This window comes from Meriones unguiculatus, chromosome X (assembly GCF_030254825.1).
Source record: "Meriones unguiculatus strain TT.TT164.6M chromosome X, Bangor_MerUng_6.1, whole genome shotgun sequence".
In the NCBI taxonomy this organism is placed as follows: domain Eukaryota; kingdom Metazoa; phylum Chordata; class Mammalia; order Rodentia; family Muridae; genus Meriones; species Meriones unguiculatus.
This window is the reverse complement of record NC_083369.1, coordinates 63143693-63432050: the sequence shown is the minus strand read 5'-3', so window position 1 is coordinate 63432050 and position 288358 is coordinate 63143693. Positions and strand designations below refer to the sequence as shown.

Here is a 288358-nt window from a genome sequence, read left to right as displayed (position 1 = left end):
ATTGGTAATCAATGGCAGGTGAGCAAAGCACACAGGCCTATGGCTGGAGTCTAGAGCCCAGAGCCTGAGAGAACTTTTCCTGGGATTAGCTGGATGTCCTGAGTTTGGACCTGATGTTTCCCTCACCATGGCGTTTCCTCCCAACAGGGAGATCCAGTCTGTGGTGTTCTGGGGTCCACAGTTCAGTCTGGGATGCTTTGTAGGGTATGGTGCAGGCAAGTGGCTCCACACTGGTGACTGAACACCGGCTGGAATCTGGGAACTTTTCAGGGAACTTTTCCCGGGGGCAGAGGGAGAGGTTGGCTGCGTGCCTGGGATCAGACCTGATGTTTCCTTTACTGTGATGTTTCCTTCTGACAGGGAAACCCAATCTCTGTTGTTTGGGGACCAACAGTTCTGTCTGGGATGGTGAGTTGTGTGCAGAGGCAGGTCTGTGTGCTGGCAACTGAGTGCCTGCTGGAGCCCGGGAACTTTTCTGGGGTCAGTTGGCCTGGATTGCTTCCTTCAATGTGGGGTTTTCTCTTGATTGGAAAACTCAGTCCCCGGTGTTGTGGGGCCCACAGTCCAGTCCAGGATGGTGATCAGAGCAAGTTAGCATATGGGTCTGGCCTATTGACTGAGCACCTGCTGAGACCCAGGAACTCTTCTGGGGTTTAGCTGGGTTACCTGAGAATGGACCCAATTGCTTCCCACACCGTGGAGTTTCTTACCACTTGGGAAACACAATTGCTGGTGTTTTAGGGCCCACTGTTTGGTCTGTTGGTCATTGTGTAGTCACTGCTGTCCTGCTCCTCAGACACAGTATGCTCTCGGCGCCACTGTCCCCTAGTTCTGTATTTGATATACTATGTGTTCATGGTTTAATTCACTCACCACAGTTCCCTCACCTTTAAAGTATATAGGGTATTGATATGGATTTGCATCTCTGCAATTCCAGTACTTGGAACATAGAAGTAGAAGGACTGTAATGAGTGCATTGTAGGTGTGCCATGAACAATATTGCAGTCCAGTCTGGTCTACAAAGTGACACTCTTGTCCCAAAAAATAAATTCTTTTCTATCATCAATAGTATGTTACTCACAATAACTGTTGTGGATAAATAAATGAACCCTTTAAAAGTTTTTATTTTTTTAAGCCAAGCAGTGGTGACCCATGCCTTTGATTGCAGCATTTGAGACACAGAGGCAGGCAAATCTCTGTGAGTTCAAGGCCAGCCCCATCTACATAATGAGTTCCAAGACAGCCAGAACTACACCGAGAAACTCTGTCTCCAAAAAGAAAACAAAAAGGTTTTTTTTTTTTTTTTTTTGGTCTGTTTTTTTTTGGGGGGGGGGTTGGTTCTTTGAGACAGGGTTTCTCTGTGTGGTCTTAGCTTTCCTGGACTCCCTGTGTAAAGCAGGCTAGGTCTTGAACTTACAGAGATCCTCCTGCCTCTACCCCCCAGAGTGGTGGTATTACAGGCATGACTCACCACGAAGTGCACAAAAAGATTCTTCAAAATCAGATGTGGAATGAGATGTAGTTCAGTGATAGAGAAGTAATCTAGGTGTCCAAGGCCCTGAGTTTGATTTCCCACCATGACAAAAACAAACTGTATAGTTTTAAGCCTAATTGATATTGATGCATAGACTATTAGTATGTGCAGAGTATTAGTATGTCTAAAGCTAAATGTAGCTTTAGAAATTTTTAGATAGGGGATAGTACAACGATTTTCCCACCATCTATAATCCACCATGTTTCTCCTCCATACCAAAGAACTGGTCTTGAAAGGCAATTAGGCAAGACCTTGAAGTGATGAAGCCTAGCAAGAGCCGGTTTGGCTGGTGCAATATAAGTGGATAGTAATCACTACTTAAAGTTTTGAAGCCTCAAGCCTCATGAGAGAAATGTTTCTAAGGTCATTTTTGGGGTTATGCACAACCAAGACGATTTCAGCTAAACCTTGCTTGAAAAGCCATTTGGTGTATTTTTTTTTCTCCCTAATTGCTCCTCAGTCTGTTCTTCCACCAAAGAACACTCCCCTCAAGCATCAGGAGAGGCACAGTGTTCATCCTCCTTGGGCAGCTAGCAGTGTGTGGTCATCGGTGACATTTCTTCAAAGTTTTTTGGACCGGGTGCAGCTAGAGGAAGGAAGAAATTTCTCTCCTGAGCTCCCACAGTGGAGAGAAATTCGGAAGCAATCCCCACCACCAGCAACAACCCATGAAGACAAATGAAGGAGGCGCCCAGAAGAAGCTACCAGGACTCTGCATCTCTGCCTTGGTGTATCAAACAGCAGCCAATCCCATTGCAGCTTGGGCTTCCCTGCCCCGCCCCACCTGACTTCATGTGTCCCTGCATGAGGTTTCTGTTGGCTTGCTTTGGGACCCAGGGAGCACTGGGAGTTCTGCCAGGCTCAGCACTTCGTTAGACTTCCCAGGCAGGAAAAAACTGGCCCGCCCTTATGAACGCAGCTCCTGTCTGAGCAACCGCCAGACTAAACAGGTTGGGATATAACTGAGGGCTGACGCTGGCTGGCCTCATTGCGTCTTTACGATGTGGAAGGACAAAGTGCTTTGAACAACATATACCAAAGTCTTTTTAAATTTCATTTAATTTAATTTTTATTAATTACAGTTTATTCACTTTGTATCCCAGCTGTAGTCCCCTTCCCCATCCCCTCCCAATCCCACCCTCCCTTCCTCTTCTTATCCTATGCCCCTCCCCCACCAAAGTCTTTTTCTTCCCTATCTGGACATCGCTGCTTGCAGAACTACACATTCCCCACAGTGCACTTGTTAATTCATCCTACCACAACCCACCTTGCTTTTTTTTTCTTCTTAGTTCTGTACATTCCGTACTAAGTTCTCTCTTAACTAGAGACCAGAAGTGAGATTACCTTGGGCAACTCACTTCCTATTTCTGAGCCTCATGGTCCTCATCTGCAAAGTGTGTGAGCTGCACCCTCAGTCTGGTTTCAATAGTTACCAACTTAGTGTAGGTCACCATCATAACCTCCTCACATATCTGTCTGCTTCCATTCTTGGCTCCCTTCAACCTATTTATTACCAACCAAGAGAGCAGCCAAGCATTATTGCACTACCCTATTCCCAATTGGAAATTCTCCCATTCCCCAATTTGAAAAACTCAAATCACTGGCCTGATCCACAAAGACTCATGGACTCCAGCCTTTAGCTGGCCGCCTCCTGTCACCTCCTGCTTCTCACCCCATGCTGTCAGGAAAGCTAGGGTGCCATATCTGTCCTTGAAAGCAGCACCATCCACAGTTGTTATCAAGCCAAGTGTAAAAGACTTTGGCCTCATTTTTTTTCCCAGAATGATTAAATTCACACCGTTTAGCCACATTAGTTTCTTTGCAGGTTTTACACAAGGGTCTAGCTTGCAGGTGCCTAAGGGTCTGATGACTTTTCTGCTCTGCCTGAAATGCTCTTCTGTTCTTTGTTCTTTTTTTTTTTTTTTTTTTTTTTTTGCTTTGTTTTGTTTTTTTTTATTGGCCTATTCAATTCCTGGTCATGCCTGTGGTCTCAGCTCTAAGTCACATCCTTGGATCCTTATATAAACCCTTCTTGTAGCTCCTCTCTACTACCCCAGGCAAATCTCTCCTGCTAATATACACTTTAACTGGATATTTCCTTTCTTTCAGAGCACTGGTCACAACTGTGATTGTTTAACATCTGTCCCTCTTGCTAAATTGTAAGCTGTAGTAGGGTGAGTAGGTGAATAATGTATATTTTGTTCATGTGTTTTGTCAAAGCACGGGAGTTGGGGCAGGTCTGGCCCTGAACAGGTCTCACCTCAAATCCATCCTATAACCAAAATTGGCCTTGAATGCCTGATTCGCCCTGCCTCCACCTTCTACAAACTGGGAGCACAGGCATGTGTCACCGAACCAAGCTCCTTTTCACCTGTTTATCTTTGGTACCTCATGTAGTGCCTAACATATAAGAGGAACACACTAAAAATTAATGAAATGGTATAGTGAATGATGAACCTTGTCAACTCAGGTAGCCCACCATGCCAGCCACATAGTTTCTGCTCTGGCTGTAGCAGGTCATTTTGTTCCCACCTCTATGGGCCTATATAGTAGTGGTGTCGGGCAAGCTAAGAATAATATTTTTGACCTTGCAAGAGACTCTAAAGGCCAAGTGCATTGGTCTGTGGTTCATGTTATTCCCACATGATGCTGATTTCATGAATGATTCACTCATTCCATATCTACTGGCAGTGTACGGTGAGCCCGGTTCTGTCCAAGATACTGCTGGTCTGGCAGCTTTTGTCTTCCTGGACCTCTAAGTATCTTAAGCATTCACATATAAACAAGTGATTCCTGAATGCGACAGACTGTGAGAAGAGCCCAGGGTCACAGGGGAAAGCAGCCGAGAACTGATTGTCCTGTGGAAATTTAATGAGGGAAGAAGGAGGGGCAGAAAATTGTGTGAGAGGATAATCTGATTAGTGGCTGAGCAGGGGGTGCATTTTCTGACAGAAAGATGAGCAGGAGGGAAAGATGGTTATGTTGGGGAAGCATTTTGAGACAAGCTCTCTGCCCACCAGTAGCCAGCAGGACCTATGGGTTTGGGTGTCAGAACTACAGGCGTTCTTAATTCACCAGAACAGATCCATCATTACTGGATATCAGAATTCCCCAGAAAAGCCTCTGAAACATGTATAAACACCACGCCTTCTCTTCCCCTGCCCCAGATTCTTATTTAGAGGTTCAGTTGTGGGGTTCACCATCTGCATGTGTTATCTATCTCTACTTCTCAGTTTAGAGATGAATGATCTACAGAGCACTCTTAGAGGCCCACTAGCATGGGTTGGCAGGTGACTGATCTATGTGGGAACCAGTGAAAGCCTAGGACTTTAGTGGGTTCAGAAAGTTTCCATTGCATCACTGATTAATGCCACTTGTGGCTGAGTATTAGGAAAGAGTGGGATTGGATGAGTACAGAGTCTGTGAGAGGGTGAAGGTTAAAATGGGGTAAGAGAGGAATGCTGAGCCCAAGACAGGAGTCTTCTGGATTTTGGTGACCATTAATTCTCAGGTGGCATCCTCCATGCCTAGGAATATCTGGGATGCCAGAAACTGCACAATCAATTCACTTATCTGCTTTCTTATTTAACCTTCTGACTATCTGTGGACTCCCACGCATTCCCTCCAGCCCCTTACTGATGCTTTATTATGAGCTGGTCAACTCTTGTTTGGACTGCTGAGAAAAATTCTGACTGCTCTCTCCACATCCAGGGTAGCCATTCTGATCCATTCATTTCCCACACAGCACACACAAACTTGATATCACCCCCCCAAGTCTGTCCCTCATCTCTGTAAATTTTTGAGGCATGACTCAATATGTATCCTAATGGATCTTGAATTCACAATCCTCATCCTGCTTCTGTATATTAAGAGCTGAATTACAGGCATGCAACCACAGGTTTTCCTTTAATTTTTTTCTTTACTAGTGTCTTAATTAGGGTTTCTATTGCTGCAATGAAACACCATGACCAACAAGCAACTTAAGTTGGGGAGAAACGTGTTTATTTGGCTTACGCTTCCATATTGCTGTTCATTATTGAAGGAAGTCACACAGGAACTCAAACAGGGCAGGAGACACAGGTGAGACTGCTATGAACATTTATTGTCCTTTAGCTAAAGAGATGGTAAAAGGTTATATCTGAGGCCTATTTGTTGAGTCTAGCAACAAAGTGTATTGTATCTAGGTCTGACAATAGCAACTCATAACTAGATACAAAGGCCTAAGAAAATAACTAGATACAAAGGCCTAAGAAAAATATTGTTTGAGGGTCTAAGAAAGGGTTTTAAGTAAATAACTTGGTAAATGCAAGTTATAAATGTTTAAATGTCTAAGAAAGCATTTTAAGGTTGGTAAAAAGGTTGCAAAGTCTAAGGTGATTTAAAGTAGCCTAAATCGGTAAAAATGCTTAATATTTTCTCTTGTTGCTATGCTACTGTTATATTGACTGCCCAGAGCTTTGACTTTTATCAATAGAGCTTTGATTTGTTAATATAACGCTAATACAAAAACATTCCACTATACCACCCACTCTCATGAAAATCAGCAAGCCCCAGTGATTCTTCTCCCACAGACCCCATTCCCAGTGCTGAGGTTACTGGTGACTGTAAGACCATGAGCAGCCAACTATGTTCATAGCAGCTTTATTTGTAATACCCAGAATCTGGAAGCAACCTAGATGTCCCTTAACTGAAGAATGGATACAGAAATTGTGGTACATTTTTTTTTTACACAATGGAATCCTACTCAGCAATTACAAACAAGGAAAACATGAAATTTTCAGGTAAATGGATGGAACTAGAAAAGATCATCCTGAGTGAGATTACCCAGAAACAGAAAGACACACATGGTATACACTCACTTATAAGCAGATATTAGCCATATACTATAGGATAGCTATACTAAAATCTACAGACCTAAAGAAGCTAAATAACGAAGACCCTAGGGAAGATACTTAAATCTCATTCAGAATGACAAACAGGATAGACACCAGAAGCAATGGAAGAGAGGGAAGGGAATGGGAGACTACTATAGAGGGTCCTCTGAAAGGCTCCACCCAATAAGGGATCGAAGCAGATGCTGAGACTCACAGCTAAACTTTGGGCAGAGCACAAGGAGTCTCAAGGAAGAAGACGGGAGTAGGGATAGAAAGTCATAGAGGGGACAGGAGCCCCACATGGAGACCAACAAAGCTAAAAGAAATCTGGGCCCAGGGGTTTTGCAGAGACTGATGCACCAATCAAGGACCATGCATGGAGAAGACCTAGACCCCTTCCTCAGATTTAGCCAATTGGCAGCTCAGTCTCCATGTAGGTTTCCTAGTAAGAGGAGCAGGGGATGTCTCTGCCATGGACTCAGTTGCCTGTTCTTTGATCACTTGCCCCTGGCTATGTGGCCTTTCTAAGCCACAGAGGAAGAAGATCCAAGCAGTCCTGGTGGGACTTGATAAGCTATGGGCAGATGGCAAAGGAGCAGAACTCCTCCTTTCAGTAGAAGAGGGGAGAGGGATAGGGGGAAAGAGGAAGGGAGGGTGAGACTAGTAGAGTTTGAGGAGGAAGCTTAAATTGGGATATATAATGAATGAATTATAAAAAATAAAATGAAAATAAAAAAGACCCTGAGCAGCCTCTTATTTGGATTCTCGCATCTGAACTCAGGCCTTCATGGTTGTGCAGCAAACACTCTTAAATCCTGATCAATTCCTCCACTTTCAAAATATTGTCAAGCTTGGTAGGGGAGTCTTTGTCTAGCATGCCTAATGCCCTGGGCTTAATCACTAGCACCACAAAACCAAACCAAACAAAAACATCATTCCACAGAAGCCCCTCATTCTCACTAGAAGTGATTCACTATTGCCACTCTGAGCCACCCAAAAACCCTAGCCTCCCCCCCACCTTTTTTTTTTTTACTCCTTAGAGCTGCCTGTTCTTGAAATTTCATATAAATAGAAATATGTGTTCTCATGTATTTAACTTTCCTATTCTTTTAAAAATTCAATTAGTTAGCATCTTTGGGTCTATGGATTATAGTATGGTTATCCTATACCATATGCTCCAAGGGAGGATGCTTGAATCTCGCTCATAAGGGAAAATGGAATAGACATCTGAAGTGGATGAAGAGAGGGGACTGGGTGGGAGAGAGTGTGAGGAGGGGAGCGAGGGCTGTGATCAGGTGTGGAGAGAGTGGGGGCATAGGTAAGAGGGCTGGGAGAGAGAAGGAAAACAATGAGTTGGGAGGGGGCATTTCTGGGACAAGCTGGAGATCTAAGACAGCGTAGGCTCCTGGTCAGATATGGGGTTGACTCTAGTTGAGACCCCTAGCAGTGGGGAACATGAAGCGGCCACCTCCTAGCCAGGCAGTCCTTCTGGTGGAAGAAGGGGGACACCAACCCACTCACAAAGCCTTTCACCCAAAATTTATCCTGCCTACAAGGTGTGCAAGGATAAAGATGGAGCAGAGATTGAAGGAATAGCCAACCAACGACTGGCCCAGTGGAAGATCCACCCCAAGGGAGAGAGCCAACCCCTGACACTATTAATGATACTCTGTTATACTTAGAGACAGCAGCATAGCATAACTGTCCTCTGAGAGGCTCCACAGCAGCAGATAGAAACAGATGCTAAGATCTACAGCATCTTTTTTTTTTTTTGGTGGAAGAGTAAGGGAAAAGATAGAGGTACCTGGAGGGGACATGAACTCCAGAAGAAGACCAACAGACTCAACTAACATAGGCCCATGGGGCTCACAGAGACTGAAGCACCAACTAAAGACTATGCATGGACTGGACCTAAGCTCCCTACACACATTTAGCTGATGAACAGCTTGGTCTTCATGTGGGTTTCCTAGCAAATGGAGCAGGGGCTTTGTCTGACAAGGACTCTGTTGCCTGTTTTTTGATCCCTTTACCCTAGCTGGGCTGACTTGTCTGACCTAAATGGAAGAGGAAGCACTTAGTCCTGATTCAACTTGGTGTGCCAGAGTGGGTTGGTGGGGAGGGGAAGGGGGAAGACGATGGGAGGGTGGGACCAGGAGGAGAGGAGGGAGAGGGCTGTAATTGGGATGTAAAGTGAATGAATAAACAAATAAAATTTTAAAATTCAATTACTTAATTTATTTTTTTTTTGTGTGTATAGGCTTTTTGCCTGTGCATATGCCTGCGTGTCCCATGCATGCCTGGTGCCCCCTGAAGCCAGAAGAAGGATATCAGATCCCCTGGGACTAAAATTATAGACAGTTCTGAGCCTCCATTTAAGCACTAGGAAATGAACTCCAGGTCTTCTGGAAAAGCAGCCACTGTTTCTTAAGCCCTGAACTATCTCTCTTCTCCAGCCCCATGCTTTCCCACTCTTAATGCAGAATTTGTTTGGTTAAAACCATTGAACAGTTTCATTTATCACCCAAACACCTGTGCAAGGTCCGTCAGCCTCAGTTATGCTCTCGAACTTCCCACTGTCTCTTAACATGAACTATGTGCTCCTTCTTGCCTCCATGCATGGTGCCCTGACTGGAATAACCTTCTCTTCTGCAGACAGACATGAGCTCTGCTATATCCTTTACATCCAATTCCTCAACAAACAAATCTGCCCACCACTTCCATTCTCTGCAGGTCCTTTGCCCCTTCCATGCACATGCCCTCTATGCCACACTCCTGTCACACTATATTGTAAGTACCCATGCACTTCTGTGACCTCATTAGCCCCAGACTCAGAAAACTCAGTCCAGAATCTTCCCTGAAGAAAGTTCACAAGCTTATGAGAGGAGAAACTATCAAGCAAGCTACACTGGCTAAATTGTGAAAGTTCTGAGCATTATAGCCCAATATCTACCTTGTGCCCTGGGTTAGTGAGAAACAACTGAAAGGTCTTCACTGGGGAACCAAGAGGATCAAATTTCCCTTCCAAGCAGGTACCTCAGGTAGTATTGAGGGAGATATGAAGCTTTGAGGAGAAAAGGTGGAGGCTTGTGAGGTTGATTCAGGGGAAGAGAGTGGGAGACTGAATTATGGTAGAGGCAGTGGGCATAGATAGGATGACAGGATACAGAGGCAATGTATTTCAAATCAGCTGAGGCTACCTCAAAAGGGACTTCATGTTAGAAACCAAAGGCATAGAGGTTGTCTGCTGAATTAGAGCCTCCAGAGAGAGCTGAAGAAGCTCCCAGTGACAGTCCCCATGGTCTCCTGCTGCCCAAAGGAAGAAGGCCAGGCTTAGGTGGAAGTGTTTGAGCAGCAGCCTTAGCAGAACCCCTCCCAGTTTTTCTCTTGGCCTCTTGGTTCCTGCACATTTCCCTTTTCCCTTGGGCTCCGGCACCAATCCAGAGCACACAGTGTTCTCCTGAGCAGATGTGAACATTCTGGGTTGGGTGAATCACTGCCCCTGGCCAGAAGGGCAAGGCCAGACACAAGGCAATCTCAAAGAACACTCCAAAGGCCTCTTGTGGGAATCAGAGTAGAAAGGTTTGCACAGGAGAAAACAACAGGTGTCAAAACAGTGCTGGCCTTTTCTAGGGTGCCTTCCAGCACAGTTCATAAAACAATGCCTTATCCCAGCCCTGGTTGTCAGTAGTCCCTAGAACACCTTTCTAGTTCAAACTTCAGTCTTAGAGGCTATACAAGTCAAGAAGACAGAAACTACTGTGAATTGACTCACTGGGCTCTAGAACAGCTGTTCCAAGTAACCTCAAGACCCATCCCTATCCCATGACCCTCTGTGATGCATAGGAATAGATCTACACATGGCTTCAGCAGAGAGCGGAGGCTGAGAGATGGAAAGGCTTTTCCCCATCCACTGCAGAGGTGAGGCAGGACTCTTCCCAAGATTGTTTCTGCATTTCTCTGGGATCTGGTGCATGCAGTGGTCCTTCTCAAGACCTATAATGGAGTGGCTAGCACCTTCCTTGGTACCTCTGAAGCTACGCAGGGAAGCAGTGCCTCACATTGTGTTTCCAAGTAGTGTTTCTGAACACATGTGGTTGTAGGCCTTACTCTCCCTCAGACAAGCTATGCAACCTCTCTGAGCCAGAATTTCTACTACTGTGAAGAATAATATAGCGATAAAAAAAGATACTTAAGAGAATTAAATTGGATCATTTGTGTTAAGCATCTGGCCTTGCATCTGATACTTAAAAGCCTTTAATAAGTGTTAGCTATTAAAATTATCCCCCTTTAGTCCCTCACTGAATTCTTTTTCCCAAGGTGCCAACTCAGACCAACCTTTATTGGCCACTGGTGCCAGGCTACAACCGTCCCCAAAAATTCTTCTGTGAGGCCACCAGTTCTTGCTTGACTGATGGTGGCTCTCCTGGGGCCTTTCATCCTAACTCAGAACCACTTGCCCTGTCTACCTCTGCATTTTTTTGCCTTTCCTCTCCGGTACCATAGGAGGAGCCAGAGCCAGAAGGCAAAGGGCAGGGGCCAGGAGCAAGCTGATGAGGCTGGGTGGAGCAGCCAGCTTTGGCCTGTCAGCAATTTTTTTTCCTTGTGGGAAGGCAGCCACTGAAGGACTAGAACTTTCTGAGAATGCTCAACCCTGACCCTGTCCAAAGTTGGGCTGCTCCAGGGTCACAGTTCCTCTCCAGCAGGCTCTTTGGTCTCTTGTATAAAAGGAACAAGAAACCACCTTTATGCACCCTCCACATAGACTGCTATCCTGCAAAACTTCCTGTAGGCACCCATGTGCCCCAATTTGCACCAAACCCTGAAAAATGAAAGGGACAAAGCTAGTCTTGAAAAGAGAAGGAGCTTAGGTGGAAGTACCTGTTCTCAAACCTTTAAGTTAGGTTTTGGCACTTGTTACTGAACTTCAGAGGAATTATCAAAAACAAGTGTGAAAAATATCCCTAGTGTTAAGTCAATTAGGACACCCTCTGCAACAGAGCCCCCCATATATGTCCTCAGCCGTTACTGCGCCTTCTAGGCAGACTCTCATTAACTGCTTTCGAAGCAGCTTGGAGGAAAAAGGAACAAGCCAAAAGAGAAACGAAAAAGATACAAATAGCCTCTTGATGAAGAAAACAAGCAGTCGACAGAGAAAAGAAAGACCCTATGTTTACAAAAACATCTGGGAGATGGCACAAACACTTTCAAAACAAGGCTGGCTGGGGGCCTTTCCTTTGGCCCTGCCCAGCTGTCTCCTTCCCACTCAGTACGAAATGTTCTTTTTGCGGTTATAACCTCTTTTCCCTTGGAATGACTTGCCCATGTCTGGACCTCAATTAGGGCTGCTTGCTGGAGACACTCTCACGCGATAATAAACTACCCAGGAGTCTTAGCTGCACACTCTCCTCCGCAGTCCTGCCCACTTGCTTCCCCTCCCCTGGGGCCTCTGAAAAGTCTCTGCGGTTGGTTCTTGGTGGCTTCCAAGCCAACGCTCCAATTGGGCTGCCCCTCCCTTGGTGACCAGCAGCACATGGCTACCCACGCGGTTCAGTGGCCAGCCAAAAGGCAGAAGGCATGTGGCTCACCATGCGGCAGCAAGACAGGGCGGGACAGGGCGCTGGGTGGCCCGCCCAGCCAGCAGCTCCTTGAGAGTTCTGGATGACTGAGTTGGGGAAGAGAAAACTGACATGCCTAAGATTTGTAAAAATGTGTATAACACAGGCCCTCACTTAAAGATGCCCAAGGAAGGAAATTGATCTCCATTAATAAGGGACTTTGGGAGACAGGGGAGTAAGGACCTAAACTCAGAAACTTAGAAGACACATTGAAAAGGGAGCGTCCCAGAAGCAGCCAGGGCTAGAGAAGCCAAGTTGAGAGGTTTGGAAGAGCACTTGATCAAATGCCTTGCTGCTCAAGCTGGAGCTGTGCAGGGGGAAACAGAAAGCGGTCCAAGTGAAAGTCAGTAGATCCCAAACTTTGCTACAAAGTTTGCTCATCTCCATAGCTATTCACATACCAGTGTGCAGAACCCCCGGCATGTCCTTAGTGTCAGAATCTGGGCCCTCATCCCGGGACAAGCTTGGTTCACCACCTCCATCCCCAATGTGTCAATTAAAAAGAAAAAGTAATAGTGAAAATCAGACAAAGAAGACTTATTCATTGTGGCCACACTGGGAACAGGAACAAATAAAAAGATCTAGCTACCTCTCAAACTTTTGGAGTTCTGACATGCATGAGATTTGGATTTAAACAGAAAGCAAGAGATGAGATATACATAACTAAGGTTCCAGTTTCTCTTGCAAGGTAGTCTCACAAGTTTTCAGAACTATGTGAAATCTCTTCTTAGGAAGCAACTCCCTCCTCAGGCTGGCATCGAGCCTTGGGCACTTCTTCTTTCTCTAGCAGGACTTCCTGGGGAAACTGCAATTATTTGGGGTTCAGCGTTTCAATAGTCAAAGAGAGAGGCAGTGTCTGCTTTCAAACTGTCTTTTCTCCTCCCAGGATACAAGTGCCTTGAGAGGAAATGGACTTGCAGGGTGATTGACAGAGGAGTTAGGCAAAGGATTAAAAAAAAAAAAAATGCCCAGGCGGTTTCGATGTACAGCAAAAGTAGAAACCAGCCCTGCATACCAGCGCTCTGTACCACACCTGAGCTCTCATCAGAAATGCAGGGGCTTGCATCCAACCCCAGCATACCTGAGGCACTAGATTTCTTTTATTCCTTAGAATGGGAAAAAGGCAAGGCTCAAGCTCTGGTTTGGATCTGCAGAATCAGCACCTGCATTTAAAAAAAGAACACAGTTTTGTTAAGATATAATTCATATACCTTAAATTTCATCTTTGAAAATTACTTTCCACAATATATCTGCATTTCTACAGTTTGTGCAAACAGGACTTCTATCATGTTACATTTGTGTTTTTCCAGAAAGAAAGCCCATTTCGCTCCACCACTCAGGCAGGCAGCCACTATAATACTTCTTGTTCCAACGGGTTTGCCTCCTTAGCATATTTGCATCTGCACGAATGACAGTTTGGCAACATCAGAACATTAGTTCCACCTCAGTCTTTTCCCTTCCCACAACCAATGCCCAGTGGACATGAGGATCCAGCATTACTAGATGCTCTGATTTTTCAAAAGAAATTAAAAAAATATATATTTTCTTTTTTAAATTTGTGTGCAAAATCTTACAGATGGATAGAAAAAAAGGTCTCACTGCATACACCAGGCTGGCCTCAAATTGACAGACCTCCTGTTTCGGTGTTCCAAATGCTGGGACTACAGACACACACCACTACACCCGGATGGAACTGTTACCAGAGTTTTAGGGCAAAAGCTCACACCCTGGCAGGTCCGACAAACTAGGCATAGCCATCATCCTGAAATGCCAAATAAAGAGACAAATAACAGTGAAAACCATAGACAGAAAATTTATTCAGTGCAGCCACATGAGCTAGAGAAAGAAATAGAAGAAAGAAATTAAAAGGTCCACAAGTCTTTCTTCAGGGTCTTGACAAGATGTTTAGGTTTTCAGTAGAGGGTAAGAGGTATGAATAACCATACAGTTCATGGCAAGATGTGGTCCTTCCCAATATTAACCCATAATTGTCTGTACTGCAGTGTCTCCTGCAAGGGGCTCTGACAAGTTGTGCTTACTCTGTGAACTCCTTTCTTTCCTCCTCTGACTGACACCAGGCCTCAGCCTCTCCTGTCTGGAGAATTGCCTCCTCTTCTGCCAGGGCAGTTACAAAATCTTCCACTTTTTAAACGGTGGCCAACTGGTTCAAAATTTGGGGACATGCTGTTCAAGGCAAACAAAACCTGCCCTAGGGCTAGTTTCGGCCTCTTTGGTGGCAGTTGGCAAGTTCCAGCAGTCTCTGCGTTCCATCTGGTGCCCACTGTAGTCCTTCTCCGGCTGTAGTCTGTTTCTTTCCTCTAGGTGCCACAGGTGTCAGGAAAGGACTGCTTAGCAACCTCTTCCTGTAGTCCTCTCACATCTTATTTCTCCTCCAAAAAGATATACATTTGTTGAAGACCTACTTGGTGCTTTGTGGTTTTGGTATCATATAAATGTTAATAATAACTATTATGGGTCCAGGCATGGTGGCACACACCTTTAGAAATTCTAGCATTCAGGAGGCAGAGGTAGAGAGATGGGGGTGAACCTCTGTGAATCCAAGACCAGCCTAACCTACATAGTAAGTTGTAAACCAGTCAGAGTTGCACAGTGAGACCCTGTCTTAAGAAAGCCAACATCAGCCGGACATAGTGGTGCATGCCTGTAATCCCAGTAGTAAGGGAGGCAGAGGCAGGCGAATATCTGTGAGTTTGAGGCCAGCCTAGTCCACAAAATGAGTTCAGGACAGCTAGAGCTCTGTCACACAGAAAGATCCTGTCTCAAAAACAAGCAAACAAATAAAAAACAAAACAAAACCCAACATCTATCTTGGTGGTGGTGGTGTACACCTTTAAACCCAACACTCAGGAGGTACAGGCAGGTTGATCTCTGTGAGTTCGAGGCCATCCTGGTCTACAGAGAAAGTTCCAGGATAGCCAGGACTACACAGAGAAGCCCTGTCTTGCAAGCCCAAAAGAAGAAAAAGAAAGAAAGCCATCATCATGTTAATACTAATATTCATTATAGTGAATAGTATTATCATTCCAGTTGTATAGGTAAAGACACTAAAGCTCAAAGCAGTTGAGTAACCTTCTTGATATTGCATAATCGCTAAGTGACAGAGGCTGAGATCTTTTTGCCTTACCCACTGCTTCCATTTCCAGTCTCATATTTCTATCTCTTTCTTCCTAATCTTAACCTTGTCTGTTTCTCCCCCTACATCCCCATATTCTGGACACAGCTCTCTCAAGAAGACTAAACTCTCACCAAGCATCATGATCTCATCAAATCTAGGGCCGATGGTGGCTGGTGAAAGTCTCAAACACCCAGGCTTGTTTTCCTACAAGTACACTCAAGCTTGTCAAATATGTGGCCTAATATTTGGTGTGGAAAATGTGGTCCACATCAGTGAACTGTGCTCTATTTTGAAGCTGATTCATATTCAGTTGTGGTGAGTGGCCTCTTTATGTGGTATTTCCCTTGTTTGTATTGAGCCAGATTGTGCTGTTGGGTTTTGTCACTAAGGAATCTCTTGCATTAGTCCCCACTGAATTTCATCCTGGTTTCACAGGACCTCCCTCTGACCCGTCCAACTGGAAGTTTCTTCTATCTCTTGGGGGTTTGGTCCCTTCCAACCTTCTCTCATTTTCAAGCCACATTGGGATTAGCAAAACTGTTTTCACCCTCCCCAAAGGTCCCAGCTGATGCCCTCTGTTCACTGCTCTGAAAACCCCACTGATGCCTCCTTGGAGATGATAGGGGCAAGTGAAGAGAGGCAGACCCTGTTCCCCTATTTGGGGGTTATTGACAAACCTCACTGTACTTTAGGATGTCCCCTCTCACAACAGCCTAGGCTGGAAGCTCTCTAGGTCAGCCCCAGAGCTAATCTTGTCCCAGGAGGGTGTTGGGGACAATGGACCTCTTCTCCAATCAGAGGCATCTTTGGTCTTGGGTGACCCTTTGGCAGGCTGTCCTTTGGCTAAGTCCTAGCCCTTTGGGATATCCCATTGTTTGAGTACTAAGGATTCCCAAGCCTGTTGCTAGGCACAGCTCTCAAACAATGTAGTGTGACAGTTCCTCAGTCAGCCTGGGGCCTCCCTAAGCCACAAGGGTGTGGTTTGAAGTCTGGGTACATTCTGTACCCTAGTCTGGGGGCGGGTTTGTGGTTACTGGTGCTGTGCAGTAGAGCCCCGCCCATGCTTTTCCTTGCCAGCCACAAAAACAAGCTTAGACACTGAGCTGGAAGGAATTGAAACAGAGCGTGTTACTGTAGAGCTGGCACCTGAGGCTCCAAGGTGGAGCCACACTCCCCCCTTACCCCAAGGTGTCCGATAAGTCAAAGGTCAAGTGTGCCAAAAGCTCCTCATGCTGTCTCTTTCCCTCCCTTTTCCTGCCTACTTGCATGACTACCTGAAACACAGGTAGACACAGTGTGACTCAAGGGCGAGGGTGCCAGGCTGCCACCGTCCCACACTTTCACAAAGATGGCTTTCCTTTCTGTGCCAGGATTCAGCGTCTCCACATTCCTCTGCTAGATTTCTTGAACACCATGCCTCCATTGTTATTGCCTCATCATGACCATCCAGTACCTAACTGAGGACCCAGAGGTACTGGCTACTTGGAGCTTTGAATCACCACGAAGACTTTGCCACTTTTTGAGGCATTCCTAACTGACATATTGCACACTCCTACATGCAGGCACTGTGCTTGGCACTTTATATATCATTTTTAAATTGCACAGTTCTTATTTTAAAAAATGATTTATTCATTTTATGTGTATGGGTGTTTTTGCTTACATGAATCTATGTGTACCCTGTGTATGCCTAGGACCTATGGAGGCCAAAAGAGGGTCCTGAATCCTCTAGAACGGGAGTTACATTTGGTTGTAAGTGACCATGTAGGTGCTGGGAATTGAACAAGGGTCCTCTGAAAGAGCAACAGATGCTCTTAACTGCTGAGCCGTCTGCCCAACCCTTAAATTTTTGTTTGTTTTCGTTTTTGAGACAGGGTCTAGCCTCAAAATCCATGTAGTTAATAACCGTGATCTGATTCTCCTCCCAAGTCTTGGGACTGTGGGCTGCATCCTCATGCACAATTTATGTGGCAATTCGGACTGAATGCAAAACTTGCTGTGTGCTAGGCAAACACTCTGACAACTGAGCTGCATTTGAAGATTCCAGTGTTTTGACTTGTTTTTTCTTGAAATAAGGTCTCAGGTGTTCCAGACTGGCCTTGAACTCACCATGTAGCTCAAGATGACTTGGAAATTCTCATCCGCCTGTATCTACCATATGCAGGGATTACTTCTATTCGCCACTATGTCCAGTTTAGGTATATAGGCACAGAACCCAGCACCTTGCACATGTTAGGGAAACTGAGTTACATCAACAGCCTTTCTTTTAGATTTGTGTCTCAGAATTTGGCTCTGTAGCCTAGGCTAGCCTCAAACTCCTGGCAACCCTCCTGCCTTATCTCCTCATCACTGTGATTTGGGGCTGGGATTACTATTAGCAAACTCTTACAACAATTTTGAGATAGTGTTTCCTCCTGGTGGAACTGTTGCCCCCATTTTGCAGGCAAGAAAACTGAGAGAGACAGAGACAAATTAAATACTGTGTCTAAGGCCACTCACTACCATATGGGAGAATCAGGTTTTTAACGTGTCTTCAGCTCAGGCACATGACCTTTCCTTCAATTTTGGACAGCCTCTTCACCCCTTGGGCAAACTGTGAGGGCAGAATAGTCTATTCGCAAAGTTCACTGGGGAACGCAACGCTTTGAGCCTCAGAGAGGAGGAGTGCACTCACTAGGGAAGCTGAGAATAGATTAGCTTTTACAGGGATTCCCCAGACTCCCTGGGAGATTGGCCACACCCAACAGCTTGAGGTAAATAGACTGGCTGCACTAGGGCAGGGGACGCACAGGATTGGGGGAGGAACTGGACAGAGGGAGAAGGAAACTCACTGTCTCAGAGCTCTCTTGCACCCTCTTCAGGAAATTTCTGATTACTGCTGTTCTTGCAAGTCACAAGTTTCTGTCATGTTAAGGCTGAAGTCTCTGAATTAAAAAAAAAAAAAACCCACCTGTTCTGTGGACAAGGCTGCTGTTGAGTGGTTTACTTTGCTTTTGTTTTCGTCGGATGTTAGGTCATTTAAGTGCATAACTCAGGGGCATTGATTACTGTACCATCTACATCCATGCATCCAACCAATATTTGAAAATACTCACAAAAGTTACATCTGTTTTGAACATGCACACACCTTTTGTATTATTGCCTAAAAAAAGAAAATGCATAAGAATGCCTATTTGGATGGTATTGACATTATAATAGGTATTATAAATAGTCTAGAAAGAATGTGCATAGATTTTTGTTTGTTTTGTTTTTGAGATAGGGTCTTTCTATGTAGCCCTGGCTGTCCTGGAACTTGCTGTGTAGACCACCCTGGCCTTGAACTCACAGTCTCACAGAAATCCTCCTGCTTCTGACTCCTGAGAGCTAAATTAAAAACATGCACCACCATGGCTAGGTGAAGTGCAGAGGTTTATATGCAAATGCTATGTCAAATTTATAAGGCTTGGGCATATTTGGGTGCTGGAAATTCTGGAGCAATTTCAAGTAGATCTTAGTGACTAAGATACATTCCCAAAGTCATGCCACCATTACCACCATCCATCCTTAGAACATGTCTTACAAAACTAAAATTATGTATACTAAATAATATTTTCCCATAGCCCTCCCCTGCTCCCTATAATTAATTCTCTATTTTCTGTTCCTATGGATTTGACAACTCTAGGTATCATATATTACTGGTATCATACAGTATTTTCCTTTGGTGTCTGGCTTATTTTATGTAGCATAGTCATCATGGTTCATCCATGTTGTTCATGTCTCAAAACTTCATTCCTTTTAAAGGCTGAGTAGTATGTCACTGAATGGTAATAAAACACGTTGTTTGTTCTTCTATCTATTGGTGAACTTTTGGGTTATTTCCACTTTGGGGCTATTGTGAAAAGTGCTGGTGTACAATCCTATGTCAAAGTTTCTGGTTTCAATTATTTTAGGTAGAGCCCTAGGAATGCAATGGTGGGTCCACTTACTTATTCACTGAAACACCCTAGTGCTTAGGCTTCAGTTTTTTTTTACTTAGACTTGGCCTTGTCTTCATTTTTATGGCAGAATCGCTACCTAGAGCATCTCACGTTGCCCTATTCTTTCACTCCCCATGGCCATTGATCCCCACAATCAACTAACAGGTGAGCATCTCTGGGCCTCATTATTCATGTCTCTGCTTTGTGTATCCTGGCCTCATCTTCTCCCCTTGAAGATGGTGTCATAGCTGATTGCTGTCACTGCTGGCTCTCCAATGGGCCAGGGTAAGTGAGAGACAGTCTGATGAAGTGATGAGGGACATGGGCTCAAGCTAAACTATCAGAACCCTGATCTTGCCTCTCCCTTCATGAAAGACCACATAAGTCCACTTTCTAGATCTCAGTTTCTCCAATGGTAAAATGAGAATGATAATCATGATTCCTCCCCTAAGCAGTTATGAGGACTAAATGACAAGTGTGGGAGCATCAGTGAAGGGTCTGATAAAGAAATGGGAATGGGTGTCTAAGTTCTTCTCACTGTCTGACAAAACTCATGAGGGTGATCCTAGCAGCTATCTAGTGTTCCAGGGAGGACTGGTGTTGAATGTATGAGCTTACTTCTTTACTGCCTACCCCAGTACTGATGGCCTTCCTAGGACAGTATCTCTCCCACTGAAAAGTGAAACCCCTGGTTAAGCTAATGTATACAGTACAACGAACATAGAGCTCTGTCTGGTCCCACATGCAGCCAGTACATTGCAGTGGTGGTTCTGTTGGGCTCCTATTAAGGGCCAAACTTGACTCTAGAAAGTTGCCAACAGCAGCTGGCTCTGAGAAATCTCCCTTCCATCTCAGGAACCTGTCACGGAGGGGAAACATTGTTTATGCTAGAAAACAAGAAACCAGGCACAGTGTAGTTCACGCTTATCTTTACAGATAGCTGTATCTAGAGTGTGTGTCCTGTTGCTTAAAATACCATATTAATAGGGTCTATTAATAGTGTCAAGACCATCTTGCTTCACTTTTACAGGGCTATTCTCCAAGCATTGATTGGGCACCTGTTAGAAATCAGGCTGTGTGTTACACAGAGATAAGCAAAATAAGATGGCTGCCTTTGAGGCATTCTGATGAAGATAATGAGATAGTTTGAGGCTCTGTGAGTTTGAAGAAGCCTCCTATTCCACCCAATTCCCCACCCCCATTCCCCAGTGCCCACAAATCCTCCTGGAAGAGTTAAGGAAGACTTTAAAGGCTTTTTTTTTCTTTTATGGTCATGATCTGGGACTAGGGCTTGACAGGGAGGTAACAGGAAGTTTATGGACATAGGCTACTAAAACTGGTGTTGGGGGATTGTTGAAAGAGATGTCTGTGGGTGGCTGCAGCTGAGGCACAGGGAGTAGAGTAAGGTGGTTTAGCAGATACCATGTAGCCAGGGGGCACACAGAGCATGAGAAAGACCCTTGTTATTGTTGTTTTGTTTTGAATTTGAAATGTATATTGCAACGGTCATATGTGTAAAATAATAAAATAAAGCTAAAATTTAAAAATCAAAACCTGAAGGAGGCAGAGAAACCAAGAAAGAGAATTTGGTAGCTTAGGTAGAGAAGCTAGTGCCATGTGGTAAAATGACAGGAATGCAGTTATGCTTATATTTTATTTCTGAAATAGAGTCTCACCATGTATCCCAGACTAGTCTTGAGCTCACAATGTAGCACCTGGTAACCCTGATTTTGTGGAAATCCTCTTGCTTCAGCTCCCTCAACATTGCTGGCATTACAAGCATTAGCCACCAAACCTGGTTGGAAGGACTTTCAGAGAATAAAATTGGCAGGACTTGGAGATGGATTTCTGATTAGTGGCATTTGGTGAGTGCCATTTCCTGGGGTTAGTCTAAGTTGAGTGTGAGCGTAAGTTCGGTTTTGTTCTCATGTGATGACCTATCCCAGTGGAGATGGCATGTAAACAGCTGATGCTGTGGGTTGAGAAAGCATGTGTGGTGTGGATTTATCAGTAAGTAGCTGGGCTGAGCTAAAGGTTTGAGTGCAGGGAAGCACACACCACTGTTTAGAAATCAGAAACATTAAGACATTCTAATGAAGTAGACAGAGAAGGAACAGGTAATGAAGCAGGAAAACTAGGATCGTAGTTAAATCTGGTGGAGCAGGTCAGTAATCGCAGCTACTTGTAAAACTGATCCAGAAGAACCACACGTTCAAGGCCAGTGTGGATTACTGAGTGAGACCCTATTTTACAATTTAGTAGAAAAAACTAAAAAGAGGGGTCTAGAGAGATGGTTCAGACATTAAGAGCACTTGTTGCTTTTGCAACAAGATCTTGATTTGGTTCCCAGTGCCCTCCCAGTGTTTGAGTTAGTTATCCCTAACTCCAATTCCAGAGGATTTGATACCCTTTTCTGCCCTTCTCCAAGGACACACGACACATGTAGTAGACATACATATAGGCAGACAAAACATTCATACACATAAAATAAAACTGGAAAATCTAAAACAAACAAACAAACAAACCCCAAAATCTAAAATGAGGGCAAGGGGCATAACTCAGTGGTAGAGTGCTTTGCATAGCATGTGTGAGGCCCCGTGTTCAACCTCTAGCACCACAAACAAAAGGTTTAGGAAATGGAAAGGAGCTGTGAAGCTGAATGAAGAAAGTTTCAAAGAATGAGTAACTAATGAGGCCCAGAAACCTACAAAGTTGAGGGCAGGTAACGGACCTTTGGGGTTGGTTAACAAGAGGGCCTTTGGCAAGAATAGTATTGTTAAAGTGACGGGGACAGAATCTAAATTAAATGTACTAAAAATGAACTTTAAGTGAATGGGAAGGAAGGTGTGGAAACCGTGTGTGTAGAGAATTCTCTTGGTTCAGATAGGAAGGTAGGTTTGAAGACATCCAGACAGGTTATCTAGTCGGTCATGCAGTGGCACAGGCCTGGAACTCACGAGGAAAATATGGCCTATGTGCTCACATCTGTGAGTCGATCTTTGAGTGGGTAAAGCAGTAAAGAGCTGAGGAATGATGAGTTAATTGGAAAGAAGATGATTGATATGGTAGTAACCACGTATTTTGGTGTATGGCTCAGAAACAGAAGAAAGTGGAGCTGGAGAGATAGATCAGCAGTTAAGAGCACTGGATGTTCTTCCAGTGTTCAATTCCCAGCACCCACATGCTCACCACAACTGTAACTCTAGTGCCAGGTAATCCAACACACTCTTCTGGCCTTCTTGGGCACCAGATATAACAGTGTCACACAGATGTACATACAGGCCAAACATCGCTACATATAAAAATAATGAAACTGAAGAAGTTTCTGGATGACTGCCCAAAAGGAACTAGTTAGCTTGGTTCTGTGCCAAAATAAATAAAGCTAGTCTATGAAAGACAAGTGGGAAGATACTCAAAACCTAAGACTGTGAGAAAGGTTGGAGCTTTACAGGGAGTCTGGGTGAACCTAATTGTTGACATTCTATCTGAAAATTGAGTGTATAAATAAAGCCACCCATTACAACAAGACACAAACATACTCATTATGGGTCTCTCATTTTGTTGAGAAAATAATCACTTATTCTTTTTTATATATTATTAATTTATTTTTTTAATAATTACAATTTATTCGCTTCCTATCACAGTTGAAGTTACCTCCCTCCCAAACCCATCCTCCCTCCCTCTTCTCCTCCCTTGCCCCTCCCCCCATCCACTGATAGGGGAGGTCCTCCTCCCCTTCCATCTGACCCTAGCCTATCAGGTCTCATCAGGACTAGCTGTATTGTCTTCCTCTGTGGCCTGGTAAGACTGCTCCCCCTTCAGGGGGAGGTGATCAAAGAGCCAGCCACTGAGCTCATGTCAGAGACAGTCCCTGTTTCCCTTATGAGGGAACCCACTGGGACACCGAGATGCCATGGGCTACATCTGTGCAGGGGTTCTAGGTTATCTCCATGTATGGTCCTTGGTTGGAGTATCAGTCTCAGAAAAGAACCCTGGGCCCAGACTTTGTGATTCTGTTGCTCTCCTTGTCGAGCTACTGTCCCTCCAGGTCTTTCATAAAATTCCCTACACTCTGCCCAAAGATTGGCTATGATCTACTTTGACACCCTGCTGAGTAGAGTCTTTCAGAAGCCCTCTGTGGTAGGCTCCTGTCCTGTTCCCTGTTTTCTCCCTCTTCCGATATCCATCTTGTTTGTCTTTCTGGATGAGGACTGATCATCTTAACCAGGGGTCCTCCTTGCTTAGCTTCTTTAGGTGTACAGATTTTAGTATGATTATCCTGTATTATATGTCTAATATCCACTTATAAGTGAGTATATACCATGTGTGTTTCTCTGTTTTTTGGATACCTCACTGAGGATGATGTTTTCTAGGTCCCACCATTTGCCTGAAAATTTCATGATTTCCTTGTTTTTAATTGCTGAGTAGGATTCCATTGTGTAAATGTAAAACAATTTCTGTATACATTCCTTGGGTGAGGGGCATCTGCATTGTTTCCAGGTTCTGGCTATTACAAATAAAGCTGCTACGAACATGGTTGAGCAAATGTCCTTGTTGTATCCTTGAGCATATTTTGGATATATGCCTAGGAGTGGTATAGCTGGATCTTGAGTTAACACTATTCCTAATTTTCTGAGAAAGCACCAGATTTCCAAATCAAGTTTACATTCCCACCAGCAGTGGAGGAGGGTTCCTCTTTCTCCACATCCTCTCCAGCATGTATTATCACTTGAGTTTTTGATACTAGCCATTCTGATGGGTATAACATGAAATCTCAGGGTTGTTTTGATTTGCATCTCCCTAATGACTAAGGACATTGAGCATTTCTTTAAGTGTTTCTCTGACATTCGATATATATATATATTGAGAATTGTTTAGGCCTGTACCCCATTTTTTAAATTAGATTACTTGATTTGTTGCTTTTTCACTTCTTGAGTTCTTTATATATTGTGGATATTAGTCCTCTGTCAGATATAGGGTTGGTGAAGATCCTTTCCCAATCTGTAGGTAGTTGTTTTGTTCTGACGACAGTGTCCTTTGCTTTACAGAAGCTTTTTCAGTTTCATGAGGTCCCATTTATTGATTGTTGATCTTGGAAAATGTGGGGAAGAACCTTGAGCTCATTGGCACAGGAGACAACTTCCTGAACAGAACCCCAACAGCATAGGCTCTAAGATCAACAATCATTTATTCTTAAAAAGAGAATGAACATTATGACAACACTTATGCACAGTTATTATTTATTTTTTATTTGGCATTTGGAATGTAGAACTTTTAAAATTCTAGTAATGCTACTGTCCATTTGTTAGAGCACTCATGTAACTCCAACACTTGCTATTCGGGAGCAGAGACCTCATAAGTTTATGGCTAGCCTGACATCCATAACTTGACACTGATTTAAAAAAAAAAAAAACAGCAAGAGGAGCCTAGCAGTGGGGGCACATGCCTTTAATCCCAGCACTCAGGAGACAGAGTAAGGCAAATCTGTGTGTTCAAAGCCAGCCTAGTCTACAAAGGGAGTTCCAGGATAGCCAAGTTACATAGAGAAACCTTGTTGCAGGAAAGAAAAAAAGCAACAAACAATCAAAGAACATCAAGGGGGCTGAAGAGACAGCTCAGTTGTGCGGAGGACCTTAGTTTTCTTCCCAGTTCACAGTTACTTGTAACTCCAACTCCACGGAATTCAAAACCCTCCTCCAAACCTGTACTCACCCTAACACATTGGCACCCACATAGACACACAGTTAAAAATAAAGTAAATCTTGAAAAGCAAACTGTTTAGAAATAAAGCAAAAATAAAAACATGTAATATATACAGCCATACACTGTATGCTAACAGTACGAAAACATAAGAAGACCCACACTAACTGCCAACTTCCTGTTTGCCTTTGCCAATGGGGAAGGAGCGGACTGTGACAGGAGGAGCATTGTTTCTGTATTTCTTTTTTTTCCTTTCTGGGGATGAAATTATCCGAGGAAAATTGAGCCGGTTGTTGAATCTAAGCAGGAGCTCCCTAGGTGTTTAGCAGAACAATTCTAACCCCATGGCATTACTGTGAGGAATGGGTTAATCCCTCTGAAGTGCTTCTAATACTCGAACATTCCTGAGTCCTATAAGCCTGAGCTACCTGAATCTACTTCTCTTGTTTCTGCATTTTGCTGTGGGAATAAAAAGATTTCGTTCTTAAAATACTTCGTTTTTACTTTTGTGTTAATTGTATAATATGTAGGGCTTCTTTTTTCTTAACAGTTTCACAATGACTGTCACATACTTTCATCATTTTCACTTCATTACTTCCTCACTTATTTTCTCGCCCTTCCCCTCCCCCACCCCGACTCCCTTTGTTCTTCCTAATACCCTCCCCTCTGCTTTCTATACATGAAATCAAAACATTGAACATTTGCCTTTCTGAGCTTAGCTTACTTCACTTAACATGACCTTAGGTTCTGTCTGTGTGTCTGACCTCAAATGACATAATTTTGTTCTTCGTGATTGAAGAAAATTCCATTGTGTATAAATACATTTTCTTTATTCATTCATCATCTGAGGCACCTAATCTTATTCTGAGGTTTAGCTATTCTAACTATTCCCAAGTAAACATGGGCTTGGGGTGTTTCCATAAGTCCATCAGGTATATTCCAAGAAGTAGAGCACCTGGATCATATGATTGCTAGTTTTGTTTTGAAAGTAACCTCCATTCTATACATAAGGCTGCACTGAATTTATATTCCCTTTTGTTGCATCTTGGCTAGCATTTGTTGTCTTTTTTTTCTTTCGTGTGTGTGTATGTGTGTGTGTCTGTGTGTGTGTGTGCATATGTGTTACACATGTGTGTGCGGATGGGCCATGTAGATGCTAGAGTCACTCCTCTGGTGGGTGTAAGTGTCTGCAACATTTTGAGACAAGGTTCCTCATTGGAGCTCATCAAGCAAGCCTACCTTGGGGGCTAGTGAGCCTCAGGAATCTGCTTATTACCACCTCCCCATCTTTAGGATACCACATGTTTGTTGTTTGTTTGTTTCTTTTTAAACTTGGGATCTGGGAATTGAACTCAAGTTCTTGTGCTTGCACGGTAAGTGCTTTACTGACTGAGCTATATCTTTTCAGCCTGTTTTCCTGATGGTAGTCATTCTGATGAGAGTGAGGCACGCCCTCAATGTAGTTTTGGTTCTCACTTCCTTGATGAATAAGGATGTTGAGCATTTTCACTTATTTACTAGATTTTGTATGTTTGAAAAGTGTTTGCGTTCCAAAATACATCTTTTTAAAAAAACAGACAGGGTCTCCCATGCCCAACTTAGGCTTGAACTTGTTATTTAGCCCAGGGTTATCTTGTACTCCTGATCCTTCTTCCTCTACTTTCTAAGTGCTAAGATTATAAGTATATGTCATACTTGAGCCTGATGATATGAGTTTGATCCCTGGAACCCACTTGGTAGGATAGAACCAACTCCCACAGATTCTCTTCTGATCTCATCTACTCCTTGGCACATGCACATTCACACACATGCATGCACACACACACACACATATTCACACACACAGTATAGAAGCCCATTCCTTCAATTTCAGCACTAAGAAGGCTGAGACAGGAGGATTGATGGGAGTCTCAGGGCAGCCTAAGCTACAACAGCAGGTACAAAGCCAACCAAGGCAACATAGAGAGATCCTGTGGTTTTTTTGTTTTTTGCCCCTCTGAGGAAAAAGGCTGTTATCCTCTAACTGCAAGTACTATCATCTCTAATGAGGCTACAGGCTATAAAACAGTGAAAAGGCTTCATATTGAACCATTCCATTTGCTGTTGGTGATGCTGTTGGCATCTCAGCAGGACAAAACAAACAACTAAGCAGTGGTCCTATCAGAGCCTCCGGCTGGCTGGGCTTTCCTTAAATTTCTTACAAGGGTCTACTAGATCTAGGAGCACTATTACCAGTTTGGAATATTAATACTTATGCAAAGCTCTCTTATACGGTCAAGAAGCAGAATCGTGCAATTGTTTGGAGCCTGGCCTTGCAGGGCCAAGGCAGGAATAGACAGAGGTCACTAAAAAATGATAGGGGCTACAGTACATGGCGCTGCATGCTGCATTCCCAGAACATGGGAGGTGGGAATAAGAGGATCCGAATGTTGTCCTCCTCAATTACACAGAAGTCAACACATAGCCGTGGCTATAGGAGACCCTATCTCAAAAACAAAAATACTGATATGGACCCTTTTTCCAAAAACTGTCAAAGCCAGAAGGGTCCTTAGAGATCCTCTAACCTTGTTTTGTTTTTTGTTTGTTTGTTTGTTTGTTTGTTTGCTTACTTGCTTTTATGAATTAGAAACCCAAGGCTCAGGAACAGCATTCTGTTTGAGTTGACAGATATTGCCTTGCTGTTCAGTGGCAGGGCTTGGAGACAGAAATCATAATTTTTTCTGCAGGATCCTCATGCTTTTTTCTGCAGAGTGCTTTGTCTTTTTGGTCCTTCTAACTTTAAGGGATTGTTTCTCTGGAATACAAGCCCTTTCAATGCTATCTCTGGGTTACTGTTTTGGACAGATTCTTGTTATGAAATTCAGGTTAATCTGGAACTTGTGATACTCCCACCTCAACCTTGAGAGCTGGCATACCATCCTGAAGAATAAATGCATATGGGTTAGGGAATTAATAAATACTTCATCTCCTTAACATTCATGGAAGCTTGGCCCAGCTTAACATACACTGCCAGATTCCTGGCCTAGCTGCAGGCTGCAACCTTCAACCTTGAGTGAATGGTAAAAGGTCCTAATGGGGGATACAGCTGGGATACAGAGTTAACGAAATGTAACTAATAAGAAAAATAAAATAAAATAAATAAGAAAAAAAAAAGGTCCTAGTGGATGCTAGAGATATGGCTCAGGAGTTAAGAGCATTTCCTTTTTCCAGACTACCTGAGTTCAATTCTCAGCGTCCACATGGTATCTCATAGCCAATCATAATTTTAGTTCCAGAGGATCTGAAATCCTCTCTGACTTCTGTGGGTACCAGGTTCACACAGTGTATAGAGATATGCAAGTGAAACACTCATACACATATAAAAAATCTTTAAACAAGTTTTAAAAAATGATCCGAATGTAGAGCCAAGGTCCAGATTCTCTGATCTAGAATGGTCAAAGCAAGCACAACTGAGCACAATGAATGTGGAAGTGAGTACAGGGACAGTGACAAACATGATATTCCCATCAAAGCCTCAGAGCTGTGAAGGACAACTGAGATAAATTTTGGAGGGGGGATATCATAGCTAAGCAAGCCAGGGGGGAGCTTGGATAAACTGATAGAAAGATATAGTGGGGTTCAAGGGAGGGGAACATAGATTAGGGCAGCAAGGGAATAGTCAGGCAGTCATTTCACCATCCCATCCTCATCTCCTTTCATAAAGGACTTCAGATACCTTATTAGGCTACACAAGATATGTTAAGACAGCAACAATTAAAGAGTGGAAAGATAGGAGGTGAACTCAAAAGCATAGCCAAGCACAAGGCTCCAAATGCATTCCATGCCGCCACAAAAGATGGGCCCAAAAGTTGGCTTTAAGCTTTCTAGCAGCCAACAGGAAAGGGGAAATTTTGCTGTCCCACAATTCACAATGTCCAGGAGATAAAACAAACAAACTCATTGCTCAGAGGGGCAACTGTGCTCAGTCCTAAGATCAGACAGGAATTCCTCCCAGGGGCCCTGGAGAGGATGCTGTGGGATACAATGAACAACATCCTTGACAACATCCTTCCAATAGTGGTAGCAACAAAATTTCAAAGGACTGTTTTTCAGAAGGACCCTTAGGATCAACCACTGATCAGTAGCCCAGTAAAACCAGGCCTTTAGAAGCTAAAAATAGCGAGTGAAGGTACACACTAAGAAATCTAAGTGCTTGCATGGGTGGGGAAAAAGTTACATATAGGCATACACATGTATACAATGTTTCTGTAAGAACAAATTGGTAATAGCAGTTGACTAGAGGGAGAGGAAGTGGAGAAATGTGGCCTAGGACAGGAGAGAAACTTCCTTTTCACCCCATACCAGTTCATAACTGCCTAGATTTTCATTAATATGGTTTATCTTTTTTCAACAAAAGCATTGATTAATTACTAAAACAATAATGACATTCAAGGTTCAGAGGATCAGAGGCATTTCATCCCTGGGCTGTAGGCAAGGTGAAGATGTTCAAACAGTAAGGGAAGGAGGTGAGATGGCTGTCATGCATGCCTCTGCTTTCAACACTTAGGACAGGATGATTGTGGATTCAAAACCAGTCTAGACTGCATGATGAGATTTTTATTGAGTACGGAAATGGGAAGAGAGAGAGGACTCAGTGTCCCAGTGTTCTGGCTCCCACACTCCCACACTGTTTCTGTGATCCCACACTCAGAAGACTAAGGTAGGATGATCAAAAGTTTCAAGATAAGATCTGGGCCAAGATGGGAGAGAGGAAATTGTGATCAGAATATAAGTGTATGAATTTTTAATTAAAAATATTTCAGGAGCTGAGTGTAGTGGCAGGCAGAGTTCTGTGAGTTTGATGCCATTCTGGTCTACAAAGAGTCCAGAACAGCCAAGGCTACACAGAGAAACCTTGTCTCGAAAAGCCATATATATAGAAGAAAAACATTTATCAAACAACTCCTGGGTATTAAGGGCCTATTTTAAAAATTGCTTTATCTCACTTATTCCACATACTAATCCTGCTAAATACATTTGCCTCAGCAATCTTACCAATCTTCCTTGGAGAAGACACATGAGTTAAGCTGCTTTATTTTGTCCCCATAATTGATTTTTTTCAAAGATTTTAATTATTTATTTTGTGTGTATGAGTGCTCTATCTGCATGGGTGCCTACATGCCAGAAAAGGGCATTAGAAGGTATAGATGGTTGTGAGTCACCATGTGGTTGCTGGGAATTAAATGCAGGATGCTCTTAAACACTGAACTATCTCTCCAGGCCCTCCATAATTGATTCTTAAGATATATGAGCAAAAGGGAACAAAATGTACATCTGCAGAGAATTTTTAAAAAGCAATCATCGAGGCAGGGATGGGGAGGGGCACACAGGAACTCTGCACTTGGTGCTTCCTTCAGAGAAGTCCTTCCTATTTCCATGCCCATACTTGGGGTGGTAACAGATTACTAGACTTCAGTCTTGGGATAAAGATTCACTGAAAATTAGGAGAGCCCAGTGAAAACTAGGAGGTCCAGTGTTAATGCATTTCAGAAAAAAAAAAAAAAAAAAAAGCAGCAAAGATAATGTTAGTATGGGTATTGCCTGGCCTTGCTACTTAAAAGCTACCTCCATAAAAGGCCTTTTCTAAAACCTGGTGCAGGTGGGTGAGCATACTTTCATATACTGACCAGAGAGACAATCTAGGTTTATTATTCTGTCCCTGCTGGCCTGGGTGAGTTGGGGCCATTTTTCTTTGTGGTGCTTGGCTGCAGTAGAGCAGTAGTGTTGAAACATGTTCTATCTTGCCAGGCTGCTTCTTTCCTAGTCCTTCTCCTAGAGCAACTGGAATCTGTTTGATGTCCTTCTTCTGTTGGCATATTTGGCAACCTGTCTGGCACCGAGGCTAGGATATATGAAGCAAAAAGAAAACTTAGAATGCCCACATACTGAAGTCCTGAGGTCCTTAATTAGTCACTTTTTTGTTTTCTCCCTGTCTTTAAGAATATTACAATTAAAAAAGCATAATGTTCAGTGTCATTATCTGTGAGTTCTATATCTTTATTTTTCAAACCTAGTGACCTTACTCAGGATCTCAATTAGTAGCTGAGGTAGTGAAAAAAAACTTGGGGATTTTAGAAGATTTTTCAACCACAAAGAGAACAATAAGAACGTTCTGACCAGCCCCCCATTGTCCTTTTTTTTTTTTTCTAAACAGAATTAAGCTGACCAGTCAATTTTCTTGTCCAGTTCTGTTAAAGTTTTACAATGCTTTTAGAACCTTGGCCAACTTCCCTTTTTGTGTCTTTGGCTGTAACACTGAGTTTGTTCTAATGAGGCCCTCTGCTGTTTGCAGAGAGTAGGGCAACTCCATAAATCCTGAGACTCAAGCATTTTTCTCTGCAGTGGAATATGTTCATGAATTATGTCCAATTACTAGAGTAGCTGATTCCCAAAGTCAGGAGATTTCTAATGCCCTGGTGCTACTTAATTTCACAACACCATTTAATTCTCACAGAAGTGTGTAGCAACACATTTTGAAAATAAATATTATTTCAAACTGTGTTTTGAACATTAACTGACAAGCTCTCCTCTTAGTACCCAAATTGGGATACTGGGGTACACCATGGGACCTCACTGACAGATAACTGGGCACGATAGCCAATACTGTTGGGTAAAAAGGAAAAACACTCATATATACCAAGTTTAGAAGACGTATAGCTCTGTTAGCCTGGACCCTTATTTCAGCATGCAAAGAAAAAATTTCAAGAATGTGTTTCAAGTTCAAAGACAATGCAGACCCCAACCTGTGAAGGAGGGCTTGGTTTTTCTATCAGGAACCTATTCTGATAGAATAGGACCAAGACCTGAATAGGAGCTAGAGGAAAGCAGGGGTAGCTAAGACTGTGAAATTTTAGGAGGCCCTGATAAGGACACAAGCTACAGCTACTCTTTCATCCAAGCTTCTGCCAGTAGAGTAACCATTGATATTGACACCTCCTTGTTCCTGAGTAGGGAGGACATAAGGGAACTAACACTTACTGGGGCGAGGAATCTTCTCAGGTCGTCCACATAACTTTTTATCCTTTACAACAGACATAGTTAACAGTACCAATGGAAAATGTTCCATCAGCTTAAGTCCCACTTCTGTGCTAGGTGCTGTTCCAAGTGCTTCAACTTTGTTGTTGCATTTAATCCTCGCAACCTTGAGAAGGTCCTCTTTTTCCCACCTTAGATTTCTGGCATTTAACCTGGGCTTGCATAGCAAATACATTTACCTGCTGAGCCATCACACTTGCCTGGCAATGTAGTTGTAACATGTGTCTATTGGTGTTTAACATGTTTGCATGTGAGTATTTGACATTCTCAAAACATTTTTACTGAAGTTTCTCTGTGTGGAGCTCTCATCTAAGCCTTGAATCTTAGCTGGCTTTTGTTAACTATTTCAGTAAGAAAAGTTAGGGGATGGAGTACTACCTTATTGCTGCCCTTTAGGGATAGAAGTATAGATTTCCCACTTGGCCCTCACTGACAGTCACATTGGAAGCCTCCTCCTTACTACTGGGTGGGATAACAGGTCTATGACTAGGATTCCCATGACACCTCCTGAGGCATAGGAGTGGGAATTGCTCATTGCTGTTCCCCACATGGCCTCTATTGACACAACAGGGTGGGGAGAGTAGTAAGTAGTCTTGTTACTGGTGGGCAATGGCAAAAGTCATGATGCTCCTCCCTGCCCCGATCATTTGATGCTATCCCAGTGAGGGAAGAGAAGGATCACCTTATTGCTAACTAATGGAGCTGGAAGTTTCAATTCCCCCACGTGGCCTCCACTGTAAAGCTGGAGAGAGACCCTTATCATTATAGTCTGGAAAAAGTTGAAGTCACTATTCTCCCCTTATTCTTTGCTAGTAGAATAACACTACAGCTTTTCCATGTTCACCTGCTATGGGATGAGAAACATCTAAAAATCTTTTCCACAGGAGCACTGTGGTACACATGCCACCTAAATAAGAATAATTATTATTATTTAATGATAATAATTATTATTATTTAAATATATTTAGGGTTGGGAGAGATGATTTATCAGTTAAGAACACTTCCTTCTGTGAGGTTTAGGCTGGAGCATCTGAGTTCTGGATGCAGCTCTTGAGGAAACAGGATGTGAATCCAAAGTTGCCTTAGGCAGAGAGGGAGGTGGGAGGAGAGCAGTTGGCCCCCATGTTGAAGAGTCACCGGGCTGTGTACTCAACTTCTCTTGGGTATGAAGATGGTCGGCGGAGAACTATGAGGTGAAGGGAGTGGCCCCACGAAGACCAGCTTGTGGGGCTCAACTTCCCCTGAGTTACGAGCATCAGATGATTAAATAAAATGGAATGGGCTATCAGCGAGACAAAGCTATACCAAATAAACGCAGGTTTATTAGGAGTACATGGTCTCACAGATCCTGGACAGCAAATAAAACAGCCTGCCCTTGGGATTTGGCCAATATTCCACTTTTTGCCCCACTCCCCCAAATCAATGCCCCCAATGTCAGCAAAAATCAAAGCCCCCAATGTCAGCCCGAAGTAGCCAGAAAAGATTCTTCACCATTATCCATTTACTATGAACAAAAGGCTGGAATGTTAAAGTCCCTACCTATTGCAGGGAGTGGCTGGTAGACCCTGCCCTCTACCTAGGAATGGGGCTTCTCTCCCAGAGGCCCTTCAGTAGATAATCCAGATATCTTGTTTCTTCCGCCTTTTTCTGCCATTTCTCCCCCTTTCCCTCTTCTTGCCTTCTCTCTCCCTCCACCTCCCCCAGCACGTGCTCCTCTTCCACCTCCCCTTATTGCATCCAATAAACTGCATTTATATAACAATAAAAAAAGAACATTCCCTTCTCTTCCAGAGGATCCAAGTTTGGTATCTAGTACCTCTATTGGGCCAAACATAACCAACCTAAAATTCTAACTTCAATGGATCTGATACCTTCTTCTGGCCTCAGTGAGGACCTGCACACATAAGACATACATATCTACACACAGATAAAGATAGTAAAACAAATATTTAAAAATTAATAAAAGAGAAAGACGTGACAAGTATCTGGTAGGCTTTAGCAGTTGGTTTGGAATAAATAAAAGTTTGAAAATGAAATAGCCAAGAATGCAGCTCACTAAGTAAAGTGCTTGCATAGCATGCACAAGGTCCTTGGTTGGACCCCCAATATCATGCAAATTGGCCAAGATAGTACACATCTTCAATGAAAAGGTAAAGGCAGGAGGGTTAGGAATTAAAGGTCATCCTTTGCTACATAACAAGTGCAAGGTCGGCAGAAACCAAAACCAAAGCAAGCAAAACCATAAATTACAATGAAACATCACTATACTCCTGTCAGAATATTTGCAATACCACATGGGGTAAGAATAGGAAGAAACTGAAGCATTCTTTCATAGCTGGTGGATATGTACAATGGCACTTCTACTCTAACAAACTTCGGCAGTTTCTGAAAACATGCAAGTACCACATGATTTGCCAATGTCATTTTTGAGTTCTATTCCCAAAGAAAGTCACATAACTTGGCAATGAATGGCAAGTTTTCATTTGTTTTTGTTTTGTTTTGTTTTTGATATTTTGTGTAGCCTTGGCTGTCCTGGAACTCATTATGTAGACCAGGCTGGCCTTGAACTCATAGAGATCCTCTTGCCTCTGCCTCCCAAGTGCTGGGATTAAAGGCGTGTGCCACTACTGCCTGGCTGGCAAGTTTTCATTTGTGGAGACAAGACAAGGTCTTGGTGTGTAGCCCCAACTGTCCTCCAACTCTCAGCAGTTCTACTGCCTCAGTCTCCAGTCTTGTGATTAGAGACATGCCCTTCCATGTATGACTGCACTGTGTGTATTTCTTGATCCTCATGTCTTTGCCTCCTAAGTTCTGGGATTGCAAGGGTGCATCACCCTAACTGGGTTATACAGTACTGGGGATTAAGGTCTTCCCCATGCTAGGGACTTTACCAAGTGAGCTACATCCCAGATATTATTTTTTAATGTCCAACTCAGTTTTATCCCGTGTGTTTGTGTGTGTGTGTGTGTGTATGTATGCTGCGGTGTGTATACATGTGTGTACACATGGAGTATCCTATTCTATCACACTTATATCTCATGAGTCAGGCCTCTCATTGAGCCTGGAGCTTATTGCTTTGGTTAGGCCGGCTACCTGGGTAACTCTAGAATCCACCCGGTTCTGCCTTTTAGTGCTGGGGATACCAGTGTGCAGAGTCATGCCCAGTATTCTGTGGAGGTGTTGAGGATCTGAACTCATGTCTTCATGCTTACACAGAAAGCGCTCTTTATCATTTCGCAGTCTCTCCAAGCCCCTTTAAAAATTGCCATATATTCTTTATACACAGTGATGGGTTTTCTAGACATTAACAGAGGCTCTTAAAAAACAAAACAAAACAAAAGCAACTAAAAACAAGCCAGGTAGTCGTGGTACATGCCTTTAATCCCAGCACTGGGGGCAGGAGAGGAGGGCAGATGGTCTCTGAATTTGAAGCCAGCCTAGTCTAAAGAGCAAGTTCCAGGACAGCCAGGGCTACACAAAGAAATCCTGTCTCAACTAAACAAAACATCTAAAAATGGAACCAGCATAAGACCCAGCTATACAACTCCTACACATATACCTGAAGGACTCCAAATCAGCTTACTACAGATGGTTGTGCATCCATCTTTATTGCTGTGCTATTCCCAGTAGCCAAACCATGGAATTAGTCTAGATAGCTTTCAATAGACTGCCTTCAGTGCTGGGATTATAGATGTGCACCACCGCACGTGGCTCAATTTTCATCTTACACACTTAGTGTATATATTTAAACGTGTGCGTGCAATTTTCTTGGTTCCACAACTTCCCTGTCCTTTCCAGACAGTCTCTGAAGGTATGGCTGTAAACACTCATACATTTGGGAGGCAGAGGTAGGAAAATGAGTTCAAATTCATTCCAAACTCTATAGCATGTTTGAAGGCAGCGTGAGTTACATGAGATACTGTCTTTCAAAAGGCACAAACATGGTGGGAGTGATGGCTCAGTAGGCAAGAGCATTGGCTGCTTTTTCAAAAATCCAGGGTTTGATTTCCAGAACCCAAATGGTGGCTCATAACCATCTGGAACTCTACTTCCAAGGGATATGATGTCCTCTTCTAGTCTCCAAGGGCACCAGGCATGCATGTGTTTTACAGACATACATGCAGGCAAAAATACCCACATGCATAAAATAAAACAAATACCGAGATGAAAATAAAAGAAGCACACAGGTGGAAAAGCCAAAAACAAAAATGATAATCATTGAGAATACTTGTTGTTTTTGTTCAAGACAGAATGTTGGATTTGGTAAACAGGCATCTCTATGGAGAGTCCCCAGGAGACCTGACAAGCTAGAAATCAGGCATCTCTGAGGTCACCTCCAGAAATTCACAGGACCACCTGAGACACAAACACCTTGCACATGTGTTGAGTCACTTTATCAGAAGACTCTCCCCTCCTTCTCTTTTTCTGTCTCTTTGCTGCCTCACTCAGACTGTCTCTGTCCCATGTGGAACCTGTCATGTGGCGTGATTTATAAACCCACCATATAACTCCACTGCACAAAGCCTAACACAGGGATTCTATGTGCACAGAAATGCACAGCTGTGATTGACATTGTTTTATATATATATATATTTATTTTCTTATTGGACTTTAAGTTACAATCCTTTTGCCTCAGTTTCTCAAGTGTTGGGATTATAGGTATGCAGCACCATGTTTATTGCTAGCTACAGCTTTTACATTCCCAGTTTCAATTAATGTAAGTGATAATATTTGGAAAGGGTAAAAATCATTCAAGAAAAATGGCTTCCAAATGGAGCATGATGGATGGTACATACTTACAATGCCAACTCTTGGGAAACTGAGGCAGGTGGCTTGAGAGTTCAAGGCTAGTCTGGGCTACAGGGTGAAAGCCTGATGACAAAACAAAACCAAACCAGTTGGATGCTGTGCAGCAATCTTTCCTCTGCCATAAAACCTTCCATCCATCAGGGAAGCTCCTTAAGCTCAGGAAATAAGATGCTTGAAGGCATCAATAAGTTCTGGACAGACTGGATACACTAGGTCCCTCCCTCCGCAAGCATTTATAAGCAGTAAGGACTGCTGAGAGCCACACTAGACCAGCTGAACTACCTAGAAGAGGCTCAGAAAAAACTGGTTTCCTAGAAGAGGCAGAGACCCACTGAACTGCCTGGAAGAGTCAAAGACTAGCCACTGTGCACTGTGATCCAGATTTCTAGCTTTTGTGAGCCATGACTCATGCCGGGGAGGGATTTTGTGACCATTTAGCCATTTCTGCTCTTGTAAGTAACCCCTGACCCTTATTTCTGTAGGCAACCCCAATAGAACTCACCGATTTCACCAAAGTGGATTTTGGTGTATCCTTTGTCTGTCATTGGTTCCCTGCTTTGGATGAGTAGTGGTGTTTTTGTTTTTTGTTTTGTTTTGTTTTTCCATGTCTCCACAGGAATAGTGTCATACAAGAGCTAACAAGATGGCTCAGCAGGTAAAAGCACCTGCCTTTTGCCTGATGATATGGGCTTGCTAGTTTTATGGCAGCTTAATGGTAAGCTAGAATTACTTTAGAAGAGGGAACCCCAGGGGCTGGACAGATAGCTCAACAGTTAAGAGGACTTTCTGCTTTTGCAGAAGACCCAGGTTCAGTCCCTAACACTCACATAATGGCTCACATCCATCTGTAACTCCAGTTCCAGAGAATTCCATCTTTGTGAGCACCGGGCATGTATGTGATTCACCCACATACACACATGCATGTAATTACTCATACACATAAAAACAAAATAACTAAATCTTTAAAAAGAACCTTAAAAAAATAAAAGGGGGAACCTAGCAAATTGGTGTGTTGGCAAGCCTGTGGTGTATTTTCTTGACAATGTTTGACATGTGGGAGTGGCCAGCTCACTGTGGATGGTGACACCCTTGGTGGGCCTGGTTTGTGTAAGAATGCAGGTTAAGCAAACCAAGAAGAGGAAGCTAATAGCCAGGCGTACTGCACACCTGTAATCCCAGCACTGGGGAGGCAGAGGCAGGCGGATCTCTGTGTGTTTAAGGCCAGCCTGGTCTACAAAGGGAGTCCAGGACAGCCAAGGCTACACAGAGAAACCAAACAACAACAGCAGCAACAACAAGTGGAATAGAGGGTTTTAATATCTTCCTGTCCTTATTCTTTAGAATGTTAAATATCAAATTAGTGTATATTTGGATTGTACTGATCAAAACACTTGAGTTTTTAAAATTCCTCCTTGTTTGAGGCTGGAGAGACGGCTAAATCAGTTAGGATCACTATCTGCTTTTCCAGAGAACTGGGGTTCAATACCCAGTATCCACATGGTATTCACAACCATCTAGAACTCCAGTTCTAGGGGACCCAATGCCCTCTTCTGGCCTCAAATTGCACCAGACATATACATGGTACAAAGCAAAACAACCATATATATAAAATAAAAATCTTTTTTTTTTTTTTTCGAAACAGGGTTTCTCTACGTACTTAGGTGTCCTGAACTCACTTTGTAGACCAGGCTGGCCTCAAACTCACAGACACACACCTGCCTCTGCCTCCTCAAGTACTGGGATTACAGGTGTGCACCACCATGCTTGGCTGTAAAATAAAAATCTTAAAAGCTAAATATTGCTAAGTTGCTGACTTGAATTTCATAAAATATTGTTAAGTAAATTCATCTTGGAATTAGAACAGAACTTCAAGTAACCTCTAAAACAGTTCTAGACATATTTCTGTCATTTTATACTACATATTTATATAAAGTGGCATTCTCAGTGTAACTATTGTAAAATCTAAACATCAATCACCCCTGAAAAATCTTAGATAATCTACATTCTGAAGTATCAAATATTCAGTCAAAATTTAATTCATGTAAAATAAAGGAGCAATCTAGCCCATTCGTTTTTTAATGTTCTTTCATCTTTAGTATATAATAAAATAAGGGTTGTGGTAGCACATGCTTTTAATCCTAGCACTCAGGAGGCACTGGAAAGCTCATCTTTTTGAGTTCAAGTTTAGCCTGGTCTGGACAGTCAGAATTACATATAGATTCTGTATGTCAAAAAATAATAATATGTAGATTAAAGAACATCTGAAATAAAATTGACTTATTCTTGCTAAACATTTGAATTATCTACTTATTTATACACCAATATAGCTAACTCACCTAAAATTATTTCTCAGGGGCCACCAGTGGAACATTTAAGTGGCCTGCTGTTAAGTCACCCACCCACCATCCTGCCCAGTGGGTAAAGTCTTGGCATAAGCATGTCTGTCAGTTCTCACCAGAGAAGCTTCTAGGATCTTGCAGTAGACAGTGACTAAACACATAGACCCAAAACATGAAAAAAAAAAAAGAGAGATTATAGAGTACTCAGCCCTAAATAGGGCATACATATCATACGTCTCCCCAAGCATCTGTGCTCTTCATGGAAAGATTCCCAAACAAAGGTGGTGATTAACTTCAAGGAAACAGTGTTTCCAGACACAACAAGCTGTTGCACATATGAACTCACAGTGACTGACACCATGCACAGGTCCTATATAAGCTCAGGCAACATAGACAAAATCCCAGCATAGTCAGGGAGAGATGGGCAACAAATTCTGCTACTAACTGTTTTATGGCTGCTGGAGAGGAACATGTCACTTTTCATTAATGGTGTGATTCTTGGTAGGTCAATTACATGCCGGGCCAGGCTCCACTCACAAGAGTAGTTGGTCAGGGCAGTGTTGTTTGAAAGTGGACTTGAATTACTTGTAAAGAATATATTGGCAACTCTAACAAAATCACTAAAGAGTTTTAAAAAGAAATATAATTGAGCCAGGCAGATTTCTGTCAGTTCAAGGCCAGCCTGTTCTACATGGTGAGTGCCAAGAAAGGCAGGGCTATGTAGAGAGACCCTATCTCAACCACCTCTCTTTAGAAAAAGCATGGATGGGTAATGAGGTGAGAGTGAAGAGGGTAGATTTGGGAGGAGGAATGAATGTAATTAAGATATATGATATAAATTTCTCAAAAAAATTAATGAAAATGCTTTTTAAAAACTACGAGCCTGGGGGAGAGGGGAATCCAAGATGGCAGCACGGAGATGACACTGTGTCTGATGAGGAGGACAGGAATGACTACACAGCAATCAACAGACTGAACTGTGGGCCCTAAAACACCAACGATTCTGTTTCTCAGGTGAGATGAAAGCTCACAGTGTGGAAAGCATTAGAGTTCTTTCTCGGGTCACCCAGTTAAACCGCAGAAGAGTTCCTAGGTCCAAGCAGACACTTGGTTGCCAGCCCAGGAACACACACCTGTGTGCTCTGATCACCACCACAAACTGAACTGTGGGCCCCACAACACCAGAGACTGGGTAAAACTCCACGGTGAATGAAACAATCGGGACCGACCTCAGGTCACCCAGACAATCCCTGGAAAAGGTCCCAGAGACCTGCCTGGGCACCCGACTTACTGTCCTAAATAGAACTGTGGGCCCCAAACAAAAGAAAATGGCTTTTCCTGCCGGGAGGAAACCCCACAGTGAAGGAAACCTCAGGTCCAACCACATTGCACCCAGCTGAAAACCACTGCCACCATAAAAAGTTCCCAGGAAAACTTCCCTGGTTCCTGCAGGCAACCAGTCACCTACATGGGGCCACTCCCCTGTTCCTGTATGCTTTACTCACTATCCCATACTGAACTGTGGACCCCAACACAACACAAACTGGGTCTCCCTGTTGGGAGGAAACCCCACGGTGAGAGAAACATCAGGTCCAACCTCAGGAAATACTGCTGATCCCTGGAAAATTTCCTGGGTTCAAACAGACTCCAGGCTATGGTCTCCAGCCATAGGCCTGTGTGCTTTGCTGACTTGCCACTGATTACTGCTTGGGTACTGGGGCACAGAGCTCCAACCTCAGACCTAAGGACACCTGGAACCCACAGGATCAGCCCCCAGATACTGCACCAAAGCACAACAGACCAAACCGCGGGGCTCCCTGGTTCTTCAAGAGGGCTGTACCCAGCAACAGTGTAAGAACAGCAGCAGCAACTCACTAATTTCAGAGCAAGAAACTCATTGGCAGGGTACCTGTCTCCAAGACTTCTATGGGCAAGAGGAGAGCCCTGGCCTCCCAAAGAGCCCATTTAGCCCACAGGGCCATACACCTGAGAACTGTGGCAATTTCCAGAGAAGCACTGGCCATTCAGTTGACCATACCCAAAGAGCTGAGGAAGCCTCCTTCAGGAACAACCATCTTCCTGCTAATGGGATTATCCCCACCCCAGGATTCCAGCAAGAACCAGAAACTAACAGCCAACCAAAGAGATAGCCAGATGGATAGAGGCCAGCATAAAAGCACAACCAACAAAATCCAAAGCAATATGGCATCTCCAGAACCTAGATATACAGGAGCAAGTAGCCCTGGATATCCGGACATAAGTGAAATTCAAGAAGATGACCTTAAATCTATGCTTATGAAGAGGAAAATGGAGGAAAAAAATAAAGTCAGTAAAGGAATAGAGGAAGATAAAGTCAAACAAAAATTATGGCCATCTGTAAAGAAATACCGGAAGAAACAGCCAAACAGTTCGTGGCCTTTAGAGAGGAAATAATTAAACCATTGAAAGAAATAAAAAGAAACACAGGAAAGTTCAAACAAACAGGTGAAGGAATTGAAGGAAAAGAAGGAAAAGACAGTCTAACAGGTGAAGGAAATCAACAAAACAGTTCAAGATCTGAGACTAGAAATGCAAAAATTAAAGAAAACTAAAGCTGAGGAAATCATGGAAAGAGAGAATTTAGGGAAGAAAACAGGAACTATAGATGTAGGCATGTCCAACAGACTACATGAGATGGAAGAAAGAATGTCAGGTTTTGAAGATAAAATGGTAGAAATTGATGTATTCATCAAAAATATGTTAAATCTTAAAATTTCCTGACACAAACCATCCAAGAAATCCAAGACAACATGAAAAGACAATAATAGGAATAGATGAAAAAGAAGATTCCTGTCAACAAGGCCCAGAAAATATTTCCAACAAAATCATAGAAGAAAAATTTCCCCAATTTAAAGGAGAGGACTATAAACATACATGAGGCCTACAGAACACATAATAGATTAGATCAGAAAAGAAAACCCTCCCACCACATAATAATCAAAACAGTAAGTATACGGAACAAAGAAAAAATAAAAAAGCTGCAAAGGAAAAAGGCCAAGTAACATATAATGGCAAATCCATCGGAATCACACCTGACTTCTAAACAGAGTCTATGAAAGCCAGGAGGACCTGCACAGATATCATACAGAACCTAAGAGAACACAGATGTCAGCCCAGACTACTATACCCAGCAAAACTGTGTCATCATAAATGGAGAAAACAAGATATTCAATGACAAAAACAAATTTAAACAATACCTACCCACAAATCCAGCCTTACAGAAGATACTGGAAGAAAAAATACAACCGAAAAAAGCTAACCACATCCAGGAAAACACAGGAAATAAATAACCCACTGCAGCAAAACTAAAAGTAGTCAAGCACACAAACACACTACCACAACCAACATCAAAATAAAAGGATCTAACAGCCACTGGTCAATAATCTCTCTCAACATCAATGGATTCAACTTGCCAATAAAAAGACACAGACTAACAAAATGGATGCCTAAACAAGACCCAACAATCTTTTGCATACAAGAAACACACCTCAGTCACAAAGACAGACAATACCTGAGAGTAAAGGGCTGGAAGATGGTTTTCCAAGCAAATGGACTCAAGAGGCAAGCATGAGTAACCATTCTAATATTTAATAAAATAGACTTTCAACCAACATTAATCAAAAGAGATGGGAAAGGTCACTTCATAGTCACCAATTCTGAACATCTAGGCCCCAAATACATGAGTACCCGCATTTGTAAAAGAAACATTAATAAAATTTAAGCCACACACAGATCCCCACACATTAATAGTGGGAGACTTCAACACCCCACTCTCAAAAAAAGACAGGTCAAGAAAACAGAAACTAAACAAAGAAACAATAACACTAACAGATTTCATGAATCAAATGGACCTAACAGACATCTACAGAACCTTTCACCCATACACGAAAGAATTTACCTTCTTCTCAGCACCTCATGGAACCTTCTCCAAAACAGACCACATAGTTTGTCACAAAGCAAGCCTCAACTGATACAAGACTGAAATAATCCCCTGTATCCTATCTGACCAGCATGGACTAAAGCTGGATCTCAACAACAACAGAAATAGCAAAAAGCCTACACACACATGAAACTGAACAACTCACTACTCAATGACAGCTAGGTCAGGGAAGAGATAAAGAAATTAAAGGCTTCCTAAAATTCAATGAAAATGAGGGCACAACATACCCAAACTTATGGGAGACAATGAAAGCAGTGTTAAGAGGAAAGTTCATAGCATGAAAAACCCTCATAAAGAAATTTGAAACAAACAACTTAATGGCTCATCTGAAGCCCTAGGAAAAAAAACGAAGCAGACAAACCCAAGTGAAATAGACGGCTGGAAATAACCAAACTCAATCAATAAACTAGAAACATAGAGAACAATTCAGAGAATCAATTAAATCAGAAATGAGAAGGGGGACATAACAATAGACATTGCAGAAATCCAAACAATCATTAGGTTATACTCCAAAAGCATACATGCCACAAAATTTGAAAATGTAAATGAAATCGACAATTTTCTTGATAGATTCCACTTACCAAAGCTGAATCGAGATCAGGTAAATAAATTAAAGAGTCCTATAGACCCTAAGGAAATAGAAGCTGTCATCAAAATTTTACCATTCAAAAAATTCCGTGGGTCAGATTGTTTTAGCACAAAATTCTACCAGACCTTCAAAGAAGAGCTAACACCAATGTTCTTCAATTGATTCTACAAAACAAAAGTAGGAGGAACTTTACCAACCTCATTCTATGAAGCTACAATCACCTTGATACCTAACCCTTACAAATCCCAACAAAGAAAGAGAATTTCAGGCCAATCTTTCTTATGAACATTGATGCAAAAATACTTAACAAAATACTTGCAAACCGAATCCAAGAACACATCAAAGATATCATCCACCATGACCAAGTAGGATTCATCCCAGAAGCCTATGCAGGGGTGGTTCAATATATGGGAATCCAGCAATGTAATCCACTATATAAACAAACTGAAAGAAAAAAAAACCCACAAGATCATCTCCTTAGATGCCAAAAAAGCATTTGACAAAATCCAACACCTGTCATGTTTAAAGAGATCAGTGATAAAAGGCACTGACATAACATAGAAAGGACGATATACAGCAAGCCTATAGCCAACATCAAACTAAACAGAGAGAAACTTAACGCAATCCCATTGAAATTAGGGACAAGACAAGGCTGCCCACTCTCTCAACTCAACATAGTTCTTGAAGTCCTAGCTAGAGCAATAAGGCACTAAAGGAGAACAAGGGGATACAAATCAAAAATGAAGAAGTCAATGTATCACTATTTGCAGAGGATATGATACTATACATGAGTGACCCTAAATATTCTACCAGGTAACTCCTATACATGATAAACACCTTCAACAAAGTGGCTGGACACAAAATTAACTCAAAAAAATCGGTAGCCCTCCTGTACACAAAGAAAAATGGGCTAAGAAAAAATTAGGGAAACAACACCCTTTACAATAGCCACAAATAACATAAAGAACCCTGGTGTAACTCTATCCAAGCAAGTCAAAGACTTGTATGAAAAAAAATCCTTCAAGTCTCTGAAGAAAGAAATAGAAGATATCAGAAGATGGAAAGAACTCCCATGCTCATGAATTGGCAAGATCAACATAGTAAAAACGGCCACCTTACCAAAAGCAATCTACAGATTCAATGCAATTCCCATCAAATTACCAACACAATTTTTTACAGACCTTGAAAGATAAATTATCAATTTCATATGGAAAAACAAGAAACCAGAATAGCTAAAACAATCCTCTACAATATTATATCTCGTGGCGGTATCTCCATGCCATGCTGTACTATAGAGAATGTCAATCTGTACTATAGATCAAAAGTAATAAAAACTGCATGGGACTGGTATAGAAACAGGCTGGTAGATCCATGGAATTGAATAGAAGACCCAGAAGAAAACTGACACAGCTATGCACACCTGAATTTTGACAAAGATACCCAAACCATACAATGGAGAAAAGATAGCGTCTTCAACAAATGGTGCTGGTCTAACTGGATGTCTACATGTAGAAAACTGCAAATAGTCTCATATCTCTCACGCTGCACAAAATTTAAATCCAAGTGGAGCAAAGATCTGAACATAAAACCAGACACACTAAATCTGTTAGATGTAAAAGTGGGGAAGAAACTTGAACTCATTGGCACAGGAGACAATTTCCTGAACAGAACACCAACAGATCAGGCTCAGGGATCTACAATTAATAAATGGGATCTCATGAAACTGAAAAGCTTCTGCAGAGCAAAAGACAGTGTCAACAGAACAAAACGGCAGCCTACAGACGAGGAAAAGATCTTCACCAAGCCTACATCCGATAGAGAATATCCAGAGTATATAATATAACTCAAGTATATAACTCAAGAATTTAGAATTTAGTTATTTAGATAACTAAATAATCCAAGTAAGAAATGGGGTACAGAGCTAAGCAGAAAATTCTCAACAGAGGAATATAGAATGGCAAAGAAACACTTAAAGAAGTGCTCAATATCCTAAATCATCAGGGAAATACAAATCAATACAATGGCTAAGATCAAAAACTCAAGTGACTGATTTTTGACAAAGAAGCCAAAACCATTCAACAGAAAAAAGACAGCATCTTCAACAAATGGTGCTGGTCCAACTGGATGTCTACATGCAGAAAAATAAAAATAGATCCATATTTATCACCCTGCACAAAACTAAAGTCCACGTGGATCAAAGACCTCAACATAAAACCAGATACTATAAATCGGTTAGAACAAAAAGTGGGGAAGAGCCTAGAACTCACTGGCACAGGAGACAACTACCTGAACCAAACACCAACAGCACAGGCTTTAAGGGCAACAATCCATAAATGGGACCTCATGAAAATGAAAAGCTTCTGTAAAGCAAAAGACACTGTTGTCAGAACAAAACAACAGCCTACAAACTGGGAAAGGATCTTCATTAACCCTATATCTGACAGAGGGCTAATATCCAGAATATATAAAGAACTAAAGAAGTTAAAAAGCAATGAATCAAGCAATCCAATTAAAAAATGGGGTACAGAGCTAAACAGAGAATTCTCTGTAGAGGAATATAGAATGGCAGAGAAACACTTAAAGAGATGTTCAATGTCCTTAGCCATCAGAGAGAAGCAAATCAAAACGACCCTGAGATTTCACCTTATACCCATCAAAATGGCTAAAATCAAAAACTCAAATGACAACACATGCTGGAGAGGTTGTAGAGAAAGGGGAACCCTCCTCCATTGCTGGTGGGAATGTAAACTTGTACAACAACTTTGGAAATCAATCTGGTCCTTTCTCAATTAGGAATAGTGCTTCCTCAAGATCCAGCTATACCACTCCTAGGCATATATCCAAAGGTTGCTCAAGTATACAACAAGGAGATTTGCTCAACCATGTTTGTAGCAGCTTTATTTGTAAAAGCCAGAACCTGAAATGGATACAGAAATTGTGGTATTTTTAAACAATGGAATACTACTTAGCAATTAAAAACAAGGAAATCATAAAATTTGCAGGCAAATTTTGCAGGTGGGATCTAGAAAAGATCATTCTGAGTGAAGTATCCCAGGAGAAAGACACACATGGTAAATACTCACTCATATAGACCTATAAGATATTATAAACATAATGAAATCTATACACCTAAAGAAGATAAACAAGAAAGAAAGAAGACCGGGGTTAGATGATCAATCCTCACTTAGAAAGACAAATGGGATGGGCATTGGACATAGGAGAAAACAAGTAACAGGACAAGAGCCTACCAGAGGGTCTCTGAAAGACTCCATCTAGCAGTGTATCAAAGCAGATACTAAGACTCATAATCAAACCTTGGGCAGAGTGCAGGGAATCGTATGAAAGAAGGGGAGTTAGTATGATGTGGAGAAGATTAGAACTCCACAAGGACCAAATATATCTAGGCACAGGGTCTTTTCTGAGACTTGTTTCTCCAACAAAGAACCATGTATGGATATAACCTAGAATCTCTGCTCAGATGTAGCCTGTGGTAGCTCAGTAACCAAGTGGGTTTCCCTGGTAAGGGGAACAGGGACTATTTCTGACATGAACTCAATGGCAGGCTCTTTGACCTCTCCACCCCCCAAGGGAGGAGCAGCCCTGCTAGGCCACAGAGGAGGACTTTGCAGCCAGTCCTGAAGATACCTGATAAAACAGGATCAGATGAAAGGGGAGGAGGTCCTCCCCAATCAGTGGACTTGGAAGGGGGCAGGGAGGAGATGAGGAAGTGAGGGTGGGATTGGGAGGGAATGAGGGAGCAGGATACAGTTGTTAATAAAATATAACTAATAACAAAAATAAAAAATAAAAAAAAAACCTCAAGTGACAACACATGCTGGAGAGGATCTGGAGAAAGGGGAACCCTCTTCCATTGCTGGTGGGAGTGCAAACTTGTATAACCACTTTGGAAATCAATCTGGCGATTTCTCAGAAAATTGGGAATAGCACTACCTCAAGATTCAACTATACCACTCCTGAGCATATGCAGAAAAGATTCCCCACCATTCAATAAGGACATTTGTTTAACTATGTTCATAGCAGCTTTATTTTAATAGCCAGAATCTGGAAACAACCTAGATGTCCCTCAATGGAGGAATGGAAACAAATTGTGGTAAACCTACACAATGGAATACTACTCAGCTATTAAAAACAAGGAAATCATGAAATTTGCAGGCAAATGGATGGAACTAAAAAAGATCATCCTGAGGGAGGTAACCCAGAAACAGAAAGACAGGAGACAGGCATCCTATACAGTCACTAATAAGCACATATTCAAAGTATAATTAGCTAAACCCTCGGGAGGATACTTAAATCTCATTCAGAATGGCAAACAGGATAGATAACAAAAGCTGTGCAAGAGAGGAAACAGGATATGAGTCTACTATAGCGGGTCCTCTGAAAGGATTCATCCAACAAGGATCAAAGAATATGCTGAGACTCAGGGCTAAACATTGGACAGAGCACAGTGAATCTTATGGAAAAAGAGAGGGGAGGGATTAGAGGGACATGGAAAGCTCAGGAGTCCCACAAGTAGACAAACGGAACAAAAAGACCTAAGCCCAGGGGATCCTGCAGAGACTGATGCACCAACAGATGACAATGCATGGAGAGGACCTAGAACCCCTGCCCACATGTGGCCTATCAGCAGCTCAGTCTCCATGTGGATCTCCGAGTGAAGATATCAGGGGCTTCCTCTATCATTAACTCAGTTGACTGCTCTTTGGTCATTAGCCCCTGATGATGCAGCCTTGCCAAGTCACAGAGGAAGAGGATCTAAGCAGTCCTGATGAGACTTAACAAGCTATAGGCAGATGGCAACAGTGGAGAATTCCCCATTTCCGTGGACTAGGGGAAGGGGATGAGGGAAAGTGGGAGGGAGGGTAGGACTGGGGTAGTTGAGGGAGGGGGCTTCACTCAGAATATATAATGGATAAATTGTGAATTTTTTTTTAAATAGGAGCCTCCTGCAGACTGTGGGTGCCTCAGGTTTTGGGACTCTATTATACTCACACATGCTTTATTATATCCAGCACGGAGTCTATTTATGGCAATACATTGAGTTACTCACTTGGGCTGTGTGCACTCAGTGTGTCCAACGAGTATGAACTGGGCACTGTGTTGTTTGTTACCATGGCTACTGGGGCCCTAGAAGCTGACTGGTGCTTATCTCACATCCCATTGCTAAGAGCCTCCAGCCGAGGCTACTTGGAGTGGTCTCTTACTTCCCTAGATCCTCTTTACTCCCCCTAGTGGCAGCAGGGTCACACTGCCAGGCCTTGGGAGTCTGGTGGTGCCTTCAGGAAAGAACTATGTGTTTTAGGGGGTATATATCCTCAGCCAGGAAGCAGATCAGCAATCACGGTCCTGGGAAAGGAAGGGATGAGGCACTAGATGCACTCCTTTCCCCTGGGGATTTATATCCCCATCTAGTGTATCCTCAGGAGACTTCTCTTTAGATCTTTAAGAATTAGGACTGAAGTTGAGCAGCATGAGTAAAACCTCTGCCAAAGTGAAACCTCTGCCCAAGATGGCTCTGGCATGGCTGGCCTGCTTACTGCATTCAAAGCTTGAGTCAAAAAGCAAGATGTGAACAAATTCATGGCAAGAATATGGTACATGGGGAGGGTGTGTATGTTGGTCACCCTGTTCTACTGTTGTTATAAAGAGACTCCATGACAAAGGCAACTCTTAATCAAGGGCTTGCTTACAGTTTCCCAGGCTTAGTCCATTATCATTATGGCAGAGAACATGTCAGCAGGCAGGTGTGGTGCTCAAGAAATAGCTGGAAAAGAAAACACCATGAGCCATGTGTAGTGGCATAGCTGTGGCCTTAGCACCTGGGAGGTATGGGAAGATCAGGAGATTAAAGCTATTCTCAGACACACAGCAAGTTTTAGGTCTGCCTATGCTCCATGACCCAAAACAAACACGCCTCAAAATTAAACAACAACAACAAAAGGTTATTTACAATACTCAAGAAATGCTCTGTGAGTTTGAGGCCAGCCTGGGCTACAAAGAGTTCCAGGACAGTCAAGGATATGCAGAGAAACCCTGTCTTGAAAGACAAAAACAAACAAATAACCAAACAAAAAACAAAGAATGGAATGGAAAGAAAAATAGAACAAAAACAAAGAAATGGAAAGATGCTAGGTATATACCTAAGACAAAAAAAATAGAGAATGTAGTATATACATATAAAGGAATATTATTCAGTTACAATAAAATAAAAACCTGTCATTAAAAAAATAAAGCAAAACAAACAAAAAACAAACCTGTCACTTGCCATAGCATCACTGAATCCAGACACTATACTAACTGGAGAAAGATATATAAAGAAAAATACTGCCTGATCTCATTTATATGTGTAATGTAGAATAAATCAAAAGCCAATATACAGAGAATAAAATGTTGTTTGCCAGGGATAGGGTAATAGGGAGGAGGAAATGAGATAAGGTTAAAAAACACAAAAGCAGGACATAAACTAGAACCCCTGCAAAGATGTAGCCCATGGCAGCTCAGTGTCCAAGACAGTTTCCTAGTAATGGGAACAAGGACTGTATCTGACAGGAACTTAGTGGCTGGCCTTGATCACCTCCCCCTGAGGGAGAGCAGCCTTACCAAGCCACAAAGGAAGACAATGTAGCCAATCCTGATGAAACCTGATAGTCTAGAGTCAGATGGAAGGGGAGGAAGACTTCCCTTATCAGTGGAATGGGGGAGGGGAAGGGTTAGAGATAAGGCAGGAAGGGTGAGATTGGGAGGGGAAGAGGAAGAGAGCTACAGGTGGGATACAAAGGGAATAAACTGTAATTAATAAAAAATATTTTAAAAAGATACAGAAGCATGGGCTGGCATGATGGCTCAAATTCAGGCACTTCACACCACACTTGATCACCTGAGTTTAATGCCCAGGACCTACATGTTAGGAGAGACTTAGTTTGGTGCAGTAGCACACACATGTAATCCTAGCATTCTGGGACAGAGATGCAGCCAGATCTGAGTTCAAGGCCAACCTGGTCTACAAATCAAGTCCAGGATGGCCAAAGCTACACAGAGAAACCGGTCTCAAAAAAAAAAAAAACAAAAAAAAAAACAAAAAAAAAAAAACAGACTTGTGTTCTGGGTGTTGGCATATACTCCTGCTCCTCATCCGCATAAATGTAATTTAAAAAAAAGTTTAAAAGATAAACAATATTTGTCTCACTTGGCAGCTCATGGTTATAAACTAAGTACCGAGGAAGCCAAGGCAGGGTCATGAATTTCAGGCTAAACATTGATACATAGACTATTGAAAAAAAAAATTCAATCCAAAATCAGTAAATACGTGTGATTAACAAGTCTAAAGATTTACATATGTTAGCTATTGGCAATATTAGCAATGATATTGTATCATATTTAGGGTTTATTTTGTGAGAACTCATTCAGCCAACCTTGACCTCTTCCTGCTTCTACCTCCAAATTGCTAGGATTATAGGCCTGTACTATCACACTCAGTTTTGGTAATTTTTTTTCCTGTACTGGGATCAAATGTAGGGCATTGTGCATTGTGGGCAAGCACTGTACCAATTGAACTATGTCCTCAGCATAGAAGAAATGGTTTTGTTGTTGTTTTGCTTGAACACGGTTTCCCTATATAAACACCCTGGCTAGCCTGGAACTTGGTATGTAGATCAGGCTGGCCTAAGAGGTCCACCTGCTTTTGCCTCTGCCTCTGCCTCCCAAGTGCTGTGATTAAAGTCCTGTGGCACCGTGCCCTTTTCGGCCTTGAAGTTTTAAATAAACAGATTACAGTTGTTCTTGTCACAAAAACATATATGAGGTAACCAATGTTAATTTTCTACACTGTAGTAATTTTACAATCTATATGTATCCTTATTACGCTGTAAAACTCAAATATAAATGACATTACTTATTTTGTGTGTGGGAAGTCATATGCCAAGGCCCATATGTGGCAGTCAGATGGCAATTTATGGACACAAGACAGCTTGGGAGTAGACACCTTTACCTTGTGAGCTATTTTATCAGCCCTACAAAAGAACTCACTTTTTACTCATTTGTGAGACAGGGTCTCACTATGTAGCCTTAGATGATCATCCTGAAACTTTCTATGTAGACTAGACTCATACAAATCTGCCTGTATATGCCTGAGTGATTGGATTAAAAGTATAGGTTACCATAACTGGCTTCAAAATAACTTTAATAAAATGAAGCCAGACATGGCGGTACATAATAATCCCAGTATGTTGAGAACAAAGGAAGGATTGCCCGAATTTGAGATCCTCCCTCGAAAAAACCAACCCCCCCAACCTCCAAAATAAACAAAGGGAAAAATTTATAAAGGAACATACACACACACACAACCCAACAGATTATAAAAGAATATACCTTAATGGAATTCTATTGAGCATCACTGTTTTTTACAGGGTAGTATTTGACAGAATATGCTTTTTCTGCCTTCTCCATCACTTCCTCCTCTACCACTGTGTAGCTTTGGCAATCCTGGACTCTTTATAGACCAGGCTGGCCTCAAACTCAGAGATCCCTCTGCCCCCTAAAGTGCTGGGATTACAGGTGTGTGACTAACCTGGGATTCTTAAATAAGAACAAAGATTTACAAGAGAAAAATGAGTTTCAAGACTTGGAGGGTGGAGCCAAGTGTGGTGGTGCACACCTGTAATCCTAGCATTTGGGGAGGCAGAGGCAGTTGGATTTTTGTGGGTTCAAGTCCAGCCTGGTCTACAAAGCAAGTCCAGGATAGCCAAGGCTACACAGAAAAACCTTGTTTAGAAAAAAAAAAGACATGAAGGAAGGGTGGGATGGTCAGATAGCTCAGCCATTAAGATGCTGAACACTCTTCCAACTCCAGGAAATCTGATGCCCTCTTGTGGCCTCCATGGACATCCCTATGTAAGTATGCAAACAAACATGTACACACACATAAAATCTTCTTTCCATTTATTTAATCACTTTACAGCCTGATTCGAGCCCTGTCCCTCTTTTCCTCCCAGTCCAAATCTCATGCTCCCTCATTGGCCCCTCCTCTTGTACTCAGAGGCCCCCAAGTGGTACGAACCCACCCTGGCATCTCAAGTCCCAGCAGGACTAAATGTATCCCAAATCTTAAGCCACCTATGGTGGGACATGCCTTTAATTACAGTACTTAGGAGGCCGAGGCAGGAAGATCTCTGTGAGTTCCAGGGCAGCCAAGCCTATATAGTGGGACCTTGTCTGAAATAGTTTTAAAAATCTTAAATAAAAAACACAGAAGGGAGTTAGGATGTGAAGGGCAGTCTTGGCTATATAAAAAAGAAACTAGCCGGGTGTGGTGGTGCATTAATCCCAGCATTCAGGAGGCAGAGGCAGGCATATCCCTGTGAATTTGAAGCCGGCCTGGTTAAGAAAGCGAGTCCAACACAGCTAGGGCTACACAGAAAAACCCTGCCCTGAAAAACCAAAACGTTCCAAAAACTTTCAGAGAGAGGAAACCTTTAGCTATAGTCGTCATTAACCCCCTATTATCTTAACAATAGCCATTTGTTACAAGTAGCAGTGTCCAGGTGCCAGTCTATTTTGTGGCTACTTGGCTTCAAGAAGTATAGCCAGCAGTTGGAAGAAACCAGCAAAGTACTTACTAATAGGTACAAGACTGATGAGTCCTTGGCATGGAAATGTCACAGGAATTCAAGTATGTACCTGCCTGTCACTGGGTCAAGTCTGTTTCTTCTGACATTTACAGGTACAAGAAGTCACCACAACTAAGGTAACTTGTTACCACAGATGATGCCCTAAAGAGAACTCCAAAGACACATGACTCTTTTGTATCCAAAGCTCTTTAAGTCCTAATATGCTTGGGTTTCAAGAAGCCTGAATGAAATTAAAGTCTTTCATAAAGGCAGAGCAAAAAGCTGGGTTTAAGGAGGCCAGTCAATTAAAGTTTGTGAAGCTGGACTTGGTGGCACATGCCTGTAATCCCAGCACTCAGGAGGCAGAGGCAGACAGATCTCTGAGTTCAAGGTCAGCCTGGTCTACAGAGTGAGTCCAGGACAGCCACAGCTATACAAATAAACCTTGTCTCAAAAAACAAACAAACAAAAACCTAAAACAAACAAAAACCCAAACAAACAAAAACCTGAAGTTTGAAAGACTAGAATACATACTAAAGACCCTGAGGCTGACTCCACTTACCTTCTTTAAGAAATGGGTTCTCCACACTGAGTACTATCACCCAATGGCCTCTAGGTTGAGTAAGCAGTGGGCCTGGCTGAATGCAAAGCTACCTTTCCCAACCTTGTTAATTTGTGTGTGTGTGTGAGTGAGAATCATCTATCATTGGATTCCTGTCTGCACACTACCTTAGTGGAGAGAGGTAGGAAGGCATGCCAAGAAAGACAATGCTTTTCAAAAACTAAGTTCTTGTTCTGTTTTTTTTTTTTTTTTTTTTTTTTTTTTTTTTTAAATAATAACCCTCAGTTTAAGAGTCTTGTGTTAGGCAGGGCACAGTGGCACACATCTGTATAATCCCAGCACCTGGAAGGCAGAGGTAGGCAGATCTCTGTGAGTTGAAGGCCAGGCTGGTCTACAGAGTAAGTTCAGGACAGCCAGGACACAGAGAAATCTTGTCTTGAAAAAACAAACAAACAAGTCAGCTATTAACTGACCCCAACATTTTTAGTAGGAACTACCTTTTCTTAGATAGTTGTGCTGTGTGGTCCAAGATGGCCTCAAGTTCATGGCAACCTTCCTATCTCAACCCTACAAAAGTAGGAATTCACTCTCACCCTTGTCTCCAGCAGAAAACACTTTTCTAGATCTGGAAAGAAGACTGGGAATATAAACCCAGAAACCCCATTTCATGGAAGCATTGGTTTTCCATGTTATCAGCACAGGCATAAATTATCACCTTTCCTCAGGTAAATGGGATAAAGGTGAGGTGAGAGTATAAAACAGAACATGCTAAAGGCTTTTCAGATCACAGGGAGTTCCTGTTAACTGCTCCACTGTGGTGCTGTTTCCTCCTCACGCCACTGTACATCAGTTCACAATCCACTGCCAAGCTGGTCATGGTGGTGCACTCCAGTAACCTCAGTACTCAAGGGTGTAGAGGCAGGTGGGTGTCTGTGAGTTCGAGGCCAGCCTGGTCTACAAATTGAGTCCAGGATAGCCAGGGCTACACAGAAAACTCCTGTGTCAAAAAAAAATGCCCTGTAGTTTATGCTTAGAACCTAGTACTCAGAAGGCTGGAGCAAGTTTGTTACAAAAATAAACAGAAACTGAGACACAGTGACTTCTAAGCCAGCCTGGACTGCAGACCATTTCAAAAACACTTAAGGGGGCAGCCAGGTGGCTCAGCTTCAATGCCTGATGACCTAATTTGATCCCCAGGACTCACATGGTAGAAGAATCCACTCATCAAAAAGTATTATTAAAAACAAAACAGGAGCTAGGAGCAGTAGCACACACCATAAATCCCAGTACTCAGGAGGCAGAGGCAGACAGATGTTCAAGGCCAGCCTGGTATAGAGTCCAGGATAGCCCTGTCTAGAAATAAAACCAAACCAAACCAAACCAACCCCACACCTCCCCCCCCCAAAAAAAAACAAAAACAAAAACAAAAAACCATCAACCAACCAAACCAAATCAGGCTAACCAGGGCTACATACTGTGGTCTTGCCTCAAACACGGAATGAAATAGGCCTCCCAAAAAATGAGTGTTGGGGCTGATGATATGGTTTAGTGGTTATAGGCACTTGCTGTAGAGCCTGATCTAAGTTCGACTCTTGAGACCCACATGGTACAAAGACAATTCCTCCATATTGTTCTCTGACCACCATAGACTAAATAAATGTATTTTTTAAAAATTTACTTAATTTGTGTTTTTTCTCCTTATATGTCTGTGAGAGGCCATCAGATCCCCTGAAACTGGAGTTGTGAGCTGCCATTTGGGTGCTGGGATTTGAACCTGGGTTCTTTGGAAGAATAGCCGCAAGTGATCTTAACCACTGAACCACCTCTCCAGCCCCAAATAAATGTAATTTTAAAATTAAAAACTTTAATCACCACATTCATGAGGTAGACTCAGGAAAATTTCTAATAGAGGCCAGCCTGGTCTACATAGTTTCAGGACAGCTCAAAACAAAAATGAAAAATACACAAGAACAAACAATGTCCAAGACATTAGGACTTTTTCCACTGTACATGCCTGCTTACAGCATTTTCCTCAACATCACAGGTAGTTGGTTGCCTTGCTGTGGGCAGAGTTCAAAGTTGAAGAGTGATGCCTTCTCTTAAATGACCTCAAAGCCTCTCCCTAGGTACTAAATTAAAGTCCCACCATAGTCTAGACCTTTTTTCCCAAGAAAGTGTTTCTCTGTGTCTCTGTGTAGCCTTGGCTGTCCTTGTAGACCAGGCTTGCCTCAACCTCAGAGATTCCCTAGGCATGCACCACCACACCCGGCCTCATCGTCTAGGTCTTATGCCAAAACCCAGAAATAAAACAATTCTTAACATTTCAAATTGTGTCACATGAGATCTAATGCTACTGTATAATCCTGCCTGGGACATAACCATCCTGTTTTCCTGGACAACCACACTATATATGCTATCAGCCTATTAGTTTTAGTTATCACATCAGCTGTCCCTTATTTCACTTAATGGCCTCAAAAGCACAAGTGATGCTGTGGAGCTATAATTGTTCTATTTTATTGCTCTCTTAGAGTGCCTACTTTATAAATGAAACTTTATCCCAGGTATGTCTGTATAGGGAAAAATCTGGTTTATATAAGGTTATATAATACCTATGGTTTTAGGTGTCCTGTATGAGTCCTGGATAGTATTTGTGGATAAGTAACTATTGTGTTCTGAAATGATGAAGCTTGACACACTGATCCAGCACTTTAGGAAATAGCATAATTATCTCCCTATGCTTCTTCCAGAAAAAAAAACAAAAACAAAACAAACAAACAAACAAAAAAGATGTCATAGCTTACTCTAGTCCCTCTTGAATCACTTTTGTCACAAATCTAACTGTAATACAGCCATTCCCATATTCAACAAAAGCAAAATGACATAAAAAGTAGATCTAGAGGCCAGGCATGGTGGTGTACTGCCTTTAATCCCAGCACTCAGGAAGCAGAGGCAGGTGGATGGATTACTATGAGTTCCAGGTCAACCTGGTCTACAAAGCCAGTCCAGGACAGCCAAGGCTACACAGAGAAACCCTGTCTTGAAAAAAAAAAGCATCAAACACTGGTGAAGGTGGGAAATCATCACATTAGGCAAAATTTGCTCAAAGGAAATAGAAATTTAGATTCCCAGGAATTAAATGGTAGAAACCCAGAAGGCATACACATCATGTAATTCCAGTATGCTACACAGAATTAAATTGCTTTTAATTTTCACTAAACCTTAGATACCCTAAAAGTCTTTCCATTGCTGCTTTGCTTTCAGGCTAAAATGGCTGTACAGAGAGAAAGAGAGAGAGAGAGAGAGAGAGAGAGAGAGAGAGAGAGAGACCAGACAGTAAAACACCTAAGACAAACGTCAGCAGAGAAATCAATAGATATGACAACAGACCCAAAATTGCATACATAACAGACACTTTATTAAGTTTCTTCTACAAGATACTATAACATCAAATTGTTTAGCAGAAATCTATTCAATTGAGGCCAAACGGATCCAAGAAAGATGAAAATTAAATACTTAAATTAATCAAAAGGCACTATGACACCACCTAAAACCTACCACGATAGTGGCAGTAGGCCAAGGAAGATTGCGCTACAGCAAGTTATCTAATGTGAATGTTAGCAGATACATAGCAAGAAGCAAGTCTGTCTGACGGAAGATAATGGTACAATGATCACTTGAGTCCAAGATATTTGGCCAGGAAAGGGTCAAGATGGCTGAAGATAGTAAAGCCAAATGGAAAAGAACAGGTGTGGAGAATCCAAGCTGTAGAGCTAAACAGATGTCAATGTATCAGGCTTCTTCCTCCCCAAAATTGGTTATTCCATTGGGCTACCTGTCCCTGCATTACAGGGTGCTCATCTGCTGGAACTATGTTTAAAGATGCTCAGGGTTCTTGCTGTAGTGTAGCATAGACCTCTGAACATGTATCACAGATGGGCTGGCTTTGTTGCTAGTTATTCTAAATGAAGAAAACCCCAAAGAACTCATATGCAATGGGGTATGAGCTTTGTCAAACATATCCTAAGGACATTGTCAAATACTCTCAACAGTTTATACATCTTTCAGCAGCTGAACTCTAGTTAAAGCTGCAAGGCTCACAAAATAAACAAGAAAGCCAGGATGAAACAATGTAAGCAGGACATCCTAGCAGTTAATAGCAATCTGTCTCTCTCCAATTTAGGATAAATTCTAATGTATCTAATTTGGGATGTAAAAAGCTACACTGGAGCAAGCTGGGTCTTCTGCTGAACTCACCAAATACCAAGAAAAACAAGGGATGGGATGTTTATTTTCAAAATGCTTTAGAAGTTATACCATTATAAAGGAACATGGCTGAACAGGTAGGAAACAGATTCTCCATTGTGTGTTCTCCTGATGGCTTCTGCAAGGATCATGGAGATGTCAATCACCTAGAAAGACAAAAAATAAAAAAAAAAAAAAATAAAAATCACTAAGTTAGCATACAGGGACAGAATCTGCTGACCCACCTGCAGCCTATATGAGCAGCCTGGCACTCGGCTCTTCCCCCCACCCCAAAATCATTTAGGAAAGAATTAAGATGCTAATGATACAGCAAACCCTGACTAAAGATCATCAAAACAGTGATGCAGTACAGGCCAAGTATAAGCCTACAGCAGCTGAAGAGATGAATCAGCAGTTAAGAGTATTCAAGGCTCTTCTAGAATTCTAGAGTTCAATTCCAAATACATGTCACATTGCTCACAACCACCTGTGACTCTAGCTCCAGAGAATCTGATGCTCTTTTTTGGCCCTCTGCAGGAACCTGCATAGGTGGCACACATGCTTGCAGAAACACATAAATAAAAATTAGCCAGGTGGTGGTAGCACATACCTTTAATCCCAGTATGAGGGGAGGCAGAGGCAGATGGATCTCTGAGTTTGAGGTCAGCCTGGTCTACAGTGAGTTCTAGGGTAGCCAGGGCTATAGAGAGAAACACTGCCTGAGGAAAAAAAAAACAAACAAAACAAACAAACAAAAAAGAACATGCCTATAATCTCAGTCCTTGGGAGGCTGGGGCAAGAGAATTGCAATGAGTCTTAGGCTACCCTTGTGAACAGTGTGCTGTTTCAAAAGACCAAAGTCAAAACAACAAATTCACAAAGAAGCTGGGGAGATGGCACAGCATGGAAGAGTGCTCAAGAGTGTTTACTGCTCTTGCAGAGCACCTGAATTGAGTTTCCAGTGCTCACATGGAAAATTTATAGCCACCTTTTAGCTCCAGGGTTGCCACCTTTTTTTCCAATGCCATCTTTAAGCCACTGAAATTCACACAAGCACACACATACAGATATTAATTAAAAAAGCTTTAAAATCTGGATGTGGTACTTAATGCTAGCACTCAGGCAGAGGTAGGTAGATTTTGAGTTCAAAGCCAGCCAGAGCTACACAATAGGACCTTATCACAAATAAACAAGGGGAAAAAAAAAGAAAGCAAAACCAACCAAACAAAAGCCACAAAGGAAGCTAGGCCTTTAGATACTTGAGAGGCTGAAACAGAATGATTTGATTTCAGGTTTGAGGCCTGCCTGGGCTAGCCTGGGTAACTTAATAAGGCTATATCTTAAACAATAAAGGCCAAAAGGGACCCCCCAAAAAAAGGATGCCTTCAGAAACACAGTGATGTAGCTTGCTTACAAAAGCCAAGACTTTGGGTTCCATTCCCAGAACAAAACAATATACAAGCAGAAAAACCAAAGAAGTTAAGCTTTAGGATACAGGTATCTGACTTAACTTGTTACCACCTGTAAAACACTTAACATTTTGTGTGGGAATTGATCTCATCTCACCTGGATTTTGGAGCAGTGCTTCATCTTGTCCTCCTGAGGTATGGTATTGGTGACTACTACTGCTTCAAAGCACGCATTATTGATGCGAGAAATGGCTGGGCCAGAAAAGATGCCATGAGTCAAGATAGCATAAACTCTGGTAGCTCCAGCTGAGAGAAGTCTAGAGGAAAAAGGACAAATTAATCTGACAGTCACACACAGAATCTGAATTAGAAAGAAATAAAAGTATTAATTGGTCACAACATTATCAGAGACAAGTTTGTTTCACAGTTCTGGGTCTGACAAGGCCAATGTCAACTGTAGAAAAACATCTTGTGTGCTCACAGGACCTTCTAGTACACAAGTAAAGAAAGTGTAAGGTGTTCTAATAAGGTCTTTATTTCTATCATGGGGATTCTGTTCTCAAGATCTCATTATTTAAGACAAAATACCCCCAAAGTAATCTGCAAAGCCACACCTGGGCCTAGAAGTCAATTCATGAACTATTGGGAGAACACAGTTATGGCCATATCAAGGAGCAAAGTCTGCATTAAAGCCTTATCATGGTAGAACCTATAAAAATTTCCAGGTGTAATCTGTGTTCTTTTTCCTTTCTGGCTAGTAAAAAGAGAAATGCCCTTCATTGTGATCGGGAAAAACTACACGATAAGATATCACAAGACTGAAAGTCTGGGACTTTGAAAATAAGCTTAATCAGGAATACTTGCATTTGGCTATGCTTGCTGCCCAGCTTGCTGACCTGAATTTGACCCCTGGGACCCATGTGGTAGAAGAAGAACCATTCTGAAAGTTGTCCTGATTTCCACATACTTGCCATGGCATGTGCACAGGTACCCACATACACATGAACACGCACGCACGCACACACTGTATACATATACGTATAGGATATCTATGGATATCCTATATCCATATAGGATATAGGATAATCCTACAATATCAGTGTATAATACTGTAAATATAACTAATGTCATTGGATTGGATGGTTAAAAGTGCCAACTTTACCATACATTGTTTTGATTATGTTTGAACTTATGATTTTTAGACTTTATAATGGCACAAGCATCCTATGCATTCAGTAGAAACCAGATATAGTATTTTGATCTTTCCTTCGTCTAACAATCTGTGATCCAAACACTGTGTCACCACAGATCCCTGTCATCCATGTAATCATGAAGGGAAACAACCCAATGTTAGATTGTGCTGTTAAGCAAGGATTTTTGGAAGGTAAAGTGTATGTGATGGATTTGACTTTTGATAGTTTCAACTTATTAAGGATATTAAAAGCAGCATTAAGAATCTGAAATTAATTCATTAATTCATACGTATAAAAAGCAAGCATGATCAAAATTATCCTAAAGCTACCGCTTCAGTTGTGTTTTAAAAAAAAAAAAAAATCAGCAAAGCACCAGTTGGCTTTTTATTTCTAACTACTAGCCAGACCAGGCTGCACTCACTTGTCAGCAGCATGACAGATAGTACCACAAGTGTCAGCCATATCATCTACTAGTATAGCCACTCGATCCTTCACATCTCCTACTAGCACCATTCGGTCCACTTCATTGGCCTTCTTCCGTTCCTTGTGAATCAAAGCAAAATCTACATTCAATCGATCTGCAATGGAGGTCACTCTGTAAAAGAGAAGAAGTTCAAGGTTAAGTTAAAGACATGTATGTGACTTCCAAGACTGGGAGTGTAGTTTAGTGATAGACAACTTGCCTAGGATGTATGAGGCCCTGGGTTCCATCTCCTGTACCCACTTATACAAAATAATGGATTGTTTTTCCTAGGGGAGAATATTCTTTGAAACTAAAATATATTCCACAGCTAGAAAAAGCAACTATCATTGACATCTCAAAAAACAAACACTACAAACTAATGGCTCTGTAATACCAATGGCAGTATAGAAATATATTACTCAAACTTATTCATTATGACGATGGTGTAGACATACCCTTCACCAGTCCTGGAAAGCAGTGTATGCAAAGGTATATTAGTTTAACCAATTAAAAGCAAAAGAAAAGAGATCTGCAGAGAGTGCATAGATTGTCCCAATTCCATCATGGAAGACTTGTGACTCTAGAAATAATGACACATGAACCAGAAGCAGGAGGAGTGGAGCAGAGCCCACCCTTTCAATGCATGTCCATACACTCATCTCTCCCATGATGGTGGTAAAACCACCACCAATGGTAAATATCAACTGTACCTGGTCACCAAGCTTTGGATCCCTTCTACAAGTGCTAGAAAGAAAATTAAGCCAATTAACCAGACAAGCAGGGCATGTCATTATATAGCCCAAAATATCATCAAATGAAAAGAGAACTTGTTTTATTTTTTCTCATTAAACATAATACAAGCCACATCAAAAGGCAGAAGACAAATCTGAATATTTAAAGTACAACATAATTCACTCAAGCAGGAAGTTATTCAGTGTAAATAACAATGGGCTCCCTGTGACACGTGTGCCCATGTACCACTGTGCAATTCGTGTCACAAAGATTTATGCCTTAGGTTTGGGTTTTAAATGTAGCGCTGATCAAACTTTAATGTTATGTTGTATCTCTCTTGTGACCAGTTTTTGTTGAACAGGTCAAGAACCTCTGACCATGTATGGTTTAAACTACAACTATAGGTAACATATCTATACCTTGTGCTCTCTATGACTACTGGTTAGGCAACTAACGTCACAGGTAACCAATTCACTTGGAATAATACATCTAAGACAAATGTACGATCAGTTACCTCAAGTGTTCCCAACTGTTGTGCTCACTGGCCAACATAGTTAGCAACAAAGTACGAAAAAGTTGGAGAAGTAACCCATATATCCTTAAGTGGAAGAGAGCTACTGTGAAGTTTACAGTTACACTGTAATCCTTACCTACTCCCCAACCCTGCCTGCCAAGACAGAAGTGAGCATCACTCACTTGGAAAATACTCCATCACTATAAAGTAATTATAACAAAAGAGAATTACAAACAACAGTAAGTCATTTGCAGAAAATAGTATTCTTATACCAAACTTTAAGAAAAAAGCAAGCCTGCTTGATTATCTCAAATTCACTTTTTTTTTTTTTTAGGCCTGAGAAAGATGTGAATATAATGCTTAAGAAGCTATATATCTGGCTGGTTAAACCAAGTTCTCAGCTTAATTAATTCCACTAAGGTTGCTGAAATTAAATACATGGTTGAAAAAAAAGATTTGAATAGTTTGAATTCTTCATGATTTATATCACTTCTGGAAAGTGCTAAATCAGTTTTTTTCTACTCATCTGAATTTTGTGGCCCTTTATTCTGTTTCCACAACAAGAGCATGGGTCATATTTTTGTATTTATGACTAATAAGCAATCCACTAAGAAAATCAAAGGATCTTAGTCTACACCATTTAAGCTATAAAATATTGTAACCGTTAATCCCTGGCAATAAGTTTGTTTAAAAAAACTTAAGGTTCTGGCTTTAAACTAAAATACCATACTTTATTTGGCTTAATATTTTAATCCAGGGATCAAATGGTCTAACCAACAGCTTTGTAAGAGGAATGTAAAGCTTACTTATCCATTAATATTGGGATTAAGAATGAATGCCATTCATTGCAAATGAAATTGCCTACCATTTCTGATAAAGTTACACACCAAGTGTTAACTCTGTAGTACCAAGTTACTAATGCGACAGTAAAGCCAATAATTCAATAGCTATTTTTCTTTTTGAGACAGGCTTTCTCTGTGTAGCCCTGGCTGTCCTGGAACTCACTCTGTAGACCAGGTTGGCCTCAAACTCGGAGAGCTGCCTGCCTCTCCCTCCCAAGTGTTGGGATTAAAGATGTACCACCATTGCCTCGTACAGTACATTATTCTTAAGAGCAACAGTAATTACAACCATACCTTTTGGCTCCACCAGCGTCGGGTGAGACAATAGTACAGTTTCTCCACTCAGATATATTCTCCTTTATCCACTTAAGGACTGCTGGCTCTGCATATAAATTGTCCACTGGGATATCAAAGAAGCCCTGAAGAAAGAAGCCGGGTCAATTTTTTGCTTCTTTTTCTTCTCTTCCATTTATGAATGGCTAACATTAAAGAGAGATGGTTCATCTGACCAAGGTATTTACTGCCAAGCCTGACCTGACAACTTAAGGAGTTTGCTCTCTGGGACTCACCTGGGAATCCTGAAAGTTGTCTCTTTAATTCCACACACATGCTTTAGCTAAAGCATGTGTGTCCAATCAACCAATCAATCAATCAATGTAATTTAAAAAAAAAAAAAAAAAAGGTCTGGTGATATGGCTCAGCAGGTAAAGGAGCCCAAGTTTGATCTTGAGGACCCACTTTGTTAGAAAATTTCTGCAAGTTATTCTCTTACCTCCACACACATCATGCATGTACCCACGTACACACACACACACACACACTATACAAATTAAAAGAAAATAGTAACTTATACTAAAAAACAACCTTACTTCAATATTCAAAAGTATTGGAAAGTTATATGCAAACGTTCAACCAAGTACTATGAACTGCCAAGCCAGTCAATGATCAGACTCAAAAATTATATGTACTGTTTATGCCACTTAGTGTTTGTGCTGCTCTAACTGGTAAAACAGCTAGAGATAATATGACATACGAATTCAGTGGCAACTATTTATAGTGAATGATTATACAGAATAACTAGAAATCAGGAGGCATGTGTTTTAATTCCAGTTCATACAGACTAGCTGTATTTTTCAATTAAGTTGTTTCTGTCCCATGCAACTCATGGCATTGCCAGAAGATCCAAATGGTAATAGCTGGAAGATTATAGTTTAAAAACAGACTTTACAGCAGGACTGGCTTGAAATGCCATCTCCCTGCCTGAGCCTTCCAGGAGCTAAGATTATAGGTGTGCACCACCATATGTAGCAGAATGCTTCTTAAGATAGTATAAAATAAATGTGGCAGTTGATTTCCCTTTCTCTGATCTTGTATGAAAAATCTTTAATGTCTGTAGCTCTAAATTTAGACTGATTATTATTCTAGGGCAATAATCTCGGTAAAAGCTACCATTGTTATCAGCTACACCAGTCATCAACCAAGTTTATCATGGACTTAATATTTTATAACCATAATAATGAACATGTAGTATACTCAGAAGAAACCTGACCATGTTATAAAGTTAACCTGCTAGTTAGTATGTTTAAGTAGAGGCATCCAGCCTAGTTCTAATTCTAAAGCCTGTGCTCTTCCCATAACTTAACCAGACTGTTGCTAACTTGCTTCAGCTTTCAGCCTCCAGGCTACAGATGTACACTACCATGCGTCTCTAACCACCTTTCAAACTATCAGTATTTAGCGTCCACTGGTACCTGAATTTGAGATGCATGTAGATCCATGGTGATAATATGATCCGCACCTGCTACAGATAGCATATTTGCAACAAGCTTAGCTGAGATTGGAGCCCGGCTCTGAATAGAAGGGAGAAAAGGAAAAAAGAAAAACCCAAGATGAACACAATTCATTTGAATGAGAAACAGTTATCAAGTACCTATATTTAAGACATTATGTCACCAAGAAATTCATGAGAAGAGATATAGCCATTGGTCTTTTGGGTAGAGTATACTACTGTTTGTATTAAACAGTAAGCAGTACACTATTCCAAATGAGGGCACAAATTTTAGTAAAGAAAACTATCTTCGTACTTCTGTTTTCTTAAATTACTTGAGGGTGCTGCTTTGTAGCCCAGACTGGCTTAGAAGTCTTGACTGCTGCCTTAGCCTTTATCTTTTCAAGACATGATCTCTCTGTGTAGCCCTGGCTGTCCTGGCACTCATGTGTACCAGCCTATCCTCAAACTCGAGGATATATACACCTGCCTCTGCCTGGCTGCTACTTCCACTTTTTTTTTTTTTTAAGATAGGTTCTCTCTATACAGCTCTGGCTACCCCAGAACTCACTGTGTAGACCAGGCTGGCCTCAGAAAAGATGTCTGTCTTTGACTCCTGGGATCAAAGGCATGCACCACCACTCTGGGCTCTGTTTCCTTGTTTCCTTCCTTGTTTCTTTCTTTCCTTCCTTCCTTCCTTCCTTCCTTCCTTCCTTCCTTCCTTCCTTCCTTCCTTCCTTCCTCTCTGTAGCTGTTTTCTTTCTTTCCTTCTTTCTCTTTTTGGTTTTCTTTTGTTTTGTTTTTGGAGACAGGGTTTGTGTATGTGTGTAGCCTTGGCTATCTTGGTACTTAGTCTGTAGATCAGGCTGGCCACAGAGATCCACTTGCCTCTACCTCCCAGCACCGCCCAGCTCTGGCTGTGTTTTCTTATACACACATTTTCAGTCTATTCAAGTGTTTACTATGGTCAAACTCAGTGTTCACACTATTTTTAAAAATATTTAACTTAAATATTTTAATGCATAAACACTCATAATCTATATACCACTAATATGTCAAAGTTTAAAGACCTGTATCAATGAAAATTGTTTAATCTGACTCATCTGGGGGTCAACTTTATAGCAATTTCAACATACTTATGGCATTATACTCAGTACTTGGTCTTTTACTCTATACTTGGTCATAATTAAAATATCTAGCATTCCTCCTAGGTACCATTTGTCAAAACTGGGGACTAAAAGACTTGCAAAGCTTTATATATTATATATACATATATCTAATTAAATCAGATGCACAAAATATAGGAGAGCAAGTATTCATGTAATCAACTTCATGTTTTACAATAGGGTCACAACTGGCACCAGGATCTTGTGATTTCTGAAAGACTCTACTATACTTTGTTAATGTTTCTGAGATGAGGGTTAGGGCCATGTTCTTGCTATGTTGCTTAGGCCGGCCTCAAAATCCTGAGCTCAAATGATTTCTAGCTTTAGTCTCCTAAAGATCTATGACCAACTACAGTGAGGTACCACATGACCTGGGTAGATAAAAGATCTACAGTTTAAGAAGAATCCTTTTAGGCACAGGCTGAGATTCCCAATTACACTGGAAAATAAAGTAGAAAGATTTTAAGAGTTGCCTGGTCTAGCAAGTAAGTTCAAGGCCAGTCTAGGAAAATTAGTGTGACCCTGCCAAAAGTAAAAGGCAAAAAATGGGCTGGTACATAGTTTAGTAACAAAGCACACATGTGCATGCACATGTTCTGCTACAAATATTTGACTTCGGTTAGTCTTTTTGTTTTGAGACAGGGCTTCGTCTGTAGCCCTGGCTGTCCTGGAATTCATTGTGTAGACCATGCTGGCTTTGAACTCAAGAGACCTGCCTGGACCTGCCTCCTCCTCCAGACTGATAGCATTAAAGTTATGTGCCACAACCACCCAGCTGGTAATTATTAACACAATTAAAAATATTTGTCAGCTAAATGAAATTAAAACTTAAATAAAATATACAATATAAATGCATTGCTTTTAAAAACAATTACATGCCTATTATTTTAAAGACAGGGCAATACTTAAGGAAATAACATTTTGGAAGGCAGCTATGCTCACCACTATACGATCAACATCACACATCAGAAATACCATTTTTTAAAATGCTCTGTATATAGTAACTGTTAGTTAAGGGCTTTGTGACTTCAGAGAATGTTCCTCTTTCCCCTGCATTAAAGATTCTGAGCTAAAGGTATATCTCAATGGTAGAGTACTAGCCTAGAATTAAGCTCTAGGTCTGATCATTAACACCATTAAAAAAATCCATTCCTACCTTATCCTTCTTATCCTGGCGGGCATAAGGGAAACAAGGGATGACCGCAGTAACCCGGCTGGCTGAAGCAATCTTGCAAGCATTAATCATGATCAAAAGCTCCATTAGATTGTCATTTATCTCACCACAGCCACTCTGAACAATGTAGACATCCTCTCCTCGTACACTTTCTCCAATTTCCACACTAAAAAAAAAAGAACATAAACAATAGATATTTTTCTAAGCACCACAGTGACAGCATCAGCATTAACATATACTATGGATGGGTTAGAGCTCCATGTGGACATTGACCATTTCAGACTCTGAGAGAACACCTAAAGGAACCTGAATACCAGAAGCAGCTTATTGCTCAGTCCATTCTAGTTCACTATACAAATATTTTGAGTTTATAAATATGACAGCATGACAGAACTCTATGCGTTCCAGGCTAGTCTGGTCCAGAGTGAGCTCCAGGACAGCCAGGGCTATACAGATAAATCCTGTCGCAAAAAAAAAAAAAAACAAACCAAATCTACAAAATTGGGTGAGTGTTGATGTAAACTGAGGGAGGATGATGGTGATTTTAAAGACAGGGTAGATATACAAAGAGACCCTGGGGCTGGAGAGATGGGTCAGTAGGTCAGTAGTTAAGAATACTGGCTTACAGAGGACCTGGGTTCAATTCCCAGCACTGACATGGCAGCTCAAAACTCTCTATAACTCCAGTTCCTGAGGATATATTGCACCAAGCATGCACAAGTGATGCACATGGGTGCACGCAAGCAAAATACCCATATGTATAAAACAAATTTTAAAGAGGGACCCTGTCTGAAAATAAAACTTTTAAAGACTTAAGAACAAAATGAAGAAAAACCTAAAAATAAAAAAAAAGCTAGTTTATATGAGAGAAAAACCAATACCACTGATAATCCTCTAAACAATCAAAAACAGCTTTGTTGGTAGGGAGGTGGGGAGGATCTGGGAAGTGTTGGGGAAATGTGATCAAAGTATATTGTATAAAACAATTTTTTTAGCCAGGCGTGGTAGCACACACCTATAATCCTGGCACTCTGGGAGGCAGAGGTTGGTAGATCTCTATTGAGTTCAAGGCCAGCCTGGTCTACAAAGAGTCCAGGACAGCCAAGGATACACAAAGAAACCCTATCCTGAAAAAAAGAAAACGAAAAATGTTAAATAAAAAAAATAGACAATGAAACTAATACCCAGCTTAATATGAGAATTCTACCAACATTTAAACAGAATTAATGCTAGTTTTAGTCTTTTCCAAAAATTGATGGGAAGGAAACAGGTTCCAACACAATTTTATTGAAACCAATATTACTCAGAAACTAAAACCAGATGACAGCAATACTAAATGAAAACCATTGGAAGAGAGGTGGAGGAATCACATCAGATAAAGCAAAGACAAAAGACCCTTTTGTTAATAGGAGTGTTATATTTATTGTGAATATACTGACTTATATTATACCATAGCTTTATAAGAAAGCTATAGATTACAGAAAAAGAAAATAAACTATAGTCAGAAAGTTATAAAACACTGAGTAAGAGGTATACTGCATATTTTTCTCATTTTTTACAAGTACCCATAAACCTACAATTAACTCGAAATTCATTTTCTTGACATTGGGAATAAAACTCATTATTTGTACATGCTAGGCAAGTGATCTACCACTGAGCGATACTCTGCTCTCAAAATTTATTTTTTCTTTTTTAGACAAGGACTCATGTAATTCAGGATGACCTGAAATTTACTACCCAGCTGAGGATGAACTTAAACTTCGGATTCTCCTGCTGCCACCTCCAAACACGTACCACCATGCCTAGTGCAAAATTCAATTTTGATGACATACACTTAGGCAGCTTGAATAGACAGTGAGCTCTAGGCCAGCCTGGGCCAAAGTTTGTGACCCTGTCTCAAAACAACTAAACAAATAAATGGAAAAGAAAAGACAACTGTGCATCATTATACCTGTGTCTACTCAAGTAAATCATTACTGCATCTTTCAATTAAAGCTGAGATTACAAGAATATTAAAAAAAAAAAAAGACACTCCTGGTCAAAAGAACCTACTTTAATTGCATTTTCTGAGAAGCTACACAATGTTATGAGGGAACCTGGGAGAGTTCCAATTTCTGTTGTTATCCTGAGAAATTGCTCACCTCTGAGTCAGGTTTGGTGCTATATCCTTATTCTTCTACCCCTTAGGAAGTTAAGGAACAGTAATGAAAGCCAAGGCTACATACATTGTCTCAAAAAAGGGAAAACAGTTTATCTCAAAATATCTCCCCAGCTTGTCACGGACAAGTCACATTCTCTTTCTTCATACTTACTAGCCTCTATACTTCTTCCCAATATCTTGAATACTTTTCCTATAAATACCTTACCCATTTTTAGGTCTCCAATTATAATATCTTCTCTGATAGTTTTATTAAATTGTGTTTAGAGACAGTAAGAATAAAAGAACAGAGCAAAGGCTATAGCTCAATTGGTATTCCCAGTATTCAGGAAGTCTTGGGTTAGATCCTATCTAGGTATGGGTGCGGCCTTGAATTCCAGGTTGAGACAGCAACATCAGGTTATATAGAAAATTTGAGGACAGCTTGAATTCTGTCTCAAAACAAAACAAAAAGTGTGCCTGTGCATGAGTGTGTGTGTGTGTGTGTGTGTGTGTGTGTGTGTGTGCGCGTGCGCGTGGTTAAGAGCATTTGTTGCTCTTTCAGAGGACCCAGGTTCTTTTCCCAACTCCCACATGGTGGCTCACAACCACTGCTAATACCAGTTAGAGATTCAGCGTCCTGTTCTGGCCCCTATAGGCACTGATGGGCATAGGATGTGATAGGATGTATAGGCAGCAGACAAGCAGGCAAAACACTCAGTGGAAAATAAAACTGAAGAAAAAAAAGAACAAAAACACAAAACTATTAACTAATTATACTCAATCGATCTTATTTACATTGTAGTTCAAACATACTTAAAAATATACATATTTAGCTGGGTAGGACAATACATACCAGTAAACTAAAAACTTATGAAGCTGAAGCAGGAGTATTGAGGCCAATCTAGCTTACAAATTAAAGACCCTAACTCAAATGGAAAGCAACAGTAAAAAAGCCCAACAAAACTGTGATCCAGTAACATGGTTCAGCAGGTAAAGAAATCTGCTACAATTAAAAACAAGGAAATCATGAAATTTTCGGGCAATGGTAGTATCTAGAAAAGATCATCCTGAGTGAGGTATCCCAGAAACAGAAAGACACACACGATATATACTCACTTGTAAGTGTATATTCAACATATAATATAGGATAAATTTGCTAAACTCTATACATCTAAAGAAACTAATCAAGAAGGAAGACCTGGGTAAAATGCTCAGTCTTCATTCAGAAAGGCAAACAGGACAGACATTGGTGAAAATAAGGAACAAGACCAAAGTCTATCACAGAGGGCCTCTGAAAGACTCTACCCAGCAGGGTATTAAAGCAGATGCTGAAACTCATAGCCAAACTTTGGGCAAAGTGCAAAGGGTCTTATGAAAGAAGCGGGAGACAGAAAGACCTGGAAGGGTCTGGAGCTCCACAATGAGAACAACAGAATAAAATAAAAAATCTGGGCATAGGGGTCTTTTCTGAGACTGATACTCCAACCAAGGAACATTCATGGAGATAACCTAGACCCCCTGCACAGAGGTAGCCCATGGCAGCTCAGTTTCCAAATGGGCTCCCTATAAAGGGGAGCAGGGACTGTCTGAAACGAACTGATTGGCCTGCTCTTTGATCACCTCCACCTGAGGTGGGAGCAGCCTTACAAGGTCACAGAGGAAGAAAATGCAGCCAGTTCTGATGAGACCTGATAGGCTAGGGTCAGATGGAAGGAAGAGGACCTCCCCTATCAGTGGACTGGGGAAGGAGAATAGGAGGAGATGAGGGAGGAAGGGAAGGAGGGTTTGGGAAGGGAAAAGGATGGGACTACAGCTAGGATACAAAGTGAATAATTGTAACAAATAAAGTTATATTAAAGAAAACATCTGTTACAAAGTCTGGCAACCTGAGTACAAGAAAACAATCAAATCCTTTTTGTCCCCTCTTTATATACAAAAAAATTGTAATAAAGAATTATTTGCAGCCCAGCTGATAAAGGTGCTTGTCACAAGCCTGACCACTTAAATTCCATTCCTGGAATCCACATGATAAAGGGGAGAGAATCAACTTCCAAAAGTTATCTTCTGACCTCCACACTTGGACTGCAAGTATGACATTCGTATTTACAAACAATATGTAAACATTTAATTTTTAATGTTTTAATTTTGAAAACACATATATGACAGAACTGAACACTAACTAGTTCTTCAATATTAATAAATTAATGTTAATTTTTATGTGTTATATAGGATGTGTTTGTAGGTGTGAGTGCATGCCTTCAGATAAGAGGACAATCTTTTTGTTGTTCAACTGCTTTGTACACGAGGCTAGTATATTTGGAGGGGTCTACTACAAAGTTAAATAGGGACAGGAGATATGGCTCAGTGGTTCTTTTTTTTTTCCAGGGAGGGTTTCTGTGTAGCCTTGGCTACACAGATCCACCTGCCTCTGCTTCCCAAAGAGCCCTGGGATTACAGGCGTGGGCCACCACACCCAGCCTAGTTCAGTGGTTCTTAACAAGGACCTGAATCAATCATCTATAACTCCAGCTCCAGGAAATCAAACACCATATACAGAAGTAACATGCATTCTCACACACACATTAAAGTTAAAAGTTAAAGTTACTCTCACCACTCTCCAAAACACATGGTCATGTCACAACTATTATCTTATCAATAACCTCATTCTGAAAACATAGGTCAGAGAGGTATAAGGAAGACTTTCCGTAAGAACTACTTATACCACAATAAGGCTTAGAAAGGCATTGTACAATACTGGAATCACTTACCTCTTATTTATACTTATTGAGCATTTGAAATCTGGCTAACATAGCATTTAAGGGGCTGAGGCACAAGGATTAATTCATGACCAACCTGGGCTACACAGCATGTATGGAGGCCAGTTTAGACCACATGAGACCTTGCCTGACCAAAAAAAAAAAAAGCAACTCTAACAAAACATTGATGAAGAATTGAATTGATATTTGTTTTACATGGAAAATACATACCATATCTTAAAGAGAATATAAATAAAAAGAAGAGCAGATCTATAATTTTTTATAACATCCTGAAAGTTACAGTAAAGGACCAATGAGGGTAAAAAATGTATTAAGATTAAAAGAGCTTGGTGTGGTAGTTGATCATACCTATAATGACAGAACTCAAGGGTCTTCGGCAAGAGGATCATGAATCTGGGGTCAACTTGTTCTAAGCAGGCAAATTTGTCTCAAAAATAAAAAGTATTAGCTAGGCATGGTGACACATTATACTCTAAGATATGATGGCCAGAGTCTGAGACCAGACTCAGTTACACAGTGAGACCCCATTTCAATAATAATAATAATAAAAATTCCTTGAATGGCCACAGGACAGGTTTAAAGGATATTTCAAGGAATTATGTTCTAAAAGTTTCTCAGTGTGGTATGCCTCAAAGAAGCAGTGACTTTTTAAAAGGAATTCCTCATTTTTTTTCTTTTACAGCGTCTCACTAATTATTCCTAGCTGGCCTGGAACTCCCTATAAAACCACTTGACCTTGAACCCTGAGATCAGCCTGCTTTATCTGGCTGGGATTAAAGGTGTGGTATTTACTCAAAAGTGCATGCTTTGTGGCTCACGCAGTCTAGATCAAGTATTTCCAACTGAGCAACTTCAAAAATGGCTAACCCTGTCTATACTCCTCTTGCACATATTACTTCTTTGACCCAGATCTTCATTCTTCTGGGGCAGAGTAGAAGTTGGGTATGCTGATTTCCAGTAAGGTCAGCTTACTCTTTACACATATCAGAGGTCCATCTACAGTTATAGTTTCAGTAAAGGACAAAATATCCTGTGCTCCACAGATTCACTTACTAGGGCCAGGCTGTTTGATTAGGACTTGGATAACAAGCTGGGTGTGGTGGCACACACCTGTGATCCTAGTGCTCTGGGAGACAGAGGCAGGAGGATCTTTGGTGATTCCTAGGCCTACCTGGTCTACAAAGTGAGTCTAGAACAGCCAAGGCTACATAGAGAAACCCTGTCTTGAAAAACCAAAAAGAGAGAGTTAGAGAACAAATAGTTTCACAACTGACCCTACACAGTCTGACAGGCTTAAACTATTCCTCAGAACACTTAGACCATGGTGGCTTTTCACCTTATACAAAGCTTCAAATATGAATCAATGCAAAAAAAAAAACATCACAAATTATATTCTCTCCGCTATTCTTTATCACTGTGTAAAGGACACAGCCATAAAACTGTTAGGAGTTTGTATATGGAAGTCTCTAAAGAGCTGTATAAAAATAAAGCCATATTATCCATCACTTATGCCTCTATCCCTTAAGCTGCCAGAAGCCAACGGATACAGATAACATAACTAAACTCTTTAAATTTTTAGCCATTATTTTTTGCAAAGTTCTTGGCAAATTACTATAGTCCCTTATTCTATAAAACTTCTAATATCTATTTAAACAAGCCCCTTGCTTTTGTAACTACTGAATGTACTTCAAATCCTTTATTGAGGTGGGGGTAGAGTTGAGGAGAAATGGGGTCTTACAACGTAGCCCTTAGCCTGGGGCTGGCCTGGAACTACCTCTGTAGATTAAGCTGGTTTCTGACTCAGTGATCCTGTCTGTCTCTGCTGGGATTAAAGGTGTATGCGGCCTATTAAATATGAAACCTCATTATCTAGATTTTCCACAGAAAGAAAACATTTTGTCAAAACAAAATGTCATTTCGTACAATACATGCCAACCAAAAGAAAAAGGGCAAAAATTTCTAAACAAGAATAATTATCATTGCCAGCTTAAACATCTAAATAAGGGCATATGATAAATTTAATAGCTTAGACATCATTCCTTAAAATGTATGTGTTCTAGGGCTAGAAATGGTTCAAAGAGTCCTTAACTGGGCATAGTAGTGCAAACTTTTAATCCCAGCACAGGTAGATGCAGGGGCTTCTGTGAATTGGGAGGCCAGCCTGGTCTACAGAGTAAATTCCCCCTAAAAAAAAAAAATCCCTAAAAAACAAAATCAAATAAGCTAATGAAAAAGGATTCTGGCCTGTGCTCTCATTTTGATCTACCATGGGATCCAGAAGTTTTATACATAACTGGAAGGGGCACTGAAAGAAGCAATTTAGTTATCTCTTACATGGTCCAATAGTGCCTGTGGATGATGAAATTGGGGCTAGGTAGAGTTATGTTAGTAATTAAATATTCACAGAGGGTCTCACTATGTGGTTCTGGTAATTTAGGATTCGTTATGTAGACCAGGATTGTCTCAAACTTGTAGCTTGCTATCCTCCTGCTTCTGCCTAGTAGTGTGATTACAGGTGTGTGACATCACAGCAGTACTGGAAGAGGAGTTTTAAGGTAAAGCATCAAAAAGAGAAAAAACTCAAATTTTAATTCGCTGTTTGAGATAGTTCTTCCCTTGTACTGTTATTTTGTTGCCAGTTATTAACATTCACGTGTAAATCGTTCCCTAAATCTCCACGTGACTCCAATGGGGGAAAAAAAGAGCCGGTGTATTATCTGTGGCTGTAGCAGCATTGGGAAAGGTCAAAAATTCCAATTCCCAAACTAGGGTTTCCCCTAAGACTTTCCGGATGACTTGTGCTGAGATGCTGATGATCAGGGATGCTGAGCTTATCCAATCAACTTGATTTATCTTAAGGGTGGTTCAATTCCTCAACAGACAGGATAGGAATGCCAATCTAAGGGAAGTGGTAAGATTTTCGCGCCCTCTCAGAACATGTTTCCCTTAAAACCTAATCAGAACGTTACCATTTCAAATCAAAAAGCTTTTTGAGTCCAGAAGAGAGACTACGAGGAGGTTCAACGCATTAGGCTCTCTGATATACACCAGCCAACGCACTGAAAGGGAACCGAATCCAGCTTAGTGGCTCTAAATTGAAGCGACGAGCCACGTGTCCCCATGACTGAAGCTAAGCGTCGGTACCCCTCCAGACGCTCCGGGAGGCCATTACAGCTTTACATTAGGTTCTCCATCTCTCAAACGTAACCGCTACACCTCTCCCCCTCCATCTTGGCTCCATCTAAAAGCGGATGAACGCGACCCTCCCTCGAGGTAAAATAACGGAACAGCCCTCCGGGCAAGCTAACCTCAGCTGCCCCTTTCTGCCCTCCCTCACTCCGGCGACCGCTCCATCCCCCCATGGTGCCATCGCCTGGGCAGATGAAGTGCACTCGCGATGTCAATTTCATCCTTACCAGGTCTCCTGGTTGCTGAATTTCTTAGTCACCACCTTGCCTAGTTCCAGGCCCAGGCGGTCAGCAATTTTCTGGGATAAGTCCTGGTGGGAGCTCCCACTGAAGATTTTGATATTCGGCATCTTTGGCAACTACTCAAACGCGCTCTTCGCTCAGTGATCACCGATGCTGCAGAGACTGGAAACGAAGTCAACCCGGAGCCTGCACACCTACAACACCGCGTTGCTACTCCGCCATCTTACATTCCCGCCCAGCGCGGGACTCTAAATTACCCAGCGCTGAGGGGGAGGGATCAAGAAGGAAGTTCTCCACCCATCCTTTCCAGATTGGCTAAACCGGAGAGATGGGCGGAGTGTTCCGGTAACATTGCCGCCTAACCACTCTCTAGTAAATGGCTGAAAGGCAAGAAAGGAGCTAGGCTCAGAAGTAGCCCCGCCTTCTGGTAGCACCGGTTTAGTGGATCACTGGAAAGAGGGGAGATTATCTGGGTGTGAAAAGATGTGAGTGGAGAGATTCTAAAACTCATTGTGCTAGATCGGCTCCCTAAATGGGAACTCGTCAGTATTTTCCTTTTGTTTCAGGTAAAAAACAAAACAAAAGAAACAAAAAACAAAAACAAAACAAAACAAAACAAAAAAACAAAACAAAACGCAAGTTTATCCCCGGTGTGCATTTTTTCTTTAAGTATATGTTTTAGCAGGATGGTAGTCACAAGAGTGTACAGGTTTCTGATCCGGATTTTTATCTTGTTGTTAAATACGGGATTATTAAATTGAAGGATTTTTTTACATCACAGAGACAGCCAGAACTCAGGCGCATTCCTATCCAAAGGGCTTGTATATGGACTGTAATTACCAAGAGTAGTTTTTACCTGAAAGGCAAGTCCCAGGGGAAAGTGACTGAAGGCAAGTCATCCTGAGACAAGGATAGAAAAAGTATCATTTTGTTTCTAACACTAGAATCTAGTATGTTCATTCAGGGAAGGAATGTGGCTTTCCCCAAATATCCGGGTGGTAAAAATCGGATTACCTAATGCTTGTAAAAAGAAAAATTATTATCCATGAAGAACCCTAAAGTAAGCCGGGCGTGGAGGTGCCTGCCTTTAATCCCAGCACAGGAGGCAGAGGCAGGCTTATTCCTGTGTATCCCTGTGAGTTCAAGGCCAGCCTGGTCTACAAAGAGAGTCCAGGACAGCCAATCCTACACAAAGAAACCCTATCTCAAAACAAAACAAACCCTGAATGAATCAGCATAGTGTTTAGGTCTGTTTGCCACAATGACAAGGTAATGTTGCTAATGTAGCCTTTTAGATTTATTTTATTACTATTCTGATAACTTGTTAACTGAACCAGTGCAAAGCTTTATTTGTAGACTCTTTTTAATTAACAGTATTCCAGACATAAATTAGATGTAAGAAAAACGTCACACAATCTGAGTCAAAAAGCTGGTGGACATGGTATACACCTTGAATCCTAGCACTCTGGAGGTAGAGGCAGCCAGATCTGTGTCAGTTCTAAGCCAGTCTCATCTAAAAAGTGAGTTCAGAGCAACCAAAGCTATATAGTGGGATCTTGTCTCAAAATAGCAACAATAAACAAAACCAAAATAATGACTACCAGGTATGGTGGTATATTCTTATAATTTTTACACTGTGAAGACTGAGGCTGGAGGATTGAGAGTCCCAAACCAGCCTGGTACACACAGTGAGACTTTGAGCCAGACTGTGGTGGTACACACCCTTAATCCCAGCACTTTGGAGGCAGAGACAGGCAGATCTCTGTGAGTTTGGGGACCACCTGGTCTACAGAGTGAGTTCCAGGACAACCAAGGCTACCCACACACACCCTGTCTCCAGAGTGCTGAGATTAAAGGCACGCACCAACCACTATTGCCCAGACAGAAGTGAGGCTTTGAGAGCTGGACACAGTGGGATTTCTAGCATCAGTGAATCAGGCAGACCTCTGTAAGTGAGCCCTCTGTGTGACCCCCTGCCCATGTGTGTGTGTGTTTATGTCTATGTACTATTGTTCTTAAAACTGCCCAAGAAGGAGCTAACCACTTTTGAGGCTGAAGAGATATCTCAGCAGTTAAGAACAAGTACTGCTTTTGCAGAGGACTCAAGTTTGCTTCTCAGCACCCACAGCCAGGTGGCTCACAACTGCCTGTGATATCTCTACTCTCTAAGGGCACCTGTATTCATATGACACACTTAAAATAGTTTTAAAAAATGAATCTTAGAAAAAGTTAGAGTTTGTAAAATATAACCTAGCTATAGGTAAGTTTTGATGGATTCTGTAAATTTAATATAATTCAGAAGAAATACTATGATTATCCAATATCAGTCCTTCCGGAGGGTGGTCACATAAAAAAATGAACAATACACAGTCCTCTTCTCCTAAAAGACGCAAGATTAAAACAAACAAACAAACAAACAAAAAACAAAAACAAAAAAAATTAAGAGCTTGGTGTGGTAGTGGACCACTAAAATCCGAGCCTGGTGTGATGGCACATTCTCAGAACCCTAGCACATGGAGGTAGAGAAACAATCAAATTGAGGATCTACAAAGAAAATGGGTCCCAGGCTGGCATCTTTAGAAGAAGAAAAAAGAAAACAAAAAACAAACAAAGAAGAGGCATGGAGGGCAAGCATGGTGGATGAGCCTCTGAAGTGGAAGTGGGTAAGGGAAGGTGTGTTGAGAGCTCAGGCAAGAAGAGCATCAACTAAGCTTGTATGGCAGCTCATCTAGACTGTGCTTCCTGTTACTAAAGTCAATGTAGTCTCAAAACTGAGCATGGTGGCCCATATTTGTAATCCCGCAGGCAAGAGGATTATGACTTACGTACAGGCCAGCCTGGGCTTTCTTTCTCTTTTAAAAAATGTGTGCCTGAGGGCACCAGATCTCATTATAGATGGTTACAAGCCACCATGTGGTTGCTGGGAATGGAGCTCAGGACCTCTGGAAGAACAGACAGTGCTCTTAACCTCTGAGCCATCTCCCCAGACCCCTCTCCCTCTTGAGAGCTTTCGAAGGACACAATCACTAAGCCTATCACATCTGCACAAACGAGGGACCTCCGAAGATGCTATTGAGTTTGTTTTCTGTTTGTTTACTGCTGGACAAACAGCATACACCAAGGAGTACTTTGTTTCCCCAGTGAGACTCTCTTGGGAAAAAAAGTAGTTTTCATTTGCAAGTGATCATCAATTGGAGATAGCTTCTGAGTGAGGGATGAGGGCATGTATCCACTTCTCCTTTCAGCTCTAAGACCTATTTATTTAATATCTCTTAGAAACTTGCTTGTTTTCTAGTGAAAGACAGAAAGGAGGTGGAACTAGATGTGAGGGGAGTTTGGGAGATGCTGGAAGGAGTATCGGGAGATGAAACCATAATCAGGATGTATGTAATCATTATGTATTAGCACAACCCCAGCCTCTTTCCTAGGTTCCATCCCTGACAAAGGGGTGTGTAGGAACTTTGTTTCAGACAAGCTTAGTGGCTCACCCTGTAATCCCAGCACTCTGGGAGGGAGAGGCAGGCAGAGATCTCTGTGAGTTTGAGGCCAGTCTGGTCTGCAAAGTGAGTCCAGGACAGGACAGGTTAGACAGAGGAACCCTGTCTTCAAAAACAAACAAACAAAATTAAATAAAAAACACTTTGTTTCTAAATAACACCAAAAATCACGATTTTACTCCTTTTCTTAAAATTATTCCTATTATGAAGATTTTGTCTCTAATACTAACTAGGCTTTTTTCTTTTTAATCTTAGTTGAGATTTAGCTGAATGCATTTTGTTCTAGGGTTCATGCGAGTTCATTTTTCATGTGTGTACATGCCATTATGTATGGCCAGTCAGTATCACATGGAGGTAGAATCATGTCAAGATTTAAAAGATGACAGCCATAGTTAGATAAACGCAGGAGGAACAAGTGAGCTTTGCAGTTTGTTCTGGTGTTTAACTTTTATGAACTGAAGGCTTATCTCGGTATAATTACTGACCTATGAAATGTTTGGATGATATTACTTACTTGTATCTAGAAATGCTGAAGTGGAAACTAGGCTATCCAAATGTGGTGGCATTGCCTTTATTAAACCCAGTTCTTGGGAGGTAGAGGCAGGTGGATCTCTGTGAGCTCAAGAGCAACGTGGTCTACATATGGAATGCCAGGCCAGACAGGGTTAACACAGTGAGCCCCTCCTTCATAAATAAATAAATCAATAAATTTAAGAAAAAGAGTGAGTGAGAGAGAGAGAGAGGAAAAAAAAACACAGGCTCAATGTCATACACCCATAATTCTAGAGTTTAGAAGCCTGTGTCTGGAAGATCACTAAAGACTGTGTTGGTATAATGTTCTTTTGGAATGTGTACAATTTACCCTTGTTCATTCAAATGCTGATTTTTCTCCCCTACTCTCCGGTTTCCATCCGGACACTGCATTGTGATGCTTATTCTAAGCATCACCTGTCTCAAGTTTGTGTAAACATGGCACCATCTGGTCTCTAAATTGTCAGTTAAAACAACCAGCCGCATTGCTGAGCAATGGAGAGAATAGTGGGACATCCTGGTCTGGAGTGGGAGGAAGAGGAAGAAAGCAAGAGAAGGGAGAGGAGGAGAATCTGCAGGAGAGGTCTGGGAACCACATGGAGAAATGAACTGGACCTAAGATATCACTAAAAGTATAACAAGCAAGGGTGAATCTGAATGGTAGGAAACTATGTGGGCTCAGAGGTTTAGGGTGGAGTAACTATTGCCCAGCATTGTGCTCTAGGTTAATTAAATAAATCCTAGTCTCTGTGTGGTGATTTGGTTATACAGCTTTTTAGGAATAACTGCTGCTTTAACTAAAAGATATATCAATAGTAAATATTTAATAAACAATGAGAGTGCATCATGAAAAATCTGTTAACATAGTTTTTTTTTTTTAAGACAGAGTCTTTTGTATTCAAGACTTACATTCAAATTACTATGTTACTTAATATATCTTAAACTTTTGATGTTCCTGCCTCTATGAGTGCTGGGATTATAGGTGTGCTGCCACAACATTTGACTTTATTTGGTGCTGGGGATTGAGCCCAGCTCTTCCTGCATGATTATGCAAATACACTACCAAATGAGCTTTATCTCCAGCTCCCACCACTAACCAATGTTTTCTAAGCCAACAGAGGGGTTATGTGTGCCTATAATCTCAAAGTGTGTGATGAGGAAAGATGACATTGAGTTAAAGGCCAGCCAGCTGGGGCTTCATAATGAACTTCAGGTCAGGGTGGGCTTCATAGTGAGATCCTTTTCTAAAGCAACAGCAAAAGTAAGCAACTAAAAAGCTAACAGTGTCTAGTTCAAGGTATTTATTAATGTATGTATTTAGAGAGAGATTCTTATCTCCGGTGAACCTGTAACTCAAGATCCTTAATCTTTACCTCCTGAGTGCTTAAATTAAAAGCCTACAACGCTGAATGCAGGATTCATGCTTTTTATTTCAGCCCTTGGAAGGCAGATGAAGGCAGATCTCTGAGTTGAAGGCCAGCCTAATCGGCAGAATGAGTTCTAGGACAGCTAGAGCTACACAGAGAAACCCTGTCTTAATATATATACCTATAATACATCAATACACCTTAGGCCATTTATTCTAGGTAATATGTCATTTATGGACCTGCTATGTAGCATGCTTGCTTATCATGTAGGAGGCCCTAAGATTCATTGTTAGTACCATATAAACCAAGAGCAATGGCAGATTCCTGGAATCTCAGCACTAGGAATGTGAAGGCAGGAGAATCAGGGGTTTGTTGATGATTATTAATATTTAATATTGATTTATCTTTTAGTTAAACAGTAGTTATTCCTAAACTAGCTGTATACTTGATTCACCACACAGAGACTAGGATTTATTTATTTAACCTAGAACACAATTCTTGGCAATAAGTACTCCACCCTAAACCTCCAAGCCAGCATAGCTTCATCCCATTCAGATTTCCGATATTATACTTGCCTTTTAGTCATATCTTAGGTCTGGTTCATTTCTCCTGATGTATTTCAGTCCTCTTTCCCAGGATCTCTCCTCCCCTCTGGACCAGGGTGTCCCATTCTATTCTCTCTATAGCACAGCATTGACTGGTCCTTTACTTGAAAATACAGAGAATGAATGGTGGCATGTTTACAGAAACTTGAGACAGGTGATGCTTAGAATAAGCATCACAATGCAATGTCTGGATTGAAACCAGATAGTAGTAGGGTAGAGAAATCAACATTTGAGTGAATAAGGGTAAATTGTATACATTTCACAAGAACATTATACCAACAGCTGTCCAATGTCATTCTTCTTTACATATGTGAATTTGAGACCAACCTGGGATACAGGAGGCCCTGTCTCAAAAACTATCAAGTGGGGTTGAAGAGATGGTTCAGCAGCTAAAAGTCCTGAAGGGGACATGAGTTCAGTTTTCAGCACTCACAACAAACCTCACAACTGTTGTAGTTTCAGTTTTAGAGGCTCTGACTCCTCTTCTGACCTCCTCTGTCACCCGCACAAACATGGTATATATATGCATATACTCAGGTACCTTCACATACACATTACAAATAAAATAAATATTAAAGACAAAACTACTCATCACCAAGCAAACACAAAGACATTGGTAGCCATAGAGAAGACATTAATGTCCAAAGTCACACAGCTTGTCCTTGAACAAGCTGCAGGGATTGAAGTCTGGGCTTGGAAGGTTGACTCCGTGGTTAAGAGGACTTGAGTTTGGCTCTTAGAGAGGACTTGAGTTTGGTTCCCAGCATCCACAAATGCCATCTCACAGCCACCTCTCTTCTCATGCTTACATGCCCACAGAAACACACCATTTAAAAGAAATACAACCAAATAAAAGAGCCAAAATCTGTTCCTGCTCTAGAGCTCTGTCAGTTCTATTTCTGAACTACGATAGCAATGGACCAGCATTACAGTAGCTGTGAATCAAATCAGTCTCTTCCTGATGGGTGCAGGGGCACTCAGGAGGCAGAGGCAGGCAGATCTCTGTAAGTTTGAAGCCAGCCTAGTCTACAGAGTGAGTTCCAGGACAGCCAGAGCTACACAGAGAAACTCTGCTTTGGGGAAAAAGAAATCAGTCTTTTCCATTGTTCAACAAATGAAATCTGTCATTTTCTACTTTTTTCTTTGAGTGGAGGCCTTGTACATTTCCACAGTGCTAGGCTAAGGAGATGGCAGGAATGCCTGTCCTTGGTAGTCGTGGCCATCTAACATTTGTGGCCTGTTTATAAGTCATAACTGGAAGCAGGAATTGCATTTGCTTCCAAGCACAGAAAACAGCTTGTCCATACTGAAAAGTGGTCTTCAAATGTGTGCAATGAAGGGTGAGGCAGATAAGAACTTTAAAGATTTTTACTTTCAGGTCTCAAAAGTTTTATTTCGTTTTGTTTTTTTTTTTTTTTGTTTGTTTTTATGTTTTGCCTGCATGTATGTCTGTGCACCATATATACTCCTGGTACCCCCAAGGGCCAGAAGATCCCTCAGAACTGTAGTTATAGACAGTTGTGAGCTGTCTTGTGGTTGCTGGGAATCAAACCTGTGTCCTCTAGAGAAGCATCCAGTGATCTTAACCTAAGCCATCTCTTCAACTTTTTTTTCTTTAATTTTGAAATACAGCCTTGCTTTTGCTTTTTCCTCTCTTCTATTTTTTTTTTTTTTTTTGAGACTCATGTGTCCTCTAACTCATTTCAGACTTTCTCCATAGCTGAGGCTGGTCTTTAATATTGGCTTCCCGCATTCTGGGATTACAGGCATGAACAAACACACTCAGATCTCTTTGTTGGTGGTGGTGATTTTTGTTCTTGTTGTTTGTTTGTTTGTTGAGACAGGATCTTACTGGGTGGCCTGAAACTCTCTGTATAGACCATGTTGGTATAAAACTGCCTCTGCCTGTTGAGTACTGGGATCAGAGATGTACATTATTATGCCTGACTTCTTTATTTTCTTTATTTTCTCCTTTTCTTTCTTCCTTCCTTCCTTCCTTCCTTCTTTTCCTTAGTGTTTTTGGGACAGGGTTTCTTTGTATAGACCTGGCTGTCCTGGAACTTGATATGTAGGTAAGACTGACCCCAAACTCAGAGATCTGGCTTCTCTGCCTCCCAAGTGCTGGGATTAAAGGTGTGTGCCACCATGCTGGTCTCCTTTATTTTCTTTAAGGGATTTTTGTTTAATTTTTAAAACTTTCATATATGTATATATTATATTCAGTATGTTAGGTATTTCTCCCTCATTCCTATGTCAATTCAAAGTAAAAGATTCCAACAGCTCCATTAGAAAGGTGACAAGAGACTGCATATTTGTTAAAAAGATCAGATTTAAGGCTGTGTGTGGTGGCACCCACCTTTAACTCCAGCGCTTGTGAAGCAGTCAGGTGGATCTCACTGAGTGAAAGCCAGTGTGGTCTACACAGTGAGTGATGTAGTCTACATGTCAAGTTCCAGGCCAACTAGGGCTATTTAGTGAGAGCTCATCTCAAAATAATACTAATGCTAATAATTGCACTTTGCAGTTCAAAGCTCTTTGTCCCAGCGCCCAAATACCTTATTTAGTTAATCTTGTGGCTCATGATCTAGTGAAAGTCTCTGCTAGTTTGTTTTTTGCTAGTGAAATGTAGACTTTCTAGTGAAAATGTAGGCTTAAATCAGCTTGGAGGAAAGATGGTCATAGAAGGTTGTCACCTCACATGGTATTGTCAAGCCAAAGGAATGCCCGAAGACCAGGGATCCCTTACTGAGATAGGAACAGAGAAAGCAATCAGTGGTCCTAAAGCAGAGCTGAATTTGCTTTCTAGGAAACTTGGTGATGATTGTTGGAGCAGAATTTCCCCCTTCTCCCATACTTCCTTAAAAATCATTATCCTGCTAACACTTGGCATAAGGCCATAGGTTGATAGTGGAAAACATTATGGTAAACTCTTGCAGAGTAGGCAAAAGCAAGAAGCTGGCCCCTGGGACTCTGAAACTGAATTGGAGTTTAACCTGGTATAGTGGTACATGCATGTAATCGGTGACGCTAAAGGAGGAAGATCACAAGTTTTTAGGCTTGCCTGAGCTACAAAGTGAGACTCTGTCAAAAGAAAAGGAAGGAGGTAAAATAAGAATGAATTTTGAGGTTTTATTTATCCATGTATTTCAACATTTCTTCTTCTGGGTCTATAGTTAAATGAGATGAGTGAGCACATTGTAAGGATATCTGTTGCAGGATATTTGATCCTGTTGTAAACCCCGAAATTGTGAACTGTAAAACCCTGTTTTTTGTTTGTTTGTTTGGTTGGTTGGTTGGTTAGTTTGGTTGAGCCCTAACCACACCTTTAATCCAAGAACTTTCTGTTTATTGTAAACAGGTGATTAAGGTGTGGTTCACTCAGCCCTAGCACACACCTTTAATCCAAGATCTTTCTATTTACTGGTGGATCTAAAAAAGTTAAACCTAGGTCAAGAGGTGGAGCAAGAAACCAGCTGACAGGGATTAAAGAGTAGGAGGGACTTTGAGTTGAGGGGTGTTTAAACATGGAGAAGTAGAGCTCAAGCTCTGGCTTTAGCTTTGGCTTCAGCTCCTCAGCTCCTCAGCTCCTCAGCTCCTCAGCTCCTCAGCTCCTTGGCTTTTGGGGCTTTGAGCTAGCAAGCCTTCAGCCTTGGGTTTTTTTGGACTTTTTCAGCCTGGGCTGTCAGTTATACTAGTAAGCCTTTTGGGTTTTTTCCCAGCCGGATCTGAGCTGAGAAGGAAGGTCAGCTGGGTGTTTTCTCTTCCTCTTTGAGATAGCAGCTTTTCACTCCAGTATCTGGCTCCTGAGTCCTTATTAGTAAAATAGAATGGTTGGGATTTTCATCATTGTTTCTTAACAGATACTAATCTACATTTTTTTTTGTCTTCCTTGCAGCCCTGTTCACAGTATCCAAGATATGGAACCAACCTAGATGTCTACCAGTAAACAGATGAATAAAAATGCACTGCATATGCCCAATGGAGTCTTATTCAGCAAAAAAGAATAAGGAAATTATGTGATTTATAGGAGAATTAATAGACATGGATCTCACTATGTTTAGTAGACACAGAGATCACCATATTACGGGAAATAAACCAGACTCAGAAAGACAAATAGCACACAATCATACGTGTGGAAGGGAAGCTAACACAAAATGCTTTACTATTAAAAGATAAGAACTAAACCAATGATTGCCAGGAGTGGAGAGAGGAGCAGATCTGGAGAGATGTTGGTTAGAGATTACATGTAGTGATATGTAGGATGAACAAGTTTAGAGATCTAATATACAGCATGAAGACAATGTGGTTAGTAAAATATGCTAGGGCCAACAAGGTGAGTCAATGAGTAAAGGCGCTTGCTGTCAATCCTGAAGACCCAAGTTTAGTCCCCAGGATGCACAGGTAGAAGGACTCACTTCCACAAGTTGTCCTCTGACTTCTACACATAAGCTATATCATGGACATGCATGTGTACACTATTTTGTTTGTTTGTTCTTTGAGACAGGTTTTCTCTGTGTAGCCTTGGCTGTCTTGGACTCGCTTTGTAGACCAGGCTGACCTGGAACTCACAGCAATCTGCCTGCCCCTGCCTCCCTGAGTGCTGCTGGGATTGCAGGTGTGTTCCACTGTGTCTGACTGCACACATGATTTTTTAAATGTAATAATAATATTTTGTTGTTGAGTAGGTAGATTTCATTTACCTGACACACACACACAAACACACACATGCTTTTAATAGTGAGTATTTGGGGCCAGAGAAATGGTTCAGCAGTTAAGAGTACTTGCTTATTTCCTTATTGTTATGACCCAAGTTTAGATAGCAGCACCCATACGGAGTAGCTCACAAACACCAAAGGATCTGACACACTCTTATCTCTTATGGCCTCTCTTCAGATGGATAGACTCTCTCTCTCTGTCTCTCTTTCTCTTTCTTTCTGTGCTAGGCTACACTTTCCAGCCCACCTTTTTCTTTCACCCTCTATGTTGAAATAGGATAGGAAATTCCAGTCTCTTTTAATTAAATCTGCTTCTAACAAAGAGAATGAGAATGAAGAGAGAGCAGGAGTATGGGTGTCAAGGAAACAAGCCAGCGTGAGAGCCTTTGAACTGCCTGCTTGTTCCTGAAAGGTACTGGTCTTCCCCTGAGCAGCCCCAGTGCTTCATGGTTTCAAAAGGAGGACCTCCCCTATCAGTGGAATTGGAAGGGGGCAGGGAGGACCTGAGAGAGGGAGGGTGGGATTGGGAGAGAAAGAGGGAGGGAGCTATGGCTAGGATACAAGTGAATGACTTATTAAAATTAAAAAAAAAAGGCTGGGAGGGTGCAGGTTGTGCATGTTCCATTTGAGGGGTACTGTCAGAAGCCAGTTTTGCCTGACAAGAATAGATATTTGGAGGAAACAGGGCCCTCAGTCTTGTTTGGGCCAAGTTTCTAGTTCCAGGCGCTCAGTGCAAGCTTAATTAGTTTCGGTGGAGCAACTGCAAATGGGGCAGCTTGATTTGCACTTGTTAAGCTTGTACAGCTAGGAGTGAGGATTTTTATAGCTGCTTTTGCAGTACCTTCTCATTAATCCTCACAGCCACAGAGGGAGGCTGAAGACTCAGTCATCTTTCTTTTAGAGAAGAGTCCCATAGAGGTGAAATTACTTGAACCCCATCAAATAGCAAGTCAGCCATGGTGCTGAAAATAGAACCAAGCTGTGATTCTGGGATGAACTCAAGTTAGTCTACAAGTCATTCCTGCTTTGTTCACTACAGATGCAGATCTCCCTCTTGCAGGGAATCTGTATCACCTTACTCTCTGCTGCAGGCTGACCCTCTGCTTATTGATAGTATTTTGTTTTCTTCTTTTTTGGGTGTTTCGAGACAGAGTTTCTCTGTGTAGTAGTCCTGGCTGTCCTGGAGACCAGGCTGGCCTCCAACTCACAGAGATCTACCTGCCTCTGCTTCCCGAATGCTGGAAATAAAGGTGTGAGCCACCACTGCCTGGCCCTGCTTAAGGATATTGTAGAGCCACGCATGATGGCGTGCAAGTGCACACACACACACACACACAAACACCCTTGTCATTCAGGAGGCTAAGGCCACCCTGGGCTACATATAGAAATGGAGCTCTTGTCTCAAAATGAGTGTGAAATATGGCAACACTTGGGTGTAGAGCAGTCGTTTTCAACCTGAAGGTTGAGAGCCCTTTGGGTATCAAACCATCCTTTCACAGGGGTCACTGAAGACCACTGGAAAAACACAGATGTTTACATTATGATTTGAAACAGTAGCAAAATTATAGTTATGATGTAGCAGTGAAAATAACTTTATGGTTGGTGGTCAGCATGACATGAGGAACTGTATTAGGTAGATTGAGAACTGCTGGTCTAGAGACTGGAGAGAGGGAGGCTTGATTTTTCTTAGCATACCTGCCTGGCTAATCCCTCTAGGTCCTGGATGTCTGAGGTGCTTGATTTCTACTTGGGTCCAGATTTTCAGAAACAGGTCAGTCCTAGACAGCTTCCCTTTGGGATCGGTGCCTCCAGCTCATTTCATTTGTCTGCTAGAAACAGAGTATATACATCATGTCTGTCAAAGCATGTCTAGGAGTTGAGAAGAATGAAGATGGATGCCATGTAGTTAGGTAAGGAAATGTAGCCAAGAGTTATTGAACACATTTGGAGTGTATTTGAAATGTTAAGTATTCTTTAAATGTATGCACAGTAACCAAAATGAAACAAAAGGAAGAAAGAAAAAAAAAAAGTCTGTCAAGGTTTAAATTTTTCTCCATGATTTGTTGTTGTTGTTTTTGGTATTTGAGAGGTGAGTTATTAGAGATGGCAGAGTCTCACATAGCCCAAGCTGGTCTTGAACTCCTGTCTCCACATCCTGAGTACTGAGATTATAGGCACGAGCCACCACACCCAGATTTTTGTCGTAATGTTACTTTTGGCATCATGATATCTTTATTTTAAGATATTTAATGTATCATCCAAATGATATTTTCCTTTCAAATCTTTTGAGAAAAATCTGGTGTCAGGAATATGATCCTGCTTTATAAATGTAATGCCCCTTTCCAGTGCTGGCAATTGATTCTCTCCTATCCCTTTGGCAGCAAAAATTCTGGCTGAGGCAGGTCTTTTCAATTCATAGCTGATGAAATTGCCTATTATTCACAGTGTCTTGACAACAGCTTGAAAAAAATGTGACTGTGCCAGCCCCACCAGCATTCTGGGCCCAGGCCAACAACCTGAACCCATTTTCACTTAATTGGCTGAAGTCAGAGAGGCAGGAGTCAGGCTCTGGAGGAGTTGCCTAGGGTGGTTGGAAACCATCAGTTCTAGGTCCCAGCTCCAGCCCTTGATGGTCAGGAAGATACTGGTGAGAATATGGCTTCAACCAGTGCTTTATGCTCATGCAGGGAATGGCACTGGGTCCACAGAAAGTGAGACCAAGAGTCACCTCAGGAGAGTTTCAGAAGCACAGGGAAGGAAGTACTTGGTGAAATTCAGCTGAACTGATGGGGTACTGGGACCCAGAATCCGTGTTGTTTTATTTTCAGGAAGGGTCTGCCATACAGCCCTAACAAATAGGTTTAAACTAGGCTAGCCTTAAACTTGTGGTTCTAGCTTCCTGAGTGCTGGGGTTACAAGCATGTGCCACCATGTCTTGTTTCCAGCTCCTCCCCTCTCCCTTTCCCTCTTGTCTCTTCTCTCTCTGTATCTATATCTATGTCTATGTCTATATCTATACCCAGCACACACCTACTACTTTGCCAGGATGACTCCAAACTGATTCCTCTCTCTCTACCTCCTAAGTGTTGAGTTGAGATTACAAGCATGCAACCACCACACCCATTTTTTTAAAAAAGCTTTCTCTCTCTTTCTCTCTCTCTGCATATTTGTGTCTGTGCATCTGTATGCACACACATGCAAAAATGTCCACAAAGGCAAGAAGTGGCTGTCAGATTTCCTAGTTGCAGGTGGTTACAAAGCCACCTGATGTGGGTTCTGGGGACTGAACTCAGGTCTGGAAGAGCTGTATGTGCTGTTAACTGGTGAGCTCTTGCTCCAGTCCTTATGCTCAGTTTTTACACAGTGCTGGTGATTCATCAAACCTGAGATTTATGTGTACTAACAGGTACTCTCCAAACTAAGTCACAACTCCAGGCCTCACCTCTACTTTTAATAGGATGCTGGCTGCATAGCTATGTCTTACCACACCACCCTGGATTACTGATTCCCAGAGGAGAATGTGCCCTTTTTACATTGTATAACAGACTGAAGGGACTCTTTCATGATAATCATCTTTTTACTTTTTTCTTTCTTTCTTTTTTTTGTTTCTAGAGACAGGGTTTTCTTTTGTAGCCTTGGCTGTTCCGGACTCAAATTGTAGACCAGGCTATCCTCAAACTCACATCAATCCACCAGCCTCTGCCTCCTGAGAGCTGGGATTAAAGGCGTGTGCCACCATGCCCATCGATAGTCATCTGATTTGACATCTATTTATGCAAAAGATGTTTTTATTTTTTAATATTGTATGTGTCCATTTTTCCTTTATTTCTTTTATTTTTTTAATATAATTTTTATTACAATTTATTTACTTTGTGTCCCAGCTGTAGCCCCCTCCCTTTTCCCCTCCCAATTCTGCCTTCCCTCTCCCCGTCCCTCATTTCCTTAGCCCCTCCCCAAGTCCACTGATAGTGGAGGACCACCTCCCCTTCCATCTGACTTTAGCCTATCAGGTCTCATCAGGACTGGCTGCATTGCCTTCCTCTGTGGCCTGGTAAGGCTGCTCCCCTCTCAGGAGAAGGTGATCAAAGAGCCCCTGGATTCATGTCAGAGACAGTCCCTGTTCCCATTACTAGGAAACCCACTTGGACACTGAGCTGTCATGGGCTGCCATCTTCATTCAGAAAGGCAAACAGGATAACCATCAGAAGAAGGAGAAAACAGGGAACAGGACAGGAACCTACCATAGAGGGCCTCTGAAAGACTCTACCCAGCAGGGTATTAAAGTGGATTCTGAGACTCATAGCCAAACTTTAGGCAGGGAATCTTATGAAAGAAGGGGGAGATAGAAAAACAAGGAGGGGATAGGAGCTCCACAAGGAGAACAACAGAACCAAAAAATCTAGGCCTAGGGGTCTTTTCTGAGACTGATACTTCAACCAAGGACCATTCAAAACAGACCTTTTGAAGACTTACTATGTGCCAATTCTATGTGTGCAAGTACCCAAATATGAACCAGAGTAAGATCATCAGGCCCTACCAGTGTGATTGGTATAGGGCCATAGGGAGGTTCCAAGCTCTGGACTGCTCATTGTATCATTTTGAGTGTCAGCTAGCTCCACTTTATATGAGCATTCCACTGATTTCAAACCTTGGCTATGGGGCAGATTGTCTAAGAGGCAGCATCCAAAAGAGCTCTGCTCTCATTGTCCATAATTTCTCCCATGTATGCATTGGGGAACCTCCAGAGTGACCCAAGCTCACTGTGCTGCCTCTGGCACCTCTTCTCCCAATCCTTTCTTCCAAGCCTTAGGCAGGATCTTTGCAGACATAACGGAGTAAATCTTTGCCAGACTCCTCAGGACACTGTATATGATGCCAATGAGGCAATGATGCTAGATGGAGCTGAAATTACCAAGTCATGTGCCCTTGGGATTATCATTATCCAGAAGCAGTCTTTTCTACCACATCATGAGTGATTGTGCAGAAAGATGATCTGCCTACATTTGCACAAAGACACCTCAGAGACCACTGGGAACCCGTGTTTAAAGGAAAAAATGAAGAGAATGGGAGGAAGTAAAGAATTCTTGGTATTAAATAGCTCTGAAAAACTAGAGAGGTTGACCATGTTTGCGATCCCGATGCTTCTATCCCATCAGAACCAACCCCACTTTCAGATCCCCTGATTTGTCTAGCCCCAACCCTTCATTTTTGAGGTCACAGCCATGGTAGCCAGGTAAACCAGGAGTCCCATGGCCAATAGACAGTGGTAAACATCTTACACTATGTGTATGTCAGGTGTTTTCAAAGAGAATCGAGGAGGATCCCCTGTGTATTGAGGACCATGGGAGAAGTGGGATCCTAAGCTCTCATCACCCAACTGAGCCCATATACCAGGGGATGAAGGTGCAGGTAGAACAAAGGACTGCTACCAACCAATAATTCAAGGACACAGGGACATCCACAGAAAGACACTGCAAAGACTTATTTGGGATAGTAAGATGAATAGATTTAATCATTCTTGTTTGAAAAACAAGACATAAATTAGTGTAATATATAATTTATATATTTATGTAGTATACATACTATATACAGACATTAGAAAATGTTCCCTCTCCATGAGGCTGAGGGAGAGGCTAATGACAGCGATGAAATGACAAAGGCAAGGTCTGAGTGGCAAAGGTGTGGGATCAAGAAGTTGGGAGAAGAGGAAGACCATGCCAGCACTCGGCTGTCATGGTCGTGGGGGAAAGGGTTCCCCATTGGCTGCATCTCTGGCCCATTAAACATCTTGGTCCTGTGGGAAAAGAGGCAAGGAAGGGGGCTGGCTTCTGTAGAAGGGCGCCCCTCCTCCTTGCTGGAACACTTTGCCACTCAGGAGGCTTTATTGTGCTAGGATCACCAAGGAGAGGCAGGGGCTTGGCACAGTGTACATCTTATAAAACTCACATAAGAACAAGAGATTTCACATAGGCCTCTCACACAGTGATGAAAGAGAGGCCAACGCTGGGTAGGAGGGAAACAAGCAGCTATGGAGAAGTGGACAAGAAGCAATCTATACAGAAGAAACATTGGCTTTCTTTGTTTCCTACAGTGAGATAACTGTAGGGACTCCGTGTCTTCACTCCCAGAAGGGCTAGGGGTAGGGGTGGATGGCAGCAGCGGCAGCAGCGGTGGCAGCGGTGACAGTGGTGGTGGTGGTGGTAGCAGTGGCAATAGATGAGTGTCAAAGAGTATGCTAAACAGTGTGAATTCCCTTCCAGATGGTTCCAGAGAGGGAGAGAGAGGTGCAGGACTGCACTGGGTAAGGCGCTCAGCTTCTTTTCTTAGAGAGACAAATCCACAGGGTCAATACACAGCCAAAAGCATATACTCAGGATTAACATATCACGCTAGCTTCCAGAAGTTTAAGATATAGTCATCAACACCCCCACCCTTCCCCCCTCCCCCCACCCCCTATCCCAATCCGTAGCTACATCAAACTCCTAAGGACAGTCTATCTGATAGAGATCTTGAGAGAGGAGCCACATGCCTCTGGCCAACAGCTCCTGCAAACAGGGCTGGGTTGAGCTGAGCAGGCTCTGATGCCAGCACTGGGTCTCCCCAGAGCAGACATTTTCACCAGATACCTTACCCAAAACAAGTGAGGTGATCTCAGAGGCTTGCTCCCTAGTGGACTGAGCTGCCCTGCCCATCAGAAAGGGGCAGGGCACTTTAGGGATGGCTGGTGTGGAGCTACTGAACCTGGGGGGCAAGGGCTCCCAAGGCTTCCAGCCTGTTGAGCCAGCCACTGACAGCCAGGCATGGCTGTATTCTGCACATATCCTACCTGGGCACTGGCCCTTGAGGTGGCTCCTGCCAGGTACAAAAGAGCCCATGGTAGGTGGGTGCATCTGGACTGAGCGCCCTCTCTCCTTGGTTTGGCGCTGTGGCCTACCGCTACTGCCACTGCCCTCTGTGAGGCAGCAGATGCTAGGAGGAGCTCGAGGTCCTGGCTTCCCCAGTGCCCAACTCAGAGCAAGAGGTGAACCTGATGTCACCTATCAGCCCCAGAGAAGAGATAAAATACAGCTCTGTGGTGGACGTAATGGCAAGGGACCTTTGCCCTCACAGTGACGCCCAGAGGCCAGGCAGGGGTGAGTACACCCAGGGCGGCAGCTAAGCCTGCAGCTCTTAATAGAGAGCCTTAGTCTAGGGAGTTAGCCTTGGAGACTGATAGGCTCTTGGACCCTGACTGGCCCAGCAGACACACACACGCACACACACTCACCACAAAGATGCAAAGACCACAAAGCTCAAACCTGGGGCTGTGGGTGGGGAAGGGACAAGCCTGGGCAAGTGCCCTACTTGATAAGGGTTTTTAAGGAGCGTGTGAATGTGCTCATAACAGTCGATGATGGGGAGCCTGGTGGGTGCCCTGTGGCTGCTGGCAGCTGTGGCAGTGGCAGTGGCAGTGGCAGCGGAGGCTGCTGCTGCTGCTGCTGTTGCTGCTGCTGCTGCTGCTGCTGCTGCTGCTGGTTAAGGTTCCGAGCTGTGGACTCCTCAGCAGCACGCAGCAGGAAGGTGTAATTCCTCACTACCTCTTCTACTTTGGCAAGCAGCTCCTGGCGCTGGGCCTCAGAGCGCACGATGAACACTAGCCGTACAAAGGTTTCAATGAGGCTGCTCAGCACCTGGAAGCTGCCTGTGATGGCCGCCAGCATGTGAGTTGGGCTCTTGTCCACGTTGGCTACACGGCGGCAGGAGGCCCTGAGCTCCTTGAACTTGAGAGATAGCTCAAGCTTGTACTCGGAAATTTGAGAGACATAGGGCTTGGGAGCACGGGCCTCAGGGCTGGCCACACACTGCCGCAAGACTGTAAGCAGCTCATTGGTGTCCAGACGGGCAGCCAAGAAGCCATCAGGGAGGCCATAGGCATGGGCCCGCAGGGCATTGATCTTAGCCAGGCTCCCCTCAAAGGTAGACACCCGAAGGTCAATCTCCTGGGTGTGGGGGGCCTCGGGGCTGCTGCTGCAGGTGGCAGCATCCAGTACCTGTAGGGTTCTGCTCACCACAGGTACCACCTGCTCATCCAATTTCATGCCAGGCAGAATCTTCATGGGGATGGAATAGGAAAGCTCATCCTTGCCATCACTGGCATCATCTGCCATGTCACACTTGCGGTAGTAGAAGCAGTAGCGAATGGAACAACACTTGCTACTTTCACTGTCCTCATCCAGATCAGCTGGCCTCCGGTAGACCTCCTCTGGCAGTGAGAACACAGCCATCTGCCTGGGGCCTTTACTCTCAGGGGCTACTTGGACATAGGAGGGGTCTCCTAGAGTTGGTGACTCCGCATACTTGCTTTTTGGACCCAAGCCTAGCGGGAGGCCTGTGTCTATCTCCTTGACCTCTCTAGGCAGCATTCCCAGGGGTGGGTGTGGGTAGATATCTGAGGTCAGTGAGGCCCTGTCACCCTGGTCCAGCTCACCAATACTGTAGCGATGCATCAGTTTCCTGTAGTTGGGATCTCCCAAACACTCACCCCCTGAGGCACACGTGGTCAGGCATGAAACACCACTCTCAGGATCTGACCTGCACTCACGGGACTCCAGGCTGGTGGAGCGGATGCGCTGGATGTTGATGGGACTAAGGCTCAAGCCTGGGTCAGCCTCTGGCTGCCTCTGGGTAGGGGGAACCCTCTCCCTCTCCCGGAAGCCAGGCACTGGGGTCTGGGCAGCCTGTGACCGACCTCCTCGGCAGATGCGCTTGCAGTCACAGCTGCGCCTCTGTTCACGAGACATGCCAGGTCCCTGCTGCACGGGACTACTGCGTAGCTGGCAGCTGCAGCGTCCAGGTGCTGGGGGTTGCAGGTACTCTGTGCTTGGAAGCTCCCCTTGGCTCGGTGGCTTTAGAAGTTCCTCAAGGAACTCCAATTCATACTGCTTTACCTTCTGCAGCTGGGCCTGTCTCTCATCTGTCTCTTTCTTCTGGCGCGTAGGGAAGGTGGCAGAGAATAAGTTGCGTAGTCGGAAAGGACCTCGGGATGACTTGGGCTTTGTGGGGCCTTCAGAGGTTAAGTGGGCTCCATCCAGGGTTGTTTCAAGCTTTCTAGAGGGCATGGTGCTAACTTGCCGGCTGGTGGCCAGAGGCCTCATTGGGCTCTGGCCTCTAGGTTGGCAGCTGGGGCTCTGGCCACGGGACTGACTGCTTGGGCTGGGGCCACGGGGCTGGCAGCTAGGGCTGTGGCTTCGAACATGGCAGCTTGGGCTCTGCAGAGCCATGGGATAGCCAGCTCGGGGAACCAGGCTGGTCTCTTCAAGCTTGCTGCTTTTGGATATGCTCTCCAGCTGCCCTTTCTCCCCCTGTCCTGAGACTGTGCTCTGCTTGTTAGGGGGAGGCTTAGCACACTCTGGCCCACTCTTGCTTGCCACCTCCCCAGTAGTTTGCTTGCCCACTGAGTCTCGACTTGCTCTGGATAGATAGCTCTTGGGAGGGAAACTTTGAACAGGAAACCTATCCTCTTGTGGGATAAGGTGGAGGTTGTCAGCCCGGCTGCCAGTGGCTGCTCTGGGGCTGGCAGACGCCTCTAGGCCCAGCTGCTGCTGAGAATTCCGTGTGGTTTCTGGAGCACCAGGGCTCATTTTAAACTTCAGATTCTTGCTGGCACTGGTACTCATCAGGTTAACGTCTGGCCTGTCCATGGTGACCTCGGGCCTCCCCATGCTTGCCTCCAGCCTTCTCTCTCCCCTGTTGGAGGGTGCTGCCAAAGCTGTGCCAGGAGTGGCTAGACTCTTATTGTGTACCACCTGCTGTAGAGCAGCCGAGATGATGGCTGGGGTCACATTGCCTTTTGGGTCCAGGATAAGTTTAGGGTTCAACCTGACTTCCTTGGGCAGGTTCTCCCTAAGCTCTGAGACCTGTTCTTCACTGAGGGATGGTGTGGCTGCCCTTAGTGACATTTCTAGGCCTGGCCTACTGTGGCCTGGCCCTTTGTTCTCAGGAACTGGGGGAAGCAGGCTCAGATTCTTCTGTTCACTAAGCTGTGGGGACAGTGCTGGGTGCACGGCCAAGGAATATGTTCTCTCTCCCTGCATCTGGGTTTCTGACTGAGGCATCTTTCTGCGAGCCCCAGGGGGCCCAGGGCTCTGGCCAGTGACAGCTGGCTGGAGAGATGGGTTGGGGTCTGGGGGCCCAAGAGCATAAGGGGCAGTGAGGACAGCCTGAGCTGCACAGCTCTGGATCCTGAAAGGTAGGTCCTTTCGGGCAAGGAGGCTGTCCTTGTTGAGGTGTTGGGCCAGGAAGTAGGTGGTATTTTGGTGCTTCATGGCCGACATCATCTCTGACATATCTGTGAGCTCTGAGGAGTTGGTTTCATGACCCGAATCCAGCGATGATTCAGGAGTGATTGTGGCCAGCACAATCAGACCTGAAGAAACAAGAATGGGACTTGTCAAATATGTTGACATGAAGGGCTTTTTCCAACCATATCTAGAGTGTTTGTGGAGAACACTCAGTATCAGCAGTATTTCAAGCTGGGGAAAACCAGTCAAGCCTGAGAAAAGTGTATGGCTGAGGGGAAGGAGCCAAGCAGATCACACAAAGAGGAACAAGACATGAGAAGGGGGTGTGAAAGTTGGAATTAAAAAGAAATAACAACAACACCCCCCCCAAAAAAAAAGATCTGGGCATTTTGGTGGTAAATTAACATGTAAAACAACATGACAATCAATGCTATTTTTTAGATTCAACAGCTAAAAAATTTCTGTTAATTGTCCTGAAGAGAGTTGGCAAAGAGGGGCTATTCTGTTCCTCCTCATCTGGCCAGGCCTCGCAGCTGAGGCCACTTAGCTGCACTTTTCCTCTCCCTGGTAGCCACATGAGTGTTGGAGCTGAAAACCAGTTTTGAAGCCCTAGATGATGAGTGAAGACAAACTCCAGCCTGAGTTGGGGGCAAACATGCAGGGGCTATGCAATGATAAGGGATTCCTCATGTACAGAGAAGACAGACTTCCTTTGGCCCCAATCTCTTCTTCTGCTCATATCCCTGACTCATATGCCTGAGATTATTACTTATCCCTCTTTATTGATTTTGACATTATTGCTGTGTTTATCTCAATTAAAAAAAAAGATATGTGTGTGCATGCGCATATGTGTGCCTTTCAGAAGATGGACTTGTGTACATCTATAGTAAAAATAGAAATAATATTACATGGTTTTTCAAGCAATTAATAGTTAACAGAAATAGTTACTGATTACTGAGCTCTCACCATGTGTGAAGCAGTGCTTAAGTATTTTGCCTGAATGATATCATTTAATCTTCATGCTGTGTGATGGGATTAGTGTTACAAAACCAATTCTGGATGACAACAGTGATGCACAGAAGAGAGTAAGTGCTTTGTCATGAGCTGCACTGCCTGTGAGTAAAGGGATCTGGTACATCTGCCCCAGAGTTCATGTCCTCAGAGAGCCTAAAGATGCCAGCCCTGAGTTAGAGAAGGCTCTTGGCTGTCCTGATCACAGGTCATACTAGAAGTTGGTTGAACGTTGGGAGCATGCTGATATTCTTTGCTTTTTTTGTGTCTCTTCTATATTCCTGTTCCTCAGTAATAGCGTTGATCTACAGCTGGTGTGGCTCCAGTCCTTGGATTATATCTGCACAAACTATCCAGAGATATGGAATCATGAGGATTCCACTAGAGCTGAATCATATCTCTGCTCTATAGCTTCCTTTTTCCTGAGTCCTACGGGGAACTATTGTTGCCCATTCATTGCTTTGATATACAATAGACAAGTGCTCGAAAAGAAGCAATACTGCTTAATGGACATTCCTGGGTCAGAAAGAGGAAGAGAGTAAGAGGAAGGAGGAGTGGCCTATTACCTGCAGTTTGTGGGGGTTGGGGGTGGGGTCCATCTTCTGAAGCAGCCAGGGCTTCTAGAGCCTGCAGAGTTGACACCAGGGCATCATCAAGCTCCTGGGCATGATCTCGTACTGTCCGGGTCTGTACACTGTCAATCAGAGTCACTGGAATCTCATCATACAGGAGCCCTCGCAGGTGACGTCCTTGCTCCTGACTTTGAACAGCCCTGAGCTTGGGATCTTCCTCATCAGAGCTGTTGTCTCTGAAACCAGGGGGTGGAGCAGCAATGGCAGGCAACAGAGAAGTTGTCTCATCTTCCTCTTCCTCCTCTTCCTCACTTCCTGGTGGTGGGAGAGACATTAAGTCTACCATATTGTCCGGAGAGGAGCCAGGCCTCCCACCTTTTCGAGGCCCCAGATGCTCCTGGAGTTTGACTTTGCAAGAATCACAGTAGAAATTCAGGGCTTCAGCCCCAAGGGAATTGTCCAAAGTGTAGGACCGGGCCCTGCTGGCACAAGGCTCATGGTCTAGGCTGGCTACGTCAAAGTCATCAGGAATCATCTCGTAACCTTGGCCAGAGCTTTTGGATGTGGGGTCAGATTTGGTTCGGGGCCTGGTTTCGTCGAAGAAAATTAGGTTCTCGTTGACATCTGTCCTGCTTTCTTGCTCCTTCCTTTGTTCCCGCATGTGGAGGTAGCAGAAGCTGACAAGCTCAGAGTCGGCAGGTGGGGTCGTGCATCGGCTTGACTTCCTAGGGCTGGTGCCCAGGCTGCCCATGTAACTACTCTCCTTTTTCCCCAGGTGGCCCCCAGCGACAGAACGGTGGGCACTGTGCATGTGATCTAAAACGCAAGAAGGGGACACACAGATGAGCAGTGTGACTGGATAACAGGGAGAGAGGGAGAGAGGGAGAGAGAGAGAGAGAGAGAGAGAGAGAGAGAGAGAAATTTGCCCAGCTGTTAGAGATTACAGGGAGAGTGTGCTGATGGGCCATGCCACCATGCCACCATGCCACTGCTGATACTGTAAGTATAGTGAGTAGAATATGATCGGCAGAGATGCAGAAGCCTTTATCACCTCTGCAAAAAGAAAAGAAAATCACAGTCTAACATCAGGCATCACAGGATTCTCCCATGGATATGTTTGGTTTAAGAGTCAGGTGTAAACATGCCTAAGGAAACGAGGTTAGCTTCATGTGACTTCATACTTCTGCCACTGCCCTCACCCTTTTGTGAAGCCAGACCTACTCCTAGTCCTCTGTGGTTCTCTTGCTATCTTGGATCCGTTCTAGTCCAAGAAATTGTTATGAGAAGTTACTTTGTTTCCTGAGAAGGTGTTAAACCAGCTAGCACAAGCTGAGCATGGTGGCTTAAGCTTAGAAGACTAACGGAGAAGGGCTACCATATGTTTCAGGGTAGCTTAGGCTACACAGTAAGCTCCAGCCTGGGCTATGGTATGAGATTGTCTCAAAAACAAAAACAAAATGAACAACAAAAATTGAAATCAAAGAGACAAACCTCCAAGCTGGCTAGTACAATTCCAGAGTTTGCACTTCAAGAATGCTTCTGGCCAGGAGACCAAAGATCTTGAAAGGATAATTACCCGCTAGTCAAATTCTGGGCATTTGAATTTGTAATGTATAAGAGAGACATGAAGGGCTGTGCTATATGGAATGAGCATGGGGCCTGATTATGACTCTTCAAAGCTTATTACTGCCCTGTATTCATGCAAGGCCACTGCAAGTGGTAAAATGTTCTGATCAACAGCTCTTGATAGTATTTATGTACATCAAAGCCTTATGCACAGCAAATTTGACCTGAGTGGTTTCTTTATCATACTGTTTTGGGAGCTCATCTCATATCTTCTATGAGGCTATACTCAGACAATGCCAGCTTGCTCTGCTATCAGCAGACAGATGAAAAACCCAGCACAAAGCTGGGCATGGTGGCATGTGTCTGTAATCTCAACTCTGGGGAAGTAATGGCAGAATGAGCAGGAGCTCAAGGCAGTCCTCAGCTACATAGTGAGTTTGAAGCCAGCCCAGGAATCAAGTGACCCTATCTCAAACAAACAAAAACAACAACAACAACAACAAAACATCCAGGATAAGCTATATATTACCCCATTCTGTTTCGCAAACCAGTGAGATAGGTATATGTATCCCCATTTAACAAAGGAAGAAACAGACCAAAATGGTTATATGATTTACTTAAGGTCTTATGAGTTGTAAATGGCCACCTGGGATTGAGTCCAGATTGGAGAATTTCAGAATTCAGATAGCTAATCATCATGATGGCCAAGGTATTGGAAAACAAGACTTTAAATGCTCTCAAAAGTCAGTTTGGTAAGGCCAGATCAATGTGCTCATGTTACTTTTCAATAGTACTTACAGTTAGGACAAAAACACAGTACTGGCACCCAGCAACTGAGTGCCAAACACATTATGTGAAAACCAGTCTGAATTGAAAAATGTATATGCAATTCCACAGTAGTTAGAGCCTTAAATATACCACTTTCTTAAAGACATAATCTCACTGTCTAGCCCTAGATAGTTTTGAATTTATAATGTAGGCCGAGCTGGCCATGAACTTGTGGTGATCCTCCTGACTCTGTTTTCTAAGTGCTGGGATTGCAAGTATATAACACCATGCTTGACAGTAATAGTACCTTTTTATTTACGATAGGGTCTCATGTAGCCCACATTAGCCTCTAACTCACTCTGTTCCTGAAACTGGCCTTGAACTCCTGACCATCTTGCTTTCACCTCCCAGCACTTGAGACACTGATGCAGGAAGATGACCATGACAGCCTGTATAGAGAATCGTGGGCTTGGCTCCAGCAAAACCCTGTTTTCAAAACCAAACAAGGAGAAAATAAAAAGAAGCAAGAATACCTTTTAGGTCTTTCTGAGGCCAGTATTATCTTAATATAAAAACCAAAGAAAGACATCACAATAAAACTACAGACCACTAGCCAGGTGCAGCGCAGTGGCCCACACCTGTATTCCCAGTACTCAGGGAACCAGAGGCAGGCAGATCTCTGTGAGTTCAAAGCCAGCCTGGTCTACAAAGTGAGTCCAGGACAGCCAAGGTTACACACAGAAACCCTGTCTCAGAAAAAAACAAAAACAAAAACAAAAACAAAAAACTCTACAATCCCATATCTTTTGAACACAATGTTTATAAATATAGACACAAAAATCTATCAATAAAATCCTAACAAATGTAACCCAGAAACACATAAAAAGAATTACATACTAGAAATTGCATGCCAGTATGCTTGTGTATGGGGGGGTTTCCTGCATTAATGGAAAATTGTTTTGACATGAAAAGTCAGTTAATTTAAAATTGTATTTTTATTTTATGTGTATGGGTGTTTTGCCTGCATATATGTTCATCTATCACTTGACTGCCTGGTGTTCATGGAAGCCAGAAAAAGGGCATTAGGTCCCCTGGAACTGGAGTTACAGATGGTTGCAAGATGTTGTATAGCTTCTGGAAATCAAAATCAGGTTCTCTAGATGGGTAGCCAGTGGTACTCTGAAACATTGTCCAATCTCTCCAGCTCCCAAAAGTGAATTTTTTTAATATTAGTTACAGTTTATTAACTTTGTATCACAGCTGTATCCTGTTCCCTCATTCCTCCTAATTTCATCCTCCCTCCCTCATCTCTTCCCTGTCCATTTCCAAGTCCACTGATAGGGGAGGAAGTGAATTTTTAATTCATACAATATATCATGATAATAGAGACTAAAATATGCGTGTTCATCTCAAAAGACACAGAAAGCATTTGAAAAAATTAAACAAAACAAAACAATACAAAACAAAACAACCAAAACCCCACGGCCTTAGTCAACAAACTAGAATCAAAGGGAATTTTTCAACATAATAAATGTTATTTATTTAAAAAGCCCTCACAGCTGAGCTTGGGATGTAGATGGTAGAGCAGTTGCTTTGCATGCACAAAATCCTGAGTTTGATTATCTGCACCACATTAAAAAAAATAAAGAAAACTGGTTATGGTGACACAAGTCTGTAATCCCAGCAGCTAGGAGGTAGAGGCAGGAGGATCAGGAGTTCAAGGTGATCCTGTTGTCTTTGGCTGTCTAGCAAGTTCAAGGTTATTTTAGAATATGTAAGATTCTATTCTCAAAGGGGGGAAAGAAAAAAAGTGAAAATTTGATATATGTACACAATGCAATTTGTTTTGTTTTGTTTGACAGGGTCTCATATTTCCAGAGTTGTTCTTGAATTCTTAATCCTCTTTCCCCTGCCTGGTGAAAGCTGAGACTACAGTTGTGTGTCACCACATCCAGTTTATGAGCTGCTGAGGACTGAAGTCTGGGTTTTATGTATATGTTGTACGGCTGTGTGCAAGTGGAGTCCAGAGTCAATGTTAGGCATACTCCTCAACCTTTCTCTTGGTATTCTGTATTGATGTATTCATTCAACATATTTTAAATTAGCTGGGTGGTGGTAGTGCAAACCTTTAATCCCAGTAGTTGGGAGGCAAAGGCAGGAGGATCTTTGTGAGTTCAAGTCCAGCCTAGTTTACAGAGTTAGTTCCAGGAAAGTCAGGGTTACACAGGGAAACCCTGTCTCAAAAAGCCAAAAAGAAAATTACATTTATCTCCCCCATTGTGTGTGTGGGCCTGCATGCTCAAGTTCATGCACATGAGTGTCACACATACTTGCTCATATGCTCACATGCATGCATGCATGCCACAGTGTGCTTCTGGGGGGTCAGAGAATAACTTACAGGAGTTGGTTCTCTCCTTTCATCATGTGGATTCTAGGATTGGAACTCAGGTTGTCAGGCTTGGTGGCAGGTACCTTTATCCACCAAGCCATCTTGCCAACTCTCTAGTTTTTCAGACAAGGTCTCTCACAGAACCTGAAGCTCATTAATTTAGCTACAGTCACTGGCCACCATATCCCACTGATCCTCCTGTCTCCACCTCCCTGTCAGTGGTGAGATTATGACTACATGCCACTGTGACTGGCCCTTACATGGGTACTGGGAATCAAATTCAGGCCCTTGTGCTTTCATGGTAAGCAATTTATGGGTATTATTTCTCCATCTTCATCACCCTTGGAGGGGTAACAGTTTCCATTATCTGTCTCTGGATGGCCTGGAACAAAGGGAATGAGTAAAGGATGAGGGGTGGGATAGTAGGGAGAGTGTATGTGGGAAAAATATAACAATATATACACATGAAAGTGATATAATGAAATTCGTTCTGTACATTTGAGACAGGATTTCTCTGTGTAGCCTTGGCTGTCCTAGACCTCACTATATAGACCATCCTGGCCTCAAACTCAGTGATCCCTCTGCCTCTGCTTCCCAAGTGCTGGGGTTAATGGTATGAATCACCACACCTGGCACTAAAAACAATTTTTGAAAAGTAAAATATGTTAAAATGTTTGATACATTCTTAGCTATTACATATGACCAATATAAGCACAGATATCACAAGATAGAGTTTTGGGACTTGGTAGGTGAGCAAATAACTCAAGTTAGGAAATTTGGCCTAGGTCATGAGGTGACTGACCTCAGTGGAGCAAGATTTTACTTATTCTGTATTTGTTTGTTTCTTTGTTTTGGGACAGTGTCTTGTGTAGCTTAGGCTGACCCCAAACTTTCTGTGTAGCAGATGATGGCCTTGAAATTCTGGTTCTTCTGCTTCTATCTCTTAAGTGTTAGGATCATCTGCATGCATACCTACACTTTGCTTGGTTTACAATTTTACTTTTGTCTGACTACTAACTCCTTTGTGTTCATTGTGCCCCTCCATCATCCCAAATTATTGATGATGCTATTGTTGCCAGTTTCTTATAGTCTGCTATAAAAAGTGTTAAATCATTATTATAAAACATACTTTCTGGTTGGAGAGATGACTCAGCAGTTAAGAGCACTGGCTGCTCTTTTGCTGCTCTTTCAAAGGTCCTCAGTTCAATTCCCAGCAACTACATGTTGCCTCATCTATAATGAGACCTGGTGCCCTCTTCTGGAGAGCAGGCATAACATTGTGTACATAATAAATAAACCTTAAAAAAAAACTGTGTTTTCTTTTGAGACATGGTATTATTATGCAGTCCTGGCTGGCCTGGCACTTGCTGTGTAGACCACATTGGCCTTGAACTCATGCAGATCTACCTGCCTCTGGCTCCTTGGTGCTGGCATTAAAGGTTTATGCCACCATGCTGAACCTAAAATACACTATTTATAATCCACATTGATATATAAGAAAATCCCCTTTGAATTCATAGTTCTATGAAACTTTGTGCTAAAAAGGGGTCAGAGGATAATTAAATGACTTACTAGACACAGAAAGAATATGAAACACTAAGTACAAATTTTTAAAAAGAAGAGCAATACTTGTATACTGAATTCCATAAAACATTTTTGAAACAAATGAAAGACAAAGTGGAAAGATTCTACATTAATGGACTAGAAGGCTTCATACTGCATACAACTTAAGATAATAATAATCCTTATTAGAATCTCAGCTGACTTTGTGGAAAATTGATAAGCCAATTATAAAATTCACATAGAATCTCAAAGTACCCAGAATAACTAGACAATCCTGAAAACAAAGAGAGAGAAATAATAATCAAGATAGTGTAATATTGACCTGAAGATAGGTGTATAAATCAATGGAATACAATGAAATGTGCAGAAATAAACTATCATATTTATGGCCAAATGGTTCAACTTGAAAATGGACAAAGGATTTGAATGGGTATTTCACAAAAGAAGACATACAAAAGAGCAATGAACACATGAAAGATGTTCAAAATCATTGGCCATTCATGAACTGCAAATAAACATCAGGGTTTGCCTCTTCTATCCACTATAATGGATGTAAGAAGACAGGTAATAACAAATATTGGTTGTTGGTATAATGCTCTTGTGGAATGTATACAATTTACCCTTGCTCATTCAAATGCTGATTTATCTACCCCACTATCTGGTTTCAATCTGGACATTGCATTCTGACATTTATTCTAACCATTATCTGTCTCAAGTTTGTGTAAACATGCCACCGTTTGTTCTCTGCATTGTCAATAAAAACAACCAGCCAATACTGAGCAATGGAGAGACTAGGCTGGGACATCCTGGTCTGGAAGGGAGAAGAAGGAAGGGAGTGGAAGGAGTCAGAGGGCAGAGATAAGTAGGAGAGGACTTGGAACCAGGAGGAGAGGTGAACCAGACCTAAGATATGACTAAAAGCAAGTATAATCTTGGAAATCTGGATGGTAGGAAACTATATGGGCTTGGAGGTATAAGATAGGGTAACTGTTGCCCAGCATTGTGCTCTAGGTTAATTAAATAAATACTTATCTCTGTGTGATGATTTGGGTATCCAGATTGTTTAGGAATAACCACTGCTCAACTAAAAGATGAATTAATAATACATATTAATATTCAACAACAATTGGTGAAGTTATGATGAAGTTATACTACTCTACTATTGCTGGTAGAAATGTAAAATGGTGGCATCATTTTGGAAAATAGGCAGTTCCTCTAATAATTGAGCATAGTTATCATTTGACTGGATGAAAAGAAATACAGACCTACAAAAAAAAAAAACAACAGAAAACTGGACACAAATGTTTAACGTCATTATTCATAATATCTAAAACATAAAAACAACCCAAAAGTCTATCATCTGATTAAGGGACAGATAAAATGTATTCTGTACAATAGTATATTATATAGTAATGAAAAGGAGCAATGTATTACTGTATGATATAACATGAATGGCCCTTGAAAACACTATGTTAAGTAAAAAAGCAAAGTACAAAGGACTATATTAAGTAAGTGCATTCATATAAAACACTCAGAACAATCAACACTATAAAGATAAAGCTACAAAGCAGTAGCTATCTGCTCTGTGTAGCAAACAGGAGACAATATGGGAAGGGACCCAGCCTAACCAGTAGATGTATTTTCAGGCCTGTGTTACCAGACCCAGATCAAATGGTGAAAGTGTTATAAAACTAGATAATCACACAACCCTATGAATATACTAAATATACTAACATGGAGCTGTACCCAGGCATGGTGTCACAGCACTCAAAAGCAGATGCAAACAGATCATTGTGCTTTCGAGGCCACTCTGGTCTACAAAATGAGTCCAGGACAGACAAGGATACACAGAAAAAGCATGTCTCAAAAACCAATACCAATACCAAAACCAAAACCAAAAACAATTACTTTTTAAAAGTTTACCATGTGCCAAGTCACCACTTTTTCCCTTTTTTTCATTTAAAGATTTCTTGGTGGGTAAAGAAATAGGGAAGATCTGGGAGGACTTGAGAGAGGGGAAAGAATATGATCAAAATATGTTGTAAAAAAAGAAAATAAAAAAGTTATTTCTTTCTTTGAGTATCTATGCTTGTGTGCATGGGTGCAGGTACCATAGAGGTCAGAAGAGGGTGTCAGATTCCCTGTAGCTGCAGCCACCTCATGTGGGTGCTGGAAACAGAACTTAGGCCCTTTGGAAAAGCAACAAATGCTCTTATCCATTGAGCAATCTCTCCAGCCCCCTTAGGATAGAGACCACTATATGGCCCAAGATGGCCTTGAATTTCCAATCCTCCTACCCCATCCTCCAGAGTGCTTTAATTACAGAAGTATGACACCACACCCAGATTTGGTACAGGGTTGAGTTGTTGTTTTGGTTTTGAGTCATAATCATACTATGTAGTCCTGGCTGGCCTGACTGTCTCTGCCTCTCTGAGTACCAGTGTAAAGGTGCCACCATGCCTGGCTGAAAGGATTTAAAAAAAAAAAAAAAACTACTTTGCATTGTGAAATAACTCAGTGTGGTTTATCTCACATTATCCTGTCAAATTTCTCAGGAGGTATGTAGTATATATGACTCCTCATTTTAAAGACAAGTAAACTTAGACTGTTTATGGGACTTGTCCCTGTTCACATGAATGCAACAGAGAAAAGATTATAACCCAAGTCTCTTCCTTCAGCTCCCCAATTCTTGGGATTTTCTATAGACCATGTTATCTACCTATATACAGATTCAATGTACTCACACTGTGTGGGTTAGACTTCACGTCTTATTGGCTGGGGCAGAGAGCTCTGGATCAGTTAGAGAATTAGTATTTAGTGACTCATCCTCCATCCAGGCTTCTGAAAGTTAAGGAAGTGCTTCAGGGAGCACAGAGTCCTTAGCTCTTGGTTCATGATACATCTCTCCCTGAAGGCATTATCTGCTGCAATGGGAATGCACCAGGTGGTAACTATTTAGGAGACAACTGAACTATCCTAGGTAGCCAGGCTGGCAATATGCTGATATCAGAAGTGGCTCCCAGAATTCTATACAATAAGCAAATGACAGCTCTTCTCTTTCAGATAAAGACTGGAGTTCTGAAGGTGGTTGCTCTCCCTGCAGGAAGAAACATTTTCCCCATACTTCACTGCCAAGGTCAGGTGATGTCTCGCCCACCATTGGCATTATGACTTCCAGATATAAGGAGAGAGTGCACCTGGGGTGTCCTGAGTGTCCTCTAGGTGTGTTAGAAGTTCCTTTAATGTCAACTGCATTTGGTTGATAGCTGGGACAGCTTGTCTCTCGCATTGTAAATCTATGTGAATTGCTCATCAGCTTTTCCTACGCAGGGGGTTGGAGATGTCCTAATTTATCCTTCTGTACTCAGTCACTCACAAGGTTGACTAAAAAATGTTGGCAAAGAACAGGACAGTGAACTGACTAGAATTATGCTAAAAGATATGTATATACATTATAGATAAAACATGCACATATTTATATTATACATATAGTCAGCACAAGATTGACTTAAGTAGCTTTCTAGACTTGGCCCTAGTGTATTTTTATAAAGTTGTGTTCATCGGTCATAACTATGACATAGAAACCCTGCAAGAACCTCAAGGTTTTTCTGAATCATCCAAAAGAGAAAAGAGTACTATGTTCAGTCTAACTTTCTACAAATGTTGCTGGGTGTTATTTGTAGCCTAGGCTAGCCTTGAATGTGTAATCGTCCTACATCAGCTTCCTGGGTGCTGTGATTACAGGCATGAATTACCACACTCAGTTTGCTGGGTTATATGTACAGGAAAACTTGATGCCTGAATATACACATACATGTATATATATATATACATATATATATATATATATATATATAAAATAAGAACATTCAGTTCAGCACAGTAAACTGTTTCGAAATATGTTAGAAAATATGGAGTGAATTTCTCTAACTGAGGTCCTAACTCCATTTTTGACATCCCATCTCCAAAGCCTTATTTTCTTGGATGACCCAACAGATAATACAGGGAGCTCAGGGCTGGGAAGAGATGGCGGCTGTCTTCCTTTCATTTCACTATTTCTTTCCACTACTTATTCATCTGCTGTGTGTGTGTGTGTGTCTGTCTGTCTGTGCATGTACATGTGTGTATTCTTATAGGTACACGTATGCCATCATGTGCATAGTGGGAGTTGGCTCTCTCCTACTACATGGGTTCTGAGGGTTGAACTAAGGCTTTCAAGCTTAGGGGCACATGCTGTCTGTATTTGCTAAGCCATCTTGCTGGACCTGCCTCTGGATTTCTTGCCACCTCAGTGAGATTTTGGCTCTCAAATTCAGATGGTATTATGTAAATGACAAGCTACTTACTGTCTTGGCACCATCCTGGACTCATCTGTCTATTTTCCCACTAGACTGTAAGCCATGTGAAGGAAAGTACCAAAAGAAGCATAGCTGTTGTGCTCAGCTCTATTCTCAATGTCTATTATAATGGATCCTTGAGGAACACCTGTTTTGTAAGTGAAATACTTGCTTTAGTGAAGTACTGTGAAGGAGAGGATTCCTTCTCTAGCACTCTCCCATTCTCCCGTTTTTCTAGGTTTTTAAGACAGGGTGCTTTATTCCCTTGTTGCTGGGTTAAAAGCATCCTTTTGGCCTGGTAGGCTGAACACTGAGCTGGGCTAGTTGGTAGGCAACAGCTCCTGTAAAGCAAAAATATAGCCCTGGCCAGACTTCTTCCTCTTTTCCACAGAGACCATTTCCTGCATGTAATATGGCTTTTGACTTTGGGAAAAGCCCAGCTGAAACTGTGAGGACACCTCTCTGTTGCCCTGGTGTTTAGGCAGACCTTGAACTTGTGATCTTTTTGCCTCAAACGTCCAAGAATCTGGGATTATATGTCTGTGCTAGATGCTTCCCTGCTATAGCCTTTGCTAAAGCACTACGGTGGGCTCTGGAACTTCCAGTTATAGAATGAAAATGAGATCTGATAGAGGAAAGTCATCTCAGATTTGGATGCTGATTCTAAAGGTCTTCAAGACCAGGAAGGGACAGACAATCCACTGAAACTTGGGGCTAATGCCTCTTCAGTGGCACTTTTCTCTTCTTAGAGGACATGAGAAAAGATGTACTTACAAGCCCGAAACTTTGCTGAATTTGGGCCAAGCCAGGAGGGGTTACCTTATACATCAGTTAGTGGCTGCTGTCAACCTGGCACCCAGCAGTTCAAAAGGCCAAGAAACTAGCACCTTATACCTAACCAGACTCCATGCAGGTGATAACAAGCCCAAGTTCTTATCTTTTTGGTCAGAAGAGGAAAGAGAAACACAGCGTTTCCTATATGCTTTGCCTCTGAACTGATTGTTTCCATCCTAAGCAGAAGCAGTATAAACAGCAATGACAACACACTGGCCCATTTGGCTCATAAATGGACACAGAGACCCATTTGCTTGGTGAGTACTGAGCTCCTTCCACACTGAAGGTGTGCAAGGAACCTCTTGGGAAATTGGAGACTTGGAGAAGGATATGCAAGTCATGCCTATTTCCAAAACAGACCTAATTTTGAGAAAGCAACAGGGAAGCCATGTGAAAAGTATTCCGCGAGGTTGCAGGAACACGTGTAGCCCACGTCTTGGGACTTGGTGCCACAATCTCTATAATAAGGGGGATACTTGCAACCAGAATTGACTAGGGTGCTGATGGCATGACAGATAATTGTCCCACAGATTGGGACTATATAACCATGCCTACTGTCTTCTCAAAATTGACACCCAAATAGCTCTCACTGTTCCACCTGGTCCTTCCTTGAATGGCTATAGGTTCGTCCTTCTACCCTCTCTTCTTTCTCCCCCCACCCTCCTGCTCAGTAAGAAGTACAATTTACTTGGGTGTGATTAGCCAGAGGAGGACCACAGGTGACACTGGGAACGCTAATGATGTTTTGCAAAGCACATTTACCTCTTCGAGTTAGTCACACTACTAACTAACTTTGGAAGTCACACAAACTCCTACTATGCAGACACTCCTTCTTTTGGGACCACAAATCCTTTTCAAGACCCTCATGAGATGAACTGCTTATCAATTGCTGTGAACAGTGATATGAGATTGAAAGTTGGGCCTACTATGTATGCAGACTATGTTTTTGACTGGTTCATGATAAAGAACAATGCTTAAAATGGGCAATACTCAGCTCTCTATGTGCTGGGTCATCTGGCCAGAAGTGTGTTTCTACTTCTACTCAGATACCATGATCCCCTCAGGTGCAGTGACCTGAAAGCAAGAAAGTCTTGAAGGTTTAGTTATAGTCAAGTGTCAAGAGCAGTTGGATCAAGTGTTCAGTTTATGACAAGGGTAAATCCTGGGTGCTCTTCCCGTTCTGTCTGTGATGCTTGGGCTAGGAAGGTATACTCTGCATAAGTCAGCCTGAGGTCTACCGTACCACTACCAGAACATCTCTGAGAATTAGCTTTACTAGGTAAGCTAACTGGGAAGCTTTCTGCTTGGAGGCTGCATTTGCTTTTTACTGGCCTTCCCTTCCATTTCCAAACCTTTTTTGGGGGGGGCATGCCCAGTCTCCTCCTATGCCCAGCCTTCAGTGACTTCAAATTTCAGACACTTCTGTCAATCTCCAATATAATGAAATAAAAGGAAGGTTTTTATTTTATTTTATTTTAACCTTACTTCAATGAAGCCAGAACAGGCAGAAATCTCTCCTAAATCACCAAAGCTCTGCCTTAGTTTCAATATAATCCTTTTGAGAAAAGTTTTTTTTTTTTTTTTTCTATGTAGTCTTGGCTGGCCTCAAACTCTTTCTGCCTCTATCTCATCAGTAGCTGGCCATTACAAGCATGTGCTATCCTATCTGACCAAGGCAATTCTTTAATTGGCTCTATCATGCTATTGCTACTGTCACTTTACATAATCCACTCAAACAGAGCGTGTTGTCACAGGCATCCTTGTGGAACGGGTACATGTGAACGCTATATGTGCTTGCCAATGAGGTATGTTTGTAGGGTGTGTGCTACAGTTCTAGATGCTGGTAAACAGGCTGGCACTGTTGGTACAGGCTGAGCAGGAGGATGGTGGAGCCCCTCCCTCCATGACTTCAGAGTACAGAGGGCCTCAGGAACACCAACATCAGAGGCTGAGCTTACCAGCCTTTATCATTGGAGGTGGAAGAGGCTGGCTGGCAGGCCTGGAGAAGACCATCTTCCTGGAATCCAGCAGAAGGCGGCAGTACCCCGCAATCAGGCAGGCAAAATTGGTAGCTTCAGGCCACTCCATCAACAGCACCAGAGGCTGTGGAAGAGATGGTTCAAAACATAAAGACATGAGAAGGCAGGAAAAAGGCATTTTGGGGAGGACAGTAACAAAGAAAAGATGCCTTGAATAGTTACAGGAACCACGCATTCCAAACCCTACTTGAGGTCCATAGCCAGGCAGTTTCCTCTGATGTGCAGATTCCTCTGTAGTAAATGCTTCTCTGGTATCAGCATTAAATAAACCTTTACACACACACATTCAATGAACCACCTTTACTGAAAAAGGCTAAAAATTATGTAACATCATGTGACTGCTGTGTGGCTGTATTTGCTTTTGTCAGAGCTCAGCAGATGTGTGGGCCAGCTGGGATCGTGGGGGTGAAGCTGGGAATCTAGGCGAGGCTGAGGGATGGTGTGGAATATCCTTGAATGTAAGCACCTTGGCATGCACAATCCTTTGCTCCTCTCCATATGCCCCTACAAAATCCAAACTAGCTGCCTATACACAGCATTCCATAGAATGGAGTTCTAACTGTGACTTTAGGGACAAAACTTTTCTGGTCAAAGCCCTGCTTAGACCTTCCTGATCCAAAGTGGCAGGCATGGAAAAGGCCACTGATTTTTCTTTTCTTTCCTTTTATCTTTCTCTTTCTCTTTCTTTCCTTCTTTCTTTCTTTCTTTCTTTCTTTCTTTCTTTCTTCCTTCCTTTCTTTTTTTCTCTTTTTAACAAAGAATTTTCACTCTGTAGCTCTGGTTAGCCTCGAAACCACTTTGTATCCCAGGCTGGCCTCAGACTGTTAGCAATCTTTCTGTCTTCAAGTGCTGGAAGCACATGCATGAGCCACTATGCCAGTCTATTGATATTTTTTTAAAGAGATTTATTTATGTATATGGGTGCTTTGTTCATATTGACATCTGCACACCAGAAGAGGGCATCAGATCTTATTATAGAGAGTCATGAGTTGTCATATTTTTGCTGGGAATTGAACTCAGGACTTCTGAAAAAACAGCCAGTACTCTTAACCACTGAGCAGTCTCTCCAGTCTCTTATTGGTGTCTCTTTTTCTTTCTTTCTTACTGGTGTTTCTTTTTCTCTTTCATTTTTTTTGGGGGGGGGGTGTTTTGTTTTGTTTTTGTTTTTCTCTTTCAAGACAGGGTTTCTCTGTGTAGCCCTGGCTGTCCTGGAACTCACTCTGTAGACCAGGCTGGCCTTGAACTCATAGATCTGACTGCCTCTGCCTTCCAACTGCTGGGATTAAAGGTGTGTGCCACCACTGCCTGGCTGTTTATATTTGTGTTTCTTAAAAAAGCTCCTTGGTCTGGAGTTAAACAACATATACGGGCAATTTTGCTATGTGAATTTTCAGATCCTATGATATATTAACTAGTATACTCCATGAAACATCAAAGATTTTAGTATCCCAAATGTGTTGACCCCAACAATCCATTCTTTACAGAAATATCTCACACCTTTTTAGTGCTAGAGATGGAATCTAGGCTCTTGTGTATTCAGGGCAAGCACTCTACTATCAAACTACTTCTCTGGCCCCAATTATTGCTGTTTTAAAACCCATTTTGAGAAATATTATCACAGTTTGTTGGCCAATCCTGGAGTTAACTGCTTAACTGTTTCAGACATACTACAATGATGAATAAAACAATAACCTTCTTCACATTTCTTCTATCATTTTAAAAGTGTCACTTGAGTATGGTGGATCAAATTGAAGTGAGGGGAATATGGAACTAGGAGTAACTGTGACCTTGGAGTCACTAGAGGGCTTTACTAAGAACTAATAGAAAACCAGTCGAGATGTAGCCTATCATCCTAGTGTTTGGAGGTGAAGGCAGAAAGATCAGGAGCTCCAGGTCAACTTTGGATACCTAGTGAGTCTAAAGGCATCATGGGCTGCAATAAACCCTGTTTCAAACTGGGGCTATAGCTAAGTAGTAGAATGCTGGCCTAACATGAGTAAGGCCTTAGGTTTGGTTTCCAGCACCACAAAATAAAAGTACAGAAGAATTAAGAGGGAACATCCCTTCTCTACTTAGTTAGGAAGTGACTGAGCAGTCCAGGAGGGAAATTATTAGAACCAGTGAAAATGAAAGCCCTTATGAACACTCGATAAAACCCAGTCATTAACTACATTATCTACCTTTGCCTGTTACTATCACCTTAAGAACAATTCTGAATCCAAATTAGTTTGGCTGGTAGTTGAAGTCAGATCAGTTTTTTGTTTGTTTGTTTGTTTGTTTTTTGCTAGTTCTCAGGGACCCACTGCATAAGTTCAGCTGAACATACACTAGTTCATTCAAACCAGAGGTTAGCACTTGTTTGTATGTTGCATTTATTGATTTATTTTGGTTTTTCCTTTTCTATGTGTGTGAGTGTTTTGCTTGCATGCATATTGGTGTACCATATGCTTTCCAGGTGCCCTTGGGAGAATGGAAGAGGGCATTGGATAACCTAGCACAGCATAAAATCATTATGAATAATTTTAAGCTGTCATGTGGGTGCTGAGAATCAAACCTGGGTCCTCTGGAAGAGCATTCAGAGCTCCTCACTGCTGAGCCATGTCTCCAGCCAATTTGTATGTATCACTGATACAGGATCATAACTCCAACTTGTTTCTGAATTGAGATCCTCTTACTCCAGCCTCCTAAAAGCTGGGAATACAGGCTTCTACTACCATGCTTTACTTTGTGTATATATATTTTTTAGAGTTAGAGAGTAAAATATTTAGACCTTAGAGGCCACTCAGGCTTTGTTGAAATAGTACTGGCACCATAGTGTGAAAATAGCTGTAGAAAATCTGTAAGCTAAATAAATGGCTGTGACTGTGTTTTAATAAATATTTATTGAGGCAGGTAGTGGGTTAAATTCAGCTTACAGGGCATAGTTTGCTCTATTCAACACGCCTCTTTTTTTCTTTTTCAAGACAGGGTTTCTCTGTGTAGCCTTGGCTGTCCTGTACTCGATTTGTAGACCAGGCTGGCTTCAAACTCACAGAGATCCACCTGCCTCTGCCTCCCCGAGTTCTGGGAATAAAGACATGCACTACCACACCAAGTTTAATTCAATACAACTCTTAACTTGCTGTTTTTGTTTGTTGAGACATTGTTTTGCTAAGTAGTCCAAACTAGCCTCAAAATCCTGGTAGTTCTCATACCTCAGATTCCCAAATGCTGGCATTATAGGCGTGAATAACCATGCATGAACATGTACCTTTTTGTTTGGTTTTGAGAGATTTCACTGTGCAGCCCAGGCTGGCCTGGAAATCATGATCCTTTTCCCTCAGCTTCTTATTAACCTTGAAGATTTTGTCAGCAGTGATTACCTTCTCCTTTCAACAGGCTTCTCATGGCTTCTGTTTCTGTGAGATGACACTGTGTTTTGATTCTGTAATCTCTGGCCATTTTTGCATTGGTCACCTTATTTTTTATTTATGGCTATGGTTCTGCATGAATGCTACGATGCATGTCTCTGAGGAAGCCACAAGAAGTGTCAGATCCCTTGGAGCTGGAGTTACAGGCAGTGTGGGCTGCCTGATGTGCTGGGAAATGAACTCAGGTCCTTTGGAAGACCATCAAGTACCCTTACCACCGAGGCATTTTGTCAATCCTGTCTGTAGTGCTCTTTAGCTGGATTTTCTTGTGTACCTTTCTACCTTATGTAGGCTCCAGGCTTAATCTTAGAATCGTTGATTCTTCCCCATGGCAGATCATCTTTTACCTCTCTATTGGGGTTCCTGAATCAGTGTTTCATTTTATTTCCCCTTGAGCTCCTTTCCTTTCTCAAAACACATATAGTGCCATGAGTCAAATACATTTTTGTTGTTGTTGTTTTGTTTTGTTTTTGAAACAAGGTCTCATTTGTAGTCTAGGTTGGCCTATGCTATGTAGCCCATTCTGATCCGACACTTCAGCAATCATCCGGCTCCAGCCTCTTGAGTGCCACCAAACCCAGCTTTATTCATTAAATAGTTTTTGAATATCCCATAGTAAGGCATTTGGATTGTCACTGAAGGAACAATTATGCTTTTATTACATTCATGAAATACCATAAGAAGGAAAAAGGAATAGTCTATACACACTGAGGAGCAATGGCTCTTTTCATCAGTAGGAGATGAGCCATTGATTAAATGTTATCCAGTCATTATTAGGAAGATACACTGGTGATGTCTGTTAATGGAAACTTCTCAGTTACAACAGAATTGTTAGCCTTACATAGGACAGATAGACAAAAGGGTAGAATGGGACAGGGGAGCCTCACCCTGTTATCTGTAACAAAAGATGTGTAGAGGTTTGGATGTTGATGGCTGATGCCATCATTACTGGGAGGATACAAGATTTAGCAGGTTTGCCTCAGGGCATTTGAGAACATCATGATCACTTCTGCTGTTATGGCTTTATTTTAGGACCCCACTGACTGCTCCATACTTTCTAAGATATGTACTGGTGCTGAGACAGGGGATGGCTGTGGGTCCTTGTGTCTTTGGTCTCAAGTTGCTTTGTCTGTGGGTACATTTTGTCATACAATCTGTGACATGTTATAACTGGGAAGGGGACCTCCAGTAGCCTCCTAATTCGCTTTTCTGCTCCCGTATCTTCCTCTTTCACTTCCCTATTGCTACCTAAGGGATCTTTCTAATGCACAACTCTTACTGTAACTTTACACTGTCAATGGTGATGAAACCCAACTACTCTACAACAGGCTACAAGGCCCTTCAGGATCTGGACCTACATCTTCCTATACATGGATCCTATATCTTCCTACTACAAGGATCATAATCTCCAAACACGTGTCTTGCTTGGATTATGCCCTCCTCCCATATCACTACCCCTCAACTTATGTTCAAACAGTAGCATATAATTTAGGTTGCCAAGCTATTCTATCCCTTCTTTACCTGTGCTGCTCCCTCTAGCTAAAATGTTCCTGTGTTCTTCCTTGTCCACCCAGCAAGCTGTGACACTATGATGAGCCACCCCTGAAGAGCAAGATTAGCTGACAGTTACAGCCACTCATACCAGAATAGAACCACTGGTCCCTGCCCCTGTGGAGCTTACAATGCAGTGGGCAATAGATCATATGCAAAATAATCTCAGAAACAAATATGACCACAAGGTGTGATAAGAATCACAAAGGGAAATTAAAGAACTACCAGAATGTAGACTGTCATAGAGCAATGTGTGCATGGTCATGAATGTGTGTGTATGTGACATTTGATTTCAGAGGCCAGAAGAAGCTTCTTTGAGGAAATGGCATTGGCTGATAAATAGATTATAGTACTATTTGCCCAATGCCGAGGCTGAGTGGCTGATTGACAGATGGACAGACTGATGGGCTGGCTGGCCCTGGCTGACAAGCTGGCTTCAGGGTAGCCAGAATGCCATATAGTCTCACATTTTGATTGCTTAGCTACCTGGCTGGTGGGTTGGCTGGCTACACGCAGAATTATTGACTGGAATCTGACTGACTGACTTAACTGACTTCTCTTCAGTCTCTCCTTACCCCCACGTAGTCCAGTATCATCAATAAAACAGCAAGAAGGCAAAATCTTGTACTCTAAGAAGGCCAAGGACATCAACAGGTGCCTCATAAGGGCACGGCCCATCACATTAGGTAGCTTTTCTTCCAAGTAGCCAACTAAGCCCAAACATAGGATAAACATGGCTTGTAAAAGGAACACAGATGAGCTTTTTGCCAACAGGGGTAAAAATCCAATTAAGGGAAGGCAGGCAGAGGTTGGATAGGTTTCTTAGAAAAAGTTCAGAAACAACCATTTACCTTAAGTAGGATTTTAATGATCACGGTGCCTCATGTAACACTTGTCCATACAGAAAACACTAGAGCAATAAAGCTCAAGTAGGAAATGGGAGACATGCTAGGCCACAAAAGATCCCAAGGGACATTTCTTTGATGTTTTTATTGTTTGTTTTGTTTTGTTTTTTGACCTTATGCGCGTGCATGGTAATGGAGTATGGTAATGGCCCAGCAGTGTCTGTTTCAGTCTGTTGTCTCTCGGAGAACAATATGTGAACACTACCTCATGTTCTCTCCACTGTGAACAAGTAAGCTGAGGGAAAACTGCAACTAAATACACCTAGGGCATCTTCAAGTGGAAAATGAGATAAGGAGGATGGAGTTGGCTCACCCCAACATCTCTGACAAGAGGGAAAACGTGGGAATCCAAGGCCTGGAGATGCAAGGGTACCAGATGGAGGTCCTTGATTGGTCCCTCAGGGGACTAGTCTGTTTGAGTTCTTTCCTCCATAACACCAGGGAAGGCTAATTGGGCATAGCCAGACAACTTTGGGGTGAGGTAGAATACTACTTAAAGCAATAGTTCTGAAGCTAGCTTTACAGTAGAATCACCCAGGAGTCTGGAAAGACTTAGCTCTACCTGCACCTACCCTTATAAATGCTGATTTAAATGGTACGGGAGAAACCTAGTGCAGTGGTGCATACCTTTAATCCCAATACTCAGGGAGACAGAGTCAGGTGGATCTCTGAGGTCAGCCTGATCTACAAAGTGAGTCTAGGATAGTCAAGGCTACCCAGAGAAACCCTGTCTTGAAAAACCAAAAAACAACCAAAAACAAAAACAAAATACAACCAAAAAAAAAATGGTATGGGAGGAACAGCAGGAGCAGCCAGTGATCTTACATCTTTACACATGATCCAGGTATTTGGGAGAAGGACATGCCTGTGATCCCATCATTTGGGATGGAGGAAGGAGAATCACAAGTTTAAGGTCATCCTTTGAGGCCAGAATGGATTACATGAGAACCTATTTCAAGAAGAACAACAACAAAAATCTTTGGGCATAATTCTTATGGTTAATCATGGTTGAGAAGTGAATAACCTGTTTTAGCAGAACCTCCCCCAAAATTCTCAGGTCAGAGTGGGATTATCTAGGAGGAAATGGGCCAAGTTTGATTACTGACTTCCATGTTCTCTGCTAACGAAATTCAGGCAGCTGCAGTTGAAGGTTCCATGTGTATTAGTGTACTGATCTTACAACCAGATTCTCTCTTATTTGTTTATTGTACATTTATTTATTCTGTATGCATCTCTCTCTCTATGTGTGTGCCAGGGCATGGGTGTGGAGGTCAGAGGAAAGCTCACAGGAGTTCATTATCTTCTTCCATTGTATGAGATCTGGGGATTAAATTCAGGTCCCCAAGATTTGGCCAAAAGCTTCTTTACCTGCTGAGCCATCTCACTTGCCTTCCTCCTTCTTTTTGAGCTAAGACCTTCCTACATAACCCAGGCTGGCCTTAAATTCCCGATCCCCTGCATTATAGTCCTCCACCCCCAAATGCTGGGATTCTAGGCATTCATTATCATGCACAACTACAACCAGTTCTTTTAAACTCTAATCAGTGCATTTGTGTACTACTGTGGTGTCTATACTCCAACCAAGCTATTAGTATGATGTTGTCATTCATCTTTCATGCTCATGTGGAAACAGATTAAATGTTGCAGATTAAATTTCTTTGAGCATAGATTAGTAACCCACACAGCATCCTCACTGATACTTTTTGTTAACAAAAGCTGGCTGCAAATGGCATGCTTATCAATCAAATAGTATCTTTATTATACTATATGAAAGTTGGGCATGTAGCTCAGTTAGTAGAGTGCAGACAACTTGCCCACAATACACGAAACTCTGAGTGTGGTGACATATAAACTGTGCATCGTGGCACACACCTGTAATCACAGCATTTCGGAGGTAGAGGCAGGACTTCATGGGTTTCTTGTTATCCCAGCTTTATAGCAAGTTTGAAGCCAGCCTGAGATACATGAGACCCTGTCTCAAAAGTAAAATAAAGGAAGGGATGGAAGAAAAAAAAGAAAAATGTAACATATGACTACTTGCAATTTTAAAATTTTCATGGCATTAATTTCTTATTGTCACTCTAATGCATGACTGCAAATTTAGTAGCTTAAATAATATACATCTATTCCTTTAAAACCTTGGGCATCAGAGGTCTGATACAAGTATTACTGGGTTAAAAATCAAGTGCAAGGCTTTCTGTGTCACTTTTGGTAGTCGAGAGTTGAATCTATTTCCTTGCCTTCTCTGGTCTTGGAAGTCACCCATACTGCTTGGTCCTGCATCCTTGGCTTTTCCCCTTATCAAGGCCAGCAAGGGTGAGCTGAGTCCTCTCATCGAATCTTGTCAATTTTATCCCCAGATTCTGTTTCACATAGACCAACTCTATTGACTACATTAGTCCCATTTGAATAATTCATACCAATATCCCTAGTCTAAGGTCAGTTGATTAGCAATCTTAATTACATCTGCAGTTTTTATTCCATTCTGTCATAGAATATTCACAGCTTATGAGGATTATGGAACAGACACATTTAGGAGGGGATTATTCTACCTAGTGTATATGGAACATCCTACCACCGCCTATAACAATGATGACACTGAGCGGATACTTTGACAGAAATTTTCTTTTGCATTTTGTTAGCTGTTCTTAATAGGCTATAACTGAACCCCATATCACTTGGTTAGACCCTTGAGCACTGATATCATCTACCTGACCATTGGTGACAGCTTATTCCTAAACTGCAAACCTTTAGCCCATCTACTCACCAGTACAATATATTTATCCCAAAAGGTAGTATTATCTCACCACCTACTCATGAGCTGCTGGAAATTCTTTCTTTCTTTCTTTCTTTCTTTCTTTCTTTCTTTCTTTCTTTCTTTCTTTCTTTCTTTCTTTCTTTCTTTCTTTCCTTTCTTTCCTTCCTTCCTTCCTTCTTTCTTTCCTCTCTTTCTTTCTTTCTTTCTTTCTTTCTTTCTTTCTTTCTTTCTTTCTTTCTTTCTTTCTTTCTTTCTCAATCCAAGGTTTCTCTGTATATCTTTGGCTGTCCAGGACTCACTTTGTAGACCAGGCTAGCCTTGAACTCACAGAGATTCCCTGCCTCTGTCTCCCCAACTGCTGAGACTAAAGGTGTGTGTCACTGTGCCCAGCTCTGAACACTGTTCTTTCCTGCACATTGAATATGTGAAGCAGGCAATAGGGGTGGGGATAAGAAAACACATTCATTGTGTACTACACAGGAGGAGACCACCTATGCCCATCACATGTTTCACAACCACTCTTTGGCTCTTCACAGTTGTCTTGCTTCTGCCTGTTGTTCATGCTGGTCCAAATCGGCTTTCATTCTGTTACCCTTCTGCTCAAGGACCTACAGTACATCCCCACTAATCAACCACATTGAGTCTAAAGTCCTCAAACTGGCCTGGGAGGCTTTTAATGGACTTGTTCTGCCCTTGCCTAATCTCTCCAGTCTCTCCTCTCCTTATTTTCCTTTCCAGCCAAACAACTATGCTTATCGACCTGCACATATGGTTTGCTTATTTCAGTGCTTGCTCCTTGCCTTTGAACACATCCCACTTCTCTCTGCTAATTCATGCCTATCACTTCAAGATCCAGCTTAAAAACAGCCTCTTGAGAATGCTAGTTCTGGTTAACTCCTTCTTGTTCTTTTCACTCCATATTCTATACCTCATTTATCTATGACATTTACTTCATACTGCTTTCTTAGGAAGAGATTTATTTTAGTTTTGTATTTGTGTGCATGTATTTGTGTGTGTGTGTGTGTGTGTGTGTGTGTCTTCCTTGAAAGAATGAGCTTCATGTGATTCGGAGTTATGTGGATTCTGATGCCGTGTCTAAGTGGGTCATGTGTCCTTGCGATTCTAGCTACCCCATAAGAATGTAGTTTCTCTGAAATGTTCATTCATGCTCATGGCTATGGGTGGATCCCATCTATGAATAAGCAGATTGCTCCTTACTCAGGGGGTACATACTGACCCTGGCTTAGCCTCTTTCCTCCCAAACCTCTGGTCATATAGGTAGGTCTTCAACCTATGATCACTCAAATTAGTTGTATTATAAAATTGATTGGAGAAATGAGAAAATTGAATAAATCCTGAAGCCCAGTGAAATCATTAGTTTTTGCTGAGTAGTGGACATACACACACACACACACACACACACACACACACACACACACACACACACGCATGCACACACACACCTTTAATCCCAGTACTTCGAAGGGAGAGGCAGGCAGATCTCTGAGTTCAAGGCCAGCCTGGTCTACAGAGCAAGTTCTAAAACAGTCAGGCTGTTATCTGTCTGAGACAGAGAAACCCTGTCTCAAAAATAAAAACTGTCAGTTTTCATAGTAGGGTCCAGGTGTCTTTATTTTTTAAAACCTCTTGTGGAATTTCTATTGTGCTACTGATGTGGAAAATTCACTCATGGACTGAGGGCTGGAAATAAAAGCTGAAGTCTGTTTCTCTGTTTTTAACTTCATCTATACCTGCATGTCCTATCTTCCCTCCTTTCCTTACCAGCTCATCTATCTTTTTACCTAACAACATCTGAGAAGAGTAGAAACCAAATGGTTGTGAAAGTGTTCATAAGCCAACTAAACATTAGCACCAGACAGGTTCTTAAGACAATGAGAATCCTGTGACTCACAGGTGGAAAAATTAACATATTAAGGCTTCCTGAGTTTTACAAACACAAAAATAAATAATTGATTTTTAGAAACAGCACTCTACCTCTTAATCTGTTAACAACGTGTCCTCTTGGGAAATCCTTTAAGAAGTGAAAACTGTACCTCCTCCTGAATGTCTCTACAAGCTAGCAGGCAGGCCTGCCCCCAGCCCACAGTGGTCACTGTATTCAAACAGGAGCTCCATGGAGGGGGTGGCTGACCATGGCTGCCAGGTTTTCACCAGCAGCGACAGCTGCTTGCCAGTCTGAAGGAGCTGATCTATGAGGAAGGTTCTAATGATTTAGGAGAGCTGGGCTCTGGGAGATGAAATGAGAAGTTGCCTCTGATTGTTTCTCTGCTCCACAGACCCTCTGAGTCCATGCTCAGACATCTCTCTTCTATAACTCAAAACGATGCTCCTCAACTGATATTCATGTGGGATGGGCAGAGGTGGGTTAAGGCATTCATTTCTTTAATCTCTGATTCAGACAGGCAGGGCCTAGGGTGGCCAGATTCTCTTGAAGGTTGCTTTATTTATCTTGAAGTTCCTTGTGAGTGTGATTTTTTTTCCGTTCTTTTTCTTTTCTTCCCCCTTTCTCTTTCCTTTGTTCTTTCTTTTTCTTTTTCTCTATTTTTTTTTCTGCAGTTCTAGGGATGGAACTAGGGCTTTGCCCGTTCTAGTCAAGTGCTCCATTGTTGAGCTTCCTCACCAGCCAGAAGTACCCACCCCCAAGAGCTGGGAAGATGGTTCAGTGCAAACATGAGGACCTAAGTTCCATCCCTAGCATCCCCTTTAACAAACACTTTGCAATACAGTGCACCTGGAATCCAAGTGCTGGGAAGGCAAAGACAGGGGGATCTCTGGGCCTTGCTGGCCAGACAGTCTAGCTGACAGGCAAGCTCTTGGTTCAGTAAGAGACTCTACCTCAAACAGTAAGGTAAGGAGCAATTGAGGAAGACACCTCTTGACTCCGCTTGTATGTGCACATATACCTGTACACACTGAGCACTAACAAACATTTTGAGACATGGACTCCCTCCCTATGTAGACAAAGCATACTGTGGAGGGGTGTCTGACCTCTTTTAATCTTTCTATTGGCCTATCAAATGGCTATGAATATAGACAGGTATGTAACACCATACCCAGCTATATGAATTTATCTTTTTCTTTTCTTTTTTTTTTTTTTCATGAGCTGGCTATGTAGCATAGGCTGGGTTTGGAGTCACTATGGAGGCAGTGATGCTCCTGCTTCAGCCTTCTGAATAGTGGGATTACAAGCACAAACTACTATGATATCCTTCAATTCAAATTTCTGTGTGTGCTGTGGTTTTCTTTATTAAGAATACTTTAGAAATGATGACTAGGGTAGCACACGGTGCTCCAATTCTCTGTGGAGTACTGACTCAGGTTGACCTGACACTTGTCTAGCCTTACATAGTGCTGTGTGGTACTTTAAATGGGAGTGGTCCCCATAGGATTATATGTTTGAATACTTGGTAATCTCCAATTTGATAGGCCTGTTTGGGAAGGATTATAAGGTATAGCCTTCTTGGAGGAGATATGTCACTAGGAGTGGATTTTGAAGTTTTGAAAGCCCACACCATTCCCACTTACCTCTCTCCTCCTTGTATTTGTGTCTTAAGATGTGAGCTCTCAGCTACTGTCTCTGCTGCCATGCTCCATGCCAGGATGGTCATGGTCTCTAACCCTCTAAAACGGTAAATCCCAAACAAATGCATTCTTTTCTACGTTGTCTTGATCATGGTATCTAATCACAGCAATAGAACAGTAACTAAGACATGCCCACTATCCTCTAAGGTGGTCTAAGTCCTAGATGATGGAGAAGGGAGAGATGAAAACAAAGAGTTCTAGGGAGAAAGCACCCAGAATCTCTATGCCTTACTTCACATACTCCAGTTCTCTTTCCTAGTCCCTCAGGGCTGTTCCTGGAGAGAAGCAGGACCTCAAAGCAGGACTCACCTTGGCATCCATGATGCTGGTCTCCACTCGGGCCACGCCCTGATTCTCCCGGAACAGCTGGACCTTGCTGATCTTGCTGAACTCGGAGAGCACAGTGGTGAGGTTGGTTTTGAGGTCAATAACATGGCTGATGCCGTGACGGGGTCCCACCAGTAGAGTGGTGGCTGACTGCTTCTCGTCCTAGTGCCCAAATGTGCCAGGAGATAACATCCACAAATACAAGTGGAGAAAAGGTCCAGGCAGAAGAGGCAGTGAGAAAGAGAAAACATATTGGTTTTTCTGGGGTGTGTGAGGAATTATGGAAGGGAGGACAGATATCTGGCTCAGGACTCTAGGTCATCGTCCTAAATCACACCTTAGCAACCTTAGCAGTAAGTTAGGTGAGCAGCAGCAAGGCTGGCTCTAACAAAATTGTAAGGTAGGTGAACTTATTTGGAGAACTTTCCCTTATCAAGCCCTGAGGTACTTCCTACAGTTGCTATAAAAGCCATTGAACGCTTCTACCCTGTGCTTTTGCCTAGGCAAAAGCAGCATTATTTGACTAGGCAGCATTATGTCTGGCTTTTACCCACCCTCCACCAACTTTCACTTCTCACCAATTGCCTAAGGCATTCATGGTTGTTTAGGTGCTTAATGAAGGGCTCCCTAGATTTACACTTTAGTAGGTGTTCCAGCAGCCTTGATTCAAAGCAATGACCAGTAAGCATTTGAACAATGGCAGGATGGTGAAAACGAGATTTGAGGGTATGTGTGTAAAGGGAGGAGCCAGGGGCCTTTCAGTGTTCTGCAAATCCCAGTATACAAATGGTTGATTATAGGTCTGACAGACTGGATTCCTTTAAATAGAGCTGACAAACTCCTTGAAGCCATCAAACCTGAGCCTTCTGCTAGCCCACTCCCTGCTATTTGCATCACCCTGGGAACCTCTTATGTCTGCCTACAGGGACTTTAATAGCAGATTTTCTCCAGTATGCCATGCCACCTCAACAGTGTATTCCACAGGGCACGACAAGCACCTGGAGCCAATCAGTAAGATGATTTGAATTCCTTTTTTACCAGGGTCAACTAGACTGGAGCAGACTTAGGGATGGTGCCAGCTGAGCCCTGCCCCAGAGCATTGATGTGTAGTGCAGGTGCTGGGTAGGCAGGGAACAGTATGTGGACTGAGGAAACCAGGGCTAGGGGATTGTGGAAGTATTTATATGTAAGGGCAGAGCAATAGAACAGGGGTTGGTACACTGTGGTCAGTTGGCCAAATATGGTCCATCACCTGTTTCGAATGTCCCAATGGTTAAAAATAAATTTCAAAATATTTTAAAAGGTTGGAAAGAAGGAAAAAAAGAACTATATTTCTGAAATATGAAACATTCTGTAAAATTCAAATTTCTGTGCCTTTAAATAGTTAATGGCACAGTGCAACACCCATTCATGAATACATTGTAGTTGTTTTCATGCTAAGACAACAAGGCTGACTGGCTGCTACAGATATCCATTTGATCCATCAATAACAGCAAAAAATATGTTTTTATTTGGCCCTTTATAGACAAGGGTTGCCAAACTGTGGAATATAGGAAAAGGGGAGGGGGCCGGGACACAAAGGGATCGATAAGGGTCATTGAAAGCAGATGTAGTTGGCCTTCATTATCTACAGGGGATTGGTTTCAGGACTCTGTTGTACATACCAAAATCTATGGGTGGTTAGTCCCTTACATAAAATGGTATGGTATTTGCGTATCATCTGCACATATATTCTTGTGTACTTTTGAAACAATATCTTATATATCTCAGAATGGCTTTGAGCTTGAACTCATGATCATGTTCTTCAGCCTCTAGAGTGCTGGGATTACAAGCATGCAACATCACATCTGACTCAAATGTATGCTTGAAATCACCCCAAGATTACTTAAACTACCTAACACAGTGCAAATATTGGGTAAATAATTTTTATACTGTTATGTCTAGATAATGACAAGAGAAAATGTCTATACATACTCAGCACCAACACACTTTTTAGACTACTTTTGATTTTCAGTTGGTTGAATTCATGGATGCAGTGGATGCTTTGAACATGAGAGCCGACTGAATAATTGTCTCTCCAACAAAGGGCTGGCCCACCCTCCCAACACACATAGACACACACACACACACACACACACACACACACACACACACACACACACACACTTTGTTCCCTCTCTCCATCCCATTGTCCCACTGACCAGGCCTACAGTGTTGAATAAAACACCAGTGAAGGTCGGAAGTTCATTCAGAATTCGAAGGTACTGGAGCTTTGCTTGAACTGCGGAGCCCTGTGGAAACAACTCACTTTGAAATGAACATTCAGAGGAGCACAGAAAAACAAGGCCACATCCTCCAAGTGGAGTCTCAACTTCCTATGGCAGGTATTAGGCATTAGCTTACTTCATGGAAATGAGAAGGGTGTGGCTAAAGCTGGAAGGAAGTTCCAGTTTGGATGGCTCTCACTTCCAGTATCCCACCTATGTTTTTAAGTCCTCCTCAAACTTCTTGATCTTAGCAAGCCTAAAAGATCAATCCACTTGGTTTATTCTTGCATTAATTCTAGCACTTTCCCCCACCTCTGACATCCACCTAAATTATGCATCTCTCCTAAGATCCTTCAGATCCTTAGAGTCCCATTGACATTGCCACATGCCATCTTAGGGTCATGCTTGGTGCTTTCATACTGAATGCTCTCCCCAACCACAAGCTTGTTCTTCAGCTGTCATCATGCCTGGGGCAACTGAGTAAGAAATCTATGAGAAACACAGGACTCTTCCTTTATTCCTTCATCTGGGGACCACGAGTCAACAAATCATGTTTATTTTACCCACTGTTTTCCTCTTAATCTATCCATTTCTTTTGTGCTATACTGTTGCTTTGACTTCTTTCCTATATCAGGGCTTTGGGTCTGCTTCTTTTCCACAGTTACTTCCACTTACTGTTAATGTGGACATCCTAAAACATAGCAAATTTAATCACATCTGTTTCCTGCTTAAACTCCTCTATGATTCCTTGCTGCCTATAGAATTGTGCTCAACTACTTTCTATGACACAGAAAGCCCTCCAAGAACTGGCTCCTGCTAACCTTCCCAGTCTCCCTTCTGTCTCTAACCCCACCAGCTCCATGTCTCTAATATTCTGTAGCTTTGCATAGGCTGAACTAGCGTTCTTTTCCCCACTACCATGACTCTCATTTCTGGGCTTCTGTAGTGATGGATCTCCCAGCCCAGGAAAATCTTCCTCTTCCAATTGCTTCTAGTAACTCATCTAGACAACTTCCTATCTGTCCATCTTTCAAGTCTCAGCGCTGGCACTAAATTTACCGGCTCTTCTTCTCCTAGCCTAGGCTTGGCACCTGTCTCTCCTGAGACATCCAGAGTACCAGTGCCTGCTGTTTTGTGTTGGGAATGGTAGTTTTCTTTCCCTACTTGATGATGCCTGACTCAAGGGTTAAAGCCAGGCTTTCTTCAGCAGAGCACTGTGGATGCATAGAAAAAAAATCTTTGCTATGGAGATGGTGGTGTGTGCTGGTGGTCTCATCCAAGAAAAAAACAATCTGATTAAACATGCACAGTAATGTGGGAATAGCTTAGCTCTCTGGGGAAATTTGCATCTTAAAAGGAAAACTAGTTGGTAATTCAAAAATCTGGAATGGATAGCATATATGGGGGTGATTGTGTCTCCTGTCTACATCTGCATGCTGATTCTAGTATTTGTCACCATCCTCTAGCCTCTTGCACAGGAAGCACAAAACAGATGAAGTCTTAGCAGCCTAAGCCAGCTGAGCAGGGCCAGGGAAGGTGGGGAAAGAACCCTATCAGAGGCAAAGACAGGTGTGTACTAGAATGCGGAGGACAGTGAAACAAGAGCCCCAGATTCTCTATCCTAAGGCTAATGGATTAGAAAACTAGCGAGCGGCAGCACAGTCAGTCTCATAGAAAACGTGTGCTTCCCTTAGGGGCCAACACCTTCCACAGGGCAGGTGCTCAATTGGTATTGATTGGTGAAAGATCCCAAGAATGACCTTCCCCATTACTCCTTTGCTTTGAGGACACAGTGGCTTGCAGTGATGTGTTGCTTAGCCTAATTTGGGCCAAGTTTGGGTTTGGAGCAAACTCCTTTCTATAACTGTCCCACACCTGGCCAAGCCAGATAAGTACCTGAGTCAGAAAGAATGTGCACACAAGTCAGAAAGAGTGGTGGGGATCCCCAGAGAACTACCCAGGACCTCTCTGAGGCCTCTAGTGTTTGAACATGGTGCCCAATGGCTTCCTCTGGGTACCTTGGTGCTGCTAGATGGATGCATTTGGTGGGCCTTCAGTTGTTGAGACAGAGACTTCCGAAGGTTCTTCTCTTTGATGCCCTGCAGGAGGGAGGGGGGAAGAAAGGGCTCTAGGCCCCACTCCTTCCTAAAAACAGAAGAAAAGCAAGAGGTTAACAAGAAAGAAAAAGTGGGATCAATGGATGGAGATGGTGAGAAGGAATCTGAGTAACTTTGAGAGGCAAGGTGGAGGAACAGAGACTAGGAAAAAGAGAAAGAAGGATAAAGTTAGGCAAACCATGGCCATGTTGTACCCAGTAAAATCTATAGCTCTAAATCATAAAGGCTAGACATCAGGAACTCAAATTCTTACCCCCATAAAATGGGCTGTGACCTTGAAAAGCAGAGCACCGCTCAAAAATTGTACCTTCTTATACAAAGCTATTTGTCCCCTCCAGAAGGGCCCTTTTTTGCAACTCACTCCACATTCTTGAGTGTGATCTTCTGACTAGGCTGAGTGGCTGAAACAGTGATATAGATGTGCAGGGCAGCAAGGCCCAAAAGCATCTCTGGCCTGGGGTCCATTCCAAAGCGTTCTCGGATAACGTCATTCCGACTCTGTGAGAGAGGGCAGACCAAATCTATGAGTTGAAGGAGACATCCCTTCCCTCTTTGCTCCCCAGCTATGCCTGTGGATCCCAGAAAAGACCCTGCTACCAGCATGACATGATGAATAAATGAAATGGGAAGAGATGACATGGGAGTCTTGACTCACAGGGACACTATTTGCTTGGTTCAGCACATATTAGACACTCTTCTTAGTGGCAGGTCAACAATAAGACACAGTGGGCAGAAGAGGCCAGGTTACTGTACAAGTGAAATCTATCTCATTCCCTGTCTTTCTTCTGTTATAAGATACACCTCACCTTTGGGGGGGGGGGAGGGTCCTGTAATCAACCACTAGCCATATCAGGCTCTTCTACTAGTCCGGATGATAACAAAGAGAGAAAGACACTGGGGGAGACTCTCTGTGGGGCTCTGATCCAGAAGCCCAGGGTGAGAGCAGACATTCTGTTCCTTGAGGTCAAAAGGACAAAAATATCGAGGAGTCAATATTCTTTATGCTGTCTTAGAAGATATACCTTGTAGCTGATAGTCAAATGCATGATATTCTTCCAAATTCTAAGAGTTAGCACCTTAGCTATCAATGACTACGCCTTCATTTTAACAGTTGTCCTTTGGTTGAGGTTGCAACACAATAGGCTGTAGGACTAGGGAGACACAGTAGTATAACTATAGCAAAGAAAAAGAGTAAAAAGAGCCATGATGCACGCCTGTAACCCCAGCACTCGAGGAGGCAGAGGCAGGTGGATCACTGAGAATTTGAAGTCAGCGTGCTATACAAAGCGAGTCCAGGACAGCCAAAGCTACACAGAGAAACCCCGTCTTGAAAAACCGAAACCAAAACCAAACCAAACTAAACCAAAACAGAAAAACAAACAAACAAACAAACAAAAAAACAAACAAACAACAACAACAAAAGGATACTTCAGCCAAGAGTGGTGGCTCATACCTGTAAATCCAGCACTTTGGAAGCTGAGGCATGAAAATTAGAAGGCCAGACTGTGCTACACAGTGAGTTCTAGGTTGACCTCATCAAGATCAAGACTGCATCCAAAAAGGAGAGTGGGTGTAAAGAAAACCAACACAATATTTTTCTATATAGAAAATGCAGTAGAATTTACAAAAACCTACTAAAACTATTTGCTGAGTACAATTAAGTTGCAATGCACAAAATCACAATAAAATGTATATCTATATGCTACCAATAAACATTGGAATTTGAATTACAAATCTAAGTTATTTCTGGGTATGGTTGCTCATGCCTATAATCCCAGTACTTGGGGCCTAAGGTAAAAAGTTGGCTCACTAGTTCAATAGTAGCATGTTATAGAATTGGACTATGTCTCAAAAATAACAACAGTAGTAGCAGTAGTAGAAACAAATATAAAAAGCATTTACAACAGCACCAAGATGAATAATAATTAGAGATAAATTTGACAAAATATGTGAAAAAAATCATATACCAAAAACTTATAAAATACTGATAAGGAAAATTAAAGACCTCAATCACTGTACCAATACTTTGTTCATGGGCTGGTAGACAGTATTGTTAAGATATCAATTCTCTCTTAATCAATCTACAGATTTTGCACAATTCCAATCCAAATCATATTAAGAGTTTTAGTAGAAATTATCAAGATGATTCTCCAATTCCTATGAAAAATGCAGACAACCTAGAATAAAAAATAGTTTTTCAAAAGCAGAACAAAATTGGGGGCAAACCACTACTTGATTTTAAGACTTATTATATAGCTCTAGTTATCAACAGAATAAGTTGTTGGTATAGGGATAGGTAGGTAGATAAAGGAATGAAATAGAGGTTTGGAAATAGGTCTACAGATAAACAGACAACTGCTTTCCCACCAGATTTAGATGTTCTATTAATTATACAGACTGCTTTTTAAGAAAGATATAAAGGCTCGTCAGTGGTGATGCATGCCTTTAATCCCAGCACTTGGGAGGCAGAGGCAGGTGGATCTCTGTGAGTTCAAGGCCAGTCTAGTCTACAAAGTGAATCCAGGACAGCCAAGGATGCTCAGAGAATACTGCCTCAAAAAAACAAAAGAAAAATAAAAGACAACTCAGTGAGGAAAGGATAGGCCTTTTAATGAGTGAGGTCTCAAGAACTGTATATCTATATATCAACACAAACACATACAGATACACTATTTCCTAGACATGAGACTAGAAATGCTATCCATAAAAGAAAAGATTAACAAACTGCACTTCATCAAAATTCAAACATCTGCTCTGTTGAAAGACACTGTTTAGAGACCAAAAAGACCAGACACAGACTGGGAGGAAATAATTGCAAATAACATATTCAAGAAATGGCTTGTTTCCAGAATTCATAAAGAATTCTGAAAACTTGATAATAAGAAAACAAATACCCCAATGAAAATGCAGGCAAATGATTTGGACAGACATTTCATCACAGAAGATACACAAGAGTGAACACATAGAAAATTATCAAACACCATTAGCTATTAGGAAAACACAAAGGGAAAACTTAAAGAAGTACTACTGTACACTATTAGGATGACTAGGGTGAAAATAAGAGACTGACTATACCACTAGTCGACAAGACCATGGAGAAGCTAGAACTTCTATACCAAACATTATGGGTAGGAAATGTTACATGGTGCAAACACTTTGGAAAATAATATTAGAAATTTTTTTCAGAAAACTAAACATTCCATTCTGTTATTAACTATTTACCCAAGAGCAACGAAAGCACATATACATGCAAAGATCTAGACATGACTATTTATGAAAGTTTCATCTGTAAAAGCACAAATCTGGAAATACCCACAATGTCCATCAACGTGTGTAATAATTTCTGGTACCGTGAATCCTACTCATGGTAAAAAATGAACTACTGATACTTTCAGCAACATGGATGGATCTCAAAATCATTACACTGAAGAAAATCAGCCAGATCAAAATAAGGATACATAATGTATGGTTTAATTTACCTAAACTCTTGGAAATGAAAAGAAATCTATAGTGATAGAAAGTCGGTCAGAGGTTGCATGGGGGATGAATTACAAAGGAGCATGAGGAAATGTCGGTGAATATTGGATATGTTCAAGATTTTGATTGTGGCGATGGCTCTGAGTGAAATTTATCATTGTGTTCACTTTAAAGATGTACAATTTGTTATGTGCCAATGAGACCTCAGTTAAAAAAAAAACAAAAAACTTGGTTTTTCATTAAAGAAAGATGAAGTCCATATTATCAGTAAGTGGAGAAACATGCTGGCCACAATCTTGTCATCAGATTCCAAAATATTAGAACCAAGTCAATCCCAAGAAGTTTGAATGAAGAAATTCAAGGTAAACAAAATGTGAACTAACTAAACCACACAACCCATTTCCCCCCTAGAGGTTTGACAAAGGAACTTGAGGATGAGAAATGTTCCTAACATTTTAGGTTGGCGGAAAGGGCAGAAAGGACAGCCACAATGTCTCTCATTGTACAGTCCCACGTGTCACCCTCAGAGGCAGATGAAGTCTGAGATTTTTTTTCTCATCAAGTGCTACGTATATCCTGTGGTCACCTAAAACCCAATATGCCCTAAGATAAACTTATCTCCAAATTCATGGCACTGACTTTATTCACTTATGTGAGGACTGATAGCGTAGAGATTACTGACACTCAGGAAATCAAAGCCTTTAAAAGGCTCCTAGATATTTCTTTTTTAAAAAATTATTTTATGTGTATGTGTGTTTTGCCTACATAATTGTTTGTATACCACATATGTGTCTAAGCCTTGGATCCCCTGAAACTGGAGTTAAAGATAGTTGTGAACTACCATGCAGGTGCTGGGAATTGAACCCTTGTCTTCTGGAAGAGTAGCCAGTGTTCTTAACCACTGAGCAATCCCTCTCCTCTCTCAGTAATTCAAATGTGCAGGTAGGGAACCACTGTCTGAGGTGGTTTCACTGTCTCAAAGGTATGGCAGTGAGAGTACTAATCTCTCATGGAGAACTGAATGTGGTGAGGCCTGCCTGAAACCCAGCACCTGGAAGGTGGTGGCAGGAGTATCAGAGGTTCAAGGTTTTCCTCAAGACACACAGGGATTTGTTCTTTTATTTTATTTTAAATCTCATTGAATTTGTTAAAACAAATCACTGGGATGAGGACCAAGATTTTGCATCTCTAACAAGTTTCCTGTTGATGATGCTGTTGGTTCAGGACCCACATTCTGTGAAGCACTTCCCTCCTTCCAGAATAAGCTCTATACTCCCTATGGCCTACCAAGCATCTACTCCCTGTTTCTTAGTTTTCCAATTTCATTTTTTTTTATTGCTTCTTACATTACCTCTGTACTGAAGCTGCAATAAATAACTTGTGTTTTGTGTTTTTTGTTTTTTGTTCAGCATGCCTTTGAAAATGCAAGGATTTCTGCTTGGAATATGACTCCCCCTTTTCCATCTTAGTATGTAGCAAACATTCATTCATTCTTAACAGCTAAGAATATATACATGTCTTTTCCTCTGTGACACCTTCATTGTCTTTCTCTCATGTAGGGCTGACAGAGTGCCTCTTGGATTCTATTATTGACATTGAACCCTGTTGAGGTCATATTTATAGAGATATAAACTCTGGTGAGAGAAGTCTATCCTTTCTTCAACTCTGACTGTCAGGACTTGTCTCAGAGTGTGGCCTCAATAAATGTTTCTGGATGGAGTGAGGTCAGAACCATCTCCTTACTGAACCTAGGTATTGAGGGTTGAGAGTTCATGGAACCCAAAAGCACATGTTAAACCTTGGGATTCTGTAGAAGTACCAGAGATATTGGGGTTGCTTGTTTCTGAAAACTGATGGTCTCTGGGTGGATAAGTAGACAGTACTTTTGACAGTGAAATTCAAGTCACCAAACCAGCCAACTTGACTACAATAGTAGCAAGAAAGGAAAGGGCCTTCAGAGCAAGCTGAAGGTTGAACTTACATAGCAACTTCATTGTGATGGCAGAACAGCCTGCCTGCTTGCTTGTCCACTTGTCTATCTTTGTGTCCCCAAGCCAGACTCTACCTGGATGTATAGGTACTCGAAAGCAGCAGGATCCCGACGCAGCAGCTCCACAGGGTCCTTGGGAAAGAAGCTTATTCTGAAGAGGCATTTCATTCCATGATAGTGTGTCCGCTGTACTACCTGAGACCCAAAGGGGATAAGGTAGGGAAGAAACCATTGAATCAATGACTGGGAGGTGGCAGGCAGCCCGTGGCTTCTTAGATGAGGTCATATGGACGATCTAGGCTTACCCGAGAAACTCATATTGAGTATTCTTCTCTCATCCTGGGTATTCCTTTCCATGATTTCAGTTACCCATGGACAACCTCAGTCCAAAATAGTAAATCCAAGAACTAAATAATTCGTCATATTTACTATAGCATTTCTTTATAATTATTCTATTTTTATTGCTAACTTATCAATGATGTTTTTAAAGACAGAGACCCACTTTGTAGACCTGGTTGGCCTGGAATTTCCTATGTAGATAGGTTGGTTTTGAACTCAGAGAGATCTTTCTTTGGTTTCCTGGGTGTAAAAATTAAAGGCATGTGTCACCATGCCTAGCTGTGCTTAGTATTTTTTAAATCACTTATTTAGGATGTGATCTTTATCAAGAATGGGGTCTATATGACAGATCATGAGTATATAATCCCAGTACTGGTTGGGGGGGTGTTGATGCAGAGGATCATCTGGCAGTCTAGGCAAGACCCTGTTATCTTATTGCCCCTAAAAGAGAACTGAGTCTAAGTGCTAAGTAAGTTGCTTCTTACATTACCTCTGTACTGAAGCTGCAATAAATAACTTGTGTTTTGTGTTTTTTGTTCAGCATGCCTTTGAAAATGCAAGGATTCCTGCTTGGAATATGACTCTCCTTTTTCCATCTTAGTATGTAGCAAACATTCATTCATTCTTAACAGCTAAGAATATATACATGTCTTTTCCTCTGTGACACCTTCATTGTCTTTCTCTCATGTAGGGCTGACAGAGTGCCTCTTGGATTCTAAAAGAATTGGATTCTAAAGAAGGGGGCTCCTGACAATGTATCAGATTCTTCTTGTAGACAGGCTTAGTTTCTAACAGACTATTTGATGCCTAGAGAGTTCAAATCAAAGACTGAAAAACTCATTTGGAGACACGGATGAAACATGCTGGCAATATAGTAGTAATTTTTGAAGCTGGAGATGGAGAGTAGGGTTAATTATACTATATTCCATATATATGGTGTATGTTTGAAATCCCATTTGGATCAAGAAGCCAGTTTGACTCATGAGGAGTCTTATTCAGCTCTCTAAACTGACGCCACCTTTCCTTTCCTACCTGGATTATATTGGTACTGAAACTTGAATCTTTCTTTTGAAAAATGCTTTCTTTTTTGTGTGTACCTGGTTTATTTGTTTTGAGACAGGGTCTCATGTATCTCAGGCAGGCCTTGCACCCAAACTCAATGTGTAGTCAATGTCGACCTTGAATTTCTGATCCTCCTGCCTCTAACTCAAAGGGTTGGGATTGTAGGTGTGAGTTACCATGCTGACTAGCAAAAGGGATTAGTAGAGTCTGATGCATGCTGGCCAAATACTTTTACTAATGAGCTGCATCCTCAGCCTTGTTCTTTGAAACTGTAGTACTCTTTATGTAGCCCAGGGTTACCTCATACTCTAGATCCTCCTGCCTCCATCTCTCATGTGCTAGGTTCCAGGAGTGTGCTATCTTGCTGGGCTGGGTTTATGAGTTTTGTTTGGCTTCCATACACTTTCTGTCTTTTTTAAAATAAATTTATTCATTTATTCATTTTGCATCCCAATCACAGCCCCTCCCTCTTTTCCTCCTGGTCCCACCCTCCCACTCTCTTCCCCATTTCCCCCCTCCCCCTTTCCTCAGAACAGGGGTGGCCAGGGAAGGCATCACAGCTAGGGAAAAGGGATCCAAAAGCAGACAACAGAGTCCTTGCCAGACACAGCCCCTGATCCATTTGTTAGGGTACCCACATGAAGACCAAGCTGCCCATGTTGTGGGCCTAAGTCTAGTCCATGCATGCTCTTTGGTTGGTGCTTCAGTCTCTGTAATCCCCTATGGGCTTATGTTAGTTGACACTATTGGTCTTCTTGAGGGTTTTCTGTCCCTTCTGGGACTTTCTATCCTCCCCACACTCCTTTACAAGACTCCCCTAGCTCCACCTAATATTTGGTTGTGGTTCTCAGCATCTGTTTTGTTCTGCTGCTGCATGGAGCCTCTCAGAGCACAGTTGTGCTAGGTTCTTGTCTGCAAGCATAACAGAGTATTATTAATAGTGTTAGGGGGTTGGCTTTCTCCTATAGGTAGGTCTCAGGTTGGCCATTCCCTCTTTCTCTGATCCATCTTTATGTCTGCACATCCTGTAGGCAGGGTAAACTTTGGGTTGAAGGTTTTGTGGGTGGGTTGGTGTCCTCCTCCCTCCACTAGAAGTCCCATCTGGCTAGGAGGTGGCCACTTGAAGCTAGGTGTCTCAGCTAGAGTTACCCCCATATCCTCTCAGGAGCCTACCCAGTTGCAGGTCTCCAGCTTGTCTCAAAGATGCCCTCTCCCTCAGTTTCCTTTCCATCTTTCAGCCCTCTCACCTCCTATCTCTGCTCTCCCTTACCCTCTGATCCCTACCCTCTTTCTCTTCCCCATTCCCTCTCCCACCCAGTTTCCTCTCTTCATCCACTTTCGACATTCATTTTATTTCCCCTTCTGAGTGGGATTCAACTATCCTCTCTTGGACCCTCTTTGATACTTGGCTTCACTGGGTCTGTACATTCTCTAAAAAGCTGTTTCTTTCTACTTTCCCTCTTCAGCTCTTTCCTATCTTATACCAGGGAATACTGACTGACCCTGGTCAGTCACCTCTCTAATGGTTTGCTATAGGTGAAATCCCGCACAGCTGTCCTAGATTTTAACAGCTTTTTTTCCATACAGTGTGGCTAGGAGGATGAGATAGTTTGTTCTCTACTTTCGGTGATGATGGAGATGATGTGCAATCTATTCTTGACCCTACACAGTCCATTCCTAACTACCACTTGATTGTAGTTCTGTATTACAGCCCTCATCTAAGAGGCCAAGTTTATTCTTAGGAAGCAGAGGGGTCTAGCAGGCAGCGTTTCCAAGAATTTCCAATAAAGACGAAGAGAAATGCCTTTGTTAGGTCACAAAGGGCATCAAAGGCTCTCTGGAGTTGGATACTGTCTCAGGTAAGGTTGGGTTGTAGCTCAGAAGAAGAGAGCTGTACAAGTCCTTTGGTTCTATTCATAGCAGTACACACACACACACATATGCAGATAAATAGACACATACACACATTAATACATATGCATAACACATACATTCATTGCATACACATATCATACACACACATATACACATATATACACATATACTCATAAATACACACATACATACCCACACTGCAACTCAGGTTGGGAAAATGACTTCTGGGAGCTAGACGACTACATCATGATGAATTTTCTAGATAAGCAGTATCTTGGATGCTCTTCTCTAACACTGGTCACATGCAGCCACAAAGCCAGGATAAAGGGGTGACTTACATAAGCCAGGGGCTGCTTGTCCTGGAGAATCAGGAACTTGTGATTCTGTTCCGGCCCAGTATACTCAAGGACAAGAGCAAAATGCTCAATGTACCTGAGGGAGAGACGGTCCTGTAAAGTCGCCATCACATCCTGTAGAAAGAAAAGGGCCTTGAGTGGGAATCTTCTAAGTTAACAAACATACAAGGAAATATTGGAAATCAAGCACAACAGTCCCTTGGAAAAGCCTTTGTGGTGGTCCAGGTTTTGAGTTTTGGGACCAGTAAAGGACTGCATGAGTGTTGCCAAGTGGCCTGGGCCCTAGGGAACATCAAAAGTTCAAGAGATACAGTATGTGTCCCTGAATATCCATGTCCAGACATAAGGTAAATGAAGGCTGTGTCCTTCCTTTTTTTTTTTTTTGGTACCTTCACCTCTTCACCTTTTCCTCTTCCCACTTTCTCTCCCTCTATTAGATAAATCATTTCCTGAATGCTTATGGAGTCTCAGGCACTGTGTTGGTCCTCTTTACAACTGTCTTAAGTCAGAATGTCCATTTGGGGTTGTCTGTCAGCTCTTAAGAATGAGCAAGAGCCACGGCTACATTCCTGTGATTAAGAAGTATACTATTTCTGGATTCAAAATCTAAATCAAATGACTGGAGCTACTGGCAAAATGTTCATTTTTGGCCATAGCCAGCTTTTATAAACGATCAATTTAGCAACTTGAAAAATATGTCCAGAAAGAGGAACAATGTCATGTGTCTGGAGTACAGTCATAGATCTGCTCTGCTGCCCTACTTTTAATACTAGGGCATCTAAGAGCATATTGGTGGGGGCTGCCCAGATGTCAGTTCTGAGGCTTCTGCCACCTATTTGCTATGGCTTCAGCATACATACTGCAGTGTGTACATTTCCACTGTCAGCATGTCTCAACCCCCACAGGCTGGAGGGAAGCAGGCTTGGGAGTTCAGAGCTCCCTGATAGTCAGGGCTGCCAAAACATCTCTTCTGTGTGAGATACTCAGTCATTTGAACAGAGGGCTACAACGTGTTGGGTACTTGAGAGGCTTTCTTTGTGCCATTCATGTACTCACAGAGGCTTAAGTGTTACTAGAACCCTGCCACAGACAGATGCAGTTTTCTTTGCAGTTGCATTGAGATTGTGTATAGCCAAGCCAGTGATTGTCAGCTAGTGTTAAATGTGTAACTGCCACCATGCCAGATGGTCATTTCATCAAGGTACCCCTTCGGACACGTGGCTTGGAAGACTGTGAGGGTTTTAATGAAAAGCCACGTACCTTTCCTGAAGTGCAAAGTGAGACGGAGTGTCAAAGGTCGGCACTGCCTGCATGCCACAATGGTAGTGGCAATGTGAGGTAGGGAGTGCTCTGAGCTTCTGAGAAGAAGGGAGGTTGGTTAGTGCTCTGAGTGGATTAGCAAATCTACAATGGGTATATTAACCCATGAACTAACACCAGCAGGAATTTTGGCATATGGGTGGCTTACTTATGTTTCAGTGTCTCCTTTCATAGCCTCAGACCCTCCATGTTATAGCTTCCTAAGGAGTACACTTGAGTCGTAGGCTCTTTAGAGATACCTACCTAGGCCTAAGCCTTTCAAAGAAATTTGGGATAGGACAACTAATCATTCAGGGACTGTTCTCTCCCCTGAAGGATTGCATCTTTGCCCTTGAGACACCAAGTGCCAGTAGCATGACTTATCATGGGATGACCCTGAAATAACTTGTAGACATTCCTCAAGCCAATACAGGAATGATCAGGAAACTCGGGTAGAAAACACTGGTAAGGCCATTCCAAGCACCTGATCCTCCAAACAAGAGTTTTCTGGCTAACGGCGATCATTCCTCTCTCCCTCATTGCCTTCCAAAAGGGTCTCCCCTTGTAGCACATGCTGGCCTTGGACATCTAATTCTCTGGATTTAGCCACCTGAGTACTAGGTTTATAGGTCTGTATCACTATGCCTGATGATGATTCTTTATTTATAGGGCCATATTGACCCTTATATGGGAATCACAGGACAGCTGTGAGAAAGGTAGGTGTCCTGGGCAGGTGTTAAGGCTGCCAAGCAATCTGGACAACATTGGTTGCATAAGAACATTCATTCCTGGGATGGTCTTCTCCTTCTGGCAAGAGTCCAGAAGAGTCAGGGATAGATATTTCTGCCCCAGTGCAGAGTGAATCTCGGGTAAATCCCATCACCACCTCTACTCTTCAGGACTAAGAAGACTTTTTGACACCTGGCTGAGCTGTTAAGAATCACAGTTCAGTAATTGTTCTTCCTGTAAAAAGAATAACCAAAAGGTTGTGGCTGGATTTCTCAAACCTTGCTTCAGTGCTTATGATTTAGGTGTTATTTAAAAAGCAAGACCTGGATAAGTTAATCTCCTAAGAGATCACATTAGTTTATTTCTGTGTGTAAACTTGTGTAGGTGTTATTGTATCACTTTAAGTTACGTTGGCTTTATAAATGGCTTAATGATAGTCCCATTGCTTAGCTCGTATAAGTCCAGAAGGATGCCACACAGCATGAACATAAAGTAGTTGACAAGCAAATGTGCATTCATGTGCACATGTGTGTATGCACACAGGCACACACACAGTTTTACAATAATTAGTACACAGCTGGGCATGCAATTTTCTACTACCATCCTCATCTGAGAGTAGTGTTTGTGCAGCCTTGTACTCCAGAGCACAGGGAGATCAAAGGCAATCTTGTTCCTGCAGTGAAGCTACTGTGAGCAACCTCAGAAGAACACAAACAAGCAGCTACCCCAGGTGAGGGGCCTCTTTATGTACCTTAACAGTGGTCCGGCCATCAAATGTGAACGACTTGATCTGTCCATTTTCTAGGAAAACCTTCAGGACGTTGGGGATGAGGAGGAGAGCTTCCTTCTTCATCATTTTCTGTGGACACATGGGAAAAGGGGAAGGTTTGTAGAAAGGAAGGGAGAGAAGGTGTTGGTGGTGGGGAGCCAAAAGGGTGTAAGCACAAAGAGACAGAGGAAAGAGCAGATCAATAATAATGCTCCATGTAGACCAGAACAAAATCCCCAAGAAGACATTGAGTCATATCCAAAGTCCACTCCTCATTTTTGATTGCGAGGTATTTAAATTCTACTGGAGTTTGAAGCTCTGAATAAGTTCAGACCATTATAAACAGCATGAGCTGCTCCTAGAGGGTTTTATTTGGAGACCACTTCTTTTCCTACAAGGCCCTTCACAAGCCCATCTTTGCCTTGCTTCTGCCATTCTCTAATGACTGGGATGGTGTGTGGATCCTTACCTCTACCACTGAGCCAATTTACTAGCTCCTTAGGCCCCTTTTCTTTCTCTTTGGCTTTTGGAGACAGGCATTTATTATGTAGCCTCAGCTAGTAGTGGAACGCACTGTGTAGACCAGGTTAGCCAGAACTCATAGAGATTCAACTGCCTCTGCTTCCCAAGTTTTAAGATTAAAAGTGGGTTCCACTACGCCTGGTTCTTTAGGCCCTTTGAAACCTGGATCCTGCCTACTTCTCTGGATTTATATTTTACCATTGCTAGCAACCTCACTTCTTTCCTGCCTCCATATCTCTAACAATTCATCATTCAGGAACTATCTTGCTCCCTTCAGGGCTCTCAGTGTCTCTTATCCTGAGACTATGTGCCCATAGTACAAAAGAAAAAGAAAGAAAGAAAGAAAGAAAGAAAGAAAGAAAGAAAGAAAGAAAGAAAGAAAGAAAGAAAATCATTGTGATAACCAAAAATACTCTCAAACATTTCCAAAAGCTCTTTGAAAGTAGGTTGTATTGACCCTGATTTAGAACCACTCACTGGCAAAGTCCATTTCTGAACATCTGATAATTCCTTAGCGTAAGTTTTCCTGAAACAGGGGTTGATTTATAAATAGTGAATGTGAATTTCTCAATTAACAAAACTTCAATTGACTAACAGCCATTCTTTCTGCCTTCCTCTTTCTCTCCTGGCAAGCTCCTATTCAACCTTCAAATTCAAGCTCAAGTAAGTATTTTGTAAAGCCTTGATCCAATAACATAGGATCTAGGCGTTGCTTTTCTATAGAAACGTCTATACTCCCTTCTCAGTCTTTCTCCCCTCTCCTTTTACACACACACACACACTTTTGGTTTTTTGAGACAGGGTTTCTCTGTGTAGCCCTGGCTGTCCTAGAACTCACTCTGTAGACCAGACTGGCCTCAAATTCACATAGATATGTCTGCCTCTGCTTCCCAAGTACTGGGATTAAAAGCGTGCACCACCACTGCCTGGCATCACACACACTTTTTTTTGTGACAGGGTCTTCCTATGTTGCCCAGGTAGCCTCAAACTCATAACCCTCCTTTTTCTAACTCTCAAGTGCTAAGATTACAAGTATGTACTCCCTAGGCTGGTTTCTTTTGTCTTTTTTTTTCCATCTGAGTACTAGGACTACAGACATGTATCACCACGTCTAGCTTCCAGCAATATTTCAAAGAACATTTGTCATTTACAATCAAACAGTAAACTAAGAGCACAATGACCACATCTAGTCATCTTTGTGGTGCCAGCAATGAATATCATGGTTGGTACATAGTTGAATGTTGAATAAGTGACTGCTAAATGAATGAACAGGAGGTGCTGATATGCTTACTCGAATAATTAGATTCACAAGGAGGATGCACACATTTCCTGGGCCAGCATCATCCATTCTATGTGTACTTGCAGTATATAGATGGTTAGATTCTTTAACTCAGTGGCAGTCACAGAGCCTCTAGTGCATACTCAGCTCATGCTGAGCACTCTGGGAGCTAGATCAAAGGTAGAGGTCCTAAGACGGGCCTGTTGGTACATATCTTTAAATCCCAGCAATTGATAGGTACAGGCTGGTAGATCTCTGAGTTGAAGTTCAGCCTGGTCTTCATAGGAAGTTTCAGAACAGCCAGGGCTACACAGTAAGATGCTGTTTCAGGGAAAGAGGGAAAGAGAGAGAGAGAGAGAGAGAGAGAGAGAGAGAGAGAGAGAGAGAGAGAGAGAGAGACTCACAGAGACAGGCAAGAGAGTGTCAGGGAGAGACAGAGACAGAGAGCATCACACACACACACACACACACACACACACACAGCCCAATTTGAATTCTTGCTGCCATCTCTTGTCAAGTATGAACATTATGAACCTTAAACAAACGAACTGGCATAAGGCATGTGAGGCTTCTGTGCAAGGCTAATTTGGTTCTGAGTTTTGGATGAAATAGTTGGTGTAGATTACCAGAGAGGCAAGTAGAACCGTTCAGATCCAGCAGCTGTTGTGGACAAAGGAACAAATAAGCAAGTCCTCCTGAGCTTGGGTGTGGCTGACAGTGGTGGGGAGCCATGAGGCAAATTTGGATGGAGTCAAACCAAGGACGAAAAAGTGATAATGATGTCCAGGCCTTTTTGAGATGCCCCACTCCTGCCAGACCCAGAGGCTCAGGCTTCCCAGTCTGATGATGCTCAGTAGTGGTAAGTTTTATTTAGCACACTGGGTTGGAATCAGATAATTACTTAATTGATTTTGCTTAAAAATAGAGTTGGCAAGGACCACCCATGGGATTTATTTTTGTTCTGGCTGTTTAATAAAGCCTTGGATGGAACACAAGGGGAAGGAGATGATGGGGCAGCCTGGAGCATGGAGACACCTGGACTTGGCCTCCCCAGGTCTCAACAGACTGGTCCACACAGGCAGCAACCATGAGGATTGGAAGATGGATGTGTTTTCTCTCCTAGACAAAGAGTTTCAAGCCAGGCTTGGGGCCTGTCCAAGAGAGAAATGTCTAGTTCGGTTCTACCTGCCCCTGGGGAGTTGCTGTTCCAGTTGAACTGGAGATGGCTCTTCATTCTGCCTGTGGCCTGCTGAGGTAAGGAACTTGAAAGGTGGGAGGGGGAAGAAGGAAGGAAAGGAGAAGAGAAAAGAGTTAAAGGAGGGCAGGAGTTCTTCACTGTGTGTCTTGACCTTGACTATAATTTTGAGCTGGGATAGGACACACTTGTCCATATTCTGCAAACTGAATGCTTATGTCCTTAAAATTTTCAACAATCCAGGACACCAGTGCCTTATTGGTCACTTGGACCTTCAGATCTGTTTCACTCTGATCTAAAGGTCTTGGTATTGTTCCTGATCCTCTCTGATCCATCAATCCTCATGTCTCTTTAACCGTTTTTCTTGGGATTGACATGGACCCTGACTGGTAATTATTCGGACACTCTTCTAGTTGTTCTTTGGTCTTCCCATTATTCCTCACAAAGGGATGCAGGAAGGCATGGGCTGGGTTTGGGGAATAGAGGCAGGTAATAGAAGATGGAAGACACTGGTGTCTTCTCTACTTTCTTCTGGGTGGCTCTACCTCAGAGAACTACAAAAATGCTTGGCACCCTGCTTATTTCTCCACTCATGCTGGGACTGCTGCTCTGTCTCTTGACAACTGCAGCTGTGTTTTAGTACATAAATGACCAGGCTTCCTGACAGCCCATCCTGCTGTAGCCTACAAAAGCACACTAGTGTCTGTTAATGCTAGCTATCTCTACTCCCACTGGGACATCACCAACTTCTACAGCTTTCTGGGGAGTTTGGGCCAGAATTCATGACTGCTGTACATACTGACTTCTGCTCTCCACCTATCTCTTCTCAACTGCACATCTGGGGTAGATGGCTTACGGCATGTACACACCACAGCCAGCAAGAAATCTGTGGGCTGGCCAGGAATCCCTAAATTGGTAGCTGCATGGAATGGGCTGGCTAAACTTAGGTGTTCTTTGAGATGATGCCACACAGGAGGAGACTCTCCATAGTCTCAGCCTATGCTACTTGCCCCTCAAACTCCCACCCCACAGAAATGTTGCCAGTGGTGGGCAGCAGATCCCTCTGGTGTGTAGGAAAAAGTTATTGATTTAAAGCAGAGTCTGTAACATTTCTGGTAGGCAGCTACCCATCAGCACAGTCTCTTCAGTCAAGACGTGGAATTGCAGGTCCACTTAAACATGAAGAGAGTTCAATTTCACCAGCTGCTTGTTCTCTGGGCCTTCAAAAAACCATTACTTCCTCCCTGCTTCTATCAAGCAGCCAAAAGATGTTTATGGAACACTTGCCCTAAGTGTCTGCTTTTGTGCTAGGGGTAGAAAAATCTCTAAGTACCATGAATATCCAGAGGTGAATCTGTTTCCCCCCTCCCCCCTAGTCCTCTCTGGATGTCATACACTCCTCTCTCCTTAGTACCCACTTACTCAGAGCACCAGGATCCTTCTGTTCCAACTCTGTCATAAAGACTTCCACTGTCAGAAACTACTGATTGAGATCTCAATAGCCAGGTTGGTTCTGGCCAAAGATAGAGGAAGCAAGCCAAGACAGCACTTACTGCATCTGTTTCTCCAACTGCCACCTGCTCAGAAAATCGGACCTTCACAGGATTGGACCTCAGCTTGGCCTTCTTTGCAGCACTGATGAAGGCAGATTTGGGGGACTGGAAAAAGAACAAAGAGCTGGTAAGTTCTCCATTCCTTTGTAATATTGCAGTTAAGATGCCACACCTGTAATCCCAAGAACTCAGGAGGCTGAGCCGTTAGATCATGAGCTTGAGACCAGTCTACCATTGTGAGATATTGTCTCAAAAAATGCCAGTACAGAGATATTTTGCCTTACTGATTGATGAGTCAATAGACATGTGTTGATTACCTATTTAGTACAAGGCAGTGTACTACAAGGCAATGTGCTATTTGTCTCCCCGTATGATTGTGTGTTGTGTAAAAACTGGGCAGGAATTGAATTTGGATGAATTGGATCCCATTATGAATGCTCTATGCTTAAGGAGGTTTGCAAAACAAAAAAAATCTTCAGAAATCATATACATTGAATTTTTACATATACACTTTTTTAAAAAAATATGAGATTGACTTAAATAGTAGACTTTATTGTGTGTGAATAAAAACTTGCCAGATGATTTATGGAAATAATGTTATTCATCTCACAGATACGCCCCTAGAAAGGAGACTTATACCAAACATTTTTGAGATCTGAGAGAGAGAGAGAAAACGCAGCCCTCCAAAATGACTCATCCCCACTTTCTGAACTACGCAGGAAGAGAGATATGAGCGATTTAGCTCAGTGCCCCTGGCTTTCTACTTCTGAATGCTGCATCACTTTGTTTATTCAATTCTGCATGAAATGCCCAAAGAATCAGTCAGGCTCTCTTATTCTTGAAAACTTTCCCAAAATTCAGCAGGAAGCATGATTAGCAAACACTGTAAACTACAGTCAGACCTTGTTACCCACAGCTTTGCATCCTTGCGTTCAACCAAGAACAGATTAAAAATACATGAAACAACAATACCAAACCCTCTGTCTCTACTGAACACATACAGACATTTTCCTTGCCTTCCTTTCCTAAAAAAGCCAGAGTAACAACTATTTACATAGCATTTGCTGTGTATTCAGAATCTGAAATCATCTAGAGATGATTTGAAGTATTTGGGATGATGTGGGTAGGTTCCACGTAAATATATACATATGTACAATATATAAATATATAAAGGACTTGAGCATCTATGGATTTGGGTATCTATGGGGGCGTCCTGGGCCCAATTCCCCGTGGAGAACAAGTGAAGTGTTCTTCAGACTCTACTCTTCTGCTGAGCTGCAGACAGCCTAGCAACTGGGAAATACAAGAGTCGTGCTGAAGTCTTGTCTTTAGGGGTACTTGTTTATTCCTCTAACTAATTTAAGTGCATTTTATAATGTGTCTGGCAATGTTCTGGGTGATAAGGGATACAGGAGTAAGCAAGACTGATCAAATTCTATGGCCTTGTGATGTGTCTATTCTATCAGAGACAATTTTTTTTTTTAAATAGAGTCTTGCTATATATTCCATGGTGTCCTTGAACTTGTGATACTCTTGTTTTAGCTTCCCAAGTGCTAGGATTACAACTGTACAGTACTATGTATGGCTAATAAATATAATTTATATAGCACATATCTGCAGTAGTTCTCCCTTCTGCAATTTTACATTTTGTTCTTTTCTTTTTTGTTTTTTTTTTTTCCTTTTCCTTTTCTTTAAATACAGGGTTTCATATAGCTCAGACAGGCCTTGAACTCAGTATGTAGCCAAGAATGACCTTGAACTTCTGGGCTTTCGAACTCCACTATCCATGTTCCAGAATTATGGCATACGCCATCATGCCTAGCTTGCAGTTTCACCTGTGGTGTCAGTCACTGATTATTATCTTTAGTTCAAAAATAATACATGGAAAATTCCAGAAACAGTACATTTTACATAAATTTTATTATAGCACACTGTTATAATTGTTTTCTTTCTTTCTTTCTTTCTTTCTTTCTTTCTTTCTTTCTTTCTTCCCCCATTTTTTCAAGACAGTTTCTGTTTGTAGCCCTGGCTGTTCTGGAAATAGCTCTGCAGACCAGGCTCATTTTGAACAAAGAGATCAGTCTGCCTCTGCCTCCCCAATGTTGGGCTTAAAAGCGTGTGCCCCACTTAGCTCTTAATTGCTTTATTACATAATGTTATTGTTGTTAATCTCTTACTATGCCTAATTTATAAATTAAACCTTAATACACACATACACATATATATTACACACAGATGAAAAGTTAATATATTTCACACACATAAAAAGTCTATATATATATATATATATATATATATATATATATATATGATTCAGTACTGTGCATTGTGCATGCTACAGACATTGATTTGGGGTTTTGGAATATCCTTGAAGATAAGGAGGGGAACTACTGTAAGAAAAAGCAGGCTAGAAGACTACATAAGAGAATTACGAAGATAGGCACAGTATGGTTGTATTTTAGCCATTTGAAACCTGCAATTGCATTAACTAGTAAAGTGTCTTTGCAATATATCTAAAAAGTAATGCATTCCACCTCTCTAAACAACACTTCGTACTCTGAACAGCATCTTCCCATCCACCACTTTTGCCCCCAGCTTTTGGTAACCACAATTCTACTTTGCTTTTGCAATTCTCTGCTATTTTTGGATTTCATATATTAATGAGATCATGAGGTCTTTGTCTTTTTGTACCTGACTTATTTCATGTAACACAATGTTCTCTAGGTTCATCCATGTAAGAAATGACAGAATTTGTTTTTGATTCTCCTTGCAATGCTGAAGACTGAACCTAGGGCCTTCTAACAGTTTTCTTCTTTTAGAATCATAATAATATTCTGTTGTATGTATGTACCACATTTTCTTTTCATCTTCTTCTGTCTATAGACACTTAGATTGATTTTGTATCTTGAGTATTATCCACAATTCTACAGGGAACATGGGTGTGAGTATGTCTTCAAAGACATCATGTATTGATTGAATACAAAAACATATGTACACACATGCATATACAAACACATTCTAGGGGAGGGGGAAGTAGTTTACATATTATGGTTAGGAAAGACCTATTAGAGACCAAAAAGAAATAAGGCAAAGATGGTATGAGGCTATCAGGAGAGAGAGACTTCTGGGCAAAATACTGGTAAAGACTCTGAGGCAGGCATAGGGTTGAGGTGTATAGGAATTCCTGTGACTGGAATACAGTGATAAAATGGGGAACAGAGGTGATGTGCTCTAAGAAGCAGTTGAGAGCTGAGTCATATAAGGCCTTGTAAGTCATGGTGAGAACTCTGGATTTCATTCCATTGATGAGTTTTAAGTAGACAGGGTTTGGTGTGTGTGTGTGTGTGTGTGTTTGATGCTGCTGTGAGGAAAATGGAGTGTAGGAGGCTAATGGTAAGATCTGTTAGGCATGTCTAAATGTTGTATTTGTGATTGAAGTGAGGCACTTAAAATATAATGCTGCCATGGGGTAAGATGATGATAATGAAGATGATCAAAGTGAGTACACACTGGAAATATTTTTTTAATTTATTTGTTTGTTCATTTTACATTCTGATCACAGCCCCCTCCCTCCACTCCTCCTAGTTCTACCCTCCCACCCTCTTCTCCCTTTACCCCATTCCCTTCTCCTCAGAAAAGGGGAGCCTCCCCCCATACCAACCCACCCTGGCACAACAAGTCACATTAGGACTAAGTGCAAATATTCTGGAAATACTTTGAATAATGAATCAAGATCATACATTTATAAGTTGGATATGGGGAGTGAGAAACAAAAGAAGCCCATAGGAAGAGCAGGGTTGTCATAGTTTGAGATGAAGTCTGAGGAATATATAAGGGCCTTGCCATAAAGCCTCTGAGTCCTTCAATCAGGGATTCTTTTGTATTAATCCCACAAAGGTCCGTAGCAGCTGGAAAAAGCAGTGCATTAAGGTATTATGTGCCGTTTGTGGCTAGGATTCTTTTACTGGATCAGCCACAGGAGGGCTGGGCCCTAAGATAAAGACACATCAGAAACAAATTGTCCTCATCATGTCAGCCACGGGCCTAGCTATGCCCAATGGGGTTGGCAATCACATCTCCCACAGAGCACAGATCACGAATATTCACTTTTTTTTTTTTTACCTGAGTCCAGCAGGAACTCCAGCAGTGGGTCTTGGTTCTGGCTGTACAGAAGAAATGCCTGGAGGAGCTCTTAAAAGCCTCCAAGGCCCAGACCCTACCCCAAGCCAATTACTTGGTCAGTGCAGAGCCTCAGTGTGTGTGTGTGGGGGGGGTTGTTTTGAGACAGGATCTCATGTCAAATAATATTTTAAAGCTTCTCATGGTTTCAAACTACAGCCAAGACTGAGAACTATCAAGTTAAAGGAATCTTAGGCTTTTGTTGGCAGCAGACAATAGAAAATCCAGGGCTGGATATCGTTCCCTAGAGTGATTGTTCAGTAAGGTCAATGCTGTTGTATCTTGCATGGCTAGGTGCTCAAATTGTGAGTGGAGGGGGAATCTGGCAGAGACAGAGGCAAAGGAAATGGGTCAGATAGATATGTAGCTCTCTCTGTTTGGGCAACTGTGCTAGACTCAGTTTCAGTCAGCTGTTTTTAACTAAGGTGCCATAAACACAAAGCTCGTGGACTCTGACCTGATAAGTGCCTGTCCATCTCCCTTCTCTAGAGCCTCATGCTGTTAATTTTCTCCATGGTACGGAGTAGAGCAAGGCATCTCAGGGTCCTGAGTGGGCTGTTCAGTTTTTACATGTGAAATGGAGGCTCAGAAAAAGAGGAGTAGGCTGCCTTAGGATATTCAAATAAACAGATCTGCAATTTTCTGAATCCTGATTTAGTGATTGTCCCCCCTACAGCAGGCTGAAGTTGGAAGTCCACTCCTGACTTTTCATTGCCAGCTTTCTGTTCTACCTTAGTCCTATGCAATCGATTTGAACAAGGAACATATTGTTTTATGTATATATACACTGTGGAGGGGTCAACAATTTTGCTGCTGTTCCTACAAAAAAAATCTAAATCTCACTCAGTCCTAGAAACGTTTATACCACCACAAGGAAAATATTCAGGTATTTACAAGAGCAAAACCACAAATGAGGCAGAATTTCCAGAGCTTTCAGGGATTATAATCATTTTTGCTGTGTCTGTTTCAGAGCTATTTTCAGCTTGTTTATGCCTCATTCCTCATTGACCCTTGTCTTCTTGGTCTCAAAGACTTCATCCTAGTCTCAGTATTCAGTCTCAATTGCTGATGGTGACTCACTCATTGCCAGCTGGTCTCTGCTAGATGTGACAGTCATATTTTAAATACAGGTGAGGTCTGACTTCCAAAGGGCTATAAAGTGGTTCTAAAAGGTCTCCCTGTCCCACTTTGTCATCAGAGGTCAGTTGTGGGGCCTGAAGTTTGTAATACTAGGGTGATCCCTTGACGTAAAACTCTGAAGCATGCAAACCAATGCTTTAGGGCCCAGTGAATTGTAGGCCTGTCCAGGCCAAATCTTGTCCACTGCATGTTTGTGTTTGCTTGTTTTGTAAATAAATTTTAATTGGAACAAAGTCACCATCTTCATTTATGTATTGCCTGTGGCTGCTTTGGAATTACTGTGTTTAGTTTACAAATACTAAAGTATTTACTATGTAGTTCTTTACAAACATGTTTACCCCTTTATTAATATTAGCATGTACTAGCACAATATTTCTAAAATTTATCCAATAATAAGAACCACAGGAAATGGTTATTAAAATACAGAAGCCCTGGCCCATGCTCACACCACTTAGAAATCAGAATCTCTGGGAGAGTGGGGCTCACGAACATATACTGTGAAGATGTCCTAACCCATTAAGTATAGATTAACTAAATACCTTAGAGCTAAGACATTGGCGCTCTTCACTGACCCTATTTTTCCTCCCAGCATCTGGGAGGCTAATTTTGCAACAAGCATTCTTTTTGGCTAAGATGAATTTTGTCCTGGAACACGGGACTAGAATTGCTAAGTACCTCTGGGGCCACTGTGAGCCCCTTGAAGCAAATATGAAGCCAGGACCTAGGTGAAATAAGGAATTGAGGAAAGAGCCTGCCTCTCCCTCAGGGCTGAATTCAGCAGCTGCTGATTCTCTGAGCATTTTTCTTTTTAATTTGGTGGCTCTATTAGCACAGACTTTAGGGTTGTGATCACTCATATTTTGGTCGAAGTCAAGTATGTAGGGCCAAACATTAATATTTCATGACCAGATAGAGCCCCGCTTTTATAAGATTTTATTTTACTTGATGCATAGTAGTTTTAAGTATTTAAAAGCAATGTGATATTTTGATGCATGTATACATTGTGTAATGATAAGACCAGAGTAACAGCACTTCACACTGTTGTCATTTCTTTGTGGTAAAACCTATCATCTAATGCAGTGTGATGCAATATACATTATTATTAGCTATAGTCACTGTGCAATAGAACTCCAGAACTCATTACTTCTATATAACTGCAGAATCCAAAAAATGGTTGCTGTCATGGAGTAGAGAGGAAAACAGTAGCTACCAGAGCCTCAGGGGGGTAGGGAGACTTGAGAGCAGTAGATTAAAGGATGCATTTTGATTCTTGCAAGATGGAGCTCAGTTTCTTTCCTGAAGCTTTACTGGTTTCATGATTGGCCTTTTGCTGCCTCATTGTCTTTGACACCTGAGCCTGCTTACAATCAATTCCCATAGCAACCACTGTGGGCTCCTAAGATAAAGGAAGGCCATCCAGGTTACACCAGATGGGAACCAGAGTGCTTGTCTCTCAGCACTCAGGTCTACCTAGTGATGAATATATCCTCTCCTGACCGGCAAGCTTTCCCCAAGTTACATTTCACCTAGTCTCATTCCTCACCTCCAATTTCACCACCAGTGGTACTTGGCAATTCTGCTTGGCTCTTTACACTACACTAACTTCAAGCCATCGCTCCTTATCCCTACATTTTGGGGATCCCTATATTCCTTTTGACCAACTAAATGCTATCCATTTTTCAAAACCTAGTTCCAGTAGAATGTGGTGACATATGCCTGTAATTCCAGTACTTAGAAAGCTAAGGAAGGAGAGTACTTAACATTTGAGGTCAGCCTGTGCTACATAGTGAAGGACTAATCTCAGTAACAAAACAAAAACTGAAAATCTAAAACAAAGCAACAAAAATAAAATCGTTTCACTTCTTTGTTCTGGATTCCTCTTCAGGTCCTCGGTTTACTTTTCTGCATTTCCTTCAGTCTTTTGGTTAACCCACACTGCCACAGTTTATCTGCTCAATCAGGTTATAAGAGATAGTATTTAACATCACCATGTCTCTTAGCACCAAGAGCATAGTAGACTCAGCATAAAATATATTAGTTTGATTGCTATAATTAATGACGATTTAGCTCATGAATCTAGAAAGTATAATTTGGGTGCTCACCATCTGCCTAAGTGCCATGCCTTAAAACCATGGGACTAGACTTCCTAAGTATCTCAAAATGCTGTGTGAAAACCCATTTCTGTTGTCACTCTGAGCTTTTTCTGGGAAGACAGCTCTAAGCAGAAGGGATTCTGGTTCTTTCTGTCATTCTTACTTGGTCCTACTTTAGAGGGAACAATCTTTACTTGCTTTATCAATGCAATTTGAGGTACTTTATTTAAAGTACTTTATTTAAAATTTGACATTCATTGAGGATCTACCACGTGATGAAATCTACAGACACCATGATTAATGAATACTCAAGGGGAGATAGTCGGTCATCAAAAGATTAATGAAAGCACTGGGAAGTGATGGCACATGCCTTTAATCTCAGCAGAGGTAGGTGGATCTCTGTAAGTTTGAGGCCAGCCTGATCTACAAAGCAAGTTTCAGGATAGCCAGAGCTACACAGAGAAACAAGGTTTCTTGAAAAACAAAACAGAACAAAAGATTAAAAAAAAAAGCCTTAATACATAAATATACATGTAAGAGAGGTGGAGGTGTGGTGACCTCTGAAAATACTTCCTGCTCTTGTACAATTCATTCTGTTATTCTGTTAAGAGGAAAATGTCAAATGAAAGAGACTAGAATCATTTGGGGAGTCTTTTCAAAAGTCAAATACCAGGGAGCCCATCCCCAGAGCTTGTAATTCAATTAGTCATGGATAAAACTCAAATCTAAATGGTTTTAAGAGCTTCTCTTATGGTTCTAATGAATAGCCAGGGCCAGGACCCATTACCAGGCAACAAATGAAGAAGCAAGAATTAGACCATTATCAGCTGGAGCAGGGAGAAGCCTTAGAGATCATCTGGTCCGGTGTTTGCTAAATCTCATTGAGCATCAGAATCCCCTATGGGATTCAGTAAACACACGATATAGGGAATAATATTGAATATATATTGGGATCTCCAAGAAATTTTCACTATAGCTTGAGAGACAAGATTCTCTTGGTTGAAAATTGTTTGACAAAGTAGTTCTATACAGCTGTAAACACTTAATTAGCACATGGCGAACAGTTGCTCCACTATTTCACACAGATTAAAATCTTAAACATTCAAAATAATTCAACCTGGAAGACTCCATTTCCTTTATTTCAGGAGAAGAAATTAGGAATCACAACTGTTAAATATCCTACTTGAGGCCATCTCACTTATAGGTTCTAGACTCAGGATTCAAACTCTGATAACTGGTCCTATAGCAGAAGCATCTCCTACTCTGCATTATGCCCTGTTGTCTTCATCCTTTAGGAATCTCTTTCTCTACCCTCTCACTCTTTTACAGTCTGTCTCTCTTCCTACCTCAGGCTCTCACTCTGAACTTCATACTAGACTAGAACTATGTAGCCAAGGCTGACCTCAAACTCACAGTGATCGTTCTACCTCAGTTTCCAAGCATATGGGACGAATGAACTAATATGCTCAGTTCCTCTGGGCATCTCTGTTTGAGGGCTGACATAAGGAAGCAGACTGTTCATTGCTTTACCTCAATTGGAAACCATGTATCAGACAACTGAAACTTTTCATGTCCTGTGCATGTTCACAAGAAACCAGGAGAACACCATGGATATTGATTTGGGAGGTTATAAAATAAAATCCAGGGACTGGGCAATTTTATGTGCACAAAGTCTTCAAGAAGGATGAAATGTACATGTATGTATGCAAGGCTTCCATTCAGTTGGGATGTAGTAATTTGGCCATGTTGGTTGTCACATATTTAGTATTCTTTCAAAATGGTTGGTAAATAATAGCTTCCTTAAGTTTCCTAAGTGCCACTTGACCTAGGACATTTCCCTGCGAACATTTTATAAATGTAAAACAGATAAAGGGTTAACACCTGGTCAACTAGGAGGCCTCCAAGATTGGTTGGTGCCTAATGGTTTTGATTACTACACCACCTGTGTATGTGCCTACCCACTTCTATGCTCCAAGGATTTGGAGAGAACAAAGCCAAGAAATAGAATGTGGGCTACCCAAAGGTAAGGGCTGGGCATGTTTTCTGAGCTGCAAAATTGCTAGCCTATGCAAGTGGCCAGAACAGTAGACATTTGATAAATAATCCACAAATTAGTGAATTAATTAGAAACTCTCATCCAGGTTAGTTGGGCAATTCTGGTTGAAAGATAGGCATAATCAGCTAAGTTTTAAAGGAAATGGACATTATTAGAAGAGATGTCAAACAACACAAAGAGAATAGAACTAGGAAATGCACAAAGAGGAGAAGGAAAGCAGCCTGGCCATCACAAAGGGGCCACACAGTGGGGTAGGTCTGGCATCATTTGTGGGAAGAATAGGAAGGAGGAAGGTTAGGATGGAAATAGTGAAAATGTACGATTCTTCATCCTGCATATCAGTCTGCTACTTTTAGTTAAAGTTGTCTATATAGCTAAAAGGCTTCCTTCATTTAACTAGCATTTATTAATACTTTTTTTTTTTTTTTTTGGTGCCAGGTCCTGTTCCAGGTGATTGGGATATAGCAGTAAGAAAACAGTCCTCACCCTTTTTGAGGTAACATTCTAATGAGAGTCATGGATAACAAACATATTAATATAATGCTTTCAAGGGAATGTGAGGTGAAAAAGTCACTCTGGAAAAACAATCTGGCAGTTATTTAAACTAAACCCATACTTACTATATGACCCAGCAATCACACTCTGGAGCATTTATCCCAGAGGAAAGAGGACTTGTACTCACAAGAAACACAAATGTTTATAGCAGCCTTATTCATAATAGCCTCAAATTAGATGCAACCCAGATGCCCTTCAATGGTGGATGATTAACTAAACTTGTGAATTCACTCCATGGGATACTATTCTACAACAAAATATTGCTACGCACAATTTGAATGAATCTCAAGGGCAATATGCTGAGTGAAACAAAGCTAAGTCCCCAAGGTTCCATGTGATATTATACCATATTGTTCCACTTTCATGGTATTGTTGAAATAACACAGAAATGGAGAACAGATTAGTGATTAACAGGGATTTCAGATGAAGTTAGAGGGGAGGGTCTGTCTATATAAGGGCATAAGGAATCTATTTTGGTGGTAGGTTTTTCCAGTCTTTTGATTGGTGGATGTGTAAGAGTACCATTGAAACTGTGTATATGTATAGAATCAATGATATGATTTCCCCCCCCAAAAAAAATTACATGTGTTTATTCTTTTTGTGACAGGGTCTTGCTATGTGTTATGACTATTATTGGCTGCTAACTTGACTACATCTGGAATAAACTAAAACCCAAGTGGTTGACTGGACACCAGTGAGGAATCTTTTCTTTTTTCTTTTTAAAATTTAATTTTATTTATGTATTTATTTATTACAGTTTTTCACTTTGCATCCCCACTGCAGCTCCCTTCCTCATCTCCTCCCAGTCCCACCCTCCCTCCTTTCCCTAGTTCCCTGATATGGCAGGTCCTCCTCCATATGGCAGATCCTCCTCCCCTTCCATCTGACCCTAGCTTATCAGGTCTCATGAGGAGTGGGTGCATTGTTTTCCTCTGTGAACTGGTAAGGCTGCACCCACTGAGTTCATGGCTGAGACAGCTCTAGGGAACCCACTTGCCACTGGGTTTTTCTTAATGAAACATTTTTAAATTTATTTATTTAAAGGTTTAAATTTATTTATTTATTTGCTATGTATACAGTATTTTACTGCATGTGTGCCTGCAGGCCAGAAGAGGGTGCCAGATCTCATTATAGATGGTTGTGAACCACCATGGGGTTGCTGGGAATTGAACTTAGGACCTTTGGAAGAGCAGCCAGTGCTCTTAACCTCAGAGCCATCTCTCCAGCCCTCTTAATGAAATCTTTTGAGGTGAGAAGATCCACCTTTAATCTGGGCCACACCTTCTGTCAGCAGACTATATAAGGTTGCAGGCATGAGCCATTGCTCTGATTTCTTAATTTTGATATTATGTTCTATAGTTATGGAAGATGTAACCATTATAGGCTATATAATACACATGGTACATCTATAATAAATTTGCTACTTTCTGTTACTTCAATTAGTTCAAAAGAAAAGCTTTTAAAATACAGTGTTTGAATTTGAGGAGAAATTAGACAGTAGTCAGGTATAATGATGGGTAGATGCTGACTTAGAAAGGGTAGTCAAGTTAGGTGTGGTGATACATGCCTTTAATTTTAGCACTTGGGAGGCAGAGACAGGGGGAATCTCTGAGTTTGAGACAAGCCTGTTTTATAGAGTGAGTTCCAAGACAGCCAGAGAAACCACAGAGAAACCATGTCTCAAATAGCAAGGGGTGTGGGAAAGTGTAGTCAAGAAAAGCATCTTTGAAAAAGTGACATTTGAGAAGACAAGATTAACAGAGTAGCCATGTACCTCTAATCAGAGCAGCATTTTTTTTTAAACATTTGGGGCAGGGAGAGTGGACACAGGGTCTCATGTAACCCAGGCTGCCTCTGCCTTCTGAGTGTTGGAATTACAGGTGTGACCTACTACGCTTGGCTCAGCCTAGTCAATTCTAACCTTAGAAAATGAATGCTTTGAGGGTAGAAGTAGTCACTATTTTCAAGACAGGACAGGTAGGGATTGACTGCGCAGTGCTTATTAGGCAACTGCACATTGTGCAGTAGGGTTGGGAAAGCGCTCTGTATGATGCTAACAAAGGGCTAGGGCTTGTTTCCTCAGAGGCAGTGAAATGCAAATAAATGAGGCCCACTTGCCTGGGACATTGTGCAAGTTGTTATAGTGTGTGAATGCTATGTGTATGTGCTGAGCATGGGTGTGTGTGTGTGTGCCCACATACATAAGCAAGAAAAGAGTTGGGCACCACGGAGCCAGGCAGCTGGCTCCAGGTTTGATTTGAACCGTGATTCTTGATTCTTGAGAGCCCGGATTTGTACCTGTGCTCCAGTTCTGTCTTTACATAGATACATGCCTTGAGAGACCAAAAAAAAAAAAAAAAAAAAAAAAAAAAAAGAAAAATTAGCAGCTATTATTAATTAAGGCCTGAACTAGGTGGGTGGAGAAATCCAGTAATGCCCTGGGGGGAAGGACCGCCTTAATGCATTCTTCCCCACCCACTAGAGATAGCAGTTGCTAGGAAACTGGCCCATCCCCCTAGGGAGGGACACCAGGTTATTAATGGTGTAGGGACCTTCCTATAGTCAATCAATTCAAAATGTAGCATTTTGACCAATAGATGCTTGCCAGGCAGGAATTGCCCCTGCCTTGGGCATGCTGGGAGGGACCAGACTCTATATATCACCCAACTAACCTGGGCTCCCACTGTTTCGGCACTGGGGGTGTGTAGGCCCAAGCTGCAGCTTGTAATTTACAATAAAAAGAACCTCATGTATTAACAGCAAAGTCTGTTTATTCCTGGTCTTTTGGGGTTCGGGAACTGGGCAGAACAGCCTCTCACTGAAAAATCTTCCCCTCCATCTGTAGCTGGTGTCTGGGAAATTATGTGTTTCTCTTAAGGTTCAGTCTCCTTCAGTGAGGTGGGCCATCAGTTCTGGGGTAGAAGAAAGTTTTGTGGGGAACAGAGGGGCTGGAAGTGGAGTGAGAGTTGGAAGTTTTGCAACTGGGTTTGTGATTTAAATTAATTTTAGCACTTGGGAGGCAGAGACAGGGGGAATCTCTGAGTTTGAGACAAGAGATATGCTTGTCTCATATCTGCTGTAAAGAGATATGCCAGTAGTACACACTGATGGAATCCAAAGTCTAGGAGAGGGAAATGGGAGATTTTTGCCCTCTAATAGCAGTTGTGTTGATTATTATGATAATGTATGTTTAGGAAGCATTGTGTAACTCCAAACCTCAATTTACAGATCAAGAAACAGAATAAAAAAGGGGTCTCACCCCAGCTCACACACCCAGCTACTGACTGTAGCAGGAGAAAACTGTATCTCACTGTGTAACACTGGCTGGCCTGAAACCGGGGGCTGTGTAGACTAGGCCAACTTAGAAATCACAGATCCACCTTCTACTGACTTCTAAGTGCTGGAATTAACAGTGTGAGCCAACCCAACTGGCACTTCTTTGTTTGTTTGTTTGTTTTGTATTGATTTTGTATTTGTTTTGCTTTTTTTTTTCTTTTAAGACAGGGTTTCTTTGTGTAGCCTGGACTGTCCTGGACTCACTTGTAGACCAGTCTAGCCTTGAACTCACAGAGATCTGCTTGCCTCTACCTGCCCAAACAACTTCATTTTTAAAATAATTGTTTGTGTGTTGCTGGAGTCAAACCCAGGACACTGAGCATACTAGACAAGTACTTTATCATTTAGTTATTATCCTCAGCCATCCTAGCAATTTTATATGAAAAATTTTAAATACAGTATCAGGTCTCATATATCACAGATCATTTAGTCTTCATAGTGGATAAATAAAAGTAGCACCCACTACCTGCCACGACTCTATGGGAGATAGGCACATTAAGGCGGAACATAGCAAAAAACATGATGTTTAAAATATACTCGAAACCGAGATAGTGGACAATTTAATTTGGTAAAGCAGAGGACACATTACAGAGCATCCCTCTGTACAGCTCTTCAAAATCTTCAGCCCTGGAGATGCAAACAGGTATCATGTCTAAGTTTATAGTTAATTTAAGTATGTGTCTCTTGTGCCTGCCCTACTTTCTGATCCCTCTTCCATCTTAGGCTGCTGCTTTCCAATAAGGAGTCCTTGCTTCTTAGGTGGGAGGCAGGGTGAAGGGCAGATGGCATAGAGGCTCACTCACCTGATGAGTGTGCAGAACTGTAAGAACGATGGATTCCTTAGCACTCCTGCAGAGAAAAAAAGGAACAGGAGAGCAGTACATCATGCCCTAGGTATTCATCTAGTACAAGAAGCAACACCAGAATGTTCCCCTGGGTTGCATTCAGGTATATGGATTAGGACAGAGGGTAATCTGAGGATCTGCATGGATGCCTCCCCTCCCATCATTTGTGGATGCTGACACAAAGCCATCCATATCCATATTGGTTCACACTGGTGTTCAACAGTAGTATTAGCATTACCTCTGGGGTTGTAATTTTTCAGGTTTTCTTTTGATATTCCTTCTTACATTCTCTGTAGAAATCACTAAACCTTAGGTACAATTTTTTACCTGTAGACTAGAAAATTCTTAAGGAAAAGTACAGGCATGAATTATAGAACTCAAAGGGCACATAGCCAGAGAGCCCTGGAAACCATGTATGATGATTATTGGCCATTTGGTATTTAAGCAAGAAGAGAAACTCAAAGAAAAATCCCAAAGGAGGTCATTTGGTCATTGTGACTCATACTCAGCAGATTTGTTTTAATTGTGGGACCAAGAAATGAGAGCCAGGGAGCAACAGATGGAAGCCCAGACTCTCCAGATAGCAAATATTCAAAAGCATGAAGAATCTAAAACTCTTCCGACAAGAATTATGCCAATGATCAAAGAGGGTGTGGGGTATGAAGATTCTCTCCCAGGAATACACAATCTTTTAAAATAACTGAGCAAAATGGGAATAGTTTTCCCTAAAGGAGTTTTTCTTCTCCTTGTTGGCCTTTTTAAAATGTTGATAGGAACAAAGGCATTTAAGGAGAGTCGTGCCAGGCCTGACACCACACACCTATTATTCCAGCAGAGAGAAAGGTCTTGAAATTAAGGCCATCTTGGCCTATACAAGAAGACCCTGTCTCAAATATCACCATTACCTCCACCACTGCCACCATCACCACCAGTAACAATATGAAAGCAGCCTTTATTGTAGTTATTCATGTTTTGTCTAAGACTCCTGCCTAAGGACGTCTAATGAGCATTTCCCACATTTCTTAAGGCAAAGCCCATTGAGCAATCAGCTCAAAGATATAGGAAGTTACCAGAGCAAAGAGCTGTATTATAGAGGGAATCTTCTGGGAGCAGGTAATCTTGAATACGAAAGGGCATAGGTCACCTGCTCCAGTCCTTGCCAGTTCTCCCATTCCATTATGAAGAAATTTTTTACAATGACTTGCCGAGCTCTTCATAATCTTCTACAATGTTTCTTCCTTTATCTTACCAGACTCATGGGGATTCTCCCCTATTCCTCCCTCAGGACAAACACAGTCCTGTCTTAAGGGCCTTTACACTAGCTCTTCTTTCTCCAATGTCTTTGCCTCCTTCAAGTCTTTCTTCACCTGTCACCTCCTCAATGGAGCCAATATTGGACAACCTTCAAAATCCTAATTTACTCCTGATATGTTGTACATACAATTACTTACCCTGTTCACTGTTTGTGGAGTATCTTTTCACTAGATTGCAAATGCTAATAAGCCAAGAAGTTTTGTCTCTTATTCACTGCTGTATCTTTAAGGTCTAAAATAGTATCTGGTACATAATAGATAATAATACATATTCATTGAATGAATGAATGGATGAATGAATGAGCCATTAGTACCTGAGTTATCAAAAGGGTAAAGTTTGTTTTCACACTGAAGGAGCTCCAGAATCCCTCACAAAATTGGACTACTTTGCTCTAGGGTACAAAGACATGTACTAGAAGCAAAGAAAGACTTCCCAGGGGCCTGGCTAACAGAATTTCAGCTTGTACCAATGGGTAAAGGAGAGTTCTCTCCACACTGGTGTAGTAGTGGAGGGTGAAGGGCACATTGTAAGAGTAGGGCAATATAATGGACAATTGAACTTGAAGAGACAAACAAGAGTCATTAGAGACAAGAGGTATTGAGTCACCGGGGGACTATGGCAAACAAGACCTACTCTGAACTTCAGGACAGAGCATTCCAATACCTCTCAAGCAGATAGCAAAGTGTTGTACTGCACACAGAAAGCAAAGTCTGCCTCTGAAAGCCAGTGAGTGCCTCGAAGTAAAAGGGAGCTTTTCAGAGTTTAAAAAAGATGAATAGAAGGAAAACACTCTGAACCAAGTACAAGAGAAGAAGAGAGAAGCAAAGATGAAGGCTGATTATAGAAGACAGAAAGAGAGAAGGAGAGAGAGTCCCCCAAGCTGAGGTTAGCTCACAGAATTTAGTTTTCACATCTATCCTCTTGTTTCTTATCAAGAAAACTATACAAAGGTGTGACCATACGGTATGGGACAAGGAGTGTGTGTGTTTGTGTGTATGTGCGTGCACGCATATGTGCATATAAGGGGTGAGCAAACACAGAGTGATTACTCTGAATTCATGAATGGATGTTACTTTTCTCTCTCACTGGCTTCCATCTGTGGAAGACATTAAAGTGGCATGAATACTAAAGAAGAAGAATCTCTCTCTCTCTCTCTTTCTCTTTCTCGTGTGTGTGTGTGTGTGTGTGTGGTGTATTGGGTTCTCATCAGTCACTTGGAACATCCCACTACACAGTAACTCCAAAACTCCAAAACAAAAGGGCTTGGGTACAAAGACAAGTTGGGGAGGACAAAGCAGGAAAACTCTTCTTTTTGTTTTCTCATGTCACTGGCAGAGTATATGGGGCCTGTGGTGATCCTTACTGGCTGATACCCACAGTTCTAGGTGGCCAGGAGCATTGGCTAGAGCTGATTTTCTTCAGAAGTTTTCTCCCGAGGACTTTGGAGAATGTAGTCCTTTGCTACCGGTGGGACAGGGGTGGGGACACTGCTCAGCTCCTGTCAAGGCCCCAGAGGCCCCTGTTACCTGATGAGTTCTATGAACCTCTCCCTGGGGGCTTCACTCACGTCCTCCTCATTAATAGCCACAATCTGGTCACCAGCCAGGAGCTTGTCCTCAGAGGGGCCTCCTGCAGAGGAGAGGAGAGAGGCATGAGGGCTCAGAGCTACTGCCAGGAAAGCACATGTCTGGGCGAAAGCCACAGTGCCTGAGGGGGTCAAGCCAATAAAGAGAGAGAACACCAGAGGCGGCCTGCCGATGATGCAGACTGAAGCATGGTGTGGCAGAGGTGTACTAGTTCCTACTTCTGTCTGTAGAGGACAGAGGAATGAAGACAGAGAATGGAGCAGAGCCCCTTTAGCAGAGAATGGCATAGGAGCAAAAGGCCCCAAGCTCAGACACAATTGTAAGTGCTTGACTGGCTTGGTTCTAAAGAGGAAGAGAGACTTCTGTCTGATTTGAGGGGTTTCCTTAAGCAAAATGAATGGTTTCAAGACTACTGGAGATAGTGCAAGTGACAAGAGCAGGGGGAGAAATCTTCTCACTTGAATATTATTCATATTTATTCTAGAGTAGTTTAGGCACTCATATGCTTGGAGTGAAGGGGATGGATTTTAAGATTTAAAGGGTTTAACTTATTGCAACACTGAAAGATGCTATCCCCTACAAATGTGTAAACGAAGTATGGGTCCCTTAGGCAGCAGGAAACCTGCCTGCTGCCTTTCCCATCTCCAGCGATGAGGTTAAGGACAGGTCTATGAAAATGTTATGTGCTTTGGTTATGATAAAGGGTGGGCCGGAGAAGTACCACAAGCTGCACTGCCTCTGCTATCTAGGAAAGTTTTCTTTCTTTCTTGAGAAAAGCTTTTCAGAGACCGGAAGAGAATAAGAAGCTAAATGATATGTGCCATTCTCAAGCTGGCCCTGATTGTTATTCATGGCCATTTTAAAAGGCCAGATCCCAACGTTTCTTGCTGCAAAGAAGTGTGCTGCCCTTTGCTCCACAAAGAAGTGTGTTTTTACCCCTCAAAACATATACATAGCAAATATGTCACTAGTCCAGGTGACATATTTGGATCAGGTGTGATGGCGCAGGCCTATAATCTCAACTTCTAGGGAGGCTGAGACAGGAAGATCTGAACTTCAAGAGTCAAGGCCACTAAGTAAGTTCAAGGCCAGTCTGAGAAACTTAGCAAGACCCTTTGTGAAGATCTTGTGAGAAGACAGGCGGGAAGTAAGGATTTCGTTTAGCCCTTCATACATGGGGTTTAATCCCACATACAACAATAGTCACTTGAGGCTATCTCAGTGGCTCCAGAGCCAAGGACTCATGTGCCAGCACAGCCAGAAGGAGTGGCCAATGGAACAACAATGGAATTTACTAGGCCATGCCTCCTGATAGCCCACTGACTTCAGGAATTGTGGGCATGGGGTTGACAGCCATACTCTTTATAGCCACAAAGAACTGGACTGTAATCCTGCAGTCACAATTCACTAGCTGTATGACCTTGAGTGGGACTTTGAATGTCTCCCAGTTGCTTATCTGTTAACTGAGAAAATGACAGTCCTATACATCATAAGAATGTTTGGAAGATAAATGAGATGATGGATGTATAGTACTTAAAATAGCTGATTAAGCCAGGTAAAGCAGCCCACACTTTTAATCCTAGTCCTTGAGAAGTGGAGGCAGGAGGATCAGGAGCTCAAGGCCAGTCTTAATTAAGAAAGGAGTTAAAGGCCAACTTGTGCTGTGTAAAATCTTGTCCCAAAAATAGAACAAAACAAAGAATACAAAATAGCTGATCACTGTTGGTGAGAACTGAATAAATGATGGTTACTGGATATTCTAAGGGGCAGTTCCTTATTCCAATTTGTCTCATTACTTATATCTACTTCTATCAAAACCAAGTATCTTTGGCTAGGGATGTAACTCAGGTGGCAAAGTGGTTGCTTAGCATGCACTAGGTCATGGGTTCACTCCAAAGAAACAAACAAACTGGATGTGGTGGTGCACACCTATAATCCTAACACTGGAGAGACTGAGGCAGGACAATTATGTAAGCCAGCCTGGCCTACAAAGCTGATATCAGGTCAGCCAGGGCTCCACAAGACCCTGTTTCCAAAACAAACAAAAACCAACCAAATGAAAATCTCAGTCTCTTAGATGGAGGCCACTTTACCTATGTCCCTTCCTTCTTCAGGGATGGGATGGGAAAGAAAGAAGGCTTCTTTCCAGTCTTCAAATTCTGTTTACTTTGAAGTTAAAGTAGGAGTTCTTGGTACTCTATTTTTATACTAAGTTTTACCTGCTCCTTCTTTCCAAGACAAATTTGATTTCTGATCAGAAGGCAAAACTCTTGCCAAACTGTATGACTGACTCAGGAGCCTTAGGTTATTCACCAACTCCTATATTGAATTTTGTTTGCTTGCGCCCTCTGGTTGAAGAAAGCTTATAGAAAAAAACTATTTTCCTCTTTCCTTTGAGGATAGTGAAATTCATCAAATTTCTGCAAGACCAGTTTATACTCTGGCTGCTCCTTTTGACTGAGTGAGAAACTGTTGTAAACATTTCAGGCCTCAGGCCTAGCAAGGGAGGAATAAAGCTCTTTTCTGTCAATGCACAGAAGATTCAAGCACAACAGTGCTCCAGCTAGGTTTCATTCACAGCGGCAGGGCTTTCCACTTGGGGGTGGGGTGCTTGTTCCTCTTCCCATCCCATACAGTCCCTTTCAAACCCAACTTACCCCTCACCTATGAAGAGGGGCTCTGAGCAAACCCTTGTCCAGCTGCTTCCTAGGTTAATGACCCCTGGCTATGCCACAGTTTCCTTATTAGGAAAATGGGAGTGGTTTCTCTTACCTTGCTGTCTTTGCTGTGAGAACAAAACAAACAGAAATAAAGAATATAGGAGATGCTTCATCAGCTTTTGCTACTGCCATTCTGGCCTTGAGATGGTTCACTCTGTTTTCCTTTTCCCATCCCACCAGTGGTTTCAAGCCTAATTCTGTTCTTCACCAGCTCATTGATTTCCTGAATAGTCCCCATAGCCTGGAGATCAGATTCTCTGTGTGTGTATGACGTGTGAGTATGGACACAGGCATGCTACTATGTATGTGTGGACATCAGAGAACAGCTTTGTGAAGTTGATTATTTCCTTCCACATTTATGTGGGTTCTAGGGATCAAACTTAGGTCATTAGACCTGAACAGCAAGTGCTTTTATTCACTGAGCCATCTCTCTGGTCCCCAAATTCTTGATTATAGGAGCCAAGTCTTTTGATTCCCCACAACACTGCTGTGCTTAGAGTAGGCATTCTATAAATACTCATTGAATTAATTTCTTCTTTTTTTTCATTGAATTAATTTCAATGATACTTTCTCATCCAAGGTATGATGTCTCTCCTATGCATGTTCTGTGCAAAGGGAAAATTTTGTTTTTGTTTTAAAAATTTTTTTTTTTTCAAATTCTCTTAACTGCATGCCTCAGGGCTACACAACCTGAATAGTTTGTCATTATTTGGTAAATCTTTACTCACTCTTGGTAAATTACTCCATAAGCCCATATATCTAGAAAGCTTTGCTTTCTAGGAAGATACATAAACATTGGAGATAAAAGCCAGAGGCTGGGGGTACCCTCTGAGGGACACCTACCTGGCCTCACAGATCGAACCATCACAGGCCTCTCACTGCCAGCCACGAAGCCAAAGCCATATATAGGGTCTCGGTGAATGGTCACTTGTCGCAGTGTCTCTGCTGGCAGCTGTACACATTCCATATCATTTGTGCACTCTTCCTGCATCACATGACTGGGGGAAGGGGAAGATAGGAACAAAACAAGATGCAAAGGGAACTAAGCCTCAAAACCAGCTGTGAAGGACATCAATTATGGTTCTGGCTATGACACCTGGGAGATCACAGCTTAATTTCCTAAATGCTTTGGGACAGGCAGAAGCAATGGCTACCTGGTAGTTAATACTGGAGTGAAAGGGAGCTAGGGAGGAGAAGCCACTGTCTTTAGGAGAAACTGGTGACATGGCAATTGCAAGTCACATTTATTCTTTATGATGTTGGGACTCTAGAAGAAGCCCACATGCATATATATTGTTCAGAAGTTAACTGGTATCACCTACCTTAATTGGCTATTAACTCCCTAGAGAAAACTAACCCCCCAGGGAACAGGGCACAAAATCATGAGAATATTTGGGAAAGGAAATGTGAAGTCATTCTAGAATGGGGACCATCTTCATGAAGTCCTCGTGCAATTTTAAACTTTAATGTCTATTAGGTGATATATAAAAAGGGACTATTTAGGTGGCATATATAAACAAACATGCTAATGTTCATGACCATTACTTTACACAATTGTAAATAATGCCAACTTATTTCACTTAATGGGACAGCTGGAAAATGGCTCCTGTGGGCCAGAAGGGGAGCTTCTTCCTAAAGCTGCTGACAGATCTGAAACTCAGCCAAGGCTGGGGAAGAAGAAATATTTTCCTCACACCTGGGGAAGATTCCAGGCTGTTCTCTTGATGCCTACAGCTTAAGCTCCTAAAGGATAGCAATACACAGAACTGTATAAAACTTCTACACCAAGGGCCAGGATGAGGTCTTCTTCAGGCTGATAGGTCCGGGGCTAGCATTTGGATGAAGAGCCTGAGGATTGGGGGTTTAAGGACAATGGCGTCTGTGGGACACTGGGTCCCAGGGACAAGGGAGTTAGCAAAAGAGGAAATGGTGGTCAAAGAAAAGAGCTAAGCAGGCAGAGTTGGAAGATAGAGGGCCAGAGCCAAGGGACTGAGCATCTTAGCAACCTGATTTGGCTTCTGGTACCCTCGGGATTTCAGGCATAGCATGTGAGCCTAGGTTCCTTACCTCAGTATATTTATTCTCTAAAATTAAAGTTCTAATCCTCTATTGGAGGACTAGAAGCTAATTAATCAAACTAGTACAAGGTTTGTAAAAGATGTGGGAGGCTTTGACATGGTGAGGGTGATGTAATTGTTGGCTAGCTAAGAATTCCAAATACTTCAGTGGCAGGTGGGTTCAAGCAGCTAGGTTGTTTATCAGGAATCAACTAATTAGAGCTGAGCATTAGACTATTCATGGGGGACGTGAGATTTGAAAGATAGATGATAGTCCAGCAAAGACCCCTGCTGCTGTGTCCCTCATACCAGACCAGGGCTGATATGAATCCAGCCACATGTAATCTAGTTGTACATATTTTGGCCTGGAGACTGTCTCTCATATCTTAGGGAGAGGGAAAGGGATGCTAGGATGGCTAGAAGTTGGCTCCCTGCCTTCTTCCTACCTTAGTAAGACAAATGACAGGCACAAAACAGCTGGAAGGTGTCTTGTTGTTGTCCTGGATAGGTATTTTTGGGGTACTGGGGATCTTTGAGGGTGACTTGAGGTGCTTTTCTGACTTCTGTTTATGCTGGCATATATAAGTTTAGTGAGTCAGAGAAAATTGTCTTTAGTTGCCATCTTGCCTCAGCCTTGAGGCTGCTGCTCAAAAGAGCCTTTGTCTCCTGTCATCCAGTCTCAAAGAAAACAAGAAGCCCATTCCTGGGGTGACATAAACTGGTTGCCAATGTGGGTACCCACTGAGGCATGATGGATGATTGAGAACCTGCTGGGCTGCACAGCTTTGGTGTGGGGAACAAAGAGGCTGCAGGTATGCCAAGGAAGTATTCAGTACTGTCTTGCATTCACCCTCCTATACCAAGCACTCACAATCCAGATTTACACGCCCCCCTTTCTTTTCCTGAAGCTGGAGACACTTCAGCCTTCAGTGGGTCTTAAGATACTACCAGTGCTGATGAAAAAGTCACTCTTTGAACCAGAGCAACCAATGAGCCAAAAGCTGTTTGTGACATGTTTCGCTTTAGTTTTCTGACTCACATTGGCCAGCCAATGAGTATTTCCTGAGTCTCTCCTCAGGCAGTCAATCCCTGAGGTCATTGAGAAGTTATGAGTCTTTGGCTACAAAGAGCTACCAGTCTATCTGGAAGAGAAAAGACAAGGGTCTAATGCACACAAGAATTACAGTGTGATCAAGACCAGCAGATGAACCTGACAATGAAGTCAAACTTGTGTGTTCAGAGAAAGTTTGGGGAAGCTAGAGAAGGTGCCATGGAGGGGGTGTGGATGGTTCTGGCTGGCTAGGAAAAGACAGAGTGTGGAAAGGCATGGGCAGCCAAGTTCTCTCTCACAGGGACCCAGCTATTCTCCACCACTAAAATCATGTCTCCAGGTGAGACAAACACATTTTCTATCCTCAACTGGGTCCCTCTCAATTCTACAAATGGCTGATGCCTCACAGTGCCTAGACCTTCCCACACATCTTGGGTCAGGGGAGAAATCTCTATTCGCAGACCCAAGAGGCCATTTTATAATCCAAATGGAAAGTCTTCCTTCCTTCCTGAGGTCTGCATTTTTCAGTGTCTGCATCCAAGTCCCTCTGAAATTTGTGAAGTGTCTGAAGACTTGGGAGTGTCACTGAAGGCAAGCAGTGATGGATGAGCGGATCTCAGCTGTTCAAGTGCCATGTGGCTGCCTTCGTGGGGACACTAGGCAATTTGACTTGGTTTTTGGTCTATCCAAACATGGTAGCCCTGAGAAAATTAAGAATCAGCCAAAGCTCATGAGCCCCTCATTGCTTTATTTCTGTCCCTTTTTCTAGCTAGTGTCTCTAAAGTATCTGCTCATTCTACACTATGGTGACCCTCTCCATTCAGTGATCTAAGAAAAAGTTCTAGCCTTTTCCTTCTGCCTCATAGTAACGACCCTTTAGGTCCATGTGCTTCTTTGCATATTGACACCTATTACCTCATTTGAGGAAAAAGTACTTTCACATCCATTATCTTCTCACAGTGCTATCTGTCCTGCCAAAGAGGTGAGGTGACTGCTCCTCCCCCAGCCCTCAAGGTAGAAGGAGTAGAAACCCAGAGGCTGAGCACATCCATGATCCAGCTGGAGCCAAATCTCCTTGGCAGGTCCCGAAATCCCAGCACCACCAACTGTCAGACTCTGGGACCCTTGACCACCCAGAATTTCCATTGCAAGACAGCTCCAGCCCTGTGAATAGTAGCATGCCATGTCCTGGCCAGGCCTGGATGCTCAGCATACATTATAATTAACCTGTCTCTGATCCTGTTCACTTTGTGTTGTTGGGAAAATGAAATGAGATCATAGCTACAGAAGAGAAGCACTTAGAAGGTTAAGCATGTCACGAGAATGTAGAGGTGACAATATTACGGGTAGCATTATTCAGGGTGGCCAGAAGAACAGAGAAAAGGAGCAGAAAATGAACCTTCACTCAAAGTCACACAGCTTTGGGATCTTCCCATACCCTTTCTTTTCAAGAGACAGCCCCACAATGCACTCTGCTTCTTCCTTAGCCAGGCAGATTATTTCCTGGCCCAACTCTCAGACAATCTGACTATATTTGAAAGCCTTGATTCCTTTGTGGACTAAACTGACCTCTTTGGCTAGACAGAGTGTGGAGAGGCATGGGCAGCAGGAAGAGGAAGCAGAAGCTGGAGTACACACTAACATGTGTTGCTAGGCAGGATGAGGCTAAAGACAGATGATTTGACAGGACAATGAAATAGGTTCTGAGCTAATGCTCTATCTTTTTATGCTTTGGGGCAGGAGGACTAAAATGTTACAGTTACATTTCCAGACATTGGCTTTTAGTTCTCCATCTCTCTTTGCCTTTGGCTCCTTTTTCTTTACATTTGGTTGGCTCCTTGGGGAGTCTTGTCATTCTCCTTGAAACTGGCAGGATTTGGAGCCATGTGGGGCCAATTAGCCCTCTGATTCCAGTAACTGGAGCCTGACTCTCCTGGAAGCTCTAAAGCTCCAGCACACAGGCAAGCAGCTGGGTCCCTATGAGATGCCATGGACTCCATGTGGCAGTAACGGGAGCCCCATCTCTAGAGCTCTGAAATAGCTCCTATGGGTGAAAACCTCTTTCCCCTTGTAAAGGTGCTCTCACCTCTCATTTCAGTTAGCTGCTTCTTACTGTGTAGTGCTGCTCAAATTTTAGTGTGCATATGGATCATTTGTGGGTATTACCAAATTATTCTGGGGCAGCAGGTCTGTAGTCAGCCATGACATTTTGACACACTCTAGTGTGATGCTACTGCTGACTACAATTTGGGAAGCAAGGACATTATCCTTAGAAAATGGGAGGACCACAGTCTAGTGGAAGGCTTGAGGTGTTTCTACTCTGTTTTGTTGTACCACTGAAGGTCCCAGTTATAACAAAACTGTTGCCAGGGATGGTGGAATGCATGTGTAAATTCAAGGAGTCGGGACAAAGAAACAAGAAGATCAAGGGTTCAAGGTCATCTTCAAGCTACAGAGGCCAGTCTTGTACATGCCACCTTGTTTTAAAAATACTAAAATCAAATCAGTAAAAAACCCATTATCATCTATCACAGACACATAGATTTATGTAAACAAAGCTCTGGATGGCTGAATCAGATTTATCTGAGGAAGGAATATGGAGAGCTTTAAACATTTGTGAAATGAGACAGGCAAGGTTGCACTAGGACAAGGAGAGGAAAGATAGGAATTTATTTGGCCCTACTGGAGAATTTGGTCAGCCAAAGTGTAGCCCATGGACTAGAAATGTCTGGGAGTCAGGTAAGTTAGATGCTGAAAGGAGATATTGTAAAGTAACAGTATTAGGTGTTTACTGAGGACTTAACATGCTCCAGGCTCTAGCCACGTATTATCCACCTCCACCTTTATAGCAACCCCCTGAGCTAAAATAGTATGACTATTTTACAGATAAGGAAATGGACAGGAGAGATCCATACAACCTGGTAAAGAATATACACTTAAAAATTACATGGAATTGTGACATGAACACAGATCTGCTAACTAGTCCATGATTTATTTTTTATTATTTTTATTTTATTTGCCAAGAAGAATCTATAGGCCTAGCACATTCTCAAAATGTAGTGAGATTGGCTTGGTGGAGTGTTCGTCCACAGTGAATGGAGGGCTGTTTCAATACTGTCTTTATGAACAGCCATCTTTGAAGCCAGCACACCAGTAAGTGACATCAGCGACACTAGGCACAGAACTGACCTCCTTTTATTCATGGAGGATATATTCTAAGGCCACCCTCTCACCTAATGGTACCTTAAATCAAAGATAACATAAAAATCTCTATGTATTATGTTTTTTTCCTGTACACACATCCCCACAATAAAGTTTAATTTAATAAGTGAGGCAGAGTAAGGAATTAACAACAATAAAAAGAAAAGTGGTTTTACTGGTGCACATCTGTAATCCCAATACTCCAGAAGTTAAGTCCACAGGTTCAGGAGTTTGTGGTCGCCCTAGGCTAAATAACAAGTTTCAGGCCAACTTTGGGTATACAGTAAGAGTTCTGACTGAGAGATGAAGTGGGAGTAACCACAACAATGTACTTGTGGTGGCTTGAATAAGAATGGCCCTCCACAGATGCATATATTTGAATACTTGGTCCCAGTTGGTGAAACTGTTTTAGGGACCAATTACGAGTTGTGGCCTTGTTGAAAGAGGTGTGCTACTGAGGGTAGGTTCTGAGGTTTCAAAATGCCTTGCCAGTCTCTTCTCTCTTTCTCTCTCTCTTTCTTTAACTTGCAGATCAGATGTAGAACTCTCAGGTATTTCTCAGTACCATGCTTGCCTGCCTGCTTCCATGATACCCACCATGATGGTAGTGGACTCACCCTCTCAAACTATAAGCTCCCAATGAAATGAGTTATTATAAGTTGCCTTGCTCATGGTGTCTCTTCACAGCAATAGAACAGTAACTAAGATAGCACTATTAAAATTATTGTGAAGGTATAAATTGTTTACTTTTGGAATTTTTCATTTGATGGTGCAGGGCTCCAGCTAAATGAAGAGAACTGAAACTGCAGAAAGTGAAACCATCAGCTGAGAGAGGTTAAGTGTCATGACCTGTCCACAATCTAATACCACCTAACTCTTCTCCCTTCCCTTGTGCCCTCTGGAGTTCTTAGTCAACAGCAAACTGTCATGTATTTTCCATTTCTCTTCCAAAACTGCCTGCCATCTTCTTTCCACTTGGTTATTCCTTTCCTGCTTGTTCTTCTGCTACTATGTAAGCAGGCATGGTATGAAGGAAACCAACATCCCTGACAGATAGAAGTTTTCAGTGGTTTTTGGTTGCCTTGAATGGTTCCCCTTCCCTCATGTTGGATTGGTCAGCTTAGACAAAGACAGGTGAACTGGCAGGCTCACAGCTTGAGGTAAACATGAGTAGGACTAATCAGCTGGTGGGGGTGGGGATGTGAACTCTGCTGGCAGAAGGAAAAGTCCCCCAGGCCTTTATTTAAGATCAGAGGTTTCAAAAACCTTCTTTATTTCAGATCAAGAGCTCAGAAATTTGCTACTTTTCTTATGTCTCCTTATCAGAGTTCTGTCTAGCCTCCAGTCCCTCATTTTCAAGTGTAAGCTGCTTATATTTTTTTTCAGTTTGTTTTTGTTTCCTTCTCTGGAATCTCAAGTCCTCAGGGCCTGCAGGGGAGGTAGGCACTCTGTACTTACCAGTGCTGTCTCTAAGCCATTAGTTCTTTCTTCTGAAATGCCCCAATCTGAGGAACCTGCCTGTTGCCAGCCTTCCTCCCTCTTTAGTGCCACCTACAGGCTTTCTATGTAGATCCCAAGGTCACTGAGGACTTTAGTTTCTAATCATATATGATCTCCTCCTCCAGTCTTTTAAAAAAGAAATCTTCATGCACTATACATAACATGAAATTTAAAACTTCAGCCGTTTTCAGTTGTACAGTTAGTTCTGTGACATTAAAATCACTCACATTACTTTGGAACTCTCACAATCATCCATCTCCAGAATGCTTTCCTCTTCACAAACAGAAATTCATTCGTTTGGCATATTTCAGAGACTATAATGTCTTCAGGATTCATCCATATTTTAGCCTGGGTCAGTATCTCTTTCCTTTTAAGACTCTGTGGTATTCTATGTATGTGCCATATTTTATTCATCTGTTGATGGACAGTTAGATTGTTCCCAACATTTGGTTACTTCGAATAATGCTGCTAAGAATATAGGTGTACACATATCTGCTGGAGCCTTGATTTCAGTTTCGGAGGGGATTACACTCATATTTTCATTTCTCTTAAAGGTTCATGCCTCTAGGGCTTAGTTGCTATTTGAAAAGTGATTGGATTCCAGGAATCTGAGTCAGTCAATGTATTGATCCCATGATGGCTATAAAATGTGATGGTGTTATTGGGAGGTGGTAGAAAGTGGGAGGAGGGAGCTTTGTTTGAATGAATAAAAATGTCACTAGAGAAGTACCCTGGAAAAATCCAATCTTGTCCCTTTTCTATGTTTCCTGGTTGCCACAATGTATGAAGCTTTCCTTTGTCATGACCTTCCTCCATGATATTTCTACTGTGCCATGGGCCTAAAGTCAGTGGAAGGAGCAAATTGTGCATGGAAATCTATGAAACCATGATCCAACATCAATTTATCCACTTTTAAAATTATTTCTCTGAAATATTTGTTACAGCAATGAAAAACTGATTAATCCAACTTAGAATTGGGATTACTAGGTATTATGAGAACTCTATGCTTATTTTTTTTGAGGATTGGCCATACTGCGCCTATGCCACGTCCCTCCAGCAAACACTTATTTTCTGTTTATTGTTTTGTTTTCATAATAGCTATCCCAATAGTGGGCCCACTCCTACTTTTGATGTCACTATTGCTGAATCCAATGTCTATAAGTTGATGAGGAAGCCACAGAAAACAACTTCTTCCACTGACCTTACTTCATTATCATATGTTGGTAGACATTATCAACTATTGTACTAACTCCTAAATCTCCAGTGATAACTCTCCATAACACACTATGCTATGTACTATACTTCTAACTTTCTTTCAAAGGGTTTCCATTGCAGGAGTCACCAGAATGCATGATGGTCACCTATTTGCTTCCCACATTCCCTGGAAATCTCCTTTCTCATTCTTTCTTGAGTCAACTCTATTTGCTAGCTCTCTAGATATCAAATTGTCCTGCTTCTTCATTATTTTTCTCCTTCAAGCTCTTTCTTAGCTTTGAGTCCCCACTTCCCCAGATTGTAAGTTCTTGGTCTTCAATTTTGACCATTCTCTCCAAAACACCTTCAACTCTCTCCTTTCCTCTCTCTCTGCCAGGATTTCTAGATCAAACCTCATTCTAGATGAACTCAAAAACATACAGTCTTACAGTAGTTGGAGGAAGCTTCAAGCAAACTGTGCAGCTGGTTAGCTGGCTTTCATGTTAACCCAACAGTCTCAAATCTGGTGCATATTTTCACTGATCTTTGGCCACTTCCTTCTCACCCTCTAATATGCCTAGCTCATATCTTCTTTTCTCAGTCTTCCCATCAGCTCAATTTGAGACTTTAACACCTCTCAACTTATGGAACTAAAACACTAGAAGTTATCCAATAAGATTACTCTCATTCCACTACCACTAAATGCATACAGCACTATGTGTATACAACTTTACCTTGCTAAAGTGGAAGATATTTTTTTTCTTCTATCAATGGCAATCCTTGTCATGTATGTTATGGTACCAACCTCTCTTACTCTATCAAGCATTTTACTCCTTTGGGTATCCACTCTCTTCTTTAAAATAGCCACTTCCAAAACCATGCTGCCACATTCATGAAAACTCTCTGTCCTTATGAAAACAAACCAAAACACCCCCCACTACTACACAATCACTTTTAAGTTACTGATCTATTTTCCTGCTCCTTTTCAGAGAATAATTTGCCAAAAAATTTCCCAAACAAGTACTTTCATCTCATCCCTGCCCCCGATCACTTATGATATGGCTTTTGTATCTATCACTTCATATTTGCTCTTTTAAGGTACTCTTCTATCTTTTATGGGTATCCATCCCTTAGTCCTGCCCTTACATCACCTCTCACCAAATGCAGACAAAAATGGCAACTCTCTCCTTCCACATGCTCCTGCTTGGTTTCTGTGAACATCTCCTGATTGTCCTTCTACTTCTTTGGTTCCTTTTCAACAGTCTCTTCTATAGGTCTCTATCACAAGCACTAGATACAGGGGTTCTGTGGATCTCTGCTTTAGTTCTCATTTTTCTCTCTTCTCTTTCCTAAGGTGGTGCCATGTAGCACCCTCACTTTAAACATAATCAACATGTAGATACTATCTCCAAACTTACATTCTACTTTCTCTTCAGGAGTTCCCAAACTCTTAGACACTGACACTTCTATTTTTATATCTCCCAGAAATCTCAAACTTAACATGGCAGAAACTGAACTGTTGATTTTTTTTTCTTTCCAAAACTTCATTCAGCATTCTTCATCTCAATACATGGCACTGAGTCAAACTGGAAACTCGAGTCCTTCTTGAAGCCTATCTTTCCTTTTTCACCCCTGACATCCCAATTTCTCAGTAACTATTGTCAGCTGTCACTTCAAAATATATCCAGAATGTTTCCAATTCTCTCCATCTCCATGGCTGTCACTAATGCAAGCCACTATCCGTTCTCCTGTGGATTGCTGCAGCTGCCTCTTTATTGGCCTTCCTTATCACCCTTGTCTCCTTCTAAATTTGGCATTATAAGTGTGGCAATAGTTGAGACCAGAGACAATCACTCCCTTGCTTAAAACTCTTAGACATTCTCTATTTGTGGTAAATAATATTAAATGCATGCCCCTTGTGATTTCCCAAGACTATTCTTATTATTGACTATTACAGTCTGGCCCCACAAGGTACTTTTGAGTTTCTCACCATACCAAATTCTTTGCCATCCAAGGCCAGCACACCTGGTATTCTATTTTCCTGGAAACCTCTTTTCCTATTTTCCACATGGTTGATCTTTCCTCCTTTATGTCTATTATTAAATATCACTCCCTCCCAGAGGCCTTTACTGGAAACTGTCCTATTGTTGTGGCATGTTATTTCCTTCATGAGACTCATCACAACTTGTAATTGTCTTTTCTGGCTATTTTGCTATAAACTCATAAGAGTTGAGACTAGGTCTCTTTTGTTTAACAGTATGCCTATTATAGTGTTTGGCACATAGTTGGTGTTTAGTGTTGTTTTCCAAATGAACCAATACATTAGTGAGTAGGAGGAATTTTGAGGCACACAGAATAGAGATCTCTGGCCATTCCATACAATTCATTGTCAAATGGCTACTGGCTGTGTTTTACCCTGGGAAAGTCAGATTTATAGATGGTGATTGTATTGATTAGACTCTCATTTCTGTAACAGATACCTGAGGTAAACAACTTAAAAGAGGAAGATTTATTTTTGTATATGGTTTTGTAGGTTTCAATGCATGCTCACTTGGTATTCCATTCTATAATGAAAATCTCTTTCCTTGTTCTTCACATGGATGCTCTACCACCTCCTCACAAAGGCCTCTCCTAGAAACTCAGCCCTTCTGCTTCTAGGCCTGTGGTGAGGCCAAGGCTTGTGGTGCATAGTACATAGCAGAACAAAGCAGCTTTCCTTGTGGCAAACAAGAAGCAGAAAGAGAGGAAGGGATAGATAACAGGACACATCTTTTCAGCACATGTACCCATTTACCCACATCTTCCAACTAGGCCTTTCCATTCATCATCTCCTCCCAAACCACTGATTTATGCACTGATTAGATTAGCTATCTTATGAACCCAAATCATATCTACCAAGTGGGTACTACACCTTCAGTGCATACATCTTTTGGGCTATTTGTCATATCCAAACCATGACAGTGGATCTGGCCCAAAGAAGACACTCCTCAAAGTATCTCTCAAAGACCAATGTAGGGAGAGAATGGAGTCCAAGAAAGGGTCCGTGACTACAATAGAAGAAGGAATAGGAGACAATAGGGCTCAAAGTCTTTTTCGAGGTTTGAGCATTAAAAATTGAATAAGATTTCCCTCATATGGAAGGAATTTTCTTTAAAGGGTATACAATCATCTTTCAGAATGGACAGAAGCAGTGGGATGGGTAGGAAGAGTGGATGGTCTTTTCCACTCCTGAGAGTCTTTGAGTAGCTGAATTGTTTATTTTCCTTGGGCTAGCTCCCTCTTTCTTCCTAGGTCTTTATGGTTCTGAAGTTTCCTCTTCAGTTGAGCTTAAAGAAGCGTATTTAATAAAACTTTCTGGTATCTGGATTTTTTTTCTTTGATTGTCTAAACCAGCTTTCCCCAGTAGGCTGGAATGCAGGTGCTGTCACCTGTCATAAGGGAGCAAGTATAGTGACCAAAGCAATCTCTTCTACAAATATTTGGGAGCTTGAAATGATTTTGTAAATAAGCAAGCCTAAAATGTCCCCAAAAGAAAGCTGTAGAAGACCCCTCCTCTTCCTTTCTTCTCCTCAAGAGCTACACATTCAGTAGATTCTGACATGCTGTCTAATAGGTTCAGACACACTCCTAAACCTTCCTTACTGGACCTGCCAGTCTGGTGACAGATGTTAGGGATGTTCCAGATGTGAGACTGATGCCATATGGCATTCTGGGTCACAAGATCTGAAACTGCTGCCATTGAGCTGTGGCAGTTAATGGGGAGATCCTTGCATTTTAGCCCTCACTCACCTGTCACGGGCGGAGGCAGTGAGGGAGAACAGAACAATGAAATATTCATGGGAGCTTGAAGGAGTTGTCATGTCATTCTAAAGAACCCTGGATACCCCAGCCCCCACCTTCCATGTATGACACCAAGTATTTCTGAAGGAGACCAAGACAGATTGACTGAGCCAGAAAGAAAGAGATAAGCAATGAAGATAAGGACAATTGAGAAGAGAAGACAACTGAACAGGAAAGAGGGCCTGATAGAGCCGAGAGAGAGAGAGAGAGAGAGAGAGAGAGAGAGAGAGAGAGAGAGAGAGAGAGAATGACAAAAAGGCAGCATAAATAGGTCAAAAAGGTCTTGGAGACTTTGAAGGCAAAAGGATAGGCTTGGAAAAGGTAAACACTAGAGACACCAATTTTAGTCACCTTAGCTTTCTGGAGGCCCTCTTCAGTTCTTCCCTTGTCCTCTATATGCCTGCCTGCCCCCCAGTGTTACCCTTAAGGCATCCATCACTGCTCAAGGACCATATGGTAATGAGAGCCCTCAGACAGAGTGCTTCAGAAGATAGAACTCTTCTGGGAGGAAAATTGCTCTTATTAAGTTCACACATGGGGATGTAGTGGGTAAACGACAAATGGGAAACATTAGGAAGGAAAGGCCTGGGACACTTTCCTGACTTAGGCCAATTTTCCAGTCACCAGAGGCTCGAGTTTTATTGTGAAAGAGATCAAGGAAACCAGACAGGACTGGGAGAGAGGTGCAGAAAGTAGGAGGGCATACTCATAATGGGAAAAGTACATTTGGCAGGGAAAGGAACAGCAGGCCTGTATTCTTTACCATAGTGTTTCTCTCTCTCTCTCTCTCTCTCTCTCTCTCTCTCTCTCTCTCTCTCCCCACCCCCTCCCCTCTTCTCTGAGCCCAGTCTGGACCACAGAACTCTGGCACGAAATACCAAGCCTAAAGAGGGTCCCTTGCCACCCAGTTTTTCTCTTCTCTTGGATCCCAGCCTTTAGTTCTTTAAGGTTTTAACTGTAAACAAAGCTTGGAGGACAGACAGGGAGAGCAGGTGTGGCCAGGAGTTCCTGGGAACTTCCCAAGTAGCTACTACCAGCAGCCAAAAACCCAGGACTCATATGTAGCACCTCTCTGGGGACTGGTTGGCAGGCACTGACTACATTAGGGCTCTGGGCAAAGCCTCTTGAAGCCAAGAGAAGGCCTATTCAGCTATCAGGTTGTGCCAAGACCTTCCTCTTTATGAGACTGTTAAGCATCAATGGCCTAAACCACCAGCCTTGGATGTCTCCAGCCTCTGATTTGGTCAACTCCAGGAAAATTTCAGAGTAGGCGAGGGCAATACAAGTTATTTACTTGCTCTTATTTCACCCATGCTGATTTCCAGAAACAGGAGGGAAAGGTTAGGGCTGCAGCTGTGTCCTGGAGGAAGCACCAGACCTGGACTAGTAGAAAAGGAGGGTATGAAAAACAGGTCCAGAGAACAAAGCATTCAGGAAATATGTAGCAGAAGGCATGAAGATGAACTCAAGTACAGGCTAACAGGAAAATAAAAGGCTATAGTTAACTCAGTCAGTGAGTAGGTCTTTCCCACAATCTGTCTTTCTTGCCTGGTTTTGCATGGGGCACAGGGTCCTTTCTTAGTGTTCTTTTGGGGAGCTTTAGAGAGGACAAGAAAGTACATTTACCTGAGTGCTTTGCCTAGATGTTTGAAATGGGTATCTTCATCACAGGACTCATGACCAACAGGTACCAGGCTGATCTGAGAGAAAGAGAAGCTCTAGCTCTCCTTGTGTATCATCTCAGACCTATTCAATCAGTTCACCCCAGATGCAAGGCAGAAATTAGGTCAGGAAGTCACTAGACAAAAGAAAAATATGTGAATAGAGAAAGGCCTGGTTAACTCGTATCACCCTGCCAGGAGGTATCCAGGGATACTAACTGCAGCCTCAGAACAATGAAACACCTTTTATGCTGGGATACAGAGTTAATAAAATGTAACTGATAAAAAATAAATAAATAAATAAATAAAAAACAAACAAACAAACAAAAAGAATCCAATATTGATGATGTCAAAAAAAAAAAAAAAAAGAAAATAGTCAACCAAAAAAAAAAAAAAAAAAAAGAAACACCTTTTATTCTGCTTAATTCCATCTTCCTGCTGATACTGAAGAAGTAATTTTTATATCTTTCCCAAACTGGGGTCAGAAAAGAAGAGTGAGGTTGATGAGCTCTCCATCTAAGAATAAAGACCAGAGGCAGAAAATACATGCCCGAGGCTGCAATTCACATGACCACAGAGGTTAGGTATAGAGTAATGGACTAGAAAGGGAGTGAAGGATCTCCCTAGAAAGGGGAAATAAGATATATAGTTAGGGAGGGCCAGTAAACAGACTGGAACAGGAAGATAAAATGGGGGAAGAGAAGGAAGAGGAGGGTAAGGAGGAAATACATGGAGGGACAACTAACACAAAGGACCAATCATTTGGGGGTCCACATAGACACCTACTACATTAGAAGCTTCTTAAAATATATACATATAGAGGAGAAATCTAAGTGAGTTACCAAATAATGGTAGGGGTAGGAGGAGGATACCCTAACTAGAAATCTTTCATCAGGTGAAACCTTCAGTACTAGGTATGGGTTACATCCACTTGCGTCATTGGCCAAAGGGGCCCCATGGGACTTCCCAAACAACCCATGCTATTGCCAAGACTACTGGTTACTTTCCACAAACTCATGGTAAGATCCTACTGCTGACTATAAGACCTATATAACTTACTAGTGTTCACGGTACTGGAGGGTACTCTGTATCCTCCCAGAGGAGAACCACCGACCTAGCCACAAACCCTGTGATCTACAACAGTGATCTGACTGCAATAGTGGCATAAAAGTTGTGGCATTAACCAACCACTATCTGATTGGATTTAAGTCCCTCTCTATATCCATTCCTGACATTGCTTTGGTGGCCAAGAGCCTGAGACTAGATAAGCCATGTCCATTATATACCTCCCCTCAGGGATCAAGGAACTCTACAGAAGAGGTAGAAAGATTGTAAGAGCCAGAAGGGATGGAGGACACCAATGAAACAAGGCCTTCTAGACACAGCAGGACTGACACACCTATGAACTTACAGAAACTATGGCAGTATACATAAGGCCGGCACATGTTCAAGCCAGATGGGGCTCCAGTGCTGAGAGGGGAAATGGATACTTTCCCCATCTCTAACCATGAGGGTATCTAACTGACAACTGATTGTAAAGGAAAAACAAGTTCTCTCTAATGGAGTCTCTCTGTATATATCAACAACATTTAAGGGTAGGCCGATGACCAGCAATGGCCAACACAAAGCAAATTTGATGGTGGTATTATAGATTGTTTTTGTCTCTTATTGTTGTGTTGGGGCACTTTTTCATCTCAGTGGTCTTTTGCATGTATATTATGGTTTTTGATTTTGTGAGTTTATATGTGTGTGTTGTGCTTTTTCACTGTTTATTTTATCTTATATTTTGGTTTGGGTTTTTTTGTTGTTTGCCTGTTTGTTTTCTAAAGAGAGAATGAAGGATGGAGTAGGATATGTGGGGTGGTGTAGAGGATCTGTAGGAGATGAAGGGAAACTGTGATCAGAACATATTGTATGAATCTTCAATTAAAAAAAGATTAAGAAAAAAATGATAATTTTTGAGGACTAACTTTTAGTTCTAATAGCCTATTAACCAAGAAAGCCCTTCACTAAGGTTTCATGTTCTGGCATTACAGTATATTTTATTTTGATTAATTAAACCCACAAAGCCAAGCCAGGTGTGGTGGCACATGCCTATAATCTCAGCTGTCAGAGAGGCAGAGCAGGCAGATTGGTGTGAGTTCGAGGCCAGCCAGGGCTACCCAGAGAAACCCTGTCTCAAAAAAAAACAAAACACGAAAACAAACAAATACCCCTCCCCCCAACACACACAGAGCCAGGGCTTTCTTGAAGAATAATGTAAGTTCTCTTTCTGCTCGTCTTCGTATAAAGGGAAGGATGGCAAAATTCCTTGCTGTGAATGAGGGGCTCTCCTCTGCAGCTTTTGGATAACATTAATTCATTCCTTCATTCATATCTGCACTAGAAAAAAAAACCTCTACTGTACATGTATGCAGCCTCTACCAGGGAGATGCAGTTCAATGTGGAGACAGGTATGTAAACAAACAGCAAGCCACATGTCACCTGGCTGCATGTAGGGCAGCAGAGGATGCTGTGGGAACACAGAGGAAGGTATCTCCCAGCAGATCTCCCCTATCCTTGCCGAGTGGTGAAGGTGAGAAGGACATTCCAGGAAAAGAATGTCATTCATTCTAGCAAATAGTTAGGAAGAGTCAGCAAAGAAGGAAACCTCTGGGTAGTTAAGTCACTGCAATTAGGGAAAAGTTACAGAATAAATTCCAGCAAAACTTTTAAATTTGAGCATGGTTTCCCACTGACTCCTTTCATGTAGCCTAATGAAATGATGCAATGGACTCTGATGAGATCACAGAGATGAGAGCCAGAGACTTGAAAACACTGCAGTGACCAGCACATTTCTCATGCACCACCCTGGAACTATACCTGAAGGTCCCCCGACATAGGAGCAGCAGGAGAGTTAGGCTTCCAGCAACTTCAGTGAGATCCACCCATAGTTCCAGAGACCAAAGGCATGGGGTTCATACACCCCATTTTGTTCACATTGAAGAGAGTCTATTTAATGCTAGCTCTCTGAATGGGTTGGGGAAACAGTAGGAAATGGCAATAGATTCCACTGAAGGGTTCAGTATGACCGAGGAACAACCCTAAGGGGTTTTAGTTACACATAGGTTTCAGCTCACAGGGTTCATTCTGGGAGTGGGTCACAAGAATAATATTATGCATACATGGGACACAGCTTCTACCACTAAAGTTGTAGCTTCAAAACGAGCCCCCTTCCCTCCTTAGGGGGTACAAAGACAATTTTCACCATCATTGCAAATTTCTTTTAAATATTAACTCCTAACAGAAATACTCAGATAGAGCCATAATAGAGGATTAACAACGCCAAGACAGCAAACCAGCCATTTGTTTAATTAATAAAACTTACAAGGCATAACAACTTATTGATGTTACAGGCACGGCGCTTAGTACAGCAACAAAACCCAAATCCATCCGGAACACTGTCTTTTCCTGGAAGCTTGCTCTCCACCAATCTATGCAATTCCGTCTTTAGTAAAGGGGCTGAGCTCATAAAAAGACGGTGTAGAGTTATGTGCAAATGACTGAGGGGCTGCTGGAAATATAAACCCCTGTTGTCGTGCACAGCTCTGCCAAGGGGTTGTTTCAGCTCTGGTTTTGGATCTGGGTTGGAAGCCCAACTGTTAAGCCTCAATTCCTTTATCTATAAAAATGAGACTTGTTATAGGACTCACTTCAAAGTAGCTCTACAAAGATTATTAAATCATGAAACATGCTGGCAAAGTAAGTGTTCATTTATAGGATCTACTAGCAAGTATTATTATAATTGGGCATCAAGTAATAGGATCTGCTGTGTTATTCTGGCCCACTGTTTGTCTTTCTTGACAGTTTGTAATTGGGGGTGATTTGAAAAGATTGATTCAGCATTTGTTGGGACTGGGCCCTGACTTCAGAAATAGAGAATTCAAATAAGTTTTGCCACAGGGAAAGCAACCTGATTTTGATTATTTCATTAAAGCCGGCTTGTCATTATATTTCCAATAGTTACCAGTAGGGAAGTGTATAAGAAAGACTGGGTTGAAATCCTACCTTGCCACTCACTAGTTGTTGGATCATAGCCTTGATAGCTTCTCTATGAATCGATTTCTTCATTTGTAAAATATGAATAATATTTGTTGTTACACCACCGGATTTTTGTGAAGAATGAATAAAAGAACGCATATGAAGTACTTAGAGCTGTGCCTGCCTAGCACATAGCAAGCTCCAAGCAAATGACAGCTAGTGTTGTTATTATTGCATATGGCTTCTTATTACTGGGAGGTAAAGAGCTTGGTGAGCCCAACCAATGTAGCTGAGGGTGGGAAAGCAGAGGGGAGATAGGGGTCCTGTTATCTCAGGCTTAACACTGTGTGAATTTTACACAGCCAAGAGACGGGTATGTTCCTGCTCATTTTCATTTGCTGATGGATGATATTCTGTAAATAATATACCACCAGACGGGTACAGTGCTCATGTTTCATAGCCTGGCTGTGCATGGAGAACCCTGAGGTCTCAGCTGCCCCCTCCCCAAAAAACAACCAAACGTTGCATCCCCTGTGCACCTCCCCCACCGGCAAAGATCCCTGGGAGTGCAACCTAGCCACTATGCCTGGGAAACGCAGGAGGGATGTTAAAAGCCCAGATCTTTCCCCAGTGAACTCACAGTTGCCCGCAGGGGACCAAAGCTCTCACCTGGAGAAGATCTTCGAGGATCTGGCTGCTGGCAGGGTGCTTGAGTTCCAACATCTAGAAGGGCTTTCTGCTCTCTACACCCTCTTCGCTCCCCACCCCCCCCTCCCCTCAGCAGGAAAACTTCCTGCTGTTCCTGCCACTTTGCTATAGGCATCCAAACCTTTGTCCCGAGTGCATCTTGCTTTTCAATTTTCTCGTCCGTAACGCCACGAGCCGACCTAAGGGCAGCTTGGCAACTAGAAGGAATCCTTGGGGGCTCAAGGTGGGGGATGGAGAGCAATGTCACCTCCTGAACATCATCTGTTCCCCCGCCCCCACCCCGGGAAAGAGCAAGGAAGGGGCAAGGAAGGGGCAAGGAAGGGGCAAGGAAGGGGCAAGATCCCAGAAGGATGGGGCACGCGGCAGAGCCTCCCCCAAGTCACTCTGAGGTGCCAGTGAGAACCTTAGCAATCTCTGCCTACCTTACAACCCTCACACGCCGTGCTATATGACCCTTTCCCAGGCGAGCCCTAGCCTGGCTTCTGGGGCTCAGTACTTACTATCAGGGACCCTCTCCAGGCCCGGGCTGCATGGTTGCAGAGCCAGGAACCCTCTCCCGCGCTCTGCCCCTGCCTGTGCCCAGCGCAGACACTAGCGGCAGCGGCATCTGTAGGAAGAGAAAGATCACGCCTGCCTTAGAAACCCAGCCCCTGCTGTGACCAGAATCTTAAAGAAGGAGGCTACTGGCTCAGCCTCAGAGCCTAGGCTGAGGTGATGAACTAAGCAAGGAGCTGGTAAACACAGCCTCAGCCCCTCTTTCCCACCTGGATGCTGGCCTCAGGAGCAGTCTGGTGTCCCTGGGGAACCCCCTTCCTCTGGGAACAGAGGTGTGTGGATAATTCAGCTGCCTCTTGACTGAGCACTTTCTAAGGTCCGGACACAGCTTTGCATGCATTTTTTTTTCATTCCAGGGCCTTCTTCATTGTATAGAAAACAAAACTGAGGCTCTGGAGGAGCAAAACAAGTACTCCTCAAGCTTCAGGAGAGATCTGTTGGGTGTAAGAAAGAAAGCACACGGATCTTACATTAGAGGGTACCCTGCACAAATGCCACTTTGTATTACCACAGAGCAGCATCTGAAAAATAGTGTCTCTGCCTCTCCTTTCTCCATTTTTCTAACCAGACAAGCGGCAACTCTGTGAATTCTTCTTTAGTGGAGACAGTTCATTTCTTAACATTTGATAGGTACCTACTATGTGTTAGGTCCATGGAGACAAAAAAGGGAGAGGGGTTGGGTGGAGAATGTCTGGATCCCAGTGGTCTTCTCTGATACAGGCTCAGAGTCTCTGAAGTCTAGCTTATGCTAAGAGTTCATTGAGAGAGGGAGTGCCCAGGTCCTAAAGAAGAGAGCACCCAGTATTCAGTGTTCTCAAGTAACTCTCACAGTTGAACTTCAAAGAGCCACTATGGGGGACACTTTGCTCCCCCATCACATATTAGCATCTATGTGTGTAAAAGCTTGAAGAGGCAACTTGGATCTTCTTGCAGTGGGGCTGATTCTGACTCCATCCCTGCTACTGGATTAAGGGCCCACAGGGCCCATTCCTCTGTGAAGGATGAGCAGCAGAAGGCAACCTATGTTAGGAGATTAGGCCCCATTGGTTTCCCTATCTGTGTTACACTAGTTTTTCATTGGCTTGACATCTGTGAATTGAGAAAAATCTCATATTCCTTTTTTCCTGGTCAAAATAGTTAACTAACATAGCATACTTGTCCCATTTTAATCACTTAAAGAGATCAGTATGGCTGTGTGTGGTTGGTCAGATCTATAGTTTCAGAGATTTGCTCAGGAATTTAAGAACAGCCTGGGTGACATGGTGAGACTGTTTTTCAAAACAACAACAACAGCAACAGTAAGAGCCATTTCAGAATTTATGTTTCTTCCTTCCTGGCTTATCCATTCAGCCATTCATTCAGCAAATATTTATTAGCATCTATGTGTGTTGGGTACTATGGTAGGAGCAGCATACTTCCAGTCCTGTAGGAGAATCCACCTTGAAAGAAACTTTACAAGACTGGAAGTTAAAAAACATTTAAAGCCCCTAGTTTTTTGACTAAATGGCTATATGACCCTGAATGAGTCATGTATCCTTAGTTTTCTTGTTGGTCAAACAGGGATAATAACACCTCCCAGCCCTACTTTCTGGGGGTGTTTGTGACTCTGGAGGGAGGTAATGGATGTGAAGGAGCTCTGAAAAGTATAAAGCCACTAGACAAATGTCAGGGATTAGCCTGTCTCCAAGGTGGGAGGGAGCTACTGGGAAGCAAAGCTAAAAAGAAATCCTGGCTGACTCTCCCAGATTGATTGCACTGAATCTCATCTTTATAGAGCTACTGAGCCTGCACCTAGGCAGCCCCTGCTCTGCAAAATTGCATTCTCCCTCAGCAGTGCCTATGATACCCCAGATAGTGATAGCCTGGCCTTAAACTGAGGAGATGGTTTTAAGGATTTGAATGGAATCAGTATAACTGTCTGGGCCATAATGTCTGGGCCATACTGTCTCATTAATGGCAATAGCAGCCTCCTCCTCCCATGAGATTGTCCAAACCTAAGGTTGCAGGTGTCTGGGTTGAAACCCAGTGAGGCCTCTAGGACACATTCCCTTCAGAAAACACAGAGCTCACATCAGATAGCATTGTGGTCAAGAGAATAAAGGTTTACTTTTGACGATAGCTTTGGTTCTGTGTTCTGCCTAAGTAGCTAAGACCTGTAACAGAGCTAGTAGAAACTTTGTGTGTGGAGGGGGTCTTCTGCTGGTTTAGCTCATCCCATGGACCACCCCAAATATCTCTACAACTTAAATTACTACACAATTGTGTCTTGGTATCTACAGGGCAGGTTTCAAGATCCCAAACAGATACCAAAAACACAGGGATTCTCACTTCCCTTATTTAAAACAGGACACTCTGTACAGATAATCTATGCAAGTCTCTCATATACTTTAAGTCACTTCTAGATTACTTAAAAATCTAATTCAACATAAAAGTTATAGAAATACTTGTCATACCGTATTGATTAGTGACTGACAACAAATAAAATTCAGCAAAAACACATTTCTCTTCAGATTTTTTTTTTTTTGGAAAAGAAGCAAGATAACTTTATTCTTCAGAATATTTTGATTTACGGTTAGTTAAATCTGCAAATGTAGAACCGAAGGGTACAGGGACTGGCTACATTATGCCTGATACACAACTGTATCTTCAGGACAAGTTTCCAAATTTCCAGAGCACTCACCTTTACCCCAGCTACCCAAAGCAAAAATACTCTAAGGAAACACAGGACCCTGATGCGCAAAACCAGTTTCTAGACAAATCTGATAGCTTCTTTCCTTCCAGTCTCACATCCTGTCAGATCGTCCTCAAGAGTGGCTATAAGAATGCTAGAGCTGGGCTGGAGAGATGGCTCAGTGGTTAAGAGTACTGTCTTTGTTTTCCCATAGTAAGGGGAACAAGGACTATTTCTAACATGAACTCAATGACTGGCTCTTTGACCTCCCCACCTCCCAAGGGAGGAGCAGTACTGTTAGCCCACAGAGGAGGACTTTGCAGCCAGTCCGGAAAATACTTGACAAAAGCGAGTCATATGAAAGGGGAGGAGGTCCTCCCCTATTAGTGGACTTGGAAAGGGGCAGGGAGGAGATGAGGGAGGGAGGGTGGGATTGGGGAGGGAATGAGGGATACAGCTGGGATACAGAATTAACAAAATGTAACTAATGAGAAAAATAAAATTATGGAAAAAAAAAGAATTAAAAAAAAAAAAGAGTACTGTCTTCTAGAGGTCCTGAGTAAAATTCCCAGTAACCACTTGGTGGCTCACAACCGTCTATACCCTCTACTGCCCTCTTCTGGCATGCAGGTGCACATGCAGAGAGAATGCTAGAGATGATAGAGGAGGAAGGAAAGTCTCAGGAACCTAGGAAGCAGAGCCAAGCTCAGAGCTGCCCCAAACAGCTCTAGAAAAACTAGAAAGCCAAAGGGAGGAAGAGCAAGCCCATTGGCCTTGGGCCAGGGCACCTGCAGCAAGTAGGTCTCTAGGGAAGACACAGAACAGACACATCTCACACCCAGCATTTCTTGGCAGCCATAGAGTCCATCCCTCTTGTGGCTGGGGGCTCTTATCGATGTCTTCATAGAGTCCCTTGTCACATCCCTCTCGCCCAAGCTGCTTATCTTAATAAAGTGCCCCTGTTCCCACTTTTGACATCCTCCCTATCATGGGCCACCCAGCAATGATTCGGGCTTCCTTGGTCACACTATAGTCTTGTGGCTAAAAAACTTCTTTAATGTCCAAGCTTGTGACTTGATGGGAGCTTTGGGTACATTCATATTCAAATCCTCTTTCCTTGCCACAGCAGAATAGTCTAAGCCCCAGATTCAGATCACTGTTCTGAGTTCTCCCTTTCTGGCCTGTATCTTGTCCCCTAGACCAGTTGCTGCTGCTCTCTCCAAATCTATAGCTTGGCTCAAATTTACAATGCGTTTTTTTTTTTTTTTCAGCAATGTCCATAACACTAACCAGTCCCTTGTTTATTCCTGTCCCCAAAGAGCAGAAAGCCTCAAGATCCAAAGGAATGAATCATGATGGTAAAATGTCAGGCACTGTGGCAGGCAATTAAGGAGACACATTTGGTCACATGATATTTACCTATGTGTAAGGCTGGCCCTGAATACATTCTGGCATTTTCCCTCAAATATAATGAAGACTTGGGATAATAACACATAAAGAAAGAGAAAACATCCTGGGATGAGAGCAGGGACTGTTTGCTATTCATCTCAGCTCTGGCAGGAATTAGACCTATGTGGTCTTACACTTTTGCTTGCAGAGCCCCAGTTTCCCCACATATAAAATGAGAATGCTGGGCTAGCTGATTCCAAGGTTCCTTCCTATTTAAATAAGGAGACGTGGAGCTCTCTGACACTGAAACTGCTCTTCTTCTAAGGGTAGGTCATGATAACAGGGCAGTGGTTTTATTAGCGTTATGTGTGCAGGGGAGTTAGAGAACAAGTCAGCACTATGGACATAGACATGATACTGCTACTCAACAGTGTTGATGCTATGTAATGTATCCTTTGCTATAAAAGCAAAGCAGAGAAAACAGGACTCCTAGGTTTTCCAGGAGTTGCTATCTGCTTGAATGTCCCCTGGACCAGTGGTTCTCAACCTTTGTAATGCTGTAACACTTCAATATAATTCCTCATTTTGTGGTGAACACCCCAACCATAAATTATTTTCATTGCTACTTCATAACTGTAATTTTGCTACTGTTATGAACCATAGTATAAATATCCATGTTTTCTGATGGTCTTACGCCACGTTTATAAAAAGGTCCTTTCTTGCCAAAGGGGTCAGGACCCACAGCTTGAGAACCTTTGCTCTAGGCCCTCTAGGACTGATTCCACTGATGGAGAATCAGCTTACATTTCCCCAGGAAACACTTGTAACACCATTTGGCTTATTAAAATCTTGCATTCCTTCCTTAGTGAATGGTAAACAGTTGCTCCCCCATGGGCCTCTGAGGTCCCCCTTTCCCTTTCCTAGCACTCCAGACTGGCTTCTGACCCAATATCAGCTCTCCAAAACCTTGTTCTGATTCTTGGAGCTGCTTATTTGGACTGGTCAGTGCCTCTGAGGTAGAAACCATGCAAGAATTTTTAATATTGCCCTTATCTAGGGTTCTATTCTATTTCACTGCCTCACTCTTTCTGATATTCTTCCTTCTAAAGATTTGTCAGGGCTTCTCTGAACTGAGGGATGCTTGACTGCCTCTGAGTCAGGTGGATCCTGATTGATTTACAGAATGGAGAGAAAGAAGACAGGTGAGAGGAAGAGGCTGGTTATATACTTTGCAGCTCCTGCCTTGAGGACCCTTTGCTTGATGACCTGAGACCAGTTGCTAGAGGATAAAGGCAAATGTGTTAATGTTGGAGGGATATGCCTTTCTGTCTTTACTACCTTGCGACAGGCTGCCCCCCTTTGGTTGATGTTCCCACTTGCTCCCCAGTCTAGGTGGGGAACTTTTCTTCTACTCCCCTCCCCCTGCCTTTTCCTTCTCTTATCTTTCCCTCTTTGGTAGCTTATCTTCTGCTTCCAACCAGATAAGCTCCCTACCATTGGAAACCCCCCTTACTGGGTTCCTCTCTTTCCTCCCTCTGAGATCCCATTGCCTTCTCCCTATCAAGGCCTACCAGTGCCAGTAGGTCCTTTGCCCCTGTTGTGTGAATGTTCTGTTCTGCCTGGGCCCTGTATTAATTTGCTCTCATTTGTGAGCTGCATTGTTAATGTGCATGGCCTTTTCTCCATGTGCAATGCTGTTCCCTACTGCTTCCTGCTGCCTCTGTTGCCTCCCCACCCACATCCTTCTTAACCTTGTAATAACAGGCCCTCTCTTGTGGAGAGAGGGCTGGGCTTCTGCAAAACACACTCTTATAAATGATGTAGTGATTCACTACATTCTCACAAACGCCAGAGGAAACCTGTAGGCTGGAAAAAGAGATCAAGGCTCAGAGAGGTGAGAAACTCTGTTTGTAAGTGTGTGTGTGTGTGATCAAGAAAGCATGATGTGCAATGTCCAAGAGAGTCTAGAAATATAGCTCTTTCCCATAGCATTCTACATACTACCCTCTAAGGGCAAGATGGAGTTCTAGGGAAATTGTAGGTATGTACACACTTGGCTACACATTTGAATTTTGATTGTGTGAGGGGCGGGTCACAGAATCTCTGTGGGAAAGGCCCCTACATGAGCAGTTTTTAAAAACCTCCTCAGGCAATTCTTACGTGAAGCCAAGGTGATAGCAAAGGCTTGAAAGAAGGATGTTGGGAGAAAAAGGAAAAGAAGAGGGGAAAAACAGGAGAGCTGAAGGAGGTGATAGGGGGCCGGGGAGAGTAGTGAACAGAACAGAAGAAAAAGAAAAAGAAAAAGAAAAAGAAAAAGAAAAAGAAAAAGAAAAAAGAAAAAGAAAAAGAAAAAGAAGAGATTTGGTTTAGCAGTCAACAGCTTTCTTGAAAACCTTGGGCATCTCTGGGAAGAACTGAAGATACAGTGGGTATAAAGTATGGCCTCAGTCTCCCCCTTTATTCTCCTGAAAATCATTCTTCAGGCCATCTCAGTCCTCCCTCAGGGTTGGGCTAACTTTGTAAATCATAACACAAAGGCACACATCTCCATGACTGTGTTACCCAGGTGTTAAGTGGGCTTAGTCTATTTTGTCTGCAAGCAGGAGCTAAATTGCCTGGGTTACAATATTATAGATGTCAGGAGCTCAAGGGTAAGGACTTCCCTGTCAGTCAATTCGAAATAGCTCATCTTCACAGTATACTGAAAAATCCTAGGAATAAAAATCATCTAAATAGTTACCATGTATTAGTCAGTTATATGTGACAGGTATTCCAGTTACATGACCTCAGCTTGTTCTTATAATTATCTTCTGAAGCAGGTATTGCCTTTATACCTATCTTACATATTGGGGAAAATGAGATTCCAGTTACTTTATTCAAAGGTCACTCAGCTAGGTAGGCAGGGGCACTTTGTTAGGCTTGCCGTGTGTGTTTTTGATGACTTCTAAATTATTTATTTAAAATTTTTTTACCTACAATATATTTTGATCATATTTTTTTCCTCCCCCAACTCCTTCCCGGTTCTCTTTACTTCTTTAACCATTTAACTTCATGTTCTTTCTCCCTCTCTCTCAAGCCTCCTTCCCCCATAAAACCACCACAAAAAAAAGGGTCAGAACAAACAATATTATGTACTTGTCTGTATGTGTAAAATGTGTGTGCATTGCTCACAGAAGACAAAAGAAGGTATTGGATTCCTGGAGTTACTGGAGTTACAGATAATTGTGAGCCAGCCTATGTGAGTGCTGGGAATTGAACCCAGGTCCTATGCAAGAGCAACAAGCACTCTTAATCTCTGATCCACCTTTCCAGTCCCTTGATATTATTCTTTTTAATATTAATATATAAATATTGGGCTGGCAAGATGGCTCAGCAAGTAACATCACTTGCTCCCAAACCTGATAACCTGAGTTTGATCCCTGAAACCCACATGATGGAAGGAGAGTACTAGCTTCCACAAACTGTCTTCACACACACACACACACGTACACACACATGCACACACACGCGCACACACACACACACAGAGTGGCATGCTCCCACACAAATCAATAAATAAACGTTATTTTAAAATGTAAAAATCCTCAGATCTCACATGAAGATCCAAATTTTTGGCTTCTCTTGAAAAAAAAAATCCAACTGGTAACCCAGTGCCTTAAGGATCTACCAGATAACAATTTGATAAAACTAAGTGGTAGTGTCCCTTTTGGATGAGAGGCTCTCTGGGTCACCCCAGAACCCACCATTTTTCTTTAGCCTTATTATAGGACAAAGTGTCAGTTTTTATTTAATATTGTATCTAATCTCCTGGGTTGTTTCATTAATAGAATTATGAAAAAAGAAAACATTTCTTGGGCATTACAGCAGATCATCCCCTAATGAGTTCACTGACTCTTTCAGACTTGGCCCTGTGGTCATCTGAGTTTTATAACCCCCTCTCTCCCCTCTGTCATTTCTTTAACACAGTGAGAGGACAAGCTGAGTGAGTATCTCTGTTAATGATTGGTCCAGATTCTCCATGGTGGAGGGAGCACCTTTGTAAGCAGTTGGTGTTTACAGACAACCTCTGGACTGTGGAGGTGATCCTGAAACCAGGAAGAAAGAATAAGTTCCCAGAATCCCAGCTATGGAAGATAGCTGATTTCTATCTTTTAAGACTAACTTATTAGTTCAGCTTCCTGTTCATCATCTGTGAAGTGGGTATAGTGGGAATAACATAACCTGTTATTGTTGTTATTCAATTATGTCACTAATGCTTGTACCCCATGGGGTTAATATGAAGAGTATGTGTATACTCACAGAGGTGCCTGGTTCCAAGAAAATACGTAACAAATGCTATGCATTTCATTCCCATTATTGTAGTTAGAATTTTGATTTCTTTTTAAACATAGAAATATCATAAGAATAATTTTTTTAATCCCTTGTGTGAGAAGATGGATTGCTTCACAGCAGCTAACTATGATTTGCCTCATGCTTCAGCAGAGGCATGGTTTGGTCAGCTGCAGATAGTTTCTGTGATTGTGTGACAGCTGGAATTCTGGGGACTTTTCAAAGGGTATATAAGTGCTAGAGCCTCAGAGGGTTGTTGTTTGGTTGTTGGTTGCAGTTTGTTAAGCAGTCATGTCATGCTCAAAGAAGAAGAACAAGAAAAGGAAATTAGATATCCTGACAGGGAAGATTAAACTTGCTTCAAGGAGTTCAACACCCCTAAACAGCAGGAAATTGTCTAACAAAAACATCACCCCTTTCCTCTCTATCCTTTTTTCTTTCCTATTTAGTCTTAGGGGGTTGAAAAGGAAGCAGAAAAATGGTGGAGACAGGTGGAAAAAAAAACCCCACAAAGTAGCAAAAGCTGGCTACATATTATTCTTCATGTTTGTTTCCCTTTGTTACCACCAAGCTGCTTTTGTTTCTTATCCCTCTTCTCTATGGCTTTTTTTTTTTTTTTTTTGCATTTAGGTGAAAAATCTTATTTGATGGCTTTAGATTTTGGTTGGGTTCTCAAACAAGTTGCATTATAAAAATAAAGGTATTATGAATATTTGGAAAGTGGTATCTTTTTTAAAAACTTTATCTTTGAGATTGTAAAGTAATTACATTTCTTCCATCCCTTTCCTTCCTCCAAACATTTATAACTTTCCTCACTCTCCAAGTCCTTGGCCTCTTTTTTCACTAATTGTTTTTTGTACATATATACATGTTAAATATGGCTTTTACTGTACTGAGGATGGATCCCAGGGAGTCATGCACGCAACACAACTGTTCTACCACTTAGATGCATACATACCCAGGCCACACTCCAGCCTTTAACACATGGTTCTGCCAGAAAGTGTCATCCTGATGTAGATAATGGTGTTTGAGATTAACTCACTCTGTGTTGGGTCAGTGTTATATAAGCAGAGGAATTGTTACCAATGCTTCTTAACAACCTTCTTTTAGGACCACTTGTGGTATTTGAGTGTGATGTTTATAAGCAAAATGATATTTCCTGCTTGAGGAGGAAGGCAATCTTACAGTGGGATCACGCTAAGTTTTTTTTCTTTATCCCTCCACACTCACTTTGCTATGTCTCTTTTCTCAAAATGCTCCCTGCTGCCTTGACTGCCTGGCATCCTCCAAACACACCTCTTAGACTCAACTGAAGTCATCTTGCCTGGAAAAGCCTCTCTGAATCTTATCTTTCCTTAGGTAGACTTAATCTAAAAGTCTATCCTCCACTAAAATGTGTGTTCCTGGAGGGCAGGACAAGACCTTTGTTCTGCTCATCATATCCCCATAACCAGACACAGTAAGTGCAAGTGTAAATGTGTGTTTGTGTTTGCGTGTGTGTGTGTGTGTGTGTGTGTGTGTGTGTTAAATTGGTGGGATTAAAGGCATGAATCACTACCCCTGCTCAGTTCATATTTTATTTTTTTAAAATTTATACTTATTTATTTTATTTAATGCATATGAGTGTTTTGCCTGCATATGTGTCTGTGCAGCATATTTTGTGCCTCATGCCCTTAGAAGGTAGAAGGGGGTGCTAGATTCTTTAAAACTGGAGTTGTAGGTGGTTTTGATTTACCATGTAGGGGAATTGAACCTGGGTCCTTTGAAAGAGTATCCAGTTCTCTTAACTGCTAACTCATCTCTCCAGCCCTAATAAATGACTTTGAATGGGCAAGGGGAGACTGTGGTGAAGAGAACTGTTGAAGAAGACACCGTAGCAGTCACACTTTCTGGGTCTTAGCAGCCCTATTACTGTCTCTGTGAGTGCCCCATTTTCTTCCATCTAGCAACTTCTCTGTTATAAGTCTTTCTTGTAGAGTCTGTAAACAAAACAAATTTGGAGCTTTTCCAAACTTTTAGCAGGTCGTTCTACCAAAGAATGGGTGTTTTATCTTCCCATTCCCTTAAGGATCTCCCAGTAGGTCTTTCTTAGTAACATATTTGAGTCTCCCATGCTTCTACCCAAAAGAGGTTTGTCACCCTGAGATTCTACCTACTTCTGAGTGTAGTTCTAACACTCCTTCAGTCATACCCCATAGCTTGTGTTCTAAATCAGGAGAGAATTTTCTTCAGTTGTTGTAGGTACCAGTCTCTTGTGGAAAGCAGGCTAAACAGATTGGGTCACCAGCCATGCCACCTGTCACAGGAGTAATGTAGGATAGCCATGCTCAACAGTCTCCCCATGACCCAGTGTGGTCTGGCTACCATCTCCAATCTAAAGGCAGTTTTCCTATCCTGTTTTCTCCAGACATAGGCTATGGGCATGCAAAAACAACCTGAGGCCATTGAGTCAAAAGCACATGTTTCCAAAAGGCCAGATGACTTGAAGGTATTAGTAGACACCTTGGTATTTCTGTCTCAGGAGGAGCTAATGCTGCATAAGGTGGCTGGCACTGGACCAAGAAGTGCTCTGCACAGGAATCCTGCAAGTTGGAGAATACACATTCTAGGACCCAGGTGTGCCAAAAGAGCCAGGTGAGATTATGAGACGGTGGAAAGACCCAGGAACTAAGTTTCCATAAGGTACCTCTCCCAGTATTGTGTGCATGTATGAGTACATGCTCACACACATACACACACACACACACACACACACACACATACACCAAAATACAGGCAAGTATTAATAATACAAGTATTAAAATACAAGTATTATGATACAAGTTGGCCAGAAAACACCACTCACAGTCTTGCTATAGGACCCACATGTGATTTGCCAACAAATTGCAAATGAACCTCCTAGTGAACAGATTAATGGTATTCATGGCAATTTACACTCCAAGTTTCATAGCAACAGACTTTAAGCATTCTGGTTGCATAAGAATTCAAGGATTTTTAAGTTCCTGAAGACACTGTAGTAATTAACCTGATAAGCCTATGCAAATTAGCCCCAATTTGACATTGTCATTTCTGAATTCAGTATCCAAAGTATTGTCTCAGAAGGTTGCCCATTGATGCTCCAGATCCTTGGCTTGAGGGGCTAAGCTGACAGGTGCCAGTCTGTGTTTGTCGATGCAAATGAGGCCACAGAACAGAATTACCTGTCAGGCAAAGGAAAGGACTGGACAATTACAAAAGGTATACTGCATGACAATGAGAATGGAATTGATACTTTGGGAGAAATGATGGTGGGGCTCCAGTGAATCTGTTCAAGACTGACAGGGATATCTTTAAGGTCCTTGGTTTGGGACAAAAATCCCTTGTATGTGCAGCAGTTTGGACTGAAGGTCAAGAAGAAGCAGCCTTTTTGTGGCATACTGCCATGTGCTACTGAAGGATCTTTTCCCCCAGAAAGATCAGTTTCCTAAAATAAACCAGAAGCTGGGATTCCCAGTTTCTTTCCTAGGAAGGTGAGGTTTAATTGGCTCTACTGCCCATTCTTAGCAAAAATCACAGAATATGCTCAACTCCTTCATCAAATTAATAAGCCTAGAGCACAGTTTGTGTGCTATCTCCATGGGTGAATGTATAGCTTTTGGGGGTGGCTGCTTCTCTGTATCCCCATGGATCTCTATCCTTGACCTCCTTCTTGTTGGATCTCTAGAACCTTTAAGACTCATGAGGCTCCTTGGTTAATCTATCCTATGATCTGAGCTCTTCAGGGCAGAGCAATGACAGAGGAGAAAGTACCACTGCTTATTGGTTACCAACTGTGGCAGCACAGCTTAGCAGTCCAGAACTTTTTCAAAAGACTTCTTGAGTTTTCATTTGGGGTAGAAGGTGAAAAGGGATGTAGTGAATAGAAATTGTCTAGGTCATCCATAAAAAACCTTCTAGTGATGGGCTAGTGCCTGTTACTAAGACTTCTTTCTATAATGCAAAGCCAGATAAGGTGACCATTAAAGCATCCTCACTACACTCGAAGAGCTAACACTCTAAGAGTGATAAGATACTTGCAACTTATAGCAAGGCCCTTCAGTGGTAACTATCTGTAACTGTCTTCCTCAGTAACTATTAGCTAAGTCAGAATTTGACTTGTTGGAAGGCCTCCTTGTAGTTGTTGGCTTCCTCTCTAAATGTGTACATCTAGTCACCCTCCTGAAGTGATGCCTATCACCACCCTTGCTCTGGTGTTTCTCCCCATTCTCACTATGATTCTCTAACTAGTTAGAGTTTAACCCACTTTTAAAAATGTTTTGTAATGTTGTTGTGCTGGTGGGTTACTATATAATCCAGGCTGACCTAGAACTCACTGTGTAGCCCAGACTGGCCTAAAACTTGAAATCTTCTTGGTTCAGCCTTTCAAATGCTAGGGTTACAGGTGTGTGTTACCACACCCAGCCTCCAACCCATTTTTTTTGACTGTTAGCGATACTTTGTGCTAGTTGCATTGACTCCTAGAACCACTGCAGGGTTGCCACAAGAGGGATGCAAATTTATATATGTGGAACTATTATCTGCATTCTCAAATAATGACCTGTAATGATGATGATGATTAAAATTTAAAATGATAACAACTCTATGAACTTGAGTCTCTTCCTAGTCTCAGTTTAAAGATAAGGACATTGAGGTAAAAGTTTAATTAACTTTCTCAAGATCACACAGACAATAAGAGACAATGCTAGAAGTCAAATCTGGCCAAGAAGTGCCAGACACTTAAGCAAACATTGCAGCAAATTACATATCACTGTTTTCCAAGCATTAGGTCAATGCCAGAATGATTAATACAATCTATATTTATTTTAGACATGTTTCAGTGTGGTAGCACCTACCAGTAAGCTCAGCTTTCAGGTAGCTGAGGCAGGAGGACTTCCAATTTGAAGTCAGCCTGGGCTGCACAATTAGACTGTTTTTAAATAAATACAGCCATGGATTTACACTAATTCATCATCACTGTTAATTTCTCAATCAACAGATAGTAAAACTGCTGTGAAGAGGCACTGGAATATGGATCCTTGGCTTTTGTCATTTTGTATGTAAAATACTTCTCCTCTATGTCTTCTCACCTGTGAAGTTGCACGTCTCTTATCTGATTGCCTGCTATTTTATCTCCAAGGCCATGGCTGACCCTGTAGATAAGGCACAGATAGGGAACCTTGACAAAAGCTGCCTTCATATTCAGTCATTCATCATACAAATATTTATTGAGATTCTACAACATGCCAGATGTAGTGCTAGACCCTCGGGATACTACAGTGAATAAAGAGATTTACAAAAGCCCTGCCCTTGTATACCTTGCATTCTAGTGAGAAGACACAGACGATAAAAAGATTTGTAGATAAAACTCTATGCTAGCTCAGAAAATAAGCCTTTGGGGGAGACAGGAAACAAAGCAAAAGAAAAGAGTACTCTTTTGGGAGTGGGTTGTTGCTATTTAAATAAGGTGGTCAGAGAAGACCATTGAGAAGGAGACAGCTGAGCCAAATGCTGAAGAAAGAGAGGGAGTGGTGCTAATGCATAGGAGCAGTGTGTGCAAAGGTTCAAGGGGTGCATGTCTAGTGGAGGAAAGCACCATGAGGAAGACTGGTGTTGCTGGAGGGTGGGGTATAGAGGTGAATTTTAGGAATTGGTTCTATTGATAATTCTTCGAGTGGGCTATGCAGATTACCTTAGTCTCAATTGCTTTCAGGGCCAACCATGGGTTAAACGATGAGGTAAACGTAAGTGTTCAGTAATCATCAAGGCCCTGGTACTTCCTTTTGGACTCTGTAGTGATTTCTATGATCCTCCAGCCCAAGAAGTAAAGAGTACAACTTGAGAATCCTACAGATTGGGGCTTGTTCCCAGGTTCTGCCTCTTATTAGCTGTACTTCTCAGATCCTCAACTTCCTTATCTGGACATAGAGATAATAAGGCATTCCAAGGATTGGATGATAATAAAGTGATAATGTAGATAAAAGTGCTAAGGACAGTGTCAAGTATACAGAAAGTGTTCAAGAATGAGTAGCCGCTAGTTCATGCCTAGCAATGAATGACAGAGTTCAATCTGACATTGCTTAGGTGAAATCTGTGGATTTCTAGCAGGGGAAAAATTCTTAATCCATACCAACTGTGGGTTATCAGTAGAGAGAAAAGAATTCCAGTGGAATAAACCCACTATTATGATAACCCACTATTATGGGATGTATCCTGATGTTAATACTTAGAAGGGTTAGGAACTATTCCCATGAATAATTCCCTCTTTCAGATAAGTTTGCATCTCCCTTTTAAAGGATGAGGTAGGTCCTAGACCATAGTACTTCTGGTATCATTGAGCTAGTGAGAAATTTAAATGACTCCTCAGATCTCCTGCATGATGAAGTGCGTCCATAGTCTAGTCCCTTTTACTCCGTTGTTTCTGCTTCAATGAGAGCATGAGACAGGTCAGTACATGGGAGTCTAGACAAAGTCAGAAACACTGCTTACTCCATATTGGGCAGTCTAAGGGGTTAGCAGGCTTCCTTGAGGTCTAATATCTCTAAGTGCTATCCCTCTGGTCACCTTTCCTATTTCACCTGGTCTCTAAATGCACAGTCCTGGCCAGCCACAGAAAGTGGTCAGACAAAGACACTTGTGACAGCTTTCAAAGAAACAGTGCTGAGATCTTTGTCTTAGAGTCTAGGCACAGATGGACCTTCTGGTACAGAATAGTTACACCCTAAACAACTTTCTTTCAAAACTAATTTTCCCATACCAAAGCTTGTTTCCCTTTTTAACTTTTATCATACAACTGGAGATTTTTTTCTCTCTGAGGGAAGAAAGAAAAACAAAACAAAACAACAGCAAGAACAACAACAACAAAAAACTGGGACCCCAAGACTTAATAAAAATCATGTTTATGAATGCAACAGAGCAACACACTTGAAAATCACAAATATGAATGGAAAAAAGAAAATTTTCTTATAAAATATTAACAATGCCCCCAAATGAGTTGCAACATCGGAATACAAAGTAGCTAGTATTATTTTGATGTTTGGAACAATAGCTTAAAGGCCTAAAAGAAAAACAACGACAGCTTAACTGAACAGAACACACTGCACTGAAAAGTTGCCTAGCTTCAAGAAAATTGTCTTTGTAATGATTTACAGCAGGGGATCATGGAACATTCTTTAGATGCTTGGATTCTGAGCACGGGTACCCAGGAGAAGCTGCTGGGTTTAAGAAATGAACAAGGTGATCTGGGCTAGCGAAGAGACCAAGAAGTATAGCCGTGGCACTGCTTAGACTGCCCCAGGAAATGAGTTAATTGGGAACAAGGGGGTATGGAAAGACTTTCTGGTGACATAAGATTCAGAAGGTGCGAAGCTGCTGTAAAATGAATCTTTGGGTGTTGTATCCAATTTATAAATGTGGTGTTAGCTCCTATTCATTTAGAAAAGAATTTTATGAAGGACTTTTTAGCCTTGGTATTTTTCTGAAGAATGTTCCAGAAAGGGGTGTTTAAAGGGGTCCTCTGGACAAGAAAAGGTTTGAGAAATGCTATGCACTCTAAATTGGTGCCAGTCAGAATTTAATGCATGGACAACTCCCTTGATGATCTTGTCACAATGCCAATTCTGGCTGGGAAAGTATGGTGTGGAGGCTTGAAATCCTGCATGTTTAACAAGCTCCCAGGTGAGGCCTATTCTGAAAGTCCTCAGACCACACTTTGGATGAAAACCTCTAAATGTCCTCCTGGAGATTCATGATGCTCATTAGTGTAGTAAAAGCTCAGCAAAATCCTGTAGCAAAACTTAGCTTATCTAACTCAGTACTTATCAAAATCATTTGTACCCAAAAACTCTTTTCTCCTTGAGGTACCTATTAATCCCTCACAGGTGGACTACCATAGAAATCAATTTGGGAAATGCTATTCAAGCTAATACTACTTCACCTGGAGTTACTTCTCATTTCCTTCTTGGCCCCCGTAAAGAATTGTACATTTAGGGTATGGCCACAGATCCAAACTATAGTTACCTAATAGCACTGTAAAAACAAAGATATGTCAGGGCTGTGAGTTAACATTGGTTTTCAAAACCTAATAAAAGAAAAATATCCCCAAACTCTACCAGCCTGCCATACTCACTACTTTCCAAAGTGCTTCTCACCCTAAATGTGGCTTGAGCTGAAATAAAAGAAGGGAAAAAGTAAAGAGATTTATAGTGGAAAGGAGCTGGCATTTTCAAAAAGAGAAAAATGGGATAATGAACAAAGAAACTGAACCTAGACAGGAGGTAAGGGATTCAGGGGAATTAGGGTGAGGAAGAAGGAGGCCCCACTAAGAGATAGTGCACAGGGCATCTAGCAGTTGTTATGAAGATAAGTTGTATTCATCAAGTCCTACTGGATCATATACAGAAGAAGAATACAAAGAGTCTTTCTACTATAATTTTTCAAAGTTCTTTTATGAAAATTGATATAAGTAGCCCAAGGGAAGCTCTGGCTTCATGTGGGCCCACTAGTTAGTGAAGCTGTGACACAGACTATGTTGCCTGCTTTTTTATATCATCCCCCTGATGGGACTTCCCTACCAGGCCACTGCGGAGGAAGATGAATTCAGTCCTCATAGGACTAGATGAACTGGGGTGTGTGGTTGGGGGTTCCCCTTTTCTGAGGAATAGAGGAGGAGGGCTGAAGGAAGGAGGGTGGGACTGGGAGGAGAAAAGGGAGGGGGCCTATGACCAAGATGTAAAGTGAATTAATTGATAAAGACAAAAAGAAAAAAAATGGCAATGTTCCTTCTGTTTCTATTTTGTGGAATAGTTTAGTTTGAAGAGAATTGGTGTTAGCTCTTCTTTGAAGGTCTGGTAGAATTCTGTGCTGAAACCATATGGCCCAGGACTTTTTTTGGAAAATTTTTGATTCACCCAGAGCCCCCCTATGAGAATACTCTTTATTCTTATGGCATTGGCTGCCAGATGGAAATAGTCGTGGTTCATCAGGAGGCCATATCTATTCACATCCATGGTGGCCCACTACCCTAACCCCTAGCACAGTAAGCAGATGGATTTGAGACATTTGCAGTGATCAGAAACCAATGGCAAGCAGGTACTGATTACAAAAGCACAAAAGGGAGAAATGCAAACATTTCTTCTGGTAGAACTAATATAATATGCAGTTTGGCACAGGATATGAGGTTCTAGAGTCAGACAAAGGTCATGTCCTAGCTTTGATATTGACTGGCCATGAGGTCATGGGTAAATTGACCTATATAAACCTCCATTTCCTTTTCTCTGAAGTGGATTAAGATGCAGGACACATACCTATAATTCTAGCACTTGGGAAACTGAAGCACAAGAATCCTGAGTTTGAGACTCGCCTTGGCTACTTAGGGAGTTCAAGTCCAGCCTCGAATACACAACTTGATTTTGTCAAAACGATCTAACAGTAAAAATAAATAAAACATGGCTGAGAATAATATCTATCCCTCACCTTACAAAGGTTTAGGGTAGTTCTTGACAGATAACAAGCATAAAATAACTATCGAGTGCTACTACCACCACTATTTATTGTTCTTAAGGGAATCCTATTGCAAAGAAAGGCTTTGACAGCTAATATGATGACAAGATGACAATGACCGCAATGACAGCAATAGTGCTGTTGTTCTTGATGAGGAGAGAAGCTTTGGTGTTTGACCTTAAGAAGCAGTGTGCTTTCAAAGGTGCTAGAGTACTGGATTTGAGTTCTCATGCTGGTAACTTAGAAGTATCATTTCCCAGTTGTAAGACACATCCCTATCATTGTGAAGATGAAATGAAATGCCATGTGAAAAATTAGGGGCCCAATGCATACATAGGCCATTAGAAGCACCAGCGGCTCTCAATGAGTTAGCTAGTAATCTAGCATCTTTGAAAATTTTTGAGACAATTGTCTTACTCTGTAACCCATTCTAGAATGGAACTCATGTAACCCAGGCTGGCCGAGGACTTAGGGAAATTCTTCTGACTCATCTTACTGAGTGCTGGTGTTACTAGAGAGAGGCACCATGCTGGAACATTGTCTAGGAATCTGAAAAAGCTTTGGAAAGGAATGTATGGAGATAATGGTACTCTCACAGTCCTATTTGGGAATCAGGTACAGGTCTATAGGACTTATGTACATACTACGTGCCTTTCTATATATAACCATTTCACATAGATGGTACATAATGTGTTTGGGAAAGTTATGTAAAATGAACCTCTTTGTTGAGTAGAATTTCCAGTATACAGAGGTTCATGATTTAGGACTTAAAATGTTTTCCCCCTAGATAGTACCTTTTATTTCAAGAAATATTGTTCAAAAGTGAATTAATAAAATCTTCTAGGCTAAACTGCTAATGTTGGCTTTGAAGGTTTGAGTTACCATCAAATCCAAAGCGCAGAGCCTAGAACATGACAGCGCACAATAGATATCTTACTGTATAAAATGTCACATTTTCATCACAAAGTATTTTTATAGCAATCTTCTCCTTCTCCTTACCCCTCTTTCCCCTTTCTCTCTCCTTCCACCCCCCCGAGCCACTTCTCTTAGGTCATAAAACAAAGTTTCTTTTCTCTGCACTTGGAAGAGTCTTGTCAGTCTGCAAATGGGCCTAATTTGAATATTAGCCATAAGGGCTAAACACCCACAAAGTACACAAACAATCATTCTCCAAATGTTTTGCCAGTTTTTGGGCCTCTCTTCAAGATTTGGGTCCAGCTTCTTTGGATGGAAATCGCTGAACATGCCTCTGTGATGGTTTCCAGAGCCAATGGAGATATAATGATGAGACCATTTGGGGTCCTTTTCAAATCCATGTGGATCTGGGGTGAAATTTCAGTCATCTCACCAGCTGGTTTGCAAAATCCTTTTTGGGGAGGGAATTGGGACTGTCTTTAGGGAAAGCTGATTGCTTTGACTACTTGGAGAGACACATGACAGGAACAGGAGGGGTGAGCTCAATAATGTGCAAAAACTCTGGGGGAGACTTGGGGCTGTAGGAGGAGGAAGAGAAAGTGGTGGTGGCAGAGGAGGAAGGAGATGCAGAAGAGAAGGAAACAGAGAAAAAGAGAAGGGAAAGAAGGGGAGGAGAGGAGAGAAGAGAAGAGGGGAGCTGAGGAACAGATGGATAGCTAGAACCTAACTAAAAAAAAAAATGACCAAGGGATTTCTTAGGCCCAAGATTCTCAACTTTAATGCAGTTGTTGCACTGCTGCAAGACAAATCATTCTGTCTTCCCAAAGCTTTCTATACCCAATCCTTGGGGAAATGGTTATTTAGGTGGAGTAAATAAGGAAGACAGTAAACCTTCACATTTGGTTGGGCTTGGGAAAAAATGCAACAAGTAAACCATTCAAATCCACATTTCTTAAACTCTGGCTGGACATTAGAATCACCCAGGGGAAGTGTTTAAAAACTAGCAATGTCCCTGAGTGCTTCTCCTCAGAGACTCAGCTGTATCTGATCTGGGGTGTAGCCTGGCACTTTTAAGAGTGTACTGACAGTCCTAAAAGCTCTGGGGATGCTTCTGACTGACACCCAAGGTATAGTATCATGATGCAACCAGGCTCTTGTAGCTAGCAGATATTGTTAGGGATAAGGAAAATGGAAATCCTCCCTGGGAACACTTAGGACACACAGGTCTTGAATAAATCTTAACATCTAACTTCAGGGAGGGCTAACTGCTGTCGTTCCTCTAGGACTTCATTTTCAGCTTGTTCAGTTTTCCTTCCATGCCTGAGTGATGGTAACTCCCGGCTCCGTCCATGATGCTTCATCTTGTAGTGGACACCCTCCCTTTCCCCTTTCCTATTATTTGTGCTGGGGAATCTCTCTTTTTGTCCCTCCCTTCCTCTGCCTTCCTCCCTCATTCCCTCTGTGTTGCATGGGTATGTGTTTATAGATGTAAGAGTGTATGTTTGGAAACCTGAAGAGGTTGGGTTTAAGCAACGTTATATAGATCCACTGCCAATGAAGGTGAGGTCAAACAGGTACAAATCAAAGTTTCCTTCTTCCCTGTCCTTTTACATGGATTGCCACCAAAACACGTGCCCCAGATCTGGGTGGGTCTTTTTCAAATATCTTTGTGGTTGGAGGAACCCAGGACAGTCCTCAAAGTACTCCCACCACTGGCAGGCTAAGCAGGATGCTAGAGGAGAGTCCTGGAAATCCAGCAACTTTGAGTCCTCAAAGGTGGCAAAGGGACTGTCCCTGGGCTCTCCAAAACTCACCTGCTTGTCCGTGATCTATCAGGGGTTGAACTTCCCTGGTCTTCACAGTACCTAAAGCATTGCTGGTGCTCAACACCTGAGGAATGTCTAGAACACCTAAACCCATTTCTACAAGATCACTGGAAATGGTATCCAGGAAACATCTGGCTTCCTGGGGCTCTTTTCCACATCCATTCATAGTGCCTTCCCCATCATGTTGATAGATCCTATTCATCTTTTCACCGCCCCCCACCCCCCAGCATTTTATGCAGCTCTGAGTAAAGTAAGCTTCACAGGCTAGGCTACCAGTTAAAAGCTCACTCCATCATGGGCAAGGCAGGAGTCAGCATTTTAGCAGCAGTTTAACTGCAACTAGAGAAGGCAAAAGCAGAGAATGGCAGACTGCAGATGCCAGTTCCCTAGTTTTTATAGGCACAGGCCAGAGGGATGGATCATCCTGTCTCATCTCCTGAAGTTAAATGTGACAAACGAGTGCTCTGCTGTGGGAAGCCATTCACTGAGCTAGAACCAAAGAAGAACAATTCTCCTGCCCCTATATCCAAGCCTGCCTTCTTTCCTGCTCCTCTATTGGAGCAATTGCTTGACTTAAGGAAGATAAAATAAGGCTAGCCTAAAGCTACTCTGAGGGACAGGGTTACCACAGCTCCCTAGCTCAGGATGATGTACTCAGGGCCACAAGTATGAAGCAAGTATAATGGCAACTATACAAGAGTAAAGCCTGTTAATTTGTTGAACCATTTTAGAACTTCACTGATACCCTTGTTTTTAATAATAATTATTTATTTACTATCGTACGTCTGTGTATATGGTATATGTATGTTCATTGCTGTGGTGCTCCTGTGGAGGTCAGAGGACAACTCTGTGGGGTATGCCTTCTCCTTCTTCCTTTATGTAGGACACAGGGATCGAACTCAGGTCATGAGGCCTAGGAAAGAAGCATCTTGCCCACTGAGCCAGCCATTTTGACAGCCCCCAGATACCTCACTGGTTTCCAGAATCTTTTTATAATGAACAAAAAATTAAAGAACTTTTAGAATTTCATACACAAATACAATGTGTTTTCATCCAATCCATCCCCAACTCTTTCACCTCCAACTTCTCCTGGAGCCACTGTACCATGTACCTCTCTCAATTTTATGCACTCTTTTATTTGTTTGTTTGTTTTGTTTTTGTGTTTTTTTTTTCAAAACAGGGTTTCTCTGTATAGCCTTGACTGACTGAACTCACTTTGTAAAGCAGGCTAGCCTCGAACTCACAGAGATCCTCCTTCCTCTGCCTTCCCAAGTACTCAGATTACAGGCATGTGCCAGCATACCTGGCTTCATGCACTCAATTGAAACATAATTTAAAAGTGTTCTTAAAGGTGAAGTACTGGTAGTGATGGCCATCTCACTCCCTCATCTTAGTGTTTCCCTCAGCAGATTTCTCAGTCTGTTCTCACAGCTCTTCTATTGTGTACCATAGGAGGCAGCAAAGGTGAAAGGGAGAAGACACTCATAAAACACATCAGGTGTTTAGATGTGGTTCATCATTCCACTCCCATCTTTGTTTCTGTCCTTTCTATCCACGTGTCACTCCATTTCCCATTTTTCTACTCAATAATGAGCTCTTTGTGATTTTTTTTTTAAAAAGAATTCATTTACATCATTCCACCCTCCCTCTGCTCCTATGTTAATTCATTGGGTCCATTGCTGTCAGTATACGCATGAAAGGCCATCTGCTAGAGCATTGCCAACCAACCAAGGGCCATATTCCAGTATTCATCAACTACCAATAGCTCTTCATTTTGGTGAGCATTGCCGCCATCTATGGTAGAATTCTTGTGAATGGAATCACAGCTGCTGTGAGTTCATGTGTGAGTGCATATATACATGGGTCCTGTCATGTCTAGAAGACACTGTTTCTCAATAACCTACAACCTCTGCCTCTTGCAGTCTTTCTGTGCCCTCTTCCTGAAAATGTTTTCTTTTAAATTAATTATTTTTTTGGTGGTGCTGGAGATTGAACCTAGAGCTCTGGGCATGCTGGGCAAGCACGCTACCATTAAGTTATTATTTGTAGCCACAAATATGTTTTTTTTAATTTATTTTTTACGAATGTGTGTGTGTGTGTAATATATGTGCATGAAATGTTAGCATATGAGTTTCACAGCACATATGTGGAGGTCAGAGGACAACTGAGGGAACTGGTCCTTTCCTTTCACTATGGGATCTGAGGATTGAAGTTAGTCAGGCTTGTGTAGCACGTTCCCATTGAACCTTTCTTTTCATATATAATTTTTAAATTTATCATTTATTTTCATTTTATGAGCATTGGTGTTTTGCCTGCATTTATGTGTGAGTGAGGGTATCAGGTCCCCTGGAACTAGAGTTCTAATCAGTTGTGAGCTGCCATGTGGGTGCTGGGAATACGAACTTAGGTCCTCTGGAAGAGCAGCCAGTGCTCTTAACGGCTGAGCCATCTCTCCAGCACCCTCACTAAACCTTTATGCCAGCCCTTATAGCTGTGTTTGAAAACCTAGTAGACCAATAAAACCAAAGAAGAAATCTGAATATTTTTTTAACATGACTGAACACAACTTAAGTAATAATTCTATCTGATTTGGTCTAGGATCCTTCTCTTTGTAGCTTTTTAAAAGAAATTTCTCTTTGGCATCAATCTTCTCCCAATCTACTCCACTTCCACAAAAGAAAATCTCAGCTGCACCGTGGCTTCTGAAGAGCGCTCTTGCTAGTGCAGGAACCCAAGTTCTATGTATCAGCAGCTCCTTCCACTCCCCAACACCATCTCTTCACTTCCTGCTCACCAAATTTCTTGGCTTGGTATTTTGATGTGACTAAATTGGAATATCCTTGTCAGGTGTGTGGTTATTTCCATAGACTTTAGAAGTATTAGGAGGTAGACATTTCTAACAGTGGACATGCAGAATCTGGGATTTTCTGTTCTCTATCTCTCTCTGTCTCTGTTTCTCTCTCACTCTCTCTTAGTTTTCCAAGACATGGTTTCTCTGTGTAGCCCTGGCTTTTCTGACACTCACTTTGTAGACCAGTCTGGCCTTGAACTCAGAGATCCACCTGCCTTTGCCTCCTGAACGCAGGGACTTAAAGGTGTGCACCACCACTTAACAGCTTTCATGTCTTTTCTGGAAGAGATCCTTGGTCTTCATAAACAGGTCATTTGGAATGTATACCCACTCTAGGAGGTTACCTGTACTGTTAGAGGATGCTACTGGGAAGCCCAACAGCTTTTAATAGTCAGTGGCAACAGATACTGTTCTCGGGCTTTCCAAAGATCCCTCCGTGTCTCAGATCTATCTGGGGTTGGATTGCCCTGGTCTAGACATTCTTTGAAAAATTCCATCTTCGGGGACTTCTCCGACTGCTTGTGGATACTCTAGAATAGTGCTTGGTTTGTTTCCTGTAGGTCTCTTTCCCTGCTGGCTCCTCCTGGCAAAGAGAGTTGCTCCTACTAGAGCTCCTATCCTCTGCCCTAGGACTGATGCTACTTGTCAAGGCTGAAGATTGATGATAGGCTCTGCTGGATTTCTGCACCTCTTCTTCCACTCTCTGCTTCCTTCTGGCTCTGGGATCTGAGGAGAATGCATAGTGTTCCATTCATATTCTTCTTTCTTCAAGGTTTTTGATAGTCCTGCTTGAATTAAACTGAGGTTTAATTAATTAATTATTTAAACTAATTAATTAATTAATTAATAAAACTGAGGTTTAATTGAATTAAACTGAGGTTAAACTGAGGAAGAGAAGGAAGAGGAGGAAGAAGAGCTGCCATTGGCCTCCCTTTCCCAGTGCAGAGGTCTAGGGAGGCTGGCTCCCTCCTTGTGACCTCCCTACTGACTGAGCCAGTGTTGTTCTTGCCCAAGACCCCTTTCTCCCTGAGATTAATTCTGCTTCAGATCCATTTGGCAGCCTAATCTTCAGGCTGTAGGGCAGTACAAGCAGCTTGTTGGACAGCTGTAGTGTCTGGAAGGTGGAGTAGATGGTGGCTTTGAGCACAGCCAGCAGGAGATACACTGGTCTCAAGGAGCCACCTGCTCCCTCAGCTGCCTTCACACCATGCATATCTCACCATCTTGATCCAGTCCTTCCCCTACAGTGCAGGACAAGTCTTAATGCAACACTGCATGAACACAATTAAGCTCTCTAGATGACAGTCTCTAGCCACTGTCAGTCTTTATACACCCTGATGTATATCTATTTTTGCAGTGAAGTGGAGCACTACCCTCTATTCTTCGGTGGAGAGTACTACCTCCACTCGCCCTATATTTGGGCCCTACCAGCAGAGGCTGAGGATGCATTTTCCTTGAGACAGTGGATTACAGAGTGGTGCCTCGGAGTGCAGGACACAGCAAACAGTGGACATGCTGGAGTCTGAATTCGCACAAATGGTTAACACAGTTTTGTTTTTGTTTTTTTTTAAACCAGGAAGAACAAGAAGCATCTAAGATGTGGGATGGCTGGGGTAAATAGGTGGGCAAAGCACAGGCGAAGAAAATCCCAGGCTGAAAGTGCTCAGAAATCTAGCCAGCAGTAGGAGGAGGAGAAGATCCAGGTTGGCCAACATGGTAAGTGGGGATGGAAATTCAATCCATGCTCTGCTTTCCAAACCATGTGCCCTCATAAAGAATGAAGTCCATGTGGGCTCTCTGTGGGGGCATATGATTTGGGAAGCAGAGCAGACTTGGTGAAAGCATTTTCAATTGTATGGAATAACTCAAACTACAGCACATCACTGTTATCCTCCATATTGGGACTCAGGAGACTGAGCTGTTGACGACTGGTCTACATCCTGTCATCTTTGGCTTTGAAGCATGCAAAGGATGGGTCTATGAGTATGGGCAATGGAGAACCTGCCTGGGTCACCAGACCAGTTGGAAGCTGAGCTGAAGATGCAATTTTCTTTTGGAAGGAATTATTTTCCAGAAACATCTGCCCACCAAAAATGTTTTAACTGTGCTTTATTGTGTGGTAAAAGTAATACATGACTTTCATATCTTCCATCACCTCCAGTGGACTTCCCTTCATATGACTACTGCTACTTAAATACTTGGCCCAATAATGGGTGGGACTCCTATGCAAGCCAGATGCTGTTCTTTCATGTTCTCCTCTGGGATACAAATGGAGCTTTGATGTTGTGATGGTAATCCTCAGCTTCCTTTTCTGAGCAGTAGAGATACATTAAGGTTCCTTCCTCTTTTTAGGTATCTTGACCCTTAAAAGCCCCTTGGTAGCTGGAGAGATGGCTCAGTGGATAAGAGCACTGTCTTCTCCTCTAGAGATCCTTAGTTCAATTCTCAGCAACTACATGGTAGCGCATAATCACCTATACTGGAATCTAATCCCCCCTCCTGGCATGCAGGTACACAGGCAGATAGAACACTCATACATAAAATAAACAAAACTTTTGTTAAAAGCCCATTTTAGGTTTGCTTCTTGGCTCCTCTTCTACAGAAACCAGATAGAGAAAGCTGAGGCACTTTGGGCAGAATATGGCGATCCCTGTGCTTAGAGGTACAGGTAAAAATCAGGATAGTGAAACACAGATCAAGAGGCTCAGGAAAGACCAAGGGAGATAGCCAAGCCTGAAGTCAGCCGGCAGCTATCAACTAACAAGCACTGCACAGACATCATCTCCATTTCAAAGAGATCTTTCCAGTAACCTCTGCTGACAAAAGAAAGGGAGGAGGAGGGGGGATGGAAAGGGAGTGAAGACCTACTGGACTTTGGCCTGACTCCAGAGCACGGCTACCTTGCTGTGGGAAAACAGGAAAAGGGGGGGATGCTTTCTCAAAGCCACATTTTCAATTAGGACTGCCTGGCAAAGAGGCATGAAATAAAAAGAGCTCTTCACTAGGAGGGGGTGCTGTTTTTGTACTTGCTCAATGCATATTGTATTATGACTTATTGTAAAAGGACTATATAAAACCAGGCATGGTGATAGGTTCTTCTAATTCCACCACTTGGGAGGTGGAGACAAGAAGATCCCAAGTTTAAGGCTATCCTTAGCTGCACAGTGAGTATGAGATTGGCTAGGGTTATGTGAGACCTTGCCTAAATTTTTAAAAGACTAGATTAGGATTCTGGGACTTTACTTCAACTAATTAGCTGGGTGGTATTGGGTCAGTTTCTTCCTTTTGATAAGTCCTGGCTTATTTACATGCAGTTACATACAATACTAGCGAGAAAATGGAACTTAAAAATCACTGCAGCCATCTATCTCTATCCAACCTCCCACTTATATCTGTTATTCCTATTCTGCATTGACCCATGTGAACAGCCAGATTTCTTTCAGACCCATACTCAATGATTTTGGAACACAGCTATCAAACATAACACAGGAGGAGATTTAATTTCTTAGAGGCTTAAGTCCCAGAGATTCAGTAGCATCTCCAAGGATTCATTCTGGCTAGCTTTCCTGTGACCAGCTTGCTCCCTCTATCAGGAGTTGGGCAGGTTTATTCAATCTAGCTCACTCTGTATTTGCTTGCTCCCGACTGCTCTCCCTTTCTCTCCATTCTCTTTGTGGCATTTATATATAATGATTGATGTAGGTGCTAGGCCAAAGCTTGCCAAAGGAAAATGCAAATTATGTCCTTGTCCCTTTCCCTCCTGCACTGGGATGGTCAAGAGCCCTTCTGTCTGGTGGGGCTGAAGCTGGGCGGGTGTAGCAAAGGAGAAGCAGGAACAAGGTGATCCCCACAAAGTACCATTCTTTGTGTGGCTGGGAGAGGTGGCCTCCAGCTCTGTTTGTTGAGCTCTGAACTAAACTTCACACCCTGCCAGCTCCCAGGAAGATGGCTGACACTTTCTTTCTCTGGGCATGTAATCTGTAAGGTGCTATTGCCTGGTTCCAGTCCCCCTTCTTCCTCATGAGCAAAACCTCAAATGACCAATACGTCATATAGAAAGAAGGAAGGCTGGGTGACTGGTCCTTCCTGGCAATGTCTCCTTTTTATCAAAGCTTGGGCCATTTATCACTACCATCATACCATTCCAGGCCACTTTTTAGAGAGACCTATTGACTCCCACCTACCAGATACACAGTTTGATGAGATGTGAAGATCAGAGCTGGATGGTACAAAGCTAATGTAAATTAACTGATGAGAATGCCAGCCATGTCTGCATTTTCCATTCATTATGGACAACTGAGAAGAACCACCATAACCTGTAGGGGCATCGAAACAAAGCATATCTTCCTCTGAATAATTCAGAACCCATGAGACCACCCTACTGCTATGGTTGCTTTAACCTAAGAACTGTCTGTGTAACAACTTTCCCCTCACTCATCCCAATCAGCTACACTAGACAACTGGTATAGCTCTGCCATCTTACCTGTCGATGAACCAGGAATCCAGAGGCACACAGTGACTCAGCCATTGCCTCCTCTCCATTATTGTGATCCAATCTTCCAAGTGCTTTTGGGACACATGACTCATTTGTACAATTTGGGTCAGCTACAGAAAGCAATGTGTCCATTTGTCTATAAGGCTGCTCACATTCAGTTTCTTTTATTTCATCCACTTATGAAGATAAATATATATTTTTAAATATATGGAACAGCTAAATTTAAACTTAAGACAAATACTGTTTCTTTTTCATTAGTGTACATTTATTGTACATAGTGCTGAGTTTTATATAGACAACTTTCATAAAAATGTATAAGGTACTTTTCAGTGTACAGATAGTGGCATTAGTTTTTTTGTTTGTTTGTTTTTAATAGTGGTAAGCCATCTTCAGAAGCCAAGCTCTGGACTCATTAAGCAACAACTCCAGGTCCCTCTGGCTCTAGTTATGTCATTTAAAGTCTATACCATTTTAAAGTTTCCAACATCATGGCACTTCATTCTCTAAATATTTGATAATTCACTTCTTAATATGAGACTTTTCCTATGCAACCACAATACCATTCTTACATTTAAGAAATTAACAACCATCTACTCCCCAGTTGGCAGGATTTAAAAAAACAATAAACAAAGGAATCTACACTTAAAATCAGAGGCATGAGTCACATATAGTCATTCTATAAACTATGAAATGCTGTATAAATATGAGGCATTAATAATCTTGTTAGATAATTTTGAACATTTGTTGTAGCTAAAAAATTCAATTAGTATTTATAATTTTTTTTCCCAAGGGTTCTGCATCCCTAGCAGCTGATGTGGCCAGAGGCTGCACTGAGACAGGGAGACAGTCTCTGTGGGTGGAAGTAATGGCCTTCATCTCAGCCCAGCCTCCTTTCTCCTCACAACTGATTTTTTTTCACAACTGATTAACAAGAAACAAATGCAGCAAATAAATCTATACAAATCCCAGTGCCATTATGCCACAAAGGAATATCAGGCCATAAAGCAGGTTCTCAGAAAGAGAGAGGAGCCTTAAGCTCTTGCCTGCAGCCAGTTGAGGCTTCAGCAGCATTGGGTGAGGAAAGAACAGACTGCAGCAGCTGACTTGACCATTAGTTTTCCAGGATGGAGGGATTAAGAGTGGATGTGAATATATATCATATGTGTCTTTTTGCTTCTGGGATACCTCACTCAGGATGATCTTTTCTAGTTCCCACCATTTACCTGCAAATTTCATGATTTCCTTGTTTTTAATTGCTGAGTATATATTAGCCATATAATATACGGTAAACACACTAAAGTATATAGTCCAAAGGAAGCTAAACAACAGGGAGGACCTTAGTGAAGATGCTTAATCCTTATTTAGAAGGGCAAACAGGATAGATATTGGAAGTAGGAAAAAACAAGGAACAGGACAGGAACCTTCCACAGAAGACCTCTGAAAGACTCTACCCACTAGGGTATCAAAGGAGACTCATAGCCAAATTTTGGGCAGAGTGTCAGAATCCTTATGGAAGAAGAGGGAGATAAAAAGACCTGGAGGGGACAGGAACTCCACAAAAAGAACAGCAGAGGCAAAATACCTTGCCCTGGGGAGGGGGAGCTACAGACACTGATACTCCAACCAAGGGCGATGCGTGGAGAGGACCTAGACCCCCTGGTTCAAAGGAAGCCCATTATCCGCTCAGTTTCCCAGTGGGTTCCCTAGTAAGGGATACAGGGACTGTCTGACATCAACTCGGTAGCTGGCTGTTTGATTACCTCCCCCTGGGGGGTGCAGCCTTGTCAGGCCACAGAGGAAGAAGATGCAGCCAGTTCTGATGAGACCTGATAGGCTAGGGTCAGATAGAAGGTGAGGAGGTCCTCCCTTATCATGGAGCTAGGGAAACGGCATAGAGAGAAAAGGAGGGTAAGTGGGACTGGGAAGAGATGAGGGAGGAGGCTGCAACGTGGATACAAAGTGATAAGTTTGTATCATACAAATTATAATTATAATTTTATTTATTTTATAATTATTATTATAATCATACAAATTATGATAAGTAAATATATAAATAAAATTAAATTTAAAAATAAAAAAGAGCGCATGTAGATCCCCACCCCACTCTAACGCAAGCTCATGGCTCTCTTAGCACAGCACAGAGCATAACCCTCTCACCCATTCAAGCTCTTTTTGTCTCTGCCTTCAGATATCTGTACAAAGCAACCAATCAAGACTTCAGCAGCCTTTTTTTTTTACCCTAGCCATCTTAATAATCAATCTCTGCATGATAGTATGTTTCAGCTTTATAGTCTAGCGTAACCAGGCACCGAGTCAAACATTTTCTTTTTCTTTATTTATACTGTAGCTTGTTTCAGAGGGAAGTTAAAATGAGGAGACAAACATTTAGTAAACAGCCTGAACCAGATGCTCAAAACTGTGCTAGGTGTTGTGAGAAATGCAAGGAAGAACACATGGGTTGTTTCACCCCCTCCTTGGTTGAGTTTAAAGTTCACTTGGGGACAGAAGAGTCACAGGAAGCAAGTAAGCCACAACTGTACCAGGCTGGGAACTGCAAGCCTGGGCACGAGGGTCCTATTTTCAATTCAGCTCCTTGCCAGCTGTGTGATCTTGGAAAAATCATGTTCCTCTCTGTGCTTCAATATATTTAACAGTAACATGGAGAGGTTACATGCATGTACATGTGTGTTTGAGCACAGACAGGACACTAATCCTGGGAATATTGGTTTTCTAAGATGTCATGAGATGTGAGGAGTAGAAGAGACTAATTGCTTCTTGAAATCTTTCTACATTTTTTGACTTGTTGAACATGTTGCCTTTGTGATGAAATAAATTTAGCATTTATAGATGTGGTTGGCTAAAACTAACTGCCTTCTGGTTCAGCTCTAGCCATGGTCTGGGGTTATCAGTGGATGGGACAAACATTAGAAATGGGAGAAGGAAATGCTCAGCAGACTTCATAATCAGAGAAGGCTTCCTGGAGGAGTTGAGGCTCTAGGCAGACCTTGAAAGCTGACATGCTTTACATTGGTAAAGACAAGGACACAGCATCTTTGGCACAAGGTTGGGATGAGTAATAAATTGGCAGAGACCACATAGGGAGTGGAGGGCAAAGATGAGAATAACTCTGAAGGCCCAGATGCAACCGAGGTTGGGGAGCATCTTGAGCTGGAGAGCAAGTCTGAGAGCAAGAACACATTAGCTCAGTCCTCTTCTCCAGGGGGCGGTTCCTAGACCCACCTGCTATTGGAGCAGCTGCGCAGCAGAAAGTCTAGAAGCCCCAGCCTGGTGCTCTTGGATCACGGAGTAAGCACAGCACTTGGGGATTAGCTAATCAATCTCGTAAATTCATCTCCCTTTTACTGGGATCTGTCAGGAAGCTGATTAAATGCTGTGCGAGTGGGATTTGGCTCAGATGCAAGTCGGGAGCTTGGGGCTGAAGTTTTTCAATGTTCAGCTCATGCATAAAATTCATAGTTTATCATTACCCAGACTTGCTTCTCTAGAACTATCCAGATGGGAATATTTCTATATGACAGTCCCGTCCTGGGTGAGTTGGTTGCCTGGCCTCTGCCCACAATTCTGTCAGTGGTAGGTACCCACTTCTCTCTCTCTCTCTCTCTCTCTCTCTCTCTCTCTCTCCAGCATCACCAAACCAGGGTCTTAACTACCTTAGGATACCCAGCTAGCTCTTCCTGTTTCAGAGTGCCCCAATGGTACTCCCTGGAGCAAGGCCAATACTCTGTGCCTTCAGAATCCTCAAGTATACATGCTACTGCTGTCAACCTTTCCACACCAGGCCATGGCTAGACTCCATCTGGCTGTCCTCCATTAAGGCTCAGGCTCCAGGAAGTCATCTAAGCTAGGAACCCTATAATAGGTGTGTGTGTGTGTGTGTGTGTGCACTCAGAAAGTAATCCCTCAGCCTGACCAGATGAAATTACTTCAGCCAATGGGCACATGAGAAATGGTCAAGAAAAGGAATCAGGACAAGACTACTAACTTCTTCAGTGTTTTGCTATTTGCTTCCCTTTCCTATATATGCTCAAAAGTCAGTGGCCTCTTGTATATGCCCTGATTTTGGATCATCCAGCACTCATCTCCTCATTGATCACATCTTCTCATGCCCAACTTTCTTCTTTCTTCTAGCTGTGCTTTGGCTCACAATTCCAGCAACTGCAATGGAGCTGGAAAGCATGCATTCATTTCTACTGTTTTATTTCAGAAGAATAATGATTCTACCTACAGCAGCTACCACTTACTGTATAACTGCTGAAAGCCAGGTTCAGGAACCGTCCAGAGATACCAGAGAGGATCCTGTCTGAGCCGGTGACTTGTCCCAGTGGTTGAGAGACAGAGACATTGACATTGGCACTGGCACATTTATTGAACATGACTAAGCATCAGCCAGGTTATTTGCAACCATACTGAGACATAAGGGTTGAATGGTTTGGGTGAAGCAGTATGCACTCAGGGTTAACAAGCTATGAGGAAATGAGACCCACAAGTAAAATTTCAGCCAACAAAAATCCAGTATATCTTTTAATCTTATTTATCAATTGATCATATGCATATGCATTTCTTCACTCAACTGTTTGAAGCAAAAGGCGAAGAATAAGGAAAAAAAAAACTTGCATGAAGGAATATTTTGAGAGATGGCCTGTGTTCAGTGCATGTTTTCCCTGCTGTAGAAAACATAACAAGTTTCCACTTTACAGTAGAGAAAATCAAGGTTTTGAAAGAATAAGCCACTCTCCAAAGTCACCTGCTAATATGTGGCTTCACTGTTAGTGGAAACCATATGTATTGGCTGGATACTAGAATTTATTGTTTGTTCTGCCTCTTACCACCTTTCTGGGATGCTAAACACTAAGGCAGATATTTAGAAAATAAAGCCCTTAATCACCAAACACAGAATATATTTCTCTGGGCCTCCCATTCTAAGGCAAGAATAGAGGCTTCATGTATTTGAAAGAATTTTATGAATGAATCAAAATTAAAAACCCTTCATTCACTAGAAAACTGAGTTATCTGCTTATTCTCAAATATTCTGCTCAACAGTGTTTGCTTCATCTTATAGACCAGTCTCCTTTAGGCATCTGGAAACAATAGCTGAACTGACATTTCATTGGCTCAGGGATTAGCCTCAAACCAATGATTGCTTCCTCCTTTGGATGTTGTTGAGGGAACAGCAGTACAGGCTAAGGCAATGGGAAAAGAAGCCACAGAAAACAAAAACACGTCCTTCAGATCCATAGACTGTGTAAAGACCCAGTGACACCAGCACATAAAATCCTCCCCACCAATCCATACTGTATGTGTTCATCCATGTATGTGCCTATCCATGTTATCCTCTGCACCTTAGGAGAGAACAATGCCTCTCTCTATGAAGAGACACACACAAGGCTTCAGAGAAACCTCACAACTCGACTAACAATAGGATTGTTATCCTCAAGCTCTTCTTGTTTCACAAACACACACACACACACACATACAAAACACACACAGACAGACATACACACAGAGAGAGAAGGGGAGAGAGAGAGAGAGAGAGAGAGAGAGAGAGAGAGAGAGAGAGAGAGATGCATTTGAAGTCCTCTCCTCTAGATTCAGAGCTTGTCCTGCTTATTGATGGAGGTGGGCCTGATCATATTCTGAACTGATCAGAAACACAGCTATTCTCTTATTGGAGTCTCTCACATAGGCCCTTCCTTTCCACCTGTCCTCTTTGGACTACAGAGCACTGAGCACCCACAACCACTTCCACCTGAGTAGTTTAGCTCACTGCAGCCTTCACCCTGTCTTTTTTGTTTGTTTGTTTGTTTCCTTTACTTTTTGCTGTTTGGTCTCTTACCTCTCTTTCCTGGCACAGAGCACGCACTTTGTAAATGCCATTCATTAGTAGCATTAGTGCCAAAGGTGGCTTGCAGAGGAATTAATTGGCCCTCTATGAATCCTCAGCATCACCTGGCATCAGGCGAGCTTCTCTCAAGGAATGTGTAACCTTAGTATAAAGCATGTGCCAAGAACCATTTCAGACAAGCCACATAACCCTGCTACCAATAACATCGTTGACCCCCAAAGCTCTTCCTGTTTGACAATTGTGGCAGGCATTGCTTTAGTATTGCTCTTCATTTGACTCTTTGTATTTACCACAGAATTCTCTAATTCCTCTTCTTCCTCAATTTCCTCTTGAATTTTACTTATCCTTTGTCTTTGTGACTTTTAGACTTTCTTTTTTCAACTGCTCACAAATCTTTATTCACTAACAGGGTGATACTTTCCCTTCCCCAGGCTGCTGCTCCTCCAATTGAGGGTTCCACTGAGCTCACTATCCTGTCAGGGGAAGGTCTAGGTGCCCAAGTTTGGAGAAGGACTTCATCCTTCTCTTGGGGTTGCTAGTCTTTGTTTTCAGGAACAAGGTGAGGAGGAGGAGGGACCACTGGCCATCAGCACTCAGAGCTCCATGATGTCCCCAGATGGAGATGCTGGGTACTAGGGACTTGTGTCCCCCAGCCTCAGCAGCCTGAGGGCCTTCGGGATCCAGGCATCCAGGATAGCGTCAGAAAAGCAGCTCTAGGCAAAGGGTCCTGAGCCATGGCAGGGCTAGGGGAAAAGTCACAGGGGGGCTGCAGTAGGGGTGGTCATTATGTAGGCTGAGTCAGGAGAAGTGGGTGGCCATGTTTTCCTCAGACAGGAAATGCTTGTGCAGGGCTTCCCTGGTGTCCAGGCCAGGAGTCATCTCAGTGGTGGCTCCTGGGTCCCGACTTGGGGGCTCTCACTCCAGAGGCTGTTGCAGTATGCCTTTTAGACTTTGTTTGTTCTACCCTTTTGTGCTTTTCCTTCTGTCCAAGCCAGACCTCAATTCTGGAATCTTTCTTATCTCTAATCTTTTCTGCAAATTCCAAAGATTCCAAGCTTTTCCTTTCTCAAAGCTTTTGTAGGTGAAGGAGGAGCTGTCCTGAGCTTTGAGACCAGGACAAGTTTTGACCAGGCCTGATTCAGGACTTGAGATTCCACAGCAACAGGAAGCAAGTCGAACCTGCATGTTTGGATAGAAGAATGTGCTCAGGGTGCTTAGGATTTTGAATGGACACTCAGATAGTTACAGCTGCACTTGATCCTACTTCTTGGCTTCAGAAATGGGTGTAGAAAGAAATTGGTCATGTGTCAGAAAATACTGTCTCCCCTTTTCTGTGTGTGTGTGTGTGTGTGTGTGTGTGTGTTGGGGATGAGGGTGTCATCACACAAATGAGAAGCTCTACTTGTGCAGGGTTAACTTTCTAAGACTCTTTTAAAAGATTACAGAATGTGAATCACAAAGCCCTTCATTTTTATTAGCCAACCATTAGCACTGCTGTCTGCCCTCATGTCATTTTGAAATCATGTTGAGAGCTAATTGACTGTTGAGTAGAAAAGAAGGATAGGCTTTACACTCTGATAGATCTGAGTTAGGTTCCCAACTTTGTTATTTATTAGCTGTGTGTTCCAGAGCAAGGCATCCTACCTCTCTGAGCTGCATTTCCTTCTTAAATAAACTGAAGCTCATTAGAGTGCCAAATCCCCTGTAGAGTATAAATACTGGTAGAGCTTCAGCTAAAAAACACTCACTCAGAGCAAGGGGGTAGGCCAGAGAGACAGAGAATATGCAGATTTATCTCCATACATGCCTTTATATGAAAGCAAATAGTAAGGTCTTTGAATGTGTCTTGACTGGGGATAAGACAGACAGACAGATAGAGAGAGGGAGGAACAGAGACAGAGAGTGACACAGAGAGAGAGACAGAGACAGGCAGAGATACACACACACACAGAGACAGAGAGAGACAGAGACAGAGAGACAGAGACAGAGATGAGAGATTGTGGAGATTTTGATTAGTTTGGGAAATGAGAGAGACCTGCCTTTTTGGGACCAAGTCAGAGCTCAGCATGTCTTCATTGCTGCTTTATCTTCATTAGTTCACTGGTTTGTTTCAGGAAGCCTGTAAGCTAGAGACTGTTTATCTCTGTTTTACAGATGTAGAAGTGAAGGCAGTAAAAACAAAAGCAACTTGCCCTACAAGATCAGCAAATGGCCAAGCCATGATGAGAACATGGGTGGGATTTAAAAGGGGTACCCAGGTGCCAGTAGGCAGTTGCTGCTCTTCTGTATTGTTTTGCCTAAAGCTGTGTGCCCTCCTTCTATCCAGTGTATTAGAATGATAAGGCCTAAACCAGCTCACACACTTTCATTCCAGTGAGGAAAACTTGACACTGAGAACAGCTGCTTGGAGTTAACAAGATGGCTAAGGCTACTCAGCAGAAATGGCACACCCTCCTGTTTCAGCCCCGTGTGTGAAGCTAAAATGAACAAACAAATGCAGCTGCTGAACTTGAATTCCTCTTACGTGTTCCTATTGCTCCTGGGCTTCCTAAGTCTCATCTCATCAGATGCCTCTCTGCCTGGCTATACCTAGAGGACTAGGCCTTGTGGAAAATGCAAATATGATGAACTTGCTCTAGGACCCAAGAAGGGTCTCAGGACATTCCGAAATCCTGGTTGTTAAACATCTTCCAGGTACCACCCACCTCACCTTTTGGATCCATTCTACTCTTTTGGTACCCAGTATCTTTGGCTACTATTAAGTCTAGTAACCATTTATGCTGGCCCCAATTTCACAGGTGATTCTAATTTTCTACTTCACTAGCTGTTGTCCCTGCTTCCTTTTGGTTTTTTGAGATGGTTTTGTGTGTGTGTGTGTGTGTGTGTGTGTGTGTGTGTGTGTGTAGCCCTGGATGTCCTGGAACACATTCTGTAGACCAGGCTGGCCTTGAACTCAGAGATCCACCTGCCTCTGCCTCCAGAGTGCAGGGATTAAAGACGTGTGCCATCACCGTCTGGCCTGTTCTCCCCCCTTCCTGCCTTAAACCCTTTATCCTCACTACTTATTTATTTGTGGTAGGCTACAAGTTAAAAGGACCCAAAGAATCCCCACTTTGTGTCATATACACCTTTGCACATCCCCTCCTACTATAGGTGAACTGGTCCTGGAGACTCATTTGAAACAAAGATTGAGAGAACATGGTTTTTATTTTGAGACAGAGGGAGGTCCCATTATACAGTTCTGCCTTATCTGGAAGTCACTATGTAGTGTAGGCTAGTCTCAAGCTCATAGAGATCTGACTTTTTCTGCTTCTGCATCATTAGTGCTAGGATTAAAGGCAGGTACATGCCTTTTTAAGTATAACCTTTTAATGCTATGTATTCATTGTACAGAGTGATAGGCTTCATAGTCATTTTTATACAACTATGTTAAATAGCTTGACTATATATATTCATCTCCCTTTGTCACATCCTTCTGTTCATTCATTCACCTCTAATTCATTCCTCCAGATAGTCTCATGTCCACCATCATGTCCTATAGGTATTTGATTTCTTAAAAAGTTTTTTATTAAATTTTATTTATTTTTGAGTGTGCGCATACATGCACATATGTGGAGGTCAGGAGACAACTTTCTGGAATTGTTTCTCTTCTTATACTGCATGAATGAAGGGGAATGAACTCAGGTCCTTAGGCTTGGCAGCAGACCCTTTTACCTGCTGTGCCTTCTTGCTAGCCCTATATCTGGTTTTATGTGTCATATATAAAGGACTCAGAAATAACCCTACACAAGTATAGCCACCTGTTTTGCATTTAAAAGTATGCCAAAACCAAGCATTGGAGACTTTTACTATAATAGAATAATGCAAGTGAAGATTCATAACTCCTGAGAGAAAGTTATAAAAAGACTTTGTCTTCTGCTTTTGGCTAGCTTAAGCTTGCTTGCACAGTCTTTCCCTCCTTCCTATCCCTTTAATCAATCACAGTGGAGGAAGCAAGCTGCCATGTTGTGAGCATTGTAGCAGAAGGACCCACATGGCACAGCAAGGCATGGAAAACTTCAGTCTACCAGCCTGCAAGAAAGCAAGGCTTGCCAACAGCCGCATGAGTGAGTTTGAAGGCAGACCAATCATTCCAGCTGGTGTCTATATACTTATCGACCTTACCCACAGTGTGAGGGTAACCTTACCAGGGGCTTTTGATTCAGAACCACGCAACTAAGCTGCACTCACGTGCCTGACCCAACGAAATGTAATGTAAGGATTTGTTGTAACTGTCTTTGGAAATTTGTTACACAATAGTAGAAAGTTAATGTGTCATCCTGTGTCTAGTCCTTCAAAGTTCTTCTTTATTCTGAGTAACAATGACTAAAGACCCAAAATTCAACCTTTATCTTGTGAGGAAAGAGCATACGCTAGTTCAATTAAAATGTATGACTTTTCTAGGAGATGGAGATTTTGGGTGCTGATGGAAGGCTAATTGAAAATATTATTGGCCAGAGGGCCCACGTTGCCTTGTATACATTGTGTCCTGGCCCTGGGTAATGCAGCTTCTTCAAAGCCCCAGATGATCAAACCTTATCCCAAATACTCTGAATTCATGGTGATAACTAGTTTTTTCCTTGGCTAATAATAACAGTTTTTGAGTGCTAAATAATTTTCAGTCACTTTTCGAATCACTTCACAATCACTAACTTGTGAAGAAAATGAAGCACAGAGCACTTAAATAATTTTCCAAGTCCAGAGTTAGTAATGGGCAGAGGTAGGACTTGGGCTCAGGCTCATGTGTGTTACTAGGGAAGCTCTCTCATTTGCAGTGGGAAGAATTACAGTTACTGAGAGATAATAGGAATTCATCCTTGTTTTCAAGAAATCCTGAAGCATTTCTTTCCCTCCTTGTGTTTGCTCATTCAGAAACTTGCTGCAGTTTCTCCAGATGACTGGATCAAGTTCGAAGTAGTCTTCTCAATCCTTAACATAATACAGCCCTACCCTACACAGTTGTCTGTTCTCAAATATATATTCTCTAGCTGTAGCTATAATAGTTTCAATTTGCCAACTCATAAACCATTGTTTTGATTTTGTCCAACTGTGTTTGCAAAGTACTAGATATGACAGCCAAAACGGTTGTCCAGTTAGATCATCTGGAAAAATCCTGAAGCAGTTTCCTCTTACAGTGATCATCTCCGAGTTCTGGAACACTATGAATCCTCCCTCTGAGTGTGTGCCTCTCACTTTTCCCATAATGAAGCAAAGGTTGCAAAGGTAGTGGTGGAAACCCTGTCCTTGGCACTGTACCCAGACATTACAATTTTAAGAAATTAATTTCGTCATCATCATTAATATTTGAAGTTTTTTTTTTTTTATGTGGGGCCTTATATAGGTCAGGCTGGCCTAGAACTCATTGTGCAGCTAAGACTGGCCTTGAACTACTGACCCTCCTGTCTCCTAGGTGCTGGGATTACAGGTATATGCTATTACACATGGCTAGAGAATCCTTTTTCCTGACTGGTATAGGTGATGTAGTTCCCTGTTACTTTCTATCATGGTTCTGTGCTTCTTTCCTTTTAAAAAAGCATTTAAATGCATTATAATAGTGATTACTTATGTATTTACTTTTGTTTTTGTAGTCCTGGCAACCAAGACTGAGTCCTCTCATATGCTAGGAAAGCACCGTCTTCAGTTATTTGTTTACTTTTTTATTACATTGTATGTGTGTTTGTGTCCATGTGTGTGCTCTCATACAAGTCAGTTGTCTTCCTTCCATCATGTTTGGGGCCTCAGGTCATCATATGTGAATTGCCTTTACCCATCTATTCATCCAGCTTGTCCCTGTTTACTTCTAAACACAAGCTGCTATTGCAATGCATGCTCCAGCAAGGCATGGATTGGCTTGTCCTAATGCCACTGTGTTCCCAGTATTTAGCACAGGGCCTGCTACATAAGAAGTAGTCAAGGAATATTTGTTGGGTAAGTGGGAATAAAAATGACCAGGAAGTTGGTTCATTTGTGTATTTTCTTTTCAAAGAAAGGCCCATACCATAGTCTGCAGTGTTTCAGGAGACTCAGTAACATCCAAGACCATGCTTTGTGACTAAAATTGTTAGGATATGTTTCCTATGTCTTAGCATTTTCAGCCATATAACCACACTACACTCCTGACGAGGCTGCCCAGGGTTGAAAGAAATACGATGGACATGGACTTTTCTACCACACCAAATTCTAATCTTGACCATTCTGAAAACTTAAGGTGTCAAGTTTTCCATATCTAAGTACTGGGGAATCTTTTTAATGGAGCATAGAGGAAAAAAATGAAAGGACAGAAGGGCATACCCTGATAGGCCAAGCTTTTAAAGTCTATGTTAGCACGTCTGAGAAGAACTCTTGGGTCCTGGAGCAGGAGGAAGCATTTGGTATCTGAATTGCAAGATAACCAGAGTATTCTGAAGCTACAAAAACAAAAAAAAAAAAAAACAAAAAAAAAAAAACAACCTCTGGGAGTCTGTCTGTGTAGCAATATGGGACTACTATTGCAGGCCTTAATGTAGGGGGGTTAGGGAGAAAGAAAGGCGGGAGAGAGAGAAGACAAGGGAGAGAGAGAGAGAGAGAGAGAGAGAGAGAGAGAGAGAGAGAGAACAAATAGAGAACACAGTGAGCCCAGGCTTTTCATATCTAAAAATAGAAGAATGTAGTGTGTGGTGGGAACCCATTTCCTAAACTTAATACAGTTAGGTGACAGAATAAACTGCCTAGAAAGGACATTGAGTCACTGGTATTAGAGGCATTCAAAGGTTGTGATCAAATCCTAGCAGCTTTATCAGTACCAGCAAAACCTCCTGGCTGTTGGCAATGGAAATAGGTGGTGGAATCAGTCTTCAGAGGCCACTGTTCAGACAAGTGCACAACCCCACACTTACACCCTGAATAAAAAAAAAAGCCACCCTCATCTCCTTGCAGCTCATTTAATTTCATTGACAGTGAAATAGCTACTGCACTACAAAAAATGTATTTCTTCTCCCCAGTGACAAGTCACATCTGTGATCCTGATATACCTCTGCAAATGTCCTTGTGTCCCACTAGGCCTCCTCAGTCAAGAAACATCCAAAAGCTTTACTAATTTACCTTCATATACAGGCATGTATGGAGTCACATCTGCATATTCTCTGTCTTTCTGTCTTTGTTTCTCTCTCTGTCTCTCTCTGTTTCATTGTCTTTCTGTCTCTCTTTGTCTGTCTGTCTCTGTCTCTGAGTCCACCTCTTAGCTGGACTCCTGCCTGATAACTCCTTGCCCTTCTGAGTGGCCACTAATTCTATATTTTCTTGGAGACAGGTTGGAGATTCCTTTACCTCAAGAGGTGTTGGTAACACTTCCTCAAATTCCAGTGATAGCCACAGAAGAGAGCATTCCTGCTCAGAGGCCTCAGGGAACCAGCCTCAAGCCCTGCAAAAAGGGCCTTGCCATTTTTCCTGTCTGTTCTCCCACCCCATCCTTTCTGCCTTCTAGTTGGCAGCAGTGAACTCAGAGGCCTCCTGAGTTTCCCTGAAAAGAAGAAGAGGAAAGAACAAGACCTAAATGAAATGGATCAACTAGTAGACTGAGAAACTGAAAATATGCCAGAGGCTTAGGGAGGGAGATGGAGAGCAGCAGTGCAGGGAATGAAAGTGGAAAGGCTCCAGCTGAGAAGCCAATAACCACAAATGGCCTTGCAGGACCATGCCTGGCCAAAGCTTCTCTGCTTTGCTGTTCATCGTTGACTCAGGGCCAAAAGTATGACATCTTTTGGGGCTGGCCAGCAGCAAACTGTGAAGTAGAGGGATCTGGTCTCCAGTACCTACTGTCTCATTCTCAACTCCATTTTCAAGCTCCTTCTCTCAGGCTTCCAAGCTTTCTCCCTGTCTCATTCATGGAAGTTGAGCCTTGTTCAACCTCTCCTTCAACACAATTCACCCCTCCCTGTTCCATTTGTGCAAAACCTTAAATGCTTTGGGGAATTTGTGTACTCAGCTACAAAATATGTGTGTGTGTGTGTGTGTTGTGTGTTGTGGCAGAAAGATGCATTCTCCAAGCTGTAGATTGAAGGTATATTAAAGGATGAAGAGAGGAGAATGGTGATCAGTGGACAAATACATGTTAGAAGTCTTACGTGATGTTAGCAGGCTTCTTTAGAGCAGGTCTTCTCAGAGCATTTGGTATGACTGGGTACACTTTGGAGCTCTAAAATGGGTGTATAGCATTTCTCAACATACTTTTCCATAAACTCTTGTGAAAGGTATCAGAGCAGCTTTTGTGGCTGTTATATATAACTTATTTGAATTTTCATAACAGTCCTTAAAACCTAAAACAATGTCTGCAAAGGGCAGAGAATACAATGTTTGTTACATTGGCTCAACTACTAGATCATAGGAAAGATAGTAGTTACAAAAGGACTTTAGTGATGTGCCTGTGTTTTGTCACAATTATAGGTGATTGTCATTTACCAATCCTATCCTAAAGGTTTCAACTACACTTAATATGTAGCACCTTTTTTGTGCTACTTGAGGCACAAGAATGCAGAGATAGAGAGTGCTCTGCCTTCCTGAGCCATATCTTTTTCGTGTATAGCTAGCCCTTTCGAAAATAATTTGATTTTTGTGACTTTGTTCTTCACTAATGATAGTAGCTCCACCAATTTCATTTTAGAAAGAGTCCTGCCTCAAGAAGGACTAGTAGCAAGCATGGCCCCTCCCCCTGCCCTATGTTCTCTAATATGGGTCTGTGAATTAATTGTTGCTTTCCAGTTAAAGAGAGTCAGACCAATGGAGACACTGGGGAGAACTTGTGGGGCTGTGCTTACTCACATAGTTCCTCTGTTAGCCTACAAAACAGCCTAACCAGATGGGTCCCCACTAGGGACATCTACCAGCTATCTCCCTTTGAAAGAGCCCAGGTGCTCTTCAGCTGGTAAGCTGAGTAGAGTCAGCAACAAGGTGCTGTTTTGAGTAAGGTGACCACTATTGTTTCCACTGAAAATGTCCTATGTTTGCCAGCTCATATTAAATATGTGAATGCTTAGTCCCCCTCTTGTGGCATGATTTTAAAGGATGTGGGGCTGTTAGAGGCAGGGCCTGGTTTGTGGAAGAAAATCACCAGGAGCAGATCGTTGACGTTCATAAACTTGAGGGGTTAGAGAGATTGCTTAGCTCTCTCCTTAAGAACGTGTGCTGCTTTTGCAGAAGACAAAGTAAGTTTGGATCTCAGCACCTACATTGCTCTATAACTCCAGCTCCAGGGAAATCCAATACTCTCTCCTCCACAGGCACCTGTACTCACATGCACACATTCCATATACAGCTTCACACATGTATGCACAACTTAAAACATTTACAAATCTCTGTTTCAGGCCAGCTGCCCTATGAGGAGTCCCTGCCTGATGCTATAAACTCCACCATGCCTTCCTTGTCAAATTAGACTGAAATTCCCCTGAAACCATGAGCCAAAATAAATCCTTCTCTAAATTTTTTTCAGTCACATTATTCTAGTTACAGTGATGACATGAAAGTGACGAATACATAGATTAAATTCTTGGCAGGGATTTCTTAGCTACCTGAGAAAAAGGTTTCAGTTCACTAAGTGCTGAGTTCTCCAAAGGTGATACTAAGTTGCTAATAAAAGCAGTCTGGCTTCTGTGCTCAGTGCTGCTCAGAGCCCCCTCAGAAGTACCACGCTCAGTGCTATAAAAGAACCCAAAGAACAGCTTCACACATTAGAGTGTTGCCAAATGGAAGTGATTAAAATGCTGTCAGGTCAGTGGTTGAGTTTTCTAGGACTCAGTCCCCCATGGAGAGCTATAGCCCCTGAGGTGAGACATGTAGAGACTACTGTCAAAGTATTACACAAAATTTCAGGACATTCATGGGCCTTTAGGTTAAACAGTTTAGCTGTGGAAGCACACCACAAATGGAGTCATTGAGCCAACTGGGGAATTTAGCACTCACTTCTACCGGGAGAGAAAAAAATCAAGGGACACCCACAATTGAGAAAATGGGCCGGCTCTATTTGGATAATTTAAAGTGGCTGCTTTTTCTAGGGTTGGTGGCACATACTTGTAATTCCAGCATTCTGGAGCTCGGTGCAGGAAGAATGTTAGCTCAAATCCAGCCTGGAGTACATGGCAAGACCCAGTTTAAAATAACAATTAAAAGGCTGCCAAGTGAAAGAGGGAGGGAAAGGGTCACTATAAGCCTTTCTGTTCCATATAAAAAGTATTTTGCTAGACATGGTTGTGAATACATGTAGTTCCAGCATTCAGGTATTTGAGGCCAACCTGAATTACATAGTCAGACTTGTTTTAAAACAAACAAAAACAAAACAAAACGAAAAATGCAAACAAACAACAACAACAAAGGCAAACAATACCAATATTCTAATGTGACTTTTTCAACAATGGAATGGACAGCCTTAGGGGCACACAGTGTTCTGCTGGTGAGAGTTAGATATTTGAGAAGGAGACTACACTAGATTTTCTCTACAGTCCTTTCCAGCTTTCTGGCAACATTATCTCCTGTTCACATGTGTTTCCGCTGTATCACTGACTTACATCCTCTTTTACTGCAGACAACAGTCATAATCCCACCCATGATCAAAGCCCGAAAGGCAAGAACTGATCAGAGGTGGCTTGAAACTCAGGAAGGTCTGACCCCTTACCAATCTCCCACCTTAAAGCATTGCATCTCAGCGACCCCATCACCAGGGCTGTCAGAGTTTGCCTAGTGACAGCTAAATTAATCTGATAAACTCATTTGCACTATTGGGATTATGAATGCTAATGAATTAATTCGTTACCTTCCCAAGTGACATTTGCATTTTAACAGAGGTTTTTCTGTAGATAATGCTTTAACTCAGAGGAGTGATTAATGTTGAAATTTGGGGTGTTTGGCAATCTAACAGAGGAGATATTTTCAGAAAGGAAGTTCTTTCTACCTTTCACAACAGACCATCTGCCAGAAAGAGAAAAAAAAGCATGTCCCTGCCCTTGAGGGGTTTATAGTTTATATAGTTGGGAAATTACAATGGCTAACATTTATTGAGTCTTTACCAAAGTGCTGGCTATTCACTAAGTGCTGAATAAATATTATCTTTGAATCTTTACAACAAAACTCTCTGAGGTGGGTACTTTGCACATAAAGTAACTGGCTTCAGAGAGGTTAAGTAAGTTAGTGCTGCATTTCATTGATTCTAAGAAGCTGCAGGAAGAAACATGTTTGTCCCCTACCCCAGGTTTTCCTGAGAAAGGAAAAAAAACAAAAACAACACTGCCAATTAAATGACAATGTGCTAAGGATAGTAAGACACATCTTTTAGAAATGTTCAAAACATGTTGTTGAAATAATGAGGTACATTTCAGTAACTGGCAAGGCCAATTCCAGAGTACACTTTCTGCTTAATGTTGTTAATAGAGCTCAGGTAGGAAACAGCAGGGGTATACTCCAATATAATAATATAATAGTAAGAACATATTAATATCTTAAAGCAGACTGAGTACAAGGTCAATGACAAAACATATTGATGGAGGTAATGGACCTTTGTGAACATGGGCAGAAACATGGGTCAGCATTTAACTTCCAGTAGAGGGACCTAGCTGAGCTCTGTCTAGGACTGAAGTGAGGAGTGGCTGGTAACAAATTACTCTCAGGTAAGTTTTTGAGACTATAACATATTGGTTGCATTGGCTAGAATAAAGGATCCAATCATAGAAATTGTGAGACTTATTTTAGTGAGATGTAGGAGGAAAGAAAAATGAGCAGGCAAAATGGTGGCACGAGCTTTTAATCCCAGCACTCAGGAGGCAGAGGCAGGTGGATCTCTGTGATTCCAAGGACAGCATGGTCTACAGAGCTAGTTTCAGGACAGCTAGGTCTATTACACACAGAAACCCTGTCTCCAAAATCCAAAAAAAAAAAAAAAAAAAAAAAAAAAATATGAGCAGGTTGTACTGAAAGCCCAGTGCTGTGGTTTTAATATGGGTAGTACATTCACAAAGATCCACACATTAAAAACTAGAGCATTCGTGAAGAAGGGGGAGGGAGGGTAGGGTCGAGAGGGGAGAAGACAGGGCCTTATGGGGGGATACAAAGTGAATAAACTGTAATTAATAAAAATAAATAAATTAAAAAAAATAGTTCTTAGGGTAGCAGTAGTGAGAGGTCTATGGACCTTTAAGAGGTAGGGCCTTATGAGAGGTTCTTAGGTCATGGGGTATATATCCTGGAAGGGGGTTACTGGACTCTTCAATCTCTTCCTGTCTCTCTCCCTTTCTGTCTCACCCTTCCTGTCTGCTTCTTGATTCATGCTTCTCTTATGTGCTCCAGGGTATGCTGCTCTTTCAAAATTCAAAGCAATGAAGCTACACAATCATGGGCTGGAATTTCCAGAAACTTAAGCCAAATAAACCTCTTCTCTTTATAAAGTAATTGCTTCAGATATTTTGTCCAATTTAATGTAATAGACAAAGGAGATAATTATGGATTCTTGCTGATTAATTCCAACACATTAGGAAAAGCTCATTCTGGCCACTAACCTTTAAACTAGGGGCTTCCTAAAATGGTCTGTCAATGAACTGGAGAGATGGCTCAGCAGTTAAGAGCACTGGCTGTTCTTTCAGAGGACCTGAATTCAATTTTCAGCAACCACATGACAACTCAAAACTGTCTAGCTGTCTATAACTGCAGTTCCAGGGGGATCAGAACCCTCACACAGACATATATCCAGTCAAACACCAATGCACATGAAAGAAGAGTAAATGAATTAAAAGAATAAATAGCTTCAATGGCTTCATAAGGCTTAAAACCTCCAGCACAGCTGCTTAAACATGGTACCTTTCCCCCTCAGCATTGAGTAGCCCTATAGCCTGGATAGTGCCTATGAAGATTTTGTTGAGGCCTTGTAATGTCTTGGAGGACACACAAATAAGAGAGAGGTGCCAGGAGAGCTTGCTTCCTAGCTGGGGAGGAAAATAAATACATAAAAGTTAATGCAATATAAGATGGTAGACACGGAAAAAGGGGCCATTGCAGGCAGACGAAACAACAGAAAGAAGACTGTAGAGGAAGTAAGCATGGAGTGAGGTACACTAGGGTAGAGAAAAGATAGAAAACAGTGGAACCTGGGAGTCAGAAATGTAAGACAGTGATTTTTTTTATAATGCTAATATATAATTATTAATGTTTTAAATTGCTAGAGCAAAATACCAGAGACAGAGAATTTTCTAAATAAAAGACGTTTATTTAGTTCATAGTCCTCTATGTTTAAGTGCATCTAGTGATAAGATTTCTTACTGGCAAGATTCTGAGGTGACACAGTAAATTACATGGCAAGAGACAAGGAGTGTGTGTGTGTGTGTGTGTGTTGGTCTATGTTGGTCTCTCTCTCTCCCCACCCCTCCTCATAAAGCTATTAGTATTTATTCACTCAGGTGTCACCTAATAACCTTAATAAATCCTAATCAACATCTAAATAAATGCCCCACTTCTAAACACAATAGTCATGTTGTCTCTTCACAATGGGGATGAATACCTCAGAAAGGGGATTGATTCAATTTCAATAGATAAGCCTTTTCAATGGGTGGCAGGGCGCACTCAAACCATATCCACAACCAAGCAAACTCTGAATCCCAGCTGCTGTGGAAGGCATGCTGTGGATCCAGGAGAATGAATGCCCCCTTTTTATATAGTAAGCAAAGGGCTTTGCGGGCTTTTGAGCAGGAAGTACCACAATGAAGGACATCCTTTTAGGAGATCCTTTTAGGCAGCAGCATTGGAAGTTAGGCATAGGGTTGAGGACTGGATACAGAGGGATAATTAAGGAGAATAGCAATCCATTTGTAAGTTATGAGAGATTGGCTGTGATAGTGATGGTAAGAATGGCCAAGAAAGGATGGATTCATGAGGTACCTTTGGGAGACTGATAGTGACTGACTGGGTAAGAAAGCAGAGGTGTATCCAAGGCTCAGCTCTTGGGCAACTGAAATGTGGTTGTGACAGTAAAGAGAGAAAGGCCAGAGAAGAGATCCTGAATTTGGTTTTTGCAGTGGAAAATTTAAAATGCTGATAAGGACCAGTGGGATAGCTCTATAGGTAAATGCATTTGCCACCAAGCCTGGTGACCTGAGTTTGAGCCCTAGAATCCACATGATGGAAGGAGAGAACCAACTCTGCAAGTTGTCCTTTGTTTGGACAGATGTGCTATGCATCCCCCACAAACAAACAAACAAACAAACATATAAATGCAAAATATGCATATATGATTATATATCCTAAAGTGTATATATGCATATATATGACTACATAGTATATGTGTGTGTGTGTTTATGTGTATGTGTGCATGTGTGTAATAATGTAATGGAACTGGGGCCTGGGCCAAAGATTAGGTTGAATCATTTCCAGCAATCATCTAAAATTCCAAACCAAGACAAGCTATGTGTAGAAGCTCAAAAGGGGCAGGATAAAGAACAGAAAAAGAGTAGCGCTAACTGCTAGTTCTGATTTGGACTTTGTGGGTGGCAGTCTCTGAAGTGTGTGGGGGCAGCAGGCTGGTGGGTGTGTTTAACGATCCCAGTTCTTTCTCTCTGTCAGTGGGAGATTTCCGATTTCTGTACATATTAGAAAGATTACAACTCAACTGTTGGTAACGAGATGTATACGGAACATTTGCTTTATTAATCATATATCTCAACTGTCTAATTCCACTGATGGTGGCAAGAGAGCCAGCATTACATATGACACCCTTGACAACCACGTGACATGGCAAGGTGTCTGAGCCCCACTCACAAAAGCAAGATGCAGACCTCTGGTCATATTCACACAGGATTAGAAGCAAGTCTCATTTCAAAATCAGTTTCCCCTGTGTCAAGGGTTAAGCATCTGAAACTAACTTGCTTGGTTTCAGCTGAGAAGCAGAATGATAAACAGAACAGTTATTGTAATACACACACACACACAAAGGGAGCAAAACCATGAGAACAGATTTTTTTTTCCAAATGGAGACACCTTAACACATATGTGGTTGAGTGCTAAGCCAGTTGTTGCCATCACACCCTCTTTTATTTTATCAGCTTCCAGTGTGTTTTTCCATAAGAAAGGTAATAAATATGATAACCCCTCTAGTCAGCGATTTGTATTTTCCCTTCCCAGTCCCTCACCTGCATAAGCATTTTTCAGTCTGGACACCTGCCCGCTTCTCAGCCACCCGCCGCCTCCCAACCTCCCGCCACAACCTCAAATCAGCAACCAAAACACTGAACAGCGACGCTTCAGCAGGGAAGTGATGGAGGCCGCGGGTTGACAGACTCTGCAGTGCTTGTGTGTATATGTGCACATTACTGCATGTGCATGCACGTGCTCATCCACCAGTCTAGCCATCTGTTCCTCTGTTCCCCTAGTGGATTTGTATAAAAATCAAAGATGGGGCTCTTTGGCTGGGTGGTCCTGCTTCTAAAACAGGGCTCCCTCTGTTGGGAGCCTACAGACTGGGCAGACCTGTTCCACTCATTCATCTTTTAAGGCCTTCCACGAGAACGGCCTGTCAAAGAGGGCTAAAACCTCACACATACCACTTTGTCTATAGTTTCCCTGCTTTCTCCAACCCAAAGAAAGCTTGGGGACTTGGCACAGACAACTGCCCAGAGTTGACATTCAGCAGGTTGGACAGGCAGGGGAAAGCTGATGGGGGAAATGAAAGAGCAAGCAGAGGCCTCTCACATCGCTCTCTTACCTACCTGTGGACTCCTCCTCACTTAGCTCTCCACACCAGCTGGAACGCCAGGGCTCCAGCTGTCATCAAAGTGCTGCGGTAGCTCTTGCTCTACCCTGGCACAGGTGTGACCTCCACTGGGACAATTCCCAGGTGCTCAGAGGACTTTTCAAACATATTCTACTCAGAAGTAGAACAATGTATCCTTCCTCCCAACAGCTCTCTTGAAAAGAGAGGCTTGGAACAGACCAGACTCAGGTATTCCCTGCCCCCAACCTCTTTGTCTGGGGACAGAGTGCATAGCACCTCAGCTTAGCTGAGATGCAGAATCTTTTTACGATTCTGCAGCCAGATTCTTCATGGCTTTCTCTTTACATCTTAACAATGAAGGCTCCTTTGCAAATCTTTTCTTGGCATGATTAACTAGTTATCCTCTTGCCATCTGAACTCCAATGGCATTCTGACTTGCAGAGCCTAATAGTGAGCAAGTACTAAAGGCTAAGAGGATGGAGTGAGACAAAAGCAAGCCAAGAGAAAGCACTCAGTGGTTTACTTTGCCACATCGATGTTTTACATACCCTTTGAATTTGGTGCTCTTCTTTATACCCACCACCGTCAGCACGCACTTGAATTGTCATAGCATCTATCAAGTTTGCCCTCATGAATTCTGTTCCCTACAACATGGGTAAATATCCTAAATCAACATGCAAAATAGTTCTCTAGGGTGCCTCCAAGTTCAAACTCCTCCTTCTGACATCAAAAGTCCCAAATCTGGGGACTCTTTCCTCAGCCTAGTATTGCACACACAAGGCATCTCCACTTCCACCCTTTCTTCTAATCAGACCTTCTTTAACCCTTCTTTGATCCCCCTAATGTGTCCATCTTCAGCCTCTTCCCTGAATCTCCCCCCTTGGAAGCTTTTCTCCTAGTCAAGCATCTCAGCCTCAAATGTTATGTAAAAAACAACTAAAGTCCAACCACTTTGGGAAAACCTTCTACCGCTGTTGCAGCCCATAATCTCATTCTCTCTAAAGCTTGAACCCCTTATAGTATTTCCTCTTTATAGTAAATAATGGGGCTTCTAATTATCTTTCATCTTTTGTTATTCATAGATGCTTCCTTTGAGTAAGGATTCCTTTTCTGTTAAATTATGAATCTCTATAGAGCACAGTGTTTGTTTTTCCCTTCTAACCTAAACATGGGCAGCTAGACCCACGAGTGCTTCATCAACTTGTCCTGCCTTACCTCCAAAAAAGGGAAGACAAAATGAAGACCCTCTAAGGATCCCACTTCTCTGTGCCCCCTTTCCTTTCTAAAAGGTATAAAGAAGCAGTGCAGCTGGGGTTTCCAGAGAGGCCTCAGTAGCCAATTTACTGTCAGATCATAGCTTCCTGAACACCCCTACCTCCTAAGGTTTGCTGGGCGATCAATAACTCTGCTTAAGTGATCAATCTGCTACACAATGGGCTGCAGGGGCCAGTGTTTGATTAACTAGAGAGAATAAATGTATGCAGGCAGAGACGGAGGGAGGGAGAGAGAGAGAGAGGAGCTGAAGAGAGCAAAAAGAAAATGAGCTGAGGGAAGGAAGAAAGGGGGACATTTAAGAATGAATGTATGATAGAATGTTGCCTAATTGTGTGTTCTTACTGATGTAGCTAAACAATCCTGGTGCTTTCTCCAAGCCTACTAACTATACAGGGGCTGCAGGGCCATTTTGTACCTAAACTATTGCTACAGTCCCCTGAGATCTTGACCCCATATTGGATGGAGAAAGGGTGTGGTGTGCAGACTTCTGACTATCTCTGGGAAGGAATCTGGGGTCTTGAGCTATGCCTGCTCACCTGCTGAGTCTATAAGAAAACCCAAGCACTGGAATTATCTACTCTTCGACCCAGACCCAAGCCTGACGACTCAGAACTGTTAGATATTATGGGCGATAGGCTGATCATCACAGGGCATTTCAGCATCATCTCCTCTCTACACACAGAGGTATGCGTACTGTCCTTCCTCTCAAGGCTGTGAGGCTGAAGATTTAATTGGATAGTTAAAAATAAGGAGTGCCTTTCAGATTTTTTTGAAAGGGTCCAAATATCTAAGCTATACTACTGATCAAAAAAGATTTTTCAGGGAAATATAATGTTATCTGGAAAAAACAGCAGATGGCTTCTTGCTGAGGGAAAGTTCCTCCTTTAATCTAACCCTGATTCCTGCTGCTCTCATTAAAAACCCATTTTTCACATATAATAGCATCCTTCTTCTCTTGGTGATGCAAACTCAAAGCCTTGGAATCATCATTAATTCTTCCTCCTTTCTCAGCCCATTAGTCATTGGTAGGTAAATCAGTTTTCTCTGTCTCCAACTCTTCCTATCTCCTTTATCCTGTTTCCACTGTTTACATCCATCTACTGTAACAACCTCTTAACTGGTCCTCCTGTTTCCAGGATGAGTACATTTTATCAATCTATTGAATGGGGATGGGGAGAAAACAAGACAAAACAAGCAAGCAAGCAAACAAACAAACAAACAAAAACATATGTGACTCAAATGAAGCCAAGAATTAATTCCTGTTTACAGAGAATGCAGGGAACGGTACAATGCATAAAATGGCAATAAGAACCCTAAGCAGGATGCTAAAAATCAAACCAAAATGTGGGGCATTGCACAAAACAACAGGTCTGATTTCTCTAACAAGTCAAAGAAGGGAATACTGAAAGGGTCTTACAAGACAGAATGACCAAATGCAATGAGTGACATTCTCTTGGATCTTGACTCCAACAAGCCAGTTGCATAATAAGTTTTGAGACAATTGAGGATGTCTGATTAAAGAGTGGGTGATAGTTACTATGCAAAGATTTTTGATACTTTTGTTAGCTCTGTGAATAGTGCTGTGGTTATGTGAGGAAAAAAAAAACTGCTCATGGTTAAAAGCTGCATTAGGGATAAAATGATGTGACTGACATTTGAATTCCTTTTCAAATACTTCTGCAATAGAAAGGATAGATGAAGCAAACATGGCCAAATCCAGGCGATTGCTTAAATGTGGATAATCTTTTTACGAGCATTATTACATTACTCTTCCCCTGTTTAGAGGTTGAAAATGTTCCTAACTAAAGCTCAAAACCTATACTAATTTACTATATTTGTCTGCCTCTCTAGCTTTAGTATCCATAGCTATCCTATTCCTCCATGGCACAACTACCCCATGTCCTTGCTCAAGTTATTTCTGCGTGAATTTAATTTCTTCACTCACATGTCCTTTCACACACTCCACCAAGCTCCTCAGCCAATGTTGAAGTGCCTCTTCTGTGCACCAGGCACTAAAAAACACAATGATGACCAAGAAGAAGGACAAGGATCCTCTTTATTCTTTAGATTCTCCATGGCAGCCGTCACCGTGCCTCCCACGTAATAGATGCTCAGCAGCTGTTTATTGCACTAAGGTGTATGAAGAGATGCAATAGAAGCTCTACTCATATGAGTCAACAAATACAGAATCCAATTTAACAATGGTCATTGAGCACTTGTATGTGTAAGGCATTGTGTGTTTGGGGGGGCAAAAGAACAAAAACAAAACATAAGAAACATTAAATTCACTGAAGTCATAATGTAAATAAGACCAACACCTATAAGCAGTGCTAGTGGAATATCCCAATGACGTACTTACCAACTGCATTTTAGAGACAGCCAGAAGAATTCAAAGGATCCCTTCTTTGAATGGAAAGGGAGAGAATCACACACATGTGCGTGCACACAGACACACATACAGGCATGAACACACACATGCACGTACACACACAGAGACAGAGATCACTTCAATTTAGAGTAATCAGAGGAGACTTCACAGAAGAGGCAACTGCATGTAGAGTTGAAGGACAAGTTTGGTGGCATTTGGATAGAAGAAGACCTTTGGCATAAGCAAAACCATAGATGCAACAACTCCATACAAGGCATGCTTTGGAGATTGTGGCTGGACTCAATCCATATGGAATTATGTTTCAGAACCACTTGAAAGAGCTTGTTAAAATTCATATTCCTGGACTCTATCTGCCAGCCCTACTGACTCAGAAGCCCAGGCAGCTGCATTATAATAAGCACCCTGAAGTTATTTGAGACACGTTAAAAATTGAGAATAAATGATGTGGATAAAAAGTGAGAAATAAGGTTGAAAAAGAACATAGGATTAGGCCGACTCAAGGAAGGCCTTGAACATCAGGCTAAGGAAGTTAAAGATTTCTCCCACAGGCAATCAGCTATCAGTCACAAGCATACGGGGCAGAAGTGTCAACGAATAATGGATATTTTTAAATATTAATCTGGCAGTGGTGCATATTCCAGGTGGAAAAAGAAAGGGGCTGGTGAAGGATAGACATTCAATAGTGGTAGAGGGTGGATGGAAGTCAGAGGTGGTCTGGGTTTCTAGTTTGGGAAATGAGAAGTCTTGTGGTAACAGGAAGGTCAGAGGAGCCAGTCACTGTTGGTAGCAAATGAAGTCAACTTATAAATGCTGAGTGTAATGTTAAGTCTAAGATGATGGCAGGATACTTAAGTCAGGCAAGTGATTCAGCAAGTAACTGTGGTTACATGTCCAAACCTCAGAGACAAGGTGAAAGTCTGTGTGCTACAGTAGTAGGAATCACCAGGAAAGAAGTACACAGGGAAAGCCATGATGCAGCTGTGTGTCCATACCAATAAAGAAATGGGGGAACATGAGGAGCTGGAGGGACACCCAGATCCAAGAGGAGAAAGAATTAGCAAGAAAGAGGAATAAGGAAGGCTCACAGGAGTAGAGGAGTATCTAGATAGTGTGATCAGGAAGATGGCTCCTTCAACAGCTTGAGGTGACAGTGTGGTTACTGCCACAGTGACACTGATCAGAGAGAGGTCACTACTGATGTACTACAAACACCTGCCTCTTCCAGCCTCATTAACACAAATATAAAAGCAGATTTATCTACCTCTCCACCCACTTGTCTGTCTATCTGTCTATCTATCTATCTATCTATCTATCTATCTATCTATCTATCTATCCATCTATCTGTACAGGCATCTACCTTTCCTTCTTTCTTCATCCTGTTGCTATGTCATATGTGTAATCCAATTTTCAGACATTTTATGGCTAGAAGAGAGAGGGCAGTAGGCTGTTAATGTTCCACTCTAGGGTTGGTGCTCCTGGTCTGAAAAGGAGGAAACAATGACCAGTTTTTCTTCCATTTTCTCCCAACCCTGTCCCTTGGCCCTTAGTCTTCAGATATTTCTGTCGACAGCAAGGTTCAGTTCATTTTGAAAATGCTTCATGTTGGCTGCAGAAAACACAAGAGAATGTTTATTTTATCAAATTTATGACAAGGAGGCAAACAGAAGTCCTTGAAAGAGAAGGCAGAGCAGAGTTTTCTGCTGCAAATGCTAATGGCTTCAAGGCTGACTCACAAGCTGAAGTTGACTTGGGTGTGGCTAGCTCATGGTCTTTGCTCAGCATCTATGGTTAACATCCCAGTCCCTTGGAGAACTGATTGCTAAATTTCGTGGGAAGAAATGGACCCCTAAGATCTAAGCCTGTCTTACTGGGCTACCTGCTTACAAATTAGATCCAGGTATGTGGATGGAGAGAAGGAGAGTGGAAAAGAGAAAAGAATAGAGATAGAAAAGTGTGTGTGGTTTGTCTATGTGTAAATATGTGTGTGAACATGTGTGCATATTTTCATGGTTTCAATTAGTCTGGAGGCTCAAAAAGGATCAAAGATCCTTTGCATCTGTGCAGTCTTTTCAGGGTGCCTTGCCAGGGTAAACCTGAAGCCCTGTCATTTATGCAGAGTGGGAATAGGTGGGAGGCAAAAGTACTTCTCTTGTCCTGCACTCATCCATGCTCTCTCCAAGAGCTGTCTTGGGATTACTGTAGTGAGGCAGTGCTGGTCCAATGCTTTCCTTTACCCATTTCTCCTCAGGACTGTGGCTGCCTCACACCAGCTCCTCTCCCTGCCCCACACTCTCAACTCCAGTGCATTTCCTAGCCCATAGCTGTCATCTGCAACCCCAGAGATTTTTTTTTCTTGCGCTTTGCCAGTCTAATACTAGTGCTTCTAAAGGATGGTAGTGGTAGCAAAATCCCCCAACCAGGCCATGTAGGAGCTCACTTCTCAAGATGGGTGAACTTGCATCATTTACTAAGGGGAGAGTCCCTTGCCTCATTCAAAATGGAGTTTGCAGCATGCTAGGAGTTCCCAGACCTTCCCCTTAGGCTAGCAGAAGCTCCACTGCACTGTCTGAAGCCACAGTACCAAGGTATCATTAGCTTGTGCTTATAGAGGCACTTGCTGGCTTCAGGTACACACCATTGGCCATTCTGCAGGCTTGCGCAGATCTGCAATATGTCCAGAACCAGGAGCCTAAAGCAACCATTCCCTATGTTTACCAGCCTTGTCTCTTTCTCTGGTGGCCTTCAGCCCACACTTGCAAGGCAGTTGTGGTAGTGGGTGTGACATCTCCACACACAGCAGTGTTTCTCTCATGCTTAGATCATATGCCCCTCCCTTCTCAGGATCCTGCAGTGGTTCCCAAATGCTTCTCAAATAAATTTAAATCTTTTCTCTGTGGGCCTTAAAGCCCTCCATAATGTATTCCACTTCCCCCACCCCCACCCCACACATACATCGTGCGCAATTCAGGTTCAAACATAGCAGTAGACAAACAACACTGTCCACAAATGCTCCTGGCCTGGATCCTGCCACAGGTGCTTGAAAAACCTCATCCAAAGAGTCACTCCTCTACCTCCTTTAAAAATGGTAAATGTTACCTGTGAAGTATAGGCAGCAAAGTCCTATCAGCTATTAACAGCTTGCCCTCGCACGGATTCTGTCATCAGATTTGACAGAGAACGGAGCAAAGCCCCGCCTTAATGGTCTAAGGGGGCGGGGGAAGGGATTCAGAGGAGCTCAGAGCGGTCCAGAAAGGGGCGGGAGGAAGGAGGGGGCTCTGACGTCGAAGCTATCTCTGTCACGATTTTACCCTGTGCTACAGTCTCCGTTGTATCTACTTAAATCAGTCGGATACACTAGCTCTTGCCTCCCCAACCTTGCTTCCCTCTCCACACACACATGGCATCTTATTTCACCTTAAGGCTTCAAACCTCAGGCCAAGCTATTAATTGGTTCCATTGCGAGGGAGAGAGAGAGAGAGAGAGAGAGAGAGAGAGAGAGAGAGAGAGAGAGAGAGAGAGAGAGAGGAGAAAATTGAGTAGATGCAGCATGTTTGTTTGGGCACTGCCAAGTGTTGAGGAGGTGCACCCGCAGGAGAGCCGAGAACCCTTCACTCAGTGGAAACAGTAAAGGTTTCCCAGGAAAGCTCTCTTTGCTCCAGAAAGCTGAGAACTGAGTTTCCCCAGCTCTTACCGCAGTGAGCTTGATCTGCAAGGCAAGGAAAGGAGCATCTGGATCCTGGATCCCCCGAGCAGAAGGCTCCTGGGCTGAACTGACACCTTATGAGGTTAAAGTGTGCACATTGCTTACCCCATCTCCAGCTGGTAATACTCACTTGGTGCTTTACCCTGAGTCAGCAGAGTTCCCCACCCTCTCTTGAAAAGGGCGCCCCCAAGGGAAACTTGCTCTTACAGCAGTTTCTCCCTTGGGCAGCAGTCCAGAGACAGCCCCGCCCTCCACAAGAGCTGCAGGATGCTGAGGGACCCCACCTCCCCGGTTCAGGGCTCTGCAGCTGAGCCAAGATGCCAAGGGGAGGGGCAAGCCTGGCAGAATTTATCCTTCATTGTGACCAAGAGCTTATCAGTGGCAGCTGTGGGGAGGGGGTTACCACCTGCTTCTGAAGAAAAGTGCCAAACATTTGCCTGTGTGGAGGTTTCGGTGTGTGTATCCAGTTGTTCAGGTGTGAAGGGGCATGAATATAAGTCTTGGGCATGGTGTTTGCCAGAACATAGTTCTTTAGGGCCCTGGTGGAAGTGTCCACAGTAGCTTAGGGGGTGGGATGGTATGTTTTTTTCCCTCTCTCTCTGTTCCTCTCTCTCTCTCTCCCCCCTCCCTCCCTCCCTCCCTCTCTCTCTCTCTCTCTCTCTCTCTCTCTCTGTGTGTGTGTGTGTGTGTGTGTGACTGTCTGTCTGTCTCTGTCCCTCCTCCCGAAGAGTGTGTCTGTGTGTATTGGTGGAGAGCAGCAGGTACAGGATCTGCAGTAACGTGCAGTTGCCATGTAGTTTCTCAGGGACACTCAGAGAAACACACACACACACACACACACACACACACACACACACACACACACTCCAAGCTCCAAAGCGTCAGGCAGGAAAGAAGGGTGTGTGTACATATCAGCAGAGCTGGAGGAGGTGCATGTAGTTATGTATGTTTGAATGACTGCTTTATTAGTATCCCCGGTGGAAGGGGCAAGTGCAGAGGTGTGTGTGTCTGTGTGTGTGTGTGTGTGTGCGCGCGCGCGCGCCAGCGCGCCTCTCTTTCCTCTTTGAATGGGGGTGACTGTGGTTGAGCGCAGCAAATGTGGTGCGGCTGTGTGAGTGTGTGTCTGTGTGTGCGCGTCTGTGTCCGCTTGTGAACATGGTCCCAGGAAACACGCACATGCTTCAGGCAGCTATTTCTGGCATTCCCGGGGCTCAGGCTTCTCCGGACACACCGGCTAAGTGGCCACCTTCCAGCAGCCAGGCCCTCCAGCTCTCCCAAAAGGCGCCCACAGCCCGAGCGCGCACACAAAGGCTCCATAATGAACGCGCTGCATTCTCCTGCGCTGGGCTCCTAACCGCGCACCCGGGGCGGCCAAGGCGAGCCCGCCAAGCCAAAGACTTACCGAGCACCTGGTGCCCAGCCCGCCGCTCCGCTTGGCCGCACAAACTCCAGGCGGCCCGACGTTCGGCTCCCCCCAACCCTCCCCCTGTCTCCCGGGGGCGCCCAAGCCCCTGTCGACCCCTAAGCCGGCCCGCCAGAGCCACGACCCACCCCGGGCCGGGCTGAGCTTGCAGGCGCGCCCCTCTGGAAGCAGCGCGCTACTTACCTTCCTCCTCCTTTCTCTCCTCCTCCGCCTCGGCTGCGCGGCAGCAGCAGAGCAGAGGCGGTGGCGACGACGGCGGCGGCGGGACTAGGGCGCCGGTGGTGCCCGGGAGCCCGGCACTGGGGTGGGGCTCAGTGGCGTGGGGCGGCGGGGCGGACGGAGGTTGGCGGGGCGGCAGCAGCTGGCCCGGGACGCAGGGAGCTGGCGCGCAGGCAGTGGGCTGCGGACAGGCTGGCAGCAGTGCGCGCGGGCTCCTCGGGTGGGCTCCATGGCTGCGCTGCGGGCCGCACCATCTCGGAGGCTTGCTCCTCGCTCTCTCTCGCTCCAGGAGTGCGGCAGGCTGCGAGGTGACGGAGAGCGCTGAGGCGGCTGGACAGCCAAGGAGGGGAGGGGAGGGGAGGGGAGAAGGGGCGGAGGAGTGGGGAGGAGAGAGAAAAGAGGGGAGTGCAGAACTCGGCGGTGGTGGGGGGAGTGCTCTCCGGCGCCTCTCGACCCTCGAGTGCTGGCGTAGGTTTCCCCGAAAGGGAAAGCGGCTTAAAGGCACAGCAACTGGCTCGGGTCACAACTAAAAATAAACACAAAATTGACAATTGGGGAAAGAATCTCCCAAGACACGACCAGCAACCCAGCCACCCAGCTCGGCGCTGCCTCACTTCTTGAACACGACCATTCAGGCTAGGCTTTGCCGGGAACTGCTGGCAGCTAAGAGGGAAAGCCAATTTCTAAAGTGAACCTGGGGAAGGAGGGTTTGCTGGAGGAGACAGGAAACTGAAGAGAAGGGGCAGCAGCAGTGAGAGCTTTGGGGTCTTCATTCTCTGCCCCCTGACCTTGCTTCTCTCTCCTCCTTTGCTTGCCTTCTGTTAGGGATGCCCTCCCTGCAGCTCCCCTCCTGCTCACCACCGCCAACATCCTCACCTTGAGTTTCAGCTCAGGTTCTTGCTAGCAGTGCCTCGCCCCAGCCCCAGCAATAGAGAAAAGGCAGCTTGGAGCCCTGGTCCAGCCAGGGAGCCCACCTCTGTGAGAGCACAGTCTGCCAGCTGGCAGAGGTCTGCTTGGAGCATGAAATTGGTTTGGTGAGAAGGGAAGGAGGTAAAGGGATGTGTGCGTGCGTGCGTGCTTGTGTGTGTGTGTGTGTGTGTGTGTGTGTGTGTGGTGTGTGTGGTGTTCACCAGCAGATGAAGGGAGGGTCCTGGCTGGACAGGGACCAACACACACACACACACACACACACACACACACACACACACACACACACAAGCACGCACGCACACACAAGCACGCACGCACACACAGTAATACACACATTCTGAAGGAGAGCAGCTAGGCAGGCACAGCACAATGCCTGATGAATGATCTCAGGGCATTTTTAAGAGACACGCTGTGAATACTAAATGTACAGCAATGGAGATTCTGGAGAGAGCTCTTGATATCCCAGTTGGCACCAGCCCCTCCAGAGGAGTTTTAACGACCAAGAAGAAAAGCCATTCTTGTTTTTTTATTTTTTATTTTTTCTTAAAGGGTAGTGTCAGTGGGGACCCTGACAAACTGGGAGGCTGGACAGTGGAGTCTGAGATGGTGGGTGTAATTGAGGCAATGAAGTTTAAGGCCCTCGGGTGATACCAGACCCACCAGGTGAATTTGTATATTTCCAAGCATCAGAGGCACCTGGTACAGACAGTTAACATTGGCCCCTCTGGGACCCAGGAGTTCTAAGATAAAAATGAGTTCTAAGACAAAAAAAAATGAGTCGTTCTTCTCTTCCTATGGTCCTGAATTCTGGAAGGTGGTTAATAAACCAGGGCCTATTTCAGTTGGAACCTTTTTTTCTTCTCTGGTTTTACTGAAGCACCTGAGAGAAAAGGGTGCAGAGAGGCAACCATTGGGTAAGAGGAGATTCTTGTAGCCTGAACCGGGTGCCCTGATACAGAGTTGAATTCTGGGCTTGAGCATGGTGGAGCCTGCAGCTGGGGTCAGCAGTCGAGTAGCTGCCTAGCAGATCTGGCTATTCTTCTACTGGGTACAATTTTTTGCTATCTTTCTGGCAGCCCCTACCTTGAAAGAAAGGATAGAAAGACCCTGTATCTGGAGGTGTGTGTGTGTGTGTGTGTGTGTGTGTGTGTGTGTGTGCCTGGGCTGGGAAAACAAGTAGATGGAATTACCAAAGGCAGATGATGAGAGAGAGAGAGAGAAAACATTCAGGAAGACAAACATATCACATTCCTGGCAGATGCAAGGCAGATTTTTAAACAACACGTTCCCTGGGACACTAGATGCATATACCAGTACACAGGCAGAGATCATACTCTTTTGTGTTTGGAATCAGTTCATAGTTATGTGACCTAAAAGCAGGTCTTCTAACCACTCTGATTAAGACTTACCTGTGGGATGAAAGGGAACCTGCTCATGCAGTTGAAGTAGTCAACGATGCTCTACACGACTGTATACCTACTAATCTTGTCCTCTGTTTACAGATACCCGATCGTGGTTTTACTTTGCCTAATTCCTATCAGGACGGATGTAGCATTTACATCGATTCTTCTGGTCAAAGGGAGTCCCAGAGAAGGCTGGCTACAATCCATATTGGCTGGATTCACTTCTAAAAGAGAACCTAGTGCTGAGAAAATCATGTAGGTAGTGTCTTTGTTTGTTTGTTTGTTTGAGAAAGTGTATGTATTCCGCATGCCCACCAGAACTGAGAGAAGAGGCATGCAAGGGGTAGGACACAGAGAGGTGAAGGTTCAACATTTTTTACCCTGTGTCCAATGCAGCAAAAATAAACACTAGCTTGTGTAACGGGGGATCTTGATTTGGTCACTCTTTAAAACTTGGTGAAGAAAAGAAACAATTTACTGTCTTCAAATCACATGACAAGCAGATGACAAAAAACAATTCTGCTGTATTTCTATTTCCAATTGAAATCAATGCATTGAGATGAAGTTAGTAAGTGACACTATTTTTCAAGGGGGAGATGGAGGCAGCCCAATTTCATTGGCACCTTGGTCTGTAATCAGTACTGAACAAATAGCCAATTCACCTATAATGGAGAATCCAGGGATAAATAGACAGTCTCTTGGCTGCCAGTAATAATAGCATAGTGACCACTTGCCGACCCATCACTACTGAAAACTGGGTGCTTTGCTAATAATCTTGGAAAATAAAGAGTGACTCTTCATCACAGGGATACAATTAGGTCCACTCTCCTAATAGAACTCCCACCCTAGCCAGCACTTCCATGCATTAATTAATTTCATAATCACTGACACCCTCTTAATGGGTAGCATCATTATTCCATAAGCTTTATGGGAGGAGAAGAAGAAAAAAAGGAGTAAGAAGAAAAAGAAGAAGAAGAAGAAGAGGAGGAGGAGGAGGAAGCGGAAGAGGAAGAAGCAGTAGCTACAAAGACTCATGCAGCAATAAATAGTAGAATCTGGATTCCAACTACATGATGACAACTGTGATTATTAGTATTATTATTAGGTTTCATTGAACACTTACTATGGCTACTGAGTTAGCATTTTATGTATATTATTGCATTTAATCCTTACAATAAACTCAGGAGGGTAGGTACTTTATTATTAGATTTATTGTTTTAAAGAAATAGAAATCTTGGAGATAGTAAGTCATTGCTGTAAGGTCACAGAAGTAGCGGAGAGCTAATTCAGAATTTGAACCCATGTCTATTTGGCTAGCACTATAATTTCTCTAAAAAGGCTATGATTCTTAGCTTCCAACTATCACACAACTGACTGCTATCACACAACACAGCTTGCTTTTTCCACAGAGTCATTACTAAGCTGCCTGCCTCTATTGGGGCTATCCACCCACCCACCCATTAGCACCCAAGAAAAGATAAATGACAGAGAGCAGAATGTCATCTGTGCCTGACAATATGAAGTGCATCTGCTGAAGGTATCAGAAAGATCCATTCAGATTGGCCAGGGAGGCCTTGAGACAATAGAAGAAAGAATGATGTAATCCAAAAGATCCGTGAGGAAACTCCCATCATAATTTTTCAGCCCCCTAACTCTTTCTGCCTTGCCTTTCAACAAGATATATGCCTACCCTCAAGCATTTGGAACCAATTATTTCAGAGACTTGGTGGGTGGAGAAAAGGGTAAAGGAACTTCCTGAGCTACTGGGGATACTAGGAGCTAGCAGGAAGGCTGAGTGACAGAGAGAATGCCAGAGAAAAACTGAGAAGAGCCTTTCAAAGGATGTGTCCTAGGAGGGTGGAGGACAAAAGGCTGGGCAATTATGCTAAGAGGTCCTTTTAGTGGCCCTTTATATACTAGCTGAGCCTGCTCACAGCCTGTGTGCTGAAGACAAGGAAGACACAGGAAGGGAACAAGATGGAACAACAGCAGCTGACAAGCAATAAACTGTCAGCTAGCAGCTTCACAAGGAGCCTGGCGGGCTGACTGGCAGGCAGGCACCCTCTCCCCTCAGATGCAGCTGCTGTTCAGGACCTGCCATGACATTAGAGCCTGGCCACCCTATTAACGAGTGTCCCTGTTCTCTCAATTTGCCAAGGAGATGTCTGAGCCTGGGAGAGAGGTCCTTATGTCAGGACTAGGGCTCATTGTATAGTGGTGCTTCAATGACTGGTGTATGTGCCACATATTCTCACCTCCTCTCTGAGACATGGGGTCAGGGTATTTCTATCTGCATAACTGAAGCCCGGGTTTCTCTGCTGCTACTGAAGAGATGGTCATTTCCTTCCCTCAGCCTCCCCTGTTTCTGCCATTTCAGTCATCCCAGGAGCATTGGAGTGACAGGGGATTTCTTCTACACACACACACACACACACACACACACACACACACGGGGGGGGGAGGGAGGGAGGGAGAGAGATGAGAGACATAGTTCTCCTCAAGAAGCCCCTTTATCCTGAGGTCTTGAGTAGTGTCTTCTACATAACTCCTTGAGTTCTGATATATCCTTCTACCTCTCATTAAAAATTTGTTTTGTGTGTGTGCATACAACGTGTGTCTGCACATATGTGCATGAGTGCGCGTGTGCATGTGCGTGTGTGTGTGTGTGTGTGTGTGTGTGTGTGTGTGTGCACTCTAGGGAGCAAGGAGATCAGCAAACAATTTGTGGTTGTTCTTTCCCTCTACTGAACAGGTCTGGTGCACTGAGCTCAGGTTGTCTGGCTTGGCAGCAGCAAGCCCCTTTACCCACAGAGTCATCTCGCCAGCCCACCCATCTTATTCTTTGAGATAGGGTCTCTCACTGAACCTGGAGCTCACCAATTTAGTTAGGTTGGTTGGCCATGAGCTCCAGGGTCACACTCACCCCTGGATCCTTTTCCTCCTGCACTGGGGTCACAAATGTTTTTACGAAATGCTAGGGATACCCATGTTTTAATGTGTGTATGTCAAGCTCATTACCAACTCAGACAAGGCAGCTGTCCTAAGTAGCTAAGGCTGGCTTCAGATTCCCCACATACCCCAGACTGGCCTCAAACCCAAGATCCTTCCTCCTCCGCCTTCCAAGTGTTGGGGTGATTGGCATGCACCATCATAGGTAGCTAGGCTCTGGGTGTTTTCTGAAATCATTCTCTGACCTCCACCAAAGGTAGATCTCCCTAGCTCCAGTTTGATGAACAAGTCTATTCTCAGGTAAACACACAGAAAGTAATTGATAGTGTCTCTTAATCTTTCAACCAATCAAGCACAAAACCCCCGACCATCAAATGAAACAAGACTCTGGAAGTAGAGGCCCAGTTGCCAAAAGTATACACTTTTTTTGAAGTCTCACATTTTGTTTTGAACACAACTGAAATTTGACATTCTGCTCTATTGTAGTAGAGTTCAATCTACCATGAAAGTACTGCATATCTCCAAAATCAGTGCACAAATTGAAATTCCAGGAAGACACACAATGTGTGCAGGGTCAGAGGATTCTGTGCTTCTGCATAGCTCATAAGATGTACAGAGGTTCTCATTTGAGAAGTGCTGAATGAATGTGTCATTCTGGAACATGTTTGCCTCTCACCTTGCCATCTCTGTGGAACATATTGGTAAACAGAAAGAATGACTGCAAGAGTTTGCAGTGTAGACATGTGTGACTGTGTCAGTCTTCATTTCCTCCACAGGACTCTCAGCAGAGCCTTCTCTAGTCCTAGGTTCCAGAGAGTATGGGCGGCCAGACCCTTAGTGTGCCGCTAGCTTTCCCCTTACTCAAATTTACCTGCCCTCCAGCTGTGTGAGCTGGAAATTCTCTTTTGGGTTAAGGCCGAGTCTCCAGAAGGTCCTGGTAAATTGCACATGTTATCTGAAATGGACAGCACATTAAGTCATTAGTGCCCATTAATGCACTTGCCTGAATAAATCTATCAGATTGCCTGGCACTTCTCAGAGGGCAGAGCTGTGAGGAAATGAGACACTGACCAGGAATACTTCGTCAGGGTTTTGTATGGTTGGAGGGGTTCTAGTGCAGTGCTTCCCCAGATATTGGTCCTAACTCAGCTGCATCAGAATCCTGTCAGTAGCTGTAAACAGAAAGGCTGAATCCTGGGCCCCACTAATAAAACTCTGCATTCGATTTTATGACCCTGTGCCTGGGAAGCACCTGCTTCAGTGCAAAAGCAGGACCGAGGAGAGAAATGCAGTAATAGAGAGCAGAAGGCCAGGACCAGGAAAAAAAAATACTGTATAGTAGTCTGAAATCTTCCCTTTTTTCCCCTCTCTCCCTCCATCTTTTCTCTTCCTCCTCATCCTCCTCTTCTTCCTCCTCCATCTCTTTCTCCTTTTCCCATTTTTGTCTCTGTCTAAAGAGAGCTACTGAGATGCTGCTTTCATCCTCATCTCCCTCTCTCAGGCAGAGGGAGTCTCACAGAGAAGCCAGTGGCTAGGAAGGTCTTACAGTGGATGCTAGATTGACAGAATCTAGGGAATTGCCCACCCTTCCCTGTATGCCTTCCTTCTCTTCCCCTGCTGGCATTGTAGGCATGTTTGCCCTCCTGGAGTTAGGAAGAAAAATACCAATTTAAATGTATGCTGACGGAGCCTGTCAGATGCCAAGTGCTTGCAGCAATTGCTGCTGGTCCAGCTCTTCCCCGGGAGAAGAGAATTCAGAAGTGCTTGGTGCCAGTGCTGCTAGGAGCTAGGTTCCTCCTACTCTCCTTAGGAGAATGTGGAGGGAGACACTGGGTGCATGGGAGGGGTATGCAAGCTGGAGAGCAGAGGAACGGGATGCCTCCTATAGGTTTTCCACCCCGGTAGTCATAGATATTCTATTTAACTCCTCTGTACTTATGGTTCCCCCAGTGTGTGTGTGTGTGTGTGTGTGTGTGTGTGTGTGTGTGTGTACTGGAAAGAAAGCATAACGTCTACTTGATGCTTTTCACAGGGATACTGAGACATTTGGGGTATTTTTTCGTAAGGAAACACCACAGAGAGTCAAAGAGTCTTCTCTTCAAAAGATCATGAAGAAGAGTGTTAAAAGTTCACTGTCCTCCAAAACCCCTGAGATCACTATGGATCTAATAAATGAATTCTTGTTAATGTACTGGGCAGTGCTAGTGGATCAACATCTTAACCTTCCAACAGATGCATTTTGTTCAAAACTAATCTCTCCAGGTCTTTCTTCAAAGGCATGATTAATAGTAGGAAGGTGAGAAGCACTGTGCTGCTAATTTTTTTTTTCTTTTCTCTGCCTTTTCTAAATCACACTTCTGTTTATGTGACTGCTGTTTCCCAAGGAGGGAATAAACAAAAACCCACATGGGAAGGGAGAATTAGGCTTGGATTATATATCTTGGTGAACTAGAGCTCTCATGTTTTCAACCTGCCGAAACCTACAGCAAGGCTTGACAAGACAATTCTCACCACCGGACTGTCAGGAACTTTGAGTGTTTGACCTGCAGTCAGCTGATTAACCTTTCTGCCTGGGAAGTCTCATTTTTTCAACCTACATAAACCTCGCCAGGCTTATGGCAGGACTGGTGTGAGAGAAGGAGGGAGAGAAGAGAGCAGGTGGGAGATAAAGAAAACTACTGAATAACAAGACCTGAAAAGCACCTTACTACCATTCTGAAGCAATGCACAGACATTTAATGGCATTTCCTTGCCTTCAAAAGCCATGGCTTAAAAATGGGAAGCCTTCATTAAGGCACTGCAGGCAGAGTTCTGGTAATCTAAGAAAGATCCTATTTAGGGGGAAGGCCTAATTATAGTTTCTTTTTCTTCTTATCTCCTTCTCTTGTTCATTAAGACCAAAGGACATTTGCTCAGGAAATCAGATCTTGGTTTCAGAAGATTTCATCTCCTCTCACAAATTCAATTTCCCAGAAATCTGTTCTTGGTGTAGGCCTAAACTGGCTGAAATGTGTTCCGAATGATGACCAGTTCATGGGCTAGGTAGGCCTCAGAGAACAGAGGTTGTGATCACAGTTTCTGGAACTCAGAGATAGCTGGACCCCAGCTGGCTTTGTCAGTGAAGACCCAACTCTAATCACTGCTTCAGCACATTTTTGGTTGGTACAGTTAGAAGATAATGCTTAAGGACTGATCTCTTGACCTCCACTGCCAATATACCATTCTTACACAGATGGATCTTGCCAAAGCATGATTGGTACTACGACACTTCTGCTCAAAAGTCTTTAGTGCCTGCCTCCCAGTCAACCTGCAGTATAAAATCTAAATGCTTTGCTGTAGGAGTCATCTCTTGGTGTCACATTCTGAGAGCTGCTTACTCCTGCCAGATGTGACTTCCCATTTTTTTCTTGTTTGTACCCTGGACCTTGCCTTTCAGTTTTGTTGTTTCCATGGGCCTAGGATGCATTCCCTTTGGTCCAATGCTTTATCCCCATTGTAAGGGGCCCTAGGAATTAGAATGCATTGAGAAAATCCTGGAAGTATAAATGCATCCTCCCTCCCAAGAATCCTGATGCCAGAAAAAGATTTTATCTCTAAGTTTGGGTAATTTGGATTTACAACTAAATCTCTATAGGCATATTCTCTGGCTTTTGATTTTTTTAAAAAAAATATTAGTTGTAATACAACTATGAACATGGTGGAGACAGATTCAGAATTTCTCTCTCACTAGATTTAGACAAAACTGCAAATAAAATTGTTTTTTTTCCAGTTTTTATATAGGTCATTGTATTTTTAATTAACTTATTTAAGAGAGGGAGAGGGGAGAGGAAGAGGGTGAGAGAGAGCAGGTGCGCATGTGTCATGTTGTGGAGATCAGAGGATAATTTTCAAGTGTTGGTTTTCTCCTTCTACAGTAGGTTCCAGGAACTGAACTCAGCTCATGAGGTTTCTGCTTTTGCCTGCAGAGCCATCACACTTGCCAAGGTATGGTATTTTTTTTTCAGGTGGGTAAGCTATTAGACTCAGTGTGCCAGGTCTGAGGAGCTGGGGAGCACCTGGGGAGCTCCCTTCCTCCTAGGAATACTCAGCACTTCTCACTGCACCAGATATTTGGCACATAGCAGAGAGATAGTAGCTTGTGGCAGCATTATGTTCTTGGCTTGGGCAGAAATGAATCCTTTTGTGGGCATAGCCCTGTCCTGCCCCTGTGGGCACAGAATAATCTTTAAAATTTGTTTGCTTTCTTCAAGTGCCTTGGGCCTATTCATAAACATTCAGCTGATGGAGGTGTCTGGGCTTTGGTTTCCAATCCCAATTTCTGCTAGCTTCCTGCACCTTTATAGTCTCTGGGAGATGCTTTGTTTTCAAAGGCTTTCTTAGCCTCCCTCTCTACATCTTATTTTCTTGTCCTTTACTGGATGCTCCTAGCACCATCCACTAGCATCTTCCTTTTATTAATCATTTTGATGGTTCTTCCTTGGACCCTCTTCAGTTTCTCTGAAATTAATCAACCCAGCGGCAGCCAAGAAAAATGTGGGAGGTTGGAGAAGTTTGTCTTTCAAATGAACCCCTTCCCTCCAAAGGGTTCAGCATCTTCTGTTGAGTCACATGGCCACCATTTTCACTTCCTGTTTTCTGAGACAGAACTTCATGTCAAAAGGTATATGAATAAGTTTTCTATAATTGATGAAAAAAAACCGCGATTGCTTAGCAAGATAGTAGGACCTCTTTAATCTCGAGTGGCTATAAGATGAGACAAAATGATTATTATAAAATTATCAGAAATGCAGTTCCCAGGTCTCAAAAGAGGTTGGTAGAATATAGTCATTTCTATCCTCCCCCCCGTCTGTGTGTGTGTGTGTGTGTGTGTGTGTGTGTAATGAGGGGATTATCACTATTTACTCAGGTCCTCCCTGGCACATGAAGTTATTCAGACACACTCCTTCCTGTTGTCCTGGAAAATCTCTTTAATCAGAAGATAGGGATGATCTGCCTGGTATGTCCTTTACGTCTATAAGCCTGTGAAGATCATAAGGCAGATAGTATTTTCTTTCTTGTTTTTTTTTTTTTTTTTTCCAGGAGGATTTTAGGCAGAGAGCTTAAGTGGTGTAGCCGCAGCCACTAGTTGTTGGGTGATACAAAGCTAATATTTGTAGAGCACATACTGGGTACCAGATCTTCTGTCACATAGGTTTCAAACAAAGGTTCATTATATCCCCATGAATGTGTTTATACTTTGATATAGATGAGGAAATTGAGGCACAGAGAATCAAAATAACTTGCCTAAGGTCACCAGCTAATAGGTGGCAGAGCTGAAATTTCAGCTCAGGTGTATCTCATGTCAAAGACCATAAATTGACCTACTACTGTGCTCTGACCCAAGAAATAAAGCTGCATTTGTTGAGCAAGTCCATAAACAATGGACATTTTTGGATTTTCCCCTTGCATTCAAAAGGCATACTTCTGTGTTTTATTTTGTCATCACATACTTAATGATCACAATATGCCCTCACTTTGCCCAGGTTTCCTGCCTGTCTAAGTTAGAGGCAGTACAAGGCAGTAGATGAGACCATAGACTCTGAAGTCACACTGCCAAGTTCAAATCTCCAGGTTCTCCCACTTGATAGCTTTGTGACTTTTCACAAATTATGAAACCTCTCTGTGTCTTGGATTTCATATCTTAAAGTAAAGATGGTTAAAATTTCTGATGCAAGAGAATTCTCAGAAGAATGAAATGAACCAATGGACTGTCAGGCCTAGTTCACTACTTCATACTTAGAAAGTTCTTGGCAAAGCCAAAGGGACCCTGCAGGCCTGTTGGTGTGTAGCATTCCTCTGAACATTAACCTTCCCGACTCAAACTTCACACTGAACCCGATCTGCTCCCTTTAAATGCAATTATAGCTTTCTCAAATTAAACAACAATAAAACAACTTTTGGCATCAAAGGACATGATTAACAGAGTGGAAAGCCAATCTATAAAATGGGAAAATGTTTGCAATTAATATCTCTGATAAGGGATTAATTTTCTGAATTTATAAATGACTTCACCTCAACAAACAAGTAAACAACACAATTAAAAGCAGTCAAAAGATTGGATAGACACTTCTCCAAAGAAGGCATACAGATGGCCAAGGGGCACATAAAAAGATGCTCTATACCGCTAATTATTGGAAAAATGCAAATCAAAAACATGAGACACCACTTTGTACTCATTATAGAAGTTACTGTGGAGAAGTAATAAGAAAATAACAAATGTTTACCAGGCCATGCAGAAACCAGAATTCTTGTGTGTGCTGCTCTGAGAAAGGTAAATGGTCTCCAAAAAAATTAAACACGGATTTCCCTACTATGTAATGATTCCACTTCTGGAATAAATAACCCAAAGAACTGGAAACAGTCTTGAACAAATATTTGTATAACTATTTATATAACAGCTTTATTTAAAAAAAAAAAGCCAAATATAGAGACAACTCAAATGACCATCACCTGGTAAGTGAGTAAACAAAATGTGGTATTTATATGCAAAGGGATGTTTTTCAGCCCCCAAAAGACAGAAATTCTGACAAATGCTACAATATCTATGGGCCTTTCAGACAGTATGCTGACTGAAATGAACCAGATACAAAGGAAAAATACTGAAAATTTCACTAGTATGTGTGTTACGGCTCTCTAGAGGAACAAAGCTGATAGAATTGAATATATATTAAAAGGAGATCTATTAGCCTGGCTTACATGATAGAGACTGGATAGTTCAGCAATGGCCGTCTGCTGGCTGGAGAGGCTGAAGAACAAGAAGCTGCTCAGTTCTTGAGGCTGGACGTAGAAAGCAACAGGGAATTGGTGTTTAATGGGTACCGAGATTTAGTTTTGTAAGATCAAAACATCTGGAGGCAGATGGTGGTAATAGTTACAGAACAATGTGAATGTACTTAGTTGTCAACCTAAACATGAACAAAATGGTACTTTTTGGGCTGTACATATTTTTCGCTATTTTCAAGATAAAAATCCAACGGGTATGATGGTACACACCTTTAATCTCAGCACTTGGAAGACAAAGACAGAGATGTCTATGAGTCTGAAGTCAGCCTGGCTAACATAGTAAGTTCCAGGATAGTCAAATGAGTACCTACATCTAAGCTACATCATAAAAGCATATCTCAACACTAACCAGGAGGAGGATGAAGAGGAGGAGGGGAAGGAAGAAGAGGAGCAGGAGAGAAAGAAAAGCAACTCTATCAGTTCTTTAACTCTGCAAAGCATCCAAGCCCTGTACATGACAATAAACAGGGCAGATAAGGCTATTGATCTCACAGAGCTTCCATTGACCCAATAAATGAATAATATCTTTTCACACAGCCACAAATGCTTTGAAAAAAATGACAAAACAAGCAGGGCATAGTTGTTCTCACCTATAATCTCAGAACTTGGGAAATAGAGGCAGAAAGATCAGAAGCTCATCTTCAGCTATATAGTGGGTTTAAAAGATCACTCACTTATTCCTTTATTCATTCATTTTACTTATGTGGGAGTTTTGACAGCCTGAATGTCTGTATATATTATTTGCATTCCTGGTGTCCTTAGAAGCCAGAAGAGGGCACCAAATCCTCTGGGACTAAAGTGCAGTTGTTTTTGCACTGCCCTGTAGAGGACCTGGGTCCTCTCAAAGAGCAGCCATAGTGATCTTAACCAACAATCCACCACTCTAGTTCTTAGATAGGGAGTTTGACACCAGCCTTGATCATATAAGACTACCTCAAGAAACAAACAAACAAACAAAAAAAAAAAAAACAAAGAAAAAATATAAAAAATGAAACAAAATAGTTTGATGATTGTTGTGGAGTTGGCATGCTGTTCAATCACCTGGGAAGGGAGTCTCAATGAGGAATTGTCTAGATTAGGTTGGGTTGTGCCTATGCTTACGAGGGCTTTCCTTAATTGGGTTAATTGAGATATAGGAAGATCTACTGTGAACACGGGCAGCATCAGTTCAGAGGTTTGGCCCTGGACTGGATAAAAACAAGAGAGCCAAGCATTTAGCATGGATGCATTATTTCACTGCTCTCTTCTCTTGACTGTTGATGTAATGTGACTTGCTGCTTCAAGTTCCTGCCGCCTTGACTTCCCCACAGTGATGGACTGTATGTTGAACTGAGAGCTAAAATAAATTCTTTCTCCCCTAAGTTGCTTTTGTCAGAGTATTTTTATCACAGCAACAAGAAATAAAACTACCCAAAGTTTGGCTATAAGTCTCAGCCACTGCTTAAATACCTCTATCAGTAGAGTCTTTCAGAGGTCTTCTGTGGTAGGCTCCTGTCCTGTTCTTTGTCTTCTCCTTCTTCTGATGTCTATCACGTTTGCCCTTCTGAATGAGGATTGAGTATCTTTCCTAGGGTCTTCCTTGTTGTTTAGCTTCTTTAGGAGTATAGATTTTAGTATGTTTATCCTATATTTTATGTCTAATATCCACTTATGAGTGATTATATACCATGTGTGTCTTTCTGTTTCTGGGTTACCTCATTCAAGATGATCTCTGGGAGTCTTAAAGAGAATGATACCCCAACCAAGGACCATGCATAGAGAGGACCTAAAACCCTGGCTCAGATATATCCCATAGACTCAGTCTCCAAGTGGGTTCCCTAGTAACGGGAGCAGGGGCTGTCTCTGACATGAACTCAGTGGCAGGCTCTCTGATCACCTCCCCCTGGGGGGTGCAGCCTTTCCAGGCCACAGAGGAAGACAATGCAACCAGCCTTGATGAGAAATGATAAGCTACGATCAGATAGAAGGGGAGGAGGACCTCCCCTATCTGTGGACTAGGGAAGGAGCATAGAGGAAGAAGAATGAGGGAGGGTGGGATTGGAAGGAGAAGAGGGAGGGGCCACAGCCAGGATACAAATTGAATAAGTTGTAATAAATGATGATAATAATAATAATAAATGAAAAATAATGAAGCTAAATCTGGGCATGGTGGTGCACGCCTGTAATCCCAGCCCTTCGGGAGGCAGAGACAAGCAGATCTCTATTAGTTCGGGGCCAGCCTGGTCTACAAAGTTAGTTCAGGACAGCCAAGTCTGCAGAGAAAAACCCTGTCTTTAAAAAAACAAAACAAAACAAACAAAAAAAAAACAAGATAAAGAAAAGAAGGAAGGGAGGAAGGGAAGGAGGGAGGGAGTAAGGAAAGAAAGAAAGAAAGAAAGAAAGAAAGAAAGAAAGAAAGAAGGAAAGAAGGAAAGAAAGAAAGAAAGAAAAAGAAATGAAATGAGATGAAATGAAATGAAATGAAACTAATATGTCCAATTGCTGGGGAAATTAAACAATAATTTTCTTAGGAAGTTATGTTGTGGCTATATCTTAAATTCTGAATTAAAAAAAAAAAAGAGGACTTAACTATTTAAGGTTCTGGGGCAAGTTATTCTAGGTACCAGAAACATAGATATTGTAAAAGTCCCTGAAGATGGCAAATTTAAAACCTAAAGAAGGACTCTGAATACAGTGATGAGTTTGGAGAAAGTGAGGCAGGGGCATAACCTTGGCATACTATGGTTGAGGATTTTGTTTCTAGCCAAAATTCATAGAAAATAAAGAACTTTAAGCAGAGAAAGGATATTATTTGAACAACTGGTTCAAAAAGACCACTGTGACTTTTATGGGAATGAACTCAGGGAATAGATATTGCTGACTCAAGCTAAGATGATGGCAGCAGAGTTAGAAATAAGTGGAAACATTCCAGTGATGACAGGTCTTACTGATGAGCTGGATTAAGAGGTAAGAATGACACAAAGGTTGACATTTACAATTTTACTGGGCAGCTAGATGATTGTTGGTACTGCTTACTAGAGTTGAGGAAAAGTTTGGGATGAATGGGTTGGAGAGTAGAAATTAAGTTTCATTCTGACCTTGTTAAGTCTCAGATTCTTACAAGACAGCCAAGAGGATGTGCCAAGTAACACAGATGTTAACATCATCAGCACCATCACTATCTACCAAATATTATACCAGATGCTTTACATATATTTTAATTCTTACAACCTGTGAGGCAAAATATTACTACTACCCTATTTTGCAGATGAGGGAACTGAAGCAAAAATGCTAAACACCTCGCTCAAGTCACATAGTAAATGCTAAGACAAGATTCAAACTTAGGCAGAGTCTGTATTTGTATGCTGTTAAGTTTGGAGCACAAAAAGAGGCTAGAGGCAATGTTCATTCTGTTAATGCTATTTAGTGCAGGGCTAGGTGAAATTATCTTGAAAGACAGTGAAAAGATGTTTATGGTTGAACTGAGAGCATCTCAAAAGTTTAGAAATTGAGTGGAGGGAAAGAAATCAGCAATGCAGACTGAGAAAGCACTAAAGTAGGAAGCAAGCCAGAAAAGGCTTGGAAAGGAGTGTCTCAGGTCAACTTCCTCCAACCCTTCTGAGAGGACCCTGTGTTGTCAATGAAGATGTAACCATATTGATAAGATCATGCTGAAGAAAAGAAAAGCTAGTTTCCTAATGTTTTAGCACCCAAACTCATATAACACACTGCTCATCCCTTCCCCACATTCATTCTCCTCTCTTCTCTTCTCTTCTCTTCTCTTCTCTTCTCTTCTCTTCTCTTCTCTTCTCTTCTCTTCTCTTCTCTTCTCTTCTCTTCTCTTCTCTTTCTTTTTTCCTCCCCTCCCCTCCCCTCCCCTCCCCTCCCCTCCCCTCCCCTCCCCTCCCCTCCCCTCCCCTCCCGTCCCCTCTCCTCTCCTCTCCTCTCCTCTCCTCATCTTTGTCACCTCACTCAAATACCTTGAGGTTCACTTTTGAATTAGAATCTATAGAAATCTCATTATTCACTCTTTAGTATTCGCTTTCAAGGGAATTCAGAGTCAGTGTCTTGAGGCAAAAGAGAATTTAGCCATGCTTGACCCAACAAAGGCTTTCAGTGGACCTGGGTAGACTTGTATTGTTACTAACTGACTGAAGGTAAGGAAATTGATGCTTAGCTCTCCCATTCAGCTACCCAATATTCCTTTTGGGAAAATGGCCTTGGGACCATGATGCCATCTACTCTGCTATATGTATTTTTATAGTTCCAATACATACATACTACTTACTATGCCTTTCGTGATAAAAATCAAAGGTTTCCCAGGGAATAAACATACTTGATCACATTTTTACAGTGCAGCTCACAGTCCTGATTCTGAGCTACCACTCTATTATGGTCTATTCTTGGTCATTATCCAGCCCTCAAGTCCTCAGAAAAGAGAAAATTATATGTTCACTCTCTTTTCTCATCTATTTTTCCCTCTTGCCCTTACTTCCTTGGGTGTTTTGAGAATGGATTTTGCTTTGTAGTTCAGGAGACTTCCAACTCACTATGTATCCCAAGTCAGCCTGAAACTCCCTTTCTTCTTGCCTCAGTTTCCTAAATGCTGGGATTACCTGTACCTCCATTCCTGGTAAAATATATTCCTTTCCAAATAGCATCTTGTATTTGTGGCTCATGCTCAGTTATCCTTGTGTAACATGCAGCTTTTTGCCTTTGGGGTCTTGGAGAGGCCCAACAATGTTTTACTTTGCTCTTCTTTTAGTTGTCCTTTACTTAGCTCCCACCTAAAATTTCTTCTCTGCTGTTAGAGTCTGCTGGATGTATTGAGAGTCAAAGAGACTTGTCCCCGAAACCACAGTGTCATTCTACTTATTAGTAGACCACATCGTTTAGCCTTTTTATGCCCACCATGCTATAAGCTAGAACAAAAAGTAGGATGGTATTTGAGAAGGGAGAAATTTCACTAAAACTTTTAAGTGATATGCATATGTGTACATGTATTTCCACACATTTAGTAACAATATATGTGTAAAGGTATGGTATATAATAATAGAGATAAACCATACATCCCTTATACAGATATGCATTTTATGTATATGATAGATATATATCCATGTCAATATTTCCATCAAAAAAGTCAAAAGCTTCCCCATTCCCAAGATATACAGTACCTTACATCTCCTCAGAACCAATTTTTGCAGCAAGACAAGTGAGCTGTTATATCTTGTATCTCTCTTGGCATTTGGCTTCTTATCACACACACACACACACACACACACACACACACACACTCATGGTAGATCATTACTATATATATATTTAATTTAGTGGAATTAAATGTTGTAGCCTTGCAAGGACATGGCATTGCTAATATCTGTAAAGCTAGGTTGAAATCTACACTAAGTCATTTTACCTTTCTAGATCTAACCTCTGAGAATTCATTAAAGGAGTAAAATTAACCAATGACTTAAAGGAGGCTTTTCTAATTGTGGTTCTCAATAGTTGCCTGACTGGGAGCATATAGGAGATAAAAAAGACAAAGGGAAATCCATTATTTAAGAAATTTTAGCAATAAAAGGCTTAAAATATCCAGACAAAGATCAAATTAGTTGGGAGAGAGGAAAAGGACCAGGTATCTGAAACTGGAAGAGGAGTGACCAATTCAAAAATAACTAGCTAGCAAGATGTCAAGCTCTCTTTCTGTCTGTCTCTCTGTCTTTCATTTTTTTGAGGATAGGTTATAGAATATAGCCTAAGCAGGATTTGAACTTGTGAGGGTCTTTCTGCTCAGCTTTCTTTTTTGTTGGGGAGAGAGCAAGGTCTCTCCCCATCAAAAGTAGCTCTGGTTTCTCTGAATCTTGCCATGCAGAAGAGGCTAGCCTTGAACTCAAAAAGAGCTGTCTGCCTCTGGCTCCAGAATGCTGTGATTATAGGTATGAGCCCCCATGCCTAGTTCATTATTATCTCATTGAATTTCCACCACTCTGTGAGTAAAGTATTAACATTAGTTTTGTTTTAGAGATGAGAAACTGGTACCAGATGGTAAGTGAACTGTGAATGGCTACTTAGTTGGCAAATAGCAGACTAAGGCTGAATTCAGAGCATTTAGCTTTAAAACCACTCTGCTACTGAGTTTATGGGGTGCAGACCACAGAAGAAGACAATGCAGCCAGTCCTGATGAGACCTGATAGGCTAGGGTCAGATGGAAGGGGAGAAGGACCTCCCCTATCAGTGGACTCTGGGAGGGGTATGGGAGGATAAGAGGGAGGGAGGGTGAGTCAGGAAGGAGACGAGGGAGAGGGCTACAGCTGGGATACAAAGTGAATAAAGTATAATAAATAAACAATAAAATAATAATAAAAAGTATAAAAAATCCACTCAGTTGCCTCTAGATGCAGGGGTGAGGAGAATGCATGAGATCATATGCATACTGGTAATGATATATGTACTTAATAGTACATATATATATATATATATATATATATATATAGCCATGAATCATATATATATATGTAACAACAGTTAAAGAAAAAGAGGCCAGATCAATCCAAGATGGCGGCCCCAGGAAGACACTGTGTCTGCCGAGCAAGACAGCAATGACTCACAGCGACCAACAGACCAAACTCTGGGCCCTAAAACACCAGCAATTGTGTTTCTCAGGTGAGAGGAAACCCCACGGTGTAGGAAGCAATCCAGTCAGATCACCCAGCTAAACCCTGGAAGAGTTCCTGGGTCCTGCCAGGTGCTTGGTCACTAGCCCAGAGCCACATGCCTGTGTACTCTGATCACCATCCCAGAGTGAACTGTGGGCACCACAACACCAGAGATTGGGATTTCCAGTCTAGATCAAACTGCACGGTGAAGGAAGCAATCAGGACTGACCACAGGTCACCCAAACAATCCCTGGAAAAGGTCCCAGGGTCCAGCAGGTGCCTAGCTGCCAGCCCAGAGACCTGCCTGCATGCCAGACTCACAGTCCTAAACAGAACTGTGGGTCCCAGGGCACCAGAGATTGGGTTTCTCTGTCGGGAGGAAACCCCATGGTGAGGGAAATAGCAGGTCCAACATCAGGGCACTCAGTGGACAACCCCACCCCCTGAAAAGTGCTTGGGAAAAGTTCTCAAGTTCTTTCAGGCCTCCAGTTGCCAACTCAGAGCCATTCACCTGCACCTGCTTGCTCTACTCACCGTCCCAAATGGAACTGTGGACACCAAAACACTACATACTGGGTCAGCCTGTTGGGGGGAAACCCCACAGTGGGGGAAATATTAGGTCCAACCTCAGGACACCCAGCTCCAGAAAACTTTCTGAGTTCCCAGAGGCTCCAGGCTCTAGCCTCCTGCTGCATGCATGAGTGCTGTGCTCACCTGCCACTGATTACTGCATGGGTACTAGGACACAGAGCTCCAACTTCATACTTCCAAAAGTCTGAGAGCCACTGAGAGCTCAGATACTGCTCCAAGGTGCAACCATTTATCCTCAGCTAAACTGACCAAACTGCAGGGCTCCCTGGTTATTCTAGAGGGCTGCACCCAGAAAACACAGTGTAAGAGCAGCAGCAACCATTCATTAAATTAAGGGCAAGAAACCTAGTGGCAAGGCAACTGTCTCCAGGACTTCTCCTGGTGAGAGGACAGACCCCTTGATTACCACCAGCCACAGTTACCACACAGATCCACATGCCTGAGACAAGCCGTGGCAATTCCTGAGAAGCACCAGCCATTTGGCTGACCATACCCAAAAAGCTGAGAAGACCTCTTTCAGAATGCTGCCAAGGGGATTTCAGCAGGCACCAGAAACTAACAGCCAATACCCGAGAAAGCCAGATGGGTAGAGTCCAGAGTAAAAGCACAACAAACAAAAGGCAAAGCAATATGACATCTCCAGAATACAGTTATCCAAAGGCAAGTAGCTCTGGACACTCTAACATAAGTGAAATTCAAGAAGATGACCTTACATCTCTACTTATGAACAGGATAATGGAGGAAACAAATAAAATATGTAAAGAAATGGAGGAAGATAAAGTAAAACAGATTATAGCCATCTGTAAAGAAATATAGGAAGCTGCTGCCAAATAATTTGTGGCCTTCAGAGAAGAAATGATTAAATCACTGAAAGAAATTAAAAAAAAAAAAAAACAGGAATGGTCAAACAAACAGCTGAAGGAATTGAAGGAAAATAAACTCAGACAGGTGAAGGAAATCAACAACAACAAAAAAAAGCACAAGATCTGAAGAAAGAATTGGAAAAATTAAAGAAAACACAAATGGAGGAAATAATGGAGAGGGAGAACTTAGGGTAGAAAACAGGAACTACAGAGGTAAGCATAACCAACAGACTGCAAGAAATGAAAGAAAGAATATTGTGTGGAAGTACAATGGAAGAAACCAATGTATCCGTCAAAGAAAATGATAAATCTAAAATATTCCTGACATAAACAGTCCAAGAAATTCAAGACAACATGAGAAGACAAAATCTAAGAAAAATAGGAACAGAGGAAAAAGAATATTCTCGTCTCCAAGGCCCAGAAAATATTTTCAACAAAATCATAGAAGAAAATTTCCCCAATTTAAAAGAGAGGCCAATAAGCATAAAAGAGGCCTACAAAACATCTAATAAATTAGACCAGAAAAGAAATTTCTCCTGCCACATAATAATCAAAACAGTGAGTATACAGAACAAAGAAAAAAATACTAAAAGCTTCCAGGGAAAAAGGCCAAGTAACATATAACGGCAAACCCACCAGAATCACACCTGACTTCTCAACAGAGAATATGAAAACCAGAAGGGCCTGGACAGATATCATGCAGACCCTAAGAGAACACAGATGTCAGCCCAGGCTACTATACCCCGCAAAACTCTCAGTCATCATAGATTGAGAAAATAAGATATTCAAAGACAAAAACAAATTTAAACAATACCTACCCATAAATCCAACATTACAGAAGATACTAGAAATAAAAATAGAACTCAAGATAACTAACTACTGTCAGGAAAACACAGGAAATAAATAACCTCACTACAGCAAAACTAAAAGTAGCCAGGCACAAACACACTACCACAACCAACATCAAAATCACAGGATCTAACAGCCACTGGTCATTAATCTCTCTCAACACCAATGGACTCAATTCTCTAATAAAAAAACACAAACTAACAGAATGGATGTGTAAACAAGACCCAATAATCTGTTGCATACAAGAAACACACCTCAGTCACAAAGATAGACATTACCTGAGAGTAAAGGGCTGGAAGGTGGTTTTCAAAGCAAATAGACCCAAGAAGCAAGCAGGAGTAGCCATTCTAATATCTCGTAAAATAGACTTTCAACCAAAAGTAATGAAAAGAGACAGGGAAGGACACTTCATACCCATCAAGGGAAAATTCCACCAAGAAGACACCAAACTCCTGAACATCTATGCCCCAAATACAAGGGCACCCACATTTGTAAAAAACAATTAATAAAACTTAAACCACACATAGATCACCACACATTAATAGTGGGAGACTTCAACAACTCACTCTCAAAAAACAACAGGTCAACAAAACAGAAGTTAAACAAAGAAACAATGTCTCTAACAGAGGTCATGAATCAAATTGACCAAACAGACATTTACCTTTCACCATACACAAATGAATTTACCTTCTTCTGAGCACCTCATGGAACCTTCTCCAAAATAGACCATATAATTGGTCACAAAACAAGCCTTAACAGATACAAGAAGATTGAAATAATCCCTTGTATCCTATCTGACCAGCATGGACTAAAGCTGGACCTCAACAACCACAGAAATAGCAAAAAGCCTACACACCCAATGGAAACGGAACAACTTGATACTCAATGACAACTGGGTCAGGGAAGAAATAAAGAAATTAATGACTTCCTAGAATTCAATGAAAATGAAGGCACAACATACCCAAACTTATGGAACACAATGAAAGCAGTGTTAAGAGGAAAGTTCATAGCACTAAGTGCCTTCAAGAAGAAAATCGAAACATCTCATTCAAGCAACTTAATGGTACGCCCAAAAGCCCTAGAAAAAAAAGAAGAAGCAGATACACTGAAGAGGAGTAGATGGCTGGAAAAAAATCAAACTCAAGGCTGAAATCAATAATTAAGAAACAAATAAAACAAGAATCAATGAAACCAAGAGCTGGTTCTTTGAGAAAATCAACAAGATAGACGAACACTTAGCCAAACTAACTAAAAGGCAGAAAGACACTATCCAAATAACAAAATCAGAAATGAAAGGAGGATATAACAACAGACAATGAGTTCCTTCAGGCCTCCAGTTGCCAACTCAGAGCCATTCACCTGCACCTGCTTGCTCTACTCACTGTCCCAAATGGAAATGTGGACAATGAGGAAATACAAACTATCATTAGGTCTTACTTCAAGAGCCTATACACCACAAAATCTGAAAATCTAAATGAAATGGACAAGTTCCTTGATCAATTCCACTTAACAAAGCTAAATCAAGAACAAGTAAATCAATTAAATAGTCCTATATCCCTTAAGAAAAATAGAAGCTGTCATCAAAAGTCTCCCATGCCAAGAAAGCCCAGGACCAGATGGTTTGAGCGCGGAATCCTACCATACCTTCAAAGAAGAGCTAACACCAATACTCTTCAAACAATTCCACAGAATAGAAACATAGGAAACATTACCAAAGTCATTCTATGAAGCCACAGTCACCTTGGTACCGAAACCTCAAAAGAATGCGACAAAAATTGAGAATTTCAAGCAAAATACTCAACAAAATACTCAAACAAAAGAACACATCAAAGATATCATCCACTATGATCAAGTAGGGTTCATCCCAGGTATGCAGGGGTGGTTCAATATACAGAAATCCTTCAATGTAATCCACATTATAAACAAACTGAAAGAAAAAAAGAACACATGATAATCTCCTTAGATGCTGAAAAAGCATTTGACAAAATTCAACACCCATTCATGTTTAAAGTCTTGGAGAGATCAAGGATACAAGGCACATACCTACACACAGTAAAGACAATATAGAGCAAGCCTATAGCCAACATCAAACTAAAGGGAGAGAAACTTAAAGCAATCCCACTGAAATCAGGGACAAGGCAAGGCTGCCCACTCTCTCCTTATCTCTTCAAAACAGTTCTTGAAGTCCTTGTTAGAGCAATAACACAATTAAAGGAGATCAAGGGGATAAAAATCAGAAAAGAAGATGTCAAAGTATCACTATTTGAAGATGATGTGACAGTATACATGAGTAACCCACAAAATTCTACCAGGGGACTCCTACAGCTGATAAACACTTTTAAGAAAGTGGCTGGATATGAAATTTACTCAAAAAAAAATCAGTAGCCCTCCTGTATACAAAAGACAAATGGGCTGTGAAAGAATTTAGGAAACAACACCCTTCACAATAGCCACAAAAGACATAAAGTACCTTGGTGTGACTCTAACCAAGCAAGTCAAATACTTGTATGAATAAAACTTCCAGTCTCTAAAGAAAGAAATAGAAGATATCAGAAGATGGAAAGATCTCCCATGCTCATGGCTTGGCAGGATTAACATAGTAAAAATGGCCATCTTACCAAAAGCCATCTACAGATTCTATGCAATTCCCATCAAATTACCAACACAATTCTTTTTTATTTTATTTTATTTTATTTTATTTTATTAATTACACTTTATTCACTTTGTATTCCTCCCTTAAGCCCCTCCCTCCTCCCCTCCCAATTCCACCCTCCCTCCTCCTTCTTCACACATGCCCCTCCCCAAGTCCACTGATAGGGGAGGTCCTCCTCTCCTTCCTTCTGATCTTAGTCTATCAGATATCATCAAGAGTGGCTGCATTGTCATTTTTTGTGGCCTGGTAAGGCTGCTCCCCCCTCAGGGGGAGGTGATCAAAGAGCAGGCCAATCAGATTATGTCAGAGGCAGTCCCTCTTCCCATTACTGTGTAACCTGCTTGGACACTAAACCAAAACAATTCTTTACAGATCTTGAAAGAAAAATTCTCAACATCATATGGAATAACAAGAAACTCAGAATTGCTAAAAACAATCCTCTACAATAAAAGATCTTCTGGAGGTATCTCCATCCCTGATCTCAAGCTGTACTATAGACCAACAGTAGTAAAAACTTCATGGTACTGGCATAGAAACCGGCTGCTGGATCAATGGAATCAAATAGAACTGCAGAATATACCCACACTCTTATGGACATGTGATTATTGACAAAGATGCCAAAAACCATACAATGTATAAAAGATAGCATCTTTAACAAATGGTGCTAGTCTAACTGGATATCTACATCTAGAAAAATGCAAATAGACCCATAATTATCACCCTGCAGAAAACTAAAGTCCAAGTGGATCAAAGACCTCAATATAAATTTAGACACACTAAACCTGTTAGAAGAAAAAGTGGGAAGACCCTAGAACTCATTGGCGCAGGAGACAACTTCCTGAACAGAATATCAACAGCACAGGCGCTAAGATCAACAATCAATAAATGGGACCTCATGAAATTGAAAAGCTTCTGTAAAGCAAAGGACACTGTCATCAGAACAAAACGACAGCCTACAGATTGGGAAAGGATCTTCACCAACCCTAATATCCAGAATATATAAAGAACTCAAGAGGTTAAACAGCAGCAAATCAAGTAATCCAATTTAAAAATGTTACGCTCAGGATGCGAGGCTAAGCACTGCACTCAGGGTCAGCCGCTTTGGACCCAGAGAAGAGCATGTCTGATTGCAAGCGGGTTGATACCCCAGGTCCCGCCTCTGAGAAAAAGGTATCGACGGGTCTGATGCTCTTTGGGTGGATGACACCTAAATGAACATCGGTACAAAGTCCCAATTTATTTCTAATATCAGAGATCAGACCTCTACTCTTGCCTGATGCATCTAAAACAAAAAGGGGGAACTGTAGAGAGCTGCGTAATGCCGCGCCTTAAAGATGGAGCTGGTTTCTGCCTTCCACCTTCCGGATGGTGAGTGCTCTCTGTCACGAACAACTCCACATTTGGCTAAGGCTGAGGATCTGGCTTGCTTCCATGTATGTGGACCTATCTGCATTGCCCACGTGGCATGCTGAGGTTGGCTACCCAGAGGCTATTTAAGCTGTGGGCTGGTTTTCCCCAGGGTCAGATGATTGTTCAAGGCTCCTGAATAAACTGCATTGAAAAAAAAAAAAAAAAAAGAAATGCAGAGACCCACAGCCAAACATTAGACAGAGCCTGAGGAGTCCTATGGAGAACTAGGAGAATTATTGAGGGAGACAGAAGGGTCAAGGACTCTATAAGAAGACATACAGAGTCAACTAAGCTGGGCCCATGGGAGATCACAGAGACTGAACCACCAAACAAAGAGCATGTATGGACTGATCTTAGGCCCCCTGCACGCATGTAGCAGATTGAACCTTGGTCTTCATATGGATCCTTCAACAACTGGGGAGGCGACTTCTCTGATTCTGATGCCTCCCTTTGAATCCCATTCCCCTAACTGGGCTGCCACGTCTAGCCTCAGTGGGAGAGGATGTGCCTGGTCCTGGAGAGACTTAATGTGCCAGGGTGGGCTGGTACCCATATGGGACCTTCCCCTTCTTTGAGAAGGAGAGGGGAGATGGGAGAAAGGGTGTGCAAGAGGAGACTGAGAGGAGAGGAGAGATGTAATTAGGATATAAAGTGAATAAATAAATAATTTAAAACAAAAAAAAATGGAATACAGAGCTAAACAGAGAATTCTCAATAGAGGAATATCAAATGGCAGAGAAATACTTAAAGAAATGCTCAACATCCTTAGTCATCAGGAAAATGCAAATCAAAACAACCCTGAGATTTCACTTCACACCCATCAGAATGGCTAAGGTCAAAAACTCAAGTGACAGCACATGCTAGAGAGGATGTGGAGAAAGGGGAATCTCCTCCATTGCTGGTAGGAATGTAAACTTCTACAACCACTTTGGAAATCATTCTGGTACTTTCTCAGACGATTATTAATAGTGCTACCTCAAGATCCAGCTATACCTCTCCTAGGCATATATCCAAAAGATATACAACAAGTATACAACAAGGATATTTGTTCAACCATGTTCATAACAGCTTTATTCATAATAGACAGAATCTTGAAACAATCCCGATGTCCCTCAACACAGGAATAGATACAGAAATTGTGATACATTTACACAATGGAATACTATTCAGCAATTAAAAACAAGAAAATCATGAAATTTGCAGGCAAATGGTGGGAACTAGAAAAGATCTTGCTGAGTGAGGTATCCCAGAAGCTGAAAGACACACATGACATGTACTCACTTATAAGTGGATATTAGACATATAATATAGGATAAACATAATAAAATCTGTATACCTAAAGAAGCTAAGCAAGAAGGAGGACCCTGGGTAAGATGCTCAATCCTCATTCAGAAAGGCAAACAAGATAGACATTGGAAGAGGGAGAAAACAGAGAACAGGACAAGAGGCTACCACAGAGGGCCTCTGAAAGACTCTACCCAGCAGGGTATCAAAGCAGAGGCTGAGATTCTGCCAAACTTTGCAGAGTGCAGGGAATCTTATGAAAGAAGGGGGAGATAGAAAGATCTGGGGGGGGGACAGGAGCTCCACAAGGAGAGGGGATAAAAAAACAAACTTGGGCACAGGGATCTTTTCTGAGACTGAGACTCCAACCAAGGACCTCATGGAGATAATCTAGAACCTCTGCTCAGGTGTAGCCCATGGCAGCTCATTTGTCTAAGTGGGTTCCCTAGCAAGGGGAATAAGGACCTTCTCTGACATGAACTCTGTGGCCTGTTCTTTGATCACCTCCCCCTGAGGCGGGGGTGGTGGTGGTGGTGGTGCAGCCTTACCAGGCCACAGAGGAAGACATTGTAGCCAGTCCTGATGAGACCTGATAGGCTAGGGTCAGATGGAAGGGGAGGAGGATCTCCCCTATCACTGGACTTGGGGTGTGGCATGGGTGGAGAAGAGGAAGGGAGGGTGGGGTTGGGAGGGGATTGGGGGTACTCTTGGGATACAAAGTAAATAAACTCTAATTAATAAAAAAATAAAAAAATAAATTAAAAAAAAGAAAAAGAGGGCATGAAATTTAAAGAGTCCAAGCGGCTGCATGGAAGGGGCTGGAAAGTGGGAAGAGAAGGGGGCAATGATGTAATTATATTATAATTTCAATACATAAAAATTTTTATGAAAAATACAATTAAATTATATTTAAATTATAACAAATGTATATTCCATTTGTGCACTTGGTCACCAGCTCAGAAGAAAGGAAGCCAGGGTAAGGGTAGGAACTGGGAAGAAACTGCTTAGAAATTAAGATGCCTAAATTAAGTTTAGATTCAACTCGATATACATGCTAAACATCCCTCACCTAAAAACAAGGCAAAATCAGAAATGATTCAAACCCCAAAGGTATTTGAATAATTAAACCAATATAGATTTCTACATCATGAAATTTTGTTTTTATTCACAATCTTAAAAAGTACTGTATAAAATTACCTTTAGCTATGTAAGGTGTATATGAAACACGAATGAATTTTGTTTTCAGACTTGGGTCCCTTTCCCATAATCTTATATTATGCAATAAGGAAACATTCCAAAATCTGCAGAAAGCCCAAACCTAAAACAGTTTGCCTCCTCACACATTTCAGATGATAGAGATTAAATGGGTGTTGATTTTTTTCTCACGTAAAGGCATGTTACTGCTCACAATTAACCTGTTATTGCTATATGGGGACTTAGATAAGCCATGGAATCCAAGAGTGTTTGTTCTAAGGGTTGAGGCTAACTACTTCCCTGGAGTTGGTCCTGAAGATGACACAAGCTACCAAGCAGGCAGATAGCTGTGTATCATCACGTCTTTTCAGTAAGTGAGAATCAGAGCAACACATGTTATCTTAGCCTCAGGCTTTAAAAAATGTGTCCAGTACACCAGGGGCATTGTTCATGCTTTCCATTCCAAGACTTCCCCACTTACAAAAACTGTGGCTTTGTTTTATCTCCTTTCCTTTACTCCCCAATCTTTCCCTATTTGAATGCACCTGCCAGATCACCCAAGAGTACACTGTCCATTTTCCCCCAGCTTTACCTGGAAGTCTTCTGGAAAAGAGACAAAGCTTCAGCTACACATCGTGCTATTTCAAAATGGAGCACACAGACACTTGTGTTTCACTTAATTCATTCCAGCAAGATTTCAGAGAGAATGAAGTTGCCTTGTGATTACTCACCCCTGGAGTCCGGCCAGGAGGAGATTCCAGTACTCAGAGACAATCTGAAACCATGAAACTCTTCACTCCTTAGAAAGAGATGAGGTTTTCTCTGTGGGCTGGTAAGGCTGCTCCCCTCTGAGGGAAAGGTGATCAAAGAGCAGGCTAATCAGTTCATGTCAGAGACAGTCCCTGTTCCCATTACTAGGGAACACACTTGGACACTGAACTTCCATGGGCTACATCTGTTCAGGGGCTGTAGGTTTTCTCCATGAATGGTCCTTGGTTGGAGTATCAGTCTCAGAAAATACCTCTCTGCCTAGATATTTTGCTTCTGTTGCAAGCACTCTTGATGAGACTAGGATGAGAAGGAAGGAGAGGAAGACCTCCCCTATCAGTGGACTGGGGAAAGGACATTGAGAAGAAGAAGGGAGGGTAGGATTGGGAGGTGTGGGGAAAAGGAGCTACAGGGGATACAAAAGAAAAAAAAAAGAAAGAGATGAGGCACAATTTCAGATAAGAGGTTTGTAGGCCTACAAAGCAGGGATCCCCCACCCCCTGTGAGCCAGTCACCTCTCACCCACCTCCTCTGTGTCTCCAATATAATTATATAATATTGTTGTTCTACGATGAATTACCTTTGTAACGCCACATATTCTAAGAACATGCTATACCTTATTATTTCTTTAGGGTGAAAACATTGCAAATCTTTTCTTGTTTTTGATATGTGCACTATATAATTAATTTGCAGTCACCCTTCTTTGTAATAGCACACAGGAAATTTTTGGTCCCATCTAACTGTAATTTAGCACCTCTATTAGTTCCTTTACACATTGCTGGCACAAAATACCTTGAGAAAAGCAACATAAGGAACAAAGGAATTATTTTTGGCTTAGAGGTCCAGGGAAAGTCAACCAAAGAGGGGAAAGACATGGCAGGAAAGGCATGGCAGCAGGAGCTTGAGGCAGCTAGTCAGACTGCATCTACAGTCAAGAAGCAGAGAGGTGCAAATGCTTGCGCCCATTAACTTTCTCCTCTTTATTCATCCCAGGACCCTAACCCAGGTGTGTTACACCCACATTCAGGGTGTCTTTTTTCATCTCAATTAATGTCATCTAGAAATTGCCTCAGAGGCATGCCTAGAAGCTTGTTTCCCAGAAGAGGCTAGATCTTATGAAATTGACTATCAATATTAATCATTCTGGCACACATTGATTAGCCCGTCCCCATCCCTCCCTCTCCAGTCTCTGGTAATCCTCATTCTCTTCTCAGTTTCAGTCCGATCAGCTTTTTGACATTTAACATGTGGGTGGTCCATGTGATACTTATCTTTCTGCACTTCACTTGATACAATGATCTCCCCTTCTTTATATGTTATCACAAAAGATGCAATTTCATTTTTAATTTTTCTTCTTTATTATTACTTAAGTTGTGGACCTTGAACATTCTAACTAACCAGGTGCTCTACCTCTGAGCTATACCATTTGCTCCGATTACTGTTTTGAATCTTTTACTGTAAGTGATTTACAAATTAAATTTTATCATATGCATGAGAGTAGAGAAAAACATTATATATGTAATATCTATTCTATTGTATATATTATATATACACATATACACATATATGTATATATACATATATACATATATATGATATATATATTATATATATACATATATAATGATATATATAATTATATATATATATATATATATAGTGCTTGGTAACGAATGCAAACTCAGTCACTCACCACACAGGTTTTGGAATATATTTCCCACTAAGAAAAGAAAACTGCTCTATTTATTTCATATAAATTGAAAGTAGAATGCTGGGGAGATGGTTGGCAGTGCTTGCTGCTCTTCCAGAAGACCAGAGTTTGGCTCCTAGCACCCATACCAAGTGGTTCACAACCACCTGTAACTTTAGCTCCGGAAGATGCAACTTGCTCCTTTGACCTTCAAGGATAATCTTTGGCACTCGCACATGCACATGCACACACACACACAAACATAAAAAATAAAATGAATTGGAAGTGGGAAAGGATAAGAAGCAGAGGGAAGGATATGGACTTAAATAATTCCATGCAATAAAAATAAAGAAGTAAAAAAAAAAATAACGAAGTTAACCTTTGACCCAGAAATGAAATTTCTGAAATTATAGCCTATAGAAACATTGATTCACCAGGTGTGGAGGTGCATGCCTCTAATCGTAGCACTTGGGAGGCAGAGGTAGGTGGATCTCTGTTGCTGGACTGCTCTACATAATGAGTTCAAGGCCAATCAAGAATACATAGTGAAACCCTGTCTTAAAAAGAAAAAAAATCAAGAGATGTTTTCTGTCTTAATAGTACAAAATGTATGAGTATGTTAAAAATGGTGTTGCACTCCCATTAGAATATACAGTTTTCATGCTTTTATTTACTAGTTAACAACCAATTTACATTTGAAAATAAATGAAACAATTACTGCAATATAGTTTAATAAAAGTTAGTTGAATGTGCTCTATCTCTGTTTCTGACAAGAGAAAGTGAGGTGAATGATGTGACAGCATTAAGCTACTGCATTGTGATTAGTGAATAGAAGCACTGTGGTGCTGTGGCTGTAGATCTGGTCACCAAGGATAACAGCATGTACCTTGTGGTTGTGTTTGGAGAGCTGTGATTCTCATCCAGGACAGGATGTTTCAGAACTGTGCAAAATCTCCTCACATTCCCCTGAACAGCACACGATATAAAACTTATCAAGTGTCCATTTCTGGAATTTTCTATTTAATGTTTTCTGACTATGTCTAATGGTAAGTAACTAGAACTATGGAAGTAAAATGACTAAAAATCCTATGGGGGTGGACAGAACTTTGTGATTACTTTCCATTGTCCATGTTTATAACATTTCACATCCTGTTCTATAACTATCATTATAACTCCCATGCTTTATTTATAGGTTGATTCTAAGAGCTGACAAGCAATAAATAATGTTTATATTATTGTGACTTTGCAAATGTAATTCACTGCAGACAGAGATGAATTATGATTTGCACTGATCATAGACACTTAGGTCGTCCTGAAACTTTCTTACATTAAAAAGATACCAAGTTGTATTTTATGACTGCGTTTGTATACAGATAAATATATTAATATTATATACAAAAGACTTTGGGAACCTAAAAGTTCATTACCACCTCTTTTAAAAAGAAATTATTTTCATGTTTTCAAATATCATATAATGGAATCATACAATCAGTGTGTAATTTTTATTGTAATTTTTACATTTATTGTAATTTTTACGTTTTATTATTATATTTATTAGAATGTAAATGACTTAGAGTAGACTACACGTATTTAAAGTGAACAAGTTGATAGATTTTGACATATGCATGAAAGTCTCACCATGCTCAACATATTGAATCCATCTTATTCCTTCAAAACATTTCCTCATGTCTCTTTGCAAACCCTTCCCTCACATCCTAATTAACCACTAATCTTATTTTTGTCATCGTAGATTATACTTCTCTAGGACTGGAATCATGCAGGATGTAGACTTTTGTAATTGGCTTCTTTTACAATCATAATATTTATCAGTCATTCATGTTGTTTTATGCATCTCTACTCAGTTCTCTCTGTCAGGTAAGTAGTATTCCATGATATAGATACTCCAAAATTCGTTTACCCATTCAATTTCACTAAGTGTTTGCGTTATTCCCAATTTCTGGTAACTTTAGATAAATATACTGAATATAATCTATGACTGTAGAAGGGAGATTTTGTGTGTATTGGGGAAAGGATTCTCAAGGGTAATGAAGATAATGGGAGGAAAAACAGAAAGTCAAATATTCTATGTTCTTTCTCATATGTGAAACATGTATACATACATGTATGACATGAATATAGAAGGGTGACTATTTGGGAAGAATGGGATCAGAAGTGGGGGCCAAATTAGGGTGATGTAAAGTGGGGAAATGAAGAAAGTGAAATTATAGACATGTATAAAAATATCACCAAAAAACTATTATTTTGTATCCTTGTTGAGAAATTAAAAGGTTGCTTAAATGTAATTAATTAGAAATTGTAGCTGCAGCCAGGTGTGCTGGTGCACGAATGTAATTCCAGCACTCAGGGAGGCAGAGGCAGGTGGATCTCTGAATTTGAGGCCATCCTGGTCTACAAAGCAAGTCCATGACAGCCAAGACTACACAGAGAAACCCTGCCTCAAAAAAACAAAAACAAAAACCAAAAACAAAAGGTTGCTTAAAACTTTCATGTGCAAATTTTTGTGTGGACTTCTTTCTCTTTCAGAACAGACAGGCTGGGTCATATGTTAGGTATCTGTTTACTTTTCTAAAATTTTATTATATTTTTATTTATATGTATGAGTGTCTGCCACAGGTGTGCCCAGGTCTGGAGAGGCCTGAAGAGGGCACCAGATTCAAAGGACTTAAGTGATTAGCATCTGCCTAACATGGGTGCTTGGATGGGAACTCCAGGCTTAACCACAGAGCTGTTTCTCCAGCCCCGACGTTTACTTTTATGACATTGCCAAAGTACTTTCCAAAGTGGATGTATCCTTTAAAGATCTTACAGCAATGAATCAAGCTTCCAATTGTCCATATTCTTGCCAAAAGTTGGAGTTCTTATTTGCTTCAATTACTAATCACTGTGTTGATGTCCATTGTTGCAGTGTTAATTCTCATTTCATGAATGACCAATTGCATGTAATTATAGGCAGTTTTACATATTTTATTATCATTTATTACAGTTTATTCAAGTAGTATCCCTGCTGTGGCCCCCTCCCTCCTCTCCTCCCAATCCTATCCTCCTCCTATGCCCCTCCCCTAGTCCACTGATAGAGGAGGTCTTCCTCCCCTTCTATTTGACCCTATTCTATTAAGTCTCATCAGGACTGGTTGCATCGTCTTCCTCTGTGGGCTGGCAAGGGACCTTGAAGAGAGTGATACCCCAACCAAGGACAATGCGTGGAGAGGACCTAAAAGCCCTGCTCAGATGTAGTCCATAGATTCAGTCTCTAAGTGGGGTCCCTAGTAAGGGGAGCAGGGACTTTCTCTTGCATGAACTCAGTGGCTGGCTCTCTGTTTATCTTTAAATCTTTTTTTTTTAATATGGAGTGTCTGATAAAATTTCATACATATTTTAAAGATTTATTTTATTATGTATACAATGTTCTGCCTGCATATGTGCCTGCACACCAGAAGAGGGCACCAGATCTCATTGTAGATGGTTGTGAACCTCCATGTGGGTGCTGGGAATTGAACTCAGGAACTCTGGAAAAGCAGACAGTACTCTTAAACTCTGAGCCATCTCTCCAGCCCCAAAGCTTTATATCTTTTGAAGCCTTAATTTTTTTTGATGAATCAATCTTTGGTACTGCCTAAATGCTCTTCTTGCTTTCCCCACTCATTTCTTATTCCAATTCTCCATATTAAGCAGAATCCTATGAAGGCTCCCAAGACTCTTGCTTCATGGAGTACCTGCCCTTTATAAGCTCTTTTTCTTTCTTTCTTTATGCTGTGTGTGTATAGTTTTTTTTTCTTTTATAGAAAATAGTTTTTTTTTTTCTCATACAATATATCCTGATTATAGCTTTCCCTTCCTTTAACTCCTTCTAGTTCCTTTCCATCTCCCCTCCCTTCTGGATCTACTCCCTTTCTGTCTCTTGTTAGAAAAGAACAGAATTCAAGAGATAACAACCAAACATGACAAAATAAAATATATTCAGATGAAGCAAAAACTTTATATGGAAGCTGGACACATATAAATTCTCTTTCTTAAGTGTGAATTTGATGGGAAGCTTCCCTCTAATTAGGTCATATGGCAGAGGTGAAAGGATTTTGCAGATGTTAGTAAGATCCTAAGTCAGATTAGTCAAACAGAAGAAATGTTATCCTGGGCCTGACTTAATCAATGGAAGTTCTTGTCTAAGTGACAAGGAGATAGACTTGAACAAGATAGACTAAACTTGAACAAGAGCCATGCTGAAATCTGTCTCTGGAGAAAGATATCTTCTTTGTTATCTCTTGGTGATGAGACCCAATGCAAGGCCTCATGCACATTAGATGAATACTTTAGGCTTTAACATTGAGCCCAGTCACTAAGGTATAACTAATAATTAATTGCTAGGGTTTTTTTTTTAAAAACTTTAATTGATTCTTTATGAGTTTCATATCCATCCACTCCAGTCCCGCTCATCTCCTGTTCCCCTCATATCAACCCTTCTCCCTTGCAGGCCCGCCTCCAAAATAAAATACACACACACATACACACACGCACACACACACACACTACAAACAACAACAAAACATACAAAACATATTGTCATGGAAGCTCTAGTATGTCACAGTTTGTCCCATAGTATATCCTTCTGTCCACACATCTTCACTTGCAAATGTTCACTGAAATGAGCCATTGGTCTGGTTCAAGACCTCTGGCTTCTGTGACACCTTCAATATTGGATCCTCACTGAGACTCCTCCTGGTAATCCTATCCACATCCATACCTCCAGAGACAACTCCACTGATCTGCCTGGTGAAAGTGCAGGGCCCACTCTACCAAGTGCTGGAGGGGCTGGTTAGCTCTCCTGCTCTCATACCCTCAGGCTGACTAACCCGTCAGGGCCAGGTCCAGTGTGTTGCCCAGGTGACAGGCCTGTGCAGGGCCTGCTTTCCCGAAGGCTACAGCCAGTGAGAGGACTGGGCTAGGTCTCCCACTCCCATGACCCCAGGTTCAGCTGTCCCAACTACTGCAGGGGGCAAAGCAGAGGGAAGGATAGAGCATCTCCCCTGTAGCCATACACTCCATGCCAGACAGTGGTGGGGCCATCTCTCCTTCACTCTGTCCACTGGGCTGGCTCACCTGCTCCTTCTTCACCAGAGGCAGCTCTACTGTGCTGCCTAGAAGAGGTGCAGGGCCTGCTCTCCAGAGTGATGCAGCCAGCAAGAAGCAGGTCCAGCTCAGCTGCTCTCATGACCTCAGGGCCAGTTCTTTCAACTATTATAGGTGATGAGGGGCAAGCCAACTAGTAGCAGGCCAGCTCGCCTTCATTCTGTCCACTGGGCTGGCTCCCCTATTCCCCCTTGACAAAGGCCAGAAGCACTACTGTGCTGTCCAGGTGAAGTGCAGGGCCTGTTCTCCCAAGCGCTGCAGCCAGTGAAGGACAGGTATAGCTCTCCTGCTCTCATGACCCTGGGACCCTGCTCTCCCAACTGCTGAAGGTGGTGAGGGGAAAGGGAGAAGGCATTACCCCATACCCACATCACCTCATGGCATATGAATGGTGGGTCTAGCTTTCTCACTCTCACCCTCAGGGTTGGCTCACCTGCACCCCTGCCACTGGAGTCAGCTCTGCTATGCTGTCCAGGTGAGGTGAAGGGCCTTCTCACCTGAGCGCTGTAGCTGGTGATGGACAAGGATAGCTCTCCTGCATTTGCTCATGACTGTGTGGGCAGCTTTCCTGACTGCTAGAGGTGGCAAGGGGCACACGGGGCTTGGGGGGCATCACTTTCTATGTCCATGACACATCACAGTAGGCAAGTGACTGGGTTAGCTCTCCCACACTCATGCTCTCAGGGCCAGCTCACCCATTAACCCAGCCACCAGAGCCAGCTCCACTGTGATGCCTGGGTGAGGCACAGGGCCCATTCTCCTGAGTGATTCTCTTGGTTAGATATGGGGACAGGTCTTAAGAATGCTGTATCCACTGAGGGTCAGGGCCAGTTATGCACAGCCCCTGGTCATCCATGTGGTCCCCTATAGCTGCCCAGACCAGGGACATCTCCATGTTCTCTAGTAGTAATATGAGCCAAGGACATTGACACCAACCCCTGCCACTGAGTAGCCATGGCCTCAGACATGACCTTCAGAGGCAGCTCAGGCTGGGACCTCACCATGGTTCCAGATGGCAGGGCTGGCCACCCACAACAGGCTATTCCTTTCCACCCTTGTGTCTCCAGTTCCATCTCTCTTCACAATACTCAAGCTGCTCTACTTCTCTTTCTTTCTTCTCTGACCACCACATATTGTGATGGTTCCTGGTGCTGGCTAGCCACATGGCTGGTTGGCTCCTGAGTGACATCCTGCATCTGTGCTGCATGGTTTGGTGGCAAGTGGGTGTTTATGGCCTGCTTGTGCCTTGCACTGAGGGGCAGGTTTCTGTCTGTCTTTCTCCTCCTGAGCTGGGCTGCTTGGATTTCATTTGATGTTTATGAGTCCTAGGCATAAGACAGCTTCAGGCAACATGCTAGGCCTCAAGCTAGAATGAACAAAGGACTGCCATCTGCTCTGCCCTCGATTGATATAAGAACAATATTACCAACAAGTTGTCTCTTTACCCATTGCCAGGAGGCTAAGGGTCTTATTGTCACAACTTTAAGGAATTGAATTCTGCCAATAGTCTGAATGAGTTTTGAAAAGGCCCCAAGGTCCACATGAAAATACATCTTGGGAACATCATGATTTTTAGCCTCATGAGACGTGGAGCAGAAAACCCTGCTTTGCTGTACTCAGACTCCTTATCTGCAGACACTGTGTGGCAGTGAATTGTTTTAAACCTGCTTGTCTTTTGTTAGGCAGATATAGAAAGCAATACGCCTTTTTTTCTTCTTTTTTGTCAAACCACAGTTTTAATTCCTACAAGCTTATCACTTAACAAAAATCAACTCCTATTTCAAATAAATATTTTCATGTGTTTCAGAGATCTAAGGACTATATGAAGGCTTACATTGCAAACTCTTGCAAAAGGCCTGATTGTATACTACCTTTATATTTATTTTTTTTTATACAATTCTATTCTTGTTTTACAGATGTAATATATTTTCAAATGTTCCCTTAGCTGTTCATTGGAATTTTATTTAAATCAAGTTGTAGCTTTCTGGTCTAAATTTACTATATCCTGTGTGTGTGTGTGTGTGTGTGTGTGTGTGTGTGTGTGTGTGTATGATTTCTTTTATGTTCCAGCCTTTCCTTGTACTTGATGTTCATTTGTTTCTTGTCCATCTTTTTAAATAAGACTTCTGGGAAAGGACTGGGACTTAGGTATAATTTTGTTTATTAATCTTTTAAAGGTGGGGTCCAATTATTAAACTCCCAAAAGCCTGAGGCATTAACACTCAGCTAGCTGCTTTAATTCTTTTTAAATATTCAGTTCAGATTCTGTAATACAGCAATCCTTTTGTTTCAAACTGACAAATATTTAGCTTCCATCTCATCTGCATGTAGGGGCTGAAGGGTTGCTTCTCCTATATACAGATCTGATAGTTAATTCTGTTGCTAGTCCACTTCTCTTCTATATCTTCTGTACGTGTGTTCTTGAAAAGGTTTGAAGGGTATACATGCTGCCTCTTTTATTTTATATTTATTTATTTATGAATGAGTGTGTATATTGGGGGAGCAAGCATATACCACCGAACCCTTGTGATGACAGAGGACAATTTTCAGGAGTCACTGTTCTCTCTTTCTAATATGTGGGCTCTACGAATCAAACAGCAAGAGCCTTTATCCACTGAGCCATCTTACCGGTCCAGAGCTGCCTCCTGCATCTGCAGCCTTTCCATATAGAGACTATATAGATCTGTTCCTGTTCTCTGCTTTATGAGGTAGCAAAATGTTCCACACATTTTCTGATTTTAGAAAAACCTTTAAATGTCTTAGGCTCTGAGGTTTACTCTCCTTTTCCCTTGGCTGTGATGGGTTTATTACCGTGCCATTGCTTTAATGAAGTACCTGGAGGGGCAGGACTTAAATGTTTATGTCAGCCTACCATCTTGAACTGGAACATATAGAGTGGGATCATTATGGTTCCTATCACATTTTTTTTTTGAGGATTAAATGATACTTATGCATAAAGCATCTAGCAAAATACCAAGCAACACTTTATTTATAAATATTAGTTATTATTTTTGTTATTTCTGTGATTTGTGATTGAGGAATAGAATTTTGGGCACAATCTTACTTTTAAATATTTAATACAGTATTTTAATAAAATTTCTGAGAATTTCATATATTTATGCAATATATTTCAATCATATTCTCACACACATACTTTTCCTTCTAATTCCTTGAAGACCTACCCACCATCTTCTACCCTTCCTACATTTTTCCTCCTTTTTCTTTTTTTTTTTTTACTTTCTATTTTTATATTATTTACAGGTTATTCACTTTTTATCCCAGCTGTAGCCTCCTCCCTCATTCCTTTCCAATCTCACCTTCCCTCCCTCATCTCCTCCCATGCCCCTTCCCCAGTCCACTGATAGAGGAGGTCCTCCTTTCCTTCCATCTGACCCTAGCTTATCAGGTCTCATCAGGACTGGCTGCATTGTCTTTCTCTGTGGTCTGGTAAGGCTGCTCCTCCCTCAGGAGGAGATGATCAAAGATCCAGCCACTGAGTTCATGTCAGAGACAGTTCCTGTTCCCATTACTAGGGAACCCACTTGGAGACTGAGCTGCCATGGGCTACATCTGTGCAGGGGTTCTAGGTTATCTCTGTGCATGGTCCTTGGTTAGAGTATCAGTCTTGAGTCCAACATGTGCTGCCCATATACTTATTCATGGATTTGTAGGGCCATCCACTAGAGTGTGGCCAACCTACTAGGGCATATATGTCTGAAGAAAAATGTCTCTTCCTCCACCAGTAGCCATCATTTGCCAATAGCTTTCATGCTAGGGTTGGGGGAGACACTTTTCATAATGTCCCTGAAAAGCATGCCAGGCAGGTTACCACTGTGGCTGATAATCAAGTCAAACTTGGTTTGAGTTTTAGTTTTTTTTTTGCTTCCTGAAATGATGGGAAGCTATGAAAATGGGTGTTAGAAGGTGCTGTCCCAGAAGGCAAGAATTGGAATGGAAGCAGTTAAAATCTCAAATTTCTCTTGCAGCTAACGGGAGCCAGCTGTGCTGATGGATGGAAGATGGTCATCATCTGCCACTGCTACTGCTGCTGAAACAGAGGCCAGAATCAAGGCAAAGATGATGATAGCAAAGTGTTCAAAATTGCCAATGACCCCAGGAAGCTATAGAGATTAGAGAGTCAAACCAGAAGTTAAATAGACAGAGATCAGATATTTTTTGGCGGGGGGGGGGAGGAGTTGAAAGTCTCTCTAGAAGCTCATTCTCATCGCTGTTCTTCAGGATCCCTCATTTCCTCTTGTGTGACTGTGAGCAGGGCATTTGATGATGTTCATGTCTTGCTTGACAGAAGTCTGTACGATCAGCCACTTACATACTCTCTTCCCCTCCAGGATAGCCAGCTACTGGAGGATGGGACTAATTACAAATGTATTAGAAGCAGGTAGCTTCCTATATTTCATAAAATCTTTAATAGATCTGCCAAATCATATTCTTGTCCGGTGGGACCTTTCTAGCTAGTCTAGTAGACTGCCTAGAAGCACACAATTACCTGTAGGTTGGTGTTATTTTACTAGGGGGAGGGTGCCTAGCCTGATCTCAAACTCTTGGATTCAAGTGGTCTTCCAATCCCACCTTCCTCCTATAACTGTAGGCATTGCAACAATGCCCACTCATTTTTGTGTCTTCAGAATTAAAATGGTGTTTAGTATCAGGTCTTAAGTGTATTATAACCAGAAGAGATTAGGTCTAATTTTTTAATTCAATCAATAAAGCTGTTTAGCCTCCTTCCCCAAAGAGATGGAAGGGACAAAAAGCAGAGGAACCTATACCTGGCCTGTAAGGGCTGGGATGGTGGTGGGTAGAAGGAGAGACAGAGAGACAGAGACAGATCAGGAGAAATCTCAATCTGTACATGAAACTTGTATGATTTTTGAAGGCTCTCTCTTTCCTTTTATTTATTTTGTCACCCAGAAAGAGAACACCCAGAAAGAAATTTATATCTATTTTAAACCTTGGGAGGTCCCTTTCCTTCCAACACCTTTCCAGCAATACACAGTAGAGCCAAGAGGGGTCCCAAACTTGACTTTGGGGCTATGAGTCTACTCACTAGCTACTGTATTTTTCCAGCACAACCATTTTCTCTGTCCCAGTCTCTATTCATGAGCACACTTATCCTTGTACTACCAAACTCTGCAGGATTGTTGAGAGCATTGATGGGATGGGCAGTCATGGAAGTCCAAATCATTTAGAGTCCATTAAGTATAAGATGCTTTTGTGTATTAGATATAATAAGGGTATGATAGCTGGCCTCAATTTGAAACAAGAAAATAAGCAGAAAGCCATTTTTATTTCCTGAAATAAGGCTTCACTGTGCAGTCCAGGCTGGCTTTAAACTCTTCTCTTGCTACTTCTGTGTCTCAATAGCTCAGTTTATAGGCATATTCCACCAAGCCTGATTAAATTTTTGTTTGAAATAAAAATTTTCCTTATTATGAAAACAGTCTAATTATTGGGGATATACAGAAGTAACCAAAAAACAAAAACAAACAAAGAAACAACAACAACAAAACCCCCTGACTCATGTCACATTTAATCGCATACAAACACAGGTAGCTTGAGTGAATAGGATTTTGGTCTATTTCCTTCCAGTCTCTTTTCCTCTATAAGGGCAAGGAGTGTGCCTGTTTGGTATACTTTATTTCCAGAATCTGTCACTATGCCCAACACAGATTGTCCATAAATATTTTTAATAAATTGGTATAGATATCCAAACATGCAGCTTTGTATCCTATTTTATCGGCTTCAGGCTTCATTTTAAGAATATTTTTAATATTAACATTCTTTCAAAACATCTTTTTTAAATGTTTCCCTTGAATTTCATCATATCACTGCATTAGTACTCTACTAGAAGATATTCAGATTGTGTCTGACCTTCCAATTACAATCAATCTAAGCTGAGATAAATATCCCCATAGTTCTTATTGTGTCCGTTGTTGTTTGTTTTCTTTGGATAAATTTCTAGCAATGGGATTCTTGGATAATCATAGTTGAAAGCTACTAATACATACATTATTTTCTCCTCCACAAAAGTTGTACCAATTTACTTACCCACCAACAATATAGACATTTTCCTTTTAAATGGGCCTGCTTTTGATTTTGACTTTGTCACATCTACCTATATTTTTTCTTTGTGACTCCTTCCATTGCATTTATACTCAGGAAGTCCTCAGGGAAGAGTCTTCAAGATGATAAAAGGTCAATTTGTATGCAATTTTTGCTTTTGCAATGCAATGTATTCATGAAGGCTTTATTGTAATATGGTCTACATAATGGGAAACAGACCAAGCTCATGCATATCCATGGCTGTACTCATCTATTCCAATGTGATCGGTTTCATCATCAGAAACAAACCAATGTGTGAATTAAGGCTGAAGTATAAGTGTTCAGAGAGCAGAATTTCAGAGCGTGTGGTAAAGACAAGCACTTGCCTTTAAATGGTTCTTATGCCTTGGGTTTTAGAGAATTTTTAGGTCACATAAACTCTTCTAAAATCCCCTTTCCAAAGAGAAGAAATCTACTGTATAAGCCTGTTCGACCAGCAGGTGGAAATGGGGGCTAAGGAAGGCCTAAAATCAGCCATGTTTACATGTGTGGCATGATTAACACTTTAGACTATCCTGCCCTTGATTCTGACAACAGCCCCTGGATGAAAATCTTTTGTGATTTTTGAGGCTGCTTAGATGACAGGGTTTTGGAATGAATAAAATTCAGGAAAGCCTTCAGTGGAAAGGTAAGAAAATATATTTGCTCAGTGTTGTCAGAAAAAGCTACCCATTATTGGTGCCTTTTAGGGCACAGAAGAGAGGTTCTAAAAAATTTAAGTTTGGTCGTTAATCATCTCTGGGTCTGCAACATGTAGCAGATTGCCAGGCAAAGCACATAGTATACAATAATGTATATGCAGAATGATTGAATGAGGTAACAATTGCTCTGTTAGTCAGAGCATATGGGTATTATCCAGCCTCTGGTATTTTCTGTAGCTGGCTTTCACCTTTATCTCCCAACCTTCTCTATCCTATTTTTACCTTCTTCCCAGGTCCACAGATAGGATGTTCTCCAACTATACCCTTGACTGGGAGGATGAGCTCTAAGGCCATGTGGATTTGGACTTGTTCTCCACCTACTTGGTATGTGTGGTATTGGACGAGTTATTTGTCATTTTGGAACCCCAGCTTTTCTATATGTAAAATGAAACTAATAAAGTTTACCTCTTTGGGCTGTTGTGAGCTGTAAATAAAATAATGTATGCAAATTAGCATTGTAATTGACATGAAATAAACACTGTGTGGTTGGTAGCTATATTGGTTTCCCTGTGGCTTCTGTAATAAATTGCCACAAGTTTAGTGGCTTAAAATAACAGACATTTATTCTTTCATACCTATTTCTGGAGGCCAGAAATCCAAAATCAGTTTCAGTGGGCTGAAATCAAAGTGTTAGCAGGACTTTACTCCCTCTGGGAACTCCAGAGAAGAATCTATTCCCTGAGTATTCCAGCTTATGATGGCTGCCAGAACCCTACAGTTTGTTGTTATATCACCAATCTGTGCCTCTGTGGTAATTTTGGTTTTTCTTTTCTATACGTACCTAATTTTCTTTGGTTTGTCTTATAAAGATACAGAGATTGTATCTGGGATTTGCCCAAATGATCCAGGATGATCTATAGTATATGGCTTAGAACTTCCTATGCTGCACTGACAGTTCTGAGCCACAGTCCTATCTGTGAATTTTTTTTTTTGCTCTTGCTGAGCAAGTGCCCCATTCAGCAGGAAGCATTCCTTGCTCATCTAGTCTCACTATTAGCTAGACTACTTACACCCAACCTGGTACTCAGTCTGTGAAATTATTCAAGCAAGGCAATCACATCTTTTTATGAAATTCTAAGAGCTATCTTACCCATCTTAGTCAGGATTTCTATTGCTGTACTTAAACACCATGTTTATAAACAATATTTGGGAGGAAAGTTTTTATTTTATTTTACAACTCTCAGGCCATATTCCATTGCTTAGGGAAGTCAGGGCAGGAACCTGGAAGCAAGAATTAAACCAGAAACCGTGGAAGAGTGATGCTTACTGGCTTTCTCTCCACCTTGTTCATCCCTCAGTGACTTGGACCCTCAATCACTAATCAAGAAAATATCCTACAGCAGTATCTACAGGCCAAACCAATGGGGGCATTTTCTTACTGAAGAGTCTCTCATCCCAGATATGTCTAGATTTGTGTCAAGGTGACAAAAAACAACTAATACACTACCCTCCTACTGCTACAAAGCCTGCCTCCTAAGTCTCTTCAGGCTTACTCTGTTTCCAAGTACAATAACTCTTGTGTTGCTCTTTGTGTCATGTAGTGTATTATCCCTCCTTCTGGCTATGAATGTCTCTTGTAAACTATTGTTGTCCTTTTCATACATGAAGTGTCATGTGTCATTTTGGTTGCAATGATTGTTTTCAATTTGATACATCTGGGAAGAGGAAACCTCAGTTGGAGGAATTGTCTCCATCAGATTGGCCTATGGGCATATTGGTGGGAGCATTTTCTTTATTAATGATTGATATAGGAAGGCTTATCAATGAGGGTAGTATGTCTAGAGGAGGTGGACCTGGGCTGTATAAGAAAGTATGAGCAAGCCAGTGGGAGCACGCCAGTAAGCAGTTTTCTTTCCTGATTCCTGCTTCAAGGTCTTGTCTTATGCTTTTTGCCTTGGTTTCCCCTTAATAATGGACTATAACTTATAAGCTGAAATAAACCTTTGCCTCCCCTAAGTTGCTTTCAATAGTGGTGTTTATCACAGCAACAGAGACCAAAATAGGACAATCATGTATTTGGTCATTCCCAAAAACCAAGGTGGAATTTTCCCCTTACTAACAGGATTAAACCTAAGGGGAATTCCCCCCCTCCTTACTAACAGGATTAACAGGAAGCTAACAAAACACTTCCCATTTGAAGCACCTTGCTGTATGCTATATGTACAAGACCCACTCCCTTTATTATAGGTAGTATTCATAGAGACCCCAGATTAAGATGCAGGTACACTGGGGACATTTTTACCTAACCAGTATCTCTTATTTTTCAAAGGAAGTTCATGTACCTCTTGGTAATTTCAAAGTACTTATTCCTTAATGCAGCATATATTAATACTGATATCTGAGTTCTGTTAAGGAATACTAACGTAATTCTTCTTATTTTCTAAGGAAATGAGGTTACAGTGAAAGAAAGAATTTAACATTGGTACAGGGGAAAACTTCCTGAACAGAACACCAACAGCACAGGCTCTAAGAGCAACAGTCAATAAATGAGACCTCATGAATCTGAAAAGCTTCTGTAAAGCAAAGGACACCGTAATCAAAACAAAGTGACCACCTACAGATTGGGAAAGAATCTTCACCAACCCTTTATCTGACAGAGGACTCATATCCAGTATATATAAAGAACTAAAGAAGCTGAAAAGCAGCAAACCAAGTAATCCACTTAAAAAATGGGGAACAGAGCTAAACAGAGAATTCTCTATAGAGGAATACCGACTGGCAGAGAAGCACTTAAAGAAATGCTCAACCTCACTAGCCATTAGGGAAATGCAAATCAAAACAACCCTGAGATTTCACCTTACATCCATGAGAATGGCCAAGATCAAAAACTCAAGTGACAACACATGCTGGAGAGGTTGTGGAGAAAGGGGAACCCTTCTCCACTGCTGGTGGGAATGTAAACTTGTACAACCACTCTGGAAATCAATCTGGCGCTTCCTCAAGATCCAGCCATACCACTACTGGGCATATATCCAAAAGAGGCTCAAGTACACAAAAAGGACATTTGCTCAACCATGTTTGTAGCA

At 42.2% G+C, this 288358-nt stretch overlaps 3 protein-coding genes, 1 non-coding gene and 1 pseudogene across 12 annotated transcripts; all 5 read right to left on the bottom strand.

The window, feature by feature from the left end:
- Positions 1 to 57180: 57180 nt before the first annotated feature.
- On the bottom strand, positions 57181 to 75900 carry Prps1 (phosphoribosyl pyrophosphate synthetase 1). The gene is made up of 7 exons (XM_021664342.2): positions 75624 to 75900; positions 67273 to 67456; positions 64934 to 65032; positions 63477 to 63601; positions 61053 to 61226; positions 59596 to 59755; positions 57181 to 58196 (listed from the first exon to the last, which is right to left on the bottom strand). The coding sequence occupies exons 1-7, from the start codon at positions 75743 to 75745 to the stop codon at positions 58104 to 58106; spliced, it is 957 nt and encodes a 318-aa protein (XP_021520017.1). The 5' UTR covers positions 75746 to 75900; the 3' UTR covers positions 57181 to 58103.
- Positions 75901 to 92426: 16526 nt separating this feature from the next.
- On the bottom strand, positions 92427 to 244389 carry Frmpd3 (FERM and PDZ domain containing 3). 9 transcript variants are annotated; one of them, XM_060375634.1, is made up of 16 exons: positions 244201 to 244389; positions 243289 to 243850; positions 165763 to 165917; positions 162140 to 162242; positions 159258 to 159303; positions 145096 to 145200; positions 140529 to 140636; positions 137732 to 137863; positions 134193 to 134312; positions 129012 to 129148; positions 128552 to 128678; positions 126468 to 126557; positions 124249 to 124428; positions 111632 to 111776; positions 98211 to 99032; positions 92427 to 96758 (listed from the first exon to the last, which is right to left on the bottom strand). In XM_060375634.1, exons 3-16 carry the CDS (start codon positions 165908 to 165910, stop codon positions 93694 to 93696), a joined length of 5328 nt encoding a protein of 1775 aa, XP_060231617.1. In that variant the 5' UTR covers positions 165911 to 165917; positions 243289 to 243850; positions 244201 to 244389; the 3' UTR covers positions 92427 to 93693. The 9 variants fall into 9 exon arrangements, with proteins under 9 accessions (XP_060231617.1, XP_060231618.1, XP_060231620.1 ...); XM_060375635.1 differs by having other exon boundaries at positions 243289 to 243625; XM_060375637.1 differs by lacking the exons at positions 243289 to 243850; positions 244201 to 244389 and adding exons at positions 179389 to 179560; positions 184652 to 184740.
- LOC110539893 (host cell factor C1 regulator 1-like) lies at positions 219155 to 221284 on the bottom strand (annotated as a pseudogene).
- On the bottom strand, positions 243281 to 245690 carry LOC132649883 (basic proline-rich protein-like). Its single transcript, XM_060374651.1, has 2 exons — positions 245664 to 245690; positions 243281 to 243625 (listed from the first exon to the last, which is right to left on the bottom strand). Exons 1-2 carry the CDS (start codon positions 245688 to 245690, stop codon positions 243281 to 243283), a joined length of 372 nt encoding a protein of 123 aa, XP_060230634.1.
- A 34137-nt stretch (positions 245691 to 279827) lies between these two features.
- On the bottom strand, positions 279828 to 279972 carry LOC132650221 (small nucleolar RNA SNORA48). Its single transcript, XR_009588604.1, has one exon. It is a non-coding gene; the product is annotated as a small nucleolar RNA SNORA48 (small nucleolar RNA).
- Between the last annotated feature and the right edge of the window lie 8386 nt (positions 279973 to 288358).

Bases quoted from the DNA above. Each gene is read 5' to 3' on its own strand.
- Prps1 (XM_021664342.2), bottom strand. From the start codon at position 75,745: ATGCCGAATATCAAAATCTTCAGTGGGAGCTCCCACCAGGACTTATCC. The intron at 63,602-64,933 runs GTACCAGTGGAC...TTCTTTCTTCAG, and splicing joins TACATGCATCTCAAATTCAG to GGCTTCTTTGATATCCCAGT. The intron at 61,227-63,476 runs GTATGGTTGTAA...TCTCTTTTACAG, and splicing joins GACGCTGGTGGAGCCAAAAG to AGTGACCTCCATTGCAGATC.
- Frmpd3 (XM_060375634.1), bottom strand. From the start codon at position 165,910: ATGCAGGAAGAGTGCACAAATGATATGGAATGTGTACAGCTGCCAGCA. The intron at 128,679-129,011 runs GTGAGTTGCAAA...TTCTGTTTTTAG, and splicing joins ATCACACTCAAGAATGTGGA to GAAGGAGTGGGGCCTAGAGC. The intron at 111,777-124,248 runs GTGAGTCCTGCT...TCTCTTCCACAG, and splicing joins CCAGCATCATGGATGCCAAG to CCTCTGGTGCTGTTGATGGA.
- LOC132649883 (XM_060374651.1), bottom strand. From the start codon at position 245,690: ATGAGCAGGTTCCCTTTCATCCCACAG. The intron at 243,626-245,663 runs GTAAGTCTTAAT...GTCACCTCGCAG, and splicing joins GGTTCCCTTTCATCCCACAG to CCTGCCGCACTCCTGGAGCG.